The sequence below is a fragment of the Barbus barbus genome, assembly GCF_936440315.1.
Source record: "Barbus barbus genome assembly, chromosome: 37".
Lineage (NCBI taxonomy): Eukaryota > Metazoa > Chordata > Actinopteri > Cypriniformes > Cyprinidae > Barbus > Barbus barbus.
The window spans coordinates 14,008,326-14,222,500 of record NC_136715.1 but is presented as its reverse complement, the minus strand read 5'-3'; the positions used below and the strand labels follow the sequence as shown (position 1 = coordinate 14,222,500).

At 37.6% G+C, this 214,175-nt stretch overlaps 5 protein-coding genes across 13 annotated transcripts; 2 read left to right on the top strand and 3 right to left on the bottom strand.

Moving 5' to 3' along the window:
* Positions 1 to 12,028: 12,028 nt before the first annotated feature.
* Positions 12,029 to 49,985, bottom strand: LOC306857176 (transcription factor EB-like). Of its 7 annotated transcripts, none has more exons than XM_079396948.1 (10): positions 49,768 to 49,985; positions 35,706 to 35,798; positions 27,884 to 28,149; positions 21,328 to 21,615; positions 20,499 to 20,591; positions 17,729 to 17,846; positions 17,135 to 17,182; positions 16,529 to 16,604; positions 16,251 to 16,398; positions 12,029 to 15,222 (listed from the first exon to the last, which is right to left on the bottom strand). In XM_079396948.1, the coding sequence occupies exons 3-10, from the start codon at positions 28,082 to 28,084 to the stop codon at positions 14,698 to 14,700; spliced, it is 1,497 nt and encodes a 498-aa protein (XP_079253074.1). In that variant the 5' UTR covers positions 28,085 to 28,149; positions 35,706 to 35,798; positions 49,768 to 49,985; the 3' UTR covers positions 12,029 to 14,697. The 7 variants fall into 7 exon arrangements, 6 of the variants coding, with proteins under 6 accessions (XP_079253074.1, XP_079253071.1, XP_079253076.1 ...); XM_079396945.1 differs by having other exon boundaries at positions 17,135 to 17,191; positions 49,768 to 49,979; XM_079396950.1 differs by lacking the exon at positions 49,768 to 49,985 and adding an exon at positions 36,764 to 36,921.
* A 927-nt stretch (positions 49,986 to 50,912) lies between these two features.
* Positions 50,913 to 58,092, bottom strand: LOC306856821 (transmembrane protein 183A-like). 2 transcript variants are annotated; one of them, XM_079396305.1, is made up of 9 exons: positions 57,890 to 58,092; positions 57,698 to 57,787; positions 57,085 to 57,249; positions 56,616 to 56,775; positions 56,268 to 56,448; positions 56,113 to 56,193; positions 54,356 to 54,439; positions 53,150 to 53,305; positions 51,120 to 52,388 (listed from the first exon to the last, which is right to left on the bottom strand). In XM_079396305.1, exons 1-9 carry the CDS (start codon positions 57,951 to 57,953, stop codon positions 52,203 to 52,205), a joined length of 1,167 nt encoding a protein of 388 aa, XP_079252431.1. In that variant the 5' UTR covers positions 57,954 to 58,092; the 3' UTR covers positions 51,120 to 52,202. The 2 variants fall into 2 exon arrangements, with proteins under 2 accessions (XP_079252432.1, XP_079252431.1); XM_079396306.1 differs by lacking the exon at positions 54,356 to 54,439 and having other exon boundaries at positions 50,913 to 52,388.
* Positions 58,093 to 59,452: 1,360 nt separating this feature from the next.
* LOC306857116 (liprin-alpha-4-like) lies at positions 59,453 to 159,431 on the top strand (the record flags this gene model as incomplete). Its single annotated transcript, XM_079396819.1, has 29 exons — positions 59,453 to 59,701; positions 124,997 to 125,098; positions 126,277 to 126,441; positions 127,116 to 127,190; positions 129,422 to 129,505; positions 133,390 to 133,611; positions 134,494 to 134,640; positions 136,070 to 136,204; positions 137,774 to 137,857; positions 139,616 to 139,747; positions 141,441 to 141,503; positions 142,579 to 142,670; positions 142,791 to 142,923; positions 143,199 to 143,425; positions 145,858 to 146,086; positions 146,215 to 146,256; positions 146,431 to 146,561; positions 148,986 to 149,104; positions 149,388 to 149,469; positions 150,850 to 150,931; positions 151,128 to 151,328; positions 152,190 to 152,252; positions 152,611 to 152,637; positions 153,654 to 153,829; positions 153,918 to 154,015; positions 155,483 to 155,658; positions 155,803 to 155,871; positions 157,749 to 157,929; positions 159,294 to 159,431. The coding sequence occupies 29 exons, from the start codon at positions 59,453 to 59,455 to the stop codon at positions 159,341 to 159,343; spliced, it is 3,636 nt and encodes a 1,211-aa protein (XP_079252945.1). The 3' UTR covers positions 159,344 to 159,431.
* A 1,922-nt stretch (positions 159,432 to 161,353) lies between these two features.
* LOC306856586 (myogenin-like) lies at positions 161,354 to 163,646 on the bottom strand. Its single transcript, XM_079395948.1, has 3 exons — positions 162,932 to 163,646; positions 162,134 to 162,236; positions 161,354 to 161,982 (listed from the first exon to the last, which is right to left on the bottom strand). The coding sequence occupies exons 1-3, from the start codon at positions 163,466 to 163,468 to the stop codon at positions 161,867 to 161,869; spliced, it is 756 nt and encodes a 251-aa protein (XP_079252074.1). The 5' UTR covers positions 163,469 to 163,646; the 3' UTR covers positions 161,354 to 161,866.
* An 8,457-nt stretch (positions 163,647 to 172,103) lies between these two features.
* Positions 172,104 to 199,528, top strand: LOC306856502 (uncharacterized protein). 2 transcript variants are annotated; one of them, XM_079395840.1, is made up of 10 exons: positions 172,104 to 172,376; positions 172,634 to 173,082; positions 173,208 to 173,272; positions 181,506 to 181,564; positions 181,876 to 182,324; positions 182,440 to 182,504; positions 195,612 to 195,728; positions 197,344 to 197,519; positions 198,242 to 198,360; positions 198,497 to 199,528. In XM_079395840.1, exons 1-9 carry the CDS (start codon positions 172,367 to 172,369, stop codon positions 198,307 to 198,309), a joined length of 1,458 nt encoding a protein of 485 aa, XP_079251966.1. In that variant the 5' UTR covers positions 172,104 to 172,366; the 3' UTR covers positions 198,310 to 198,360; positions 198,497 to 199,528. The 2 variants fall into 2 exon arrangements, with proteins under 2 accessions (XP_079251966.1, XP_079251965.1); XM_079395839.1 differs by lacking the exons at positions 195,612 to 195,728; positions 197,344 to 197,519 and having other exon boundaries at positions 198,497 to 199,480.
* Positions 199,529 to 214,175: the final 14,647 nt, after the last annotated feature.

Here is a 214,175-nt window from a genome sequence, read left to right as displayed (position 1 = left end):
TTATTTTTTTATATTACAATAATATTATTAATTATCTTTATTATAACGCTCTTTCTTAACGAAAATCTGATTTTTAAGCCAAATATATTTTCATTTGATAATTATGTTCCGCAATTATTGTTAGTACAAAAAGAATAGTGCCCATTTCGAGTTGTCGTCTTTTAGTGAATTACGCCGTTTTTAAGCAAAAATATATCACTTAGAGTTGGTAGGTGGTTGAGGGAATTAGTATGAAGACTTGAGTGAATAAATGAATAAATGAAGGAACAAGTTCCTAACTCATGGGAACAAATTTTGTATTTGTGTCCAGGATAAATATATATTTTGTGTGGGGCTCCATAATTCAATCCAAAGTTTTACTAAACATTATAGTACCCCTAAAAAACCTAGGTGTGTGCTGCCCTTTATGAAAGTTACAACCCGAATTCCGGAAATGTTGGGACGTTGTTTTACATTTGAATAAAACGAAAACTAAAAGAATTTCAAATCACATGAGCCAATATTTTATTCACAATAGAACATAGATAACATGACAAATGTTTAAACAATTTTTAAAATTTTTGGCACAAAATGAGCTCATTTCAAATTTGATGCCTGCTACAGGTCTCACAATATTTGGGAAGGCGGCACTGAACACTGATGACACGGAAGGTCTCCCTCCTCTTTAGCCCGGAGGACACAGCGTCCGAATGTCAAATTTGGACTTGTCTGACCACAGAACACTTTTCCACTTTGAAACAGTCCATTTTAAATGAGCCTTGGCCCACAGTACACGACAGCGCTTCTAGACCATGTTCACATATGGCTTCCTTTTTGCATGATAGAGCTTTAGTTGGCATCTGCAGATCTTTTTATGCACTCTTCCACAGATTGGAGAGCCTCTGCCCATCTTTACTTCTGAGAGACTCTGCCTCTCTAAGACGTCCCTTTTATAGCTAATCATGTTACAGACCTTGCTAGAAGCTTTTTCAGCCTTTTGTTGCCACGTGCCAACTTTTTTAAGACCTGTCTCAGGCATGAAATTTGAAATGAGCTCATTTAGTGGATAAAAGTGTAAAATTTCTCAGTTTAAACATTTGTTATGTTTAATATGTTTACGTTTCTATTGTGAATAAAATATTGGCTCATGTGATTTGAAAGTCTTTTAGTTTTATGTTTATTCAAATTTAAAAAATGTCCCAACATTTCCAGAATTCGGGTTGTATTATACAAGTTATGAAAGTGTTCCTGAGAAATTCTGGGGGTCTCAGGGTCCTGGCCTAGAAAAGTATTTATTTAAGGATACTGATATGGAAACTAATCATTGTGAAATGCAAAAATGAATCGAGGAACTGTAAGTTTGTCCAGATGAAGCTGAAAGAGAGTTAATGGAGCAAAAGAGATTCATACGAATAGCTGTAGCATCTCTCTGATGAAGGTAAGATCACATTTATGTATATTATTTTAGACTCATGCATTATATATAAATATATCCTACACCCTGGGTTCAAAGGCACAACACCCATGAGGGCTGAGGACTCTTTTAAAGATATGTGCTCGCTTAATCACTCAAGAAAGAGCCCCCATGAGTGAGCCTAATATTACAATTAATTAATTCAGCAAAAAAGGGTATTAAATTTCCTCTCTCTAAGGATATTATCTGAATTCATTGACCTTTTTGGAAATCGCCCTCTAATTGTAACCAGGTTCCATTGCATTTACCGACTAACTTGTTTCCCTTCCTCTCTCTCTCTCCATATCTCCTCCTTTCTTTTTTTCAAGAGCTGTAATAATAGTTGAGAAGAGCTTCTTGGTGCCTTATGTGGTGTTAAGATCTCTCCGTCACAAAGTCATTCCAAGGCTTTATCTCCTGTGAGTGGCACAGAGGAAAGAAGAAACTTTTCTTATTACCTGGAAAGTGAAAATGGAATCCAACTTTAAGTCGCCACATATCTCAGAGGAAGACTGGATCCAAACCAACACTTTCAGTACACATCAACTCTGACTGAAGTTCTGGAGGTTTGGGTTCTCGACTCCTCAGCAAAGAGAGAGGGGTTTAAGAGGGATCCCAGCAATGGCAGCATTGTCCAAGACTTTAAATCGGCAGAAATAAGAAAGGGATTATTTAGGCGACTGTATTATTCTTATTTTTCTTCAAGGAATGGTGCTCAAATGAGTGAGATTTATGACGGTAGGCCAAGCTCAGATTCCAGTGTTAGTATCAAGGCTGAATGGTGTATTGACCTCTAAGAGTGTTCATTCTAAAAAGGGATAATATAAAATTACATTACATTATTTTGGAAGGCCAGTGAATTGAACAGCTATTACAAAAAGTGGCTTGAAATATATAAATATTTGAGCAATATCCCAAGAGCAAGAGGCCATTCACACAGAATGTGTTTTTCCTTTTAAAAACGCCAGACGAAGGCAAGAGAACAGGGAAAACACATCGAGACGCGTTAAAAGTTGAACTTATTTTAACTTGAGGATGATGTTTGTAGAACTCTGTGTCAACACTCCATCTAACTTGTTTACATACAAACAATGGTAAAGAATCATAGTGGAATGGAAAAACACTTTTTTTTGTCAACAGACACTGTTTTATACAGCAGTTCAATAAACAAGAAGTTAATATTGTAACTTACGTAAGTGTACACTTCAGATGCAAAATCCCCAAGTAGGCTACTCGGTCCGTGTACTTATGCGTCCATTCATTTTTCGTTTTTTAACCCAGAAATGAAATACGGAAAAGGCGGTTTCTTCTTTAATGGTTCAAACACTGATGAATAGAATAAGCAGGCACAAACAGATTTTCATTAAAAATCATAAAAATAATATGAAGTTTGTTTTTTGATGTATATAGGCCAAATGCTAAGTTTAATTTCTACCTTTTTACCTTTAGCTTCGATATTTTTATGATCTTAATTTTTCACGCCTAAAAACATGTATGAAATACTCATTACATATTTCTTTGCAAATAACTGTATCCTGCAAGCTCTACGGGAGTGCTAGGGAATGAAGCATGAGAAGGCCAGTTAAAGCAAAGGGACTTTGGTTAAAGCTAGAAATAGGATGACGGACATTTTCTGTTGATTTCCTGAGTGGCCATGCTTTTAAGTTAGAATCAACTCCAAGACACAATTTTGTTCAGTGCTGCACAATCGGGGGCCTGTTTCATAACTGAAATAAGCCTGGTTTATTTGGTGAACTTGTTTTATGAAACAGGCCCCAGAAGTCTCTCATTATAACAAACAAAACGTAACATTATGTAAATAAGAGATTCATTGTGCAGTGTAGATCTTCATTGATTATAACGGATTTTTGTGAGATCTCGATTAACTGAAATGAATGACAGTTTTATAAATATTATAGGGAGCTCAGAGTGCTTTGCGCACTTTCTTGGTTAATCCATTCAGAATTTGAATGTTTTGTTTTCATGATGCTGTTGAACCAGTGACAGCTGCACGCTGCAATGTTTCGGGAGTGACATCTGCATATAAATGCGGCATTAATTAATGGCAAAAATATGTCAACATGTATATTAAAGCTAGAGTGCCATCACTGATTTCAGAAGCACCCTCAGTGATTCAGGAAGCGGCCTGCCTGTATCAGATTACAACTTTATATATTTCTATTTTTACCCCATATATTAAACCATGTGTAGCGCTCTAACACGATGTAAGGTAGGCTACATGTCATGCATGGTCCTCTCCGATACCGTGACCCAGATTTTGTGTGTCCGGTTCTAATTTCAATTGTGGTTTTCAGCATAGCAGTTAAAAATACTATAACCATTATGTTTTTCGTCTGGGTTAAAAAGTGAAAAATTAATGGACGCAAAAGTGCACGGACCCTACTCCTTCTGTTTTTCTGCCACAATTGGGGAAGAAACAAATGAAGGCAAAGAATCAGACACTACCTCTCACGTAACACATGCGCTGGTGCTTCATTCTTTAATTAATACATGCTTTGTACGAATCAATTAAATGATTGATTGACTCACTAAAAAAGAAAATAGCTCAGTTCAAAAAAGCATACTAACATATTAGTCCTTTCCTGAAAGATCTTTCTATGTATGGTGTTCTGAATTCAAATTTAGTCTTTCTTGTTTTGCTCCACATTCAGAATGAATCTGTGTGTTTGAACGAATCATTTAAGTGAATGAATTTCTTTGTTGCCACCTACTGGCCTAATGTAACCTGCATTTTGTTTGCAATACTTTTTGTTTTTGGTCTATAACGTGATTGAGTATTTTTTTTTATATATCCTTTACGCTAAATTAACGTTTAATTGACAGCCCTAATAATTTAAAATTTGTATACATGTTTGACATTCATGAATTTGGTTCAGTTTGGAAAGCTGTTTCTCTGTTCCGTTATATTATGGCATATCGAGTAGTGTAAACAGTGATTATTGCACAAGGCTTTTGCAACAGTATTACCGTGAAAGACATTTTGTGTGTTGGTTTAGTTGGCAGAGGCATATTGTGTGATCATTTTCTTGCATTCTTCATGCAGTGGGTTCAAGCACCAATTAAATAAATGTGTGTGCCCACTTTTTCTCTCTCTGCTATTCCATCAATCCAACTGCAGGGTCAATCACATTTTACATGTGCTCAAATGAGTTTTATATTTCTATATACATTTCAATTCAATAAGCTTCAAATGAAAATATTTCATGAAAAAATGTTTGTGTCTTAGAGACCCTGCCTTCTGTGACTAACATTCGCTTTGATTTATATTACAGATATATATTATATTTAGTCAGCAACCTGAAAGTTAAGTGTGTTTGTTTTCACAAACACCCACAAAACATCTAATAATAAGCACAGTTGCAATATACGGAACATGATTTTTGCTGTCAGACTGCAATCTGCCTTCAGACATCAAAACTAAATACACGGTCATATACTGACCGTGAAGACCTAGTAAAGTGTGGACTACTGCTTCCCCCTGTTGGTTCACTGGGTGCTGGTGTCTGCTAAGTCTTCTGCATGGTTGCTGGATGGTGTATTTTGTCTCTAATCTGCATATTGTTGTCCAGGTGAGGAGGTCTGTTAGCAAGGCCCACAGGGAGGAATTCGGGTCTTAATCAGGCTCTGCTCTGGTTTATTTAGTTTGGAGATTCATTCAACCAGAGAGGGGCCCAGGAAAACACAGCTGGAGGCTCACTGGAGTTTACACAAACATCTATCATGTAACATTTAAACACATGAGCATGCAAACAGACTCACAGACAAAACAAGTCAGGCACACTAAAAATTGTACACACTAGACATTAGACTAAATTATCAAATATAAATACACCAGTTTGCCAAATTATGGAAGAAAAAGGAGGAATCCAAAATTAGAGGCCCATTGAAATTTTGGTATTCCTGATCTAATGTAAACATATAATTGAACACCTTTCAATATAAATCCTAAACGTATTGCATTATGCCAAAAAGTATTTATTTACTGATTGGTTGATTATTTAATTACAATGAATAAATACATTTTCAGTATGGCATTCTCAGACTTTTCAAATGATGGCACAGACTCTCAGTTGGGTTGAGATCAGGGGTTTGTCTGTTTGACTAAAGTGTTCACTGATTTTCAAAAACTCGATTTGAAGCAGGAAAAGTCCTTTCATTATGCATGCACTTTAAAAACTTTCAGCCCTCCTCCTGTAAACGATACAGTGACACAGAGGTTGATCAGCACGGGAGCTCACAGAGCACAAGAGCACTAGCTGGAGCTGCCGTGGGCCTCAAAGGAAACTCAGATCCATCCTTGAGGCGGCCTAGATTGGTTACTCTGGGACAGAGTGGAGTCTGCATGGGGATCTAATCTTCAAGGTCATTCGGTGGTTTCAGATGACCTTCTGACTAATCTTTTATGGCACTAGTACTAAAAGAGGCCCTCGGCAGCAGAATCCCATCTTTTATTCTCACTCACTCTCTTGTTAATTGCCAGCGAGTTGATTTGATCTCTCCATTCTATAAGTTGTAAATTGACCTCTTATTTCCTGATTTTCAAGCCCAGCTTACTTAATTAAGCCTATATGAAAAGAAGAAAGAACCTTGTGAAACATCGGCAGGTCGCAGGCGGCGTCGTGAGGGAGAATTGCGATCTGTGCCGGATTAAAGAGCGACGGCATTCCCAAGGCTGAACAATGTCATTTTCCTACCTTCTCTCACCTCTGCTCCTTTGGCCTCGACTCACGTTCTCCAGACGAGAAAGGGCAATCCGTCTCCAAAACCATGTTAATGCAGAAGAGAATTATTCACCTTCTTTTCTCACCCCTGCCAATTTGGGTCTCCGTCTGATGGTGGATTGAAATAAGTCAGGAAAAAGTATTAAATATGTAGTATAGTCTGCAGTGAGGGAAGAGAGAAAGATGACAGGGTAACTACCTTAGAGGAAGCTGTCACCGAACATAATTGACCTTTCGAGGAGGAAAAAAGATCCCCCATTTACTTCTCTGACACAATCCTCCATGTGTCGATTGTCCAACTTTATTATTCTCTTTTTGAGGCTCTTCTCTCAGGACACAGAGTTTGGTCTCGTCTCACTCATTAAAATAGGCCGGTGCAGACAGGCAGAGGTTACAATTGATCATCGCACCATAAAGAATACATAACCTTCAATTTTGCTCCGAATCCACACGTTTGGCTCTTTGTGTCACAGAGGAGAAAATGAGCTGTCAATTTCTCAAGACAAGATCATAAAAAGCCCCTGATGAATGGTGTGGTAATAGTTAAGTGTAGGATCAATAAGCAATATCAGAAGTTTTAAAACAAGGCAGTATGCATAAACCTTTACGAACTTCACAATGTCACTTTGTGTTCATAAAAGTTTTTTTACTGTCTTGAGAACAAAATGTAATAAATTTATCCCAATCTGTCAGGTTTTACAGCCTCCAGCCCCCTCCTCCTTACTAATCTTGACACATGCCTATTAAAAAGACAGTGCTGCCTCCAGTGCACATGCATCATGAGGCTAAATTACCTCAATCAGCAGATTTTTGCCCTCTGCTTAAACACTGATGATACACTCCTCTGCTGATGGTAGACCGGGTTCAAGAGAAGCCCTTGAAGGACCAGTTCAAGATGGAAAAAGCACAGATGTGTGTGAGAAAAAAGAAGAAGAAGACAAGAGGACATTCAGTGGATGAAAGAGTCAAATGAAGAAACTTTCCAGGTTTTAAAGCAGCAAAACAACCAGGGGTAGTAGTTTAGCAAGCTTTTATAAATGGATGGATGAATGAATGAATCTGATCTTATCGGCAATCTAATTTCATCAGCATGTTCATTTAAAGGGGTCATGACATGAGAAATCGAATTTGCCTTGATCTTTTGGCATATAAGAGGTCTTTGTACCATTAAAACATCCTGCAAGTTTCATAGTTTAAAACATCCTCCTCATTATAAACAGAGCATTTACATAAGCACTGCCTCCAGAGCAAAACATTGATAAATAGGCTAGTCATCATCTCTCCATAGGCCCCGCCCACTGGCGTTTACTCGTTTAATGGCTGACACTTGATTACACTGAATGTCGAGTCACATCAAAAGCAAATATAAATTACAATCACTGCTGCTATCTTGTCTACACTGGATACAGTATACAGAGTTCGCTTTCTGAAACAGTCCACACGCTTGAGTCTGTCAATAGGACAAATGGGGTGAAAGCTCATTCAGCTCATTCGCATTTTTGTAAAGATATAAGAATCCCAGCGTCAGAGACAAGTGGATAGTTTGTTTTTAATGGCACCCCAGGTCATGTCAGAGGATTGATCGTAGCATGTCGTGTTGTAAACGAGGCCCAGTGTCATGGAGATTTCACAAAGAAACATTTGTTGAAAGATGAAGCGGTACTAGATCCGACTGCAGCTGCATCACAAACCGTAAGTAAAGGATTTCATAATGCTTTGTGTAGAAATTACCATTTTATTTTTGATCATGTGGTCAAAACACTCACATACAATAGCGATGGGGCATTGACACTGTTTCCTATGTAATGACATTAGCCAATCAAAACAGTGGCTGATTCCTGACAAGCCTTAAAGGACCCGCTCCTTAAAAAAGGTCGTTTTAGAGCAGGGGTGTCAAACTCAGTTCCTGCCAACTTTCTCTCAAATGGACCATTGACACTCTATCTACAATCTCAATTAGGAGTGTCAATGGTCCATTTGAGAGATAGGTGGTGGTAATGCACTTATAACGATATAAATACTGTTCAGTTTCTTGCACAGACCGATCATTTAGTGTCTTTAGACCTCAAAGTATCATCACGAGCCGCAGGGTTTAATTTGGTTTTCTGTGTATGTTTTTTTTCTCTCAAAGCCGTGAGTCCCATTGACTGACATTATATGACTTACAGACTGCAACGGTTTGAGTTAAAAATCTTTGTTTGTGTTCTACTGAAGAAACAAAGTCACCTACATCTTGGATGCCCTTGGGGTAAGCAGATAAATATCAAATTTTCATTTTTGGTTGAATCATCCCTTTAAACAGATGACACTCAGAGCAGAATGCATGTGTTACTTGTTTTTTTTTTATTGGGGGGGGGGCAATAAAACAGCTAGTTTTATTATTATCCTTTTTACCTGTTTACATACGTGTTATTCCTCAAGCCCACTTCCACATGCCATCCGAAAGCTCTTCCAGAGCACCAAAAGAGGCTTTTCTGCCAAGCACCAGAGCAGGCAGGAAATTTACAGCCCGCCCAGGCCACCTCCATGACAGACATGCTTCAGCAGTGCTAAAACCTTGTGGCGTAACACAAGCCCTCCTACACCTTAATTTGTGTTTTCAAGTTTGATTTTTCTCTTCCTCACTCCTACAAGGTTTTTCACCAAAAAAACTACCAGTAAGTATGTGCCGGTCAGGTATTTTGTTTTGATGAGCAGGAAAATGAGTCGTGGGATGAATGAAAAAATATAAAGTCTATGTGTGTTGAGGGGGGTCGAAGGGGGATTCCTACAAGCGAGCCATAACATCTCCACACTTCAAATCTACAGGGATTTATTAGATATGGAAGTCCATTAGCATCATAAAGAACAAGGAGAAAGTGGCATTTCGCAAGGCTGGGGCCTGAGGAGGCTTAAAGACGCATGGACGTCTGAATCTGAATAAGCCGATTTGTCTTGATTTAAGCCTGAGAAGGGCAGTTTAACTCAGATATGCATCTTCAGCACTCAGAGTCTGAAGGAAGGTGAATAACCATGGGGCAGGACTTGAGAGAAGGGAGACCACCAACAATCCAGACTCGCACAGCACTTTCTTCATGCCAGTGTCCAATTTGATGCAGATTGCGGCTAGAGGAATATGTGTGTGAGTTTGAACATTCATCCATGAGCACAGCAGGAGCAAATACCACTGTTTTAAGGATACAATCTCCAAAAAGTTTTGACATGAAAAATAGACCTCACACTGTTACATATCTAGACCTTTTAGTGAGAAAACTGCTTGCAAGCTCCACATAGAGTACAATGGGTACAGTACAACCTTTTTCCAAGTCCATTCTCACTTTAAAGTGCTACTCTTTGACTTTCCTCCCCCCTTTTTTAGGGGGGCATTGTAGACCACACTCCACAGCAATCTGGACAAATCGCAAGATTGCTGGCATTTGCCATTAGCTTTTATTCTCATCAGATTTGTATTATGCCTGTAAAACTTACAGAATCATTTTTGATACTTGAACTATGCATTTAAACATGACATAATAAGAAGACATATCATTGGGGACCTACACATACTGTTTTTTAAAAGCAGTATGTTATACTGTTATAAAAATATAATTGATTTCAATTACAGGCTATCAGACTATAATTTAATTTGGGCATACAGTAAATATCAGCATCTGCACCAACTTGTGTATTTTTGTGTAGTTTGTGCCTCTGAATAAAACCGAGCTGTTTTTTCAGTATATGTCCATATTCTCACTATAACACTATATGAGCCATAAAATCCTGGCATATCAAATATGATACAAAACATAAAACACATATGCAAACCTTTAAAAAAATATTTGGTTCAGTAAACTCTTAATTTTTTTTCAAATTTGATTTTGATTTGTCAAGCTTTACAGCTAATGGGCTTCAACGTTTTACAAACCTTTTCTACCTTTAAAACAGCTTTTTAATTAATGATTTCTTAAAAAAAAAAAACATTTAGTAATATGGGATACATTTAATATGTAATATATAATAAAGAGCACAAATGAATTATAATAATAAGCTATAAATGCATTAGACAAGTCATTCAGAGTGTGAATACAGTGTGTATTTGTATTCATGTAGCACGTTAACCTCGGTTTAGATCAAGGCCAGCACCACTACATAGTGATAATTGGATGTGATTGTGTTTTCTCATATAAGCTCTGAGTCATGTTTATCTTTGATACGTGTTGAGTTCTTGTTTGTTTTCTTTAGATGATATATCAAGAGGTCAGTTTAATTGATGCTGTGCATTAAGAGAAAATTAATTCTCCAGTTCTTCTCCGTCTCTGTTTACAGTTCACTCATTTTAATGAAGCAACACAGTTCTTGGCCAAAGCGTTTCATATGCGTGAGGTGGCAAGATGACTGCAAGCTAATTATTCCTCACCTCGTCCTATTTTAAGCCTCTCTTTATCTGGGATAAACTGCCCTAATAAAATGGTATTTAAAAATAGGTTAATTGCATTGCAGTGCTGTTTCTGTAATTGTTACGGGAAATAAATGAGGTTGCACTCAGGGAGTTTCACGGTTCTCTGGTGCCCCCTAGAGGATACAGCTTGATTTTGTTTTTGTGACTGCTTTAGTCATACTTCCCACTGAAGATAATCTCTTGAATCATGAGTGTATGGGAAAATTAAGTGGTTATGGCAGATTAGTCAAGATTGATGCTTGAATTAAATAATGAGTCAGTGTTCACATATAATCTTTTTATACCCCTAAAAAAAATTAGTAATTTGTGCCAAACCAAGTGTGGTGCTGAAGACATCAAGCTGCTGTTGATATAAGAAATCAGGTTTAATATAAGGAAGTGGGTGGGTAAGGCACAAAACAAAGTCGTCAGCTCATGAAAAACTATTTCTTCTAATATTTAATTTGTATAAAACCTAAAAGTTGTTTCCCAGGGTATATTTTTATTTCTTCCTCCATTTGTTGTACATTGTTCCGCTCAAAATCTATTTCAATTGTGTTCAGTATCGTTTTTAAATAAAATAATGATAAACAGAAATTAAAATTAATTAGAGCTGTATTGAAATACAAAAAACCCACCTAAAATGACAAATCACAAAATTTATAAAACACAGAAATATATTAAATCTAAAAAAATATAATAAATCCTATAATATTATAGAAATAATACTAAAATAATGTAATCTACTCCATTTGCTAAATCAGTATACAGCAATCTCAGTATCTCTTTCTTGACTCATTTGATTAAACTGCCAGAAGTTACAACATAAAACTGATTTGGAAGTAATCTGTATAAAGAAATTCATAATTCTTCAAATACAATGACTATTAACTAAATTAAGTAAACATGTAATGTGATAAGATCACGTGACAATGTATCAAAATGCAATGTAATGAGATGTGACAATGTATTTTTTTATCATAATGCATAACATTTAACTTACTATTTTTATTAGTATGCACTATACAGTCTATTAACATTCCCAATTCAGTCAGCATTAACAAAATAGTATTTCATTCCTAACATGGTTAGTTATTTACCTGTTATAATTCAATATGCTGGTGTAGAGCTCCCTCTCATGGCGCCGCAGAGAATCGCTCACATCCTGACCATAAAAACCCATTACAAGTACACAAAAGCCGTATACCATCAACTAAAATACATTTAATGTGCAGTGCCCCCCCCCCCCCCCCCCCCCCCCCCCCAGATATTTATGAAAGAGCAAATCCCATAAACATGACACATCCACAGTACTAAAACATTCCCAAGGCCTTCGGAGGGTTTTGGTAAAAACTTGACACATTCTCCTTGTATTGTCTTTCAGCATGCTGTAAAATGAAATGCCAAAGTGTGTATATATTTTTTCCTTTTCTTTTTAATCATCAATATATTTTACCAAAGCACACTCTTTACTTCAAGAGATTTATCTTCATTTTAAATGGCAAACCTTCTCATTCTTGGTGCATTGCTAAAAACAAGAAAAGTCACACAAGCAAAATTAGAAGCCAGTTCATGCTAATGTAAAATGCCCTTGCTTATTTCGCTACACTATGCCTATTCTAGCTAACCAAGTCAAAGATTTGCATAGAGTAACCAAGTCTCATCAAGAGTTGTCAGCAGGTTTTAACTTGGCATGATCCAGTTTGTTATATACCTGCGATAATAATAATGCATTAAATACACCTGCGGCGTCTCTCCTGTATTTTGAAAGCTTATTCATGAGGTTTAAACGGTGCCATTTCAGCACCTTTAAAACAATAAAGCAGTAAAACCAGGAGAGGTGGTCAGGCAATAAGACACTGGAGGTGCATCATACTGTTTCTGAGGACAGCGCATTGGTTCTATTAAAGATCATGTTCAACACAGGCAGTTTACAAGCCACCTTGATTTAACTGTACAATAAAATTCACATTCTCAACATTTTAATTAAAATTGAATGAACAATGAATCATCACTCAACAGTATCACTTTTCCTCAAATGTCTTTTTCTTAAAAAAAGGAATAAAATCAATACAAAAACAACATTACATATGTTCTTTTAATCTCATAAAGCCTAATGTGTTTCAACGATTTTGTACAACAAAAAAAAAAAAAATAGGGAAAATATTAGGAAAAATATGGCTCTGCACTTATAATAGAAGGGCAGGAATATTTTTATATTTCAATGGCTTGGCAGTGATATAGTAAAAATTGTTTTTAGAAAAATAAAAAAATTAAAAAAGAACAGATAAAGTACATTTAAGTGGCTTAGTGGCATAAAACCTTTGAAATTAAACACTTCATAAAATCTTTATAATATCAATAAAATTAAACTTGTTTTTTTTTTTCCAGTGCTTTGAGAAGAGGAAAAAAGAAAGCCTATACATATATTTTCTACATATTTAAACTCTTTCACTGTACAGCTCAAAAGCTGGATCAAATTTCAAGTTGATCCAGGTTTCCTGAAAGGCACCTTGGGCTGTATGAACTTCACTTTGGCAAATAGGGCTCACAGCTGTCAGCTTTATTTTACCGAGTACCAGCATGGGCATTTGAGCCTGTGCTTCTCGAAGAATCTGGCCTTGGCTTTAAGGCATCTAGCAATGTGTATGGCAACAGGACTAATTTATGGTTAATTCATACTGCATTCTGCTGCACCGTCCACTGAACATACGGTCACACTAGCACCTGGTCTGGCCTGTTAAACCAACAGAAGCCTGGTGTTATTGTTATGTCTAACAGCAGCTACATAAAAAAGCATGTGTAAAGCTAATTCTAGGGTGATATGGCAGGTTTCTTTTGATAGCTTTCTTTCCAAGTCTCTCCATGTTGGTGGAGAGTCAGAACTGGGTATGGCCTAAACTGATCAATGGAAAAAAAACACTGAAAACATGTTTTTTTCCTCTAATATTTTTCATGGACATTACAGGGCACTTTCAGAGTGACTTTTCCAGGACCTCGGTGTGATTAGTGGATGAGGACTTTTAAAAATCATTCAGATTCAGACTGATTTGCTAATGAATCTTTTTGTCGGATTCATTTAAAAGAACTGAATCAAAAGAATGATTCACTCACAGCTGACTAAGTCACATGACATTTCATTAAGATTGTATTAATTTATTAATCTAAATTAAGAAAACAATTTCTTGATATTTCCAGGTTTTCCATGGCTGTGGGAACCCTTTCCTTCCTACTTTTTGATAAACTGTCTAAGGATAAGCTGCCTTTGCATATTGCTCTGATACAGCAAGTGTTGTGATGTGGCGTTATATTTCAAGTGAAAAACAAATCCTCCAAAAACCACTTCTGTCTAGATTTAGAGCACATTAAGTGAGCGTGGGAAATGGCTGACTTGTTTAAGCAGAAAAATATAATTCTACAAATAAAGAATGGGAGAGCGTAAGAGTGTTTCGGATGTAAAAGTTCACAGCCTTTAAAGGGATAGTTCACCCAAAATCATACACACCCTCATGTTGTTCTAAACAAAAGAAGATATTTTGAAGGATGCTGGATACCAAACAGTTGCTGGTAGCCATTGACTTCCACAGTGGGGGATTTTTCATACTATGGAAGTCAGTGGCTACCAGCAACTGTTTGGTTACCAGCATTCTTCAAAATATCATCTTGTGTGTTCAACAGAAGAAATAAATTCATATGGGTTTGTAACAACAGGAGGCTGAGAAAATTGACAATGTTCATTTTTGGGTGAACTATTTTTATGCAAAACGTTCAATATAGGCCAATTCTCGGTGATAGAATTCAAGCATCTCAGTTCTGTTTGTTCAGTTAGTCTATATAGCATTTATCAACATATGCGTATTTTCATTTCTGTGACAGTTGCATGACAACAAAACTGTTGCATGATTTCACTAAAACCATGTTTCTTGTTTCGCATGTCAGATAAAAAAGTAGCTAAACTCTCGTTTCAGTGTGGCAGGGTGCATCAAAATCGTACCTTTTCCCATTAACAGTGTGCCAGACTAAATGCAACATCTGTGTGTGTGTGTGTGTGTGTGTGTATACATGTTGCATCATATGTCATGCAGCGACACCTAAGGCTGTCCAGGTCACAGTATGTCTGAGTCCTCAATGCTGAAGCTGCTACGGCGACTGCTGTCCATAGAAGCCTCAGGGGACATGGTGGAGAGCAGCGGGTCTCCTCCCAGCGGCGACAGGGCCTCTTCCATCAGCAAGAAGCCCAGATCGCTCTTCTTTCCCATGGGTGCGACACCTCCGCCCAATGAGCCGAGATCCCCAATGCCCCCCATGCCATCTTGATATCCTGGGATGCCTCCGTCGCACAAGTCCAGCGACTGGGCATAGTCAAAGTGCTGGGAGCTGCCCACGGCTGGGTACTGCAGCGGGGGCTGAAGGTGCTGGTGCTGCTGCTGGTGGAGGTGGAGCTGAGTGTGGGCCTGCGGCTGCGGCTGACCCTGATGCTGCTGGGGGTAGTGGGGGTAGGGCTGGTGTGAGAGGTGGTTCTCGTCAGGGCTGTTCTCCTGCTTGATGAAGGGGTTTAGAAGCTCAGTGTTGTTCAGACCAGATGGAGAGCTGCTGGGGAGGCCGTGCATCTGGGCCTGCCTCTCAAGCTCCTGAAGAATGAACACAATAAAATCACAATTAAAATGACATAAGTTTACTACATTTTAAAATATCAGTTTTAATTTTTTATGTATTTTAGTATAATTGAGATACTACAATATTTTTTTTGAATAGTTTGAATTAGTTTTTATTTAGTATTTTCCATTTCAATTTTCTATTATTTTTTTATTTCAGTTTTAGTTTTCGTTATTTTAGTATATCAGGTTAAACTAACTAAATATGAGAAATGCTGCCTTGGCATTTAGCTGAAATAAAATAAGTATTTTATTTCATTTCTGTTAATATTTAAAAGTAACAAATGTGTATGGTTGTAATTTTAGTTAACTATTCTATATTTTGTATTTACTTTTCCATGGCCATTTCCCCCATTTTTACATTTCGATTCCTTGTGCTGTTATTTAACTCTAATTTAAATTTAATCTTTCAAATCACTAATAATTTAATGACACTGTAACATACTTTTTAGCAAATCTATTTTTCATACTATAATGTTATGATGCCTAAATTCACTTGTAGTATTTGAAATGACTGATTTAGTTTTTAGTGTTTTAATTTTGTTGGCCATAACATAAAAGCAATGAACGGCCTAACAGTATCAGACTGAATTTTAATATTACGCATCCCTATTAATGCTCAAGAAACTTTTCTTATTATCAATGTTGAAAGCAGTTGTGCTGCTTAATATTTTTTTAGTATTTCATGATGAACAGGAAGTTCAAAAGAACAACATTTATTTCTTTACTGTCACTTTTGATGAATTTAACATCCTTGCTGAATAAACATTAATTTTATGGGGAAAAAACTGACCCCAAACTAGCATAAACATGAAAACAAAACAGAAAGAGCTAGGAAGAAAAAGGAGAAAAGCCTTACATTAAAATACATGATAAATGATCATCTTGTTGCTAGGTCAAATATTTTCCAGGCTGTAACAAACCATTATTCTTAGCGGATGCTTTAAGCCTTAGGTTTTATTATGTGATAACGGCTGTCACGTAAATGCTGAATGAATGTTCACCTGAATGCGGAGCCACATCTGTTTGTTGGCCATCTCCATCCTCCTGAAGTTGTTCTCCACCTCTCTGGTTCTATGGATGTCCTTCTGCATGCGTTTAATATACTCCACAGAAGCCCTTAGAATAGTACCTTTATTCCAGCGTACATCCCTGAACACAAGAGGTTCCAGACTGTTAAGTGTTTATCGGTGAAAGTCTCCAAACAGAACTGTCCTGCAAAATTCACATCTGTCCAGAATTAAATTAAATCATTGATTTGCTCAAATGAACAAAAACTTACAGATCATTGGTTTTGGGGATCATGGTGCCCAGCTCCTTAATTCGATCATTGATGTTAAACCTTCTCCTCCTTTCAACTAAAGAATAAAAAAAGAGGTTGTTAGTATGGTTATAATAACGATTAGCAGTATTAGGAGACTTTCAATTCTGCAGCACGATTTCTTCCTTTTTGTCTGACCTTGACCATCATGTTTTTTTTTTTTTTATTTGTTTTCTGACTCAATCTTTCAATAACGATGGGAAATGGAGGTAGCCAGTACTGTCTCTGTGTGTAAATTGTTTATGATGCTCAGGATATGGCACTATATACCATCTTAACCCAAAGTATTTGGGAACAGGCCAAGCTTAGCAAAGCTTTGCAGAATTACTGTCTTATTGTACAACTCCAATACTTGTGAAATGTCACAGGCAATTACATTTTAATGCCACGGCAGCAGGATCTGTCCGAGTTAACGATAGACCAAAGTGTAGTGCGCTGTCAGCTGAATTTTCCCGGAGGTTGTGGTGACAGGGGGTGTCAATGGTAGGGCACTAGCAGGGCAAGTGTACTTTAAACTGCAAACGGTTATAAACTGAAAGAAATGAGGGTGAAAAAGCACATACTCACTCAGGTTATGGTTGTCTTTCTTCTGCCTCTCTTTAGCCACTGCACGAGCTTCAGCATCTTGCCAAAAACAAAAGGCAGTACGTCAATCAACTAATACGATCAACATGTTTTGCAATACATGCAAATGGTAAATTTCTGATCTTTTGTAACAGTGGCAAATATAATTGTGGCAAACAGTGAAACTTTGCTTAAATTTTCTCAAGCAGGGTTATGCAAGTTTCTCTCATGTCTTACAATTGTAAAGTGATGTTGTTTGCAGTAGGCTCTGCTCAATTTTCTGTTGTTTTTATTAGGTTAGTATGTCAACACATTATAATATAACTGTGCATAAGGTTTCTCAAGATGTAAACCATAAAAATAACACTGAAATGTTTAAGTATGATCTAACTTTCTCAACAGTTTCCCATGTGACACTGAGGTCACGGTTGTGTCCCATAATTCATGTATCACTTACTGTACATCCACTGTTATACATTAGCAAGTAAACATTTAGATACTCTAAATGTGTTTTTCATGTTATATACCATTAAAAAGATAAGATACATTTAAATAGTGTTTGTATGTGCAGCAGTACTCGGTTTTGTATGACTTTACCTGACAGCTCTCTCTTGATGGCCAGGTTGGCAGGGCAGGAGTTGCTGGTCATGGCGGTAGCTGATCCGGACATACCTGGCCCCATGTACACATCCAAATGGCTGCTGGACAGTGGAAGCTATAGTGCACAAAAGAGATATACGCGCATCTTGGTGAGTTGGAAGACAACAACAGCATTTCAAATTACAAGAACAAAATTTTCTTTGCATTACATAAGAAAATCATGAGCAGAGTGAATTTTCAACTATTCTGACCAACATATTACCCTGTATCAGAAGACTACTGCCATCCAAACAGCTTTTTTTGCTGGACAAGATACAACTAGTTTGTCTTGCAAATGGCATTTTTATGAAGCTATATTCAGCATAACCCTGGTAAATCATCACAATCACTAGATACCCAATAAACACTCAGCTTATCTCTAAAGCAAAGCCATAAACGCTAGAGATACCGGAGATAAAACACAAAAAAATATCACACTCAGCTATTGCTTCTGGGTGAGAGAAATAATTGACTATGCTCTTTCTTATCTAAGTCTTTATGGTTTTATTCCAGCTGTATCTTTTATTCCATCTTAGTGTCTTAGTATAATTGTAAGCAAGCCAGCTCTGAGCTCCTAATGAGCCGTGGCAGCTCAGATACCTTATCACAGAGGCTACTGTGAAGCATGAAGCCAAACAAACACAAATCAACAGTAAAAAGTCAGAGAGGGAAGCCGCTATTTCTGGTCAAATGCATGCCTGTCATCACCTTACGATACCTTTCAATACTTCAGTGAAGCAGGCTGTACTGACACATTGAGAAAACAGAAATGGCTCTTTAAGCATTTTGAATGTGATAAACGAAGTGTATAAGAGAGGGTGTGAACTTGTGAATGCTGCTTACCGACAAACAATGGCAATGATTCAAAATACATGTATGCACAATGCAAAGTGTTTGATGCCCTATTGGTTTTGTGAATTCCATCTCTAGAAGCTTTAATCACTGATCAAAGAAACAGTGATCAATAAAGGGACATGGTCAACAGGGTCAGAAGTGGCCTTTGCAGCCTCATTAGGACTCTGAACCCCCATGTCTCTTCTGACCTTTAAAATCCCTAATGTCCCTCTGAAAATGTATAGATTGCACTCTAAATATTGAGCAAAGTGGCCAATGTCCCTTATATACATCGAATTTGAGATTATTCATCACGTTTGCATTTCTTAATGGCCATATTACAAATCCACAAGGATTAGGGATTTAATTGTTCCGTGGATAAGCTTAATAAGGCCATTTAACCAATGAAAACCTTTGGATACAGAAAAGCTGGTAGGGAAAAATGGCAGCATACAGGACTAATTCAGGTAAACATGTTTCTGGCAAAACAACAGCAGCATTTACTTATGCATGATGATTCCTATATGCAGGAGACCAAATCAGAGAGTCTGGAACCAAAGATCAATCATTACAATGGAAAACAGATCCCCAAGAATGCTGATCAATCGAGAAAAAATAAATAAATAAAATATGCACTCACTCCATACTGTAAATGATGACAGAATTTTTATTTATGGATGAACTATGCCTTTAACAGTTGACACAGTTGTACTCAGTTGCTCTCCTGCAGGTCCACATAAACAGCAGCCATAAACAACGAGCCATTTACTGATATACTAGCAAAGCATGCTCCAAGCCTACGGCTAAATGTGTGTGGCAAGGTTACCGGTGTCCTTAAACCGCCCAAGGCATGTGCTCTTTCTTTCTAGTCGCTCTAGTTTCCAGGTATACAACGCACAGAATGCAAGACTAAACAACCCCCTCCCACCCCACTTCCTACCCAATATCAGCCCAAAAGAAGGAGAGTGATGGGCCTTACCAGCTGAATCTTCTCTCCATCGATAACCTCTACGATGGCATAAGTTTTATTTGTGTCTTTCATATTGGCCTCTGAATCTCTCATAGTTGCACACCCTTGTCGTTCACCCTCAACATCCCCAGAGAGACTAACCTGAGCTGCACCAGGACCTTCTCTCTTCTACTTTCTCTTAACAACTAAACGCTGAACTTTCCCCTATCTGGACTTTCAGCCTCCCATCCCCAGCCCTCTCTCTCTCCCAAACCTTCCCCCTGCTTCCCCACCTTCATGAAATGCCTTGTAAACAAGTTGAACTCTAACTGAGAGCGGCTTAATTGTTAATGTCGGGCAGTTACTTTAAATACAAAGCACAGTGCTCCCACTTTCCTGATTCCCAACACAATGTCTTTCCTTGAGTAAATCAGGCCACAATTTTAAGTCAATTAAACACTTTAAATAATTCAAACATTTCCCCCAAGACATGCGGAAGGAAGCTGGCAAGGTCCTAATATTGGTTATCCAATAAATCGAGCACAGAAAATTCAGCTGGCAAAGTTCTCTGAGTCTAAACAGAAAATAAGCCGTTTTGAGTTCGCATGAGAGAAAAACAGTTGCATCATTTTTCTGAGATGGTGCTTTGCTATAATTAGACGTGACTTTTGGTAATCAGACAAAGATGCTTTTCATCCCTTTAACCCTGATAAAAAGCAGCACAACAAATGGATCCAGTATAATTCCTCCATTGTTAATATACGAAGTTGAGGGGGGTTTCAAAAATAGAGCTATTCAGCGGCAATAAGATGCAGCCTGTACATCATAAACAGGAATTATTCACTAAATTTTCTACTTACCTCCTGGGATTCAGCGATCTGTATTAGTCACAGGCAGTAATGTCAACGACTAAAAGGCCTGAACTGAGTGAAGCATGTTACTTACTGTGTTTGGCATCTGGACAACAGGGTCAATATAAGCCTGGATGTCATCATAACTGGACTGCAGGCTGATGATGTCATCAATTACCTCATCCATCTTGTCAAAAACAAATCCATAAGGAGAATTTTAGACACCTTGTACATTTGCATTCTACAAAGTATGTACACGTTTCTCGTGATTACTAAAGATTTTCTATATAAATTCTTCAAAATAGGACAATATCCAAAGGAAAAAAATTCTAGAAATTACCAATGAAAGATGTATTCCTCTTAACAGTCCTATAGACATTATCCTTGTATAGTTTAGCTCAAAGGCTGTTAGTATGCCACAAGCTCACATTCACTTAGGATCCCATAGGATTTGGTGGCACTGGGAGCAAAGGAAGGAAGGAAGGACCAAAGTCTGCTCTATTCCAAAGGGCCGTCCTGCCTAGGGTTCCCTGTCACTCTTTAATCTTAAATTATACCTCCACGTCCATAATTGGCCACTTAAACTCCAATGACAATGAAGTTAAGTTAGTTAACACCCTGACCTTTGTGTGCACTTGAGCAAATAACTCCCACCAAAAAATCATAAATCATGAACGGCATGTTGTATGAGACTGTTGTCTCAAGAAATGTTGTCATTTACTACATGTTAGATTTCTGTGAACTCAAAAAGGAACCATGGTGAAAAGTATACAACTGCAAAAGATATACTAACTGTAAATTAAAGATCAACAAAATGAATCATGATGAATGTAAGGACATGTTATGGGAAAAGTGTTCATATCAAACATACCTATACATGATTACAACCACAACCGTGTGAAAATGAAGAAACGCTGAACTACCTCATTCTCATGGCTGGAGCCGATGTTGAGCATGGCCATGGGACTGTTGGGTGCGCTGTTCCCAGCAGAGGTCATGAGCTGCTCAGTGCGCATGCAGGGAGAGGGTATGGTTGGTGGGACGGTTCCTGTCTGACCCTGGGGCATGGTGGGTGGAGAGGGCTGTACCAAGCTTGTGACCGCATGCACAGCCTGCTTGGTGGCGTATGTGGTGGACAGATACTCCTTGACTTGCTGCCGCTGAGACTGGCGAATGTGGTAGTCTGTGGGGTTCTCAAGATGGGTCTGCACCTGTAAATATAATATAATATAATACAGTACAGTACACTGCTATCCAAAAATTTGGGGTCAGTTCGATTTAAAAAAAAAGAAATTAGTACTTTTATTCAGCAAGGACACATTCAATTGATCAAAAGTGACCGTAAAGATATTTATAATGTTACAAAAGATTTCTATTTTGAATAAATGTTGTTCTTTTGAAATGGTCAAAGAACCCTAAATAAATATAACATCGATAAGAAATGTTTCTTGAGCACCAAATCAGCATATTAGAATGATTACTAAAGGATCATGTGACCCTGAAGAAATAATGGCTGCTGAAAAAGCAGCTTTCACAGGAATAAATTACTTTTAAAATAGTGCTGTCAGACGATTAATCACATTCAAAATAAAAGTGTTTGTTTACATAATATATATATATGTGTGTGTGCGCTGTTTATTTATTTTATATATATATATATATATATATATATATATATATATATATATATATATAAATACACACACATGCAGTATATACTGTATTTTGAAAATATTTACATGTATATATTTCTATTCATATAAATTATATTACAGTCGTCAGAATTATTGGCACCCTTGGTAAATATGATCAAAGAAGGCTATGAAAATTAATCTGCATTGTTAATCCTTTTGATCTTGTAAAAAAAAAAAAAAAAATCTAACCTTTCATTGAACTAAAACAATTGAAAATGGGGGAAAATCTCATTATGAAAGAAAAGTTTCTCTCAAATACACAGAATTATTGGCTCCCCTAGAAATTATTAGGAGTAAAATATCTCTATAAAAAAGTAAAGTATAAAAAGAAAAGTATATTCCCATTCATATTCAAAATTGAGCACCCCAGGGTGATTATGAACATGAAATTATCCAGCCATGGCTTCCTGTTTCACAGAAAAATAAATAGGAGGGAAAACAAAGCCCAAATTCACTTAATCATCCATCACAATGAGAAAACCAAATAATATATTTCTGATGTGCAGCAAAATATAATTGAGCTTCACAAAATTAGTGAAGTGACTTTAACAAAAAAGCTAGAGCAGTGGAAATTCCCATTTCCACCATCAGGGCAATAATTAAGAATTTCCAATCAACAGAAAATCTTACGAAACTGCCTGGAAGAGGCCGTGTGTCCTAATGCATGGTGAGAAGGAGAGTTTGAGTGACTACAGACTCTCCGAGGACCACAGCTGGAGAATTGCAGAAAATAGTTGAGTCTCAGGGTCAGAAAACCTTGTCAAACAGCACCTACATCACCACATGTTGTTTGGGAGGATTTCAAGAAAGATTCTCCTAGCTCATCCAAAAACAAACTCCAGCATATTCAGTTATCAGACACAACTGGAACTTTAAATGGGACTGGCTTCTATGGTCAGATGAAACTAAAAAACGAGCTTTTAAGCAGCAAACACTCAAGATGGGTTTGGTGAACACAGGGATAAAAAGTACTCCATGTGTACAATGAAATATACTGCTGTATTTTTGATGTTGTGGGCCTATATTTCTGCTGGAGGTCCTGGACATCTTGTTTAGACACATGGCATCATGGATTCTATCAAATACCAACAGATAAAAAAAAAAATCAACAAGTGACCGACTCTGTTAGAAATCTTATAATGGGCCATGTTTGGATCTTCCAACCGGACAATAATCCAAACACAAACCTCAAAAACAACACAAAAAATGGGTCACTGAGCACAAAACCAAGCTTCTGCTATGGCCATTCCAGTCCTCTGACCTGAACCATATAGAAAATGAGTGGGGTGAACTGAACAGAAGCACCACCATCATGGAGCTGTGAATCTGGAGTGAGTCTGGATGAAGGAATGGTCTCTGATCTCTTGTCAGGTGTTCTCTAACCTCATCAGGCATTATAGGAGAAAATTTAGAGCTGTTAAACTGGCAAATGGAGGTTTCAAAAAGTATTGAATAAAAAGGTTGTCGTTAATTGTGGCCAATGTGTATCAGAGAAAAACATTTATTTCATAATGATATTTCCTCCCATATTAAATTCTTATTCTCCAATGAAAGGATAGATTTTTGTGATTTTTTTTTAAATAAAAGAGCAAAGGAGGCTGTGAAAATTAATCTGCATTATTAATCCTTTTGATCATATTTACCAAGGGTGCCAATAATTCTGAGCATGACTGTATATATAAATATATTTAATATATAAACATTTTTCTGAAATACATACATGCATGTGTGTGTATTTATATATACACAGTATACACAGTACACACACACACACTTTATGTAAACAAATACGTTTATTTTGGATGCGATTAATCAGGATTAATCGATGAATAGTTGTTATAAATTGTAATAATATTCCACAATATTGCTGTTTTAATGTATTTCTGATCAAACAAATGCAACCCTGGGTGAGCATAAGAGACTTCGAAAAAATGAAAAGATTATACCAACTCCAAACTTTTTCTGACTGATATAAAAACTGTAAGAATACAATGACTTGCATTTTCTAAACCCACACATTGAGTATTAAACAGTTAAATAAAAAAAAAGTGTGCACCATATGGCACCATCACGTCTCATGACTTACTCTTCCAGTGGAAAGTACAGTGTTTTTACTGTCACCACTGCAGTGCACATTACAAATAAAATCAAGCCAAAACCTCCAGGCTCAACCAGCTATGTTTCAAAGCCACAGTTATAGATTGTTATGTAACTGTGGGGTTTAAATCTAGGCATGTACAGTGCACACAGGTGCCAGAAAGAGCCTCCAGAGGTTCACTGAATCACACAGGCACCTGTAGATGGAAGTTCAGAATGGTTACGAGTTACGTCTGACTGGACAGGCCTCATTCTTTCACTTCAAAGCCAGACTCACTTTAACCAAGTGATTCAGGATGCAAAACTGACATTTGACAAAATGTGCAACAGATGTGCACTGATGAAAAGAATTTAAGTGTTAATAAAACAGCATATTGGCTGTGCACGTATGCATGACTCTGCTCACATTCTAGCAAGCATGCATATCAACAAAACTGTGTCTGTATGCCGAAGGAAAATATTAACCATAATACCACATTCCTGAATGAAAACAAGCCACAGGATTAGTGAATGAAAGCCTTTACACTTTAGCTCCCAAATGATTCAATCTCAGTCCAAGCAGTTTTACTTTAAGATTAACACATATGTTGGAGCAAGTAAAATTTTTACGGGCAGTTTAAGTGAAGGATACAGGACTCCAATTTACACACACAAGCTGTAAAGTGGCGACACTGTCTGGGAGGACATTTCCCTGGTGTTAAACCCCTCTATGAACGCTATGTAAAGACATTTCAGGTAGGTCCAGTTGCTGTAAACTCTCAGAGGTGAAATTATAGAAGATTAGTTGTGGTTAGAATTTCATCTCACATGGAGCTCTTCATTACATACATTTATTCAATCTAGGAATGGTGGGGTAAATGTCCAGCTAAATGATACAGCACTGTGTGAAACAGGAGCTGCTGTTGCTTAATCTGGAGGTGACACATGGTTGGCTGCATGGGAGGGCAGCAACAGCATGCTAGTGGCACAAGTTATTGCCATTTACACTCGAGGAAAATAACAGTGTAGCTATACATATATTATTTAAACTGAATTTAAATTAATCACTACCGTTAATACATTTGGGGTCAGTAAGTTTTTTTTAATGTAATTAATTTTTTTTCAGCAAGGATGCAGTGAACTGATCATTAAAGATATTTATGTCACACAAGATTTATATTTCAAATAAATGTTGTTATTTTGAACTTTATAAACAAAGAATCCTGAAAAAAATGTATCATGGTTTCCACAAAAATATTAAGAGGCTTAGAAAAGTTTCTTGAGCACCAAATAAGCATATTAGAATGATTTCTGAAGGATTCAGCGGTGCCATCACAAGAATAAATTACATTTTAAAACATTAAATGTAGAAAACAGTTATTTTAAATTGTATTAATATTTCACACCTTTTTGATCAAATAAATGCATTCTAGGTGAGACTTCTTTTAATGACATCTTAATGGCTTAATTTCTGCTTTTTAACAAATAAATGATCAAAGTATAACAATAACATCACAATATGCATTCTATATTATTATTATTATTAATTATATTAGTGTTACTATTACTGCTTTTTATGAACTGATAAAATTAGGTTGAAAATTCTAAATATCGATACAAAATTATTGTCAGTCTCTTTCTCTAATGTCAACACTTCCTAAATCTGAAGTTCAGTTTGAATGATTCAGTTAATTTGTCAGAGATTACTGTCTTGGAGGAAGCTGAACAAATCGTAACAATGTTTCTGGTTACACAAACAAAGCTGTTGAGCAAGTAACTTGACTGAGAACAGAGACCTTTTCTGTCTATTCAAAGGAGCACAAGAAGCTTTACAGTTCCAAAAAAAACTGTGGGGCTTTTTATCAGGCTTTGAAACCAGAATGGAAAAAAAAAAAAAAAAAAAACTATGTAGGTGCAATACAAAGTTTCATAACATCACACACACAAACTCAAAATTCAATGTGTGTACGCTTAGCACAGAATTTCTTTCTTTGAACTAACGGATAACAATCAAGGAAAGCAATGGCAGAATCACACAGAAGCATGTCACCTGTAAGAATGTCTTCCTGTGTGTTATCTCTAAATAAGTTATGTCACACTGGCCCCTCTTTTCGGTCTTTTTCCTCTTACCTTGCTGTCATTCCACTGCATTCTTCTACAAATATTTCTCACTTTGTTTTTGATATTAGTTGAAATGTAATCCAGCATACTAAAGCCGTGGTCAGTCCTGCATGACCCACTGACTTCTGGACTATGCCCACTACTCTTTCACCGCAACACGAGAGGAGATTACCGGAGGACCTAATCTTGCCTAATTTGGTCTTCGTGCACTCCTTAAAACCCATTCATCCTGTTGGGACCACTAGGGTGGCCAGAGCGCTAGACTACCCAACGGAAAGCAAGATTAGGGTCTCATGGGGAAGCTCATTCATACCCCGGAACACAGAACCGCACAATAATTAGAGGAAATTTGGCGAGATTTAGGGGAGAGGGCACATCCCACTAATATTCAGTTTTAGCAAAGTATTTCCACAAAAATAGAAAATCTCTTGCACTCATGACATGTTTCGATGGATGACTCATATGGCTAATGTGGTCACACGACCTGGCATTATTGTTGGCGCTTTGATGAATTGCTTTTCTTCCCCTTTTTCTAACTTGTTTTGGATAAAAGTGTCTGCTAAATGGATAAACGTACAGTCATGGTTATTTTTCTCAAATACACAATTATTGGCACCACTAGAAATTCTTATGAGTAAAAATATAAGTATATTCCCATTGATATTCACAATTTTGAGCACTCCAGGGTGATTATGGATATAAAATTATCTAGCCATGGCTTCCTGTTTCACAGAAATATAAATAGGAGGGAAAACAAAGCCCAAATTCCCTTAATCATCCATCACAATGAGAAAAACCAAAGAATATATTTCTGATGTACAGTAAAAGATAATTGAGCTACACAATTTAGTGAAGTGGCTTTAAGAAAAGAGTGAGAGCAGTGAAAATTCCCATTTCCACCATCAGGGCAATAATTAAAGAATTTCCAATCAACATAAAATGTTACGGAACTGGCTGGAAGAGGACGTGTGTCTATATCGTCCTAATTCACTTTGAGAAGGAGAGTTTATAAATAAATGACTGACTCGGTTAGAAATCTTATAATGGGCCATGTTTGAATCTTCCAACCGTACAATAATCCAAACACATACCTCAAAAACAACACAAAAATGGGTCACTGAGCACAAAACCAAGCTTCTGCTATGGCCATTCCAGTACTCTGACCTGAACCCTATAGAAAAATGAGTGAGGTGAACAGAAGAGAAGAAGCAACAACATGGAGCTGGGAATCTAAAGGGTCTGGAATGATTCTGGATGAAGGAATGGTCTCTGATTTCTTGTCAGGTGTTCTCTAACCTCATCAGGTTTCAAAAAGTATTGAATAAAAGGATGCCGTTAATTGTGGCCAATGTGTATTAGAGAAAAACAATGATCATAATATTTCCCCCCATTTGAAATTCTTATTATCCAATGAAAGGTTAGATTTGTGATTTTTTTTTTTATTTGTTTTTTATAAAAGATCAAAAGGATTAACAATGCAGATTAATTTTCACAGCCTTCTTTGATCATATTTACCAAGGGTGCTGATATTTTTGGCCATGACTGTATAATGTGAGATACGGTCACGTAAATTGATGGATATGCCTACCTTTAACACTTCAACAGGCACCTGCATGGGCGGCTGGAAATGTGTTGGTGCGCTGATGGCTGGCGAGGGTGCTGGAGGGCCTGGCATGCGATGCTGCATGTAATGCATGGATGCTACCTGTTGGTGCTGCCGCTCCCGCTGCTCCTCCTGCTGCATTTGGTCCCGCATGAGCTGCAGGCGCAGGCCGATGCGTGATGACATGGCTGGGGGACGCGGGGGGCGGGCTGCTATCACCGTGCAGTCCAGCCCGAAGAGTGGTGGGGTGTCTGCAAAGGAAATATTTAGAGGAAGTGAATATGTAATATAAGTAAATGGATTTCTAACAAATGTGGGTTTTTTGCACTTTCTACTCAAAGAATCCTGAAAAAAGCAGTTTCCTTCATCATATTATCCAGCAAAGGTTTTTCATTTAATAAGTTAATTTATAGACTGTGGCTTTACATATTTAAAAAGGTACAATAAGATTAAAAACTTGCAGTCATAATTAAAAACAGAATTAAGTGTACACATGAAGAATCTAAATAATATATATCATGTAGCTTGTCCAAAAAAAAAAAAGTTAAAAAAATTGGGTAACCCAAAAAACATTTAGAGAGTTTTAGGCATGAAATATTATATTCAAATTTGCCCATAAGATTATCAACAGCCTATGGCATTTTTCATTAGAGCTGTGGTGCATTCTACAAGATGACTGATGGCTCTAAATAAAAACATACTCAGAAGTAATGATGAGTGTGATGGGGAAGTCATGTGAGGGTCAGGTGGTGTTTTTCTTTTCTATTGAAGCTCATGTGAGTAACCTTTTCAATTTGGAAATGCCTCCAAAACCTCCTCACCCCACAAAACAGAAAGGCCAACACCCTGTTTCTTCTGCGGGCCTGGGGAGTCCCTAAGTGAAGGAGTTCCTCTTTTTGGGGTGCTACAGAAGACCAATATGCAAACAATCATGACTTTGCTGTTATTGGAGACATTGCTGCTAAGACACAAAAAGGAACTGGAATTTAAGAGTACTTATTGAAAAAGATGGGGTTTTGAGTATGCACGCTATGTTAGATAAGAGACCTGTCTGGTGCATCTCAGTAGAACCACATAAACTATACTGTGGAAAGGGACTGGGCCGCCTATAGAGAAAAGCTTATTGTACTAGAGGTACAATAAGCAAAGCAGCTCCTATTGAGATGGCACTGAAGCAGTGTTTAGCCCACAGTGTACATTTCAGCGGTGGAGGGGGGCACGCACACTACAAGCTTTGTGGTTCACACTGGTCAGTGAACACTTTCAGGCTTTGTCACCAGGGCAGTTGCCAGAGGTTGACTCAGTTCCAGGAGAGGGGAGCTTTGGGACGGACTGTCTCGCAAAGAGATGGACTGATGTGCAACAGAACCGGACCACCGGGGTGGTTGATAACCTGCTGGTATTTGAGTTCCTACATTTCACTACTGGTTATACTCTGTATAATTGTGTATGTGATACAACTGTGTTGTCTTGAATCTTTCAAACTTAATGAGGCAAGATAAGATATGGATGTGGCACCAGAGCTACATTATTATTTTTCTAAAAACGCTAATGCCAAATTTTCACTGCAAATATGGCACAGAAGCTCTTGAATACTGCTCAGAGGTGGGATAAATGTATTGACATGACAACTTGAAGAGTTCAGCATATTAATATGCATGACAATGTTAATGTGTTTAATCTTGGCGAAATAGATCATCTACGCTGCTGCTGCGGCAGAGCGCAGCGAGCACTGAGAACTGCACTGCCAAAATATACACAGACATGCTGCTGTGAGAATGTAAGAAAAACTCCTGCTGCACATCTAACATATATTAAATAACCCCCATAATAAAATGCATGAAATCACCACGTAGTCACCCTATACAGGTGGAGCTGAGGGAAGGTGGAGGGTTTCTGAAACACGCTGCAACTGTCACAGCGAGCACTAGCTGAGTATTTGAATGTTAAGCAGCAAGCTCATTGGCTGCTGATATGGAAATAACCAATCAGTATTTCAGCTTAAAAATTAGCTAATTAAATATCAAATACTGACCAAAACCAATAACTTATCTCTAATATATCTAATGGCAATATCTCTTATATCAGCCAGTAACTGATATGGTACCAGCATATTGCACATCCCTAATGGAATCAGACTATCAATGGCAATACATATAGTCATCTCTACTTCTTAATTGGGGTAGGAATAGCTCATTTTTGCAAGTTTTTGGTTTTAAATATGAACAAACATTACTAATGAGTAACTGGTCAAATAACTGGTAAACATTTCTCAGGTCTTCCAGTGAAGAAACAAGCTGATAGCGTGGCTGTTTCTCAGAAGCCCACTGAACAGTGAGATTTGGGTGTTCTTGTATCGCTATTGTATCAACAGAGGATTTGAGACTCAGCCCTGTACACAGTGACGTATTTACTCGGCATATACTGATGCTACTCCTGTGACGTTGCTCTCCCACACCGCCCATCGGCAAATGCCAGGCATACACTGCCCCGATGGAGACGCATCCAAAGAAAGCCAGCTATCAAAGTGCCCTATTGTCACAGTAGCCATTGAATTCATGGCATACATCAAAAGATGAAGAAAAAATAGAAAAAGTGGGCCACAAAGCTTATTTACACATACAAACACACCTGCATGCTTACAAAGCCTTACAACATTCAAGATATTATTATACTTGCGTGTCGTATTTGTATATGTAAAACTAAATGTACTATGTAACAGTATCTATTTAGTAAATTAAAGTACACATAAATCATATGACAGAAACATGATAGCATTTCCATGTATTACTGCAAATTAAAAACCTAATAAATAGTAATGCATTACATTTTTGTAAATAAGAAAATGCTATATTAAATAAAATAAAAAAAAAATAAAAAAATTTGTTTTCTGGAAATTTGTATTCTGAGATTTTCACATATGTTATTCCAGCCGTGACAGCTGTGACAGCAAAATATTTATTTGCAAAGTTGAAAAGTACATGCATGTCTTCCTTAATTCATAAAGACAGTGATAAAGGAGAAAGAAAACAGGGTGGGTACACAATCCGGAAATTACAAGTACTCAAACTCACACTGCCTGCACGAGCACCATTGTGCCAGAGCACATGCACTAACCACCAGGCCAATACCCCCAAAAATATCCTAAACACAACTATTCCGGAAAATGTGCAAATCTGACTACTAATACACTAATAGACCCCATGGGTCAAAATTCGTCAATTAACTGCTACTAGATTGTAATTAGACCAAAAAGCATCTTTATACATTAAAGGCCATTCATAAGTGTATTCAGACCAGAGTTATTACAGGTTACAAAAATTAAAACCACTTCCTACAATGCAACTAGAATTAGCCAAAGAAGCAGGAAACAACTGATACATTTTCCTCATTCAGAGGCCAAGTCTGCAATAAGCTCACTGACTAATTTTGTGAGTAACTGCTTATATGCAAATATGAATATACATTTTCGGTGGAGTTTTGGAAACTGCAGTAACCTGTACAGGATGGGCGGACAGGGGTCTGGCAAAGAACCATATTCTGCTGCCCACCCTTGATTTACCACCCACCCTGTCTATCAAGGCATTGAGGCAAGTGGAACCAAAAATAACACTCACACTTTCTGTTCCTGTTTGCAGAGACACCATGTTCCCTCGGGGGAACAGACTGCCGGTGTGTAAATTCTATGCCTCTGCAGCACACAGTGAACTTTCCATGCTCTGGCCAATTTATCTGGCATGTTCTAAGGATTCACACTCACACATGGGATTAACACTCGCTGGGATAACATTCGGTGGGATGGGCAAGGGAAGGACAGCTCTCAAGTAAGAGGACGAACCTTATGGCAGTGTCTTCACAGCACCCTTTTCCTTCCTCTTTTGCCTCAAGATAAGCAAGAGTGTCAGTTCTAGGAAACGCTGCTCTTATTTGGGTTTTGTTTTGGCACAAACCAGGTGACAAACATTACAAGGAATTCAACCGCAGCTGATAATGTCAAATGGCAGATATGAAAAGTCTATGCTATTGTTGAAATAAATTAAAAATAAGAGAGTAAAAATGGCAGTGAGTTTACAAGCTGCAAATGAATTTAGGCATTAAATGGAAGCTTATTTATTTTAGCAGAATGGCAAGATATAAACTCTATACCCTTTCATTTTTTATTCCATGGTGAAAACAAGCTTTTCCCCCCCTCAGAATTGCAAGAAAAGTCACAATTGTGAGATAAAAATTTGCAGTTACTTTTATATATTTTTTTTATACCCTGGTGGAAATAAACATCTACAACATTATAATGTATAACATGAAATTGATATTCATATTGAGATTTACATTTAATAGTATTATTAAATGAGAAAACTTAATTGTTACTGTTATGATAAAAAAAAACATCTTAGAGATAGTTCACCCAAAAAAGAATATTTTGTCTTTAATTACTCACCCTCATGTCATTCATGTCTTTGGAACACAAATTAAAGGGGTCATATGATGCGATTTCAAGTTTTCTTTTCTCTTTGGAGTGTTACAAGCTGTGCATAGATAAGATCCCTGAAGTTGTAAAGACTAAAGTCTCAAAACCAAAGAGATATTCTTTATAAAATTTAAGACTCGACCACCCCCACCTAAAACGGCTCATTCAAACACGCCCCCACATGTCTACGTCACGGTGTGGGAAGCTTTGAAAAACAGCGCCCAAATGTATACGCAAAGAAAGAAGGCCCTATTATTCTCGGTGTAGTATTGTTGTTGCCACCGGCGCCATGTCCTGGAGACGCTGTGTTTCGTTGTGAAAGTGAAAGTACTTTGTTTGGGCTTCCAAAAGAGGACACAACTAGAATTCAGTGGTTAAATTGTATTTAAAACACTGTTCCAGAACAGTTCAATCCCAATATTAGAGTGTGTGCAGCACATTTTACAGACGACTATTTCCTGAAGCTGGAAGAGTAGCCTACAATGCTGGCTTGCACAAAGGTTGTTTCTATAAAGTGGAGCAATTCCAACTTTGCAAGGACAGTCTGGCGCTTCTGACTCACAGCCTTCAAGTAAGTTTTCTTATTTAAAGAATTTGCCACTGACGATTCAAACGTGAGATTTGAGCAGTGTAGAGTAGTGCTTGTTGCTTGTCGTTTCTCAGATCACAAATGCAGACATGGTAATGTTTACACGGCGTGTTGCAACCAATTGTAAAAATACAGTATAAGTCATTATAATCAGTAAATATGTCCCCACTGGATGCAACAAATGCCTCGTTTATAATGGGTTTTATTGTTTTTGTGTCGTTCCACAAAAATAAGATATTTTTGTGGAAATTGGAGAGCTCTCTGACTCTCCATTGACAGCAAGGATAGTCCCAAGATCAAGGCACAGAAACGTAGCAAGGACATCGGTAAAATAGTCCATGTGGCATCAGGGGTTCAACTGCAAGTTTACAAAGCAGCGAGAATACTTTGTGCGCAAAGAAAACAATAATAACTAGGGATGCAACGATACTATTTTTTCACAACTGATCCAATCCGAGCGCAGTTTTTTTTCTATACTTTCTATACTTCTGTGTTCACCTGATCATCACTCTTGTGTGTGTTAAACACAATCTGCTAAATATAGACATTTTCATGAAAAATAACAAATGAATATATATATATATATATATATATATTTATATATAAAAAATAATAAATGATAAAACATACTATTATAAACTAGGTTAGTGGATAATTCAGCAGCAAAAGTTATTCTAGAAAAATCATAGGTGCACAATAATTTTATAAAAACATTAAACTAAACATCTAGTAAAACAACATTTAGTGGGGAACAAATAAAAGTTAATAAGTGTAGGACTAAATCTGGTAAAATATTACACATTGCTCTTTGTATTGTTATAAAATACATTCATGAAAAACAAGTAGCCATATAGAGCCTAATATATAAATATGCTTTAAAATGAAAAGACATTTCTTTTAAATGCATAGCACAGTAATGAGGCCAGCAACATAGATAAAACAGAACAAAAAAAGACTATTAATTATCTTTCATTGCGCAAAAGTGTAATACGAAACTTGATTTAAATATTCACATTAAACTATGGAACGCTTCAGAACATTTAAAATATAGTTCATGAAACTTTATGGTGCTTTATAATGTTTTTGTGCTTTTCGTGGGCTTAACAAAAACACAGAATAGCATACACACAATATCGGATTTGGGTCGGTCCCGTCTGACCGATACCCGATCCGGCAGAAAATGCCAATTTCGGCAATACCGATACAGAGTATCGGATTGATGCATCCTTAATAATAACAATTTATTCAACAATACTTCTCCCCGAGGTACCGTCTTCCACCATTTTGGAGAGAATCCCAAACGTTCTGCATGCGTATGCTTTCTACTGGACGTAAACAACACTGATTACATTGATTGTGTTTTTGTGCCTTAATCGAGGTAGTATCCTTGCTGTCTATGGAGGGTCTGAGAGCAAAAATATCTTAATTTGTGTTCCGAAGATAAACGAAGGCCTTACAGGTTTGGAACGGCATGAGGGTGAATATTTAATGACAGAATTTCCATTTTTGGGTGAACTAACCCTTTAAGACCTTCATTCATCTTCGGAACACAAATTAAAATATTATATACTATAAAATAGTAGGCCATGAGACATGAATGGTTCATCTGCAATTTTATGAAGCGACTAGAATACTTTTTGTGCACAAAGAAAACAAAGATAATGACGTGTGGGCTTCAATTAAATCACTGAATATCATCTGGGGTCCCATGATTTCAAGAAAATAAAAAATAAAAATCCCCAAATGATGCTTGTGTCATGTGCAGTGTGGTCATGCTTCTTGGGCTCCCACTAAAACAGCGATTACCTCACTCTCAAACTCTCGCAATCAAGTAAATAAACATCAATCGAACTTCTGCTTTTACAGTCACTGATTCTGCTGTCCTCATTCCAAAAGTGATATATATGGTTTAGTTTAACGACGGATTGACAATAATAATGGAGAAAATGACAATTCAGTAAATATCAAAAGGGAACAAACACTTTTTTAGGTTTCCCAGCTTTCACATGAGCAAGACATTCGTGACCTTCCTTACTTTTAAGTAAATGCTAGTCATTGCTAGTCAATGCAAGACAACTTAATCCTGACACAACTGTGATAATACATTTCAGATGTTTCAGAAGTTTTTACTGTTATAGTCTAACTTGATTAGATTCTCTTTTATCTAGTGACTACAATGACCTGTGGGTGACTTTTTTTCAAAATGTTCAAAACGCACAAACAAAACTACTTCGTTTCTGCTGTCTTTGCCATGCCAATTACTGTCTGACCTCTTGGCTCTGAAGCAAAGGAAAATATATTGGTTTATTATTATTGGACAATGCTGCTATTGAGAAGTTTGGAGAAAAAAAAACAATTCACAAATGCTGTGGCATGCAGTGAGAGCCACATGCAGAGATTTTCATGGACTTGGAAGAACCATGAATAGTTTTAAGTTCTGTGTCAAGTTCAATGTCAGATATGCTTTTTATGCATATTTTCTTTATATAAACCATTTTATTCTGAGAGGTCACTTTATTTACTCAACCCTTGTCACTGATTGCTCACTCGTTCAACAGGAAATCACAACCTCATAACGACCTAATGCAACTTCCAATTTTGACGACGCTTACAGGAAAATGTATAAACGATCCAATGGATTTTCCAAACAGACAGGCCCAGCTGCGTTCGGACACGCACTGAATTGTGTATTCTCCATGACTTTCTGTGCCTTTATTCATTTCTCTCTGTGAGAAATCTCTCACAATTACCTCTTTGTGTAGAAAGTGCTGAAAGTGATCTGGGTGTCCTCCACGCACTGCTCTCTACATGACTGGGTGCCTGCTTATGAGTGGGCTGAAAAACTGGAAAAGAGACACAGAGATTTGCATTAATGGCCATTCTTTGCCCGGTGAGTAACATGAAGAGGTTTCCGGCTGTGGCTGGATAAACTGGAGCGATGACAATGTTGCAGATAGCTGCGACTGCTGTTTCTAGTGGTCAAAGTAAAAAGGCAACAGGTGCATCAAGGATATATCTATTTATATGTACATCTGATATCTTGGTTAAACTGGAAAATCTAATTAAACTTCTCTCCAAACTGTGAGAATTAAACGTGTACAGTGCGTTCATATTTACAGACCCAATAACCAAGTAAAGACATTCTGTACATTGAGGTGAGATACAAGGTGTATGACTATTCCTGCTAAAGCTGATGAAAATAAGATACATTAATATATCCAAGCACAATCATTCTATCCAATGGATCCAGTGATCTTAGAGCAATCACCTACATTACAGGAAATATAAGCACGTTATGGTCAACCATAAAAAAAGCACTGCTTTCCAGGGACTATAGATGATGTGTATATTTTAGTTAATATTGCTAATATTTAACTGCCAATATTTGTCCCTCTAAAAATAAAATGAAATACATAACTATATAACATTTTACTATATTTAAACCCAAACTTCAGGTTTTTACTCTAAAATCAGCACTGAAAATGCCACAAAGTCCACTGATTCCATCCAGGTTGGTTTAAGGATGTCTGCCACTGATTTCTTTCACAATAATAGACCATCATTATAAAAGCTAGTCCAAATCGACATATAATCTCTTTTAAATATCTACACAACCATGTTAATCAAACATGCTTAACAAGAGCCTACATTGGCAAGCCAAGTAGATCTCAATTAAGTGCGAGACTTCCAATAAAACACATTTCCCAACCACTGAATATGTGCATCCAACAAAGTGAATATTCAATCTCGTTGCAGGTCATTGATATCAAATTATACACAAATCTCGGTAATGATTCACTCTCCATACCTTATACGCAGTTGTAGACAGGCAGTGCAAACGAAGAAGGCCGGTCAATGATTATCTTGTCCAATTCGTCACAGATACACAATCCTCATGCAAGTCCAGACACCAGTGGCGTCCTAACAAAATACTGAGCCTTCATGTTGAAGCATGGCTCTTATACTAGAGGCTGTGCTGGCTGACAGCGCCGCCACTCGTGACCAATAGCCACAGAGAAAAGAGAGGGAGAGCAATCAGCAGTCACAGGGAAATCCTTAGTCATGAAGTCTTACAGTACAGTGTCCACAACTTCTCTTCTGTCTATCACCCCCTCCAGTTCCCCTAAATGAAACCCTGTGAGCTCCCGTGAGAGAGGAAGAAGGGGACTTCATTGTCCCTCATCTCTTTCCTCGAGTCCTCTTCCATCTCATCTGACTGTGCTGCTGAATGTAATGAGTCTGGAGGAGTGTGGTGAATCTCTGGTTAGGTTGGGTCAGCAAAACACTCATGTGGACGTGTAGAAATACGCTTTACACGCCACGTATTGACACATTTAGATTACTGTAAATTATCAGGGAAGTCGCTCTTAATCGGTGCACGGTGTTGCCTTCACCACAAGTTGAAGCATGCAGATGCACATGAATGTCACATGAATGTCTAATAATTCATTCGGCAGAGGATTATATGCAAAGAGACTTGCATTAAAGGTGCTTTTTTAACATGGCAATTAAACCCATATCCCTTGATTTGCTATGGGATCATGACCTGGTGCTCTGACAAGCATTCAAAAGTTTGTGATCGAAAGTCTTTTATGCTCACTAAGACTGCATTAATTTGGTAAAATACAATCAAAACTTTTTTTTAATATTTATGCAATTTAATGTATATTTTTTTCTATTTTAATATATTTTAAAATGTAATTTATTCCTGTGATGGCAAAGCTGAATTTTCAGCAGCCATTACTCCAGTCTTCAATGTCTCATGATCCTACAGAAATTGTTGTAATAATATGCTGATATGGTGCTCAAGAACCATTTTTTTATTCTCATTGAAAACAGTTGTGCTGCTTAATATTTTTTGGAAGTTGAGATACATTTTTCAGGTTTCTTTGCTGAATATAAAGTGCAAAGGAACAGCATTTATTTGAAATAGAAATCTTTTGTAGCATAGTCTTTATGGTCACTTTTGATCAGTTTAATGTATCTTTTATTGAATAAAAAAATAAAATGGCTCTTTTCATACGATGGAAATGCATGAAATCATTGGCAGTTAATATGCCAGTCCACCCAAAAATGAAAATTGTCATTTTCTCAGCCTTGTGTTGTTACAAACATGTATGACTTTCTTTATTCTGTGGAACTCAAAAGAAGATGCAATGATTATTGGAGTTCATTAATGTTGAGATGACACCGTTCAACCTTTTATGATCTGCAGAAGAAAAAAAAAGTAGTCATACACATTTGGAACAACATGAGAGTGGGTAAATATTCTGGCAAAAATGCAAACCTTGAATGTAGTTTTCGACTGAAATGTCAGCTAAATTGTAAAAGCTTTGTTTTTGTCATTTAGGGGGTGGGGACAGAGGAGAAAAGTCAAATGTAATGGAAGGTGCACTGCAGGAAATCAGGAAACACTGAGAGCTTTCCCAACAAGTAAGATTGATGCAAAGACCTTAAGAGATACATGAAAGTGGTGCTTTCAGAATAAATACAAAACAGCTGTGACATTGTCTCCCCCTAGTGATCCTAAAAACAGACATTTAATATTATGTTTATATTCTGTAAAATGTTCCACAAAGTGCACTGGGTAAAGGACAGATACATTTTAAGGAATGACACCATGATTTGCCCCCAAGAAAGAGTCAAATGTGCATTCAGTAGGCCAAAATGAATTACAATCATCAGACATAAAGACTGATGGAAGGGTGAGTTGAGGAAGTGAGATGTTACTTACAAGAAATGAGTATTGCATTATGCCTGAATAATTCCCACCTCTGCTTTAGATCATGTGCGCATAAAAAAAGAAATTATTTCTGCATTATGGGGTTGCGTGACATTTACAGGATCAAACTTTATACCAATATTTAAGGACTTACAGTTAAAGTCTCAAATTGTTATGAATAGCTTGATTTCCAGTATAACTGTGATTCTTGAGCAGTTGTCTCAGGATCCAAATTTGACAAATTTTATATGCAAAAAATCCTTAGAGAAACTACAACTTAAAAATAATTTTCTTGGACCATTCCCAGCTGGTGGCACGACCTGCCTATCTCAATTCGAGAAGCTGAGTCTTTAGCCATTTTAAAAAAAAACATCTAGAAATCTTTTTCACCTGACCAATTAATTAGCACTTACCTATTCTATTCTATTCAGTCTGCTTTGTATACTGTGCTAGACTAACTGAGACTTGTCACAGCACCTGTATACGGATGCTCTCTCGTTGGTCTGGTTGCTTCTATTGCTCTCCTCATTTGTAAGTCGCTTTGGATAAAAGTGTGTGCTAAATGATTAAATGTAAAATGTAAATTCACTATGAACAATACTGTACCATTTCACTATATTTTGTAAGAATCCAATAAATTGATCAAAAGTGACAGTCAATACATTTATAACGTTGCAAAAAGATTTCTACTTCAAATAAATGTTGTTTCTTAAAAAAATGTATCATGTTTTCCACAAAAAATATGAAGGAATTAGTGCTGTCAAATGATTAATCGCATCCAAAATAAAATATTTTGTTTACATAATGTGTGTACTGTGCGTATTTATTATGCATGTATAAATAAACACACATTCAGTATATATTTTGAAAATATTTACGTTTATACATTTACATATTCTTATATTTTAAATATATTTAATATATAAACATTTTCTTAAATATATACATGCATGTGTTTGTATTTATATATATATACACAATAAATACACAGTATAGTCAAGTCAAGTGACCTTTATTTATATAGCGCTTTTAAGAATACAGATTGTGTCAAAGCACTTAACAGTATCAAAGCTAGTAATGTATAATGATAAGATTAAACACTCAACTTTCAGTTAAAGGCATTTCATTATTGAATTCAGAGATGTCTTTGTCTAGCTCAGTTTAGTTATACATGCATATATTATATAAACTAAATCTTTTATTTTGGATGCAATGAATCGTTTGACAGCACTATAAGGAATAATAATAAAAATAAAAATCAATAAAACGTTTGTTGACCACCACCCAAATGATTTCTGAAGGATCATGTGACACTGAAGACTAGTAATGCTTGCTGAAAATTCAGCTTTGCCATCACAGCAATAAATTAGATTTTACACACACACATTATATATATATATATATATATATATATATATATATATATATATATAAATAAAAAGTTATTTTATTGTTTTTGGAGACTGTAAGAGACTTTCAAAAATTTCACAGACCCAAACTTTTGAATTGTAATATCAGTAATATGCAAACGGATTATCATAGCTTAGGAAAACTGACAAATTTGTAAATGCATAACCACAGAGGAGAGGTGTTATTTACCCAAAAAAGGAAATGTGTGTGAAGTATTTTTATTTGCATTTTTGCTGCTGCCCATGACAACAGTTCAGAACCACTGTTATATACCATATTCATGACAAATTATTCCAGTCTGTCTGTAATATGTGGGTAATTTCCAGGGAAAAAATATTCTAAAGCACTGCTGAACATACCAAACAAAGAACTGCTTTGTAATTGTATGTGCGCATTACTTTCTAAAGGTTAAACATCAGTGAAATTACATGCAAAACAGATTGGTTCAGCATGGCCACAAACCAAAGTTACCAAAATTACAATGAGAGCAAAATGTCTGTGGGAATTTATAGAAGTTTACAGATTCCGTTTCACGGAACTAATGTGAAGCTGCCTATCATAGCTCAGCTGAAGTTTTAATAATGACAAACCAAAACAAACTGTTTATTTTCAAATGCCCATCTCCTTTATTCTCCTCTGTATCTAAGATTCGCTTCTCAGCAGACTTTTGTGATCAGTTCAAAGCTCTGTTTTTTCTTTAGCTTTGTTTGAAAGGTGCATGATGGGTAATAAAAGATGGGACACCATGCATTTCCATTTAGGCGCTGTGACCTCTGCAAAGTACTCAAACAACCAGTGACCTTTCCTCCAAAAAGACCTCGCTGGGGTGCTTTTGAAACGATAAACACAGACAGAAAGAGTTACGCAGATGCAAAGTAGGGCTGCACGATTAATCGCATGCATTTGTCATGCGTGTCTCGTCAGTAAAGCCGGTTCTCTTGATTAGTAGTAAATGTCCATCACCTTGTTTTCAAATGGAGCGGCATTTACTACACAGAGCTGTAGTTCACTGAGAAGCGACGCAAAATCGCATTCATAATCGAATGCGATTCATCTGCGATTATGAACGTGATTTTGTGTCGCTTGTCAGTGAACTACGGTTCTGCGTAGTAAATGCCATTCCATTTGAAAATAGGTGATGGACATTTACTACTAATCAAGAGAACCGGCTTTACTGACGAGACACGCATGCGATTTATCGTGCAGCCCTACTGCAAAGTGTGCAAAAACGGCTTGTTGACATTCAATATGCAAGACAAGACCAGCTTTGTGCACACACAATGAAGCAGTTTAATAAACTAAATACAGACAACAATATATTTACAGTAGTATTTTTGGGGCATAGAAGGAGCACCAGCGACAAAACTGCATTTCTTTGGTTCGAACAGCTGTGGCCTGTTGCAACGTGTAGCTTATGACCAAGGAACTGTTGTGTTCCTGACAATAGCCTATGGAAAGGAGGATATTTCTAGACCCTGACTTTGTCTAAACAAGCTGGTGTGGCATTTCTATTATTTTCCATACGCTTTTCTGATATTGAGGGAACTAAAAACTTACTCATGCATTTTGTAATGACATTAAGATGTATGAGGGGAATCCCAAAATTACACCATGGTATTATACGATTTCCTTTATTCCTCCCACCAGATGACATCAATCTGACTTATATGCATTGGATTTTAAAAACTTACTATATTTTTAACTTAAACACTGTATTCACTGATTTTATTTTAAATATATGCATTATTTAATAGACAAATGCTGCATTAAGAAACTAATATTGTCTAGTACTGTGAACTAACCGCAAAATACAAAATATAAAAAAAACAAATCAGTTTGTGTTTACATAATGTGTGTAGTGTACTGTGTATATTTGTTACGTTTATATCACACTGTATACACACACATGCATGTATACAGTATATTTAAGAAAAATATGTTGCGTTTGTATATTTAATATATTTACATATGATATAATTTATATGAATATAAATGTATACATGCAAATACATGTGAATATTTTCTAAATATATGCTGTATGTGTGTGTCTTTACATATGCATAATAAATATACACAGTATGCACACATATGTAAAAAAATTATTTTGGATACGATGAATCGTGATTAACCGTTTGACAGCACTAATTTTGATGTTAACAAATATATTAGATTATTTATCTATTTTATGGTTAGTAAAAGTTTTAGTAATTGTTGTTTTTTTGCTATTTTTATTACTTTTGTTGTTTTTAAACATGTCTACATAGTTTTTATTAATTTTTATTTTGTTTTTAATTATTTTTGTGCATCAAGTTAAACTAAATGAAAATGAAAAATGCTGCCTCATAAAAAAAATAATTTTTGCTAATTCTAATTTATTTCAGTTTGTATTTATTTTATTTCAAGTAACAAAACTATTTTTTATTTCATTTTAATCAAACTAAAATAGCCCTATTGTTGAAAGTAAATGTATTCTTTCTTTTTTTTTTAAGTTACTATTGTGACCCCAATAGTTACACTTATGATGAATACAAGAGTGTTAATTTGTTGGCAATGGCTTAACCAAGAATGCCTGGAGATCAGCCATGGCCAAAGAGTTCTTTGGGAGATATGTTATGAGATTAGGAGCGCTGGTAGTAGCAGAACACTGTTTGCAATTGTCAGCATTACTTCTGCTGCATTACAACGCAGGATCCACCTCCCTCTCTGGCTCCCCCACTCAAATCTAGCAGCGTTCACTTGACGGTATGGCAACTATGCCTGCCTTTGTCCTATCTGGCATGTGTGTGTAGAGAGAAACGTTGAGAAAGAGAGGCAGGATGCTTTGGGACCTTAGTCAGAGTGTAAAAAAAGCAACCATGTCCATGTTTAGACATGTAAGATTTACAGGGTGAAGGCTGACATAAACATTGCACCCACTAGTGACTGACAATGTGGGGATGAGAGCAAACAAATGTAATTTCATTTGTTATTATTACACAGTATGTTAACTCATAGAGGACAACTGTACACTCTCACAAAAAAAAAAAAAAAAAAAAAAGGTACAAAAGTTGTCATTGTGGCGGAACCCTTTGAAAAAGTATACCTCTACCTTATTTCCCTGAAAAGCCTGTATAATATTATTGTCTTAAACAAAAACTAAGACGAAAACAACTGATGAAAAAACTATTTCGTAAACTGAAAATATACGAACTATAAAAACTATAACGAAACAAAACTAACAACAGTTATTGAAAAACTAACTGAAATAAAATAAATATAATTTTCGTAATCGTTACGTTCTCACCCCTTAGCGGAAAAATATATGAGCTGTGTGACAGTTTAGGGAAATACCTGTCAATAGCACATCACGCACATGGGGTTATCTCAAGGAGATTTGTTTGTTTGTTTGAGATTTATTTAGTAAAAAGGCTTGACTGCTTCCTTTGGTGTATATTTGTATATGTTAGACAGCATGATTGTTGCACAGGTGTGCCTTAGGCTGGACACAATAAAAGGCCACTCTAAAACGTGAAGTTTTACTGTATTGGAGGGTCTGAAAACCAGTCAGTATCCGGTGTGACCACCATTTTCCTCACGCAGTGCAACACATCTCCTTCGCATAGAGTTGATCAGGTTGTTGATTGTGGCCTGTGGAATGTTGGTCCACTCGTCTTCAATGGCTGTGCGAAGTTGCTGGATATTGGCAGGAACTGGAACATGCTGTCATATACACCGATCCAGAGCATCCCAAACATGCTCAATGGGTGACATGTCCGGTGAGTATGCTGGCCTTGCAATAACCGGGATGTTTTCAGCTTCCAGGAATTGTGTACACATCCTTGCAACACGGGGCCATGCATTATCATGTGGTGATGGTCATGGATGAATGGCACAACAACGGGCCTCAGGATCTCGTCACGGTATCTCTATGCATTCAAAATGCCATCAATAAAATACACCTGTGTTCGTTGTCCATAACATATGCCTGACCATACCATAACCCCACCACTACCATAGGCCACTCGATCCACACTGTTGACATCAGCAAACCACTCACCCACACAACGCCATACACGTTGTCTGCCATCTGCCCTGTACGGTGAAAACCGGGATTCATCCATGACGAGAAAACCTGACATGTGGTCTGCGGTTGTGAGGCCGGATGGATGTACTGCCAAATTCTCTGGAACGCCTTTGTAGACAGCTTATGGTAGAGAAACGGACATTCAATTCACGGGCAACAGCTCTGGTGGACATTCCTGCAGTCAGCATGCCAATTGCACGCTCCCTCAAAACTTGCGACATCTGTGGCATTGTGCTCTGTGATAAAACTGCACATTTTAGAGTGGCCTTTTATTGTGGCCAGCCTAAGGCACACCTGTGCAATAATCATGCTGTCTAATCAGCATCTTGATATGCAACACCTGTGAGGTGGAAGGATTATCTCGGCAAAGGAGAAGTGCTCACTAATTCAGATTTACACAGATTTGTGAACAACATTTGAGAGAAATAGGCCTTGTGTGTACATAAAGTCTTAGATCTTTGAGTTCAACTCATGAAAAATGGGGGCAAAAGTGTTGCGTTTATAATTTTGTTCAGTGTATATAAAAACTAAATACAAATGTGTTCACAAAATAAAAAAAACTAAGCTAAAACAAAAATATTAATGAAACTAATAAAAACTAAACTGAATTTTATAGCAAATTCGAAAATGATATTAAAATAAAACTAATTTATAAATTTATTTAACTATAATAACCGAATAAAGTATACACATTAGCAACAAATTGGCCCAAACACAGCTTTGTTTTACAACAGACTGGAACTCGAGATTAACCAACACTTCCCATTTTTGTATGCAATATGCATCAGCTGATCAGTAAACAGACTGTGGGTGAACCCTGACTAAGACTATACATGTGTATGTGTTATATATATAATTAGTCTTAGTCTCTTATGACAAGAGATAACTAAAACAATTATATTCCACAATATTCCTATTTATTTATTATTAAACTCAAGTAGCATACCCCATTAGAACTTAGCATAAAAATAAAAATGTGATTTAAAAAATGTATAGAAATTAGGCTTCCTCATAACCAGGTTTTCCAAGACCATGGGAATCCTGTTTTTTGAATAAAAATTACATTTGAATGAAAAAGAAACTATTTAAATATTTTAATACAATTTTTATGTATTTTTTATTAATAATTTAAAGTAATCTTGAGGCCCCCTAATGGGCCCTGGACCCTTGGTCGAGAACCACTGCACTAGACATCACCTTGATACACCACTGCTATACAAAATCTTGAATTACTAAATATGTATTATGTGTCTCCTTTATACACATACTTGCAGAGGATTAATCATGTACTGATACTGCTACAGATTTCTCTACTGTCTCTGCTCAGCTTTGCATATATGCCACATCCATGTGATATCACAAAATGACAACTTTGTGTGTGTTTTAGGAGGATATACCGACTAGAAAATCTGTAGAGCAAAGAGGAAATCATTGGTCTACTGGGTAAAGACATAATGTAAGCTTACAATGCATTTCTATCACTGTTGCTTTTAACTGTCCCAGAGCCAGGGGTACAGCTACAATGGTGCACCTGAAATAAAGGGGCAAGTACAAGGTCGGGACTGTCTGTCCCTGTGCCCGTGGAGCTAACATCATTCTGCACATCCTGACCTTCACATTCCTCAGTACATCGAGTACACTACACTCCTTACTGTTTCCATGCTCCCCATGTACACTTTAATATACCTTTCATTTGTATCTTGAAGACTAAAAGACTAACTTAAAGAGTCTCCAAGCAGGGCAACCATTAAGCTCACTACCTGCTAATGCATACAGTGAAGATGAGGCCGGAGTTAAACAGGATTACACCTGTATACATAAGAACAGGACTGCCTGGACTGGTTTCAGGTTGGATTGCACACCAACAGATGCCTGAAGTACTGAATACTTGTAAGAACTGAACTATTATGCAACTTGCACATTAATTACGTAATGGATCAAATCAGGTGCTTTTGAAGATTATGTCCAAAAGTTGGTTTAGAATTTCAATTATTATACCAGCGGATTGCAGCTGTTCAAGTAAAAAAAAACTTACTGATTCAAATGATCCGGTCAGGGTGAGTCTCCATAACAATTCACTGAATTCACAAGTCTGATTCAAATTGAGCCAAGAACGGGAGATCAGAAGAGCTTTATTGTAAATGAAAATCATATTTAGGTTGTAAGTGTCCAACTAAAGCTACTGTAAAACATAGATATGTCCACATTTGTGTATTACCATCTGAACAGGGTAGGTTTTATTTAAACACTAAACATAATTCTAAAATAATTCAATTTAATGCCTATGCATTTACCTCACTGCCGCAGCACTGTCAAATGATGTAAAAGTACATTTGCATAATGTTTTTTTTATAAATGCTAACATGATATATTTTGTTATTGTCACTTGTTTGCACACTTGAATTGTCAGTAATTATCAGCGGCAATCAGTGTATGACGTATTTTCAGCAGGAGGATAGAGTAGCCTATATAAAATTGCTAAATAAATAAACAAACATTCATCAATCAGTACTTTTTACTTTTAATACTTAAGTACATTAAAACTCAAATACTTTTGTGCTTTCACCCAACTAAAACTGAAAGGAGTATTTTTTTAGGTTATGAAGCCTTTGATTTGAGTACTGCGTCCACCTCTGATTATTACATTGAAACATAATGCCATACAAAACTGGCCAAAAGTAGATACTGGCAAAATGAGTGCCTCGTTCATTGTGGATCTGCAGTTTTGCTTCATTGCTAAGTTACAAATCTCTGACCACACAGAGTTCACTGCGAAACCCGAGAGGCATGCTGTTGGTTGGTGCTGTGAATGCATGTGTCAATGTTTGCAAAACTTGAACTTGATGGTCAATTCACATAAAGAAACTTCTTAGCCATCAGAAGTCCATCAAGCCACATTTTCATCCTGTCAGTTTCCATTGAAATGACTGGATTTTACTTGCACAATTTTGAAGAGCAACGGTAAATGTGACCGTACTTCAAATTCTGTGTGAACCAAAAGTTCACTTCAAAATTGTGATACATTTCTGAGAGAAAAAGAATATTGAATAATAAAAAAGAAACTGAAGTTGGGACTCGATTTTAAGAAGCTGTATTTGGTCAGTAATGCCTCTGTCATTGTTGAGAACAGCTGTTGTATTAAATGGCCCACTGCTCTTTCCCTCTCTCTCTCTCTCCACGCTCCATCAGCTTCAAGTATCGCCTCAGAGCAGCATTGTGAAAACAACCAGAGAGGAACAAAATTTGGTTTCATATTTAAAGGAAAGGGTTACAGGCTTTTGGCGCATGATTTGGTGCAAGAGCTGGCTAAAAAAGGCACATCTTGGCCTTTTTTTAAGGCCCTGGCCTGAACATAGTGTGCTGGGTATTCAACCAAACAATAGGCGACTGAATTACATCAAATATTGATACTAACAGTCAATTTTATTTTCCTTCTCACTGTTACGTCACATCCTTTACATGAAAACGAGAAGGAATTCAAAACATTGTTAATTTGTGTACAGCGACGTATTGTTCAGTCCTTCAGTAGCAGCTCATTTTCAGTCAAGATGACGGGGTCATGTCTAGAATTAACGCAAGTGTAGTTTATGTTCAACTAAAATGTTCGACTTGAAGGCAGTGTAATGGAAACAAAGCAACAGCAAACCAACCCAAACACCAATGCGCAGCAACAAATGTGTTTACCCTTGTCCTCGCTGGTGTGTGGGAGAGGTGAGTGTTCTGGAGTTACCTTTTATCAGCCATACTGTCTTCCTTTCTGTTTATATCTGATTCAAGTCACTATTGCATGAAACCAAACACATAACTGCCTCCTAATACCTTGACTTTGACTGGATTACACACACACCGGTCAAACGTGTCGACGCGTGTGATGGACAAGGCCAGGGTGCCACACCTGCGATAGGACCGTGTGTTTATCTCTTACCATCAGAGAGCAGAGATAAAACCTCCAGCTCTCTGCTGCTTTCTGATATAACCCCTGGGTGAACTTGATTTTCTGGCATGTCTGAAATTTTCTCTTATGGATGATTCAGCTGAACTATATAAGAAACAGTAGAGACAACACATGGACAGGCCCATCCAATTAAATGAAAATCACAAAGCACAATGCAAATTTCCACTTCTGTGAAAGTCAACAACAAGCAAAGACGTTTTTAGTCATTGTATAGAATCCTATTCAAAGTTTAATGCAAGTGTCCTTACATGTTTAATTTCCATAACACGTATTTTTTCTAAGATTTCTGAAAAGATGCATTTCAATATTGCATAAGCTGAATGACTTAAACGGTGTTAGTGCCGTCAAACGATTAATGGCATTCAAAATAAAACTTTGTTTAAATAATGTGTGTACTGTGTATATTTATTATGTGTACTGTATGTGTGGGTATTTATATATACACACAGTACAAACACTTATATTATGTCTACAAAAACTCTTATTTTGGATGCGATTAATCGTGTTTAATCATTTGACAGCACTAATTGCCATTTCTCACAGCCTCATTAATGAAATGTTTCTCATTTTCCTCAGTCAGGGTTTGTGTACTTGGATGGCAGAATGGAAAGACATGCAACAACAAACAGACAAGGGATTAGCTTGATAATATCAGTTTCACTGAGCCAAAAAAAACCATACATTGTTCACTTCTTTGCTCGACTAAATCTGAATACAGGATTATGCTGTAACCGGTTTTTATTGTCTGGGTTATCTGATACTTGAATAAACTAAACCAATGCTATCTAGCTACTACACCTCTCAAAAAGATCATAATAATAACTGTGGTCAGTATTATGTATATTATTAACAGTGTCAGAATTATGCACGATAATCAAATTGTTCACTACAGAGCAATTGTTGAGTTAACATATTGAAACGGTCTACTTTGTTCAGAATGTGCTTTTTATTCATAATATATTCTCAGTTCTGGCTAATATAATAAGATCAGGCGTAATGGCACTTCAATGTTCTCTCTAATATTGATCTGTACCTATACATAGCCATACTGAAGTTGTCAAGTTGTCAGACTAGGAAGTATATTCACCGGCATTACTTTAGCTGCCTATAAATATCTTGCGCGCTATATTTGTACATTATGTGTAAATAGCCAACACTTTTATATGAGACACGTATGTGAGGGTTTGCGTTGCGCTGTTCGCATTACATAAGAGGTATCGCTAACGCTGTTTATACATATTTAGAGTTTATGCCTATCGGGTGTCAGTAAAACAGCAGTATATGACTGTGCTCCAACAATAAAGGCACATTCAACTAGACAGAACGTCAAAATATATATAACCTGACCTCGTGAACAGCATCGAAAATTAATTTATACATATAATATGTAATAAAGACTACGAACTTGAGACTGCATAATGATTTCAAGCATAACTGAGTTTATCATTAGGCTATAAGTTTTGAGTCACTTTTCTCTCCTACCAAATTCAATAACTTTCAAAAAAGGAAAAGCATACGCACCGACTGGGGTTCTGTTTTCTGTTAACATGTAGACTGTATGTAAATACTGTCGCTGTGGAATACGCTGGAAATGAATGCAGCTCAAGCAGAGGCAGACTTATTTAGATACAAGACTGGAGCGCAATGGGCTGTATCACTTACCCGCTGAAGGTCAGAAAGTACAAAGTTGGAACGTAGTTTTTGGAAAGGAGCTGCAACTGTGCAGTCTTCAAATCGACCTGGTATCAGTTCTCTCTACAGACGTATGGGAGCGAAACTGCAAAAGAGCACTGTTTACAACTTCTCGATTATTTTAACAGAACTCACTCCCCTGTGTGATGTGCGATTTGTTGTCTGACTGCGCTGTACCCGTCACCTGTAGCACTTGTGACAGCCGAAGCCACCAATCACAGCGCTCACAGAGCATGGTGGGAAATGTAGTTCAGCTTCATTTATAAATGCTATGGATTTTTCATATGGATTCTAACGGTTTTAAGTAGCTGTATATAGTTAAGACCTTGTCAAAAGGTAAGACACTTGTAGACAAATTTTGTATGAGTTTTTGTATTTTATATTACCTTTATATGTACTTTTATGTGCAGTTACATTTAGCTATTTTGTGCCAATAAGCATAACAAAATTAAACAATTATCCTTAGTTGAACTAGTTTAAGATCAAATGTTTATATTCTAATCTTACTTCTAAAATTAAGCGATAAATGTACAATCAGTCGGTTATTATTGCAAAATAAATAATTGCGTAAAAAGCAGAAGCAAAGGGGCTGACTATGTATGTGACTCTGGACCACAATATCACTCATAATGGTCAATTCTTTGAAATTGAGATGTATATAAGCTTTCCATTGATTTATGGTTCGTTAGGATAGGATATTTGTCTGAGATACAACCATTTGAAAATCTGGAATCTGAGGGTGAAACAAAATCAAAACATTGAGAAAATCGCCTTTAAAGTTGTCCAAATGAAGTCCTTAGCAATGTATATTACTAATCAAAAATTAACTTTTGATATTCTTACGGTAGGAAACTTACAAAATATTTTAATGGGACATGATCTTTACTTAATATCCAAATGATTTTTGGAATAAAAGAAAAATAAATAATTTTAACCCATACAATGGCTATTGCTACAAATATACCCCATCGACTTAAGACTGTTTTTTTTGGTCCATGGTCACATATCTCAATAATTGCACAGATCTCTTGAACACTGATTGGTCAGTCACCGTGTTCAGTGGTTAAGCATTCCTTTTATGCACTGCTGTTCTTCATTCCAATAAGTATATAATTATAAATGCACATTTTTAATAAAAACAGATCAGTGGCATTACAACCAAAGACAATCTACATGACCTGAATTTAAAAAAATAAAATGAAGTAAATTGCATTTGCAGATTTTCAGTGGTTGGGTTTAGTTGTTGTTTCAGATTTGCCCACAGGGTGTCAGTATTGATCCTATTCTTTCCCATACAGGACAGAACCAAAAAATTAAAATACCACACCGATTATGGCATGTATTTTTTAATATAGTGAAACACAAGTGCCTGCCTTTTCCAGTCTGAAACAAAACGTAAGCTTCAAATTAAAAAGCAGCATAGAATTTACTTCACAAAAGCACAACTTCTGGATTTGATTGTAATATGGAAATAAGTGTTGACTTGTTGGATTTTATCTATAGGTTTAATAACTTCTCTTGATCACAAACAATAACATTCTCTTAACCAAAGACACTTTAATATCTAAAACACACAGAAACTCCTTTGCCAACGTGGTCAATTACACATGATTTAACTAGGCAAACATGCACAGTAGCAAAGCCGAACTCAGAATGGCCTCCAAAGAACGCACCGAATACATACAATCTTAGCTTCTGTCCCTAAACCTAACACCAAGCTAAAAGGGCTAGAGCTGACCATAATAGATCATGTTTTAAAAAAAAAAATAATAATTTTCTTTAGATTGAATGGTCATCATGTTTGCCAATTTATAAATTTGCAGAGACAGAATAATAAATCTACAGTTAAGGTGAATCTTGGGAATGCTATTGAAGAAAAAAAATAATAATTAACAATTATTAACATATGATTCAAGATTAGAGTCATGCAAACCCTACTACGCAACTCAGTGCTGATTTTTCTAAACCATACTCAAGGGGCAAAAAAAAAAAAAATAAAAATAAAAGTATACCATGTACTGGGGTAGATGCCATACTTAATTTGAAAAGACTTCTGCTATAAAAACTGAGGGGTGGCAAGCAGAATCTTTTCACAGGGTCTCACTGTTGTGAATTAGGAATTTGATCATTCAGGAAAAGAGAGAGAGGAAAAAAAAAAAGGGTCGACAATGGCATCATGAGATAAATATGGCAGGTACCCAGACTATTAGTCAATTCCCACATACATTGTCATGACACCTTGAGTTTGGATCAGCACACTATAAAAAGCAGCACACTAAGTGCAATGAGTAAAATTCAGCAAAAAAAAAAAAAAAAGACTGCCAAGCCAGGACTTTAGGGTTGGCTGAAACAGGCCTGAATTGTCTTCTGTAATGTTTTTGTAACTGAGAAGACTGGAGTTCAGTCTAATTATATGAGAATGTGGGGTACTGAGGGTGCCACCAGTCCATGAGGCGCACGCTGTGGACAGGGTCCAGCACTACCTGCACCCCTTGTTCACCCCTAAGCTTCTTCCCTCGAATGAGTGGTGAATCCTGGAAATCCAAGCGCACTCGGTGGTGCCTCATGTCTGTGCTCACATTAATGGTGAACTGAAAAATAAGGAGCAAATGATTCATTGTCATTTATGACATCAGCATAACTTGCAATTTGCACTAGAAGTAAAACCTTCCACAAAAACAAATGTGGAAACTTCAGCTTGGTCCAGACCACTGGGCATCATCATCAAATGACTTCCACTTTCTAAAAAGAACAGAGTGCTGAAGTTTCTGAGACAATCGATTTAGCACTACAAATTTCAAGTGAAAGCCAGCAAAAATAATAAAAATAAATTACTGAAATCTGAAATACACCACACAACTTTTGAAATCTGAACAGATTTTCAAACACTAGGCATCATACATTTGCTCACTCTGAAAATAGTTACAGAGGGAAAAACTGGGTGTCATACACTAAACAACATAGGATCACTTTCTGTCAGACTTTTAAAGTTGTTCTGAAAAAATGCAAACTCCTCGGCGAGAAATGAAAACGTTGCAAAATCAGTTCATTATCAAATTTACTTGAATTCCTTCAACTGGAATCAAAAACTGAAGATTAAAAAAATAAATGAGAAGGCGAGCCTATTCCCATTATACAATGTGATTTGTGACATCTCAGATTATTAGAAATCTGCAGACTCTAATTTTTGCCAACTACTGTCAACTCCTCCAGACTGAAAATTTGGGCAAAAGTCAAGTAGTGTATTCCAGCTTTAAAGACCTGATGATTAGAAATCCAGCAACAGGATTACGTTATCCTCCTGTAATTCAACAATATAATACTATGTGAAACGGATTCTGTCATCACTCACCAAAGTTAACGTCATGCCCATTACAACAGAAGTGAAAATGAAATTGAGGGTAGTGACCCGCAGCAGATAACAGTCCGAGTCTGGATTAGTGTGAACATCTTTATACTGCTTGGGCAGCTGAAGACTCAAACCACATCCGTTTTTGCCCTTGGTTGGCTGAAAAAGAAAATCCGACAGAATTAAAACAATTACAGTTTTTCTCAGTCGCTTTGGTGACATCATAAAAGCAGTTTCTCATTCTTTTGAACAAGTTGTGATTGCTTTGTTACATTCATGCAATTGATTAGGTACATTTGTCTGCATTTTCCTACATTATCAGTTGCTAATGTCAGGTTTCTCAAAATGTATTATATAATTCTCTGTGCTATAGTCTTACCCCTCAAAACATCTAGTCATTAGTTCATCGTATAAGTCACTAAATGCAAAATGGTTGAGTTGTCAAACTGTCATGCATATTTTCTACACATTTCTATTAGCCTTTTTGTATATTTGCCATGGATTGTGCAGGTGAATCCTCACTTTCAGTAATGAAGAGAATGTAGATCAACCAATGATAAACCAGTTCTCTGAAATGGCTCAAAGGTGTATCTCATGATCCTTCAATTGGAAAGCATATATAGACAGCGGACAACACAAGAGCAACATAAGAGTTCTGACAATGGATGAACATCCAGGAAACGATCAGGGTCAACAGCTGAGAGGAAGAAGAGGAGTAAGGATGCGTGGTGGTAGGGTATAGAGGCAAAACAGCGGAAGAGGCAGAAGAGGCCAAGGACAGAGGTGCATATCAGATGAAATAAGGGCCAATATTGTGGACCATGTTGTCAATCATGGCCTTACAATTGCTGAGGCGGGTCGAAGGGTGCAGCTAAATATTGGAAGATCGACCGTATCCTCAATAATTCAAACATTTCGTAGAGAGAAAAGGTATGTCAACCAATACCTGTTTACTTGCTGTAATGATTCATAATACAGTGTCCATTTGTATTTTGCAGCATATAGCAAATATACTTTATACAGATACAAACTGCAACACAAACGTGTATTTTTTTTTATATATATATATATATATATATATATATATATATATATATATATATATATATATATATATATATATATTTCCGTGTGAACTTTTTTCTGTTTTATGTAAAAATCATGCATTTTGCATTTCTGCATTTTTCCCCCAAAGGACTGCAAGATTACCTCAGTGATGGCAGAGGACCCCTTTTCACACCTCAACAGGAGGAGGCTTTTTGCACCATGGTCAGAGCAAACAATGCCATTAGACTAAAGGGAGATACAGAGTGCCATTATTGAAGACAACAATGTCTTTCAAAACATCCAATCTGTTAGCATCTCAACTATCTACAGGCTGCTGAAAAGACACCACATGAGTATGTATGAAACAGCTGTACCGTGTACCATTCGAAAGGAATGATGACAGAGTGAAGGAGCTACGGTACCAGTATGTACAGGTAAAATATCTATGTACATACAGCAACATTTTATAGTGATATGTAGTAAAGTAAGCATGACCTGTACAGAAAAAAAAACATTGAATATGTATAAATTTGAGGTAACTGTATGTTGTCCAAAATGAAAATGATGTAATTCATGAAACTAATTTTGTGTGTTTTGGGATACAGCGTATAATGGAATTGGAGTCAAGTGAACCATCTCACAACTTCATATATGTGGATGAGGCTGGCTTCAACCTGACCAAAAGTCTTCGAAATGTCATCGGCCACAGAGCTACTGTTGATTTGCCAGGCCAACGGGGAGGAAATATCAGTAGGTGTGCTGCTATTTCAGAGAACAAATCATATTCCCCGTATAAGGCCATACAACACACAGCATCTCCTCACCTTCTTAGAGACCCTTTACAGGACTCTCATCCCTGATGATGAGAGGGGTCCATTTCAAGATGATTTACCAAAGTACGTGGTAATTTGGGATAATGTGAGATTCCATCACTCACACGCCATCAGGCAATGGTTTGCGACCCACTATAGGATGCTGATGGAATTCCTCCCACCTTATTCCCCATTCCTTAACCCAATTGAGGAGTTCTATTCGGCATGGAGGTGGAAGGTCTATGATCGCCAGCCACATACTCAGATGACCCTGCTGGCTGCCATGGATGTAGCATGTGAGGACATCACATTAGATGCCTGCAGGGGCTTGATAAGACATTCCAAAATATTTTTTCCACGTTGCATTGCAAGGGAAGATATTCGTTGTGATGTAGATGAGAATCTGTGGCCTGACAGACTGGCACGGCAGCAGGTGTAGACAGAATGCACTGCAATTCCTCATACAGTGCTGCATGCAAAAGCAAAGTTCTGCCTAAGGGGTGTTTCCTGTGTTTGCCTTTCTAATTTTGTACTTTCACCTTTGTGCCCATATTTGTTTCTTTTCTATATCAAAATGGCATTGTAATGTGTTTTTGTTTTGTTTTTTTGCCAAACCAATAGTAAAAGTGTAACTGTGAATTCTATTCAGTCTCTTTCAATCAATATCCCACATACAGTAATGTGTACTTTTGAAATGGATATACAGCATACATTAGAAGTGCAGGCTTCTGGATTTCAATACTGTAACTCATCCAAACTCTTGTCATAGTTTACATCAGGTAATACTAGCAGAGTGCACTGCTATATTGAGAACATTACTAAGCATTTGGACTAGCTTGTTTGTGAACAATGACCCAAGGACTTTTCATTCTGATGGCACTGATATGTTCATTGACATAAATGCTTACTTTTGAGAGATGAACTAAAGATTGAGTAAGTAACAGGCTTTAGCACGTTATCCATTGTGTGGTGCTGTTTGTACAAATTGTTTTGAGAAATGCACACACTTCTTTGCAAATATTAAGGATGATTCGAGAAATGCACCAAAGTGACTGAGAAAAACTGTAAATCACATATTTTACTTTTATGATAATGTAGTGAACATACCAGTTTCACAAACTTGAAGTTGAACTCCCACATCGGCTCTGACCTACTTCCAGACACTTTGTTGACCCAAAACAACAAACACTGTGGGAACAAGAAAGGCATCAACACAAAAATCTTCAAATTAAACATTTAAATAAGAGAGTACGTCTACAAACCTTGGAATTGAGGAGTGTAGTAGGTGTCGATTCAGGGAGAGGAGGGCTTTTGGACACCCGCAAGCTAAAGGGCTCATATAAGTGAAAAAGCGAGCGAATAACACGCACACGAAGACAACGCATCTTTGCAATAGAATCAGGTTGAAGGCGATCGGGGAGGTCTGCATCAAGATTATAGTGCCTGGGGAAAAGAAAAAAAAGAATGCTAATACAAAATAAACAAAGAGAAAAATCAATCATGCATAAATACCCTTATTTAACACAGGGATGTCCAGTGGAGTGCAACAGTGCCCAATGTTACAAAAAGCTCCACAAAACATTTTTTAATACCATGTTTTGGCTACCTACCTTTTGTAGAGTCGTGTCCAAAATGCAGCAGTGCACGAGGCAGTCCAAGCATTCTTGCAGATCAAGGAGAATCTGCAGACGTCTTCTGGCCGAATGTATGCAGCAAGCAGAAGCCAAATGTCAATGGGATATTCCTCTCCATCTATGCTCTCACTGTTTTCTGGCATTCATAATGACAGGAGTTACTCAAAATCTCAAGAAAATAATAATATCGGAACAAATCAGAAGAGAAATTCTCAAACGTTTTAGTCAACAAAAACCCTTTGACCTAAAATATTTACTTGATGGACCCACTGAGATTAAGTTAACACCTTTGCATATTCACTGATATTGGTAAATGGTCAAATGGCATGTCAGTAAACAAATAAAACAAACTTTTATTAGAAAATGTTTGTAATTTAATCTCATGAACCCCAGTTTGGGAAATCCTGTATTAGAAAATTTACTGGGCCAAATCCTCTGCAGTTACCTTTGCGTCTTTTGTTTTTCTTTTTGCGGGACCCTTTGATTTCATCTCCTTCCTCTGAGTCCAGTTCATCACTGCTCTCACGGGCTACATTACTCACACCAGCTGCAGAGGAGAGCACTTCCTGCACAGCACCCTGGGATGCCTCAAGTCCACAGAGTAATTTCACTGAAACAGAATAAAGATCAGAGTATTATTTATTTATTTAAGCGTCAAATGTCTAAACTTATTCTCAACATACCGGTTAAAATCATCCTCTAAATAGACTGAACCAAGGGCTGTTCAGGCCTGCTCATGGAGATTTATGTTTAATAAAAGACTGCTGAATCAGCTAATTAAAAGTGTTTGGGGTCATTGTAAAGTACAAGCAAGAGTTTGAGAGCTGAACTAAACTGAGGAGCTCCAGAAGCAGGAGTGAACATCTGCAGTCGAACTCAGGGCTTCATATAATTTGACATGAAAAAAGTTATACTTATGACAAAAAGGCTTTTTGACGCATAATGTGCTATAATCATTATTTTTTTTATGTCATAATTATTATATGCCACAATATTTTTTTTACGTTATTATGGGACGGAAAATAGCTTTCTTTCATGCATCATATTTCGGATTTTACCTTCCTTTTCAATTGCATTAACAACAGCCTTTTTAACTCTTCCCGACTTGACGATGGCGGGGTCGGCATTGGCATAGTCAGCCACAGTTACTGTAAGAAAACATGAAGGAACACAAAGAAATCAAGAGAATGGACTTTGGTTATTATACGCTACACACATCATAACATCAGCCCGCCTCACTCTGCTGTTACCTGACTCCGAGCAAACATCCTCGGCTCTAAATTTCAGCCGTTTTCGGTTCCCTTTCTTGGGCATGACGACAGCGGGGGTCTATGGCCGTTTATCGAGGCTGTGCGCCCTGCCATCTTTCAAGCAGAGGTAACGAAAAAACGATAAAAATGAGGGTGAAATTAAAGAAAGCTCCTCCGGGATCTTCAGCCATCATGGAACTGACGCTCAAGGTCGCGTACATTCTCGCGAGATCTCAGAAAGCAAACGACTCACCAGACTGGACGCTAATTGGACGCAGAAATCATATGTGAGAAGAATTGTCCAATCAGAATCAGATGTTGTATATTCATAACCTCAAGCTTCGGAGAAAAAAATGGTTACGACAAATCATGACGTCATCTCAGCTGTTTCTTTTTTAACGTTTAAACTTTAAAGTCTTGAAGTACCATAAACTGTGCAATAAATATACTAGAGAATCACTTTGAACAACGAAAAGACAACTGAACCTCGAGAAAAGTCATTTTTGCATGGAGTCTGAAATGAACCCTTTTGATTCTTTATTTCTTATGAAATTCATCAGATATATTTCTTCATAAGGTATAGGCCAGGGATGTCAAACTCAGTTCCTGGAGAGTTTAGATGCAACCCTAATTAAACACACCTGATGCAACTAGTCAAGTCCTTCAGGCTTATTTGAAAACTACATGCTTTGTGTGTTGGAGCAGGGTTGGGGGCTGGGGGTTCATATATATATATATATATATATATATATATATATATATATGGGCACTTCATGAAAGGTCCGTGTTTTCTATGAACCTGCCTGCCGCCAGAGGGCGCCGCGCGTGACACCATTTCTCACACTGGCGTCTCGTGCATGACAGTCATGTAGTCGCGTGGTGCTGATGTGAGGAACTCTGATTTTACGGTGTTTGAAGAGCTTTACAGAGCCACGCCGGGTGGGCATGCTTTTCGCTGACGACGTGGGAGACGTTTAACCTTCACGTCCACCAAAGTGTCGGTACATTCATATTTTAAAACATGCGCGAATGTTTGTGGAGATAGCGGAATCGCTGTGTTGCAAGCGGGAATGAGCTCGTAGAGGGAGGAGCGCTTCGCTCAGCTCGCCGTGCAAGGAGATGATGATGATGATGGTGGTGGTGGTGGCAGAGGGATCTGGAGGATGCGGCAGACGCGAATTTCACCGTTTTCAGAAAGGTTAATGGCAACTGTTGGATGTTAAAGCGAAGGGCGCCGAGGTTCAATCAGGTGACATCGGAATATGTGTTTAGCGAGCGCTTTAATGAGCGTCCAGCGAAATGCATCGAGTTCCAAGTCAAACTAGGTGGATAATGTCAGAGCGGAAAAGGCCTCCAGTCATGGACCAGAGAGGTCAAGGTGTGTGAAGAATCTAGACAGAGATGCAGTTAGTGAAATTAGAGGATGCATATGCATTTTAAAATGCATGGACATGTTTAATGTGCGTATAAATTGCATAAAATTTTAACAGTGCACTTCAAACCTGAATTTAAAAAAAAAAGCAATTTCTAATTTGACTTCGACTTCATAGAACACCGATCAATATGATGTGTGAAGTGATGCCAACCATAAATGAGGGGGACTCGGTGAGTTCCCAGAGAGGCTCTCAGAACGGCACGGATGCCGAGTCTAATTTTGAACAGCTGATGGTGAATATGTTGGATGAGCGAGATAAGCTGCTGGAGTCTTTACGGGAGACACAGGAGACCCTCATCCAGTCGCAGACCAAACACCAGGATGTGCTTCACGAGAGAGATGTGCTTCAGAGACAGCTCAACTCCGCGCTACCGCAGGTAAACTCGCATACCTGACACAGGTAGGCTACACGGGAAGTTGCGTCATGACTTACTGTGGTAATCACTGTTAGCGATTATCGTTTTTTCTGTAAAATCTTACAATTTAAATATTAGAACTTCAAACAGTGATAGAAATGTCCATTTTAATAACCGCTAGCAGTTTGACAGTAGATTAAGTTCCCAAAGTGACAATAACTGTAGTGACTGTGGTATGTTGAAAGGGGGGAAAAAGTTATTTATTTGTTCAAAGGCCCTTGAAAGACATGATATCGCTTGAGAAGTGTTTTCTTTCTTTATTTATATCTTTGTTAATGTATTTCCTGGTAAAACATTAGGGCAGAATGATGGAAGGTTTTTTGGTTTGTGTGTGTGGGTGGGTGGGGGGGTATTATGCGTATGGATATTATGTTCACATCATTTACAGTGCTTCATGGGAGTGGACGGGGACAATTTGCTCATTGGTGGAGATTTATTTCCAGAATCTTGTTTGTTGTTTTTCACCTGGTTTTTGAGATGGTCCTCAGAACACAAGATCCAGGGGGCGAGGTTGGATCCAGATCCAACTCCTCCCACCTTACATATACCTAAACCTACCCGTCTCCACCCCCTGATCCCTAAACCCACCCATCTTCATTCTCCACCCCCTAGGTGTGGATCCAACAACGCCCACTGGATCTTTTGTTCTGCAGTGAGGGGCTACTGGGTTTTTCGCTGTTGAGCATTATTATTAAAAAAATGATTTGAAATAATGCAGGCTGATTGACGTGACAAATGCGTACACCTTTTGAATTACAACCTCGTAGCTCTCGGTTGGTCTTGTCTTCAATGGTTTATAAGTTGTTGTTCAAAATCAAATCCCATAAAATGAATGGATTTTTACTTCCAGAACCTGACTGTTGCACTCTATAATATGTTCAGTCATGTTGTCAATTTGTGGGTCAACTTGAAAAGCTAATTTGCTGTGGGCTGGTTGGCTTGCAGATTTTTTTCTGGGTTTTTTTAAATTGCGGGTTTCTGATGTTTGAGTAAATTAAAGGTCTGTGGTTTGAATATTGAAGCCGCTGTGTTTTTTTTAACAAGATGTTGTGAAATGTTTGCCAAATGGATATGGCAATAAGAAAACCGAAGGCTTAAAGGTTTCCTCATTGTTTCTGACTTAAGTAACCAATAATATGTGGAGGAAATGTTTAGCAAATGTGTAGTTATATAAACCAGTTGTCCTCAGCAGAAATGTTCCCGGATTAGTTGTTTCGGCAAAAGAGCTAAAACTGATCTATTATTCATTTTGGGTTTAGTAGTTTTTAAGACCCACTCAATTATAAGAGATGTGTTGTGGTGCTGCTGGTGCCTGGTAAACGCTTGTTTTCACAAAGGTTCATCATTTACTGGAATTTCCTGTGTCCCAGAAACGTCAGCCGTGGTAATTGTGCTTGCATCCCAGTCAAATAATGGCAACAGGGTTACAGTTTAAAGAAAAGCCTTACATTTTTGCAAGATGCATATCAAAATTATTTACTTTTTTCCCTTACTGTATGCACACTGAGTGGTAGGTTAAGCTTGGGTTAAAAAAAATATATAGCAATGACCGTAGAGGGTCCGCGCTAGTGTCTCCTCTTCTGTATCGTGTTGCTCTTTTTGGTAATTCACCAAGGACAAGTGATATTTATCGATTCATCCGAGTATCCTGCCCTCATCCTTCCCCCTGTCTCCCTCAATCCAATTTTATCTTCCACACAAGTGATGCAAAAGCAGCTTACTTCTCAGTTTATGTAACCCAGCTCATCCAGACAGTTAATAGGTGGGATAATATGAATCTTTAAGAACTGTCTGCCTGTGGGAGACTTAATACTCCGTTACCAGCAAACTAGTTTTAAAAGGTGACTGAACCCTGGAAATGGAAACCAGGACTAGCTTTTGTAAAGTAAAGTAAAGTAAAGTCGTGACGTATTGTCAAGTATGGTGACCCATACTCGAAATTGGTGCTCTGCGTTTAACCCATCCAAGTGCACACACACAGCAGTGAGTAGTGAACAAATGCACACACACACACACACACACACACACCGTGAACACACACCCGGAGCAGTGGGCAGCTCAAGGGCACCTCAGTCGTGGTATTGAGGGTGGAGAGAGCGCTGGACATTCCCTCCCCCCACCTACAATCCCTGCCGGCCGGGGGCTCGAACTCGCAACCTTTCGATTACGAGTCCGACTCTCTAACCATTAGGCCACGACTTCCCCCGACAAGGCATCTTGTAGTTAGGAGATGCCTCGCTGTTCTGTCTCTACAGTAAAATTGGACTTCCTCTCTTGCTGCTTGCATGTCTAGGACTATTCAAAGCAAAATGCCTCCTTTCATCTGATGCTCTGAAGCATGAGAGACTTTTGCTAAGTGGCCAATTAATCTAGTTTACAGCCAACGTTTACATTTAAAAACCCATCTATCTGTCTGTCTGTCTGGTCTGTCTGTCTGTCTGCACAACAATTTTATCACATTCAAAATAAATTTTTCTTGAGCACCAAATCGGCATAGAATCATTTCTGAAGAATCATGTGACAGTGAAGACAGGAATAAATTACATTTTAAAACAGTTATTTTAAACACTTATTTTAAAATGCAATCATTTCACATATTGCTGTTGTTACTGTTTTTATTAAAGGGGTCATCAGCTGCCCATTTTATACAAGTTGATTTGATTCTTTAGGGTTTTAATGAAAAGTCTATAACATACTTTGGTTAAAATTTCTCAATGGAAGTGTAAAAAACACCTCCTTTACCCTGTCAAAATCAGCTCTGTTTCAGCAAGCCGTTTTTAATTCATGTTGCTTTAAATACTAATGAGCTCTGCTGATCCCGCCCCTCTGACCCCGCGAAACTGGCTAACTAGCACATTATTAGGAAAGGTGATTTGCAAAGATTCATAAAAACCCTTCTTCTATAGATGAAGCTGGATCACGAATGATTCACGCGAACAGACACATTTAGGCAGATCGGGGATCAGCGCATTCCCTTCAAAACGAAAGTAACCATAATCCTCTGTGTCTTCAGCGGCTCAGATGTCTGAAGTAAATGACGACTGCTATATTCATTATTACATCCAACAACTAAACACTTCAATCGCTTAATCTGAGACATCTTGTCTTCCCCTGCACCGGAGTCGACACAATGGCGGTTGGACTGTTTACAGCTCACTCAGGGCGGGTCTAAGGTAAGACGCGAGTGTCAATCAACTATCGTGGGAGGAACCTGTACAGAACTGCGTCATTCTGACTGGAACCTCAGAACAGCCTGATTTGAGAAAGGGGATTTAAAAAAAAAAAAAACTGGGTGGATTTGTCATTATAGGATGGATGTGTACACACACTTCAAACACACATTTATGTTCAAACAACTTGTAAAGTGAATTTTGCATCTGATGACCCCTTTAAGTAAATGCAGCCTTGGCGAGCATAAGAATTAATTTTTTATTTTTTTATTTCAGCAATATAAAACAGATTGACTGACCACAAACTTTTGAAGAGTAGAGTATATCTTAATAATCTGTAGTTAGACTTTTTAGCTCAATAGAAACTCTTACCACAAAGTCTTATTTAAAACAACCAAACCAATATATTACTGTAGTTTAGTTTGGTTCTTGACTGTAGAATCAGGTCACATAGAAAATTATACAAATTCTGTCAATTCAGTCTCTTGAGGATTCAGTGAATAATTCCCCATTTGCATTGTGTTGTGGGTCCATAGACCGCTGTAGGTGCAGTAGACTGTTTCATTTATAGAGCACACCACCTTTCTTTCTGTTCATAGTGTATGAAGGTAATTATACCTTGCCATGGTTGATCACTTCTGTTTTGGTGGTCTGCAATTGCTGTCAGGCGGCTAATACTGGTGGTAGGTTTGCAAACACAAAGTTGTGCTTTTAATCCTTTAGTTAGGAAAGGAAAGGAAAGGAAGGGAAGTGGTGTGTGGCCAAGTATGGTGTTCCATACTTGGAATTTGTGCTCTGCATTTAACCCATCCAAGTGCACACACACACAGCAGTAAGAAGTGAACAAACACACACACACACTGTGAACACTGCACCTGGGGAACAGTTTGGATTCGGTGCCTTGCTCAAGGCTCTCACCTCAGTCGTGGTATTGAGGGTGGAGAGAGCTCTGGACATTCACTCCCCTCACCTGCAATCCCTGCCAGACCTGAAACTCGAACCCGCAACCTTTGGGTTACAAATCTGACTCTCTAACCATTTGGCCATGACTGCCCCAAGTTAGGTCCTGGAAATGATGACAGTATTGATAATGGCGATGATACATAAACAGTATACAGACTTGATTCTGCAGAGTCATCTTAAAGACAACTGGCGAGGACAGCTGACTGAAATATTTGTCCTGTGTACTCATGGGGTTTACCACAGTGCAGAGTTAGCATCCTCCACTCCTTCTCACTCTTGAATTATAGTCTATCAGGGATGTTGGCTTCTCAGCAGTGCTGTCAATCAAACGTGTTTGTCCATTCAGGGAAAACTGGAGTGCAGATGAGGGCTGGTGAACTGGCCGAATGCCATGCACTGAGCGGGGAGAAAAGCCAGACTGCCTCTATCTGCTGTAGGGAGGAGCTTTGTACCCTGTTTATCTGTGTGATGTTCAGAGGAACTGGTATGTGGAGATAGTTCTTGAGTTGAGCAGTTAAATCCTGAGTTGTCTGCTTGCTCATGTAGAATGGAGGTGAAGTGTGGGATTGTTTTATTTGTCCACCAAACCAAGCGGTTGTTCCGAGAAGTACTTGAATGATAAGCAGAAGCAAAAGGGATCCATTTGATCCCCATAGCACTGTGTGTGATCTGTGGCGGGGTGGATTCTGCAGCAGTGTGTGTCTGAAACACGAGAATACTCTGTCAAGTCCTGCCCGGGAGAGTTGAGACCAGCTATTCAGCGTTTCTGCTGTTTTGTGCTTCGGTATCTGATGAATACTGCCTTTTGATGTCCTTTTCCCTTTTAAATTAGATCAAAAATTGTCATAACGGTAGTGCCATTTTCAGCTTTTTGATGAAATTTGAGGTTTCATTTGATGGTTTAATAAACCAGCATTTTAAACAAACAGCCAATAAAATGTTTAATGCAAGAAGAAAAATACAGTAAAAATGTGGTTAAAATTATGCATTTTCATTTTTTTCAAATGAAAGTCCAAGAAAAATATTTAATTTTTAATTTCACTTGAGACTGAAAAATAAATTATAATGTGCACTGACGGTCAAAGGTTTGGTAATTTATTTTTTATAATAATAATACTGACACCAAACTTTTGAATCTTTACTGTAATTTTAACTAATAATTTGCTTATTGTTTTTTATACAGTAAAATATTTGTATTTATTTTAAAACTTACTTTATTTTAATCTAATGGCACAGTCTTTAGGAAACTTAATTGCCAAATTACACTGTCATGTAATGGATTAATTACTGTAAGGATTAGTATACTGTACACACTGAGAAGAAAGGTACAAAAACTTCACTGGGGCGGTACCTTTTCAAAAAGTACACTTTTATACCTTATTTACCCTGAAGCGGTGCATAGTTGTACCTTAAAAGTACATATTGTTAACTAAAGTGAACATTAAATGGAACGTATTATTTAGGGATGCAACGATACCAATTGTTTAGATCCGATCTGATCCAGAAAATTCTGAGTATCGGCCAATTCCAATCCGATACAGCGCAGTTTTTTTTTTGTTTTTTTTTTATCAATGTAGAATTTTATACTTTTGTGTGTTGACCTGATCCTCTACTTCATTTTAATTTAAACTTCATTTTACTTCATTTGTAATCTACTTCAATCAACTTCATTTTAATGAAAAATAACAAATGAAAAAATGTCATCATAATCTGACAAAAATACTATTATAAACTAGGTTGGTGGATAATTTAGCAGTAAAATTTATTCTAGAAATATCATGAATGCACAATTTTATAAAATCTAAACATTTAGTGAAATAACATTTATTTAGTGGGGAACAAATAAAAGTGAAAAAGTGTAAGATGCTACACATTGCTCTTTGTATTGTTGTAAAATACATTAATGAAAACAAGTAAATGCATTTATATATGTAAACTATAAAATTAAAAGACATTTATTTTAAATGTATAGCACCATAATGAAGACAGCAACATATGATAGAGGAGTCCTATCTATCATATGTTGCTGGCTTCATTACTGTGCTATACATTAGATCAGTGATACTCAAATCTGGCTCGCGAGATCCACTTTCCACAGTTTAGCTCCAACCCTGTTCAAACTCACCGACCTGTGATTTTCTAATGATCCTGAAGACACTGATTAGCATGCTCAGGTGTGTTTGATTAGGGTTAGAGCTAAACTCTGCAGGAAAGTGGATCTCGCGAGCCAGATTTGAGTATGCTTGCATTAGATTATTAATAGCCTTTCTTGTTCTGTCCTTTCATAGGACAGAACAAGAAATATTATAAAAAAAAAATTTCATTGCGCGAAAGTATTATACGAAAAGCTCCAATACAGAGCGGCACAGAATGATGCGCTTGAAGCAACACGGAGTCACAGCGTGCAGATAAGAGATATGCCAATAAGAGAAAGAGATATTGATCCGCAGTTTATTAAATCTGCAATAGTTTATTGAGCCTTTTGTCTGCGGAACGGCTTCAGAACACTTGGACTTTGACTTTATGGTGCTAGATGCTTTATATTTTTGTGCTTTCGAGGGGCATAACAACAACACAGAATAGCATATGCACAATATCGGATTTGGATCGGTCTCGTCTGAATGCCAGTATCAGAGCCGCTACCGATACTAAGTATGGGATTGATGCATCCCTAATATTAGTACCTTTTAAATGGGTACCACCCCAGTGAAGATTTTGTACCTTTTTGTCTGAGAGTGTACAGTATCTTAATCCTTATAAAAAATAAATACTTTTATGATAAGAGACCCCAGAACATCTTCTGCCCTATTAACCCATGGAATGACATTAGCTGTACTGACAACACAACTGCGCTTCCTCTCGCGTCATTGAGCGACTCCGCATTCCCCAACTCTCAGTGATAGATGAGCCTGATCAATAGATGCTATTTTCTCATCACTGCCTCATTGGAGGATGTCTCAGTTTTGCAGAGTCTCTGAAAATTTACACTCTACCCTCAGAGAACAGTGTGATCCAGCAGACAATTTAATTTTAGGCAGCTGGGCCAATATTATAGTGATAACATGAGGCAGAAAATACCACTGCTGTTTCTCACACACTGATAATTATGTTTCATCAAATTGTCAATTTCAGTTTATGATTGTTTATAATATGAGAAAGAAACAGTACTGGCTTTGTTTTCTTAAACTAAAGTATCCTCACACCATTGCAGACTGGTACCGTGCCAGCACAGGTGTGAAAACAGCCTCACATGGCTTTTGGCAGCTGCCGTAATCTCCAGCATGACACCTCTGAGCCGCCGGACCCTCCCCAGCAGCTGCGGGCGATTTGTTGATTTAACCACACACATGCAAATATTTCACTCTGTTTTTCTGTTTGGACAAAATGATGCTCTTCATTTTTATTGATTTTATATTTACTGTTATTTCACAGCACTGTCAAGCATACATAAATCTATTTATGTTTTTTTTTTTTTTTTGGAAATGACAATGTTCTTCTTTTTAAAGTGGACCACCTTGACATTATAGTATGTCAGGCATTTAGGACTGGAAATCTTTTGGGTCAGCTGGCTCATGGTTTCTATTGCAGCTGATTGAAAGCTAATGAAATTTGGATCCGCCCCTTCACATTTTTGCTCTGCTGTGAAATCACACAGATTATTATTTTTTTTGTGCATGTAATTAAATTAAAATGGAGCACCCCCGAAGCGTGTGGCCAGCTTATGTCTGAAGACATTTGTGCACTCGAGCTTGTAGTGCACAGCTGACTGTACAGAAGTGCCGGAGAAAAGGACAATATTCTCAAATGATCTCTAACAACACTTTCACATTAAGGTCTTTTACCCAGATGGCTTTACAAGTGCAATTAAGTTAGAAGAACCATGATCCTGTGTTCCTAGACAAAATAACTTGTCAAGCTGATTTAATCAAGTCTAACTATGCATTTTTTAAAAATAAAGGTTGCAAACGGGCTTGTTTTCGCAGTGATGCCAGAGAAGAACCATTTTGGGTTCCCCAAAAAAACTTTCAGTTAACCGTTCTTAAAGGAATAATTCACCCAAAAATGTTAATTTGCTGAAGATTTACTCACTGTTAGGCCATCCAAGATGTAGATGAGTTTTTTATTATTGGAACAGATCTGGAAAAATTTAGCTCTAACCCTAACCAAACACACCTGAGCATGCTAATCAAAAGTCTTCAGGATCATTAGAAAATCACAGGTAGATGAGTTTGATCAGGCTTGGAGCTAAATTCTGCAGGAAAGTGGATCTCGCGAGCCAGATTTGAGGATCACTGCTCTACAGTGTCAGAATGAGAGTCCAAGCAGCTAATATTCAATATGACTCAAATTCATCAATTGATGTCTTGTGACACAAAAGTGTGTAAGAAATCCATAATTTAGATTTAAGACTTTTAACCAACGCTTCTGGCCAAAATACAAAAAAAGTCCACAATCTTTGAGTGAAAAAGGTCTCTTAAAAGTTACCTGTTGTTCTCTCAAATTAAAATCCACCAATATATTTGTTTAGAACTGTTTTGCACTGATTTTTCCTTGATCTGTGTTTATTTTTCTCCTGATTCAGATGAGAGGACTGGATAAAGCCATATTATGTCTAGAGGGCTCGTTTGAAGTTAAACAAACAAAATATATATATATGTATATATGTATGTTTATATTCTTATTTATTTATATTTAATGATGGATTTGTGAGGTGCTGCATGTTTGTAAGAAACAAAGCATTAATTGATGGACTGGCTTCATGTTGTGGGTTATTTTAATGTATTCATCAGCTGTTTGGACTCTCATTCTAATGGCACCCATTCACTGCAGAGGATCCACTGGTGAGCAAGTAATGTAATGCTAAATTTCTCGAAATCTGTTTTGATGAAGAAACAAACCATCTACACCTTGGATGGCCTGAAGATGAGTACATTTTCTGCAAATTTTTATTTGAGAGTGAGCTATTCCTTTTAAATAAACCAATTCCAATAAACCTTTACTTCTAAGAGTGTATGTGTAAGGTATTATTTTTTGACTATAGCTGCACCAAATGCAATAATAATTGTTTCAGGCAGGTTTCCCAAAGGAAAGATAGAAAGGAAAGGGCTGTTATTATATGTAATCCAAGATGCCCTTTCTTTGTCATGTTTGAGTATAAAAGTCATTTTGCTATCTATAGCTTTATGTTAACATCAGATGTGAGAAGAGACAAGAGCCCTTGATATAATAGAGGGGAAATTGATTTGCAATTTCTCAAGGACCTTTTTCTTCAAGATTTTAATAGTCTGAGGGTCTCTTGTAGGGGATTATGAGATCTAGGGTTGTATACCAACCATATAAAATTCAGGAAGGGACTGTCATGGTGGTCTGGGGTTATGATTGTCATGCCAAAATTTGTCATGTACGGACCCTTAGGGAATTATATGTGAAACTGGTCTGTAATCTTTGGTGTGTTTTCCTCCAGGCGTGATATGAGCGTAATTCCACTCAGATGCTGTGGTAGGGGATTAGGAAGAGAGCTTTGGTGACTTGACAAATAGTGAAAGAGTGAGGCAAAGTGAGAGGAAGAGAGTCACAGAGCAAGCGAGAGAGTTTTGAGTATCTTAAGGGATTAGTCTGAGGGCAGTTACTGTGTGCAGAGGGGGAAAAAACTGTGAAATGTTGGAGACAAGGTGAGAATTACAGAGGTTGGGAAAAAGTGCAGTTTGACAGCTTTTTCTAGGTCACGCTAAAATGTTGGCTTGTGTCACGGGCTAAAAATGACAGTGTTTATGTATATTTTAGAGACTTGCACTGTATGGGCGAGCAGGGAGGAGAACGGGAGGAGTGCAGCCTCGCATGACTTGCTCTATTTTTATTTTTCAAGATGCTGTGACTTTCTTGTGTGACTCATTTTATGCCAGCTTTTGCATAGTTAGGTAATAAGCAGGCAAAATATCTTCCTATTGTGACAAAACAAGTGATCAAAAATATGCAATTTCTTTGGGGGGGGGGTCAAAGATCAAAGATCGCTGTCTCTTGTTTCAAGCAAATAATTGGCTCTGTTTGAACTGGTACAGTTTTTTTTATATTTTAGGATCAGCTTCTTATCAAAGTAACAGTACTCCTCACATCAGTGCTGGCTGAGTTAGTCACCAAGGTTTAATAGGAAAGGTTAAGGTGATTCTTTGTTTTCTGTGCCGCTCTGCCTCTACTGTAGCTCGCTGCCACACCCACAGCTGGTGCCTTGTGATGTCCTCGCTATGCCATGCACAACCCTGGCCAGAGTTCACTCCTTTGTTCATTCACCTAAAGATAATATTCTTGAACACTAATGAAAATATTGCTGCGAGTGCTTTCACACAGCTTGACGCCATGTCTTAGCCTCTGTAGGTTTGCCAAACCATCTGCCACCAAAGGCTCTCAGCGCGATTAGCGCACCGAGATGCCAATTTGTCCCTTCTTGCCATCAGATGGGGTGAATATTAGCGACAACATGGAAACTGTCACACCTGAATGAGGGTTTTTAAGAAATTAGCACTTTGCATGACTTTTTAAGCACCCAGTTTGGCTTATTTAGCTTTAGCAAAACATATAATTGTGTGTATTTCTTCATACAGATTTTTCCAAGCATGAATGAATGCAGAACTGTGGTGACTAAAGCTTCGATAAAACGTCATCGCACTCACCGTTAATATAATGTAGTACCTAGATTGCTAGTAAAACCAGTTTTCTTTTGAGAAGGGAAATATGCTGTGTCATTGTATGCCGCTCTGCCTTCTGAGCTTGCAGTGTGATCTTTCAGTAGAAATGTCCAGCTCTGTATTACAGAAGCACATCAGACGTGTTGATCTGTGTGCAGTACATTAACTTCAGCTGTCTGTCACTCAGGCCTAAAACAAGAAAGTGTTTCCCTCAAGAGCTTAACTGTCAGTGTGACTGCAGTTTATCAGAAAACAGCCCGTCTCGAAACTTCTGCAATGCTTCCACACCATCAGTGGAGTGCTGAACCCTTCTGAGGCCCAGCACTCATATATAGCATTAGCGCACGGTGAGGAGGCTGTATGTGGGGTATTTAAGGATAAGATGTATAATTAATGCGTATTTAATTTAGTATGAGAGTTTCTGAGAGATGGATAGAGAAATCAGATGAGGATCTTGGGGAAATGCACACTGAGCGTTTCACAGAGGTGGATTTTCTCTTGTGCTTGCTCTTATACGCTCCTGTTTGCTAGGGAAGGGATACCTCAGATATCTCATCTCACCTTGTCTCATATATATCTCCTCTCCTCTCCTCTCCTCTCCTCTCCTCTCCTCTCCTCAGTAAATACCCTTCGAAATTCTTTTGGGGCTGATTTAAATCCGATCGTTCAAACCACTTCAGGAGGTGGTCTGGGGCACATTCCAGACAAAACTGGACAGGTGTAAATGCATCTGATTATTGAAACCACATATGTAAATTTTACTCCTCCCAAAGTGTTAAAATGGTAAACGTTTGAGGGTGTGTTATAGGCTATATGGCATGTTATAGCCAGATATGATAGCGCTAATGCAACACACATCTCCACGGGTGAGTAGCTGAGTATCTCTTCAGCAAGCCACCACGCAAACTGCTGCAAATGAAACATCAGATGCTTAACACATAATCATCTTCATTAAAAGTTGTAAGACTAACTTATCTTTTTAGTGTTGATGTCACTCGCTCTCCTGTTGATCTTGGTCTTTGATTTTGAAATGAGCTGATAATGAATAAAATGCAGTGCTTATCTGTTGCTTTTGTTGACATGAACTCACAAATTGTATATAGCAAATTGTTGCATATAGCACCCTGTGAGGTAATGTTGTGGAAATAGATGTAATCTATTTCCCCCACTCATCTTTTTCTCGAACTCTATTTTCTTCCAAACTTTCACGTATCATCTTACTGTAGAGCATAATTCTCCTGAAACACAGTTTCCAAATCCTTGGCTCTGTGATGTCTCTGCGGAGAGACACCTATGCCTTAAGCTCCACATTGTCTATTGCATTTTTTATAATGTCAGATGATTACTCAGGCTATTCACCCCACATGTCACATCACAGCCAGGCCTCTGGAGAAAAGTCAAGAAAATGCATTGTACCTTTTGGATGATATCTGCTGCTGTGTTGTACTTGTATTTCAAGGCCAGCTAAAGGTGTATATATTGACTTTCTAATAATAGTAACTACATCAATAGCTTATCAATGCCTCTTCTGGTCTACAGTGTCATTCAGACACCAGTCAATCTGTGAGTTAATTTTTTCTTCTAGACAAATTAGAGCACAGTAATTTGTATACTGTAATCAAAACACCCAATTCAAAGGTAGAATCTGTCATTGTTTGTTCGCTGCTGCATGAGCACATAGTAAAACTATTTCAGTCTTTGAGCGATTAATCACAGTCCTGTCAATGTAGTCAATTTGGAGTCCAGTTACAGTAATATCATCGGCCCTCATACCCACCCCCACAGCTAAACCAAGCATGGATGTGAGGAGCCAATGAAAGTGTTGCCATTTGTTACTGGACTGAGACAAGGTGACAAGGAGGATTTCATGCACAAGATGTACCATTTGAAGTTGCTTTGGATCCTTTTAAGGGTGCAAGTGTGACTCATAGTGGCATCTATTTTAAAACCGGATCAGTGAAGAATGGGTCAAGGGCAGTAGGAGATAGTGGGGAATGAAGTGTCAGTGTAAGCGCCCCTAAATTTTGCAAACTTTCCACTTTTAAAAAAAAAATTGTCACATGACCGTATGTATAGAAAAGTCCATATACATATAAATGAGAGATGTATACTGTATATGACAAACTGCTTTTTGCATGTTTTTTTTTTTTTTACATGAGTTTAAATTCGTTTTTTATGAAAGTAAATGTAGAAAGATTTAAAAGTGTTATACTGTATATGTTGGTGAATTACTAACGTATAAAATCCTGTAAATTATTTGGATAAAGGTTAGCCATGAATTATCAAATGAAGCATTTTTCCCAAAATGTAGTGCATTATATCTGTGCAACAGTTTGAGCTTTTTCTTTGAACAGTTTTAAATTTCAGTTACTACATTAAAAACTATTGATAGTCTTTTTTACTCCTGTGTTTTATTCTAACAGACACACGGTAGCAAGTAAAAAGATTCAGAAACAATAATAAACTCCAGCAAGATAAAGCTGTTAATGCAAAATTATTTACATTTATCTACAAATCAAGTATTATAATGGAAACACTGAATGATCTTGGAATGAGCTCGGCTTGGATTAGCCCTGTCTGACTGATACCCGATTCGGGAAAGAATGGCAATATCGGAGCCGATACCCGATATGAGTATCGGATCAGTGCATCCCTAATTATAAATACTCCAGAATTTGAAAATATTTTTAATGTTTTGAATGTTAAACCTTCATCTGTCTAAAAATGCTAAATAACTGTAATGCAAAGAAGGCATTGGGAATTTGTTTAATTATTTATTTATTTATTAAGAGATAACATAGGGCCATTGTTTTTAGACTCTTCTTCAGTTGATGGCAGACATCCTGAAATATCATTTGGATTGTTTCTTTATCTTCGGTTTCATGTTTGTCTCATTTCTCCTTGTTTGGTGGACAACTTGAACACAACTCAAAACTTGCATACCAATTTTTGTTTACAGGAGAAATCCATTGTTCATCAAGCATATTTTACTGAACTATAAAACCCTTTTTATGGGGCAGTCGTAGCCTAATGGATAGAGAGTTGGACTTGTAACCCGAAGGTCGTGGGTTCGAGTCTCAGGTCTGGCAGGGATTGTAGGTGGGGGAGTGAATAACCAACACACTCTCCACCCTCAATACCACGACTGAGGTGAGACCCTTGAGCAAGGCACCGAACCCCCAACTGCTTCCCGGGCGCCGCAGCAATGGCTGCCCACTGCACCAGGTGTATGTTCACTACTGTGTGTGCACTTGGATGGGTTAAATGCAGAGCACAAATTCTGAGTATGGGTCACCATACTTGGCCACACACCACTTCCCTTCCTTTCCCCCTTTTTTCTGTTGATACTTTATAGAAAAACCTATTCGCATTTAGTTTTATTTTTTAATAATGAAACCTGGCTCTCACCATGAATGTAGCCCCAAGCTGGTATGGAGTTAAAAATTTTAAAAAAATATAAAGCAACTTGGATGGCACACTTCAGCCCTCTCTCCCCTAATAGTTGGGCAGACAGATTGCTTGTTAAGTTTCTTTTCTAGATAGCATCTGTGTTATTTTCTTGCATGTTAACAAGCCCTCTCTACGACAGGCTTGTGTTTGTGAGTTGGTATTATCTCCCACCAGTCTGTCTATTCACAGAGCTGGTTTACTGTGGCATGTCGTGGAAGACACAACAATTATAGGCAGCTTCAGCTGAATATTCAATTAGTCGCTGTTTTATTTCCTTCATGACTTTCACGGGGACAATATTCCAATTTAATTACATTAAGATGAGCTGCTTTTTTCGGCTGTCATAGACATTGTTATGCTCACATATGCAGTGGGTAGAACATTCACTTAATCATATTCGAGTGTTTTAAAGCATTTTCAAATCCTCGACTAATACGCGTAGCTCTGGCATATCCTTGAAAACAACCCCCGAGAAATCAAGACACACACGTTGCCAAGAAGGTGCCAAGCTGGACTCAAAAATCAATGGAGAGGAAAATATCTCAAGGAGGTTCAAGAAAATTTTGCCTCTGTCATGGTAAATAGATCATCCCCTGAGCCAGACAGCTCAATTTTAGCATGCCCAAAAGGTATAGTAAGAAATGAGGCGAATATGAGCAGTCAGACGAGCTCTGTTAGAGGAACCACTCGATTTATGTAGCGTAGCACTCGTGTGGACCTTTACGTGGTAACATGGGAAGCTTGGAGTGTGGCCTAAGATGCTTGATTTATAATTGTTGAATAATTTAATTCTTTAAAGTCGGGCTAAAGAAATCAACTGAGGCAGGCAAGACTTTTAATGAAGTCCTAACTAGGTTAATGATTTCCGATGGGAGAGAAGACGTAAAGATGTTACCACTTCTGAAAAACTTCGAAAGCGGTTTTGCATTGCTTTTGTTTTTATTGTATTTTGTTGAATCTTTGGCCTCAAAAATATGTTTGTGCTACCACATCATGCAGAGTCTTCCTGGAGCACCCAGTGCCGCTTTTGCACTTACTGGCTAGAAAATGCTTCACTTGCAGCCAGAGCCAGTAACATGCTGCTGACCCACCAAACTTCAACCTCCAACTGTCCTCGGGACAAAAAAAAAAAAAAAAAAACACTTGGCAAAATGTAATGCTTAGTTTTTCCACAATAACATAGTTACTTTCTCACATGCTCTCACATGCACAATGATGGATGCTTCTGTTCATGCCAAAGCAGTTCCCTGTGAAAAAAACTGCCAAAGTCCAACTCTGTCCCTTTAAGCCAAGCCACCACCCCCTGGCAGTTCTTTTCTTTGTAGGCAAAAGACATACAAGTACAGCTGCGGACAAAAAATCACACCCTATCAGAAGGCATTTGCCTCCATTTTTGCATCAACATTGAGCTTTGCGAAAAAATTTGTTGTTTTTTTTCAGCTTCGTCATCTCCTCTTCCACACACTATCCCTGGTATCACTCACCAAGTGGATAAAGACAAAGTCCTTTTTTAAGCAAGTCAGTCCACCCAGTGGACGTGGTAACACTCTCAAGCAGCTATTTCCATTCATAGAAACAGTACAGCTGCTATATTGGGTTCTTGAATAGGCTGAAATCTGTTTCTGTTGAAACTGTTTTCTGAGCTTGTGATATGCAAGATGATTTGTCAGATGACAAAACACCAATAAAATGTACTGTAGTAATGTTTAACTTTTAATTGTTATATTTTTGCGTGCACAGGCAAAATAATTTCTATTGATATTCTTTAGTTTTCAATTTCTACATTGTTTTTATGTATACACACAACTGTTCAAAAGTTTGGTTTCAGTAAGATTTTTGTTGAGGTAATAAACGTTTATTCAGCAGTTATGCATTGATGTAATGTGAGCTCTGCCTCTGGAAATTAAAAATTTATGTTACAAAAATTACTATTTCAAATTTCCATTTTCATTTTTTACTTTCTATTCATCAAAGAAACAGAAAAAAATGTATCAGTTTCCACAAAAATATTAAGTATGGTAAGTTTTTTACTTTAATAAAAAGAAGATTTGAATCTTGAGCACCAAATCTGCATATGATATCTGAAGTATCATGTGACACTGAAGACGGGAGTAATGGCTGCTGAAAATTCAGCTTTGCCATCATAAGAATAAATTACAGTACATAAACTGTTTAAATAGAAAATGGTCAAATGTTTTGTAAAATATTTCACAATACTGGTTTTACTGATCAAATAAATTAAACTCACGTGGGTTCAAGGCCCTCAGGAAATCAAGCATACAAGAAACAAAGAAATCAACTTAGCTAGTGGGACTGTTAACCTGTTCCACCAAAGTCCATGAAATAAGACGTGTGGTTCATTTGATTAGGGCTGTAATTGGGATGTGTAGCATCCTTTGCTGTACTAGCAGGACTTACTGAATGTGCCCAGCACAGGGCTTGTTAAGAAAGATGGTCTCAGTAAACAGTGATTCAGGCCAAGTCATGTGTATTGGGAATTCAATTTGATGCAACTTTGTCCTCTTTTTTTTTTTGGTATTCTGGTCAAAATTTGACATGCAGATATTATAAAGATTTTCCTCTAGCACATACAGAAGTAAATGCATTTTATGCATTTTTTGGGGTTATCAATTTAATGCATTCATTTGAAGTAATAATTTTTTTAAATAATTAATTTAGCTGAACTTAAAAGAAAAAAAAATCATAAAATTAACACCATTAACTCCATCGCTTTGTTTGTAGAAACATACCATGCAACCCCAGGCTGGACGCGAGCCATATGCTCAGCCATATTTACATGTAACTTTTATGATCTGTTTATTTTGGGTCTTCTCCATCAGTATGCTATTTTGGACCTCCAGGCATGTCCAGAAGATCAATACAAACCCATTCATTCACTGTCCGGCTTTGATGGGTCAATGTAGCTCTTTACACTTGGCTCCAGTCCTCAATGCAAGAGAGGGAGGACAATACAGTCGTGAAGGAGATTAAAAGGTGGGAAGTGACATAATGACTTGCATTTCATAAATAACAAATATTAGCCCTTGAATATTTACAATAATCCCCTCATGTGACCGTTCCCCTTTCCTGCAGGCATGAATGTCAATGCTGTTTTCCACCGTGTCCCAGTCACCCGAGACGCAGGGCCTCTGTTCTGTATTTCTCAACCTCCCCACACTCTATATAACTACCTCTTGAGATGTTTTGCTTTTAATAGAGGCACAAACATGACTGCTCCTGCTTGTGGTTACACTGTGATCTCCATAGGAATGCACACTTCAAACATTCTCTGAAATGTAATTGTATTAATCATTAGTATTCTGCTTAATTGATAGTGTTTATGAGGCCTGGTCCTCTTCTTCTGGGCCTGTATGTCTTCAGTCCATTGTCTAAGCCTTAGACTCTAAGGTGGAACAAAAAGCTTTTAAATGAATAAGCTCATAGTTATTAAAATCAAGAAATTTAAGGAAAATATTGAATGCAAACATTTTTATTTTTATAAATATATTTATTTTTATTTTATCATCTGGGTCATCGGATGCCTGTTTTACACAAGTTGATATGATTCTTTAGGGTCTTAATGAGAATACACATTATTTATTTATATATATATGTGTGTGGTATATATTAATATAGCTTCTTATAATAACCTTGGAAGTTTGTCGAGTCTCCTGGTTTAGAACCTTTGCTCTACAAAACTCCAGCACTGTTCACAGAAAAAAAGCACCCAGTGTTTGTTTTTAATATCTGAAAGGTTCTGAAGGCTCTTATCGATGCAGATTATTCAGGGAAATCTATAAAATGTCTGACCTCTACTTAAGACTGATGTGGTTCAGGGTGCAATGCAGCAAGTTCTTGCCAATGAAATTCTTGCCAAATTCTTGAGGAATTGTGAATCTGACTCCACAAGTCTGAGATGTGACTAGCGTGACACAGACAACAATTGCCTTAAGATTTGTTACATAAGTCACAGGGAATGCCTCTCTCAGCAATACCTGCACATGCGCAGACAAGAACTCGTCATTCTTCTATTTCTTTTAGCTCTTTTACATCCACATTTTTTCCCTCTGGCCTTCTCTCTAGCTCTCTCAGGGTTAATCGATGTTTTCCTTTTTGTGTGCACAGGCGACAGGGTGTCCTTTTATCTTCAGGGCAGACACACCGGCATCAGGTCACATTCATATTCACTTTCAGACACACATACACACAGGGTAGTGCTTTTTAATTGTTCCAAATTGGATGCGGTCACTGGCATGTAAACTAAAGGCACTGGCAAGGCGCAGGAAGGAATTGAAGCGTTCCTCTTATCAGTGCCATTCCTCTTCCGCTCAGATTGCCCATCTTAATTGGCATTCATAAGACTCACGTGGCATGTGGTCCTATAACCCTTACAGTTGAGACTGAAATAGATCTGTTCTAGTCTAAGCATATGTTTGTGTCTTTTTGCCCATTTATAAATGTTACATTTACATATAAAAAAACAAAAAAAAGACACCGTCTATGGAATTTTAGTCTGGCCTGTACAAATAAACTTGGCACATTGTCTGCCTGGCATAAGCACCTTTGCTCTTTTGTTAAAATAGATTACTGTCTGGTCCTCTCAATGCCAAATTTTTTCCATGGTAGCCATCTTCAGTTTAATAAGGCTCCGGGTGCTCTACATGTCTTTTTAAAAATTAGGCTAAGAGCGACTACGAGCAAGTGTGACTGGCTGAATGGGTTTCTGCAGACCATGGCATGTTTGAGATCACTAACTGATGCACATTTGGAAGTCAATATTAATGCATTAAGCATCCTGACCCTTAAATAAGGGTTTGTAGGAGAGAAATTAAATCTTGAGTTGTAGAAAATTAAACAATGCAATGTTTTTGGGGGGAATCCCCAAATCCTTCTAGTTTACTTCAGTGACTCTTATTTTTGTTCACTGAAATTTCCTGCTTTCAAAAACTTACTAAAATGAGGATTTGAGTATGTGCTGTGTGTGTTAAGGTGAGGTCACATTTATAAATGTCGGCGTCATTTTGTGGTCAAAAAGGTCCATTGCTTATTGCCAGTAGTGTAGCGATGTATGAGGCACAGCTCACATAGAAGTCACTTTCAAACCAAGCAGCTTTGTTGGTCAACAACAGTCAATTCACATTACCAACTGAACTGATGCATGGAGAGATCTTTGGTCCTCACACAAAATTCCTAATTGTGTGGATTCCTATTGAAATTACTAAATTCTGACCATGAAAATTTGCCTAACAACAGTAAACGTTAAAAGGAAATATTAAATGTGACCAGACTTTTAATGAATTAGTAGAGTGAAAGATTTAGTGATTACGGAACAACATATCTGACAGTCACTGTACGTAAGGGTTCAGTCCGATGTTTTAACTAGTAAACACTTACTTCTACACTAGTTCATTTCCATTGATTTTTTTTTTTTTTTGTGTGTGTGTCCCTTCGTTTTAAATGTATTTAAGGAATAGTTCACTCAAACATGAAAATTCTGTCATTAATTACCCACCCTCATGTCGTTCCAAACCCGTAAGACCTTCGTTCATCTTCGCAACACAAATTAAGTTATTTTTGATGATATTCAAAAGCTTTCTGACCCTGCATAGACAGCAACACAACTACCACATTTAAGACCCACAAACGTAGTATAGACATCGTTAAAATAGTCCATATGTAGTGTTGGGAAGGTTACTATAGAAATGTAATAGGTTACAGATTACTAGTTACCCTATCGGAAATGTAAGTAGTGTAACTATTTCAATTACTTTATTAAAGTAATGTAACTGATTACTTTTTGATTCCTTTTCTAACTTTCTGATGTTTTCAACTGTTAATAATTGTAAACCAGGCAGGGTTAAACTTACAATAGTGCTTAACACTGATTACTGTCAGTTTTGAAATCCTTCATCACTTGATTTAAGATTATAATCATTTAATTTTAAAGCACAGCCACCACAAAATCAAACGTACTTTGAGATCATTCTGAGCTTAAATACAGATTTAAAACCATAACAAGAAATAGTTTAGTAGCTACGAGACTGTTTTTGAAATCACATCCTTGCATAGCTATGACAGGAAACACTGACATCTAAAAATGGCTTGGAAAAAACAATTCATCTTAAAAAATAAAGCATATACATAAACCCAAATAGGAAATAAAACAGTTATCGAATAAGTATCAAATGTGTCCTATTCTGTGTCCTGAACTCCTGAAACATTGGAGTCAAGTTTCATAAGGAACTGTAATTTAATTACTCTTTTTTTTTTTTTTTTCTCAGTAGCTGTAACTGATTACAATTGCATTTATTTTGTAAAATTCAATTATGTAATTTAGTTACATGTAACTAGTAACTCCCCAACACTGTCCATGTTGACCGTCCATGTAACCATTTCTGGGCCTTGAACGTGGTAGTTCTGATGAACTAAGGTCTTACGACATAAGGGTGAGTAATTAATGACAGAATTTTCATTTTTAGATGAACTCTTCCTTTAAATGTACAAGAATATCAGTCTATACATCAGTAATGGTTGTTGTATGTAAATACATTAATACTAGGCCTACATGTTCTTATTTGCCAGGCTTAAAATGCAGCATTCAGTTTTGTATAATTCACTCAGTTACTTTAGGGGTCTATAATTTAAAAAAAGAGTGTGAGACCCCTAGGGTATGAATTATGGATACTTTATACACCATTAAAAGTGAAGCTAATTGTTTTGTAGTTGGTGTTTTCCCTCCAACTTGTTTTACCGTTGAAGGTGTTCGTCACCTGAAAATTGTTGCCCAATTAAACGGTTAAATACAGTCAGTTCTCTTGCTCTGCCTCGTCCTCTTCCATTCCTTCTTTCCCCAGATCTCTGTGACTAATGTTCTTTAACCACACAACAGTAATCTCCGTTGTCGGTGTAATGGGCTCTTGTTGTGTATAACTGATAGTGGGTGTGCATCGGTGTGCCAGACAGGGACGGGTTGTAATTTAAAAAAAAAGGGGGCATGTGTGGCACCACAGGCCGTTCTGTAATGGCCGTGACTGTCTAGGTCGGTGCTCCCTGGGACTTGATGACAGGGCCATGTCATTCGTGCTGCTTCTGGGATATAGTGCAGGAGGTTAGGATGACGGCATTGCTCTGCCAGGGGCGTTTTCGGAGGAGGTTTTGGCTGGGAATTCAAATGTAGGCTGAGTAAAGAGTATTTAAAATTGGAAGCAGTTGTTCGTTTTGAAATAGCAAGGTGCATATATAGTCTAATGTTTTCTCTTGAGGAAAGCGTATTGTTTTGATGGAACAGTTGAGCGCTGCCCTTATGTGCTATTTAAAGCTCGGGACAAAGAGGTGCTCATCTATTTAAGCATACACAGTATGTAAACACGACCGGTATAGCTTGCTCGTGTTGAATCTGTGTATATTGATTAGGTATGCTGACCGTTTTTGCCATTCAGATGTCATATTCGGTAACTTGTGCCTTGCCTCTTTGCTCTCTGCACATTTGTCTCTCTCTTTCCTTGTTTTTTCAAATGGCTTGTGTCCAGGGGCCCTGAAAAACCGGTCTCCTTGGAAACAGCGAGACGTGGCAGCTGAAGTCAACTTTACATCTCCCATCTACCCCAAGAGGTGTAAACAGTCAGCGACTTCCTTTCAAAGATACACACGAGAACACAACCTCACCAGATTTTATGATTGATAGATTTGTTACATGTCATGTTCTTGAGGCTGATTCGGACGTTAATTGTTTCTCATAGGGATGGGTTATCAGTCATTTGAATATATCCCAGGGTTATCTGTGATTTTATTGCCTCTGAATTCATAATGCCAATGTTTTCCCCCACCACCTATGTAAAAATCCACAGCCGAATTTTGTACAGATTTTTTATTTTTTTTAACAAACACCAAGATTGTGTTGTAATTTAATTGCCACATCTCTTAGTTTACAAGAAGAAATCTATTCAAAATGCACTGTTTAAATCCTTTTTGTCCACTGTCGAACACTGTACAATAACTTTGCTCTAATTTGCATGCATATTTATTACTGAAATGCTGGAAAGTATTTACAACAACAGTATTTCATTACTGCTCCGCCACACCAAGTAGGAGCTGTTAAGAACCAAAAGAAAAGCATATAAACATTTAAAATGTGTCATTATTATTAAAATATGTATTACATACAATTATATACACATAAATATAAACCAAGCAGTTTTGTTTACGCTATGTAAATGAAAGGTTGGATTAACTTTCTGCTAATCTTTTCAAATTTTGAATGACATCCATCATTTTGAGAGAGAAAATGCAAGACAGAAAACCATTTCAACAACTGCGCGTCAATTTTCTGATATTTAAACAGGAGATTTAATAATCAAATGATAGGATATTATTAAATATGAATTGATTCTTATTATTCCAAGCATATGACATTTTATTTACAGCAGACAACCATGTGACTGACCACATAGTGTTAAACCAAAAAAAAAGAAGAAAGAAAGGGACAATTCTGTCCAAAGGCAGTACATGTGTCATCAAAGTAGTCCATTCAACTTGTGCACTGTTTCATGTCTTCTCAAGCCATATGAGTTTTGTGCGATGATCAAACCAAAATATCTGCATGCTTCCTATAGATAGCTATCATAAAATAGACTGCAGTTTCTCTTTCCATTTGATCAGTTTTTTCAAACACTGAAATTCAAACCCATCAATGCCACTTTGCTCATTCATGAAGTGAACTTCTGCCTGTATGGTGATTAGATTTACTGTGTTGGATTGTTGCCTTGAACTGAACACGACGGGTCTGGTGTTTTACAGAAAAATCTAATTTTGTAAAAATGTAAACACATTTATGGAATAACCTGCAAACTTTACAAGTTAGAGCTGTAATTTAACAATAAAAAAATAAACGGTAAATCCAATAGCCCTTTTCTGCTGAATTAGCGAGGCCACGCTGCTACTACTTTTAACGTGTACTGACAACAACCATAATAACACAGCTGTTAAAGAAAAACCCACATGAAGAATCAAAATAATGACAAGCAGCCTTTCCAGAAGTTGAGGTAAATACTAATATTTACGACACATTTTATTGTAAAATTACATGAAATGTAAAGTTAGATCTATTATAGGTTTTCCGGTAACACTTTAGAATACTGTTTCTTACTTACTGCATAACTAATAAGGAATTACTGAAGAACTAACAGGTAATGATTCATTAACACTTAGCGCACTACTGTTAACTACTAAGGAAGATGTGTTAACTAATCAGTATGTAATACAATTTTATGATTGTGTTAAGTAACAGTTAGCTAAACAATAACTAATGTATTCTGTCACACCTCCTGAAGAACTACTATTAATTATCTACTAGTTAAGGTTCAAGAAAAATAATTATGAAGTAACTACTAATGAACAGTCATACACAATTACATTGAGTTGTGACCCTTTCATATAAATGTTATTAGCAGTAGTAGCAGTATGAAAATGCAATATTAATAAATGCAATAAATTTTAGAGGTTTTGCCTGTACAGTGAATTGTTTTGAGTTTGTTTTGTAAGAAATCAGCATCCGATAGGAACCCCACCACCTCTCCAGTGCCATGCGATAACTTACCTTAGTTTTTATATTTTATATAAACTACTGTATGTGTGCCTCCTCAGCATATACCATATTACTATTAATTTCTGTATGTAAGGCAAGGACTGAGGGAGAGTGAAAATACAGGTAACCCATTAGTAATTAATAAAGGATTATTAGATAATTCCGCAAGAATTACTTAGAACCTGAAACAGTATTCTAAAGTGAAAATATAGGGAGCCCATTAGTAATTAATAAATCATTATCAAATAATTATGCAGGACTTATTTTGAACCTGCAAGAGTAGGCCTATTCTAAAGTGAAAATATAGCGAAACCTTTAGTAATTAATAAGGAATTAATTACTTATACGGGAGCTGGGCTCAGGGAAACTGCCGTTAGGCATTAACACAACACAAAAACTACCTAAGACTAAAAAACAAATATGACCCAACAGCTTCATCCCAGTGTTTCAGAAAATAAATTAATTGATTAATTAACAAACCACCATTTTAAAGAGTGTACTGTATCTGTAGTAAGTTGGATAGTTATGGCAAGACAGTTGAGTTGCGGTTCCTTTCCGAAGCAGATTTCCTACAGAACAAGGAAATTATTTACCATACAGGCAAAAACATAAGGGGTGAGAACCAGAAAGGCTTAAGTGACATTTCACTAACTTTACAGGAGGGCCAAAACAAAAACTTACCATAGGTTGATCTGACTTTGTGCACTGATTTCAATCGTTTATAATAAAAATTTGTAAACTCATGGATGACAGTATACTTTTGCCAGTGTATATATATATATACATATATACCCTCGTTATGTACAATTATAGTAATGAGTCCTTTTGGGTGTGCAGCAAACAAAATGCATATTTCATTTCCATTATAGGCTAATAATAGTAGTAGTGGACTGTAACAAAGTTGGTACTATAGTGTCCTTTTACTCAAGTAATTTTAAAAATGAATAGGCCTACTTATAATTTTACTGGAGTAATATTTTATTGGGTATCTGTACTTTTGCTCAAGTACTTGATTTGTGGGCCACAACCTGATTATTATAGTGACTATTTGCGTATAATTGTTCAGTAGTAGTTATTTCATAGTTATTTTTATTGAACCTTAACTAGTAGATAATTAATAGTAGTTCTTCAGGAGGTGTGACAGAATACATTAGTTATTGTTTAGCTAACTGTTACTTAACACAATCATAAAATTGTATTACATACTGATTAGTTAACACATCTTCCTTAGTAGTTAGCAGTAGTGCGCTAAGTGTTAATGAATCATTACCTGTTAGTTCTTCAATAATTCCTTATTAGTTATGCAGTAAGTAAGAAACAGTATTCTAAAGTGTTACCGGTTTTCCCTGTGTATAGTTATGGAATCTATCAGTAAAGGTGAGTAAATAAAATATTTATTTTTGATAGTTTTTTTATATATATATGTGAATATAAATATCAAGTTTTAAGTGAATTACATCATTATCTTCGTGTCATTTGTCTGCCTCTTGATCCTAAGCCAAATTCTGAGTGCATTTTTGGGACATGGTCAAAGTGAATTGCTCGTATAATATGAATGCTGCAGAAGAATATAGTTAAAGATCCGTGAAATGTTTGATTCACACTTCCCAAATTGAATGCTTAAACTTGGAGGGGCTCTCATGAATTATTCAAAGCGTGATTATTTATACAGTGAGACATTTTCCTTAAAGCTTTTTACAGCTAATGCCAAGAGTGCGTTGCATGCGTTATGTACATGCTATGTTTAAAAATGTGTCGTTTTAGTCCTGTTAGCCTAAGGGCGCAATCAGACATTTACATACCCACCGGAAAAAAGAGACTATCTTTTTTGGATCCGTCTTACAATTAGGCTTACTACACTTGTAACGTAGCATGCCGTTTGTGAGCATGTTATATAACACCCATTCTTTAAGTGGGGTTAGTTTTTTTTTTTTTTTTTTTGCCATCCTATATGGGTACTGGATCAATTCTGTTTTCATAGCTGTCCAGTCTGGACTGATATAGTCAGTTGTGCATGAGTGGTGTGTGGTGTCTAGTTTCAGACACAGAGACCACACTGTCTGCCAACTGCAGTGCCATGCCAGTCCAGTAGGGAGTGGCACAGTGTTGACATGTGCTCCGACCACTATCTCAGTGTGGTCTTGCTTGCAAACAGAGGAGAGAATTGTTAGACAGTGAATATTCGATGAGGTGATGTTTAAAGTTGCCACTCATTGATATTCCAAGAACAGACTTTGTAGTTCCAATTTACACTATGTTGGAAATCTGGAAAGTAAACTGGCCCAGATCAGGGCTGACAGAGGGAAATTTTTCTTCCAGCCATGTGAGATGAAGACAACGTGGTACATAGTAAAAAAAGAAAAGTGCTACACTGCTCCAGAAGCATTACATCATGCTAATGCTAATCCACAGTCTGGCTGAGTACTGTGTCTCTTCATTATTCATGGAGAGAGTGCAGAGGCGCTAGAGCTGTGCTCATGGCTGTGCTGTCAGTATCACAAGCTACACCAATCCTGGGCCAAAAATACCATCCAGATGTCTCAGTTAAGACCTTGAGAATAGAAAGGAGCGCACATTTATGATAGTGACTGAAAAATGAGATTCATAAGAGTTTCCAAATCTGTTCTGTAATGGAGAGATTTTAACAGTTCATTATGTCATCATTTTTATGCACAAGGATTTATTTTAATGCACAAGGATAGCATTTGCATATTAGATATTGTTTTGAATTCATTCACTGTCAGCATTCCCATTTTGTTTAAAGTGAACAGGAAATTAAAACTTAATTGACCCTATTTATTATGTGCATACTTGGTCTTATTGATTGATGTTGATTAACATATATTATCGCATATTTGCCTAAATTAGTGTTATTTTAGTATAATTTATTACACATTTTGAATAAGCTTTTGTATTTGTATGTTGTTTTTAATTGTAGTTTTTTTATATTTCTATAATATCCATCTATTTATGTCTATCGTTCTGTCGTTCTATCCATCTGTGGGTCTATCATACAACACTGACCTACATTCACTTACAATGAGATAGAAAGGGAAAGAAACATTTTGCAAGGTTTTTGACCAGCGAATGATGGAGACGGAATGTTTTGTCTGTCATTAGAATGGCTGTATCTGAGGTGCATCACATTACGCTTTCATTGGTTAAATATTTGTAAAACCCTCAAACAGACATAAGGAAGATCAATAAAATAATAATAACAAAATATAGAGAGATATGAAGTTTGGATCATTTTCTACCCTAAATCTACCCTATAGTTTTGTTTTTCTTATTGAATATCCTGTTTCACTCTCAAATCCCAAAGTAGAACTGTTTTATTTATTAGTTTTGAGGACATCTGTAATAAAAACTGAACTGTACCTTACATATGGGAGATGCTACTCAAACATTTTATGATATGAATATTTTTTTTTTTTTTTTTTTTTACATGTAAATATAGTCTGTCTGTAATGAAGGGTGTTTTGACCTAGACAGCCCTCAAGGTCACTTTAACTCATCACATGTCTGGAATGGAGAACTTCTCAGAGGCCCAGCTGCACCACTTGGCCATCCACCAGAATGGTCCTGTAATAGTGTAAGGGCTTATAGGATCACTTTGCACAAGTTCACATGTTCACATATGCTGTCATGAATGCAGAAATACATGCACACAAGCTCATTATGCTCATATTCTCTCCCTCCATAGCTTCACTCCCACCCAGACTACTCCATCTGCCTCCCCCATCCTCCTTCCCTCTCTTTGGACAGACATACAGAGAGCTGCAGAGTGCTTTAAATACAGCTCTGAAGTCATACATCTCAGATGTCTCTGGGTGGCCGTGACGGATCTCAGCAGCACGGCTGTAGCGCTCTCCCTCTCAGGGAGCGCGTCTGATTTATTTATGAAATGTGATTTTTCTCTTCCGGCTGGGGAACTGAAGCTCCTTGCAGGTTAACGCTGTTGTCTAAAGGCTGTCCGGCGTGAATGCCGTTAAATCAAATAGACTGAGGTATGATGGGTGCTGTGAAACAGGAAATAACCAGACAGTTACGGCCAATGATTTTATTCCCAGCTCTTTTACACTCACAAGTTACAGTTAGCAAGAGGGCCATTAATATTCTGCGGCATCAACATAACCGTTTTTATTGATGTAAGAAAATTGATATGGGTTTTAATGAAGCTATTTCTTTGACAAATGATACAGCTTTTTGTGTTCTAATGGCTTACACAAAATATGCCTGACTCAATGAGTTGGACGCCACAGTCACCAAAATAAATGAACCTCGTTCAAGCACATGGATTTTGATCTGCACCAGCCATTATTCAAGTGCTTAAAGTGATAGTTCACCCAAAATATCTATCTATTTGTTCTTTCTTTCTTTAGCTCATACTTAACTTTCTTTCTTTCTTATTCTCTTTATAAATTCTGCTTTATGTCTGTCTTTCTCTCTTTGAATTCGAGTGAACAGGAATGTGAATTGAGAACTTAAGTTGTGGGAGATGATTTTCAGGCATTAATGACTTGTTTTCGCAAGCTATAATATGGCTTTGGATTAATTTTACAGTTTTTTTTTTTTTTTTTTTTAGAATAGCTATAGATTCACCATGTCTACACACTGCATCGCAACAGCCTAAACTACTGTTGCCAATTCATTTGTCGTTCATGTCAGAAGTGGCAAAAATAGAACGGCATCAGTTTACTGTCTAAAGAATCACTGATTATAATAAGCTCTATTGGCTTTTGTCATGTTGCGTTGTGTCTTTTGCATCCAGTGTAAGCATGATTTGGAGTGATGTGTGGCAGGTATAGTAAGATGATGATGAATAAGTGTGGTCATATAGTCATGACAGGACTAGAACATCGACAGAGAGCAGAGCCAAGGATGAGCGGGACCAAGCTAGTGGTGTAATGTCCTAGAAAGGACTCTCGGTCATCTAGGATGTCTCTTGGGGTTTTATTGAGCCGATGACTGAATTACTTTTAACCATGACGGAAAGAGCATGAGAGGGGGAGGTCTTGGCTGGGAGGTAGAGGAGCTTAGTCTTGTCAAGGATAATCGTAAGGTGTTGAGTAGTCATCCAGGTCAATATGTCAGGGTGGCATGTCAAGATCGCCTCTGAGAATATAGAGGAAGAAAATGAGATGCACAGTATCCATACAGCTGGATAACAGTGCCACGAGATCTAACGTGATCTACCAGTCGATGCATTGGCTGAATGTCACTTCACTTCACTTCACTTCACTTCTCAACTGGGTAGCGCACGATAGCCTAAAACTAAAATTTTAATATAGCCTATTCGCTAATGTTATGACTAATATGTTAAATAATGTAAAAATAAATAACAGCACCACCTCTCTACGTATTCTGTGATGTTCTGTGTTTCGGAGCAGCTCAAGCCGTTTCTCATCGCGCTGTGTGAAATACAGACTGAACGGCAGCTCAAAACCAGTATGAGCATATACGCAAACTAGGCCTACAGCTCTCAGCTGGATAAAAGAAGCCAGTGCCATACTAGTAGCCTAAAGTTTTGATGGATGACTATTGTAATCAAGCTAAAGATGATTACAGTGACATACAGGATCGTGCATTAGGCATGTGTTATGTCTGTTATTTGATGCGCAAACAAACCGTGTGTGCTCTCGGCTCACTCATCACTATACATCATATTTTTGCTTGAATAGGCTACAGCTCAGTATATTAATGTAGTTGAATACAGCGAGTGTTTATGAATGCTTGCGTGTTTTGGAAAAGTTTGTGAGGATCAGTGGCGTTTATGTACAAATGGGCATCAGATGCTCCAAACTGCTTGTTCTGACAGAGGAACTATTCACTGTGGCATCGAGTTCAGAATGGTTTAATTTTTCATTGGTATCTTGGTGTGTTTAGTGATTCTGAATGGACCCGTATAGTAGTTTATAAGCAGTCATTATTGTTTGGTATGGGAGGTTGACTTGTGCTTATATGTTAAAATTAGTGTTTAATTGAGCTTTACAAATTTTTAAGTTGTATACAATATCTCCAGTGACATTTTTGTAAAGTATGTTTGTAAAAAAGTGCATGGAATTTTTAAATCCATCTTGAATTTGTTTTTGTTTTAAATAAATGACATGTAATTGAAAAGTAATAACATCTACAAAGGTTTTAGTGAATAGAAAAGTTTGGGCTTGCAGTAGGGATGCGCGGCATACTGGTACTGGAAAAATACTGGTATTTATTATATTTCAAATGGTACGATATCATAATTTTGCTCAATTCTGTATTTCATACGCTGCAGCTGCGAAATGCACCTGTAGGTTGCAGTGCCTCCCAAATTGCTGCGCAACCAGTAAATGTGATTACAGAACAATGTGATGGATCAAGCAAATTAAACTCTATCAACGCACCCGAAATTAATAAATAAAGAGAACAGTAGAAGTAAAATATGGCATTACTTTGCATACAAAACAGATGACAAAGGTGAAGGAACTGACCTTACTGCACCTGAAGGCAAGCGTTGCTATAAGTCATCTCAGGAGGCAACGCATTAAACCTTTTTAAGCATTTGTCGCTTGCTCATCCTGATCTTTTCAGAGAATTAAGAGATCGACAGGTGAGAGCATCATTCATAAATTCAGATTTAATTTGAACTTTTATTTACAACTGATCAACGCACAATCGCACATACAGATGTGATACAGTAGCTCAAATGTGCGTGTCATCTCATCACCAAACACCAATGACTTGTACATAAGGGCACTGTCATTTTAGACACGTCCAAAACTGTTGCAACAGAGATGGAAATACAATTTTTAAATACATGAATTATGTTTCCATCTTTGTTGCCACAGTTTTGTTAGTGCCTTTTTCTGTTCTAAAGAAGGGGGTGTCCCAACACTTTTGTCCTTATAGTGTGTATACAAGTCATTGGTGTTTGGTGTTGAGTTTTTGGCTCAAGGTCTGCATATAAAGTCACACCAGAGGTGTTCAGCTGGGATCAGGACTTGGCTTTCTGCAGACCAGTCAAGTTCTTCCACACTGACTGAATCAATCATGTCTTTTTGAACCGTGCCTTATACACAGAGGCACTGTCATGTTAGAATAGAAAAGGGTCCTGTCCAAACTGTTGCTATAAAATTAGAAGCACAGAATTCCCTAGAATATCATTATATGCTTAAACATTAAGATTTGTACTCAGAAATTACTAAAGTAGTCAAACATGTTCATTAGAAGGGCAAGACCCAGTACTTTTGGAAATATAGCGTATTTAATGCTCTTTCTTTGGTTATCTGAGTCTGACATCTGAAAATCAATTCACTTACTACTTTTTTTTTTACTACTAATTCACCCTACTTTTTTTTTTCTTTCTTTTTTATTCTCATTCAAGAGGCCATTATACACATACACCGCACAATATAGAAGAAAAGACGATTATGCTGAATTTCCATTGCATGCTGAATTTAAGCATTGCAATTATATTAAAGAGGGCAAATGTGATTGATAGTAGTCAGGCAGCTTGTTTTTAAAAAGCTTGATATTTGGTTGAAAGCAGCATATTCCAAAGTTTGGACAGAGATGATCTAGCAGACCTTGATAATGAGGGAATTGAATTTGGGTTTCTTCAACTTAAAATGTCATTCCAATAATAATAAAAATAATCAACAGAAGGGCATTATGTAATTACCTTAATACAGCACATTTTAAGTGTTTGGAAGTGTCTCAAATATATTTTAGTCACTTAGTCTACCTTTGTCTGATTGGACATTATGTCATAAACAATAGCTAGAAGAGAATTTGAGTATATTTGAGCATCATTTTTATAGAGTGCAATTTAATTCAGGGGGGGGGGGGGTTTTCAGCAAAACATCTGGTCACCCTACTCAGCTTTACCTCTGAGTAAATCATGCAAAGGTCACTAGAAATTAAAATGAGAATGTATAGATGACAGTGTTAGCATCCATATAATATTAATGAGGAGGAGTGTAATGTTAATATTATGTTATGAGAAAGGTCAAGAGTAAGGCAATGGCACCACCCTACCTTCCTGTCACATGACCTTCTTCTTCCTTTCCCATTCAAATCCCTTTGTCCATGACAGGGTGTAAGTTTCATCAAAGCATACACATTCTTATGGTGCCCCTGGGAGGATACTCTGGCCTTGACCGCTTCCTTATGTCCCAGGATTCACTTCCATAAGGATGCCTATATAAAGGCATCAGTCCACCCATGCTCACAATACATACCCACAAACACTGTGAAATGTGTCAGTCTATAACTACTCCTGCTGGAGTGATCTTCCTCTCTCTCGCCCTTCCTCGTGTGTCATCTCTTCCCCCTCCTCCTTCCTCCTCTTGATAAATGTGATGCAGGTATCAGATCATGTCCTGTATCAGATTACACAGCGGAGGCATTTCACTAATAGCACTCACAGATTACATTGAGAGAGCCTTCAGTGATATTGAAATCTGATTTACTAATGAAATTGAGCGTCTGTGTAATAAAATGTTATTTGGAGTGACATATGAAAAGCTGTATCAATGGGAACAATCATCACTAGGCAGATCCATATGGAATCTGTGCATATTTGGAGGGAAAACATGCAGAATTGTAAAATGGGATATTTAGATTCTGTTTGACTCTGATAAGATCATACTATTTTAATATTTTGGCTAATAACCAATAAATGGGTGATGATAAAGTTCTATAAACCTTTAGCTATATAAATGAAATAAAAATCTAACATAAAATAATGCATATTTTTAAATGACAGTTAAATGTAGTAAGGGAAATGTAGTAAGTTTCAATGTGTTTCCAAAACAGTTTTTCTTTAATAAATCATGGACACCCAATAACCTTCTTGTGCTAAAATAAAATCACTCACTCACATCCTGTTCTCAGCACTACCGACTACATGTGATTAATGGTTTGCTTATGCCATTTTGCAATGATGGATGGGAGCTGTAACTCAGCATCAGGTTTACCTGCTTCTTTTCTGACAGACGTGATGCACAGAAATCATTATGAGAAGATATAGAGCTTGAGTAGTCCCTGAAATCCCAGGGATAAGTGGGTTTTTTGGAGGTGAACTGACCTGAACAGAGCCACCTCAGTGTGTGGCTGCAGTTATTGTGTGCCTGTGAGTTTTATATGCGGCTGAATCTCAGTTTTTCTGCTGACACCGGCAACCGGGCGTTACCATGCAAGTGCATGTACAGTATGTTCCTCGAGAATCCTGCTGAGCTATAAAATGGCTTCCCGGTCATGCAGTCACTGAGTCCAGCATAAGGAGATTATCTGGAGAGGTGCTTTAAGAAAGGGGTAAAAGAGATGAGAAAGGGTGGGAACAGATGAGTGAATGCTGGTGGGAAACCCTGTTTTCCTATCAGAAATGTGTCTCTTTTTTCACCTTATGGTGACGAGACAGCAGGAGTGACTGGATTCTCACCAATGTTAGTGTGACTAAAGCACTTACTAAAAATATTTGTAAAATGACAGTTATTTGGTCCTTTTTATAGTGTGTGTTAGAAGTTACATTAAAGATGCTGTATAATATTTTGTCAAGACCAGTTGTCTTTCATTGTCTCTGATGTGCTGATGATGTTCTACTGAGACTGGATGTTTAGGGAGGACATTTTTGAAGCCTTTTTTAATATTTAGTAACATATTACTTACCCCCCCCCCCCCCCCCCCTTCTGAAAATGAAAGACTTAAATTTTAACTTTTGATCTGCTACAAGTTCATTTTTGTCAATGTTTAGTAGCACAGGGGTTTTCAAACTGTTGACTGTTAATGATTTGAAGTGCTATAAAAATACACTTGAATAATTTTTAATAAGATGATATTTCAATGACAGCATAAATTCCAGTTGTTTAAATATAGGCTATAATGTAATATAATATAAATGTTATCTTTATAATTTCACACCAACTATTTGTCTCACAGTAAAAAATAAGCATTTTGGGAAGAGTGTCATTTGTAAGTGGACTGCATCAATAAGCTTGGAGGAGGGGAAGCATATAAATATAAAGGCCTAAAAACACCAACAGACAGTGGATTAAAGGTGACGTAACTCAATTTTTGTCATGTATATTTAAGGGTGTGTGTGTGTTTGAATTTTAGCTGCTCTCCATCAAGCTCTTACTGAAGGAAGCCTGTTTTAGAGCATCATGGGAAGTGCAGTCAGAAACGGTCCCTCTCTAGGTCAGCACTTACACCTCCTAGTCACAAGGGGGCCTAGTCTCATTACAAATGATGGAGCAGGTCTCCAACAGTGGCTGTAGGGGACAGGCATGACCTGAGGGGAGGTTTTTTTTTTTTTAACTTTTACTTCACTGTTTTTCGAAGTGAGGTCGTGGTGATGTTCTCCTCTCACACATTGTCTTTGAGTGTCCAATGACAGCAGTCTGTTTTCCTGATGCATTACTGTACTGTGAGTGCCGGAACCTCCAGCATTGACCCAGTCTGGCCTCCAGCCCAAACATGCTGTTGTTATTTCTTATTAGATAAGTTGCTTCACTAAAAGCTCTGCTTAGAATATGCGGTTAAGAGTGCCTTATTCAAGCTCAGTTATTCCTTCTGTGACTTTCTAGAGCTCCCATAAGAAGTGCAGGATAAAGCTGTTCGTTTAGCTTGGTGCGTTCATTGTGTGGTTTTTAATAGTGACCGTAGCGCTGCTCTCCAGCTGCTCTCTTCTCAGAACCAGATTCTTACTTGACATAGGTTTGTTACTGTTTCCTTGACAACTGCATTTAAGTGCAATGTGTTTGAATCGACTCAACCAGCCAGGACATTCAGAGAATATAAGATTGATAATTAGGTCTCTGTTGAACTAAAACAACATTTTAGATGAGATTTTGCTCTTTCATATTGCTGTTGTGCAGTGATATTTTTTCCCCAATTGTCTGAACATGTTTCAACTAGTTCCAAGTCATCATGCATCCTGATTGATAGTATTGTATTTTGTGAATGTAGAGCTATTTGTGAACTTTTACAGAAACATTTAGGCCTAATTATTTATTTATTACACTTTCCAATTGGTAAATCAGTCAGATACTTAATTGAGTTCAGTTCCATTTCGTTATGTTACGTTATGTTGTGTTACATGGCGTTGTTATGTTATTATACAAGTCTCAGATTTTTCATAACATTTTTGAGACATGCATTATGCAGTTGTTAACATATTGTATGTCTATAGAACTGAACAAAATAAAGTTAATATTAAAGGGTTAGTTCACTCAAAAATTAAAATTCTGTCATGACTCACCCTCGTGTCGTTCTAAATCCATTAGACCTTCGTTCATTTATAATATAAATTAAGATATTTTTGATGAAATCAGATTGCTTTCTAGCCCTGCATAGACAGCAACACAACTGAAATGTTCAAACCCCAGAAAGGTAGTAAGGAAGGACATTGTTAAAATAGTCCATTTGACATCAGTGGTTCAACCTTAATGTAATTTTTGTATTTGCGAGAGTAGCACAACGCATGTGTGGGGTGCTTCTGACGCAGGAGCCGGCATAATGCAGAGATGGATCTTAGCTGGTATAAGGATTGTTCTTTTCTTGATGTGGATCTACATTGTTTCAACTGGGATCTGTTGAGGCTGGGCTGGGACACCCCTGAACTACTTTGGCTTTTCTCCATTGATCTTGTTCTAAGTGCTTGTTTTTGTATTGCCATGAATCTTTGTGCTTCCCTTTATACCAGCCATTTACAGCCACATGTGGGATTCTCCAGTGTCAGCCGCCTGTAATAACCAGTGCTTGTGCATCCCATTGGGGTTTTGTTTTGCCATTACACTTCCTGTTCTTCTTCCTCCTCATCCAGTCTCCTCCACAGCGCGTCTCTTAGGCTAATCATGTCTCCCACATGGTCCCAGCAGACATACGTCTGTCATTCTTCATTTTTTCTCTATCCAAACATACTGTTCCCAGATCAGTTTAGCCTTTCAGCATATGAGAGTCTGGACAAGAGAATCTTCTCCTACTTTTCCTGAAATATCCAGACCGTTCCCATTCATTTCAAAATGATAAACAACTACACAAAATGTGAAATTCCAGTTCTACATCTTTTGGGTGAAATCTTGTGGGTTGAGACATGACAGTGAGAAGAAAAAGAGTAGAAGTAGAAGAAATGACACACACACACAAAAAAAGACTTATTTTCTGCAGAGTGAGCTCTGCTTCAATATCCATTCACATCTTCTCTGTGCCTTGGGACATGGTTTGTTTTTTTCTCTGCATCTTGAAAACTTTTTCTTGGTAAGGCTTTTGGGAGGACCATTTTACTGTCACTTTTCCTCAAAAAAGCCTTTGAGCTGTGTGTTGTGAGCTGAACAGTGTCTGTAAGTCTAACCCAGGAACAGAAGAATATGATGCTAATCCCTTTCCCTTTATAGCAGCATATGTTTTTGTTTGGCGACAAGTTGCATTGTATTATTGGCTTGTATGTCAGTGCAAGTGTATGTATCCTATAGATCTACTGCCTAATATTTTCTGAGGTTTTTATGAAAGCAATTTAGTGTTAATTTACTTGGCTTGGAGCTTGATTTGTCACTGATCCATATATCACATCTGATACACACAGAAAATTCTTGGACCGCTTCACTTAATTGACACTTTCTGAGCGTTAGGGTTTTGAAATGAAAACAGAGGGAGATAGAGGGGGAATGGCTTCAGGACATGACCCAGTTCAGGTTTGAGTGAGTCACTGCTCCCAGATCTTTTATTGTGATAACAATAGTAGATTAATAGAACAATATACAGTGTTGTGAAAAAGTGTTGGCCCCCTTCCTGATTTTTTATTTTTTGGCATGTTTGTCACACTTTAATGTTTCAGATCATCAAACTAATTTAAATATTAATCAAAGATAACAGTTTTTAAATTAAGGATTTTTTTATGAAGGGAAAACAAAATCCAAACCCGGATGGCCCTGTGTGAAAAAGTGTTTGTGACTCATCCAAGAGGTCACAAAAGACCCCACAACAACATCTAAAGAACTGCAGGCCTCACTTGCCTCAGTTAAGGTCAGTGTTCATGACTCCACCATAAGAAAGAGACTGGGCAAAAATGGCCTGCATGGCAGAGTTCCAAGTCGAAAACCGCTGCTGAGCAAACAGAACAAAGGCATGTCTCAGTTTTGCCAGAAGACATCTTGATGATCCCCAAGACTTTTGGGAAAATACTCTGGGGACTGACGAGACAAAAGTTGAACTTTTTTGAAGGTGTGTGTCCCATTACATCTGGCGTAAGTAAAAAAAAAAGTAACACAGCATTTCAGAAAAAGAACATCATACCAACAGTAAAATATGGTGGTGGTAGTGTGATGGTCTGGGGCTGTTTTGCTGCTTCAGGACCTGGAAGACTTGCTGTGATAAATGGAACCATGAATTCAGCTGTCTACCAAAAAATCCTGAAGGACAATGTCCGGCCATCTGTTCAAGCTGAGACTGTCTGTCTGTCTGTCAGTCTGTCAGTCTGTCATGCCCTGTACCTGTCCGTCCGTCCATCCATCCATGATGCCCTGTACCTGTCCGTCCGTCCATCCATCCGTGATGCCCTGTCCGTCCGTCCATCCATCCGTGATGCCCTATACCTGTCCGTCCGTCCATCCATCCGTGATGCCCTGTACCTGTCCGTCGATCCATCCGTGATGCCCAGATAAGCTAAAACATCACCCGAATCCTTTGGAAAAATAAACCCAGAAAGTTTTGGAAAAATCATGGAAATCTATTTTACAATTCTCTGCAGCAGCGGCTCGCCCATAGAGGGCGCTGGGGCGCCGACCTCCCTGCCAATTTTTTTATTTTTATTTATTTTTTTATTTAATAAGAAGTTTTTAATAATCTCTCATTTTGAAAAATTATCCGTGTTAATGACATGCTATTAATGGTTTTACTTTAGAATGTGTTTAGAACTCTCCAGAATGATATTTGCATTCACTTCATGTTGGTGTAGTAGTAGGCAATAGGCTGTCTTCCCTGGGCGCCAGTTCGCTCAGCCCTACAGTGCTGGAATCCAGGATTAGAGCAGTGCACCTGCTGCGCGGGACATTTACCTCAGAGGAGTGTGAGTGCAGTATGGCAGCGCCGGCGAGTAGCATTAATGTAAATAAAAAAAAAGAAAGAATTCTTAATTCAGATTTTTGTTTAAAAACATTTTTTGTAAATTTTACTGATTTTAAATGGTTAACTTTTAAGGAATTAATTAGATTAATTATTACTCAATTCTAATTTGTTAAATGTATTTAATAATATTGCTTGTAATCTGTTGCCACAATTTTGAGTGAATATAGCGTATTCATTTTTATGCTGTCATTCTCTTACTCACTCAGTCTCTCTCTCTCACTCACAGTCACACACCACGTTTCGCACACATTTGCCATTAAAATAGTGATCTCAATAGGAATGTAACTGTATGTTTGCTTTGCTTTTTTTCTTTCGAAGTTCTGAGCTGGATTACGGTGTTTCATACTAGTTAAAATGTTAAAATAATTTTTCTTCTTATACTTGGTGTTCTTCAAGAATGTTGCCCCACGCTTTCTTTGAGAGCCTTCTCTCTTTCTCTAGTATCAACACAGACTGTTATCCATTATCCAATTTGTCTACAGTGAACTTTAAAGATATGTAGTCTACAGCTGGGGATTGATTAAAGAACTAGATTGTTGTATTTCCTATAATAATTTATCGTTATGCGTTTGCACTTTTTCTATCTGGACACGGAGCATAATAAACATGCAACTTGTTCATTATCATTACCTGTGAAACTGTTGATTTCTACATGGCAGTTCAAATAATATTGTCTTTTTAGACCATTGGTATTGACTGGTTTGAGTTATTTTATTGGTATAAGCAAGGGACATGGGTGGCCTAAAATGCACCAGAATGCAGGAAATCACATCTATGAAATTAAAATTTTCTCTTCACATCGGCGCATCTAGAGTTACACGCTGCGATACAAGACTTTAGCTCACGTTTCAGTACAGTTGACAGAATTGTCAATTTCCTAATTGGTTATTGTTGCATCATCACAAAAATATATTATTTTCACATCTATTTAAGCCATTCGGCACTCGCGCTTTTCTGTGCGCTCACAGTCACATCCAAAGCACGCTCTGCGAGTACAAAATTGAGTTTGCAAGCGAATCTTGTTGCGCTTAAGTAGCCAAATACACACAAAATTACGTCAAAATGTTCGTCCCGGCGAGTATCCTCATAAGCACTGTCGGTTTAAACAGTTGCGAAATAAAACGCTTGTGTATAAATATTGGATCCGTGAAATAGGTCTTATGACAGCAGCCTAATAAAGCTGTGCCATCTGTCATTAATGTTAATCAAACAACAAAAGACAGAGGAAATCTCTCATTGCTCTTGACTAAATAATGTTTTGTTGAATAACTTTAATGTTAATTTACACTTTATTCAATTTCTGTTGCATATTTAGAAGCTTATCTATCTATCTATCTATCTATCTATCTATCTATCTATCTATCTATCTATCTATCTATCTATCATATACCTGTCTGTCTGTCTATCTATCTTCCGTCTATCTGTCTATCTACCTGCGTTTCTATAAATTAAAATCCTTTTTGGGAAAATATTGTAATTAAAAGTTATTAGTAATAATTTATAATTAAAATATTCTAACAATTTGTAATATACAGGAGCATCTTAAAAAATTAGAATATCATGAAAAGTTATTTTTTGTCTGTAACATTTAAAAAAGTGAAACTTTCATATACTCTAGATTCATTACATGTAAAGTAAAACATTTTTAAAAAATGTTGTTTGTTTTCATTTTGATTAGAGCTTATAGCTCATGAAAGTCAAGAATCCAGTATCTCAAAATATTAGAATATTTCCTAAGATTAATCACAAAAAGCATTTGCAAAACAGAAAAATTCAAGTTCTTTAAAGTTTGTTAATTTATGCACTCAATACTTGGCCGGAGCTTGTTTAGCACAAACTCCAGCATCAGTGAGGTGTGGCATGGAAGCGATCAGCGTGTGGCACTGCTGAGGCACTATCTTTATTGTTTTCTCTTGAAAATATTCCATAGATTCCATATGGGGTACAGGTCAGGCATGTTGGTTGGCCAATGAAGCACAGTAATATCATGGACAACAAATCACTTGGAAGTGGTTTTGGCACTGTGGGCAGGTGCTAAAGTCCTGCTGGAAAAGGAAATCAGCATCTCCATAAAGCTTGTCAGCAGATGGAAGCATAAAGTGCTCCAAAATCTCCTGGTAGACCGCTGCATTGACTTTAGACTTGATAAAACACAATGGACCAACACCAGCAGATCCCACGGCACCCCAAATCATCACTGACTTCAGAAACTTCACACTGGACTTCAAGCAGCTTGGATTCTGTGCCTCTCCAGTCTTCCTCCAGACCTTGATTTCCAAACGAAATACAAAATTGACTTTTATCTGAAAAGAGGACTTTGGAGCACTGAGCAGCAGTCCAGTTCTTTTTCTCCTTAGCCCAGGTAAGATGCTTCTGACGTTGTTTCTGTTTCAGAAGAGGCTTGGTAGCCCTTTTCCTGAAGAAATCTGAGCGCGGTGACTCTTGATGCACTGACTCCAGCTTCAGTCCACTCCTTGTGAAGCTCTTCCAAGTGTTTGAATCGGCTTTGCTTGACAGTATTCTCAAGCTTGCGGTCATCCCTGTTGCGGTCATCCCCTGCACCTTTTCCTACCCAATTTCTTTCTTCTAGTCAACATTGCATTTAATATGAGATACCTGGAATTTATACTGTAGGTGTAACAGGGTGAACAAAACGTGAGACGTGCAGATCCAAGTGCAAGCTTTTATTTACAGGCATGGTCAATAACAGGCAGGGTCAAACAAACAGCAAACAGGTATAGAGAGGGCAAGACAGAAGAGTGCTCAAGTAAACAGGCGTGGTCGGCGATCGGCGTACAATATCCAAGGGGCTTGACAGAAGGGGTAATCCAGGTACGAGAGCAATAATCCAATCGAGGTGCAAACAGAGTCCGAATGGCAAGGCAAAAGGGTAAATCCAGAAAACATGGGCAGGAGTCAAAACACAAGAGAACACACAAGGTAAAGCAAGGCAAGACTATGACAACAAAGTGGGTTCCGTATCGCAGCTAAAACTAGGAGAGTTATAAATGCAGAACAATACTGGAACTAAACAGAAAAACACAGAATGGCTCGGTAAGGCAGCTAAACACTAGGGGAGTGCTAAACACAGAACAATACTCAGCAGAGAGGAAGAGGAATTCGGTTTAAGTAGGGTGTGTAATTGTGTGATAATTCTCAGGTGTGAGCGTGATTAGTGCAATCAGCTGTATATGTGTCGTCAGTGCAATGGATGATGGGAATTGTAGTTCCTAGGATTGTAGTTGCACCTGTAGATGGATAGATAGATTTTTTTTTTTTTGTTAAAAACGGTTGCTGTCAATAGAATAAGATATTTGTGCTTATATAGTTATCTAACTATCTTAGTGTTACTATTATACTACTGGTTATTATCTGTATTTCTGACCTTTTGAGAGCAGAATTAAAAAAATGAATAAAAATAAGATCAAATTCATCATAATTTATAGTCTAGCTATTATTATTGTACTATTATATGGTGTGGTAGTTTACAATTTACTACTAATTATCTTAATGCCTTAATACTGTGACAACTTTAAAAAAAAAAAATTGCAAAAGTTTTTCCTGTTCTTGCAGCCTCTGGACCTACATTTGAATACCTTTGTGCTATACCATGGAAATATTGTGGTTCATTATGAACTGACAAGTTTAGGCTTCATTTAAGATGAGCTGCTTGCTCAAGTCTTTGCTGCTTGCTTGTCTTGAGTCTTTTTTTTTTCTTTTTTCTTTTTTTCATTGTCTCATACTTTGTGGACAAATGTAAACTCTTAATGCAGGCTGCATGACAAAAATGGTTGTCCATCTCCAGATAAATCCATGTAATTTGACACCAATGCTCTTCCATAGGAATGTTTAGATGAAGTCATTACAATGTTTGGATGTCCATGACAGGAGGCCATTCTGTCTCCACATAACCCCACATGCCAGTAAACACTCAAAACGCTCCGTTTGTGTCCCTCCCATCTTAATTATCTCTTGCCTCTCTCTCCTCTGACACATCTCTATCTTTATCCCGTCTCTCTCTCTTTTTCCCTCTCCTTTTGCACTGTGTAGCATCCTTTTTTCCTGCTCCACTCCCTCTCCTACCCCTATTTACTCACCCCCCTCCATGTCTCTCTCTCTCTCTCTCTCTGTCTCTTTTTCTCGTTTCCATGTGGGTCTCTGTCCGCAGAGTTGTGTGCCGCTGTCTGCTAAGCAGAGCAGGCATGAAAGACTTTAATTTATTCTCTAGCTTACTGTCATCCATCAGGGATTTAGAGACAGAGGGAGAGTTCTGTTCTCTCTCAGTCTCTCTCTCTTTCTCTTTTTCCACCCTCCCCTTCTCTCCTCGCTGCGGGGGGCTCGCAGATCCAAAACAGGTTCTGATATGATTCTTGCGAGATGAACCTCACCTCTCCGAAGATCCAACTACATAATGGGATCTACTTTAGCACACACATGTATCAGGTAGGTGAGGGACGGTGACCCATCCTGCCATTGGCTGCCTGCTTAAACATGCGCAAGGTGCTTTCAAACGGTGCGTCAGCTGTCCGAGGTGTTCTTCGTTAAAGCCTTTTGCCTACATGGGAATTCTTCTGCCGAGTCATTCCGAAAAGAAATCGCAGGAGGGAACACAGACTAAGTGGCTGTTTGACTTGCTTACATTGCAGGTTTAGGGAGCATTAATTAACTCAAAGCAGGGAAACAGGCCACTCTCAGTGGCGTACTTAAACTTTAGTGTATGTGTATGTGTGGAAGCGTATATGTGCATATTGCTTATTTCCAGTGGTATGTACGAGGTAGTTATGTTTGTATTGTTTCCCAGTAAAGATGTAATCTATAAACAGCACAAATTTACTTAAGAAGATAATAAGACTTGTGTTCAGAGAATCTCTTCTTATATTTTTATTTAATTTAATTGGTTTGTTTTTCATGCCCAGTTGATAAATTTGTTGGTTTAAGCCTAAACCTAACTAAATTGTTTTCAAGATTTATAACAGAAAGAGACAGAAACTTAGATATATACAATATTTTTCTGAAAGTCTTAATATATCATGCAGTTCTATTTTTCAAGTGCATTTATCTTGTTTTAAGGATGCTAATCGAAGAATACGGAGTAAAAATTATTTGCAATTACACATGATTAATACTGATCGGCTGCTGCCTGAACACACACACACATCATCATCATCATCATCATCATCATCACTGCACTAATAAATGGAATATAATTAATTTATGATGATCTCCTCTATTATCTTCATTTTAAGGGAATACATACATGGAGAGATTATTAATATAGATAATTATATTAACATTTATACACAATCACACATACATGTCAAGTCAAGTCAAGTCACCTTTATTTATATAGCGCTTTTAACAATGTAAATTGTGTCAAAGCAACTGCACAATATCAAAATCAAAATCCTCTGGCCAACAAACCAGCAGTTCAATTTAACTGCAGCAAAGTCAGATTGTAAGGTCTCAACTAGTTCCAGTGGTCATTTGGTAATTCTGTATGTTGTCTGAGCGTTGGCATCCTCTTAGGTCCTCTGAGGGGTTGGCATTATCTTTTCTCAGGTGTTCGGTCATCTCAGATCATTTAGGGGTTGGATCCAGACTGAAGCTTCTGTCATTCCTAATTACCACGGGATGTTAATTCCGTGGCAGAAACAGAGACAAATAGAGACATAATTAGCGTAGCTGCTGTTCCATCTAAGCAAAAATGATTTATTCAACCCAAGCTAAAGAATAATAATAATGTACATTTGATCAGATATACTACAGTACAAGATTATAAAATGCATTATGTGAATGCTTGGCTAAAGAGATGTGTCTTTAATCTAGATTTAAACATAGAGAGTGTGTCTGAACCCCGAACGTTATCAGGAAGGCTGTTCCAAAGTTTAGGAGCCAAATGTGAAAAAGCTCTACCTCCTTTAGTGGACTTTGCTATCCTAGGCACTACCAAAAGTCCAGAGTTTTGCGACCTTAAGGAGCGGGTTGGATTGTAGCGTGGTAGAAGACAAGTTAGGTACGCAGGAGCTAAACCATTTAGGGCCTTATAGGCAAGTAATAATATTTTGTAAATGATACGGAACTGAATAGGTAGCCAGTGCAGAGACTGTAAAATTGGGGTAATATGATCATATTTTCTTGATCTGGTAAGAACTCTAGCCGCTGCATTTTGGACTATCTGTAGCTTGTTTATTGAAGATGCAGGACAACCAGCTAACAGTGCATTACAATAGTCCAGTCTAGAGGTCATGAATGCATGAACTAGCTTTTCTGCATCAGAAACAGGAAGCATGTTTCGAAGCTTGGCAATGTTTCTAAGATGGAAGAATGCTGTTTTTGTAACATGGGAAATACGATTTTTAAAGGACAAGTTGCTGTCTAATATAACACCCAGATTTTTGACTTTAGAGGATGTGACAGTGCATCCGTCTAGTTGTAAATTGTAATCCAAGAGATTCTGTGTATTGTTTTTTGGTCCAATAAGTAATATCTCTGTCTTATCTGAATTTAATAGGAGGAAATTATTGGTCATCCAATCTTTTAAATTTTTTACACAATCTATTACCTTAGATAGTTTAGAAGTGTCATCTGGTCTTGTTGAGATATATAGTTGAGTATCATCAGCATAGCAATGAAAACTAATCCCGTATTTTCTAATAATATTACCAAGAGGCAACATGTATATTGAAAATAGAAGAGGACCTAGGACCGATCCTTGTGGTACTCCATACTTTACTGGTGATAATTGTGATGACTCTCCATTTAAATGAACAAAGTGGTAGCGATCGGACAGGTATGATTTAAACCACCTTAAAGCCTGCCCTTGAATACCAATATGGTTTTGTAGTCGATCTATGAGTATATCATGGTCTATAGTGTCAAACGCAGCACTAAGATCAAGTAATACTAGCAATGAGATACATTGCTAGTATTGTGTGTGTGTATATATACAGTGGGTACGGAAAGTATTCAGACCCCCTTAAATTTTTCACTCTTTGTTATATTGCAGCCATTTGCTAAAATCATTTAAGTTCATTTTTTTCCTCATTAATGTACACATAGCACCCAATATTGACAGAAAAACACAGAATTTTTGACATTTTTGGAGATTTATTTAAAAAGAAAAACTGAAATATCACATGGTCCTAAGTATTCAGACCCTTTGCTCAGTATTTAGTAGAAGCACCCTTTTGATCTAATACAGCCATGAATCGTTTTGGGAAAGATGCAACAAGTTTTTCACACCTGGATTTGGGGATCCTCTGCCATTCCTCCTTGCAGATCCTCTCCAGTTCTGTCAGGTTGGATGGTAAATGTTGGTGGACAGCCATTTTTAGGTCTCTCCGGAGATGCTCAATTGGGTTTAAGTCAGGGCTCTGGCTGGGCCATTCAAGAACAGTCACGGAGTTGTTGTGAAGCCACTCCTTCGTTATTTTAGCTGTGTGCTTAGGGTCATTGTCTTGTTGGAAGGTAAACCTTCGGCCCAGTCTGAGGTCCTGAGCACTCTGGAGAAGGTTTTCGTCCAGGATATCCCTGTACTTGGCCGCATTCATCTTTCCTTCGATTGCAACCAGTCGTCCTGTCCCTGCAGCTGAAAAACACCCCCACAGCATGATGCTGCCACCACCATGCTTCACTGTTGGGACTGTATTGGACAGGTGATGAGCAGTGCCTGGTTTTCTCCACACATACCGCTTAGAATTAAGGCCAAAAAGTTATAGCTTGGTCTCATCTGACCAGAGAATCTTATTTCTCACCATCTTGTGGTCCTTCAGGTGTTTTTTTGTGTCTTGCACTGAGGAGAGGCTTCCGTCGGGCCACTCTGCCATAAAGCCCCGACTGGTGGAGGGCTGCAGTGATGGTTGACTTTCTACAACTTTCTCCCATCTCCCGACTGCATCTCTGGAGGTCAGCCACAGTGATCTTTGGGTTCTTCTTTACCTCTCTCACCAAGGCTCTTCTCCCCCGATAGCTCAGTTTGGCCGGACAGCCAGCTCTAAGAAGGGTTCTGGTCGTCCCAAACGTCATCCATTTAAGGATTATGGAGGCCACTGTGCTCTTAGGAACCTTAAGTACAGCAGAAATTGTTTTGTAACCTTGGCCAGATCTGTGCCTTGCCACAATTCTGTCTCTGAGCTCTTCAGGCAGTTCCTTTGACCTCATGATTCTCATTTGCTCTGACATGCACTGTGAGCTGTAAGGTCTTATATAGACAGGTGTGTGGCTTTCCTAATTAAGTCCAGTCAGTATAATCAAACACAACTGGACTCAAATGAAGGTGTAGAACCATCTCAAGGATGATCCGAAGAAATGGACAGCACCTGAGTTAAATATATGAGTGTCACAGCAAAGGGTCTGAATACTTAGGACCATGTGATATTTCAGTTTTTCTTTTTTAATCTGCAAAAATGTCAAAATTCTGTGTTTTTCTGTCAATATGGGGTGCTGTGTGTACATTAATGAGGAAAAAAAATGGACTTGAATGGTTTTAGCAAATGGCTGCAATATAACAAAGAGTGAAAAATTTAAGGTGGTCTGAATACTTTCCGTACCCACTGTATATATATATATATATATATATACATGTATATATGTATGTATATAGACCTTTCAGCGTCCAGCATGTGTGTTATTGCTAATTAAAGATGAGCTGTTGTCTTCGGTGCTGTGCTTCTAAAGGATAGCTGTCTGTATATGATGTTGTTGATTGTGTGTAGGCTTGTTACAGTGCTTGCAAGACAATTAGCGGTTGGTCTTTTCATTCTTAACCTTCTGTACCTGCCCTTACAAAGCACTGGTGTTGCATTAGGTGTCATACACAGCTAAAACATGATGCACACTAATGAGTGTCATGTCAGCGGCAATGGATGTAACATTTCATTTACGTAAAGCCAAAGCCTAATATTACAGATATATAAAACTTGCTGGCCGACATGATGGCTTTTTGGATTTATACTGACATGTATTGTTGTGGGAATAAAAAAATCACCCATAATTGCATAATTTTTTTATTTAACTGAAGGTGCCCAAATTGTTCTATAAAAATATCACAGAAAGATTTTGATTTGGAACATTCATTTGGTCTTTCTTTTGTCTTAAACCATTTAAAAATCTAACAAACATGGCTCTGCTTTGATTTATTTACAGTTGAAGGTAATTTTGCATTATGCTCTGGTCCTAATTGGCTAAGCCACAAATGTCATTTATGTCTAGCGATGCCCCTGATTGTATAATTATGTATATGCTTGTATATAATGTTCTAGCTATATTCAAAACAGCTTGACCATAAACCTCCATGCTGCATATTTGTCTGTACACAGAGACGCAGTGTCCTGGTCTGAGATGCATTCTGAAACCACACTTGCCGCAGTGAACTTTTTGAGCTTTTTCTGTCACCTGGATCTGCAGAGAGAGAGATTTGGAGAGATTCCAAGCTAGGTTTCTTGAGACAGAACCGTTCATTTTGTTGTTTAATAATGAGGAATGCTTGAATGAAGCTATTTTGGGTTGAGCCAGAGAACAAAAGGAGCGATAGAGGAGGTGAGCTGATGTGAAAGTTGTTGGAGAGAACTGACGTTGGTTCTGTCAGGAATTGCCTACACTGTCTTTTGTGTTCTCCAGTGTATCTGATGTCAGATATTCTCTCTGTATCTCACCAAAGGCACTTTTAAGCTTGTCAAAAACAGAACGTCTGTGATGCATGAAAGAGCGAAACTCCAGACAATTCTGCAAGAGCTGATGGTGTGGATGTGATGGGTCCCTTGGTTATGTTGTGACACATCACCTGAAAGATTGGCTTTCAGCATTGGGGGCCCAGTTCAAGTCTTGTTACATCTTTACCTGTAATCCTCTCTGGCAGAGTAGCTGTATCCAGAATGTTGCATATTTATATTCCTGCTAAATGCAAGTCCATGAGTTTGGTCCTGTTCTCGGTGACCCTGATGACTATGCTGAACGTTACTGGAGTTCACCGATGAGAACGACATCTCTCAGCACCTTCACAGCATCTGCCTTCACTAGTGTGTGACTGACAGATTGGTCTGATGAGAGCCCTCTGTTTGTGAACTCTCTGTGTTTCTTCTCTGCCTTTCTCTCTGTATTTGTTTTTCTATCTAACTCACTACATTTTCACAGCACAGATCCAATATTTTGACACACATCCAAGTTCATTCAATCTGTTACACTCGGTTAAGTCTTAGGTAGTGATACGCAAATTCTTGGCTAAAACCAGAATTTCTGTACACACTGCAAACTAAATTAAATGAAAAAATGAAAACCAAAAATGCTTATTTTTATTTGGCAAACCTTAATTTCATAGCTTAAATTTTTATTTTTCTAGTTAGTATTATTTATTTGTTTATGCATTTATTTAAAACTTTATGCACCTCCGTTAAAAAATGTGGGGTCAGAGTGAGTTTTTAATGTTACTGAAATAATCTCTTTTGCTCTCTAAGGCTATATTTATTTAATCAAAATACAGTTAAACAGTAATATTGTGAAATATTACAATTTAAAATAACTGTTGAAATTCCTGTGATGCCAAAACTGAATTTTCAGTAGCCATTACTCCAGTCTTCAGTGCCACATGATTCTTTAGAAATCATTCTAATATGTTGATTTGGAGTTAAAGAAACATCATCTTATTAGTTATTATAGTGTTCTGATTATTTCACATTTGAATTTTGATTCAGTCAGATAAGATTCGACCTGTGCCAGATTTAGATGAAACTCTCAGAGTTGTTTGACAGTGTGCCCTCTTTGGCCTATGTGTGGTTTTCTGTTGCTATCCTCTCTCTCTAACACTATCTGTTTCTCTCTGTAATCTCTGCTTTGGGCTGAAAGATCAGAACCGGTCCCACTGAGCCGTGTCCATGTGTCTGTGATACACTTCAATAAATGTGCATCCTGGCACTTTGTCAACTCAGCATTTGTTGCCTTTGCCCCTAATTAAATTTGTATAAGACTGATTCATACTTGAGGCCCTGTGCCAAAACCCTTTTCATTTATCGGGTGCCTGCCTCTTCTGATATTTACGGAGTCACATGATTTTTATTTTTGAAATTGCATTTCTTGACAGATCTGTAAAGGAATGAATAACTGAGCTGGAGATTTCTAAACATTTCCGATACATGGACTTTTTCAGTGTAATGTTGCTGTTGACTTCATTGGGTAAGTGACACGGAAAGCAAAGTTATGTGATGGGTGATGTACGTAAGATGTTCACGTCTACAAAATTATAAACGCAACACTTTTGTTTTTGCCCCCATTTTTCATGAGCTGAACTCAAAGATCTAAGACTTTTTCTATGTACACAAAAGGCCTATTTCGCTCAAATATTGTTCACAAATCTGTCTAAATCTGTGTTAGTGAGCACTTCTCCTTTGCCGAGATAATCCATCCACCTCACAGGTGTCGCATATCAAGATGCTGATTAGACAGCATGATTATTGCACAGGTGTGCCTTAGGCTGGCCACAATAAAAGGCCACTCTAAAATGTGCAGTTTTATCACACAGCACAATGCCACAGATTAATTGAATGTTAATTTCTCTACCATTAGCCATCTCCAAAGGCGTTTCAGAGAATTTGGCAGTACATCCAACCGGCCTCACAACCGCAGACCACATGTAACCACACCAGCCCAGGACCTCCACATCCAGCATCTTCACCTCCAAGTTCGTCTGAGACCAGCCACCCGGAAAGCTGCTGCAACAATCGGTTTGCATAACCAAAGAATTTCTGCACAAACTGTCAGAGACCGTCTCAGGGAAGCTCATTTGCATGCTCGTCGTCCTCATTGGGGTCTCGACCTGACTGCAGTTCGTCGTCGTAACCAACTTGAGTGGGCAAATGCTCACATTCAATGGCGTCTGGCACTTTGGAGAGGTTTTCTCTTCACGGATGAATCCCGGTTTTCAGGGCAGATGTACAGGGCAGATGGCAGACAACGTGTATGGCGTTGTGTGGGTGAGCGGTTTGCTGATGTCAACGTTGTGAATCGAGTGGCCTATGGTGGCGGTGGGGTTATGGTATGGGCAGGTGTATGTTATGGACAACGAACACAGGTGCATTTTATTGATGGCATTTTGAATGCACGGAGATACCGTGACGAGATCCTGAGGCCCATTGTTGTGCCATTCATCCACGACCATCACCTCATGATGCAGCATGATAATGCACGGCTCCATGTTGCAGGGATCTGTACACAATTCCTGGAAGCTGAAAACATCCCGGTTATTGCATGGCCAGCATACTCACCGGACGTCACCCATTGAGCATGTTTGGGATGCTCTGGATCGGCGTATACGACAGCGTGTTCCAGTTCCTGCCAATATCCAGCAACTTCGCACAGCGAAGGAGATGTGTTGCACTGCGTGAGGAAGGTGGTGGTCACACCAGATACTGACTGGTTTATAAAAAATATATTAATACAAAACCATTCCAGTTATAGTATTTAGTTATGTATTTAAGGTGTGACTTGTACATTTATTACGATTTATATATACTGTTAGTATAAAATTAATGGTTCCAGCAACAAATGTTGATTTGAGTTGAAACAGGCTGCAGTAAGACAGTATTATTTTTTTGGAAGGCCTTAGTATATTTATTGTTATTATGAATATATAAAATTGTTACAGTTTATTACAGTGATTACCACATCTCTCATTTGTCACACCAAAAACACCTATTGCTACTGCTATTAGTATCAATGAGATAGTATTATTATATTTTTTGTTAATATTTTGAATTCGATTTTATGATATTTTCTGCTTTCATGTTAATTTTAGTTAGGTTTGCTCATTTTGTTGATGCTTTTTATTCATTTTTGTTCATTTTAAATGTGTATTTTATGTGTAATTTTTCATACATTTCACATTTTTACCTCCAGTTAAACTAAATGAAAATGAGAACTGGTAACTACTACTTGAAATAAAATAAGTTAATTATGTTTATGTTATTTCAGTTAACATTTAACTGAAATAACATAAACATAATGTATATGTTTGTTATTTTCTAAGTATATTTTATTTAAAAAAATAATAATGGTTAACTATAAAAACCCTGCCTGTTATTCATAATAAAATTACTCTCATGCATGACTTTGATTGGCTTATTGGTTTATTCTGTTCTTATGTGACATTTTATAGTTTTCCTGCAGTGTCAGGTTTGATATTATTTCATATTGTCACCCAGAGGACTCCCATTTGCCAATGATTTATAACTTTTCTGCGCCCCTGACCGGGACAGAAGTCTTTGCGTCAGGCCAGGGTTATCATTAGCCCACATTTTACTGCTCAGGGAGGAATGTGACATTTCCTGTGCGTATTTTGCATGTTTTACTTTAAATACTGCAGTGATGAGTGACTGGTATAATTTTCACATCAGTTTGTCAGAGAAACCATCTGTGCTGTCAGCAGTCGATTGAGCGTTAACTGCTCTGCCTTTACTTTCGCCTTTTCTTTTAACATTTCATATTTGTGCCATGTCAACTAAGCTGGCATGAATTTACTTTCAGAAACTGGTAATTTTTCATGATTTAGTTAGATTTTAAAAAGGCTGAGAATAAAATATCTTTAGGAAATGATGGTGAAGCGAGCAGTGAATTTGCAGGATGTCTGAAAATGAATTATTTTTAAAGTGTCTATATGCTATACGAGTATAGACCCACTGCAGAGTCATTCAGAATGCATTGGGACTAAGATGAGCTCATTAAATGCCTGGGTGATAGTGCCCACAGGCATCCTGCCAGAGTTTAGGCCACTGCTGTTCAAACCTCACATGCCTTCCCGTGCTCTTCCCGACTGATTCCAGCCCTGGAGCACATGGCCCTAATCCGGTCTGATCCCACAGGAGATGCTGTGTTTTAGAGGAATCAATCCATTAGCAGCTAATTGAGCACCAGGTTCTGCGTATTTTCCAACAATTCCCTCTTTGCACTGGGCCAAGGGGAAGATGAGCCAAAGACAGCAGCTGTGGTATGAAATAAACCAACATCAGGCCTTACTAACCCGTCAACACCAAGCCAACAGATTCAGTCTGCTTTTTGTACTCTGGAATGCCCAGGACCAACAAGATGTTTAAAACGATATATCCAAAATATATTCAAAATGATTCTGAAGAAATTAGGCAAAATATTGCAAATATTGCAGTATTGCAATGATTTTTATGTCATTAATGACTCCTTGTAAGTGTGAAAATGTTTCTGTAGTGCCTTTGATTTAAACTTTAGTTATTAAAGTGGTGTTTTATTTGGGAAATTTTATTGATTTCCATGATTCAGTTCAGTCCCTTTTAGTGAGCTAATTCAGTTGACTCTGATTCAGCAATCAAGCTATATCGCCCTATTTAAGTACACACTTTGCTAACAAGGTCTACATTGAAAGGCTAGACCATGTGGTTTAGACACCTGCAGTATTACAGAATGATTTATCATATTTCACAGGCTTTCCCGTATGTAAACAAGCTAATTGAAGCAGACGCCCACTGAGCAAAATGAAGATGGAATAGATTGCTAGTATGAGCTGACCGTCTGTGCATTGTGCCAGATAGCCATCTCACTGATAGTCTGAGGTGATTAATTAAAGCTAATAGCAGTTTTCCCTCCCATCTCCAGACATATTCACTTATTCAATTAGATTGCTGTTAGATGTTGGATTATTTTCTCTATTAAAAGAAATCATGATGATTTCTGGAAGTATTATTACATAGTATTTATAGGTCAGTTGACCTGTGGACTAGTTATGTAAAATAAAGTAATATAGAAATATTTCATTGGAGAAAAAATTGCATTGTGATTATATTTAGTTCGAAACACTTCATCTTTTGACGTATAATTTAATTATGTTATGTAGGTTGTGATGTTCCTGAGTCCAGTTTAACATTTATTAATGTATATTATATCAAATTTCCTTACATTTATTGAATTTCTTGACAATTTATTTATTAATTGGGTGCATTTGCACACATTTAAATTTACATTTTACACTGGTTATGGTTAAGCCAACATTATATTCTTTTATTGTAGAAAGGTCACTAATGAAAAACCCAGTGGACACATTTGTTGCTCATTATCCTTGCATTTAGCCTTATTACATATGCTCACATTTGATTGTGACATCAAGACTGGAGCAAAAACAAGTTATCTTGCATTGTTGATACAATTCATTTCTATGTAAAAATGAGGTTGTTATAATGAGCTGATTTTTGTTAGTGATTAGCTTTTTGTTGCACATGTAAATGTGCTCAGTGAGCAAGAAGGCTTGACTGATCTGTCTCAGTCAACAGAGAGCGGCTAAAGACGAACAGATGTTTGCTGTTAGTTGTGAGGCCTTTCTTAGTTCTTGATTTTCAGCATGTTTCTTCATTCAAAACCCATTTAATATATAAAACAACATTGTTATGGATTTGGGGTAGACTACGAGAAATCGGCTTTCTGTAAGCATGTCTGGAGGAGGTCAGGAAATAGTTTAAAGCTGTCTGTGGTAGATCAGGGTGAGCATCAGTGGAGTGTTTATAGAGAACTTGTTGGAGTTTGCGGACAACACTAAATACTGGATATTAATATTACAGTATATTTTGCATTCCAAGTCTATCATATTTCATCACAAGAACATGTTCCACTGTCATATTGTCAGTCCTTGTCTTGTGTTTCCCCTCCTCCCGTGCCCATATTTGGCCTTCCTGTTCCTGTCCTCGTTTGTCTTCATTAGTTTAATTAGTCCCTAGCCCTGTGTTTTGATTAGTCCACACCTGTTCCTTATTTCCCTGTGTTTATAAGCCCTATGTTTCCTAGCCCCTGTGTCCGGTCTTAACGTCAGATGTGTTCGTCTCTCCCCATGCTCCCTGTCTGTCTGCTGGATTCAAATAAAGAACATTATTGGAACTTCCACGTCTCAGCACCTCCTTGTCCCCCGAGAGGGAACGTGACAGAAGACCGGACCTACAACAACACGATGGCTGAAGACAGGCTTTGGTGTCTGCGGCAGGATGGTCGGGAGTTGGTAGAGTATGTTGAGGAGTTCCTTGAGCTTTCCAACGAGGTGAGCTGGATTGACGCCTCACTCGGTGTGTGTTTTCGGTTTGGGTTGGACAAGGATGTCATCAGCTGCGATATCCCCACGTCCAGTTTTTCTCTTATCGGGCTGATAAATTATGTCCTCAATGTACATGGCATTGATTTCGAAGTCGAAGAATGTCAAACTGATCTTCGTCCAACCCAACCCGAGAACAACCCGGCCTCACCAGCTCACCGCTCGCCAGGACCCTCCACATGCCCTGCCAAATGTTCCGGCCACCCGACTCTTCCCAGCACTGCCGCTGTCCTCAGCCCAGAGCACCCCCGCAACCCCGCGCTTCAAGAGCGCCCTCCTGAGTTCCCGCTGGTTCCGTCCAGCCCTCCTGAGTTCCCGCTGGTTCCGTCCAGCCCTCCTGGGTTCCCGCTGGTTCCGTCCAGCCCTCCTGGGTTCCCGCGGGTTCCGTCCAGCCTTCCTGAGTTCCCGCCGGTTCCGTCCAGCCCTCCTGAGTTCCCGCTGGTTCCGTCCAGCCCTCCTGAGTTCCCGCTGGTTCCGTCCAGCCCTCCTGAGTTCCCGCTGGTTCCGTCCAGCCCTCCTGAGTTCCCGCTGGTTCCGTCCAGCCCCGCGCTGCAAGAGCGCCCCCAAGTTTCCGCGCTTCCCGAGCGCCCCCAAGTGCCGGCTCCACGCACGTGCCCTCCCGTGCCGGCTCCACGCACGTGCCCTCCCGTGCCGGCTCCACGCACGTGCCCTCCCGTGCCGGCTCCACGCACGTGCCCTCCCGTGCCGGCTCCACACACGTGCCCTCCCGTGCCAGCTCCACGCACGTGCCCTCCTGAGTTCCCGCTGGTTCCGTCCGGCCCTCCTGAGTTCCCGCTGGTTCCGTCCGGCCCTCCTGAGTTCCCGCTGGTTCCGTCCGGCCCTCCTGAGTTCCCGCTGGTTCCGTCCGGCCCTCCTGAGTTCCCGCTGGTTCCGTCCAGCCCCGCGCTGCAAGAGCGCCCCCAAGTGTCCGCGCTTCCCGAGCGCCCCCAAGTGTCCGCGCTTCCCGAGCGCCCCCAAGTGCCGGCTCCACGCACGTGCCCTCCTGAGTTCCCGCTGGTTCCGTCCGGCCCCGCGCTGCAAGAGCGCCCGACAGAGTCCGCGCTGCAAGAGCGCCCGACAGAGTCCGCGCTGCAAGAGCGCCCGACAGAGTCCGCGCTGCAAGAGCGCCCGACAGAGTCCGCGCTGCAAGAGCGCCCGACAGAGTCCGCGCTGCAAGAGCGCCCGACAGAGTCCGCTCCTCTGTGGATCCCAGGGGGGAGCTTCCCCAAGAAAATTTTGGGGGGGGGTAAGAGGGTCACAGCCTGTGTGGCCGGGCCAAGGGCCAAGGCCACACGACCCGAAAAAAATAGGCCCTGGCCTCCCGAGTCCCCTGACCCGCCCTGGCCTCCCGAGTCTCCGGATCCGCCGTGGCCTCCCGAGTCTCCTGGCCCGCCATGGCCTCCCGAGTCCCCTGACCCGCCATGGCCCCTGGAACGGGCACCGCCCTGGAGGCCTCCAGAGCGCCCACCCCCCCCTCCCCATTGGATGGTGTTAGGCGTGAGGACACGCCTTCCGGAGGGGGGCGTAATGTCAGTCCTTGTCTTGTGTTTCCCCTCCTCCCGTGCCCATATTTGGCCTTCCTGTTCCTGTCCTCGTTTGTCTTCATTAGTTTAATTAGTCCCTAGCCCTGTGTTTTGATTAGTCCACACCTGTTCCTTATTTCCCTGTGTTTATAAGCCCTATGTTTCCTAGCCCCTGTGTCCGGTCTTAACGTCAGATGTGTTCGTCTCTCCCCATGCTCCCTGTCTGTCTGCTGGATTCAAATAAAGAACATTATTGGAACTTCCACGTCTCCGCACCTCCTTGTCCCCCGAGAGGGAACGTGACACATATGACTTATTTAAGAAGCATGAATCACTTATCTACTAACCTTGTTAGGTGTCAATTCATGCAACAGTTTCTAAACACGCGTGATACTGTTAATTCTGTAGTATACTATTTGTTTTAATAAATAGTATACCATTTGTGGCATATTGGAATAGTCACTATAATATGTGCTTGAGTGTTGTCTGTTGGTGCTTATAGTAATACAGACTGCAGTAGGCCTTAATCCCGTGCTCACAAATGCTGCTGTATTCGGCAATATTCCTTCCATTCCTTAATCCCAAGACTTTTACCAACCAAACACAAAGAAATCCTTGGAGCTGTCTGAGCTCAACACTGCTCTCCTGCTGACAATTGACAACTGCCTCACAAAGTCACACTGCTGGCCAACACTTTGTGGATTTTTCTATCTTTTATCAGTACCTTATATTTTGCAGGACATTTTAGAAACCCCTTAGTGAGTTTAGCAGCGTGCAGCTGGCGTCTTGGTTTGAAATCATATTTTTTGCCTTAGAAATGTTTTAAATAATGCAGGAAGTTGGTGTATAACCTTCAAAACTAATAGAAGTAACAGAAAACATTGATTAAGTCTGTATCCAGTATTTTAAGAGCTAATTGGCAGAAGTAGTGTTCTCATGAGGTAAAAAGATACAGAACAGTGCTCGCACCTCATATGTTATCACCTAATGAAAACCAACAACTGTAATCTCACTGTTTTTACATGATAGATATCCATAAGAATGACCTGTAATTAGCAGTGTTCTTTTCCTGTGGTGCTGTTCTTTCTTTCTTTCTAGAAAAATGGTAATTATGCCAGACTTATTATTTCCTATGCAGATAAAATGTTTTTGAAATACAAAGACCAGTTAACTGTGGTACCTACTGTGGAGTATAAATGAAGGTGTTTACAGAGGCACAGCTTGCGGATTATATCTCAGACTGATTTACTTTTCATATAGTATTCACCAGTGTTGGCTAGTGCCAGAGAAGTCACGCAGTCACAGCCTCCACTGTCACCACAGTCATCAAGATTCAAGATTTTTTTATTTGTCACATACACAATTATACAGAGTATAACCAGCAGTGGAATGTAGGTACCACTTAAGCCACCACTTAAACCAGATCTCACTCATCTGTGTTCTGATCACCTGCACCTGCCGATCTCCAATCAAGTCACATTCAAGAGCACGCTGCACTCAGTCATTCACTGTCTGGTCTACCGTTCACTACCCTGAACTGTGCCTGACTCCTGTGCATTACGAACCTGTATGTACTTACCTTCAGATCTCCAGGCGATCCTCCAGCAATACTCCTACGTTGAGCAGAGTTACACAACTGCAAAGATACAGACTGTTGGCATCCAGCTAAGTTCTCAAGAACTGGTTTCAGTGTTCATACTCCCCTGCCATTGCTCCTCTCGGATCTCCCTTCTCCAGTTATTCAATAAGCCTGCCTATTGTTCACTTACCTGTTGTTTCTGGCTCGATTTGTGACAGAAGACCAGACCAGAGACAATCACATCCATGGATTCCCGCCCTCTAACTTCCGCAGAAGTTCTTGGGGAACTGGTCAACACTAGGGATGGGCGATATCTTATCGTTTGCGATATACCGTTGAAAATTCTCCTCACGATAAAAATTTGTCTCCTCACGATAATAACGATAAGTCTAGTTGATGACGTAGTTTTGTGCGCGCCCGAGTCACTGTTCACGTGCGGAGTGAAAACAAGCATGGCGGAAGGCGGACGTGAGGCTGACAGTGCGTTCACACCGGACGCGACTTGCGCGAATAAATCGCGCTATTCGCGCGTAGTTGGACGCGTGAACATTTTGGGTTTACGCGCTTCATTCGCGCGTGAAATTCACTGCACAACAGATGCGAATTCGCGTCATGGGCAGGGCTTCTGCCAGGCACACATGTATGACTGCCACAGAGAGCGTATGTATAGAATTTCGCTCTAAATCTCAATTCGCGCTGCGTCATTCGCGCGAATTGCGCGGCAGGATGTCTATTCGCGTCTTTGCATTGACTTAACATGTAAATCATTCGCGCTTAACGCTTCATTCGCGTCTGGTGTGAACGCACCATGAGGAGGAGCTTGTTGTTACGCGAGGAGCTACCTCCACAATTTGCAACTGGTTTGGTTACAGAAAATCAGATGAGGAGCAAACTACCGTAATATGCAAAGTGTACAGAAAAATGGTGGTTACAAAGAGTGGAAACACGTCCAATTTGAATTTGACATAAAAGATGCCATACTTTTAATAAAGTTAAATATGCCATTTCTGAGATATTACAATGAATTAATTTCTAAAATGTTATGATATGGAAAGCCTGAAACAGATCACAGCAGTATAGCCATACACAGGCTTTCAGTCATCAGCAACGTGGTAAACGTGTGCCAGTAGCCTATGCATATGATTTAATATGAAGCGTCCATAACGCATTATTATGGTTGATAAGAGCAATTAATGGAGATGAGCTGTTGATCATAATTAGCATGGCCATAAGTATGTGTATATATATATATATATATATATATATATATATATATATATATATATATATATATATTTTATCGTCATTTGTATCGTTATCGCAATAAATACCTGAAATTATCGTGATAAATTTTTTAGGCCATATCGCCCATCCCTAGTCAACACTCTCCGGGCTTCACTCATGCCAGTCACAACCCATCAGTCTGCCTCTATATGTCCCATGGTCATGCCAGCTTCCTACGCGGGTGACGCAGCTGAGTGTGGCTGCTTCCTTCTACAGCTAGCGCTCTTCATCACTTGTGGTAGAAGTGGATGCCTCTACCACCGGTATGGGGGCTGTGCTTTCCCAACAGTTTGGTGAGCCTCCATGCCTCCAGTCTTGCGCATACTATTCCAAGAAACTGTCCCCAGCGGAGCAAAACTATGATATCGGTAATCGAGAGCTACTTGCCATCAAGCTTGCCCTGGAAGAATGGTGGCATTGGCTGGAGGGAGCCCACCATCCATTCGTGGTAATTACAGACCATAAGAATCTCCAATATCTTTGTGACGCCAAATGGCTCAACCCCTGCCAGGCCCATTGAGCGTTATTCTTTACACGATTCCACTTCACCATAACCTATTGTCCAGGGAATCACAACTGCAAGGCGGACGCCCTTTCCCGCCTGCACTCAGCCGATGCACCATCCGACCCTGAGCCGATCCTCCCTCCAGCACTAATCATGAGCCTCATTCAGTGGAACATCGACAAGGACATCCAAGTCGCCACTCTGATTGAACCCGCTCCACTGGGAGGCTCAGAGGCGAAAACATATGTTCCCATCTCTCAACAGCAGTCCCTTCTAGGCTCATTACTGATGGCCCAGTATGTCCCGTGATGTTATCAGGTATGTCCGTAGTTGCTCAGTCTGTGCCCAGTCCAAGACTCCTCGTCATCTCCCCGTAGGCAAGCTCGTGCCCCTACCCATTCCACACCGTCCGTGGCCACACATTGGGATCGACTTTGTAACTGACCTACCCAATTCTAAAGGTAACACTTGTGTGTTTGTAGCAGTAGATCGCTTCTCAAAAGCCTGCAAGCTGGTTCCACTCTCGGGATTGCCAACCACCATGGAAACCGCTAAAATTCTATTCACTCATGTCTTTTGGAACTACAGAATCCCAGAGGATATAGTTTCAGACCGAGGCCTGCAATTCATTTTCCGAGTGTGGAAAGTCTTCTTCAGACTGCTAGGGGTCACTCTGAGCTTGTCCTCTGGCTACCACCCCTAGACGAATGGCCAAACAAAGCGCAAGATCCAAGAACTTGGACACTGAAGTCACTTACCAACTCCACCTACCTCCCAGGTACAGAATTCACTCCACCTTTCACGTGTCCCTCCTTAAACCCTTCTCTCCTTCCACACCAGGACCCACGGAACGGATGTTCACAATGCCTCCTGCCACTTAAAGGCTGCTTAGTAAAGTGATGGTTGTCTTGTTTGAATTTGAAGTGCATCATCTCTGCCAATTACATCAATCCACATTGCCACTGAAAGCTTTAGGCTACAACCTGTCAGAGAGCATATTAACTGATTAACAGTTGAAGACATTCGATAGAAATTTAGAAAATTACTCATGCAATCAGCTATAATACTTTAATAAAGTTATTGAGCTAGTTACACAATTTATTACATTCCATAACCTATAACATTCCCAAAGTAGCCTTCCCAACACTGATATTCACCTGGAGATTTTTCATAGTGCTATGCTTGTAAAGGAGATATAGTTATCACAGCTTTTGCAGATGTTAGAATTGAACATTTTGAAGGCACCTTTTTACTGTATGAATACTTTTTAGGATGCATACACTGCCCTCCAAACGTTTGGAAACACCCCTCCAACACAACCTTCCAACATGACAATGACCCCAAGCACACTTCCAAGCTGTGCAAATCCTCTTTGGAGATGAAACAGTCAGCTGGCATCATGTCTGTCATGGAATGGCCTCCCCAATCACCCGACCTCAACCCAATTGAGCTACTATGGGAGGAACTGGACCGTGATGTCCGTACGAAGTGTCCAACCAGTGTGAATCATCTTTGGGCAATCCTTCAGGAGGCTTGGAGTAACATACAGTATAAAGTTAATGTTTGAATAAACTGACAGCTCGGATGCCCAGATTATGCATAGCTGTAATAGCTGCCAATGGTGGATATTTTGATGAATCGAAAATTTTAGTTTTTTTTCTATGTATAAACTGTTTATGTAATAAAATATGTTTTCGTAGTTTGTGTTGTCCCTTATCAGTGCAAAATTATCACAAATTAAAAAGGATTCATGCCAATATTGTCCAAAACCCTACTTTTCTAGGGCGTTTCCAAACTTTTGGAGGGCAGTGTATATATTAGAGCTGCACAATATATCAGTACCATATCGGTTATCATTTGTAATTGTAGGCATTTCATTTAAGCATACTTATTTCCTAAATTTTTACATTGTGATTACCTTGCCATTATTCTAACTCTCATTTAAAGTTAGTCTTTAAAAGCTCTAATAATTTAGTAACAACATTAAATGTAATCTTTATCCAAAATAGTTTAATGACTGGCTATTTATTTGTTATTATTGCATCCCACATTTACACAGTACGGAAATCTCTGGATTAATAGAAGAATCACAAGTGTTTATTACCAGATATCATAAATTAAAGAAATTAAGAACCACATTTGAAAGTACCCAAAATATGATTTTCTATCGGTCTATGCCACAATGTACTTTGAAATACCACTTTTTGCAAAGAGACTCATTTGTTGAATTAATTGTTGGGGCAAGCTGAAAAAGTGTGTTGCAACCACATTTAAGCAGAGCCAAATGTTCTAGATGAGAAAGTAAGTCAAATACTAACTAATACTTCAGCTTTTCACGCTCACAAGTCACAATACAAATATAATCCTGGGTTTCAAATGCAAAACCTCAGCACAGAAAATCCTCTTGTGTTACTTCTAGAGTTGGGACGCAATTTACCTTTGAATTGAGCACTGAAACCGCAATCTCTGATGTCGAACACCAAATACATGTTTTCAATTCCTTTTTGTTTATTCTCAAGCATTTATTGAGGAGCCAAGGTGGATTGAAATATAATTTTTTTTTTGATGCAACATGCTTTTAGTTTTATTTATTTATTTTTTTCCCAGCCATGTCCTGCATTATTAGAGAAATGGTTGGTTGCAATGATTGAAAGAGGTGGGAAGATCCAACATATGTTTGTGGATTTGAACTTGCTTCATGCCTATTCCTCCACTCCTGTGAAAAAAATCAAATGAACGCACTGACCCATTTTCCTTTTCCTCCAACAACCCCCCCCCCCCCCCCCCCCCCCCCCCCTCTCTCCCCGGTCCTTTCTGCCCCTACCTTTCAGTCAAGCAGCGTTGTTCAAAAAGCAGAAAAACAGCACACTAACACAATGTGTGACCTTGAAAGTTTTCATTTAGCATGGGAATCATAACCAACCCAATAGCCTAAATACAGTTTATTAATATAAACTCAGTGTTAGCGTGGTCATCTCTTGATTAACAAGAATCAAGCATCATTAAGACAGCTTACAGAAGTGAGGAACTTCGATATGGAAGATGTGACGTTTAATTAAAGACAGTCCACCCAAAAATGCGTTTTGTCATCATCTACTCATCCTCATGTCATTCAAAATTTTTGTATGTTTCAGGTATTTTTGTCCACATAATGAAAGTTGGTTGGGTTCAAAACAACACAATTGGACCCCACTGACATTCATTAAAAAAAACAACAACAATACTTAGACATTCTTCAAAATATATTTTTTGTGCACCACAGTTGATAGAAAGACATGCGCTTTTGGAATGAAATGAGGCAAAGTAAATGATGTCAGAATTTTCATTTTTGCGTGAACTATACCTTTAAGAAAGCATTTGTGATCATGTGATTCTGGGTGGTAAATCCTTGTGATTTATTTTCAAAGCTAGGGTTATTTTATTTAAGACATTATACGATTTAAAACACAAACACATGCATCCTGGGATTGTTAATACTCCACCATCGCAAAAGAATTTCATATCCCCTTGTTGCCACAGCACAGATGACAGTTCTTCTGTCCATTTCGCCATCTGTGGAAAATCCGTGTGACACTTTTTTTCAGCCCCTAGTATTTTGTGCACTTGAATTAAAGAGCGTATGAATGCATGTTGAAACAGGAGGGGGTGTTGACATGCTTCAACAGTGCCCTGAAAGTTTCCCAAAAGACTGCGATGAACAGCTGGGTTAACTGGGACTAGCGCCAGAGGCCCGGCCAGGGCACTTCAGAGAACAGAGCAATTGAGCCACGCAAGACTGCAGCCCGGATGCTGGCGGGATTGAGAGGCAGAAAGCCTAAATCAGAGTGTCACTGTCTTCATGCTGCTAGAGAAATGCGCATTGTTAATATTAGTGGGATGTAATGCGTAAAGTGGCTCATATGCCATAATAGCTTCAAGTCTCGGGCTAGTCACAAGGTTTTTATTAACCTTAAGTTATCCTCTGGGGTCAATATGACCCCAAGCGACTTTTCTTTAGTTAAAAATAATGGTTCCCTTTATCTCAGTGGAATAAAATCTTGTGACTTTTTCTAAATTATCTATCCATACACACACAAAAAAACTGGGCTTGATTTGGTTGTTCTAAAGGTATGTAAAAAAAAAAGTCACACTCATGACCTTTGGGGTCAATATGACCCCACATTGAAATGAATGGGAAAATCAAAAAAAAAATGTTTTTTATTTTTCATTTGTCAAAAAAAATCTGTAAATCCAGAATAAACCTGAAAATTTCCATACCACAATGAAGTCCTGGTACTAGAGCACAAATGTAATGTGGAACGAACATGATCACTTGCACACACACATGCTCACGCACACAAACACACACACAGGTGTGACTCCAATTGAAAGCATTTTTTTTAGAAATTGACAAATAAAATCAATAATTCCAGCATAAATCTGAAAATTTCCACACAGAAATGAAGGCCTGGTACTAGAGCAAAAATGCAATGTAGAAAAGACATGCTCACTCAACACACACACACACACACACACACACACACACACACACACACACACACACACAGACAGGTATGACTGCCACAGCCAAATAAAATCAGCCACAAATGCAGAACAAAGATAAAAGGGGTGAGACCTAATGCACACACACATGCGCACGCGCACACACACACACACACACACACACACACACACACAGACACACATGCGCACGCGCACACACACACACACACACACACACACAGACAGACAGACAGAGAGAGCAAGGGAGAGATGAAAGGCAACTGACCTGTTCAACTTTGAGAAAGTTTACTCTGAGATCTAAGAGCTGCAACTTTATTTTGAAAACAAAGAAATAGTTCCCACACCAAAGGTATAAAAGAGGGTCTTTGGTGTCACACAGTTCATTCTGTGTCAGTATGGCAAAGCGTTACACTCTCCTGGAGACTTTAGATTGCCTGCTTGATTCAAGTGAAACTGAATCATGCCTGGAAGACACTGAGGGCGATGACTCTGAGCCATTTGAGACATTTGGTTCATTAAAATAAATAATATTCAACTACAATCTGATTCTAAGTCTTGTCCTTTAGGTGTTTCTTATGTGGCAATTTCTGTGGTATTTTGTAAAAACAGACATTTCAAATCGCTTCAAAAACGACCAAAATTCTACTATTTGAAAGAATATTTATTTTTAATGTCTTTAATAATGTTTATACATGTATAAATTCACAAAATCTATCACAAAAGTTATAATATGAGCAGTTGGCTACATCCAGTAAAATGAATGGATCTCTATTGCCCTCTTCTGGGTATCTATGGACAATACAATTTCTTTCTTAAATTTTAATTCCTAAAGGTTTGTCTTTGACCAACAGATGGCAGAATTGTACAGCTAACACCTAGATCAATATCCAGAAACAACTTATATTTAATTTAGATCATTGTTTAAGTATTTTTTTCATAAAAAAATAATATTTTACATGCAAGCTAATGGTATAGTTGAGGAATTGTGTGGTAAATAGGTACAAAAGTACTTTGTATATCCAAAAACACAGCATTACTGTACAGATGAGAAGTAAACAAAAAAAATAATATATTATATGTACTATTAAAAATGTACATTTTTTTCACAATCATTCTTTAAATTTTGGGGTCATATATACCCCAAATGCAGTGAGTGTGAACAGGAAACTAAGGTTATAATTAAAGGGATAGTTCACCCCAAAACAAAAACTGGCATCACTCAAGTTGTTTCAGACCTGTATGAGCACAAAAGATGGTGTTTTGAAGAATGATGGTTTAAAAAATAAAAAATATGGCTACCGCCAACTTTTTTGGTTACCAACATTTTTCATAACGTCTTTTTGTTAAGATAAGAAAGAAACTTGGGTGAGTAAATGATGGCAGATTTTCTGTTCTGGTTTCTTGGTGTTTGTGCTGGCTGACTGAGACGCATACTGCGTGAATATAAAAATTAACAGTATCAATCTGTGTGGTCCTGTGTTCAAAATGGGAACAGGATTTTGAAGCTTTAGTACCTCTGGCGCTCTATGGGCCATGACTATTCACTCTTGTTGTCTCTTGGACCATTTAGGGGAGACTGTAAAGATGAATCAGTAAATAACATACAGTATTGTATGTAAGAATGCATAAACTAGGTCTGTGGATGAGTTATTATCATTATGCGAGCAGATCCGTATAGACTTGAATAGTTCTGAATAAAAATAACAAACCTGTCAAACCACATTAGGAGTGTTGTGTATTAGTTTGCTGTAACAGTACCATATTAATGTGCATTATTTATGTCAATTGAATGAATTCATCTCCTTTCTTCTCTCATCTCTCAGGAGTTTGCTACCCTGACTAAGGAGCTGAATTTGTGTCGAGAGCAGCTTCTAGAAAAAGAGGAGGAGATATCTGAGCTTAAAGCAGAGAGAAATAATACCAGGGTGAGTATGTGTTTGTGTGTGTTAAAGTTACAGGACATCCCAATACAATCGGTACAGTCCAGACGGCTGTTTTGTCCCAGTATTTTGTTTTGATTGCTAAAAGTGAAGGTTTAAAACTGAAAATCATACTTTTTCTGTCATGGAGCTGGAGTAGCTGCAGAGCAATGTGAAAATCCTTAACCATAAATGTGGTGCATTGCATTATTATTGTCATCATAAATCAGCTATTGTTAGGATTATGTCCACTACTGTCCACTTTTGGGTCACTCAGCAAAATGAAAATTCTGTCATTAATTACTCACCCTTGTGTCGTTCTAAACCTGTAAGACCTTCGTTCATCTTCGGAACACAAATTAAGATATTTTTGATGAAATCTGAGAGCTTTCTGATCTTCCATAGACAGCAATGGAACAACCACGTTCAAGGCCCAGAAAGGTAGTAAGGACATTATTAAAATAGTCCATGTGACTCTTGTAAATTTCGAAGACTAACACAGAAGAGAAGAAATTGTTGAATAAAGTCATTATTTTTGTTTTCTTTACACAAAAAGTGTTCTTGTAGCTCCATAGTGTGTGTTCTAGGGTTTGTGAGACTACTCATTTTTAATAGTCAGCAACTAGTTCTCCTGAAAATTAGTCTATGGGTAAATGTTTATGTAAATGCTTCGCCATACATTGTGCCGCATCAGCGGTCTTTATGTTTCTGGCAAGGCCGAGGCTGCGAGATTGTGTGAATGGAGAGGATGTTCACACAGCTGAGATGATGCGGGTGAGAAATGGAAGTGTGTATATCTCCATTGCCAGATACATGCTGCTGCATTGTCATGAGCATTGCAAAAGATGTTGATTTGCTTGTAGATTCTCTCAGCCCCTAGGCCACACTTGACTCGCTTCAGGGGGGATTTGCAAGAATTTTGCCTTGTACGGTATGTGAACAGCCCAGATGAACTCAGACCATCTATTGTCGCAGTGCAGTTTGTTTCTTTTACAACATGATTTTCTAATGTAAAGCATCTAAAGCTGACTATATTTGAAAATTCAGAAAATGCACTACGCCATTACATGCATAGCTTATGAGTAGCAGTAATCACAACTGTACAAGCACAATTAAAATCATATTATCCAGAACGATAGTCGATAGATGTGTTAACGTGCTTGTGTGTTTCTGCTGTTCTTTAGCTTCTTTTGGAACACTTGGAGTGTCTGGTGTCACGTCACGAGCGTTCGCTGAGGATGACTGTGGTGAAGAGGCAGGCTCCTCCTCCATCCGGGGTTTCCAGTGAGGTGGAGGTGCTCAAGGCTCTGAAATCACTCTTCGAGCATCATAAAGCTCTGGATGAAAAAGTGAGAGTTTTGTTTATTAATTTTGTCTTGTAATTAGGGCTGCATGATATTGGAAAAAAAATACATTGGTATAATTTGTTTTCCTGTGATTTATATATTGCGATATGAAAAAACAGGATTGTTCACCAAATGACTTAAATAGTTGAATCATTAGTCGAGTGATTTTGTTGGAGAGTGCATCTGCATGGACAATACTAATAAAAAATAAAAGTAATTTTTACTAATTTTTTAAGTGTGAAATAATTTTAGGGCTGAATGGTTTGGAAAGTACTTAAAAAAAAATGTGTTCATACTTTGACTCCACATTCCCACAGTTTTTAACCAACTGAATATGACAATACACACTAACTACCACTAACTACCCATATGTAAATGCTGCACTCCACTTTAAAACAGTAACGCTTACAGTATGTTTATTTAATTAAATCACAACCATCGCGATTTGACAATCGACTAAGCTATACTGCGAAATCGGTTTTATTTTGATCTTGCAACCCTACTTCAAACATTTTAAAGACACAAATGAATGCTTTTCATTAATGCAGAGTCAGTCTGACTATGTAACGTTAGTAGTAGTTAATCACATGACTGGAATTGGAATGAATGCTGACAGGGCTTTGTTGGCATGTGTAAATTTGGATATTAAATTGTTTTTTTGTTTTTAATTTGCACAGGTGCGTGAAAGGTTACGGGTGGCTCTTGAAAGGGTGACTACATTAGAAGGACAGCTCACAGCCGCCACTCAGGAGGTACGGCCGTTGTGTGTGTGTGTGTGTGTGTGTGTGTGTGTGTGTGTGTGTGTGTGTGTGTTAGGTATGCATGCGCACTGGTATGGATTTGCTGATCTCATTAACATCTGTCCAATGAGCACCTGCCCCCCCGCTGTCAACCCAAGCAGGAAATGCACGCTGCCTGTTTCCATCACTCACATGCTGCAAGCAAAGCCAATGCACTTGACATGCTTTAGATTTACACTGATAACAACAAGGTATTGGCAACACACTTATTCACTGCACTTCTTCTAATTAGTGAATATGTTTTTTTTTTTATCATAATTTATTTTAATTTTATTCCCTAATTGGTCTCTGTGTAGCCTAATGTTTTTTTTTATTAATTTCATTTCCATTTAATTGGTGATTTAACATTTGTGAATAAAACAAATATGAATTCCACATGCCATTCATGTACCTTACATTTTAATATTTTAGTAATCAAAATATTTTTGATTTTACTAAAATGTAAAATACAAGCCCAGTTTTGCACTCTCCCATTGAATCTTCACATCATTCATAACTGTCTAGTACGGGTCAGTCACCATGTTTGAACACGTTGAAAAAAAGCTATTTTTCCATGGCTGCGGCCTGCACTGCAGAGGCTGGGTGTGAGGTGGTCTCTGGGTGTCATGATGCTGCGTTTTGACCATCGGGACGATTTTATGCTGTCTCAGTACAAACAGGACCTAATCAAGTCAAGTTGAGCTTTATTGTCATTCTGCTACATGTATGGACATATAGTGGAACGAAATGTCGTGTCTCGCAGGACCATGGTGCTACATACTAGTTAGACATAAGATAAACATACAACAATGCAAGTATAGGAAAAACAATAGAGCTATACAACAGTTAACCATCTGACTATACATATACTATAACTACTTTACCTAGTTGACTACACATACACAAACTGAGACTGTACAAGAACTTTACATAAATACTGGACATGAAATTTTGCAAAAGAGATATTTGTACATGAAATTGTGCAAAAAAAATAATATATACATATACACTATATTGCCAAAAGTATTGGGTCACCCCCTTTTAATGAACATGTTTGACTACTTTAGTAATTTCTATGAGTACAAATCTTAATGTTAAAGCATATAATGATATTCTAGGGAATTGTGTGCTTCTAATTTTATAGCAACAGTTTGGACAGGACCCTTTTCTATTCTAACATGACAGTGCCTCTGTGTATAAGGCACGGTTCAAAAATACATGATTGATTGAGTCAGTGTGGAAGAACTTGACTGGTCTGCAGAAAGCCAAGTCCTGATCCCAGCTGAACACCTCTGGTGTGACTTTATATGCAGACCTTGAGCCAAAAACTCATCACCAAACACCAATGACTTGTATACACACTATAAGAATGTATCCCTCAGCTCAGATACTAAAACAGCGATGTAGCATTTGGTTGCATTACTCGGACCAAATTGGTGGATTGGTGGATTATGTGTCATAAAACTCTTAAAACACAACCTTTCTTTCATCCCTTCCTCCCAAACCTGATTGTATTGTCCTCTTACCGCAGATAAAGAGACTGTAACACTGCGGATTCTTCACTCTATTGTGTAGCTGTCTTGAATGTTGCACTCATAGAGGGTTCTTGTGAAGCGGTGTCTCATCAGCCTCCTCTAATGCTCTAATACAAACGAGCTATAATAAAGAAAGCCTTGTGAATATCTAAATCACATCCCTTCATCCAAATAACTGGCATGCAAATGAATGTGTACATATTTTAATTGTCTTTCTCCAATTTTCAGTGGGTCTGATATGCGAGGATTCAAATGCAAATGGCCCACCAGTATTTAATTAATAATTATTATTTTTTTTAAATCATTCAAGCCACATTAATAACATGCAGTTTTTAAGCACAATGATAAGTTAATTCCTCAAAATGGGTAGTTCGTATAATCTTATCTCCCGCAAGACTCCTAGCCAGCCTTAAGAAGACAGGAACAGTGCTCAAATGCTATTAGGAGGAACACTATTAAATCCCACTATCACCCAAAATGTACATCTTCATAATGTGCAATTGGAAAAAAATGAAGAAGTGCATCATTGACTCTGCTGTGCTTCATGAACAGTAATCATGTGCTATGCCTCATTTGATGTAGCATGAATGTTGTGTGGTACTGTAGGGTAGTTTAAAACATTTAACAACCTTCATAGAGTGACTTTGGTGCATTCTTTTGTTTATCTAGGTGGTCATGTTGAGACAGAGAAAGGATGGACTGACGGATGGGGATGCTGTGGACAGGATGGACAGCTCTAAACCTACATGGAAGGTACATGTGCTGTAGTTCTTTAAAGTTGGATTAGCATAATTTTAATATTTTAATTTTGGTTAGTGCTAAAAATAGCCTTGTGTGCTAAAGCGTTCCAAAGTACGTTTCTACAAACATTTACTAATATCATTTTACATTTTAAGGGTAATATCACAAAGACACTTATTTTAAGGATCAGAAAGACTGAAAGTAGTCATATAGAGTAAAATAATACTTTTATGATATATGAATAATATAATAATAGCTTTAATGTTACAAAGAATATTCTATTTCAAATAAAACATTCTTTTTATAATAGAATCCTGAAAAATGTATCACGGCTTCCACAAAATATTTATAATAAATAAGAAATGTTTCTTGAGCAGCAAATCAGCATATTAGAATGATTTCTGAAGGATCATGTTACACTGAAGATGGGAGTAATGCCTGCTGAAACTTAAGCTTTGCCATCACAGAAATAAATACAATTTTTAAACATTTAAATACAATAGTTTTTTTTTTTATTGTAATAGTATTCCACAGTATTATTGTTTTTACTGTTTGCACAAATAAATGCAGCTTTGGTGAGCAAAAGAGACTTTTAAATATTAGTGTATGACCCCATAGGTTTTAGCATTACTTACACCTTGCAACAGTTTATATCCGAGGCAACGGTCCAAAAGGGATTCCTCCTGCTCTAATACCGCTCTCACAGATGGTATTTTCTTCGCTACTGAGAAATAAACTGCATTGATTATGTGCCAAGTGCTTTTGCCCTTCAACCTTCAGCACAGGCTGCTAAATTGTCTCCTGTCTCTGAGTGTGACTCACTTCTAGCAGTCAGCAAGCCAACAGGAGTCTGGTCAATAGGAGAATTGTGAATCGCTCTTAATCTTTGATCCTGTTTAAATATCACCTGATCTTTTATTTATGTATGTGAAATGCTATTTATTGATTTTCTGTAGTAAGAGATTTTTTTCAATGCGGCAATATCGATTTGCTAATTAGTACACAAAATTAGTTTGGGAGCAGATATTAGATTTCGATTTCATTATGAAAGTCCGTCTTTAAAGTCAGCATAAAAAGAAAATTTACCCTATTTTCTGTTTCTATCTTTTCTAAATGCTTGTTATAAAGCTAATATTGAAAAATGCATCCATTTTTCAAAATTTTTCAATTTAAAAAAAAAAAAAAAAAGGAACTTTTTTTTATTATTATTATTTTTTTAAATATCAGATCTGATGCTATTTCAACTATTCATCCTGACTATAAAGACGGACTTATTGAACATGCTTTTCTTTTCATGTTAATGTATTTCCTATTGAAACAGGAGGTTGTGGCAAGATTTAAAGGTATTAAATTTGTATTTCAGTTTACTAAGATATATAGATTTTTTTTTTTTTAGCTCTTGGGAGTGTTGTAGCAGATGAGCTTAACAGACTCCAAATAATAAAAACTTTAAGGAGCTGATTGTTGATTGTCAAACAGTCGGTGTTGTGTGTCAGCATTTTTCTGAAAGGATACTGAACTGAAATGCTAGCTAAAGCTGCTCCTAATGAGGAAGAACATTGCCCTGCTGACTGTTTGATACTTCACCGTGTCTGATTCACTGTCGCTTCAGCAGTCTGTGTGTGTGTGTGTGTGTGTGAAGCTCTTTAAGTTCTCTACTTGTGCCATTTATTAATAGAGCTCTTCCAGATGTCATTCATGTTCTGGCTTTTCGGAGTTTATTTTAGATCATCACTCTCAGATATTATATATAAGTAGTTGGAAGGAAATGTGGACTGAGAAATATATATATTTTTTTTCAAAATATAAGGGAAGGATAATTTTGATGGCTACTATTATAATTTCTATAATTGTATTTTAATAGAACAAGAGCAAAACGTGTTTTGAACTTGTTTTCAAAACTCCTGGGTGTTGTTTTAGCACCTGAAAGGTTGAGTTTCGTAATATTACACCATCAGAGGAAGATAATGATAATGCCATGCAGGCTTTTCCCAAACATACCTTTTTCGTGAAATATACAGTTCTAACAGAAATGTCTTAAATTTATGTAAATTTACAGTTGACTTCAAGCTTCATGTGTGATTAGGAACAATGAATCGTATAGAGCTGGATGGAGAGGATGAAAGCAGACAGAAGTAGATGAGACGGCAGACTGTGTGTCTCTCTGGAGAGCTGGCTCAAGCCTCCCTGGAGGGCAGAAATATGGCTGATAGTCCCTGTGGTTCATGGCTCATCAAATACTTGTTTTTCTGCAGTCTCCCAGTAGAGTGACTGAGAGGGTTCTGCAAAATTTCAGATAAAGCTACGAAAGTCAAAGATCATAGCATATGAGGGTGTTTTTAAGAATGGGCATTCTAGACCATGTGGACTTTTCATGTGGGAGTAATACTCCCATGACACACATTTTTCTGTGTAATTTCCACCACATTTCAAATTAGGTATGGCGTTTAATAACATTCCCTGGTAAAAAGGGTTTTGTAAATTGATACATTGTTTCATAAATAAAAGGCATCCTAGGTCTTGCTAAGTATACATTTACATTTATTAATTTAGCTGACGCTTTTATCCAAAGCGACTTACAATTGCTATATATGTCAGAGGTCACATGCCTCTGGAGCAACTAGGGGTTAAGTGTCTTGCTCAGGGACACATTGGTGTCTCACAGTGGATTCGAACCCGGGTCTCTCACACCAAAGGCATGTGTCTTATCCACTGCGCCATCACCACCCATTATTTATTTATAAATTATTAATTAATTTATTTATTTATTTATGTGAGAAAACGATATTGAAAGTCCATATTTTGATTAAGTTTTTTCAAATGTTTTTCAATATTTAAATTGTTTTATTTTTTATTTTTTTTACAATTTATCTTTATTATAGGCAAAATTGTTGGATAATGCTGGTCAGTGACAAGGATAAAACAATTAAATCAGTTCATACAGACATTAAAAAATGTGTACACCTTTTGAAAATATTTTTACAGCCATTTGAAGCACAAATAATCGTTAAAGTTATAGGCAAAAGTCTTTTGTTTTATAAAGGTAAGTAAAATCTAATTGTTTTAATAAAATTTGGTTTGTAGTTCAATATAGCACCTGCTAATGAAATAGTAGAATTATTATATGATTTTAATGAAAAAGGGGGTTTAAGTGGTACTGTATTAAATTGGTATATATTGAGCAATTGCAAATGTAAATATAAGGGGTAAATGTTATAAAATGTGAGAGACAAGAAATTATAAATGAGTTGTCTTTGGCAGGCTGCCTGCTGTGCTTCTGAATCTCTGAGCTCTCTCTGAAGAATTATTTAATTAACAGCATGTAATTCAGTTTAATGCCGAGAAGCACATCAGTGCCAATCAGCATTACTGACATCCACAAACAAATATGGTCAAAAACATTTCAGAAAGGCCTCTGTAAAAGTCCTTTTGTCAGCTTTACACTAGTGATATAGAGTCAAGCACCCCATGTGCCCTCATTAAATCTGCCTCTATAGAATTCTCCTGTCAGCCCTGAACTGGATGTTTCAGTTTTGAGAAAGCAGACAGTTTTTGGGGAAAAGATACATCTAACCCAGGTTGTATTTTTGTTTCCAGCCTTGAATTTCAACTGTATAAAGTAGGTGGATGAAATGCACGGTCAGGCTATGATGCATGCGAGAGAACCTCTGAACTCCTGAGGCCATAATTGCAGTCAAGCTGTTTAACTTGCTGAGTGTGTTCTTCATATTCTGACTCAGCATATTTTGCGCCTCTGAAAATAATTTCAACGTTTATTTTGGCATTCTGAAGCTCATTTGGGAACCTAAATGGAAATCAGGGGACCGATAAACAAGTTTTAAAGTTCTCGACTAAGTCTCCATTGCATCACTAACATGCCTTTGTGTTTGTGACAGAGGCTTCCCAATGGCTCCATCGATGCCCATGATGACACCAGCAGGTGTCTGGAGCTGCAGGAACTCCTGGATACGGCTAACAAGGAGCTGACCCAAAACAGAGAGCGGATCAGCGGCCTGACCAATCGCATGTCTGAGCTTGAGATGGAGCTGGCTACCGTCCGCAAAGACCTACTGAAAAGCGAGGAGCTGAGCACCAAGCACCAGAGGGACATACGCGAGGTTAGAATGATTGGGGAGAGAGGAAAGGGACAGAACGGGGACAGAGCAATGAGGGCTTGTCTCAGGGAAGATAAAACATCAGGCAGTGAGGACATTTTCTCAACAGCTTTATTTTTGCTGAAAGACAGAAGGTTGCAAATAATGCAATTATGACTCATTCCTTGGCAAGGTCTAAATATTTAGGGTATTTAAAGGAGCTGTTCTCCCAAAAATAATTTACTTTGCGAACTACTATTAGTTATTGTGCCTTGTGTTATGTGTATGTGTATATGTATGTGTGTGTATGAGGACTTTGCCTCCTTATTTCAGGACACCAATGCACATCTCTGAAGTCTGTCATTCAAGTTATGGCTTTCTGATTAAAAATAATTATTAAATATTCACAGGTGAAGCATTCACAATAGGATCAATAAGATGCATTAAGAAAATAGACTCTAATGGTGCTTTCGCACTAGGTGCGCACCCGGGTTCATTTGACGTCAGAGTTAGATAATGTGAATGCTGTTTTCTGAACTCAAATGCAGGTCTCCTGCATTCTTTTGAATCATTACAGTCACAACAATATAGACACATGAGCTGTTCTATGTTAACACACATTTTTAAATCCATTCGTTTTGCCACCTTCTGCATAAATGTTACCTAGCATTAGAGATAAACATCTGCCACTTTGAAGACACAAATATACTCTGGTACAGAACCAAAAACTAGAATGTGAACACAATTCAGTGGGGGTAGTGGAGGTCGGATCAAATTCTAGTGAATTTAAATTTTATGCCGATTTTAATCAGTTCCATTGTTTAGATTACTTTTTCATAAGTTGTCGTAGGCTTTTCAAACTTCCCAAGGGTTTTTGTTTTCTCTTACTATGTGCCTGTTTGACAGGCGATGGCACAGAAGGAGGACATGGAGGAGCGAATCACAACATTAGAAAAGCGTTACCTGGCTGCACAGAGGGAAACCACCTCAATCCATGACCTGAACGACAAGCTAGAGAACGAGCTGGCCACCAAGGACTCACTTTACCGACAGGTACCCCAACCTTGAATCAGGCCTTTGCTGATTTGAAGTTCATTTCAAGTTTGAGCACTGTTTGTCAGTGCTGGTTGATGTCCCATAATGCAGTTGAGATGTTCTGAGAGTCATGTTCCATCTGTGCCTGTGCGTATGAAGGCGCATGTTAGTCAGAGGGGGTTTAATTAGCCCTAAAGCAGCAGACTCATGCTGGAATCCTTCAGCACACTGAGAAGAGGCATGCTGTGAGGAAGCAGGTACCGCCCGACTGTTTTAATATCCAGATCTATCAGCTGGAGAAAGAAAGAGGATCCCCAACTGCATTGATGTTGGTGCCAGTTTGGACAGAGTGTTTGTTATGAATGCAATGGATATAAATATCTCCAAAGAGATGGATAAATCAAGACATCTGCTCTTGTATAGACAGCATGTGTTTTGTGTTTGTGTGCTCAAGGCAGGGATGTCGTCAGGGGGGACAACCAGGAACGTTGCTTTGGGTCCTAGCCCACTTATTGGGCCCGGGGAGAATTGGGCAGACCTAAAAAAATTCAAAATAAATTGTCCCAGGCCATGTGAATATTCACAGCGGCCCTGTTTAAGCATATGAGAATGAAAAACTGCATTACATCACATTGATATTACATTGATAGATGTAAAGTTTGGGGTCAGTAGGATTGTTTTTAAAAAAAAAATGAATACTTTTATTAATGAAAGATGCATTAAATTGATTAAAAGTGGCAGTGATGACATTCATAATGTTACAAACAATTTCTACTTCAATTAAATGCTGTTCTTATGAACTTTCTATTCAGGAGAGAATCCTGAAAAAAAAAAAAGTTTTCACAGTTTCCACAAAATTATTAAGCAGCACAACTGTTTTCAACATTGATAGTAATAAGAAATGTTTCTTGTGCAACAAATCAGCATATTAAAATGATTTCTGAAGGATCATGTGACGCTGAAGACTGGAATAATGGATACAGAAAATTAAGCTTTGTCATCACAGAAATAAATTACATTTTAAAATATATTAAAACAGAAAGCAATTATTTTCATTTCACAATATTACGATCAAATAAATGCAACCTTGGTGAGCACTTGGTGAGAATTTCTCCAAAAACATAAATATCTTAACGACCCCAAACTTTGGAACAGTAGCATATACATTAATGATGAAACTTCATCATGTGTATGTATTTTGTGTGTGTTTGTACACTGGTGGTTTGTTTTTATGTGCACTTATAACGTGTTGTATGTGTGCTTCCTTTTTTAAATGTATGGTATGTTTTCGTTCACGTGTGTTTTGAGTACCTTGTAACCTTGTGTGTGTCTTACCTTTGTATCTCAATATCTTTGTGTTCTTCTAAAATGGGGGTGTCTACATGAATGTGCACCCTCTGTTTGTCTTATTTTTGTGCTGTTTGCATGCACCGTGTCTTTTTATCAGAGCGAGGAGAAGTTGCGACACCTCCAGGAATTGCTGGAGTTGGCAGAACAACGGCTACAACAGACTATGAGGAAGGCAGAGACTCTGCCCGAGGTGGAGGCTGAACTGGCCCAGAGAGTGGCCGCCCTCACCAAGGCAAGTACTCAGTCACTCCTCCAGACAACAGCAGCAGAAAAAAATGAGAGAGTCAGTTCATAAGATTATTTTCTGTCAGGAAAATGCCCTCTGAGATGGTGATTAAACAAATGATAAGGTAAAGAAGGGCGGCAACTGATATGAAAAGATTACACAGCAAAATAATTTTTAGCCCACTGAGACATGATTTAGAGAAACATCTAAAAGTTCTATGATGGGTCAAGACCCAATTTTAGGTTGCAGGTTCATTCTAACTGGATCATGGAAATCAGAAAAAAAAAAGTGAATTGCATATTAGGCAGATGTAGATTTTAAGCTAAACAATTGACATATTAAGCAAATGCCAACATTGTTTAACCAAAGTATGTGTGGTATAATAAATACACCCCATATTAGATTAAATATGGTGCTATTTTAGTTTTTAACTTCAATTCAGTTTGATTCCAAGGCAATAGTTTTCATTTCATTTTTATTTCAGTTAATTAAAATGTTGTTGAACAGATTTAGTATTAATTGAGACTGACATATTGCTATTGTTGATATCATGTTAATAATCTTTAATATTTTGGACCTATAGAGTTCATGGTGCTGTAGCTAAGATTGTAGCTAAGCAATTTTGGTGGGTCTTTTAAGTGTTGGGTTTCCACTTGATGTCCAAAGTAAAATCTGGATCTTGAAGCAAAACCAGTTTAGGATCACTTATTTTACAACAAAAAAAAAGGTCAGACCTAAGGCCTAGTGTCAGGCAACATGCTTTCCGACACATTGAACTATGGTGCTCATGTAAGTTTGAGTGGCATTATTTTTTCATCCTTTTATTATTATTTTTTCATCTTTTCCTATCAGTTGTGTCCTTTCTCTTCTTATAAGTGTCAAAAAAGACAAAAACAATACAGCTGTTTTGTATATAATAAAGCACTCCATTGCATCAGCCATCAGCCATCCACAGGTAGAGCTGATATTTCTCTTCTACAGGCTTCCATCTCATTCTCTTGCCAGTTTAGATAATCCTCACTCTGTAGCAGTCACATTTCATCTGAACATCAACTGGAATTGTGGATGACAGTGTTTTTCAGAGGCAGCCAAATGTCTTGTCAGAGTGGCAGAGAGGCAGTGGGGTTTTGTTTATAGTCTCGCTAATGTAGTTAATTAAAAATGGCAACTTTTGTCATTCTCAGTCAGTGGTATCCTGTCATACACCTCATGCTTCAAGTAATACAGATCCATGGCTGACCTTAAACCAGATGCAGACTTTCTCCTTCCTAAGATCCTATTTATATGCCATCACTGGGCTGTAGAGAAACTGAATAATACAACATCATGCACTGAGAAAAAAATTAATAAATATATATATATATATATATATATATATATATACTTTGACGTATCATAGCCTTATTTTAATTTTAAATATGGTTTTTGAGAACAGATTTGACAAGCATCTTTCTGTGACCAATAAAATGCAAGCAATTAAATCGAAGTCTCTTTTTTGTTAAATGTGAAGTGTCTAATCTGTGAAGGTTTTAGCTCTGCTGTTGCTCTTTATACTAATGTCAGTGTTTCCTGTAGGCGGAGGAGAGACATGGCAACATCGAGGAGCGTTTGCGCCAACTGGAGGCCCAGCTGGAAGAGAAGAACCAAGAGCTGGGCAGGGTGAGGACTGGATTGGGGTCATGACAACAAAAGAAAAAGGGATGCTGAGTTTGTCACTGAATGAGTGAATGTTGGGTAGAGGAAAGATGAGTTATGAGGGAGTAAATGAGGGAGTGCGAGAGTGGCTTTGGTTCATTACGCTGTGTGAGTGTGATTTGGATTTGTTTAAGTGCACATAAGAATGAACACTATAACCAGTGTTTTTTTTTTTTTGGTGAGTGTGTGCGAATGTTCATATGCTTGGCTACGTCAACACAAACTTGAAATAGCCCACATCAGATGGTTCCTATTAGGGAAAAGTAAATAAACAACATATCAAAATGAAAATGTAAAACGAAAATGTTTGTTTAGGCGTATTGTCCCTAGCAGCTTGTATTACACATACTTATAGGTCACACTTCACAATAGTTACATTTGTTAAAATTAGTTAACTACGTTAGTTAACATGAACCTGAGCATGAACTTAATAATCTTAGTTTACTCTATATTCATTTCAACATTTTCTAATACATTATTCAAAAATTGTATATGATTTAATGGACCTTTATTAACTAACATTAACAAAGATTAAAATATATATTTATATATTGTGTTACCATAATGGATTCTAAATATATTTTTTAATAATTCATAATTTAATTTAAGAAATAATATAATATTATATAATAATACGTATATAATAAATATATTTTAATATAATATATTATAAAATAATATAATATAATAATACAAAAAAATTGTTTGGGTTTCAAGGTTAGAATGTAGTTATTTCGATTAGATTTTATTAAAAACAATACAAGTATATGGTCCGAATCTGATAATTAAAGTGTGTTTCTCTGTGTGTGTGTGTGTGTGTGTGTGTGTGTGTGTGTGTGTGTGTGTTAAGGAAGACGTGTTACCTGTTGCACAATAGGTCTTGACCAGGCTTGCAGGCGGTGTGTTCGACCTCACTGTGGGGACTCTGCGGCCTGACCGCTCTGATTAGCCTGTGCTGCTTTGTGTCTTCTTCTGTTTTTTTACACACACAACAGAGGCAAACAAAGATCGATAGGCTAGCACTCCTGTACAAACACACTCACACACACATGCTGCTGCTCTGAGAATATGGGACATTTTTTTGCTCATCTTGCAGATGAATTTCCCCACCCCCAGTGAGAGCAGAGCTGTAGTTGGCTGCTATATTTGGATTTTGAATAATTCATGCATGGTTAATTTCCTTCTGCGTGTGTGAGCTGATGGTTGTAATGACTTAAAGCAGTCAAAGAGAGTCCTTATCCTCCTTCAGTCTTAATTAAACCTTGATACTTACACCTCAGACTGAGCTTGAGCTCCCGTTCTTTCCTGACAGTCACAATGCTCTGTGTTGACTACATTTTAAAGACCGCTGCCACCAAAAGAAAATTAAGATTTTGTTGCCAGGCAACTGAGTGTCCATATCCTGCTGCAACTGTGTTTAAAAGTCATCACCCCTGCATTCAGCTACAAGGACTGTCATTCATTTTCTTGAGGGATTATCACAAAATATGTGAGAAATTAGTTGTTTTATTTTTAGAAAAATGTTTTAATATCATGAACCTGACTTATTTAAAATATTTAGAATGTGATGACAGTGCTTTGCCCTCTATTAGTTGTACTGTACGTTGATTATCAGAAAAACAAATTCCAGTCTAGTTGTGCTCTTAAATAAAGGATGTTGTTTCATACTCCTTTTTTTCTTTCTTCCTTTTATCTTCTCTGTTCGCTGTCATTCTTTCTCAGGCTCGGCAGAGGGAGAAGATGAACGAGGAGCATAACAAGCGTCTGTCTGACACTGTGGACCGTCTTCTCACAGAGTCCAATGAACGGCTTCAGCTGCACCTGAAGGAGCGCATGGCTGCGCTGGAGGACAAGGTACAGATTTTACAATACCCACCTGCACATACTACTGTTCACATTTGACCATTTGATCAGGAGATGCTCAAAGAGTATTGAAGCAAACACACACAGGTCTGATAGGTTTCCCAGGCCTAATTACAGCAGATCTCAGATTTACATGCACTGCAGCAAAAAAGCATACAATATTAAGGGCTGTTTTATATATATATATATATATATATATATATATATATATATATATATATTCAGTGCCCTCCAAAAGTTTGGAAACGCCCTAGAAAAGTGGGGTTTTGGACAATATTGGCATGTATCCTTTTTAATTTGTGATAATTTTGCACTGATAAGGGACAACACAAACTACGAAAACATATTTTATTACATAAACAGTTTATACATAGAAAAAAAATGTCAATTTTCGATTCATCAAAATATCCACCATTGGCAGCTATTACAGCTCTGCATAATCTGGGCATCCGAGCTGTCAGTTTATTCAAACATTGACTTGATACTGTATATTACTCCAAGCCACCTGAAGGATTGCCCAAATTCTTACGGACATCACGGTCCAGTTCCTCCCATAGTAGCTCAATTGGGTTGAGGTCGGGTGACTGGGGAGGCCATTGATGCCAGCTGACTGTTTCCTCTCCAAAGAGGATTTGAACAGCTTGGAAGTGTGCTTGGGGTCATTGTCTTGTTGGAAGGTTTAGGAAGGTTGGGGTGTTTCCAAACTTTTGGAGGGCAGAGTGTATATATATATATATATATATATATATATATATATATATATATATATGTATATGTTACTTAATTTTATTATTTAAAAAATTAATTCTATTATTTAACATTTAATTTTTGAAATGTTATAAGAAAATATTTTAATATTTTTAATAAAAATTTTTAGCATTGGCAAAAAAAAATAATTGTTGCTTTTTTCTTTTCTTAATGAACAATTAAAATAGGGCAAGTATATCTTAAGAGCTCATTAATTTGAAAAGATATTTAAATCTATTATTATTTTTTATTCGTAAGAAATTAATTGTTGATTATGTTGATTAATTTTCTTAATGCACATTTATCTTATGAAACTGTTCGAATTATTTAAATTATTTACATTATATATTATTTAAAGTATTTATATATTATTTAAATTATTAATGAATTAATGAAAATAATTTAATATGAATATTTATGTACATAGTTACAATCTGCTTCATCCTAGAGCATCAGGAAATTGCTTGTGGAAAACACAGATGTAAAAGTGAAAGTGACGTGACATGTGGCCAAGTATGGTAATGAACCCATACTCGGAATTAGTGCTCTGCATTTATCCCATCCAAAATGCACACACACAGCAGTGAACATACACTGTGAACACACCCCTGGAGCAGTGGGCAGCCATTTATGCTGCAGCGCCCAGGGAGCAGTTGGGGGTTCGGTGCCTTGCTCAAGGGCATCTCAGTCGTGGTATTGAAGGTGGAGAGAGTGCTGGTTATTCACTCCCCCCACCTACAATCCCTGCCGGTCCTGAGACTCGAACCCGCAAACTTTTGGGTTACGAGTCCAACTCTCTAACCATTAGACGTGAAGGGACATGCTGAAACACCACACGTAGAGAGAGAGTGTACAGGTTATCTTTGGCACAACATGCTGCTTAAAGCTTATTCTCAACTTTGTTTCGCCCCCCCCCCCCCCCCCCCCCCCCTTCAAGAATGCACTCATCCATGACCTGGAGAATTCCCAAAAACAACTGGAAGAGTTCCATCACACCAAGGTATGCCCATTGATATCACACAGATCTGCAGAAATTGAACTGCGATAGCCAGAAGTGTTGCAGTGTTGCAATTTCTAGATATAACTGAGGAGCATAACATGTCCATGGGCCTTTCTTAATTAACATCAAGTGTTTAAATTAAGATATTTTTATGAATGTATAGCCAAGGCAAGGCAAGTTTATTTATATAGCACATTTCATACAAAATGGTAATTCAAAGTTCTTTACATGAAAGAAAGTAAAATAGTCATAAAAATAATGATATTGATAATTAAAAAACAATGATACAGAAATTTATTTAAAATTAATTTAAAACACTTAAGAATAGAAAATGATTACATGAAATAAAGAAGTGTGTAAGTGTTTAACCTGCAGATGGTCTCGATTTATTTTATGTTTTTTATTATTTTTTTATATATCACATTGCAGGACACGTTTTATAGTGTTTGCATTTTTAAAAGTGCAAATATGTATTTAAAAATATATACATAAACTAATATTCAAATGTTTAAGGTTGGTACGATTCTGTATTGTTTTTAAATGTATTGTTTAAATGTATTATTATTATTAGTTTTTTTACATTTATGTTTTTTGTTTTTAAATTTAAAAGACTTATGCTGACAAAAGCTGCATTTATTTGATCAAAAATACAGTAAAACAGTAAGATTGTGAAAAATTATTACAAAAATGTTTTGTATTTTAATATATAGTTTTAAATGTTTATTTCTGTGATGGTAAAGCTGAATTTTCAGCAGCTAAAGAAGCATTTCCTCTTGTTATCAACGGGGCTGCCTAATATTTTTTGTGTTAGCATTTTTCAGGATTCTTTGCTGAAGATAAAGTTCCAAATAACAGCATTTATTCAAAAATAAAAATCTTTTGTAACATTATAGATGTCAGTACTGTCACTTTGATCAATTTAATGCATCTTTGAGGAATAAAGTATTCATTTACTTTCAAAAATCTATTTTAAAATTAATGTGATCTTATTTTGATCCTAATTCATTTAAGTTCATAAAAGTAGTTTTCATAATAATGAAAGAACTGAATAATCAAGTGTTTTTTGGTTGTTTAGGAGAGGCTTATTGGGGAGATTGATAAATTACGGGCTGAACTGGATCATTTGAAGCGCAGGAGCGGGGCATTTGGAGATGGAACACATCCTAGGTGACATCCAGATTTAAAATGATTATAGTATTTTGTTATGTAATGAGCCCTGTTTTTATTTGCTCAGTGATGAGCTAAGTAAGCCTCTTTCTCTGCCTCTCTCTGTTGACCCGGTCTTAGGTCTCATGTTGGCAGTGCCACAGACCTTCGCTTCTCAGTGGTAGAAGGTCCAGGAGATCACTACTCCTCCGTAGGGGTCATACGACGGGCTCAGAAAGGTCGACTGGTGGCACTCAGGGATGAACCCACCAAGGTGTCAATGTCGCAACTACTGTACATCTCCATCTGTCACTGTCATAAACCAAAACTTGTAATATGTACTGTACTAGTATTACTGTAGTCACTGACCAACCTTGGCCTTGTAAACTAATTTCTCCCTATTATTTTCTTTTGCCTCGTTGGATGTGTTTGTTGTAAGTTCCGGGTTCTCTAATCCACTTCAAAAATGTCGAGAGTAAATCAGATCTTACTGAAACACTATTATCTGGAAGCCTGATTTGTAACCCTGATCCATGCCTTTATTTCCAGATCCTGCCAATGGTGGAGCAGGATTGGGATCGCTCTCAGCCTTCCAGCTTGCGAGCCAGCCGTACTCACCTGATGGGAAGCGACACTGAGCTGTCTGACCTGGACGATGAAGACCATGAAACCATGTTCAGCTCAGCCGATATGCTGTCTCCCAGCGGGCACTCTGACGCCCAGACGCTTGCCCTCATGCTGCAAGAACAGCTGGATGCCATCAATGAGGAGATCAGGTTGGGATTTTTAAAATATATTTTTTTATGTTGTTTTGATTTTTAGCAGCTGCACAGCAACAACCTGACATTTAGCAGTGTCTGCATGAGCTAGTGCCACTTAGGTTTTGTTCAAAAAGCTTTTTAAAACTGTTGAAGTGCATAGTTTATGACTAAGCGCTAACTTAGTGTAATGATGGCGCTGAGGCAGAGTTAGAATCCATTCGCAGAAGTTTATTAAAAGGGGTTTCAACAAACAGAAACGTGAAGTCAGGTAAGAGGTCTGTACCAGTATCACAGTTGAGTCCATTGATACACACAGGGGCAATCCAGAAGGCGGAAATCAGTAGGCAGGCAAAGAGTTCATACACAAACATCAGTCCAAACGAGCAAACAAGGAAATCAGAGTCGAGGTCAACAGGCAGAGTTATACACAGCAAGGCAATGAGAAAGACAATGGTTGGTAAGGTTGTATTTATTTATCATTAACTGTTTGGTATTCATCATTATGATGGAGGTGTTGTTACTCATTTAACTTGTGAAGACATTAGCCAATCAACAGAAGTCATTTGCATAAGTCTAAAAGATACTGTAGCTAAAATAGGCTGTTTAATTGGTTTTTGGTGGACGAAACGTTGACTAACATTATAAGGAATTTATAATTAGTGTTGCATATAGGCTCTTTAACTTACTGCCAGCTTAAAGACCCACTTAAAAGAGTAGAAAAGCCCTTTAACAGTTCAGGGTTACTCTTTACAATATTTGCTTTAGTATATGAATGCTTCAAATTTGACTTGTGTGAAATCTAATCATGTGCCTCAAGTATATCAGCTTAAATACTTAAAATGTCATGTTCAATTGTCTTATTGATCCAAGCTTGTGCTCTAAACTCATGCTTTGTTGAACAGAGTCTTCAGACGGGTGGCCAGCTGCAGCCAGAGCCAACTTTCTTCTCAAACTCAATGACCTTTTTTTGATTTCAGAATGCATTGACCCAGCAGGCAGACTAAAAGAACACCTGTGTGTCTCTGTGCGTTATATAACTAGAACGGTAACAGAAACTGTCAGGCAGGCCAAAAACTTCATTCTAAATCCAAACAGTGCTCTGACGCTTGTCCTGATACCGAGCTGTCTGGATTACTTTCAGCAGCACAAAGCGCTAGAGGTGGAACATCTGTCATATATGACAATATATGTGAGTCTGTAAGTTGAATCTGCCCATCACACAGATAGATTCTGAGTTGTGGATGAATATAAATGCCAGACAATAGCAGAGCTATCACCTGAAATGTGCAGCAGTGTGCAGACAGCAATGACTCATGACCTGAGCTGTGGCTTAAACTCAAGGGTTCAACAGACTATACTTCCACTGCATGAATATGAACATATATCAACAGTAAGAGGAGTCCTGGTGACATTTTCTTTAAGGGCTGAATATATAATGCCCTATAAAGCTATTAGTAGTGCATTTTATGGTTTCTCCATTAATTCTAGCCACCGTTATAATGTATTATATGTGCATTATATGTGCATTATATATAGATAGTCAAGGGTGCGCATAAGTGGTGCACAGGTGCGCGACCAAAATAAAAATTGCGCTGTTTAAATAAGTTCAGACCACTAATTTGACAGCTGTTAATGCACAATCACCATTTTAGATCGACTAACTGTAATACTGTATGAGATGTCAATTCAAACTAAAAACATAAATCTAACCTATGCACTGCTGGTTTCAGAGCAAAATGCAGAACAGTGACTTTAACTCGGCAGCACTAAAACCAGCAGTACATATACTTACTTCCCTTGCAGATTTTATATTTGAAAATGTTGAAAATTCATGTAATAAAGAAAAAAAAAATCTAAATATTAGCATTGTTTTTTTTTTTTTTAAGTGTACTATAAAATCAATGTATTTTTATTTAATAATATTTTTATTTTAGAATATAATAGTATTATTATGCTGCATTAATTATTTTGTTTATTTATTTATTTTTAAATTAACTATATAAAGAGCAGTAACACTATAATTAATATTATTAGTTATTTTATTTTTTATTGTCATAATTTAATGGGTCACACTAAGTGCAGTGTGAGCACCAAACCAAATCTCCAGGTGCTCTCATGAGAACCAGACTGAAAAATCTATGTGCACCCCTGTACACAGCCATTCTTGGCTACACATAATGTATTTATAATTTATTAGAAGATGTAAGATTAAGGCATAAAATTCAGTATTTTATAGGTTTTAATTCATTATATTAGTTAAAAGTATAACTATAAATATGGATAAATGGGTAGCCAACATTAAATAGATTTTTTTAAAAATTATTTGATTTGATTTGAGTTCGGCTTCGGTTTGAAGTGTACTCTGCAGAGAGTACCGTCTGGGGATGTTTGTGTGTTTTTTATGTAGGACCATACAGGTGCTAAATCTCTCTCTCCTTCTGTTCCAGAATGATCCAGGTAGAGAGGGAATCAGCAGAGCTCCGGGCCGATGAGATCGAGAGTCGAGTAAACAGCGGCAGCATGGACGGCCTGAACGTGACACTGCGGCCACGCTCCTCCATCCCCACCTCCGTCACCGCCCTCTCTCTGGCCAGTTCATCACCCCCCATTAGCGGCCGATCCACACCCAAACTGACGTCTGGTTCTGCGGCCCACGAGTTGGGCATCATGACCCTGGTGATCCTTGCTTAACATTTAAATGCTTTTATTTTGTGTTAACCCCGTCCTTTTTCTAACACTCACAGCACTTAATCATCTGTCACCTTGCATCTTCTTCTGTCTCTTTCTTCCTGCTAACACTTCAGCCTAGTGATTTAAGGAAACATCGCAGACGAGTGGCTGTAAGTGTGTCTTCATCTCTAAATGACTAAACTGAAGACTGGATTGCTTGTGCTAATTAAGTGTGTGAGCATTTTAAATGATTTGTGTTCAGGGTGTGTGGGAAATGTCATTCGTTTTTTTTTTTTTTTTTTTGCAAAAGGCAATATCGTGAAGATTTTGTTTGTGTGCTTTTGTCCCAGTCTCCTGTGGAGGCCCGAGAAGACAAGGCCACCATCAAGTGTGAGACTTCGCCCCCTTCCTCCCCTCGCGGTCTCAGACTAGACCAAATGAACTTCGCTCAGCTAACAGGAAGCCTTGAGGATGGCCGAGGGTAAACGCACACACAAATCCACAGATGTGTGTAAACGCACACACTCAGGTGTTAATAGATCCTTCTCTGATTGAACTAAATGAGACACAATTTTCCTAGCAGGCACAATTGAGAACAGATGAGTTTGTTATAGGCAGGCATTGTCTCACACACACTCAACTGCTATTACTGTCAGTTTGCCTTTGTTCAAGTCATGTGTGGCCCGCATTTGATTTGTTCTGTAATACACCGCTAGGTGTGTCATGTGAATTGTGAGCCAAGTAGATAACTTAAATCTTTGAAAATAAGCTGATTATTGTAGGTAAAAAAAAAAAAAATTGTCTGAAACTTCACATGTATTAATTTAATCTCTTCAATTTCCTTCTGCAGATCATTTGCTTTAAAATTACAATTTTGTCATAATTGACCTGCTTTCATTTTAAACATTTTAAAATATTTTCATAGTAGAACAAAATGTCAAAGATGCTGCTTTCCATTGAGCTTTTCCAAAAATGTTGCTGTTTTGAATTTTCTATTCGTCAAATAATCCTGAACAACTGTATCACAAAAATATTAAGCTGTTTTCGACATTAATAATAATAAGATATAAGAAATTTAGTTTTAGTACCTAATCAAAATGATTCAGCTTTGGCATCATGGGAATAAATTACATTTTCAAATATTATTAAAATATAATTTTTCTGTTTGTTTAATCAAATAAACGTAGCCTTAATTTCCATAGGAAACTTGCATCAAAAGCACTAAACTTTTGAACATTAGTCGATAATTTATTTAATAAATAAATTAATACTTTATACAGACAATTAATAAACATTTATAAAATAATACATTGTTCAGAATATCATGTATATCATTTATCATATGTTTTGTCAGGATCTGAACCTAGGTCCACTTTTAATGCTAAATAAAAATATAAAAAATAAAATCACTATAGACTGACTTATACAAAGAATTTCTAAATGATTTTCTGGTTTAGCATCATGTTTAGCTATCATGCTGTGTTTTTAATTATGTTGCTCCAGATGTTCTCTCTAGAGCAGGGCTGTCAAACTCAGTTCCTGGAGGGCCGCAGCCCTGCAGAGTTTAGTTCCAACCCTGCTCCAACACACAAACCATGTAGTTTTAAACAAGCCTAAATGACATGATTAGCTAGATCAGGTGTGTTTAATTAGGGTTGCATCTAAACTCTGCAGGGCTCCGGCCCTCCAGGAACTGAGTTTGACACCACTGCTCTAGAGTATCATCTACTATGTAAGCTCAGTCAGGGTTTAGCTGGTGTGGTGTTTTTGTACGGCTAAATTTAATGATGAACTACCATGGGTATTGTCGAATACAAATCACACTTTGTAGTCTGCCTAATTTAATTCAAATAAGACTTTCAGAAGGAGTCCTGCACACTCAGACTAATACACATTGATTTGAATCAAAGCAAGAAATCACACCTGATGTGCTGTTTTTCAGTCTCTCTGTCCTTCCTACTCCCTCATCACTGCTGGGGAGTTCAACTGCATCTCAGAGCCGCCCAGCTCCATCACGATTTAATGCTTTGCACAAATTTATGGTGATGCTAGGGGAGGAATGATTTCATTACGATTGAATTGGCTTTGATAGAACCAAATAAGAGTGCAGGAATAACTAAGCATTTCTCAGCAGGGCAGGCAGTTAGTCTGATTAAGAGATTACAAACAGAAGTGATCCGGCATGTTATATAGTGTGAGGCGTTGTTCACACAGGACAGGTTGTTGTGTTCTGTCTTATGTACACATACTTCAGATACATGTCTTTATCTTTTGTGTCAGGTCTCACTGTTTTTAAAGCATTTCCCCTTCACCCCGGCAGTTATTAAGGACAAAAATCCTTGCCACTATTACTGTTTCTATTCGACTGCAGTTTCTACCTCCACATTGCTGCACTTCTCATTTGCATTAGGTTAAACTGTGCTCAACTTAGTTTTGCTATTGATAATAGTTTCTAATGCCACCTGAAATGATTAAAAATGAATGACTTCCAGTTGCTATTTCAGAATTCTGTCATTGCAAACATCCCTCAAAGTGCTAGTCCACCCAAAAATGAAAAATCTGTTATCATTTACTCACTCTCATGTCAATCCAAATCTGTAATCTGTTTTTTCTGTGGAACACAAAAGAAGATATTTTGAAGAATGTTGGTAAGCAAACCTTTTTGGTTCTCAATGACTTCCATTGAATTTTTTGCCCATATAATGGAAGTCAGTGGGAACCAAAACTGTTTGGTAACAAACATTCTTCCACAGAAGAGAAAAAGTAATACAGGTTTGGAATGTCATGAGAGTGAGTAAATAATGACGAAGTGTTCATTTCTGGGTGGACTAGCCCTTTAAATGCTTTACTGTAAGTCACACAGTGCCTCTCTTTTTCCTCACTTTCTCTTTCTCTCTCTGCTTAGGGGCAACAAAAAGAAGGGCATAAAGTCTTCTATCGGCCGTCTCTTTGGCAAGAAGGAGAAATCGCGTTTAGATCAGCCTTTGAGCAAGGATGGCCAGATGACACCACCTGTCATTCCAGGTAGCATGAAACAAACATGCATACATTACATCGGGGAAATGTTTTTATTACTACTACAGAGTATCACTTATAAGCCTTAAATTCAGTTTTATCAAATTTAAGGCCATAAAAATCTTAAATACTTTAAATGGTATAAGAAAAGCCTTACATGTAATCAGAAAGTATTTGGTTTATTTGTCTTAAAGTCGAATTAAGTTAGATTTCTGATACCATGTATCTAAATGAGTGAAGATTGTATACTCCTTAACTAACTGTGTTTTAATATGTTGTTTCACTTTCACAGATTTCGAGATGGGCATTGGAGATACCATGACCTTGAGCAAACTGGGCACACAGGCAGAGCGAGATCGCAGGATGAAGAAAAAGTAGGTCTTCTCTGCTTTATATCTCACTCACACAGCTCCTTCGCCTTGACGCCCATCAAATCACCCAGAGACATTCACTAATCTGACCTAATCCTTATTACCTAATTACACAACTCAATTAAAGCAAATGACCAACCAATTGGATGGCAAAGTGCCATTTCCTGCAGATAAACACGTTACAAATAAGGCTTAATAGTAGACTAATAACATGGCCTCATTTGAGCTTACTTTACCATCTCATAGAGTCTGTCCTCATCTCCACATCTTATCTCTGTCCTCTGATCATTAGCCTGACAGAAAAATGCTTGCATTCTAATAAAATAAATGATGTTAGAAGAATAGCCTAGTGCTGTTCTCTAATAGAACGAAAATCTGATTCAGATAAGTTAATATTTAAAATAACAGGAACAGGATAGATTCAAACAGAAAACAGTTTTAAATTGTATAATTTTTTTGTTATTAGTATATTTTTTATCAAATAAATGCAACCTTGGCGAGCCTATTAAATCTTATAGCTCAATCTTTTAAATAGTAATATAGATAATAAAAAATATTATATGTGACCCTGGACCACAAAACCAGTCTTAAGTTGTATACTTAAGTATACTTATACAATCTCTTACTGCGGAAGAGTTTGAACAAAGCTTGAGAATATTTGTTTTTAAGTTTCTTGTTTTTATTATTATTGTTATTATTAAAAAAATGTTTTCTCTTTTTTTCAACTCCTTATTTTTATTGCTGTGATCAATATTATTATTATGATTTTTTATGACTATTTTACTTCCTTTCATGTAAAGCACTTTGAATTAACATTGTGTATGAAATGTGCTATATAAATAAACTTGCCTTGCCTTAAGTTGCAGGGGTATATCTGTAGCAATAGCTAAAAATACATTGTATGGGTCAAAATTATTGATTTTCTTTAATGCCAAAAATCATTAGGGCATAAAGTAAAGATCATGTTCCATGAAGATATTTTGTAAATTTCCTACTGTAGATATATCAAAACTTAATTTTTGTTTAGTAATATGCATTGCTAAGAACTTTATTTGGACATCTTTAAAGGCGATTTTCTCAATATTTTGATTTTTTTGCACCCTCAGATTCCAGTTATGTTATGTTATGTTATGTTATTACATATCAGGGCTTAGTTCCACTTTCATGCTAAACAAAAATAACAATTACATTAAAAACATAAGTAAATTGTAATTCCAGACTTTTGAGTGGGTGTGTATATTAGCCAGAATAAAATGAACATTGCTGTTAAAATTCCCATATCGTTTAACCGCTACACTGTACGCTTCATATGTTCATATGTGAGTTTAACGTCTCTAGGGTTGTGTTTCCTCTAAGCTCTGACCATTCTTTGTCTTCTCTCAGACATGAGCTGCTGGAGGATGCTAGGAGGAAAGGGCTTCCTTTTGCTCAGTGGGACGGCCCAACTGTGGTCTCCTGGCTCGAGGTACAAAGACATCAGCCACCTTCCCTCCTACAGAGCAGTAATGAGCACAGCACTCATGATCTCCATGATTATAATCACACAAATCATGGGGGGGTGGGATACGGATGACAATAATTAGGATAATTACTTACTCGCTCTGATGATGATGGAGATAACGAAGATGCATCTTGACGGCCTTCTCTCTGACATCCTCCAGCTGTGGGTGGGCATGCCAGCTTGGTACGTGGCAGCGTGTCGTGCCAATGTGAAGAGCGGCGCCATCATGTCAGCACTGTCGGACACAGAGATTCAGCGAGAGATCGGCATCAGTAACCCGCTGCATCGGTTGAAGCTGAGGCTGGCCATTCAAGAAATGGTGTCACTGACGAGTCCGTCAGCTCCTCTCACCTCACGCACAGTAAGAGCCTGCCTGTAAACTGCTCACATAAACAGTCTCAAACGGAAAACAAATATGAATCAAATGTTTTACTTTAAATTTTATCTTATTTTAATTTTTTTTATTTAAATTTATTAAAATAATAAATAATGAATTATAGTAATTTTTCTAAAATCATTGTAATTTTATATGTCATGTAATTCTTATTTTATGAGTGAAATCGTTTTTATAATAAACATTTATGTAAAAAATATTTAACGTATTTTTATCAACTTAGTTAATTTTATTATTTTAGAATTAAGTAGTTAATAATTAATCATAATAATTAATACAATTATTGTAGTTTTATTTCATTATTTTGTTAATCATTATTTAAATACAATAATTATGTTAATATGGTAATAATTATATAAATGAAATAATCTTTACAATAACAATTTGTGAAAAAAAAATATTTAATATATTTATTTATAATTTATAATTATATTTATTTATAATAATTTGGTAAATGCTTTATAATTCTATGCATAATAATGCATTCTATTTTTATTCAATTATTATTTCAATCGTTAGTAAAACAAAATAATTATATTAAAAAATATTAATGATTATATTAAAAAATAATAAATCATCTTTATAATCATTTTTATTTGAATTTGTTTTATTTAAACCCAAACAAATTGTTAGTGATTTTGGTCCAATTTAGATTAAAATAGGTATCTGTACACCTACTGCATACGTAGAAAATAATTGCCGGGGGTGTTAGTAACATGACTGCCAACTGTACTTGCCTTAAAGGGACTTTGCTTTAAAGGTGGATATGCGGACTATGCCATGTGTGATCATTTATCTGTGTGTGTGTGTCTGTTTTTCTCTGTTCAGTCTTCCGGAAATGTGTGGGTGACTCACGAGGAGATGGAAAACATGGCAACCTCGACCAAAATGGTTAGTCCATCTGGGTGACTCCCTTGTGCCCGCGGTGCCATGCATATGCCACGCTTCCGCAGCCCTCACAACCCCCAGCCTGCTGCCCCTGAATCCACCCCCATCTCCCTCTGCCCTGCAAACTACCCAAAGAGTGCGCTTATTAAACCTTTTGCATGTTTCTATGTGATTACTGTCCTGTCGCTTTGCAAAATTATTCCATATTTAACTGCATTTGCAGTAACCTAGTAACAACCACAGCTGCTTGGTTTGCTCTTCATCTACTCTGACTGGACTGAACTTATTTAGCTGGAAGAGAGCATTGTTAACACTCTCCTCTGTGCTCTAACACGCTGGCACTCTGGCCTTTGACTGACAGGAGAATGAGGAAGGAAGCTGGGCTCAGGTGAGAGAGCAACCGAGAGCCTTCCAATGACCTCTTTTATGTGGTTTTTACTTTCCATTTAAAAAATCTGTCATTAGCTTAGTATGTTTATGGCATAAGAATTGACAGTCTTTATATGATTTTCATATGGAGTTTAGTAAAAACAAATTGCAATTTGTCATTTAAATATCTCCAGTTATACTCTATATGTAAGAAATGCAATGAAAACTTTGTTAATTTGATTTAAAATTAAAAAGTATTTTTTATAATTATAATTTTATATATATATATATATATATATATATATATATATATATATATATATATGTATATATATATATATATATATATATATATATATATGTGTATGTATATATATATATATATATATATATATATATATATATATATATATATATATATAGGTAGCACACACACACACATATATATATATATATATATATATATATATATATATATATATATATATATATATAGGTAGCACACACACACATATATATATATATATATATATATATATATATATATATATATATATATAACTTATAGGTGGCACTTTACAATAAGGTTCATTAGTTAACATTAGTTACTAACATTGTGAATATGCATTGTGAACTAACATGAATAAATATATTTATTTATTTATTTAACATATTAAAATCTAGTATTTTATTATATTATTAAATAATTGAAATGTATATAACTATAAATATTTTTAGATTTTAATATTATTGTTTAAATATGTTTTATTTTATAAACAATAAAATAACTATACAATATCTTATCTATCTATATATATATATATATATATATATATATATATTTTTTTTTTTTTTTTTTTTTTTTTTTTTATGCCGGATTAATGTTGGGGTGTGTGTGTATTTATTCATGTAAACATGCATTTTGTTTTTCTTTTAAAATTTTACATTTGATGTCTGTGTAGGATCTAATTAAAATGACAAAACAAAATCCAGTTGACAGAGGCACAGTGAAATAATATCTCTTTTCTTTCTCAGACGCTAGCATATGGTGACATGAACCATGAGTGGATTGGGAACGAGTGGCTGCCCAGTCTCGGCCTGCCTCAGTACCGTAGCTACTTCATGGAGTGCTTGGTGGACGCCCGTATGCTGGACCACCTTACTAAGAAAGACCTGCGGACACATCTCAAGATGGTGGACAGCTTCCACCGGTAAACAATAAGATTTACTGCTCAATTTTAATAACTACAGTGTGAACCAGACTTTGTATGGAATGGTATATGCATTATATCCTTACAGGGCTAGTTTGCACTATGGCATCATGTGCTTAAAAAGGCTGAATTATGACAGGAAGGATCTGGAGCGAAGAAGAGAGGATTTTCAACATGACCTCAAAGGTATGAATAAATGAACAATGCACTCTCTGGATTCATTACTTCTAAGTTATGAAGGGAAGAGCACTATCTAGTGGCTGTACCTGTTGTCTGCATTTTGGTGGCAGGAATGTGTGAGGTCAACAGCTGAGCTTTATAGTGTCAAATTCATTTAAAGGGACAGCGCCTGGCTGAACTTTAGCATAACACATGAACTTGACACAGCTGTGACAGCTTTTTTAAATCTTTCATCTTCATTGCTAAAGACACACGCACCAACTGCTCAAGACACACACACTTAAGCACAGGATTGTACAAACAGAAAGCAGGCTAGCCAGCTGTGCAAAATGATCATGCTCCACATATACTGTTACCTAAACACAGATATTTCCAGTACTGTTATAAACACAGACCCCTTCGAAGATTCGCTTCATTAATGTTTACTGCATGGGTTAGAGGTGGTCTGTTCAGTCTTATACCACAGTATATCACGGAAACTGTATGTCACAATACACATGTTGTTTCAATAGTTGTATGTGTTTTAGAACATATAAAATATATAACTTTTTGTAGGCCAAAACCTTAGACCAGGTGTCACCAAGTTCAGTCCTGGAGGGCCGGTGTCCTGCAGAGTTTAGCTCCAACCTTAATCAAACACACCTGAAGCAGCTAATCAAGGTCTTACTAGGTATACTTGAAACTTCCAGGCAGGTGTGTTGAGGCAAGTTGTAGCTAAACTCTGCAGGACTCCGGCCCTCCAGTATCAAGTTTGATGACCCCTGCCCTAGACATGAAATACTTCTTTGAAGTATCACCTGAGATTTTAAGTTAATATTTCAATAATTTAATGACACATTCACATTTGTGATTCTCTGATGTTGATTAATGATCACATGACATGCAAGTTAAATTGTGATAGTGTTGCAGCCCACATTAAATATTATTATTATCAGTAGTAGTATTAGCATTATTATGAGGTTTTAACTGTGATTTACAAAATTGAAGATAGAAATATATTGCTGTTGTAAATTACAATTGTACTGTAAAATAAAAAAATTAAGAATTTTATTGTACACTACAATTTACAATAATAATCTTGACTTTTAAACACTGACACGTTCAAATATTTCAAATCCTTTTTGTTTTATTTTGTTGAAATTCTGCATATTTACTATTTTTTTATTATCCGTGTAATACTCTAAACTTGTGCTGACAAAAATGTTGAAAATGATGCAAAAGTGTAAATGAAGTGAGCATAGCACGTTTCACAAATGCATGGTAAACTTGCAGCACATGCAGCGATGAAGCTGATCATCAAATTATGCAATTATTTAATTCATTCGTAGCCTTTGATTTGATAGTCACACTATGCTACATTTTCTGATATGGCTTTATAATGGAAGTAATTTGAGTCAGTTTAATATGAAACCAATGAACCATTTTGTGTCTAGCAGAGGTAATAGCAAAAGCATGTATTGTTGTCACTCCCAGATACCCTGGTGTGGACCAATGATCATGTGATGCAGTGGGTTCAGAACATCGGTCTGAAAGAGTACAGTAATAACCTCCTGGAAAGCGGTGTGCATGGAGCTCTCATTGCCTTAGATGAGATGTTTGACTTCAGCAGCTTGGCCCTCATTCTACAGATCCCCATGCAGAACACTCAGGTGAGGAACACACATGATGTTTAATAGCAGTTTAAAGACACTAGCTGATCCATTCTGTTCTAGCATAGAAAACTAACTCAGTTGATTATAGTGGTTCAGCATACTGGTGGTCTTTCCAAAGTCCTGTATCTCTGTGTCTTCCAGGCCAGGCAGATTCTGGAGAGGGAATTTAACAACCTCTTAGTATTGGGAACAGATCGGCGCCTGGATGAGGTTGGTAAACATTTGGATTCTTTTTGAATTTCGGCTAAAATTTCATGGAATTTTTACAGGTTACTACAAGTAAATTTGTCATATGCACACTTTGCAGTCTACTACTTGCCAAAAGCATGTAGCTAAATATTGTCATGTTAATAAATAATGATTTTGGTTGTACTTTATTTTACAGTACATATACTTACATGTGACTTCAAATGACTGTAGCGCAGTCATTTTTTGTCCAATTCCAACAAATCATACATCATTTTGAAGGTATTTTAATGGTGAATAATACATTTTTTTTTTTAATTTGGTAATTCTGACTCATTTTGTGAGCACGGGTCACATATGTGACCCTGGAGCACAAAACTAGTCTTAAGGGTCAATTTTTCGATATTGAGATGTATACATCAAGCTTTCCATTGATGTATGGTTTGTTAGGATCTGACAATATTTGGCTGAGATACAACTATTTGAAAATCTGGAATCTGAGGGCGCAAAAAAAATCTAAATATTGAGAAAATCGCCTACACAAATTGATAATTTTGACCCATACGATGTATTTTTGGCTATTGCTACAAATATACCCCAGCGACTTAAGACTGGTTTTGTGGTCCAGGGTCACATATACACTATATTGCCAAAAGTATTGGGTCACCATTGAACATGTTTGACTACTTTAGTAATTTCTATTAGTACAAATCTTAATGTTAAGATTAAGACCTCTGGTGTGACTTTAAATGCAGACCTTGAGCCAAAAACTCATCACCAAACACCAATGACTTGTACATAAGGGCACTGTCATTTTAGACACGTCCAAAACTGTTGCAACAGAGATGGAAATACAATTTTTAAATACATGAATTATGTTTCCATCTTTGTTGCCACAGTTTTGTTAGTGCCTTTTTCTGTTCTAAAGAAGGGGGTGTCCCAACACTTTTGTCCTTATAGTGTGTATACAAATCATTGGTGTTTGGTGATGAGTTTTTGGCTCAAGGTCTGCATTTAAAGTCACACCAGAGGTGTTCAGCTGGGATCAGGACTTGGCTTTCTGCAGACCAGTCAAGTTCTTCCACACTGACTCAATCAATCATGTCTTTTTGAACCGTGCCTTATACACAGAGGCACTGTCATGTTAGAATAGAAAAGGGTCCTGTCCAAACTGTTGCTATCACAAACGAGCAATCACAACCGTTCATGATTGTGTCATCTTAATTAGTCATTTTAAGAAACTGATGAAGTCGATTTTCCATATCAGTATATCAGGTACCAATCATTTTATTTTATATATTTAAACAATTGTCATTTTTAATGTATGGATGTCTACAGTGAAAAACATCTTGAGATTTGAATGCAGCTTTTCAAAGCTTTTTGAATGCAAGTTTTTAAAAGGAAACAGACATGTAAAATAGAAAAAGATATTTAAATTCTAAATGTTAAATGAAGCAAAGTAAATAGAAATATTTATTCATTTATTTATTTTGTCTTTGTAACAGTTTTTTAAAAGTGAAACATAAAATAGAAGTATTTTTTTTGTGTGTTTACGTAACAACATTTATTTATTATTTTATCTATTTTATTTCAAATTTATTTTATATCTGTGTAACAGTTTTTTCAAATGAAACAGAAACATCAACTAGAATATGTTATTTTTGTTTTAAAATGGCCATTTATTGACAGCAATAAGCTGGGAGTGCTTGTCTGCAGAAGCAGCCAGGATTGCACTGCTCATCATTAATGTTGACATTTGTTCGCTTTAGAACTAGGAAATTATCATTGTGCTGTGATACTCGCTTCTCTGTTGCCATAAATTAAATAACACAGATGTTGTTGCAGTCGTAGTTTTGAACAGTATCTTAACCCAGTTGTTGTGATGTCATTCCTTTCAACAGAGTGATGACAAGTCATTCCGAAGGTCTCCATCGTGGCGTAAGCGCTTCAGGCCGAGGGACTGCCAGGGCCTGGGTATGATGCCAGGGTCCATAGAGACTCTTCATGCTGGCTTCCGCTACAACACCATGTCCATTCCCCCCTCTATGGCTTCTGTGACCAAGAAACAGCTGCAACCAGAAGGTAGAAAGGGGGGGCAGGGTGTTTTGCAAGGGTGAAGTGAGTTCAGCATTGCCATTAACACGTTGCTCTTCAATGGTTGCAGTACAGTACTAACAAGTAGTGCCTTCTCTAACTCTTTTAGTTTATCTTGCAGCACTAATTGCAAAACATGAATGCATTTGACTGTGAAAGCATGTGCTGAAAGTAACTAATATTAATGGCACAGGTCAGGGTCATTCAGCTTGTGTCACTGCATGTTTTCTCCCCTCTGTGTCTCTGTGGTTCAGCAGCCGGTCCCCCGGCCCCGCAGAGACTAGACCCCTCAGCTGTCAGGACTTACTCCTGCTAACTTGCTTTTACTAACCACTGCACTCACACTAACAGGTAAGCTGGTCACTGCAGCCTCTCTGCTCAGATAGAGATGTTTAATGACGCTCCGATTCATTTCTTGGTTACTTTTCGTTCAGTACATGAATGGTCAGTTTTCTTTTGTGTAAAATTTAAGTAGCTTAAACTTCTATTAAACAGAGAATTGAATGAAAGTTCATATAATCCACTAGGATCAACCTACTAACCAATCGGAACATACAGCAACGCTATAGTAAATGAATGCATTACTGCACTCCATTATTTTATTTCAATTTTCAGTGTCCTTTCATGTATATTTATTCAGTCTCATGGATTATATGAATGTGAGCTCATGACTGTTTTTCTCTGTACATTATTCATTCAAGTATATATTTAGTTTGTGTAATTTGGAGGTATTTAAATTTCACATTTTGTAATTATATCAGTGTTCTTCTGGGTTTGGTACAAGTTTGGTACAATCATTAGATTCTGTAGCATAATGTTGGTTAACTAAAGTAGAAACTGCAGTTACACAAATGGGCCATTCACACAGTGAGCATTTTTTCATTACACTTTGGTGCTTCTCTATTTTTTTTTTATGTAAATATGCTCTAAAAGACCGTTTGGCAGTGCTCAAGTTAAAAGAAATTCAACTTTTAAAGAACGCATTTGTAGACATATTTCTTTGGCTGCCCTCCATGTGGTATTTTTGAAGACAAAAATGCATTCTGTGTGTATGGCCCATTACACCAGACATAAATACCAGCGTCTAGAGAGTTTAAAGGCTGAATGTTAAGCTCATCATTTTATTAAAGCATGAATTCCTCCATAAAATAACATGAGAATTTGCAGGTGTTGTCAGTTCATCAACAGACACATGACTTGAGGTAAAGAAGTAGCTGACAGCTTGTGTTTACACTGTTCTGGCTGCTTTTTTATCGACTGACATGTTACATTAACTTGTATCGAACCCTGAATATACCTTTTTATTTAAGAAATATGATTTTGCTTCTGTTATCCTCTCATTTCCCTGCCAGTGCATTCCCACTACCTGTACGGACACATGCTTACGGCCTTTCGAGAATGAAATATGCCAAAATCTGGGGACACCTTGAAAGGATGAGGGAAGGGTTAACCTCTGCCCCTCCCCTGTCCTCAACAACGCTTTCTTGGACACCGTGCAATAGAGGGGGCCAGAAAGATGAATTTCGAACTCTGAACGCGTGGAACGCATAGCAGAGAAATCTCATCCTATCAGTCGTTTCCCAGTAATCTCGGTTCTATAGTCTTTGTGGTGGTCGTACTTAACTGGTGTACTTGGCCCTGTAGTCTGTCAGTGCTATAGTCTGCTCCTTTGGGTGTGCCGTTGGCATTTTACTATATAAGGCTTTCTCCCCTTTGGTTATGCAAAATATTAATCAACGTCTCTGTATATATGAAAAACTGAAAATTATGCTATTATGTTTTTTATGGAAATATATATCAGACTTGTACATGGAGATGAATATATCATATGAATTTTAAAGTCTCAGTTGTGACTGTTTCCTGTCGGTTAGACAGCTCCGTCTGCTAGAATGGTGTTGTATATAGTCAGTGTCTTACACCAGTGGTGACTGGAGAAATGTGCGTTTGTGTTCACATCAGCAGTGATTATCCACGCAATACACTTCCAGGACTCTGAGATCGTATAAAGCCATGATGCTAAATATTGTCCAGCATCAGGGAAAGCAATAGACTTCAGTTCACTTAGCATCAGGAGAGAAAGAAAAAAAAAAAAAACGTAGGACCTGCGAGCAAGCGTGATCTTCGCCACTTGAAATTCAGCATCACAACAGGAGCAAATGATTCTCGAGCAACCTACCTACCAAACCAGTTAAGAGCGCGTGTCAGTCTGTTGGGCATTTCTTTTTCTTTTTTTAAGACAGTATTTTCTGTAATTCACAGGATGTATCGTGCTATTGTGGCAGCTACTGTAATGTGTGGAAACATGTGTATGTGTATTATAAGTGTTACACAATGCTGACAAATCATGTTCTTTAAAAAGTGCTCTCTATTAAAAAAAGAAGTATTAATATAAGTGACAGTTTTTTTTTTATACACAAAAAAATTATCATTGTCATTCTTAAAATAATTCCATCCTATTAAATTAATGATTGATGATCAAACCTTGTTTGTGCTGTGTGGGTCACTGTTGGCATTGGGGCGTCCGGTGGAGCATGCATGCCACTAAACGTGACAATCACTGTAACATCTTTTGCCTCTCTTTCTCGCTCTCAGTCATCATTACCACAGATCTGAAAGAATATATCACCAATCAAACACTTGAACTTGAAATCCTGTGGTCCGCTGCTCTTTTTTAAGCCTCGTTCTGCCAATTGTGCCTAGCCTTTCACAGCCAGTTTAGTTGGTTCTGCTTGGTTTTTAATGTTCGGCATGCTCGCTGAATATCTATTTGATCTTTTAGTGGCTTCCTAAAAAAATGCCTTGATGAGGACCAAGCGTTTCCCTGATGCGACGGTGGTGGAGTAACTGAAGCCTCTTGCTTTGCAGCGTGTTCTTCTGTGATGGTCATTTTTACGCTAATTTGTTTCTGTAGCTCTTGACAGTAATGTGAAGTGTAAAACAGGTGCAAGTCTCTCTTTCTCTCTCTCTAGCCCCCTCACAAGCTCTATCTCTTTTGTGTGCATGTAAGGTTTAATGTGTGTGTGTGTAAATAGCTGATTTATGTATATAATTCTGTATAGAGTAGATGCAGATTCCACATAAAGCATGTGGTTGAACAAGTGAGTTTTTTTTTTCTTTGAGTGTGATGTTTGTTTAGTACCGCTCAGCTACTGTTGAGGTGTTTTTTTTTTTCACTTTATATGTAAAAAGCTGTCACAAATAATTATATATGAATATATAAAATAAATATTTACCTTATGTATTATAAATCATTTCATGGATTTTTATTTGTGAATTTGGTGCTTGCTTGCACACAAGTCTAAAAGCAAAGTCATATTTTAGAGATTGCTGGGAAAATACTTTGCAACAAAACAATAAATTAGATTATCAAATAAAAAAAAAGTTCTTTAAAGGGCAAAGAAAATGAATATATACAAATACACAACAATCTTTATTATAAAAGTCAAATAAATTATTCCAAACACACAGAAAAATACAAAATAAAATAAGAAATCCACTCTGTAGAAAATAGGAACATATTTACATGACTGACATTCAGAGCTAGTTTAAATTAAGCAGAAATTGGTCAAAACCAGAAGTAAAACATTGGACCCACAATTTTTTGTTGTTGTTGGTAAGCATAAAGCACACACAAACAGAATGAAAATATAGGAATCAACAGGGGAAAAGGACAAACTGAATCTATGAATCGGCCTGTCTGAAGTTTAAGCAGGAATTAGGCTGATCGGAAATTCGTTCTTATTCCCACAGATAGAAGAAACATTCGGAAATATAATAATATGGACCTCAAGATTTGTCTGGAAATTAAGCCCCCAAGGCTTTTTTGACTTTTAAAAGCTACTTCATTCACCTTGGGTGTTACAGATAGTGCTGTTATGGTCAGTGGAAGGTGGTCTGAACATAACGGTGGTGTCACCCTCCTCATTTACTTGCTTATGTCCACTGAATAGGGGACCGGAGTCACCTCTGTTCCTGTAATGCTGTCTACAATAGACGTCAGAGACCTCAGGTTGGTTTGCTCTGAGTCGTCATTCAGGAGATCTGAGAATATTAGAGAACTCTGTCACATGTTTGCCAGGCAAGTCGTTCAGACCTCACTTTTTTTATACTTTATTTCAAAAATAATTACATTTTTATGTGGCTTAATGGAAGTTTTCAAATGTCAGGCTAGTTAGTATAGATGTGGTCTTACCCTGGGTGGAGCTGTAGGCGGGGGCGCAGTGCTCAGACGCACTGCTCCACTCTGGACTGCTACAGCAGGTGCTGCCAGAGCCCTGATCGCTAGAGGACGACATCTGTTACACACAAACACACACACTACTGTCAGTCACGTCACTAGCTATCCCTCACGACCATTATAAAGCAGCCATGAATCAAGCACTGCACACAGCAACCTATTATCCTTCACACATTTGGTTTGATTGATTTTATATGGTCTTTGTTTTTAAATGTTTAAAATGGAAATGTGAAATACTGTATGACTTTTTTATTATTATTTGATTTAAATAAAAAATAACTTTTTTCTGACTTTTGTCCAATATTCTCAATTAATGAATGAATGAGAAAATAAAATTTGTTCATTTTTAAATAGAATTTTAATAAACTTTTTTTTTTTTTCAAAGTATTCTGCATTTAAGGCTGTATTTAGCTTTAAATTTCTGACTTTAATGACAAATAATATCAATTAATGAATGTATGACAAAATGCAATTTAATTATTTTTTTGTATTTCTTTTTTTTTTATTAAATGTGTTCCTTTTTTTCAATGCATTTTTTTTTGTATAGGTTTGTGAATGGGTTGATTTTCAATACAAATATAAGTTAATTAAATGCCCACATAACTACATAATGTCAAAGAATGTCTGCTTAATTAATATAAAGCACTTTCCAATGACCTTGAACTGTTAAAAAGTACAGTCCTGTTTGACAGCATATAGGTCATATGTAAAGCCCACCGTACACCTGCCCCTGATTCCCCGAGCTTCACTCACCCCTTGAGGAGCAGCGGCTCTGTAATGCATGTTTCCCTGCTCATGTTCCTGCTGGTTAAGAGAGCTGACCAGTGCCTGAAGTCTCTCGATGTACTGGATGGCGCTGCGCAGGATCTCCACCTTAGGCAGCCTCTGGTTGGGATTCATGAGCGTGCTCCTCTTAAGAGCCTCAAAGGCCTCGTTGACTTTCTTCAGTCGCCTCTTCTCCCTCAAAGTGGCGGCTTTCCGTCGATCCATGGTCACCGACTTGCGCTTACACACCTTGCAGGCCCAGGGCAGACACTGACCCGGACAGTGCTGCTGCTCCTGGTGAGGAGACATGGACAGACCGAGGCTAGAAGATGGAGACGGTTTGTCCTCCAACCCCACTCCGTTTGACAACAGCCTTCCGTCGCCACACACGCCCACCATGGAGCTTCGGTCCTGATATCCTGCTTGGTCGAAGCCTCCGGTCAGCCTTGACTGGAAGAAGTTATCGCCGCCTTCGTAAAAACGCTGGTCTGCGAAGAAGTAGGGGTTGGTCTCGAAAAGCTCCATGTCTTGCTGGAATTAGAGTCCACCGGCTCTGCTCTGTCTTCTGTGAAAGCGTTATAGGTCCTTTTCGGTTCTTGCGAGCGTGTGTGGGTGTTTCCCCCCGGAGCTGAGCTCGTGCTGAAGAAGATCTGTGGACAACAACTGCTCCACACCAACTGCAGTGGTGCCATTTAAACTCTCTGCCTGGTGTTAGATCAGTAGGTTAAATATAGCCAGGGCTCTGAGAAACCTGACCCTGCGTTTAGCTGTTGCCACACATCTAAACTTTACATCTCTTTTCATTCCCCAATCTTCTGGGGATTTGGGACCAGTTTGCTTCGAGAATGGCGTCAGGCCCCTGTTGAAAGTCCAGGAACATGATCTGAGTGCCATGGAAATCAAACAGACTACAGCAGATATGAAAGATCCACTGTGGCTCCTTAATTAACTGCTCTAAATCCTTGTCAGACAATATCACCTTCTCTTCCAAAGCTGAAAAATGTGGCACACTTACTATCAACAGTTCCATGTTTCTATAACTTGGCTAGAGCAATTCATCATTGAGGGTGTCTGTTTGGAAAAAAAAAAAATAAGATAAGTGTAAAACTTGATGTACTTTATGATACTGATATACTTTAGATACTTTATGACAGTAAAAAAAAAAAAAAAAAAAACATATATATATATATATATATATATATATATATATATATATATATATATATATATATATATATATATATATATGATAATAATCTTCATCGTAATAAATTTTATTATAAAATATAATAATATAGTAAATAATAATATTACATAATAATAATAATATATTAATACAAATGTTTGATAATGTAATAATAACTAAATAATAATTATAAATGTATTAATAACTCAATCTTTGTATGTGTTGGTAATATAATAAATATTAATGTATGTATTATGTATAACATTATATATTTCAGTATAGTATAGTGCTGCATCTATACATTCCTCTGTGTAATGTCCGGCATTGGTTTAGTAAGATAGACCTTTGTTGTCCCTGACCCCAAAAAGTGAGGTAGGCTCTCCGGACATTGGAAATCCCTAATAGCTTGTCTGGGCTCATTGCTCACATGCTAATTCAGAGGAGCTTCCGCTATGTCCCATAATGAATCCACAAGCTTATTTATGGTTACTGACACCACCACAGCTATTCAAGGTTCATGTAGTACTGTAGGTGGCGAAGGGGGTTTTCACGATGATATTTTTCCTAAGTTACAGTATGCTGAACACTATTACAATGTTATTCGTGAAAGTGACCCTTAAAAACTATGACTGTTTCCTTACACATCTATAGTTTACAAGCGTAGAATTGGGGGACCTGTTTCAGAATTTAAAGTTACCTTCTGTCCAGTACAGGTCTGAAACGGGACGCCCTGCGGTGCTCTCGTCATGGTAACCCAAGCTTCCATCCTTGGCAGGATTAGGAGGCTGTGCAGTTGGCTGTCAGGTTAAAATGTGATGGATGATCACTGATGGTTGAGGAGCACAATGGGGCCTCTGTGGCTGTCCAGGCTGCAGGAGAGCAGTGTGTCCGAGTCACTCACCCCAGACCTTCCCTCAGCCTACTGTCAGCAGAAACAGAGGATGGCAGGGTGACAGGTCCATGCAACTACACACACACACACACACCACCCAGGAACTCTTCCTGAAGAGGAAAGAACTTTCTCAGCATTTTTGGTAAAGAGGTCAGGTTGCTAATGATATAACACAGTTGTCGTGCTCAAAAGCGGTGTCACAAATAAGAATTCAGTCAAAGGTTCTTTAAAGAGCCATCTCTTTCTTACCTTTTTTAAAATTTGAAGAGCCATCTTTCGCCACAAAGAACCTTTTGTGAAACAGAAAAGTTCTTCAAATGTTAAAGGTTCTTTATGGAACCAATTAGACAAAAGGGTTCTTCTATGGCATCGTGAAGACCATAATATATTGACCATTGCTCTTGTCAGAAGAAGAAGACAAACAGAGCAGCATACCAATGCACTACCAAACACCAGCAGTATCTTAGCATCATTACATTACATTACAAAAAAAAAGCTCAAATGGTAGAGCTTGGTGCTGTTCCAGTCCACTGCACTTTTGTGTGAATTTAACTGAATCTTTAACATTTTATTCACCATTTCTAAGCTTTAAAACTCTTACATGAGGTAACAATCACTATATCACTATAACAATCAATAGTTTTGATCGACTTCACCTACTTAAAGTCACAATGAGCTGTATCAAGTTCAAGTGTGCCTGACTACCGGCAAGCATGCTAGAAACACAGGTTTATCACGGGGGATTGAGTAGATCCTCGACCAGACAGATGATATCAGTCTATTTGAGTGGGTCTTAGGTGTAAGGCGACATGGTGTGCTGCCCTGTCACTGAAAACAGTGCGCCACTTCTCTTCACTGACAAGCAGCAGCACATTGCAGGACAGCTGGCAGAAAGGGAGGAGGAGAAAGGGGGAATTGGCTTCTTGTGAAGAAATGCCCAGAACGTGGCTGCATTAGCTATGGAATGCTCACTCTTCACTCATATTTGGCTCTCGAACCCTAGAAAGATATTATGGCCTTCGTTATTGCTTTTAGGAGAGGGAGTAGTGACTGGAACAGATGCTTGGATCCTCTGGGCCGCAGCGCAGAGCTGGTCTAGCAACAGGTTCAGGGGTGTTTGTCAGGGACTCTCTCTTTTCAAGCACTTCTAAGCACGCTTCTTCAAACACAGCGGCCCCACAAAGTGTTTGGAAACTTGAGACGCACTGAAAAATGTATGATTGTGATTATGTAAGATCAAATTTGAAAGGAAATGCCATTTATTTTACAGAAGGACAAAAAAGGGCAGATGTAAGTGCCAAAAAAGGCAACAGAAACTGAGCAGGGGTCTGTTTATCTGTCTGCTCCTCGGTCAAGACGTTTATCTTCTCGTCAGTTAGTCTTTTACACCGCAAAAAAAAAAAAAAAAATCTCCCAAGTTTATCCTGTTTTACAGTAGAAATATATAAGATAACAAACTGAATTTAATAAAGAAGCAAAATTGCATAACATAAATCTTATTTAAATTTATTTAATCATAAATCTATCTAAAGTGAAGTTTAGTCAAAAAACAAGAATAATAAACAGCTCACTTTTTTTTCTTCAGATTTTTGAGGATGGACAACCAGTTATTATACAGTTTTGCTTGATTTCATTAAACCTGTGAACATTATTTAAATAACTATACCTCCGTTCATGCAGTTTTCAGTATGACCGCTATTACCAGTGTTGTTATTATAAACTAAAACTACAACAAATAAAATATTTTTAATTCATTGAAAAGGCTGAAAGAAAATACAATGAAAAACCTAAAAATTAGAATGCAATAATCTAAAAAAAAAAAAAAAAAATGAACTGAAGTACTAAAATGACTGAAATAAAGGTAAATAGAAATTTTTAAAATTACAAAACCGCGAAAGAACTAAAACTTGAATCTCTTTTTTTATATTATAGTCATATTTAAATAAATACAACATACAAACAAACCTAAATACTATAATAGTATGAAAATAATCCTAAAATAACACTGACCAGTACCTGTGTTTGTACTGTCTTTAGGGCTCTCAGTCAGAAAGAAACAGTAGTGGACTGGGCCTTACAATACGATAGTCACTGGTCTCTTTTATCAGGTTATAATCCTCTACAACAAACAGAATGGAAAGCATGTGCGTGTGCAGCTGTCGGTGTCTTAGTGCAAGTGGTGTCATGTTAAGTCACAGGAATGATCCTGGCTCTCTGAGCACCATGACTGCCTCACCCATCAGTGGCACGCTACTCACTGTTAGTAAATGCCTTTCTCCAAGAGACCATAAACAAATCGGCCCCACTGTATGAACGGAAAGAAGAATACCACATAAAAATGATTTGGTGCTTCCACCTCCATCTTCTGTTTGACTCTTCTGTTTTTAATGTATGATGTAAAAAATAATACAGTAGGGTAACCTTTTATTTTGGCTTCAATATTTTTAAGTATGTTCCTCTGACAAAAACGCATTGTTTGCTTGTGTTTTCATAAGATTAGAAAATTACATGTAACATCATGAAATGTGATACTTAACAGTATCAATATAAACAGTAGAAACATATATGTTTCTAATCTACTGAAGAGGTCTGCATACCCGTCTGGGAACATACGTGTTAGTTGAAGTTAAGTGAGAACTCACAGTAAACAATAAAATATAACGATAGTTATTTCCTATTAAAAATATATAGATCAAATGAGCCGGTTCAGCCATATGTCAAAGTATGCCGAGGATTCTGATAATTGTGTTGACAATACTGTGCAAGCCTGAGGCATGAACTGGAAATATGCTTATAACTGCTCTTATTAAATAACATTTCATTGAAAGCTGCAAAAACCTTTCTGTTGAGAGATGTTGGCTAAATAAATTGTACTGTAGTTTATTAGATTAGACTACATTTTAAGCGAAATCAAGGAGTTTATTAGACTGGTTTATTCTTTCTTTATACTTTAGAACATATCTGTGTTTGTGTTTCGATGTGTGGAACTTTTAGGAATCTTATCCAAGTTGTAGGCTAGTCAATATTGGTTAGTCGTATCTGAAATAAGGGATTTGCTAATTAAACTGTGACCACAAACACCATTAAGTTAAGTGAATGAAGGGCAATAATCAGCAATATTTGTTCACACAAATAACGTTTTGTTTGCACTGAGTTATGTATAGTGACATCATTGCTTGATGACGCCAAGAACCAATTAATCGGCTTTTTGAACCAGTTCACGGTTCACGGAAATCAATCGGATTTTGCATCACTAATCTGGAAATGTTGTAAATGTGTTGACTTTACCTCTTTTTCAAATTGCCCCAAATTTAGCTTTGTTCCTGTGCTTTCTGTTGGATGTAATGGGTAGTCATGTGATACCCGGACACATCTGGCCTTTCAGATAAGTCGGCTACACTTTGGATTCGACTCTCGATTCTCAACGCCTTGGAAATTGAAGAAGTGATTATTTTTGCTTTATACACCAGGGCTGCATTTATTTGATTAAAAATATAGTAAATACAGTAATATTCTAAATAATTATTACAGTCATAATCCTAAATATTATTACCATTTAAAATAAGTAGAGTTTATTTAAATAGGCTATATTGTGTGTGTCAATGTTGAAAAAAGTTGAATATTTTTGTGGAAACTGTAACAAGTTTTTTAGGATTTGAATTTAATGCTTTCTTGCTGAATGCAAGTTTGAACTGTATAAGATTAAATTTGAACTGTAGTGTGTTATGTCCTAATATATTTACATCTAATTCCTTTCATTCTTTATAATATCAGAAGTGTCATCCTTTCGTTCAGCTCATTCAGGGATAAATTATTTCCATAAGTCATACTGTGTCAAATTAGCATGTTGCTTATTCTACAGCAGTACCAAAGTCATATGCAAACTATTAATCACCTTTTTAAACTGTGGCAATGTGACTGCGGCCTCTCATGGGTCATTTAAATAGACCAGACAAGCCGTTAACGATACATCACTTTCTAAGAGCACCATCATAGCGGCTGTCCATGTAGGAAGCTGGTGGAAACACCTCTTGACAAGAGCATCACAGAACAGCTGACAAACCCATTAAACCCTGTAACACGCCACAATGCTCTTCAAGAGACTTTATGGGAAAAAATATATATTTTCTGCATTTTCTCATGTAGGCCAATTAATGCTAAAAATGGATCACCTTTGACCTCCCTATGAATGGTTTGCAGTGCTGGTCAATATCAAGACTGGATGTCTATTCTGTGTTTTCCACATAACAGGGTGTGTGTTCCTGCTGAATTCCATTTGATTGTCACCCACAGATCTACACTGATGCCTCAATGCCATGAACATCCAGGAATAGCATCCTCTAAATACTTTTCTCTACAGTGTATGAACCTACTATTAGTCTTTGGAATTTGAACTATAGATTTCAAAGACATGCATCCTCCACATTCCAGTATATCGGAGGATATTTTTCATTCTCAGCAGTTAACGGCGATCATTCCATAGATGAATGCATAGAAATCAAGACGCTTTTCGATAAAAACATTTGTGATCATTATTTGCATATGGCATTCGTTTGAAAAGGTGGGGCTGGGATGGGACCGCATTCAAATGTTTTCTGTGGAAACTATGCCGGCAATGGTCCTAATTTTGTTTGTCTTCCATGTCTGGATTCCAGTTAGGACGTTAAGGAAAGTTGAGCCTCGTCCCAGGCTTTATCGGCGAGTAAAAATATGGGCTACAAGCTTCTCTGCTCGTCCCTCACTGTTTATATCTGACTCTGGGCTCCAGTGACCTTCTCCCATGTCATCAGGAGTACAAATTTAGCACTTCGGTTTCTGGAGAGACCAAATAGTTAGACAACATTAAAGACGGGGTGAGAATGCCCATGATGCAGATACGGTTACTCTTACTTGAAGAGACATAAACGGAATCTAGTGTAAACATCCCGGTCACTGGAATGCAAATCTAGGAAAGTGACACAGATACCAGATATCCCTGACTTCAATAACTTGATGAGCAAAGACAGGTTCCAGTCAAGGCAGCTTCCTACATAAACATAACACAACCTTCATAGTCATTGTTTCAAAGCATGAAGGCTTGTTTATGACAGAAAGAGTTTTACGAGTTAGAGTGGCATGTTGCAGAGTGTTTTTGCGGGGCGTTGGGATGACACAGAATGACAGTTATGTAGTAGTTGTGCTGACATGTCTATGGCATGTTCATGCCAGCACAGTGGCATCTGATGTGTCACTGCTCAGACACTAAGCTGTTTTTTCCCCCAATCTTGCTGGGATCATTGTGTTTTAAATAACCGACCGACTTCTGACTGATTTGCAGTGCTGATGCAACACATAAAAACAACTCACTGATATTTTTCATGATACATTCCAAGAAATTTGAGTATTTTATATGATGTCCTTTCATATAATAAAATGTGTAGATGATTTAAAAAATAGCATGTGTTTTATTTATTAAATTAAATGTGCTATATAAATAATTCTGTATCATCTAAGTTAAATACTTTTCTTTTATATACTTTTACTTTACATATTTCACATAGGCCTACTTTATGTATTTACTATACACTTTTATACACACACACGCACGCACACACAACCCTCTAAATTTTATGTTTTTAAAAAGTCACCTATGCTCAACAAGGCTGCACAGTAAAACTGTAATAATGTGAAAATATTATTACTATTCAAAATATGCTATTTATTTATTTACTTACTTCACAAAGATGAATTACTCTAGTCTTCAGCATCACATGATGCTTCAGAAATCATTCTAAAAATGCTGATTTAGTGCTCAAAAGAAACATTTCTTATTTTTGTCAACCTTAAAACCCTCAGGATTTGAGACAGAAATTACAATACATGTCTGTACTGTCACTTTTGATCAATTTAATGCATTCTGGCTGAATAAAAGTATTCATTTGTTTCAAAAATATAAAATACAAATAAAAGTATAAATAAAATATTAATAAACTGTATTGACCTCAAATTTATGAACAGTAGAACATATTCTTTAAGTCGTGATATTTGGTTCTTTGAGAGTTATTCAAGAGCAACTGGCTACTTTTTTTTTTTTTTTTTTTTTTTTTTTTTTTTACTGAACAATACAAAATGGCAATTAGCAATAAAGTAATGTGTTTGGCACTAATCTGAGGCGGTCTAAAGAGAGAGTTTGTGACCATAGTTGGAGAATAGTAGGCAGGTGGCTAGGCAAGGCCTGTCGTGAGGAAGAGTAGAGCTGACAGCTGGTCCTGTCAAACAATAACTTATTCTTCACCATCCACTGCACTATAAACCTGCTCTCAACTGCACACGCACTCCAGGAACTCATGTGTGTTTGAATGCATGTGGAATTGGACCATTTCTCGCCCCTGACGTGGCATAAATTCTTGTTATTCAAGTCTCAATATTTCAGAGTAGGATGTCTAAGGCAATTTCTAATATTTAAACTCCTTTTAGGTGATTTTAAAAAAGTTTTATAAACCTGTTTCTAAAGACGGTTGAAAGAATAGCTCATTTGAATTGGTTGTCATCTAATGGCCCTCATTAAAATTTGACCATGGCTTTAGTACAGTAGGCTAGGCTAACACGAACTGCATTGATGATGGTATTTCTGTGAAAATTTTGTAGATTCGTGCTAAATCATTTATTTAGAAGAATAAGAAAATCACATCCTCTTTATTACAGTCACACTTCCTAAATGTGTTTAGATTGCTATTTCCATTAAAACCATAAATGTACTTTTAGATATCCTAGCACATTCATGTTTCCATGGTAACAGAGAGCGACGGGGAGCGAAAGAAAAAAGGAAGCGAGTTGTTGTTGTTTTGAAGGTGAAGGCTGTGAATTGAGGGGAGAGAGAGAGAGAGAGATTATGCGGCGTATTTGTTCCTCAAACTTTGGACTCTTGAATCACAATTATATGGTCTGGTAGGGAGATGTCCAGTGTGTTATCTAAAGATTTTGATTGAAAGTTTGTAATGGAGCAAAGTGCAATGCAACGCAGATGAACAGTGTTCATATGTTCAGCGCACATCCAGACCAGCAGGTGGCGCTGATTGTTAACGAGCTAAAGCAGGATTAACGCAGATTAAACGACAGACCAGAAATACATTTGTTATTAATGTGGAAATAAGAGGTGGATAGACACTTCAGTAACATTTGATCAATGCACAATGTCTAAAGTGCAGGTTTTACGTGTTTTTTTCTAACAGAGAGATTAACATTAGCTGCGCAGGAAATATTTAAGGCTGTGGAAGACATATTTTCAGAGTATAATGAGGAGATTTGTCGCTCCAGACAGGAGATTGAGCTGCTCAAGAGGAGACTGCAGCAGACAGGAGTTCAGATGGACTCTGGTTAGTCAAATTGTCATGTTATGGTTTTCATAAACACAAATAATTAAGACTTAAATGCTTTTACTTTAGCCCTTTAAATCAGCCACACCCCTTTAAAAAGTTTATTGTATTAATATTATATTGAGATGTTGACTTTGACTTTTTTTCACTCTTTGTTACTCACGTATCAGTTTTACTAATTTACGTTTGTCATATACACCTGACATGATCTTTAAGAACTGAATGTGATTGAACTTAAATTGAATTTATTCATGTAGTAACGCAGCTTTGCTCCACTGAGACTGAAGGACAGAAATACACCCAGACATTTTCAGAAGAATGGAGATCTGAACATGATTTAAAGGATACAGAGATGCATATAATACTAGATTTTTGTACAAAGGAGGAGGAGAATGAAGAGGACATGCCTGTGAGCAGTGAATCGGCGTCTTTATCACCATGTATGGACGTTTATCATGATCAGACGCCCAGCAAAGACACTGAAAGCCATGTGATGGGCAGTAGAGAGAATCATTTTCACATTATTGACCAAGTAGTTAAGAATGAGCCTGAGACTAATACTGAAACAGGTACCACCTGTCAAGTACAGCATCACATCACAAAACTCGGCTTGGATGATTCAGGCGCCAGTGATGCTTCCAGTGGCGTCAACAAAGTCAAAGTTAGCCACATTGACTCCCCCAGACATGAGACACAAACATTTAATGTAAGTCTGTCTATATGGGAAAAATAAATGTCTCTTAAAGTGAAGTAGTACTATTTTTGTTCTACTATAAGACACTTTTATCCATAAATGTGAGATCATGTGAGATGTGAGTCATTATTTTACAGCTGCCCCTCAGAAATCAAGAGATGTTGATGCAGCATCGGATGGAGCTGGCCCAGATAAGAGAGAGGTATACTTGAATTCATTTCTTACTGTTTCATCTGTGCTGATTTGAGTAGACATTTTGTAGTTGAGACCAAATCTGCTAATTGGTAATAATGGAACAACAGTTTTAAAAAAGTGATTTTTCACTATTATTTACAACAGGATCGGCATCTTCATTGGTTAAAAGATTTGTGTTATAAGATACAATAAAAACAACTGTGCATCAAAACCACTCCTTTCCTGGTAAAAAATAATATCAACAAAGTCAGCGAATTTACATAAGCTGAATCTAGCATTTTTGACAAGCTAAACATGTCAGTCTCTAAGTAACATGTTTTTTTTTTTTTGTATTTAAGCCTCAAAATAAACGTAATTACGTAAAATAAGAATAATTAACTATGCAAAAAAAAATAAAAATCAGATGTCTCCGGCACTTTTTTATAATTACCTACCCAAAAATCAAACATAGTTCATGTATGATTTCATGTCTGTCAACTGGCTGCTGGTTGGAATATTAGGACTTAAAACATCAACATAGCACTCTCGTGGGCATCAATCTCTTCACTGAATACTTGAGTCTAACAAATAATTATTACCTTATCATTTATCTGTTTTCAAATTCGCATGATTTAAAAATCAATACATCAATGTCTGTCAAAAAATAACATGCTCAATACACAGTAGTTTTTATGAGAATCAGAGTTCCAGGGACTACATCGATTGCCTGGAAAACCCACATTACCAGCTGTTTTGACTATGTCATCGCTTTCTGAAAAGAAGGAGAAAATAGCAGCCTGAGTGGTTTCAATATGTTTTCTGTCAGAGATGATAATGTACCTAAAACATGTGAGTATAAATTTGTTCTTCACTCTTTGAAACTGAATCGGAATGGGCAGGAAACTGAGTGAAGTACTTCACAATGCTTCAAAATCTGACAAGCAGAAAGCCGACAATGCAAGATATAGTCAGGCCTAGAGGGATTGTTTGAAAAAAGACCCTGTAAAATTTGCTGAATTCAAAGCTTTTGAAGCTGCAAGAGCAAGAGATAGAAGAAAGAGGACTGCTACTGCTATAGAAATTGATGAGGATAATAATCGTGAGTGACAGAGAAGATTCAGAACCAAAAAGAAGTTACAGCAGTGTAAAGCTGATGATAACCCTCTGCCACCTAAAAAATCAAAAGTCTTAACAGAAGACGAGAGGATGAAGAAACGAGAGTATGATAAGATAAAGAAAAGAGATTTAGGATGGGAGCAGAAAAGAAAAGACAAATTCGTGAAAGAGATGCGTCACGAAAGAGGGAAAAAAGAAACAAGACAAAAAAATCTTACTGACACTCCACATACACAGATGGGTGTGTGTTAACTTTTAGTTTTAGTTACTTTTTCTTATTTGTAAGTCGCTTTGGATAAAAGCGTCTGCTAAATGACTAGAAGTAAAAGTAAAGTAAAAGTACATACAAATGTTGGCTCTAAATCGTACAGCTGGATCTAAATCTGCAAAACGGATGGCACTGTAACGGATGAGGGGAAAAAATCCGGCTGATGCAGAAAAGTTGGACATTGTTACAGACTTCATCCATTGCTGTACTCCTCATAAACAAGCAGCTTTGAAAGTTAGAGGTCTGAAAAAAGCTTGACGATGAATAGATTTTTATGACCCACTTCAAAAAGAACTTCAATCCACAATTGAAGCTCTATAGAAGGATACTGCATCCTTGGAGAAGCGGAGCCTGATTGTCACTAGTTTGTTGGTTGCCACAAAGTACATAATGCAACAAATTTTAGCAAAGACACTTTAATCTTCATCCAGTATTTCTCACTAAATTCTTTAACCTTTGTTAAAAAACAAAGGTCTGATGTCACCTGCATGGATGTTGCAAACAATATAGTTGCTTTCTATCGTAATCACAAGAACTTCCTTACACAAGGACAGTAAAGAAACGGCAACAAAGATTCCTTATGAAGATCTCTCTACAGAAGGCCTATGGAGGCTGGAAAATCCAGAAAATAATGTTGCATCCTTGCCTGTTTTCTCATAGCTTTGAACTTCATGTGTTCTTCATCAGCTTTGGATAGACTTGTTGTCTCTGTAAATATTGTACTGGAGTCTTACTGAAGCTTCAGAGCCTGAACAGAATTCTCACTGCTCGTAATCTTAATCGTTATCCTAAGGTATTACAAGAACTTCCTACAAACCTGGTTAAACTAGGTGAAATTCAGCATGACCATCCTATAACACAAGTGAAGTTTGCCCTTGCTAGAACTCATGTACTCCATTCTGTATGGCGTGTTTCTCCTTGGGTCCTGGATACTCAACTGTGTTCATGTTACTGTGATGGCTATATGCATGTTTATGATGGAAACCAGTTTTCCAGCTCAGATTATGCCCTTCCTTTGCAAAGTAATACCTTGAACATAGATGCTAAAATAGTTGATTTATACTGGCCTGTGACTGAAGAAAAGAGCACCTTACCTCTTAATTCTACTACAAGTACAAGTGAAGACAGCCAACTTCCTAATAAACAAACAGCTCTGTAGATGAAACTTAGTAACTCAGGTAAGGGGTCCATAATGGTTCCAACTTGAACATACAATGTACTCTTGATACCTTTTTCCATATATATATATATATATATTTTTTTTTTTGTTGTTGTATTTTTACAAGATCTGATTTCAGGTTAAAAATGTAAGGCTATAAAATGCTGTACTGATTTTAAAGGGTCATATGATGCGATTTCATGTTTCCTTTGTCTTTGGAGTGTTACAAGGTGTTTGTGCATATAAAAGATCTGTAAAGTCTCAAATATTCTTTATAAAAGTTATAGGTGCTGTATGTAGGATTGACACCTAGCGGTTGAACTAGGCATTGCAGTCCAAATTCAAAATATTGGAGACGGTTTTTTTCACCCGGCCCCTACTCCTCAGACATCAGATGCACACGCAGGTTGCCAAATTCAGACACCAACAGAAACGACAGACATGAACAAACATTAACGACAACCATAACAAACACAGACATTCCGGGCTGGAATGCACATTTTCAAAGGAGAATAACTGACTAGCATTGTTTTTTCAGATAAACAAGTAGCTATGTTAACTTAGCATTTTATTAAATATCTGCAAATATATTATGGCATTTTTATGCTTTAGTAGAGTCAAAATCCTACATACAGCACCTTTAAGACTCGTCCACACCCTCCTAAAACGGCTCATTCAAACACGCTCCCATGTCTACATCATGGTGTGGAAAGATTTGCATAACACCGCCCTAAAGTATGCAAATGAAAGAAGGTGGAATTTATTCTCGCTTATTGTTGTTGTCGCAGCCATGTACTGGAGACGCTGTGTTTCGTTGTGAAAGCGAAAGTACTTTGTTTGGCCTTCCAAATGACTACACAACTAAAAATCAGTGGTTAAGTTGTATTTACAACACTGTTCCAGAACAGTACAACGCAAATATTCGAGTGTGTGCAGCGCATTTTACGGAGGACTGTTTCCTACAATGTGAACACTATAAAGTGGGGCAATTCCAACGTCGCAAGGACAGTCTGGTGCTTCTGCCTCACAAGTCAAGTGTAAGTACGTTTCAATATTTAAAGAATTTGCTACTGACTATTCAAATGCGAGTTTTGAGCAGTGTAGAGTAGTGCTTGTTTGGCGTTTGTACAATCACAAATGCAGACATGGTATTATTTTTAGGCGGCGTGGCGCAACACGTAAAAAGACCATATGAGTCATTATAATTATGTCCTCACTGAGTGCAACAAATGCCTCATTTATAGTAGGTTTTGTTGTTTTAGTCTCGTCGTGCTGGGACATGGCATCACAACATGGTAAGGGGCGTAACATTTCTGTTACACGCTTGAGGTATTCGGCCAATCACAACGCACCGGATAGCTGGCCAATAGAGCACACCTCACTTCTCAGAACGATGAGCTTTGTAAAAACCGATGCGTAATTTTAATTTAAAGGTGAAATTAGCATGAAGCAAGCATTATGAAACTGGGTCCAGGGATCACTTTTAATTGTGCTGTTGTATCTTTGGAAGACAATGGGCTGGGAACGGTGCCCAGCTTTAAAAAATAAATAAAATTGTAGCATTTGGTAAAGTGGTATTTATTATTATGTCAGGGTTTTCAGATTCTCAGGGATTATGCTGTCCTGTAAACCCATCCAACCAATTGATGCTTGAAACCAAGCGGTAGAAGTTCTTGAACCACCAACTGACGAAGGACTCCGAATGAAGTTTCTGGAGCCACATTGAGTCAGCAGGTTTTTTTTTTTTTTTCCCCTGGCCAAAGACTTCTGATGCATTAATATGCAAGATAAAAAAGAATAAAAAACAGAATATTTATACATCTATGTCTACCCCTTTTTCTAGTGAGGTGTAATTTAAGTAAAATTTAAATGTACGTTTAATTTACATTTGATAAAATATGTCTCAGAAATAACATGCATTATTTGTGCTCACCATTGATGTTAAATTTCATTCTGGCCAATTATAGTAAAGTCGTAGATGCTTTTTATGAATTATTATAGTTTGAAAAATTATTCTCAGGAATCGAAAAAAAAAAGGATATTCTTCACTATCTACTGCCAGTATCTACTCCCCGGGCGCCGCAGCATAAATGGCTGCCCACTGCTCCGGGTGTGTGTTCACGGTGTGTGTGTGTTCATTGCTGTGTGTGTGCACGTTGGATGGGTTAAATGCAGAGCACGAATTCCGAGTATGGGTCACCATACTTGGCTGAATGTCACTTCACTTCACTTCAGTACCTGAGAGCAGTACTATAAACACAGCATATACTCCAGAAGCCCCTATGTGGAATTTTACTTTTTTTTTTCTCATCTGACGTAAATTCTTTTTGTCAGTATTTAAGGCAATTTAAGGCTAATATTTGATTCTTTTCAGGTAATATTTAAAAAATGCTTTATAAACCCCAATTGTAAGTCGCTTTGGATAAAAGCGTCTGCCAAATGACTAAATGTAAATGTAAATGTAAACCTTTTTCTGAAGACTGTTGAAAAATAGCTCAGTTGATTTGGTTGCCATCAAAGTCTAATGGCCCTTATTAAAATAAACGGTAATGATAATGGTATTTTGGTGGAAATTTCTTAGCTTGATGATAAATAATTTATAGGAGAAATAAGACAGTCCCTTTTTATTACAGACATTATAGTTTCAACATATTTAGGTTCCTATTTTTCATAACTACCATAAATGTGTTATAAGATATCCCATTACATTCATGTTTCCACGGAAAGCAAAGGAAGAAAAAATATGATGTGAGATGTTATTTTGAAGGCGAAGGGTGTGAATTGGTTTGCTGAGGAGAGAGAGAGATTATGTGGCATATATTTGTTCCTCAAATCTTAAATTCAAGTTGGTTCAAAATTATATGGTCTGGTAGTGAGACGTGCACTGTTTTATCCAATTTATAGTTTGTAATGGGCCAAAATGGCTTTTTAACACAGATGAACAGTAATTAAAGGAAAAAAAAATTTACAGCTCTGGAAATATTGATTCTGACTGGTAAATCAAATCATTCAACAGTAAAATATTTTCACTTTATAGGTTTTTTTTTTTTTGTGGCAAAACTGTAATAAATTGATAAATTAAACAGTGGTAATTTGCCATTGGTCACTGAAATTTTTTTTTGTCTCTTGCTCCTGTTTCTTCTTTTGGTATTTTGAAGAAGTAGGCTACTTACAACCTGGTTACAATCCACCAGCGCGAAATGTGAATACTTGTAATGTTGTATACTTGAATACTTGTAGACTCTGTTCAGGGCCCGTATTCATGAAAAATCTTAGTGCTAAGTGTTGCTCCTAGCAACAAAATTTCCTCTTATAAAAATTAAAGAAATTATCCTACTAAAGAAAAAAGTAATTCAGAAAGCATCTTAACCTTTAAAAGAGGTCTTAAGGTCCAAAATTGTTAGAGTACAGACGAGGACTTTTAAGAGGCTTAAGAGTTTCTTTAGCAGCGGAGAAAATGGACGAAACATGAAGAGGGAGAAGAAATGTGTTGCACACAATGCATGACAGTGAGTTAAGAAGACGCTACACTGCTCTCAGATTGGTCCTGAATCACTTTTAAGCTAAGACTCCTAGTTAGAAATTTTTAAGCTAAATTAGGATCTCTCTAAAAGGATTCTTAAGCCTCTTTCAGACAGAGATTCCAGAAAATACACGGGTAATGTGTTCCGGGAATCATCCCGGGATTGTTTGATTTTGGTTCATTCACACTGCCAGCGATTTTCCGGAATCTGTGCGTGCGTTTACACACAACCCGTAAAGATCCCGTAGAGACACGTGACATTTCATGTGAATACGGGCCCAGGGCCCGTATTCATGAAGAATTTTAATGCAAAAAGTAAAGAAAATTCTTAGAAATGTGGGCGTTTACTCTTAAAATTAAAGAAAATATCCTAGTAAAGAAAAAAGTAATTCAGAAAGCATCTTAACCCTTAAAAGAGGTCTTAAGGTCAAACTTAGGAGTATGGACGAGGACTTTTAAGGGGCTTAGGAGTTTCTTTAACAGCGGAGAAAATGGACGAAAATGAAGAGGGAGAAAAAATGTGTTGCACACAATGCATGACAGTGAGTTAATAAGACGCTACACATTAGTTCGTGCAGGGATCATGTTTGTGACTGATCTTATTAAAGACATGCTAACATCTCAGACACCGCGCAGCGCCGCATTGATGGCTGCCCGCTGCTCCAGGTGTACCTGGATGGGTTAAATGCAGAGAACGTCCCTTTCCCCTTCCCCTTTTAAAATTTGGGGGAAGTCGTGGCCTAATGGTTAGAGAGTCGGACTAGTAATCGAAAGGTTGCGAGTTCGAGCCCCCGGCCGGCAGGAATTGTAGGTGGGGGGAGGGAATGTCCAGCGCTCTCTCCACCCTCAATACCACGACTGAGGTGCCCTTGAGCAAGGCACCGAACCCCCAATTGCTCCCCGGGCGCTGCAGCATGGCTGCCCACTGCTCCGGGTGTGTGTTCACGGTGTGTGTGTGTGTGTGTGGATTTGTTCACTACTCACTGCTGTGTGTGTGCACTTGGATGGGTTAAACGCAGAGCACCAATTTCGAGTATGGGTCACCATACTTGACAATACGTCACGACTTTAACTTTTTAACTTTTAAGAATTGCCATAGCGCCAGAAATCACTACATTAACATATTTGGCAACTGGAAAGATGCAACTATGCAGCAGTGATGATTTGGGTCTGTTACAGCACTTATTAGGCTTATATGTCTCTGTTCATTTCCTATAAAACACAGTAAATATGCAGGGCCGGCGCCAAGGCACCCAAACGAGTTACTGCCCCCCCCACACACACTTTCCATCCTCTCCCCTCCTTGCTGAACGCGATCGATTTTGAAAGCGAAAGTACCGATAAAACAGCGCACATAATGTGATTGCACGCTTTAGCGAGCGTCAGCAACTGCACGAGATCACAGATTGCAGCCCCCCCCCAGCCCCCCGACACACACACACACACACACACAACGTGAGTTGTGCCCCCCTCTAGAAATTTAAATGCCCCCCGATGGAGGTGCCCTGGCGCCGGCTCTGTAAGTATGACTGCATGGTAAATAAAAAAATAAAGAATAGATATACATATATAATGTGTGTGTGTGTGTGTGTGTGTGTGTGTGTGTGAGAAAGAGCGAGAGGAAAAATTCCGCCTGTAATTTCAAAGTGAAGGCTTATAATATACCCTACTCTTAAAAGCACTCTTTTATTTCCTTCTTGACAACCAACCAATCACAGTCTTCAAAAGATTGTGTCATACATAGCAACGGGGTCAACCCCGCCTCCTCACTAAGATGAAAGTTTTTGTCTTTTCCTTACTCAGAGTTGCTCTCAGATCGGTCCCGAATCGCTCTTAAGCTAAGACTCCTACGTAAAAGTTTTTAAGATAAATTAAGAGTTTTCTGAGAGGATTCTTAGAATCTTTATGAATACGGGCCCAGGAGTGTATACAAAGCCGAGATACACATCCAGACCAGCAGGTGGCCCTAATTGTTAACGAGCTACAGCAGGATAAACGCAGACAAAACAGATATGTTATGAATGTGGAAATAAGAGGTGGATAGACGCTTCCGTGATATTTTATCAACGCACAATGTCTAAAGTGCAGATTTTAAGTGTTTTTCTAACAGAGAGATTAACATTAGCTGCGCAGGAAATATTTAAGGCTGTGGAAGACATATTTTCAGAGTATAATGAGGAGATTTGTCGCTCCAGACAGGAGATTGAGCTGCTCAAGAGGAGACTGCAGCAGGCAGGAGTTCAGATGGACTCTGGTTAGTCAGTTCACCTTAAATCTAATGCTTAATATTGTGATTTTATGGTTTTCATAAACACGAATAATTAAGGCTTTAATGTGTTTATCTAAGCACTTTAAATCAGTCACACCTCTTTAAATAGTTTAACGTTACAGCTCATTGAGGTTTAGATCATGTCAACAACACTTTGCCATTTATTTTATTATTCAGCGTTCTTTTTTTACACACGTATCGGGTTTACTAATATACTCTTGTCATATATACATGACACACCTGACATACATTTTATGGTCTTTACGTATGCTTATTTACTATGTTTATTCGTATAGAAACGCAGCCTTGCTCCTCTGAGACTCAAGGACAGAAATACACCCAGACATTTTCAGAGGAATGGAGATCTGAACATGTCTTGAAAGATACAGAGATGCATATGAAATTAGAAGTTTATACACAGCCGGAGCAGAATGAAGAGGACATGCCTGTGAGCAGTGAATCAACATCTTTATCACCATATATGGACACTTATCATGATCAGACGCCCAGCAAAGATGGTGAAACCCAAGTGATGGACAGTAGTGAGAATAATTTTCCCAATATTAACAAAGCAGCTCGAATTAAGAATGAGACTAATACTGAAACAGGTGCCACCTGTCAAATACAGCAGAACATCACAAAACACGGCTTGGATGAATCGGGCGCCAGTGATGCTTCCAGTGGCGTCAACAAAGTCAAAGTTAGCCACATTGACTCCCCCAGACATGAGACACAAACATTTAATGTAAGTCTGTCTATATGTAGGAAATGACTCTTAAAGTGAAATATTATTATTCTCATTGTATCTCATAAACACCCTTATACAAAAATGTGAGTTGATGGATATCATTATTTTACAGCTGCCCCTCAGAAATGAAGAGATGTTGACAAAGCATCGGATGGAGCTGGCCCAGATAAGAGCAAGGTACTCGAATATACTCTTTACTGTTTCATCTGTGCCAATTAGAGTTGACATTTTGTAGTGAAAGCAAACACAGTAGACTACACAAATCCGTCACTGTTTTAAAAACAACAAAAAAACCTTGATAATCAAAATCAATGAATTTACGACAGCTGCATTTTTTAAGAGACATGTCAAACATGATTTGAGTAACGTGATTTATTTAAGCCACAAAATAAACTTCATCCTGTTAATAGGTTTAATGAACTACGCAAAAAGTATTTCACTTACCCAAAAATCAAACATTGCTCAGCACTCATGCACGTTATCCCATCTGTCAAAAACGTAGGCTGGCTGTCGGTTGAAAAATTACAGCTAAAACCATCGACGTAACACACTCATGGGCTCTTCATTGAATATTTGTGGGCTAAGAAATAAATAATTATTACCTTACCATTCATCTGTTTTCAAATCCACATCATTTTCACAGCATCAATGTCTGTCAAAACATAATATACAAAATACACAGCAGTATTTACGGGAAGCAGAAATCCAGGTAATTTATTGAGAGGTGTTTTTTGAAAAATGTCTGATCACTAGTTTGAATCTGAGTTTGTCTTCTCAGTTGTTTAAAACATTAAGGCAATTTATCAAAGTTCATTTTCCAAGAAAAGATTATAAAGTTTTACACTTGATTTGTTACATTTAATTATCCTTTGCAGATGTTGAGGCAATATATATATATATATATATATATATATATATGACAAATTGTATTTTTCTCAAAATCTGCAGTTATTTCTTAAATATGATTTTGTTTCTCTTTCAGTCTGTCTGCATTGTTATAAAAACATTTAAAAACAATATCTAAAAAAAAAAAAAAAAACTTTAAAATAAACCTGTGGCCATTGAAGGGTTTTTGATGCTTTTGTTTTGTGCTGCTCATCCTGGGTGATTCTCACATACACATCAAAACATTTCTAAATCAAGCACACCATAGTCATGTTACTTTACTGTTAGTGCTATTACTGTCATTATTGCTTCTAATTTCAGTCGGAGACTTACTTTACTGTAGCACATAAGTTTCAGTCATTTCTCAATCTCAGCATAGTTTAAACTGGAATGTGAGTGCTAGATTACATCAGTGAGATCTTAATGTTAAAGTATAATTAATGTTAATACATTTACCTAAACATTATTGAATAAATTAAACACTATTGTTCAAAAGTTTGGGGTCCATAAGATTTGATTAAAAATGCAGTCAAAACACTTATGCTGTAAAATAGTGTTACAATTTGAAATAACTCTTTTTCTATTTTAATATATTTTAGAATGTAATTTATGTGAATTTTCTGCAGCCATTTCTCCAGTCTTCAGTGAACCATTCTAATATGTGGATTTGCAATTATTTGATCAAAAGAAATTCCTTTTATTTTAATTAAAATATTTTTTAACATTATAAATGTACATCACTGTTGACCAGTTTAATGCTTACTCGCTGGATGGAAGTATTGATAAAAAATATATATATATATCTTACGGACCCACAAATGTTGAATGTTATTATTATTTTAAGCAATAAATTACTATATTATAATTATAGTCACAACAAAAAGGCAGTCGTGCTAGACTGCATACTCATTTCAGGGCTCCAGACTAACTATTTTTTACTAGGAACACTTTAGCCCCTGACTGAAAATTTTTAGGAGCACAAGCAGAAAATTTAGGGGTACACCTTAAATCAGCCTGCAATGCAGTCATTCACACATTTTCCCCATTTTAACTGTATTACTGATAAAATAAATTACTGATAAATTACAATGTGCAATATTCTTTAAATTTCAGAGGGAGGTGACAAATATATATATATATGATAAAATGACTATTGTTTTGCATTAATAAGTGCAGTTACTAATCATATTATGTTCTTTTTTTGTTTTTCATGTTTATACACATTTGACAGTAACATGAGTTGGGAAGCTTAAAAAATTTATTTTATTAACAACGGTAATGTGCAAAATATAATTTTTATGTAGAAAAGGTATTTGTTGTACAAATGTACCATTATTCTTCTATAGTCTTATATGGAACTGACCAACAACTTCAGTGATTGTGTGATTTAGTCGCAAATTGAAGAAAAGTTTGTCTGTCAGTCACTTTCAGTTATGTCGATGATGACATTAGGGGATTCACTTGGGAGCCCCAATTACCTCTGACTTCAAGAGAAAACGCCAATGAATATTGGCTAGTGGATTTTGCTTACCTGAGCCACTCCCTGTGCATACGGGTATATATAGGCAACAGAGGCATCCACTCTTCAGATTTTGGCTTCAGAGCCGAGTGGAGTGAACACAAAGCCATTTCATCTCTGAAAAATTGTTTGAGTTGGCGGTACGGTGCGAACAGCGGTGTCCCTGTCTGCAGTGATTCCCCTGGGCACCTCAACTGAAAGAGCAAATTTCCTAAAAGAGCAAATCACAGATGGCTCGCATCTTTTTAAAGATGCCGTTCCGTCTGTGTCCTCTTAGTTGTGGTCGTTACCTGTCTTCTGATGACGGACACGATCGTTGTCTTCAGTGTCTGGGCATCCAACATGGTGAAGCTGCGTTCGTGGATGACTCATGCGCCTGTTATGAGCATGACTTTGTTGCGGTCTCACCTCTCTTTTGTAAAAAGAGTGGCACTCTCTGTCACTACCTGTCCCGGTCTCTCTGGCTTGAGCAGGAGACGTCGGCTGGCGCTCTGGGAGATCTGAGGATTACAGTAAAAGCTTCTCCACCGGCTGAGTCCCCACGGACCTCTTACTCTTCACACAGCAAACGGTCCCGTTCAGCTCTGGAGTGATTTCGCTGGTCCACCCCCCAAGGCTACCAGCATTTAATTCGGTTCGCCCCCGGAAGATCAGATGTCGATCGCAGCATCGGGAATGGGCTATCGTCCTCCGAGGATGAAGGTTCGGCGGTCTGGCACTGGAACAGATCGCGGACACAACAGCGATCTGTTCTAGTGCCTTTCTTCCTGGAGGTGCATGAGGAGCTGATGAAGTCGTGGACAGCCCATTTTACGGCCAGAAGCGTCTCCTTCCTCTGTCCTCACTACCCTCAATGGCGGGGCCGCCAAGGGGTACATGGACATTCCCCAGGTGGAAAGAGCGGTCACGGTGCACCTGTGCCCTCAAAACACCGCCACTTGGAGGAATTGTCCGCTTCTCCCGTCCTGTTTGGCTCTCGGAGCCAAAGCTTACAGCCACCGCTACACCGCAGGCCAGGCCTCAGTCTGCTCATCGCCGTGCTCAACGTCGAATCAACACCTAGGCCGGCGCATCGAGCCACTCACAAGAGCATGGTGCCCCCTTCGTCACAGCAGGCCCCTAAGTCATCCAGGAAGATGAAGAAGCGGCCCTGACGCAGGCAACCTGGAGATGTGGGAATCTGCTCTTTCTCAGGAGACGGCAAGGACAGCGTCACCCCTTCCCCCAGAGGAGGGCCGGGTGGAGAATCCACGTCCCTTCTTTCCAACGGCCAAGAGACTGCGGTTGGGGGACGCAATGCCTCTCTACGCATCTCTAGCCAGTCCCCTCGGGGACTTAGGGACTTCTGCGAGGTTGAGTCAGAACATGACACCTTCTGTACTAGTGTTGTCACGATACTGGAATTTCTAACTTTGATACGATACCTTGAACAATATCGATATTCAATACCATTTTCGATACCATGGAGAAAAAAAACTGCCACAATATTAAGGGGGTACATTTTCTTTTTTTTTAATTTAAAGATAAATATAACAAGCCTAGAGCATGACAATGAGGTATATTTTACATGAACAAAAATGTCTTGAGGTAGTGCACTTGTTCAAAAGCCTCTCAGATTGCCATACATCCAAAAACCAATAAAGTGCAAGTAAAAAACAGTGCAATCTTTTGTATTTCCAAGTCAAATCAAATCCAATCACAATATCAACAAAAGATACTTAAACTTCAAGCAAAAACAAAATCAGTGCAATCTTATGCATCAAGTAACACATTAGTAAACAAAATAATTAAATGGAATCAGTTACTGCAATTATATGCAGATTTTCTCTGCAGAGGTGAGTGAGATTGACACCCATTACTGTATCCTAAAGTTGTTTTGCAACTTTCAGATTTTGAGCTTGGGACACCAGCATGTTAATGTACTCCTCTGTAAGTCGTGCCCTTCTTGCACTGAAAATGAGCCCTGATGTACTAAATACACGCTCTGAAGCTGAACTTGAAGCAGAGATGCACAGATACTTCTTAGCAAACTGGGCAAGGTGAGGTAAAGTTGTCTCATGTGTCCTCCACCATGTGAGTGGGTCCTCTTCTGCACTGATTTCAGGCATCTTTTCATATACTGAGAACTCCTTTTTGAGTTCCGTTTCTGCACCCTCACCTTCTTCTCTGGATGATGAACCCGCTCCATGTTCACTCTTTTTTCCCCCCTGTATGCTTGTTAACAGTCTCTTCAGATCTGATTGTTTTTTTGCTGGTTGCTGCTTGTCATCTGGAGATGATGTTTGCTGACTTCTGGCCCCCTGCTTCTAGCAAATTGACACTGACCATAAGATTCTGTTTAACCTCCTCTCTTAAGGTTACAAAACTGTCCTTGAACCTTGGGTCAAAAAATGTAGCTGTTTAATTAAAAACCCAGCCCGTCTCGCTGGCTCGTTTGCACAATTCGACTCGGCTATGCGATTCAGTTCGCCAGGCAACCTCCCAAGTTCAGCGGCGTTCTCGAGACTTCGGTGGCAGCCCGAGATGCAACTGTCTTGTGCGAGGAGATTGCGGGTTAAATCAATTTTTATAACATTTTAAAAGTTTAAACAGAAGGCTAAAGTAAGTGCTGTTATGGTAAAGAGAATGTGGGCAAAGAAAGACAAGTGTGTTGGTTAATCAGTTGAAAGTAGGACCTCTGAGTTCTATTTGTTTGGTTTCTGGTTAGGGACTGTCTGTAAGCGGAGGGAGTGCAGGAGGGGGAGAGCGATGGACTCATTCAGACATGATTGAGGGGACACCAGCAGAAGAAAATGGCCTGCTACAAGCTGTGGTGGACACCATCACTCAGGCTAGAGTTCCCTCGACGAGGCAAGCCTATGCACTGAAGTAAAGTCTGTTTGGAACCTGGAGTTCTTCTCACCGAGAAGACCCCCGAAGATGCATGATTGGAGTAGTGCTTTCTCTCCTGCAAGAAAGGTTGGAGCGTAGGCTGTCACCCTCCACCTTGAAAGTGTATGTGGCTGCTATCACAGCACATCACGATTCAGTGGACGGCCGGTCCCTGGGAAAGCACGTCCTCATCGTCAGGTTCCTGAGGGATGCCAGAAGGTTGAATCCTCCTAGACCAATCCTGGTGCCCTCCTGGGATCTCTCTATCGTCCTGGCTGGACTTAAGAGGGGTCCTTTTGAGCCGCTGGATTCAGTCGAACTGAAGTTCCTGTCTGCAGGAAGACAGCGCTCCTGACCGCGTTGCGTTCACTTCTATCAAGAGGAAATTTTGTCTGGGGAGATTTTGTTACCTCTAAAAACCCAGCTCACCAAATGATCCATTATAAATGAATCTATAAGGCATATGCCACTCCCTGTTTATTATATGAAATTAAAAGAATGTCTGACCCCTTCTGTCACCTGTGTAATAGCTCTAGTCAAGGTACATATCTACATATGTTCTGGGACTGTCCCCGAATTGCCTTGCTCTGGTCCTTGGTACAGGACTTATTGTGGGATCTTCTGAAGACTCAGATCCAAAAGGACCCATTGCTTTTTCTTTTGCTGGATGATTTGTCACTGTCATGGCTGTCAATCAAAATAGGATTCTGTCTGCTGCTCTTACTGCTGCCAAAAAGGTTATTTTAAAACTGTGGTTAGATCCATCGACCCCAGTTAGATTGTCGTGGATGTCATACTTGCTGGACATTGACCTTTTGGAGTGTACCACAGCCAAAATACATGGTGTCACCAGAAAGACAATACAATTTTGGTTGGAACTTATTGACACTTTATCAGACCTCTCGAAATCCTGAGATGTACTTGTTATCCCGCTAATATTGTTTTGTAATATTGTACTGTAACTGTACTGTTTTTTTATTTTTTTTTGTATATGGGCAGATCTCTGGCTCTGCTGTAAAACGTTATAAATCAAAAATGTTTAAGAAATAAAGAATTAAAAAAGAACACTGAGCATATATGTGGACCGCACCCGGAGCTTCAGAAGCTCTTGAGCAGCTCTTTGTCTGCCACGGAGGTCAGCAGAAAGGGAAGGCTGTCCCCAAGCAGAGGTTGGTCCACTGGATAGTGGATGCCATCGCCTTGGTGTGCCAATCCCAAGGCAAGCTGTACTCACTGGGGGCGAAGGCTCAAAAGGAAGTTTTCTGTTTGTATTGGAAAACATTCTTAGTCAGTAGCACACCTCTAATGTGGTGTTCCGCAGGGATCAATCCTTGCTCCTACACTTTTCTCTTTATACATGCTGCCATTGGGATCCTTGTTTTCTAAACATGGAGTGTCGTTTCATTTATATGCTGACGACACCCAATTGTACCTCCCACTTAAACATAAAGATTCATGTTCCATTGAAGTTTTGCTAACTTGCCTGCAGGACTTTTTTTTTGGCCTTAAATGAGGAAAAAACTGAAGTTGTATTGTTTGGACCAAGTGATTTTTATGATGGTAGTAATCTGGATCTAGGCTCTAATGTTACTCCGTGTGTGAAAAACCTTGGTGTTTTACTTGACTCAGGACTGCGGTTTGATATACAGATTAATTCTGTTGTCAAATCATGCTTTTTCCATTTACAGTATATCGCCTCACAGCGCCTTTTTTCCTCCTCCAGTAAGTTCCCCGGATGGCAAACCCTGATGGAGTATCATCCAGCACCCCCGGTAGTCAGACTGGGCGGAGCAGTCTGACGCCAGGACCAGTACTGCTGTTAGCTTGCCTGGGTCTCTGGTCAGCCCCTGTACTGAGCTAGGTGTCCATATGGCTTGATTCCCTGCGGGCAATCTCATATGTGTATTCTGTACCATTTGGACGAGTCAGACACAATTTTTCATTAGATTTAACAAATCAATTAGTTATTAGATTAACAAATAGTCACAGACCCCTCATCCAATACACATACTGGGTGCCAGTATGTCTGTGAATGACTCCAGGCCCCCAGTTACCATGGTAACCAGAACACCTCAGCCAGGCTAGATAAACTTTATGACCTAATGGTATGATGAGAGTTGTCCCTCTCACCATCCTTGAACCTTAGGAAAGAATTTATGCCATAAAAATGGACTCTTCTCTAATTAATTAATAGAAAAACCTTTCTTTGAATGAACACGCATATCCTTCAGGTCATTGTGTATATTATTACTGTTATTTTATATGTTCTTTTGTGTTGTATACTGTTTTTATGCGTGCTTATGATGGATCACTAGTTAATATCACCTTACTTATACCTTGTTTGGTCTTTATCAATTCGTCTTCGGATGATCTAATTGAGAGTGTATATTACAAAAAATTTGAATATTGTGAAAAATTTCATTTTTTTTATTGTAACATTTCAAAAAGTGAAGCTTTCATATGTTCTCGATTCATTACATGTAAAGTAAAACATTTCAAAAAAAAATTTGTTTTAATTTTGACAATTAGAGCTTACAGCTCATGAAAGTCAAAAATCCAGTATCTAAAAATATTAGAATATTTTCATTTGAGCTTCAATAAATGACCATCCCTACGGTATAACATTCCGGGTATTTCTTGTTCTTTGAAGCCACAATAATGGGGAAGACTGCTGACTTGGCAATGGTCCAGAAGACAATCACTGACACCCTCCACAAAGAGGGTAAGTCACAGAAGGTCATTACTGAAAGGGGTGGCTGTTTACAGAGTGCTGTATCTAAGCATATTAAATGCAAAGTTAACTGGTAGGAAAAGGTGCACAAGCAACAGGGATGACCGCAAGCTTGAGAATACTGTCAAGCAAAGCCAATTCAGACACTTGGGAGAGTTTCACAAGGAGTGGACTGAAGCTGGAGTCAGTGCATCAAGAGTCACCACGCTCAGACGTCTTCATGAAAAGGGCTACCAAGCCACTTCCGAAACAGAAACAACGTCAGAAGCATCTTACCTGGGCTACGGAGAAGAAGAAATGGACTGTTGCTCAGTGGTCCAAAGTCCTCTTTTCAGATTAAAATAAATTTTGCATTTCATTTGGAAATCAAGGTCTGGAGGAAGACTGGAGAGGCACAGAATCCAAGCTGTTTGAAGTCCAGTGTGAAGTTTCCAAAGTCCGTGATGATTTGGGGTGCCATGACGTCTGCTTGTGTTGGTCCATTGTGTTTTATCAAGTCCAAAGTCAATGCAGCCATCTACCAGGAGATTTTGGAGCACTTTATGCTTCCATCTGTTGACAAGCTTTATGGAGATGCTGATTTCCTTTTCCAGCAGGACTTTAGCACCCACAGTGCCAAAACCACTTCCAAGTGGTTTGTTGACCATGATAATACTGTGCTTGATTGGCCAGCCAACATGCCTGACCTGAACCCCATATGGAATTTATGGAATATTTTCAAGAAAAAGATGAGAAACAGTTGATCCAACAATACAGATGAGCTGAACGCTCAATAGTGCCTCAGCAGTCCCACAGGCTGATCGCTTTCATGCCATTCCACACCCTTAAGTTTTTGTGCCAGGCCTTGCGGCCTGGCCTCGGATCTCAGCTGATGTCTCTTAACTCTTCTTCACTTTTCACCTGGGAAGAAACTCCCAATCACCATCGAGTCAGAACATCTTTGGAATTCATCACTCTTCAAACCAGGAAGAACGATGATCGCAAGTCCAAAACCTTGAAACCATCAAGACTTTCACCCAAGACTGCATCCGGATACTCGTCAACGACCAAGGCAGTGCAAGCGATGGATTTGGAAAGCATCATGAAATGGTGAGTGTTTAAATTAGCTTCTTTCTCTTTATCTTTCTGGGAAAATTGATTATAAGTAACTATTAGTATTTATAATAACTGCAACGGAGTTGTTGAGCTTAAAGTTTTGTGCATATGCTAAACATTTATGCTAAAAGTTACAGTTAGTCTTGAAATGTAACACTTTTTTTCTCTGTTTTAGGTGTTCATGGAGTTCTACAGGATTGTGGGCAAGAATCTCAAGCATGAAAGCATTGACTGACATAGTCGTCATCTAATTGAGATATTTCAGTCTTAAGAGGGAATGTTGGGCAGCTGTTGACAACTTTCACAACAAATCAAGGTTGGTCCATGTCCATTATAGACTTGCATTGCTTTGTTTTTCACAGCTTAAGTAATGAAAATGTAGTTTACAATATTGGTTGTATAATACAATCAAAATAGTGCTCGACTGGTTCTGCTTTCTTGTGATCATTTATTTAATTTTATTCATCACTGATTCGTTTTACTCGCCAACAGACTAAAGATCCAACTGATACTAGGTCTCTGGTAGTCTCAACCTCAGACGTCACGCCCACGGAACGTTGGCTAAATGTCTGATGCATATGGCACACTCCTCTAGAAACACTTCAGGAATGTCGAAGTTGTCATCTGACTGGTTGAATAAAACTGGATTTCCGGGAGACGTGAGTGTCCAAGACTGGTTGCCCACTGAAGCTAAGCAGGGTTGAGCCTGGTCAGTACCTGGATGGGAGACCTCCTGGGAAAACTAGGTTGCTGTTGGAAGAGGTGTTAGTGAGGCCAGCAGGGGGTGCTCACCCTGTGGTCTGTGTGGGTCCTAAAACCCTAGTATAGTGACGGGGACACTATACTGTAAAAAGCACCGTCTTTCAGATGAGACGTTAAACCGAGGTCCTGACTCTCTGTGGTCACTAAAAATCCCATGGCACTTCTCGTAAAAAGTAGGGGTATAACCCCGGTGTCCTGGCCATATTCCCTTCACTGGCCCTTATCAATCATGGCCTCCTAGTAATCCCCATCCACTTGATTGGCTCTATCACTCTCTCCTCTCCACCTGTAGCTGGTGTGTGGTGAGTGTACTGGCGCCGTTGTACTGTGGCTGCCGTCGCATCATCCAAGTGCATGCTGCACACTGGTGGTGGTTGAGGAGGGACCCCCACATGATTGTAAAGCGCTTTGGGTGTATGGCAATACACAATAAAATCGCTATACAAATGCATCATTCATTCATTAATTCATTCATTCATTCATCTGTTTGATCACAGGGTTAGTTTATCCAACATTTGCTCACCCTCATGTTACAAACCCATTAGAATTCATTTTTGAAATACAATTTTAAGGATAGTTCACCCAAGAATGAAATTTTAAAGTAATATTTTAACTTTAAAGAAGATTTTTAGTTGAAACTGTGGTCCTTGGTAATTTATGTAAAGCAATCAATGGAAATAGTCATTTCTGATAGTTAACAAACGTGCACATGTTTTTATGTATTTATTTATTTTTTGACTCCAAGTGATGGTAGCCATTGACTTGCATTAAATTAATTACCAAGGACCAGAGTTACAGCTAAAAGTCTATTGGACTATTCTACTATTATTCTACTGAAGAAAAACTCAGCTCCATCTTGGAAGGCCTGAGGGTGTGTAAATTAACAGCAGATTAAAATTTTTAATGGAACTATTTTTAATGGAACATCATATGTTTCTGTCCCTCCATTCAAAAAATTTAAATAATCTTTATGAATTTTAATTTTTGGGTGGACTATTCCTTTAATCAACTCCAGCAGTTGTAACAAATTGCTTAACATTATTTATGTTTATATAATGCAAAATTTCATGATTGTGCTCTTATGTTGTTAGGTCTCTGATGGACGATTACTGATGACATTGGAATCATCCTCATTGAGCATGATGAGGTGATGTGCTCTCATCTTCTCTCTGTCTTAGTCCAGCCTCCTTGAAGACTTGTCAAAAGCTATGTGTATTCTGTATGAACTTACACACTGCATCTCAACTACCCTAAATCTATGAAGAATACACTCAGTTCAAATACACTCTGCCATACAAGATATTAAAGTGCGTTTTGTCACCGCATATTAGTGCTGTTAGTGCTCAGTTAATGTGTGTTCACACAATTCTTCAGCCAAGTTTAAAGTTATAGAGACTTGCCTCTGTTTTAATTTATGCCCAGTTTTTCATGCATATTCAGGTATTAACAAGGGATATAGCATATATTGTTGAATACTGTGTGTTCATGTTTCTTCTACAAAATAGTTTCAATTGTTAACAAGCTGTTCCAAAGCTTATTTTTACTTGTCTTGTGGCTGACAAGTTGTATGCATTGTCGTGTTGCCATTTCTTTGGTGAACAATAAAAAAAATAACCAAAAAAAAGCATTGGTGCATTGAAATGTTTTTCTTTTTTTCGCATTTATTTGAAACCGAATGTTTAATACAATTAATCTCAAAAGCTATGTCTAATTGCATGACATTACATAAATTTATCATTACTTAAAAACATTTGTTAATGTTATTTGCTAATATATGTCTTTTGTAGTTGTAACTTGAAATAGTTATTTAAAACAACCTATACTCCAAATAATAATAATTGATGTGAACTAATGATTTTCAGTAAAGACTACTAATATAAACCTGATTTGTCTACTGCATGAACTTATGGTTCTATGTTAATACTACTTAACCTGTTTAGTTTCACCCTGTGAAAAAACTAAAATGGTTTAGTGCAACGGGTTTCCATGCAATTTTCTAGTAAAGTCAACTAATTTGGGTTAAGAGTGTAGTTTGTGTTAGTGATTAGTTAATAAAACTCTTGTGCACAAATTACATGAGTTTCTGATTCTGCCTTGCAAATTAATGTCCCTTTACGATTTTGATCCTTCCAACATGCTCTAATGCATTAATACTTAGGAAAGTATTTTCTGTGGCCATGAAAATATCCTTTCTTAGAGTTGATATGAACTTACACTGAATGTTCTGTCAGTCTCTGCTGGCAGTCGTTCCATCCATTCCATATACTGCCCCAGGCCTGGGTCAGTCCATATCAGTGTCTCCACATGATACCTCCCTACGGGCAGGATGTGGCAATTTCTCTCTCAAAAGGTTGTACAAACCCTGAAATGAATGAATAACATTCGACTATTTCTGCCACAACACCATGTTTACAGTTAGCGTTACTGCTTTTGGTTTGTCAGCGCCGTTTGATCTGTTTATAACAGAGATTTCTGTGCAGAATTTGAATGTTTCTCACTAAGATCTCGCAGCAATCTTATTAATTCTGTGGCGAATTCAAACGCTTCTCTCTGGATCTTGCTGCGCTGTGCTGTACAGTGTCGTGAAATCAACCTTGGTTCCCGAGTAAAGCTACTCTGAGCTCGGACAAGTTTGTTTGCGTAGCTGTCTGATCTGATAAATGGCCCACGCTGCGCAGCTCAAACAAGTAGTGCCATTTTGTTACGTTTTTGTTTTGTTTGCCATTTCTCATATGAAACAAAAATGGCAAGTTGAATGTCAACTCGTCAGTGCGACCGCACACAACATTTACTTGCACTGACAGAAAAAATGGTCGCAAAATGCTACCATTGGTAGCAGTCTGGAGCCCTGCCTTTTAAGTATATTAAGCATGTGAATGCAGGGGCTGGCAACCCACTAGCCAGTTTTTCTGCAAATTTCCAGGTAGTTTGATGTGTGTGTGGCCCGATCCCTAAGCAGGTGCTCCTACTGAATAGCCTCAGTGACTCAACATCCTGTGGAGTTAATGGTCCTGCTCAGTCTCTGACAATATCCAACATGTCTGATGTTATCTCTCAGTCAGACATTTGTGGCCTAGGAAGTGACCAGTGGTCACTGTTTGGATTTGGGTATTTTTTTCACAGCAACACTGCAAGACTAATTGTTTTCCATTGTGATTGTGTAGCAACACGTTTTCAAGGATTTTCCTACATTGCATCTACAACAAGACTTGGATGGATAAACAAAATCTCACTCATTCACAGGGCAAGTCAGAGGCAGTGATTTAGCCTGTTAACCACCTCTTGTTAACCTGTGCATGTGAGAGAGCTCTAACATATATAATAGTCAGGTGTGACATCGAATTGGCTAGTGGGACACCGCCCAAAAGAGGCAAATGCTTATGATAGTTTCTTTTAAGGTCAAATTTTTCTTGTTGTTTAGATTGGCAGATGAAGAGCGAAAGAAGGCTGCAGCAAAAGCTAGATCCCTAAAACAGAAGCAGAAAATATACGGGAATCCTGAGCTTCGTGAGGCATACAGGAAAAAGGAGAGACAGAGGTATACTGCAGCTTACATAAGGAAATCCTTTCAGGAGTGACTTGTGAGATGCTTTATGACCAGTGCAAGTACATTAAGTACTGTAGTAACAACAGGTCATGTATACTTAAGTATACTACAGTTTAAATAATTAGGGTCAGTAAGATTTTTTTTTTTTATTAATACTTTTTGCAGGGATCCATTAAATAGTTTAAAAATGAAGGTAAAGCTATTTGTAGTAATGTTACAAATTAATTACTATTTCATAGAAATGCTTTTGAACTTTCTATTAATCTAAACATTCTTCCAAAAATGTATCAAGGTTTCCAGAAAAAGCACAACAAATATCACACAAATTATATTTTAAAATATATTAAAATAAAAGTTATTTTAAATTGTTTAAATATTTCTCAAAATTACGGTTTCACTGTATTTTTGATTAAATAAATGCAGCCTTGGTGAGCATGAGATTTTCTAAAGCATAAAAAAATCTTACAGATACCAAACCTGGACTGTGATTAATCACTATTATTCGCAAATTTAAAATACTAGGACTTACCTGTAAATGTGTTGAAATAAAGAAATGCATGACAAACTAGTTTAAGGAAACAGAACCTTTCACATCTCCGCAAGGTATGAGACATAATCCTTATTATTCTTTTGTTTTAATTCAGCCATTATCAGCCTTTATACTGGCAATAAAACATTTACCAAGCCACATCGCTTCAATCCCAGTACACATTTACCCAACTATTATTAAAAGTATTTCTAAATACAACAAAAAAAATTCTTGCGACCTTACATGAAGTATTATGACAAAATGCATTATGAAGAAGAATTGGACCTGTTCTGCAGGTGCATTAGAGCTAACATTAAGACAATTTATGAGATTAATAGTACACTTTTACTCAGAACTCACTTTAAACCACCATCGAGTGTTTGTAATAACTTCCTTTTGTCATCAAATGTGTATATATAGGCTACACTTTGGGCGGCCGTGGTACATTATAAAAAGTAGCCCAAAAAACCGCAACCGCAATTTTTCAGCGACTGTATTTTCAAAATAGCCCAATTGTGCGGGAAACCGCAACACTGGTTCGCTGTACCCTTATCAAATATGAGCATATATATATCTCTCTCTCTCTCTCTCTCTCGCTCTCTCTCTCCGCGTTCGCTTCACTTTGGTTGAGCCCGGCGCCTTATAATCACACAAGCTGCGTCCCAATGTGCATAATATACACCCTATCTGCCCTAAATAGTATTGAAAATTACTAATATCACACAGAATTTAGGATGGATAGTGTGCGCATTGGGACTCAGGCAATGATTTCCTTCCGCGCTGCGATGACGGCAAAAAGTTGGGGTCAAACCTTATCAAATGATTAATTTGCGTAAAAAAAATATTAACGCGTTAATTTTTAGATTAATCACATGCGTTAACGCTTAACGTTGACAGCCCTTTAGCCCTTATATAACAATATATATAACACACACACACACACACACACACATACATATATAAATAAATATACTATTTGTACACACTTATATGTGGTTTTAATGTAAAAATAAGCTTTAGATTGAGATTTTTAGAATCAGCTTGACAATTACTCACTGATATTTCTCATTTTTGTAGATATCAAAGACGAAAATCTCAGGGGAAAGTGAAATTCGCTAAAGATCTGAACCCAATAGAACTGAGAAGGCAGCAGAAAAAGTGGAGGGAGAATTCAGCTGCTTACAGGAGAAAGAAAGACATTAATCAAGTCATTCCAGAGCCAGTGCCGACCACCTCCTCTGCTCAACATTATGGTGTTTATAATGTTCACTGAGATATGTGCAAAAATATTCTTGTATTCCTGTTATTCAGCTGGTAGATTGTCACTAGCCAATGCCAAGGTCACTGGTATGACAGAAAATACGCTTGATGATCAAATCAATGTAATGCGCTTTACAACATCTGCCAAATACAAAAAGTAACCTGCATGCAGTTTCTATCGGAAATACTAGCACATACACATTCATTCCATGTCTTCAGTGTAAAAATTTCCCTTAACATTTACTTTAGATTACATACAGTAAACGACAAAGTTTTGGAATTTTGGAAATTTCTTAATGAATTTTGAAATAAAAATGTGAATGATGCAGTGCCATGCAGTGTTAATTTATTTTTATTTTTTTATTTTTTTGTGAGTGAAATCAAATGCATTCACGTTTACTTCACATTTTCAATGGGGTCTTCATTACTGTAATGAGTGGGGGGAAAACACTCTAGAAATGATAAAGAAAATAATTAAATATGGTGGATGTCAACATACAACAACTTCAGAAAATGCTACTTTAATATTTTATTTAATAATATGTAATGTATTTTTAGCACAGAACTTTAATTGTCAAAAGTTTGACCATTTAGATTATTTGGACATGTGTTTGTGAGAATCACCCGATGAAAATAGACTCCTAAAAGAAGCCGTTTTCCCAATCATTTAAATTCTGATCTTTCTGAAGTAACATGCATTTCTTTTTTTCCAAAGTAAATTACAATCACAGCAGGAAAGGAACAAGAGGAATAAGAGTGAAAATGAGGAAATTCACAGAGTAAAGAAGATCAGACACTTTGAAGAAGTGACGCTTGATAAAGAACAACAAACACGTAAGGGCATTTTAATGAACAGTGCTACTTAAAAGTTTATTTATTAAATAAATATAAAAGGATTTGTCAGATATTGTTTCACTTCTCTTTTAGACACACAGGATAAATAAAAAGTGTAATTTTATCACTTCTTTAGAGTCCAAGACAAACCTGGCTGACATTTGTTTGGAAGACATTCAGCATGAAGAGGAACTGTCTGAAAGCTACCCGACTCATCATGATATTCACGGAAATCCACGCGGTACAGGAGAGTATTTGTGTGTTGTGTGCCGCAGAAGATTTAGCTCGCCAGGACTGCTGAAAATTCATCTGCGAGTTCACTCTGGAGAGAAACCCTACCACTGCAACTTTTGTGGGAAAAACTTTAGACAATCAAGTCACCTGAACACACACGTCAGGATCCACACAGGAGAGAGACCTCATATCTGTCAGAACTGTGGGAAGACGTTTATTGACTCGAGCGCAAGAAACAGACACTTCAAAAAATGCATTCTTATCTCTCTGCAAGCACAATGAAATCATAAGGAGCACTTGTTTTCTGTAGCTCACTGAATACTTTCAAGGCTAAAAGGACAGCAGCTGATTTTTTTCCAATAGTGATGTTGAAAACATAACCACTGAAAAAGTGATGTCAAAAACATCTCCTCCTGTCTTTTAAGAAGATTTTGCCTTTTTTTTTTTTTTGCACAGAAATTTTACCTGAACTCCTTGAAGCACTTTCAATGGTACATTTTCTACAGCAAGACTAGTTGAGTTTCTTGAAACATCTGAACTGAGGTACGGCTCACATTTTAACCATGTACCATGTTTATTTACTGAGAAAAATTTTTTTTACTTAAAGCTGTTCATGCTTCCAGATTTTATCTTGTTCCTTCTACTTAATATTAAATGTTTATTAGCTAGCATATTTATGAGAAATTGTACCATTTTATTTATTACTATTTTTATATGCAAACGAAATATTGCATTTCATTTTCATACATTTCTTTGGTCTAATTTTTCACATCTAGTATAGAATGCATTACTGCATTTTATAGTAATTAATTTTTCCTTTTATTAATGGGTGAATTCTTGTTTAATTTTGTTTATATCATTTTCTAAACAGTCATTTTTACAACTGAAAAAATAAAAACCATGCAAAAAATAAAAAGCAATACTTTATTAACTGTAATTAGATGTTCTTTTACAGTTCAGGGGCAGGAATTTGTTCAATTCAGCATATGAATTACATTGAAATGATCAATCAGATTACAATTCTGAAGACTTGTCATAATGCCATCTTTTATTATTGGACAACATCTGTAGTGGATCAAGTTTTACAGAAAAAAACTACACTGAATTTTATACAACACTGTGTAAATTGCAGTGGAAAGACAGCAAATCTAAATGAAACAGTCTCTAAGAGATGGCTGCTTTAACCATCTCAAACGCTAGGGGGCAGAAGTGATCCACTGTCCTTTTTATGATCCTATGAAGAATTTCTATGGCTTTTTTTTTAATTATTAAAAGAAAAAACACCAAAAGCAGCCATTTATACATGCCATTGAGGCAGCCTATGTTCCGTGTCTTGTGTAACACAATTGCTAATTCAATTTATTAGCAGTCACTTCTTGGCGTCACAACGCCGAGACCTTTTCAAATGAAAAGCTGACTGTGAGAGCTACACCACAAACAATCCACACAGCACACATTTGCATTCACACAGCTCTAATGTCAATACGAAAGTCAATAGAAATCTACATTACGATTAGCCTTGCTAACCCACATGCTTCCCGGTCTGTGAATGATGCTGGAAGAGTCATACAGACTGTTTACTGAGTACTGAATACACTGTATTAGTAAACCACTGAAGAACAGTTCACCTGCAGCTTTTTGAACTTTTTAAACTCCCTGAATTAAAATTGTATCATTGTGCAAGCATAAAGGTGTTATTTATTTAGCTTGTAGTATTTCTTTCTGGTAAGTCCGTTCTGTACGGTGGCCCAGTAGTGCATAACACAATGGAAACAAGACGCAACAACAAAATTGGCATAATACAATTATGCTGCAACACAACGAAATTAACACGATGGAAACAAGCCACAACACAATGGAGAAAATATGAAATTAGCACAACACAACAGAAACAAGCTGCAACACAACAAAATTAGCACAACACAATGCAAACAAGCCACAACGAAATTAGCACAACACAATGCAAACAAGCTGCAACACAACACAATGGAAACAAGCCACAACAACGAAATTAGCACAACACAACGGAAACAAGCCACAACAACGAAATTAGCACAACACAACAAAATCAGCACAACACAACGGAAACAAGCCACAACAACAAAATTAGCACAACACAACAAAATCAGCACAACACAACGGAAACAAGCCACAACAACGAAATTAGCACAACACAACAAAATCAGCACAACACAACGGAAACAAGCCACAACAACAAAATTAGCACAACACAACAAAATCAGCACAACACAACGGAAACAAGCCACAACAACGAAATCAGCATAACACAACAGAAAAAAGCCACAACGAAAACAAGCCATAACACATCACAATTAGCACAACACAACGGAAACAAGCCGCAACACAACAAAATTAGCATAACACAAAGGAAACAAGCCACAACACAGTAAAATTACCACAACACAACGAAATTAGTCATATGCGTTGTACTGTGGTGACTTCGTTGTGTTGTGCACTACTGGGCCACCACAGGATTCTGACCTTCATCAGCACAAACAAAAACTACAGACACAATTTTTTTTTTTTTTTTTTCGAATGCTTGTGTAATTCCTCATCCCCACAGTTTCATTATTTTGAGGACCATGTGAGGAAGGATATTCTTGTTCAAAAGAATTTAAATTATTCTATTAAACAAGCAACAAATATTGCTGTAGGGGCACAGATAGCTCCACACTGTTCTGACCACATTATAATTTTTTTCTTCACATGAAGAATGGAACAATAATCCGCTAAGCTCATTAGTTTTAAATAACAAGCTCAGATAAGTTTTTTGTTGTTGGTATAAAGTACTCAAGAGTTACATCATCATTTGTTCCTCTCTCGTTTGCTAGTCATTTTATTTTCGGCCTATAGGACTTCAGCCCATGTGTAAGGTCAGCTGTATGTTTTTTTTTTTCTGGATGTGTTCTGACATTTTGACACTTTCCAACTGTGTGAATAATTTTGAAAATAGAAATAAACACAAATCCTGCAGTAAACTCTCGGCCTGTAGCTCATTGGTATTTTTGCTCGGCTCTTGGTTGTGAATTGCCTAAGGCACAGTTGAAGGAAAAAAATAATTAAAGGCCTTATAAAGTAGCTTTTTGAATTCTATTTGTTCTTTTTTTCCTCTTGGAAAAAAATGTAGCTGATGTGCTGATAGATAAGCATAGACATTTTTGAAGTCAGTTATATGGTATCTTTTATAAGCTATATAATACAGTATTGAAAGCTCTACAACAGCATAGGGTCAATATCAAATACTATAGCAATGATAGCAAGATGTTGTTCTCCCCTATCCTTGGGTTTCTCATTAATACCCGAGTTGTCTCTGGTCTGTTCTCCCCATGGTCAGACCTCCAGGCCAATCAAACACAAAGCCTTGAAGTACTTTACCGTTTCTATAGCAACATCAGCCTGTTTGGTAAATGAGGACTGAGCCTAATTTTTCTTGCAATTAAGAGTTGAACTGCTGTACACAAAAGCCCTGTAGGCTTAGTTGTGAGCTCATACCTCAAAGGACTCACTGCTGCGGTTAGTCAACAAGACTTGCACTGGATCAACACTAAAAGAAAAATCCACTTCATTTAGCTGTTCAGCAGCATGTCAACATACAATGAAATGTGACAGTACATGTGGAAGAAAGAAAGGTAGAATAATTTGAGCAAGTATGATTTTGAGTCTTGTTTGTACATGGTGAGCTTGTGCCTGCCGTGGCTCCCCCGCAGTCGTCAAAGAACCTGCCAGCCATCCGGTCTCTCCAGGGTCCCGTTATCAGTGGGAGAAAGCATCAGTCTGAATAAGTCAGCCTGCTGATTGGGCTTGCGGGACTGCTGTCCAAAGCGGTTTTCTGCCACTGGTGCACAGATGCACACTAACAGCGCATTGTGATATTGTGTATTTTTTACTCTTGTCAGTCATTTTTCCCACTAGAAAGTAACACTTTTATTGAACAAGGATACATTAAACTGGTCAAAAGTGACATATTTTTACATTGTTAGTTGTTTGGTTTTTTAACTTGAAAGGCTTTTTTATTCTAGTCTACTCCTTAGTTAATACAAATAACAAAATGATAAATGCATTTAAAATGCACAGAAACAGCTGCGCAGAGATGTTTGCAAAAGCTGATATTGCAGGTTGGATACCAGCCAAATGCTGGCTGCAACCCAAATACACAGTTACGATATCGCCTAACCATTTTATTACAGATAGATCGGAAGCCTGGCACTTGTAATCAGCAACATCTGAAAACTATTTAAAAACTATTTAAAATTCAAAGGATGCCTGTGTGTCACTTATATGCACTACCTTTTAAAACTTTGGTGTCAGATTAGTACAATTTTTCCTTTAGAAATCATTCTAATATGATGATTTAATGGTCAAGAAACATTTATTATTATTATTATCAATGCTGAAAACAGTTGTCCTGCTTAATATTTTTGTGGAAACATTTTGTTTTCAGGAGTCTTTGATAAATGCTGATCTTCTGAACTTTTTATTCATTTACAATATAAATCTTTTAGAACATCAGAAATGTCTTTACTGTCAATTTTGATCGATTTGTTGAATAAAAGTACTTTTTTAATAATAACTATAACATTATATATGTGTGTGTGTGTGTGTGTGTGTGTGTGTGTGTGCATGTTTATGTGGTTTATGAGGACACAAATTTGTATAATGACATGGGTATGACAGAGGTATTACAATATGAAGGTGGTTTACGAGGACTCTGCCTATGTCCCCGTAATTCAAAAGGCTTAAAAACATACTAAATGGTGTTTTTTTGAAAATCTAAAAATGCACAAAGTCTCCTGTGAGGGCTAAGTTTAGGTGTAGGGCAATAGCACACACAGTTTGTTCAGTATAAAAACCATTACGCCTATGGAGAGTCCCCATAAACCAACGTGTGTGTGTGTGTGTGTGTGTGTCTGTGTGTCTGTGTGTCTGTGTGTGTACGGACCTACCCCAGCGACTTAACACTGGTTTTGTGGTCCAAACTTATCCAATGTAATAATAAGTAATGAAGCTTGTTTGATCTGCTGATAACTGATTTATTGCTAGTTCAAAATGGTCTACCAGTTTGCACCAGATACTAATCACTTTCTAAAACCAGTTAGGAAACACTATCATCTTAAACTTGATCAACAGACCAACAGTAAAAAAAAAAAGAGCAGAGATGGAGTACAGGTCCCAGTTACTGAATAAATCAGTAGGGCTGGTCTCAGCCATCTGTGTTCTGTCTGACTCACTTTGTACTTTAAATGGCTCATGAGTGGCATGACTTTTTGCTCCAAAAGCAGCACTTATTTTCTCTGTCTCTCACATATAAGAGCATCTGGGCTTTTACTCGCATACTGGCAAATGGGAGATAGTAGCAGGTGTCACTAGCCAGAGATAGTTGCTAGGCTACTATGCTGGTGGAGGCCTGAGGCCTGCAGTGCTTCTGTTGATGGGAGGAGATGACCTCTAAACTCTAGGTGATGACGAGCTGCTTTACAGAAAAACAGGTTGCAGAGAGTGATTCTAGTTTCTACAGTCTGAGTTGTTTTAGAGTCTGTTTCACTATTAAAGAGGAATATAGGCCTGTTTTTTCTCATTCCACTTAGGAATAAACAGGAAATATTCTGTCATGTTTTTTGATGTAAAAAATAAAGAGAAAACCCAAATAATGCTTTATTTAGTGGGGAAAAACATAAACAAACATAATCTGACATACTGAATAATGTATCTGCCTGTGTGTATCTGCTTGATTATATGCTAACGGAACAATTTCACATCACTGAAAGTAATTTACACTGATGCCACATTCATATAAAACAGTCAGATTGTGTGGCCCATGGGACTGGTGGCAACTAGCCTCATTTTCGAAGACAGATCCCATTTATCTAGCAAATGACAGGTATAGGCCAGAGTGACATCGGATTTGCACTCTGGCCATGGCATGGTATCTGTAGAACAACAAATCCGCTTGTTTTGGCTGCTTAATTGATTAGGATCATAATGAATATTCTAAATGATAATTCATACTTTACATAATACATGTAAACATAAGTCATTATAAACAATTCTAAAAAGATATTCATAAGTAGATCATCAAAAACACATATTTTCTGTACACTACTGTTCAAATTTAAAAAAATTTAAAGTTTGTATTATTACAAAAAATGTTTATTTCAAATCAATATTGTTCTTTTGAATGCTATTAATCAAATAATTCTGAAATGTATCATGGTTTCCATAAGTTTATTAAAGAGACACAACTGTTTTCAGTGTTTCTTGAGCACCAAACGACATAATGATTTCTGAAGAATCACGAGACACTGAAAACTGATTGTCTGCAGAAAGTTCAGCTTTATTATCACAGGAATACATTTGTGTCTGTTTATGAAGCAGCCAGTAACTGCTTGGAAAGTAAAGACCATCAGCACAGTCTTTCAAATTCAATTTTTTGAGTTCCACAAAAAAAAAAAAGAAAGTCACAGAGGGTGAGTAAATGATGACAGAATTTTCATTTTCACACTTATCTGTCACACAAGAACAGACAAAATAGATAAATAGATCTTAAAATACCTAAGATGGTACATGAAAGATATTGACCCTTTTTTGTTTCCATCAAAGCCAAAGCATCAAATGATATCTGATATCCCCATGAACACTGAACAGAGCTTCAGACATCCCAAGAACAGAGATAAAATGTTTTATAGACATTTAAGTAAATGTCTATAAAACATTTTTATGTTTTATGCACAGTGGGGGGGGTGGGGGGGGGGGAGAGTATGACAGACATGCAGTACCAAATATAATGCCCAGGGGGAGCTGGCATTCAAAGTACAAAGAGATTAAATCATTCTAGCCAATGGAGTGCAAACATGTATTTGTGATATGCCTTATTTCACAGCTATGTCAAGGCAAAGCACTATAGATAAACAAGTGTGACTGTCGTTTTGCAGAGTAGGACGAGTTCATCAACATCCTTGTTGATCCTTGAACAACAGAGTTCCAGATTCTCAGAAGAAGATTCTTCAGAAAGGAAAAGTTCAAGGTTGAGGGGGTCAACAGCATTCATATGTACTATATATTTAGTCTCTGAATTTAGCAGCAGTTCATAGTAAGGTTTAGGAATCTTTAAAAGGAATGTTTTTGGAGCATGAACAAAAAAATGATAAATCCAGCAAAACTTTTACCTTCCATTGTTCTCTCAGTGTCACCTGTTTGCAAAAAGCAACAGGACTTCTTTTTCAATTCCCTGAGAAAACGGCATTACGCAATAGACCTACAAAGACAAACCCAACAGCTCATGCATGGAGGTCTTAGATTGACTAAAAACACTGTTTACTCCAATTATCCTTCATTCTACTCACCTATATGGCCATTTAGAAAAACTCATCTTACTATTGGATTGCAGCAGCCCCTCCACCTGAGAAAGATTCTCTGCAATTGCCATGGAAACTGTTTGAAAAGAAACCAGCAGCATTAATACCTGTTGCCATTTTCTCTCCCTCCTACATCTACATCCACATAATGGTAGAAACGGCAAAAACAACAACAAACTCGCATTGGCAGGCAAAAGCTCCAGGCAGCTGCTGCACGCCAAACTGAGGTTACACATATTAGGATCTGCGTATGTGAGGGGGTGGGCCCTGCTTTAACACGATAAGCAAATGCTCCGATGCTGGTGGCACATCCATGCTGGTAAATCCAATAAATGTTCTTAATAAGGTAAAAGAGTACTGCGTTATCTTGCTTGAAATTGGGAGCAGGCAAAATTATTCCCAAATGTTTTGATCATTATGTGAACATAATATATCTATGCTTGTGGCATGCAGCTACTTCCCAAGAAGATATAGTTCAGGATTTCACCGCCTCATCTCCCTAATAATGTGAAACATTCATCTAATGCTAAAGACAGAACTAGCCCAATCCTCCTCCAGCTTTTCATTTATGATGTTGGAAATGCGCCTCACTGGAATTGGTTATTGGTTATTACTTGAACAGTTTACTTACATGGCGCTCTGGAATACTTAATTCTGATTGGTAAACCGTGGCATTCAGCGGTCAGACATTTTCTCATGTTCGCTGTCATCCATGGAGATGCTCTATATCAAATTAATGAAACTTGCGCTGCTTTCATGTCTCTCGTACTGTACCACACCATGGATGTGCTCGCTCTTGTTTCATACAAATGCAACTGATGATATCTTGTATCTCAGCAATCAGAGTGAAAATTAAGCATTAAGCGTTGTTCACGCTTAGGGGACAGTGTGCGTATGCATTGTGATACTCTCTAAAATGGCGGAAGGATGGTTATTGTTTTCTTTGCGCAAAAAAAAAAAAAGTATTCTCGTAGCCTCGCAAAACTGAAGTTGCGCCACTGATGTCACATGGACTGTTTTACCGATGTACACAGTTAAATCAACTCTGCTCGGAGTATATATTTAACCAATCTACAGAGTGTTAAAGTAACACTGAAGTAGAGTTACCACTGTTGAGAATTATGAGATAAGTTGTCATGTCTAAAAGCCAGAGCAGTAGTTGTTCATCTTCAACATTGTTAACAGCGGGTTTTCTTTTCTAATGCTCACTCATCACTTAATTAATCACTTAATTATCCCATTAACTTTAAATCTGCTTCAGTGTTACTTTAACACTCTGTAGATTTGGACAATATGTACTCTGAGCAGAGTTGATTTAACTCTGTGTATTTACTAAGTTTCTGGACCTGGGAACATTTCAGTTGCGTTGCTGTCTATGGAGTGTCAGATAGCTCTCCGATTTCATCAAAAACATCTTAATTTGTGTTCTGAAGATGAACGAAGTTCTTACGGGTTTGGAACGACATGAGGGTGAGTAATTAATGACAGAATTTTCATTTTCGGGTGAACTAACCCTTTAAAATCTGAACAGAGTTTTAAAACACTAGGCATCATACACTTACCGACTTTGTAACTAGCCACAGAGAAACACTGGTCATCATATACACTAAATGACTGACTAAATATCACATGTTTGATATCCTCTGACTGGATTGAATCAGAGTCTGAAGCTAAAAAAAAAAATCAGTCTGTGACCACTATGCACTACACGAGTTTGCAACGAGCATCGATTTGGTCGCGATCCAAGGGTTTTGTCGCAGACTGTGGAAATCTGACTACGACGGCAAAATCCAGCCAAAAATCCTGTAGTGTGAGCCTGACTTAAATCAGAACAGAAATTGTGTAGTGTATTCCAGCCTTAAAGGAATAGTTCACCCAAGAATGAAAATTTTGTAATTTACTCACCCTCATGTTGTTCCAAACCTGTATACTGTACGTTTCTTTCTTATGTTGAACACAAAAGAAGATATTTTGTAGAACCGACCCTTTGTTGGTCCCCATTGGGGAAAGAAATACTATGGAAGTCAAGGGGGACCATCAACTGTTTGATTACCAGCATTCTTCAAAATATCTTCTTTTGTGTTCAACATTAAAAAGAAACTCATACAGGTTTGGAACAACATGGGGATGAGTAAATTCTGACAAAATTTTCATATTTGGGAAATTTTGCAACCAAGTCAAATAACACTCAGAGTATTAGTAGAATGTTATTTTAGGTTTAGTAGAGTAAGTTGAATTGTGCTTGTCAAAGTTACTCATAAATGTTGGGGGACCATCAGAATAAATTGTTAGCAGATATAAAGCACACCGTTTACTTACACTCTAATGACTATATATATTCATGTCCATGTACAGTATTTTTTTGGGGGGGGGGGGGGGGGGGGGGGTAGCCGTGTAATAAGCAGAAGAGTGTACAGCCAGTACAAACAAAATTTGGGGTGTTCATGACCATGATGTGGAGCTGATAATGACCGACTGACTGTACATGATCCCTGACATATTAAATCCTATGGGGCATTGCTTAATATTTAGCATGTGTTTATAATGCCGAGTCGATGTGACATTTACTTCAATCAACACTGAATTTACGCTACTTAATTTGTAGGGACAGTTCCCACAAAAATGTGCACAAATTGTAGCTACTTGGGGGTACAACAGTTTGTCAGTGGGGCAGTACTCTCAAAGGGACATAACTGAATCTTATTTACCCCAATAGGGTCATAGTAATATCTTTAGAGAACATACTAATATGTCCCTTTTAGAGGGAGATAAGGTACAAAGTTGTCACTTTAAGGGTATTGTCTCAGTGACAAGCTGAATTTCTTCTGGCCTGAAAGGCTGCAAAATATTTGAACAATATTTTACACAGAACCTGCCCAGGACAATTAGTATTTAAAGGATTTATACGTGCTCATGGGATTTTTTAACCCACATTATCTCATGTGTTGCATTCATTCTGTTTTTGAAATGCTAATAGATGGTAATTATTAAAATCAGCTAGTGGTTTGGGGCAATTTTAGAGCTCAGCGTGTGCAAGTATTCTGGCTTGGCTTGATATTACAAATGAGTGTTTTTGGGCACAGGTACAAATGTCTCTGTATAGGTCAGTGATGAAAGGTCTGATTGATGATGCCTACATAAATGTCTAATCATCAAGCATAAACTGACCAAAATTCCCACAGCTTAATAGCATTATCAAATGCCATAATTTTTCTTTGGGTATAAAACTAATAGCATAATATTTTTTAATAGAAACCATCTCATAATGTGTTAAGGGTCCACAAATCTATTTGTGATGATTTGAGCTTTCTGTTCTTATCAGCGCTTTCATTTACCAGCAAATGTGAGGTGGCTGCTTAAATTAAATGAACAGAATGCAGATGGTTTCATGAGAATACAAATTGACCTCTCTGCGTCTATCACGTTTACGAAAAATAAATATTTGATTCACTCAATTATTTGAATATTTTAGGTAGTAACCTTCCCCACAAACCATCGGCTGTATTTTTGTTCTGTTGAACTTGTCAGATTCTCTTGACTATGTGGTTTCCTCATGCGTATATGGGGAAAAAGTGCCAGTTTTAAAATAAATATAACTAGTTGGTGCTTATGTGGGACCCACAGTTCAAATCCAGCTGGTGTCATAAAAAAAAAAAAGTTTTAAACTCCTGATGTTATCTACTTCCACAGTGCTCTTTTCTATTCTTTCATCTGCATAATATCTGCATAAGCCCATCTGTTAAGTTGATGATTTTTTAAAAATTGGCAAATGAAGACTTGGGCTTAATGTCATCCACACAAATTATCTGAGGTAAATTAATAAATATATATATGATATATGATAAAAATATAATCATTAATATAAATAATGAATACAGTCAAACAATATAGTTTCAAATTTAAAATAGTTTATTTTAGTTAGTAAAAATAATCACTATGTCACCCACTCAGGTTTTGTAGTGCTATTTTTTCATGCCTTCTTTTTTCAGTTTTTGTCTTTCTTTTTTTTTTATCCCGCAAAACAGATTACTGTTCCAGTTTGTGTGGAACACCATCTATCAAATGGAGGCTTGATCAGTTATATGGATCGATTCAATTCACTTTCATGCCCTTGTTTCAGTGACCTCCATGATCAAGAGCATTGTAGTGTAGCAAGCTCCATAATGCTGTGAGCAGCTGTAGCTTCAGACACTTTATCATATCAGCTAAATTACACAGCAAAATTACTGGGTATCAAAAAAAAAAGTGCAAAAAAATAAGCAAATGTTGTAACATTTTGTAAATACAGTTAAAAAAAAGAAAGAAAAGGATTTGGGATCACTGTTCCAATACTTTTGAAGGGGAGAGTGTGTGTGTGTGTGTGTGTGTGTATATATATATATATATATATATATATATATATACACACATACACACACATAAAATAGAAACATTAGATGAAACATTTATGCTTAAGTACTCAAATGACAAACAACAACCGAGGGAAAAAGTCAACCTATAAAAAATATATTTTATATCATAGTTGGTGACTGTAAATTTCATCAACTACGTAAAGCTGAAATAAAAAAGAAATAAAAGCTAAATAGAAATATATGAAAAACAACAAAATTAATAATAGACGACAGCTAAAAATAAAGGCTAATTAAAAAATTAATGCTATATTAAATACAACCCGAATTCCGGAAATGTTGGTACATTTTTTAAATTTGAATAAAATGAAAACTAAAAGAATTTCAAATCACTTGAGCCACTATTTTATTCACAATAGAACATAGAGAACATAACAAAAATGTTTAAACTGAGAAATTTTACAATTTTATTGCTCATTTCAAATTAGATGCCTGCTACAGGTCTCAAAATAGTTGGGACTTTTTATTCAAATTTAAAAAACCTCCTAACATTTGCGGAATTTGGGTTTTAATATTAAAATAACTCTGGTCTGTATATATATTTGATCAGTGACCTAAAATCTTATCTTAAATATGTCTTATTAGAAGAAATTTCAGTTTCACATTTTTCAAAACCCTAAACTGTGTTTAGTAAAAGTCTGACTGAGACTTTTGAAGCCGACTGCATGCGTCTAACCAAGATAGATAGTGGTTAAATCTCATCTTTGAAATCTTTCATTGTCCCCCTCACATCACCCCTTCCAAACCAAGCAGCTTCACGTCTGTCTACGGTGTGTGCATTAAAGAGACAAGGTAGAAAGGGACCAGTTGAAGTTGATACAGGTTGCTCTTGTGGGAACGCCACCCCTTTGCAATTTAGCAAAGAAAAAAAGAAAGGGAGAGGAATAGCAGAACAAAAAGCAGAATACATTTCCATTTAATCTGTCGCTATAGAGTCATCTCTCCAGGGGAGCCTTTGATCTGAGATGCAAAGCTTTATTTCACTGTAAGTAGGTACTGTGTAATGCTGTCTGGATAGTGAGATTCAGACAGGAGACATACACACACACACATACACACTGACCAAAGTTCACACAGATATTGGAATTTTTTATTTTAGAACAATATGTGTCTAAAAATATCCGTTAACAACAGGCACCAAATGCTGGTCAAGTGAACTCGCGATGGAAGATCGCCAGACTTTTTGCCTGTTTTTATCTGTGTTGTTTACACTTACAGTAGCTAATTAAAATATAGTATACACTCTTAGAAGAGATTGAACCTTTAGAGTTCAAAAAAAGAACTTTAAAGTGTAAATATGAACTTCTAGCTATCAAAGTTGAACTTAAGGGTTCTATAATGATCCACTGGTTATTTGGCAGTTATTTTTAGAATCTTTGTTGTTGTAAAAGGTTCATATTAGAACCTATGCATATTAAAGGTTCTTTAATTAACCTTTTCTGAGATGGACTGTAAAGACTACACTGAGTACAGTTAGAACACCATTTGCTTGTTACATTAGTAAATTACTTATTCACAAACTCAGTATTAATGAATTTACTCTTATTCAGTTAATTGTGATGTCAGATGCTGTTGTGGCCTCCATCAGTTTAACCAAAATGTTTAGGCCTTGAGTTGATACAATGTGTTTCGTCTGTGCCCCACGACCACCTCACATATCTCTAAATTGCACAATAACCTTTAGGGCACCATGTTGCTGTTCATTTTTAGAACACAAATTAAAAAAATCACAAAAATCAAAGATCAGTTTTATGTTCATAAATGAACAAGAAGCTATTCTGTGTTAAATTGAGAGGGTGGAATTCTTACCCCTAAAAATAAACTTTATATTCAATAGGCTATCTTCATATTTTACACCTGTACATCCTTTAAAAGTTCACATTCAACCTTCAAATCTCAGATAGCCTACTAATTCAGCTCAGAACATAAGTGACAAAAGCGAATTATTTTAAATAAATCTGGTTGGCAAACACCTTTTAGACAAGATCAGGTTGGCCACGTGTATATTATTGAGGAACACCATTATGCCATTCTGTAACACTCCTTCAAATGTGAAGCAAATCGATGTGCTTAAAAAAAAAAAGAAAGATCACCTCTGATTAATGTTGAAGAAATAAATTAAATGTGTTGCAGGTTCGGCAAAGTAAGAAAACCGATCATTTTATCAGGAGTCCATCAAAAATATGGCAGCCATTGTAGAGGTAGGTTTGTTCAAATAAAGTGACACTTCAATACTTACATTTCTATTATCATGCGAGAATGTTTTATGTATATGTTTATTTTTCTGTTATTTATTTATTTATTTTGTAGATGGATGATCTGTCTGGCCTATCTGTCTGGTAAGTGTCACAGACAGAGTCTGGTGGCACAAACAGCGCTCAACGAGTGCCAAAGAAGAGCAGTTGGGGTAGATATTGTTACTGAGTTGGATGAAGAAAAACAAATCTGCGTTGATTTGGCACACAAAGGTAATAAATCACTGATTTGCATGAACAGTAATGCTAAGAAACATAGTATGCCATATTCAATTTCACCAATTTTATATTTAAGGTCTCAGTGGTTGCTGCTGTCCTGCTGTTTCCACTTCTATTGAAGTAGAGTCTGAGATCTCTTTATGTCATCAGTGAGGTGAGTGTATTTGGAACAGTGTATCCATAATATTTAAATCGATTTAATTTATTTTTTTCAACCCCTTCTCCTGGTTATGATTTCTTCTAAACATTTGTTCATGGGGTTATTCTGTGGAACTGTTTGTGTCCATGCAGGTTCCACAATAACAGCAGCAAGAATGAATAAAGGGAATATTCAAACAAAAATTCAAATTCTATCATCATTTACTCACCTTCATGCTGTTTCAAACTTGTATGACTTTCTTTTGTTCTGTGAAAGAAATTATTTTCAAGAATGTCACTGAAAATCATTGACGTTGTTCTGGACCCCAGTGATTTTCATCATATGGACATTCTTAAAAATATCTTATTTTGTGTTTGGAACAACATCAGGGAGAGTAAATGACAAAAAAATATCCCTTTAATGGGGTCATATACTTTTGATTACAGTTTGTTATATTTAGAATTGAATTGTTCTCACTGATGTCAACTTATAATATTAGTAAGGGATTCTTGCAACCAAAACGCTCATAATGTAGTTTTTCATGACTACTTGACACCCTCTCTATTATCTTTATTATATTGATAATATAGTTTACACTGCCTCATCTTTCTTTTCAAAAAAGATTTATTACTGACTCGTTTTTTAATCTTAATTAAAATAAATAAATAAATACATTTCACTTTAGCTACTTAATATTGTTATAGTATAACATAATTTTCTCCTTGTTTAGGAACCACATACACCCAACACTGTGCTGTTTATAAAGGGATGTGCCTTGGATGCAGAGTCTCTTTTAGAAATAATGATGGAAGGGGAGGAGGAGGTCTGTGAAGTAGACAATGTGAACACGGCTCTACATTCATCTTCAACACTGACTACGCTTCAAAGTTGAGAGACACCCTGACATTCATTGAAAACTGTTTAATATATCGTAATGCCAAAACCAATATGCCAGCTACAATGGCCAGTTTTTTTTTATTAAATGAATGTATATAAATATATACATCCATTTAATAAAATAATATAAATGCATGATGTTGATTGTTGTTTATTTATGTATTTGTTGGTTTGTTTGTTATACATATTTATGTTTGATTGTTCTTTATTTATTTGTGTTTGTTGGTTTGTTTGTAATACATATTTATGTATTACATAGTTTATGGACAATCACGGTGTTCTGTCTATA

Bases quoted from the DNA above. Each gene is read 5' to 3' on its own strand.
- LOC306856586 (XM_079395948.1), bottom strand. From the start codon at position 163,468: ATGGAGCTTTTCGAGACCAACCCCTACTTCTTCGCAGACCAGCGTTTT. The intron at 162,237-162,931 runs GTGAGTGAAGCT...TGTGTGTAACAG, and splicing joins GAGCCGCTGCTCCTCAAGGG to ATGTCGTCCTCTAGCGATCA. The intron at 161,983-162,133 runs GTAAGACCACAT...TAATATTCTCAG, and splicing joins CGCCTACAGCTCCACCCAGG to ATCTCCTGAATGACGACTCA.
- LOC306856821 (XM_079396305.1), bottom strand. From the start codon at position 57,953: ATGCCCAAGAAAGGGAACCGAAAACGGCTGAAATTTAGAGCCGAGGAT. The intron at 57,250-57,697 runs GTAAAATCCGAA...ATTCTGTTTCAG, and splicing joins TAATGCAATTGAAAAGGAAG to TGAAATTACTCTGTGGACTT. The intron at 54,440-56,112 runs GTATGTTCACTA...ATCTCCCTTTAG, and splicing joins ACTTCAAGTTTGTGAAACTG to TCTAATGGCATTGTTTGCTC.
- LOC306856502 (XM_079395839.1), top strand. The intron at 173,083-173,207 runs GTAAGTCTGTCT...ATTATTTTACAG, and splicing joins ATGAGACACAAACATTTAAT to CTGCCCCTCAGAAATCAAGA. The intron at 198,361-198,496 runs GTAAGGGCATTT...TCACTTCTTTAG, and splicing joins TGATAAAGAACAACAAACAC to AGTCCAAGACAAACCTGGCT.
- LOC306857176 (XM_079396945.1), bottom strand. From the start codon at position 28,084: ATGTCATCACGCATCGGCCTGCGCCTGCAGCTCATGCGGGACCAAATG. The intron at 20,592-21,327 runs GTAGTTCAGCGT...GTTTTTGACAAG, and splicing joins GCTCCAGCCATGAGAATGAG to ATGGATGAGGTAATTGATGA. The intron at 17,847-20,498 runs GTAAGTAACATG...TGTGCACTATAG, and splicing joins TTGTCCAGATGCCAAACACA to CTTCCACTGTCCAGCAGCCA.